At 40.1% G+C, this 258,209-nt stretch overlaps 12 protein-coding genes and 1 long non-coding RNA gene across 32 annotated transcripts; 6 read left to right on the top strand and 7 right to left on the bottom strand.

Annotated features, from left to right (window-relative positions):
* Nucleotides 1–592: 592 nt before the first annotated feature.
* On the bottom strand, nucleotides 593–4,508 carry sinhcafl (SIN3-HDAC complex associated factor, like). Of its 2 annotated transcripts, none has more exons than XM_046388051.1 (6): nucleotides 4,387–4,508; nucleotides 3,102–3,263; nucleotides 2,849–2,948; nucleotides 2,638–2,752; nucleotides 1,827–1,977; nucleotides 593–1,699 (listed from the first exon to the last, which is right to left on the bottom strand). In XM_046388051.1, the coding sequence occupies exons 2-6, from the start codon at nucleotides 3,227–3,229 to the stop codon at nucleotides 1,516–1,518; spliced, it is 678 nt and encodes a 225-aa protein (XP_046244007.1). In that variant the 5' UTR covers nucleotides 3,230–3,263; nucleotides 4,387–4,508; the 3' UTR covers nucleotides 593–1,515. The 2 variants fall into 2 exon arrangements, with proteins under 2 accessions (XP_046244007.1, XP_046244006.1); XM_046388050.1 differs by having other exon boundaries at nucleotides 1,827–1,980; nucleotides 3,102–3,262; nucleotides 4,388–4,506.
* A 1,475-nt stretch (nucleotides 4,509–5,983) lies between these two features.
* Nucleotides 5,984–39,749, bottom strand: dennd5a (DENN/MADD domain containing 5A). Of its 4 annotated transcripts, none has more exons than XM_046387999.1 (24): nucleotides 39,508–39,749; nucleotides 28,877–28,942; nucleotides 27,959–28,068; nucleotides 26,420–27,104; nucleotides 22,018–22,205; nucleotides 20,767–21,078; nucleotides 19,384–19,599; nucleotides 19,034–19,268; nucleotides 18,457–18,546; nucleotides 17,279–17,429; nucleotides 17,034–17,127; nucleotides 16,000–16,131; nucleotides 15,291–15,443; nucleotides 15,082–15,169; nucleotides 14,888–14,975; nucleotides 11,134–11,262; nucleotides 10,483–10,604; nucleotides 10,232–10,377; nucleotides 9,704–9,822; nucleotides 9,426–9,607; nucleotides 9,174–9,256; nucleotides 8,084–8,207; nucleotides 7,615–7,783; nucleotides 5,984–6,797 (listed from the first exon to the last, which is right to left on the bottom strand). In XM_046387999.1, the coding sequence occupies exons 1-24, from the start codon at nucleotides 39,605–39,607 to the stop codon at nucleotides 6,614–6,616; spliced, it is 3,966 nt and encodes a 1,321-aa protein (XP_046243955.1). In that variant the 5' UTR covers nucleotides 39,608–39,749; the 3' UTR covers nucleotides 5,984–6,613. The 4 variants fall into 4 exon arrangements, with proteins under 4 accessions (XP_046243955.1, XP_046243946.1, XP_046243928.1 ...); XM_046387990.1 differs by lacking the exon at nucleotides 18,457–18,546 and adding an exon at nucleotides 16,702–16,806 and having other exon boundaries at nucleotides 39,508–39,748; XM_046387972.1 differs by lacking the exon at nucleotides 18,457–18,546 and having other exon boundaries at nucleotides 39,508–39,748.
* A 1,351-nt stretch (nucleotides 39,750–41,100) lies between these two features.
* Nucleotides 41,101–48,601, bottom strand: tmem41b (transmembrane protein 41B). Its single transcript, XM_046387960.1, has 7 exons — nucleotides 48,375–48,601; nucleotides 46,691–46,808; nucleotides 45,058–45,186; nucleotides 44,565–44,658; nucleotides 44,209–44,313; nucleotides 43,550–43,688; nucleotides 41,101–43,461 (listed from the first exon to the last, which is right to left on the bottom strand). Exons 1-7 carry the CDS (start codon nucleotides 48,469–48,471, stop codon nucleotides 43,292–43,294), a joined length of 852 nt encoding a protein of 283 aa, XP_046243916.1. The 5' UTR covers nucleotides 48,472–48,601; the 3' UTR covers nucleotides 41,101–43,291.
* A 2,259-nt stretch (nucleotides 48,602–50,860) lies between these two features.
* ipo7 (importin 7) lies at nucleotides 50,861–65,227 on the top strand. The gene is made up of 25 exons (XM_046387948.1): nucleotides 50,861–51,064; nucleotides 53,426–53,507; nucleotides 56,518–56,671; nucleotides 56,757–56,915; nucleotides 57,003–57,159; nucleotides 57,388–57,477; nucleotides 57,600–57,694; nucleotides 57,788–57,872; nucleotides 57,986–58,120; nucleotides 58,360–58,459; nucleotides 58,549–58,625; nucleotides 58,729–58,845; nucleotides 59,208–59,297; nucleotides 59,424–59,589; nucleotides 59,723–59,883; nucleotides 60,312–60,440; nucleotides 61,277–61,343; nucleotides 61,465–61,590; nucleotides 61,787–61,884; nucleotides 61,970–62,065; nucleotides 62,218–62,438; nucleotides 62,587–62,795; nucleotides 62,890–63,096; nucleotides 63,197–63,313; nucleotides 64,131–65,227. The coding sequence occupies exons 1-25, from the start codon at nucleotides 50,981–50,983 to the stop codon at nucleotides 64,226–64,228; spliced, it is 3,120 nt and encodes a 1,039-aa protein (XP_046243904.1). The 5' UTR covers nucleotides 50,861–50,980; the 3' UTR covers nucleotides 64,229–65,227.
* A 648-nt stretch (nucleotides 65,228–65,875) lies between these two features.
* swap70a (switching B cell complex subunit SWAP70a) lies at nucleotides 65,876–76,509 on the top strand. Its single transcript, XM_046387935.1, has 12 exons — nucleotides 65,876–66,196; nucleotides 67,868–68,008; nucleotides 69,804–69,977; nucleotides 70,090–70,311; nucleotides 71,112–71,258; nucleotides 71,375–71,483; nucleotides 71,622–71,803; nucleotides 73,065–73,172; nucleotides 73,705–73,871; nucleotides 74,525–74,723; nucleotides 74,948–75,044; nucleotides 75,740–76,509. The coding sequence occupies exons 1-12, from the start codon at nucleotides 66,101–66,103 to the stop codon at nucleotides 75,856–75,858; spliced, it is 1,761 nt and encodes a 586-aa protein (XP_046243891.1). The 5' UTR covers nucleotides 65,876–66,100; the 3' UTR covers nucleotides 75,859–76,509.
* Nucleotides 76,510–82,025: 5,516 nt separating this feature from the next.
* sbf2 (SET binding factor 2) lies at nucleotides 82,026–178,717 on the bottom strand. Of its 4 annotated transcripts, none has more exons than XM_046387698.1 (44): nucleotides 178,573–178,717; nucleotides 177,468–177,551; nucleotides 174,829–174,861; nucleotides 154,489–154,574; nucleotides 135,974–136,111; nucleotides 131,407–131,541; nucleotides 130,804–130,914; nucleotides 129,449–129,554; nucleotides 126,550–126,682; nucleotides 125,264–125,372; nucleotides 124,759–124,872; nucleotides 124,280–124,357; nucleotides 123,885–123,998; nucleotides 122,911–123,039; nucleotides 122,569–122,667; nucleotides 122,233–122,437; nucleotides 121,969–122,078; nucleotides 121,133–121,282; nucleotides 115,212–115,280; nucleotides 108,249–108,419; nucleotides 107,371–107,636; nucleotides 106,116–106,288; nucleotides 105,768–105,841; nucleotides 103,045–103,240; nucleotides 102,385–102,512; nucleotides 101,487–101,662; nucleotides 101,214–101,347; nucleotides 100,918–101,119; nucleotides 100,311–100,507; nucleotides 100,028–100,168; nucleotides 98,267–98,350; nucleotides 95,660–95,734; nucleotides 94,376–94,554; nucleotides 92,695–92,871; nucleotides 92,203–92,304; nucleotides 88,909–89,094; nucleotides 87,715–87,841; nucleotides 87,179–87,306; nucleotides 85,840–86,064; nucleotides 85,643–85,750; nucleotides 85,351–85,541; nucleotides 84,229–84,316; nucleotides 84,020–84,151; nucleotides 82,026–83,442 (listed from the first exon to the last, which is right to left on the bottom strand). In XM_046387698.1, the coding sequence occupies exons 2-44, from the start codon at nucleotides 177,535–177,537 to the stop codon at nucleotides 83,344–83,346; spliced, it is 5,748 nt and encodes a 1,915-aa protein (XP_046243654.1). In that variant the 5' UTR covers nucleotides 177,538–177,551; nucleotides 178,573–178,717; the 3' UTR covers nucleotides 82,026–83,343. The 4 variants fall into 4 exon arrangements, with proteins under 4 accessions (XP_046243654.1, XP_046243664.1, XP_046243681.1 ...); XM_046387708.1 differs by lacking the exon at nucleotides 178,573–178,717 and adding an exon at nucleotides 178,197–178,332; XM_046387725.1 differs by lacking the exon at nucleotides 95,660–95,734 and having other exon boundaries at nucleotides 178,573–178,716.
* On the top strand, nucleotides 169,928–172,447 carry adma (adrenomedullin a). Its single transcript, XM_046387905.1, has 4 exons — nucleotides 169,928–170,058; nucleotides 170,667–170,769; nucleotides 170,913–171,038; nucleotides 171,202–172,447. Exons 2-4 carry the CDS (start codon nucleotides 170,675–170,677, stop codon nucleotides 171,485–171,487), a joined length of 507 nt encoding a protein of 168 aa, XP_046243861.1. The 5' UTR covers nucleotides 169,928–170,058; nucleotides 170,667–170,674; the 3' UTR covers nucleotides 171,488–172,447.
* On the top strand, nucleotides 175,758–185,336 carry ampd3a (adenosine monophosphate deaminase 3a). Of its 6 annotated transcripts, XM_046387818.1 has the most exons (16): nucleotides 178,341–178,472; nucleotides 180,087–180,176; nucleotides 180,302–180,524; nucleotides 180,687–180,867; nucleotides 180,994–181,159; nucleotides 181,260–181,479; nucleotides 181,593–181,722; nucleotides 181,846–182,040; nucleotides 182,323–182,454; nucleotides 182,537–182,700; nucleotides 182,796–182,922; nucleotides 183,167–183,330; nucleotides 183,517–183,637; nucleotides 184,611–184,784; nucleotides 184,952–185,062; nucleotides 185,146–185,336. In XM_046387818.1, exons 3-16 carry the CDS (start codon nucleotides 180,304–180,306, stop codon nucleotides 185,311–185,313), a joined length of 2,274 nt encoding a protein of 757 aa, XP_046243774.1. In that variant the 5' UTR covers nucleotides 178,341–178,472; nucleotides 180,087–180,176; nucleotides 180,302–180,303; the 3' UTR covers nucleotides 185,314–185,336. The 6 variants fall into 6 exon arrangements, 5 of the variants coding, with proteins under 5 accessions (XP_046243787.1, XP_046243764.1, XP_046243747.1 ...); XM_046387831.1 differs by lacking the exons at nucleotides 178,341–178,472; nucleotides 180,087–180,176 and adding an exon at nucleotides 175,758–175,815; XM_046387808.1 differs by lacking the exons at nucleotides 178,341–178,472; nucleotides 180,087–180,176 and adding an exon at nucleotides 177,235–177,353.
* Nucleotides 185,337–186,002: 666 nt separating this feature from the next.
* Nucleotides 186,003–189,276, bottom strand: lyve1a (lymphatic vessel endothelial hyaluronic receptor 1a). The gene is made up of 6 exons (XM_046387892.1): nucleotides 188,157–189,276; nucleotides 187,790–187,973; nucleotides 187,552–187,691; nucleotides 186,782–186,997; nucleotides 186,542–186,614; nucleotides 186,003–186,368 (listed from the first exon to the last, which is right to left on the bottom strand). The coding sequence occupies exons 1-6, from the start codon at nucleotides 188,242–188,244 to the stop codon at nucleotides 186,221–186,223; spliced, it is 849 nt and encodes a 282-aa protein (XP_046243848.1). The 5' UTR covers nucleotides 188,245–189,276; the 3' UTR covers nucleotides 186,003–186,220.
* A 129-nt stretch (nucleotides 189,277–189,405) lies between these two features.
* On the bottom strand, nucleotides 189,406–223,382 carry mrvi1 (murine retrovirus integration site 1 homolog). 4 transcript variants are annotated; one of them, XM_046387747.1, is made up of 41 exons: nucleotides 223,321–223,382; nucleotides 222,735–222,754; nucleotides 222,471–222,524; nucleotides 222,237–222,303; nucleotides 221,990–222,103; nucleotides 221,722–221,902; nucleotides 220,140–220,198; nucleotides 219,994–220,054; nucleotides 219,740–219,898; nucleotides 218,454–218,571; nucleotides 218,300–218,350; nucleotides 218,120–218,197; nucleotides 217,978–218,034; nucleotides 217,827–217,886; nucleotides 217,207–217,262; nucleotides 216,577–216,670; nucleotides 216,367–216,498; nucleotides 216,171–216,262; nucleotides 215,168–215,894; nucleotides 213,871–214,018; nucleotides 210,355–210,383; nucleotides 205,059–205,268; nucleotides 202,150–202,256; nucleotides 201,958–202,019; nucleotides 200,403–200,576; nucleotides 200,072–200,155; nucleotides 199,877–199,920; nucleotides 199,571–199,627; nucleotides 198,834–199,289; nucleotides 198,631–198,709; nucleotides 197,868–197,988; nucleotides 197,670–197,700; nucleotides 195,806–195,946; nucleotides 195,462–195,593; nucleotides 194,128–194,281; nucleotides 193,736–193,785; nucleotides 193,356–193,496; nucleotides 192,149–192,213; nucleotides 191,349–191,471; nucleotides 190,984–191,112; nucleotides 189,406–190,392 (listed from the first exon to the last, which is right to left on the bottom strand). In XM_046387747.1, exons 4-41 carry the CDS (start codon nucleotides 222,253–222,255, stop codon nucleotides 190,230–190,232), a joined length of 4,758 nt encoding a protein of 1,585 aa, XP_046243703.1. In that variant the 5' UTR covers nucleotides 222,256–222,303; nucleotides 222,471–222,524; nucleotides 222,735–222,754; nucleotides 223,321–223,382; the 3' UTR covers nucleotides 189,406–190,229. The 4 variants fall into 4 exon arrangements, with proteins under 4 accessions (XP_046243703.1, XP_046243694.1, XP_046243711.1 ...); XM_046387738.1 differs by having other exon boundaries at nucleotides 222,735–223,364; XM_046387755.1 differs by having other exon boundaries at nucleotides 216,367–216,495; nucleotides 222,735–223,364.
* Nucleotides 223,383–223,404: 22 nt separating this feature from the next.
* Nucleotides 223,405–231,731, top strand: ctr9 (CTR9 homolog, Paf1/RNA polymerase II complex component). Its single transcript, XM_046387777.1, has 23 exons — nucleotides 223,405–223,572; nucleotides 224,595–224,693; nucleotides 224,783–225,022; nucleotides 225,115–225,232; nucleotides 225,316–225,405; nucleotides 225,550–225,806; nucleotides 225,892–225,999; nucleotides 226,097–226,333; nucleotides 226,482–226,700; nucleotides 226,801–226,984; nucleotides 227,080–227,168; nucleotides 227,271–227,456; nucleotides 228,339–228,426; nucleotides 228,519–228,667; nucleotides 228,758–228,874; nucleotides 228,968–229,113; nucleotides 229,234–229,305; nucleotides 229,512–229,647; nucleotides 229,754–229,906; nucleotides 229,994–230,142; nucleotides 230,226–230,322; nucleotides 230,437–230,549; nucleotides 230,637–231,731. The coding sequence occupies exons 1-23, from the start codon at nucleotides 223,528–223,530 to the stop codon at nucleotides 231,034–231,036; spliced, it is 3,492 nt and encodes a 1,163-aa protein (XP_046243733.1). The 5' UTR covers nucleotides 223,405–223,527; the 3' UTR covers nucleotides 231,037–231,731.
* Nucleotides 231,732–232,352: 621 nt separating this feature from the next.
* On the bottom strand, nucleotides 232,353–240,128 carry eif4g2a (eukaryotic translation initiation factor 4, gamma 2a). 3 transcript variants are annotated; one of them, XM_046387845.1, is made up of 21 exons: nucleotides 240,096–240,128; nucleotides 238,885–238,991; nucleotides 238,711–238,767; nucleotides 237,876–238,001; nucleotides 237,599–237,701; nucleotides 237,383–237,514; nucleotides 237,224–237,290; nucleotides 236,956–237,107; nucleotides 236,722–236,832; nucleotides 236,450–236,632; nucleotides 236,170–236,308; nucleotides 235,910–236,076; nucleotides 235,701–235,808; nucleotides 235,454–235,558; nucleotides 235,262–235,366; nucleotides 234,957–235,172; nucleotides 234,593–234,851; nucleotides 234,298–234,502; nucleotides 233,972–234,180; nucleotides 233,766–233,887; nucleotides 232,353–233,460 (listed from the first exon to the last, which is right to left on the bottom strand). In XM_046387845.1, exons 8-21 carry the CDS (start codon nucleotides 237,037–237,039, stop codon nucleotides 233,395–233,397), a joined length of 2,079 nt encoding a protein of 692 aa, XP_046243801.1. In that variant the 5' UTR covers nucleotides 237,040–237,107; nucleotides 237,224–237,290; nucleotides 237,383–237,514; nucleotides 237,599–237,701; nucleotides 237,876–238,001; nucleotides 238,711–238,767; nucleotides 238,885–238,991; nucleotides 240,096–240,128; the 3' UTR covers nucleotides 232,353–233,394. The 3 variants fall into 3 exon arrangements, with proteins under 3 accessions (XP_046243801.1, XP_046243811.1, XP_046243820.1); XM_046387855.1 differs by having other exon boundaries at nucleotides 235,910–236,073; XM_046387864.1 differs by lacking the exons at nucleotides 238,711–238,767; nucleotides 240,096–240,128.
* Nucleotides 240,129–240,214: 86 nt separating this feature from the next.
* LOC124058531 lies at nucleotides 240,215–245,097 on the top strand. Of its 3 annotated transcripts, XR_006843266.1 has the most exons (3): nucleotides 240,215–240,425; nucleotides 240,579–240,622; nucleotides 240,935–245,097. It is a non-coding gene; the product is annotated as an uncharacterized LOC124058531 (long non-coding RNA). The 3 variants fall into 3 exon arrangements; XR_006843265.1 differs by having other exon boundaries at nucleotides 240,215–240,622; nucleotides 243,208–245,097; XR_006843264.1 differs by having other exon boundaries at nucleotides 240,215–240,622.
* The last annotated feature ends 13,112 nt before the right edge of the window (nucleotides 245,098–258,209 follow it).

The following is a 258,209-nucleotide window of genomic DNA, read 5'->3' as shown; positions in this document are numbered from 1 at the left end:
TAAAATTGTGCAATTTGAGCATTATTTTAACATGACAGACACATGAAAATGAATTGTGATTAGAAAAAGTGGAAAATTATTGCTGTAATAATGCATGCTTTTTGCAAGCCAATTTGGTTGAATAAGGATCCATCCCTTTGCACTTTATTAGTGAAAGAGACAGAATGCCCCCAGAGCGCTTCTCACATTCAAAACGTCTGCATAGTTTGAACTTTGACAATTGCCTCTGAAGATAAATCACAGCAATGACAACCAAACATTTTCTCTAACAGCAGTTTTCTGCTAAAAATGTAAAGTAACCGTTAAACATAGGTCATGTGTTTCCCGTATGTTCAGCTTCTGACCATTGCATGCTATTATCAATCAAACAGATAAGGAATATCGCAGCTCACTGATGCTGCAATTAAGCAGCTAGTTTTCCCTGCACGTTTACACATATTTCTGAACAGATCATTGGCTATAGCATGGCACGCCTGTAGAGAAACGCGTCTGAGAAAATTAGCGTGACAATGCTAAAACTTGGTTAGAAATTGGTTACCATTAAAGTACACATTTCAGCACCCTTCAGATACGCAAAAACATTTAACAGAAGTAGTGGTTTGCCATTTTGTAATTTAAAAAGGTTCAGATGTATCCAGAGCCAAAACGATGTGTATTTACAAAACCCATTTTAAAAACACTTGCTTTACAACATGCATTGTCAATTCATTGGTGGCTGTACAAAAGAAATAAATAAAAAAATCACTTCTATCACGTGTTCATTGCAGAAGGCAGAGGAATGTACTGCATGCATGGAGCATTTCAAACCTGTGGCATGCTTAAGCTGTGAAAAATATCAGAGATTATTCATTCTCATCTATACACACACACACACGCACATATTAAAAGCTCATTAAATTCATAGAGAACAGTTGTATTAATGATCCCTGGTGTAGCCAACAGCCATTTGTGCATTAAAAATCCTACAGACTCTCATACTTGCACATATGGAGCAAAGAGATGAGACAAAACATCGCAGCAACATGTTGAAGAGCCACTCCAACACACACAAAAAGCTGGCATTAGAATAGCTGGTGTTTTTCATAAACACAATTACAAATGAACAAATTGTGAAAATAAAAAAATAGAACAGTCCTGATAAGTACAAAAAGGTGACAAATTATTTACACAATGTTGATCACTCAGTACAAAATAACCAAAAATAAATCAGAATCAGAAACGGAGCCTCAACAAAATTTTCTTTCTCATCCTATAAATAACACTAATGCCCGTACGTTTTTTCTTTGTTTTTCTATTTTTTAAAAAAAAGAAAGAGAGAGGGAGAGAGAAAATTTACTCTATACAAAAATTTTAAAAAATACCCATATATAAAAAAAAGAACATTACATGGAAATGAAACATCTAACTAATAGATTTAACTGGAGGAGTGGTAAGGGGAGGTCTGCCACTGGAGACAATTCCAGGCGGATGCCATGGATAACCCTACAGGGGGAGTCAATGGGTCAATAAAAGCAATCACCAGTTTTCTTTCACGTCTGCCGGGAGCTGCGGAGGAAGCGTCTCTGGAAGGTGTCCGGCCACTTGTGAGGACGTCAGAGTCTTCTGTTTTTTGGAACTGCAGCAGGGCTTGAAGAGTCGAGGGTCAATAATCACCTCTCCAAAGCGCCCCTTGTAGACAATGCCACAGCACACTTTTTGCCTACAGGGAGAGAAAAAAATACCCCACACAGACAAAATAAATAATTATCTATATTAAAACGTCACAAAAATGTTTCAAGAAATTTGTCCCGCAAACCCAAAGCTGTTCAACCTGAGCAGTAGCTTACCTTTTCCAGTATGAACGGTCCAGGAAAGAGAAGATGGAGGGATTTGAGCGCCTTTGTTTGGACTCAATGTCCGAGCCGTCATCTGACTGGTTGCTGTAACTGGGTGACTGCGCAGGAGACGCACTGGAGGTTGTGCTGTGGGCATCAGAGTCTGCTTGGAAAACAAAACAAACACTTAAAAATTAGCAAATTGTTTTTAATAATTCCTTCTTAACCATGATTTATTAGGCACAACAGTGACAATGATAAAATGGGAAATACATCACCAGTTCTAATATTTTGGAAATGTTTAGCTATTAATAAATACGAAGTAGAATGAAAGTAGGTCAACTAACACTCAAACTAGGGCAGCACCTACTAAGTATGTTCATTATCAATTAATCTGCTTTATTTTCCTTTAATTTTTTGCCCTATAAAATGTCAGTTTACATTCAAATGAAGGCCAAGCAAATATTCAGACTAAAGAGGCTCGAATCTGTGGATTTTTGACATCTTTACAATTAAGAAAAGTAAACAATTTATCAACCATCTGTTGGCAATTAGGTGTCTGAAAATTAGCTGTTTCTTTCAGTCTCAATGCGAACCTCGAGACTGTAGTTATACCGCGTGTCCTAACCCGAAGTGCCACAAGATGCTGCTAAACAGTCACACCAAACCTAATAACTGAAGCTGCATGTGTGTGACCATGACATTACAAAAATTCTTGAGCATGTTACACACTTACTTTAAGTCAACACATATTCCTTTCCTGACTCATTCCAAAATGTCTCAAAACATGCAACTCAAAAGTTAATGTTTCAAAACAACTTACTTTGTCTCTTTAACTTGTGAAGCTTCTTAAGCTTGCTTTTCTTCTTGCCATCACTGTTCTTGATCTTCTTTGGTTTTGTCACCTTGAAGCCTGGCCCAGCTCTGGCATCCACCACCTTAGTCGGGTCAGACAAAGACATCACGTCATTTAAAGCCGCAACAGGACAATAAGACAAATATGATTCTCACTACTGCGATCAGACATCACTTACATGGTTCCAGTTCTTCTTGGAGCCATGAGGCAACTTCTTCCACCTCTTCACCAGTAACACACAGGCATTGCAAATGTCTCCAACGCGATCCTCTGACAGCCTTAAAAAAACGAATGGAGCAAGAGAATAGCGTGATAAGTGTCTTTTAGTTCAGAGGCATTAGTTCAATCTCTAATCACACGCACATAAGAAGAAATACACGCAGATTAAAACTACAAACGCACAACATGAATGAATGAATGAGAATTTTTACCCGAAACAGAGCCTGAACGTCTCTTCATATCGACTGCTGTCTGTGAAGCGTGAACTGGAGGACTTGGTCTTGCAGATGCAACAGCCGTCGTTACTCCGGTAGATCTTTGACTTGTGAAAGCCAAACATAGTCTTTTCCTTGTTCAGTGTTATTGCAAAAAAACCTGAAAAACGTAAAACAAAGATCGGTAATTGTCCCAGTCCCTGCAACGAGCGCCGTGGATGTCTGCAGACAGTTGTGCTTTCTACTGTTGAAAGGGGGGCGGTCCCTACACGCACACACATACAGAAATATAAGAAAGCCCTTCCTAACCGATAACTTTAGAATATCCTGTATAAAACTTACTTGTTAGGTAAACGTTTCTTCCATACACGGTGCACAAACAACCGAAAAAAAGCGAAACTAACTTAGGCTAAAACAACACTTCCCAAATACCGCTGGAATTTAAAGCCAAGTCGCGGGAACAACAAAACACCAAAAACAGACAACGCTGACATTACAGCATTGTTATAAACCGACGATATTGGTCGTGTTTTCAAAAACCACAACATAAGAACCAACTTATTCGCAATTCGATGCAGTAGAAACGGACGCAAGACACTAAACTTTCAAACACCCCACGCGTTTAACGTTACGCAAATCACAGAAACGTAACACCCACAACATAGCGTTTTACTAACGTTGTTTGATGTCAATGTTACTTTTCTCAGCTCTGGACAACAAACTGGAAATGTTTGGGGATTTCCTGGCATCAAGACAATGGCAATAGCTGAAGCAAGACTTTGTTCAGCTGAGGATTTGTTTGCAACGAGAAGTCGAAACAAAAAGCGGGCAGCGGCGCTTTCAGAAGTGAAGAAACAAAAAGCTACCGGGCTATTCGTATAACTATGTGTAACACGCGTGTCTTAAAAACGCAGTTATCAACTTAGTACAATTCACGTATGTTGTCAGTAATTAATAAAACGTAGAAAGTTGCGACGAACCCATCCTTCCCTTAAATTGTAACTTTTGCCCGCTAGAGCGCCAAATAATGTTAGGGCTTATTGTTGTTAGCTGTTAGCATGCTAGCTAGCCGAGTCTGCTACCATTACCACGCCACGCTCTCGTTCACTTCCACGTTATCCCATTGTCGAGTCGGTTAGTCTTTTTACATTTAGCTCGCAACAACTGGAAACGAACACGTCAGGTAACGATTACACCACATTACGATCAGTATATTCACACATTACAAATAGGTAAAAAATCACAAAAGTCATTTTTGTACGAGAGAAATAACAATGCACTTACTGAACAAAAACTTTGAATCTTCGCCGTATTCTTTTCACGCACTGCGCATGCTCGTACTACTAGCGCATACAGCTGTTCATTAGAATATCATTATCATAAAAAGCTGTAATGAAAGGGCTGAGCGTACATGACCATATAAGGAGTGCAGCCGTTGAGTTTGAACTTAGGTTCAACCAATCGTTGCTATCCTCACGTGCCCATCAGCAGACATGAATGATGGGAGGCGTAGTGAACGAGCGGGAGATCTGTGCCGTCACAGTTGTTAACGGCCTCCTTTCAAAACTCAAAATCCCATAGACCACCAGGCTCAAGGCTTTGAAGAAAAACAGCTCTTTTACAATGGCGCGAAAAGTTTGTTGACATTTTCTCGGCCGAGACTCACATAAAGCAGAGAACATGAATCTATGGACGAACAGCTTATTAACGTTAATATAGTTAAATCGCTGCTGTGCTACTTTTAAACTACTATTAGTAGGGCAGTTCAGAGTTGCAATTTAAACATTTTGGGCTATTTTGTTTTTAATACAAACAAAGCAGAGCAGAAACTGGCCATGAACAGTTTAGAACCAAACAATTATTTTTCTAATCCGTTAATGTGCACATTATTCTCATCATTTGGTCTATAAAACGTGTGAGAATATTAAATAAATCATAATTTACCAAAATCCAAGATCACATATTGAAGTTGCTTTTGTCTGACCAAAAGTCCAGAAGCCAAAGGCAATCAGTTTACCAACATTGAAGGCTAATAACACCAGTAAATATTTAATAAGTTGAAACCAGTGTTGTTTTTTTTAAGTGAACTATATTTTGTACCTTGAGAAAGTACATTAAGCAAATGATCTACTGCTATTAATGTACAACCGGTTAACGCTAATACAATAAAGTCCACTTTAATGCATTACAGATGCTTTATTCTTAATATATTTTTACACTGTACACTGTTGCTCACTTAGTAAACACTACATTACACAGCTATGTCAATAAATGTACAACAGTATTGGAAAACAAAAATATATATCTCCCAAGATGCTCACGTGTGGGTCGTACACAGACGAGTACAACATGGTCATTCCAGATGTTGGCACAGAAATGAAGTCCTTCACATATCAAATCTCTTGTTCTGCATGATAAAGTTCAATGTATGTAACAGAGGAGGGGGCCCGGAAATACCTCACGACACCCCGATGTGGAGTTTGCATGGGGTCAAATTTTCCCTCTTTTGAGTTGCATAGCAAGAAACCATTATGACAAAATCAGGTGGAGGGAAAGAGCTGTTCTTTTGCTCCTCATGTGGAGTTTCACCAGGAGTTTACACAGGTCATCACTCTTTTTGCTCAGATATGAGGACAGATGTAGTGTAAGGGATGGGAAGTTGTAAAGGAAACGAGTGGTGGGAGGTATTTACATGAAGGTTGTCGTTGTGATCCGCTTTGCACACAAAGCCAAGTCAAGCATCTCTTTGAGGACTTGTGTCTGGAATACAAACCAAAGGCTTGGGCTATTTTAATTTATCCAACTGAATAAACTGTCCGTCACTGGATACAGGCTTGAGCCCAACAGTCTTATTATCATGCAAGAAGGATCGTTTTTTCCTGTTCAAGGTATTCCATGTAAAAGATCTGCATACTGGTACATTTCTCAGGGAAAGGGGACAAATGTAACAGCCTTTTTTTTATTATTTCTATGTAGGTGAATCATCTCCCACACTACAAACCCCCTGTCATACACATACTTATAAAGCATACTTCTACATCATTTGCTTTAAGCTCTGCATAATGACATTGGACTCTGAGTTGACAACAGAGCAAGCAACTTGACTGATTTAACAAAATAATACTGTTTTTCTCTGAAAATATATTAACTGTTCTGATCCTCACTTTCCCTTAAATATAGCCATTGTCAGCAGTTCACAATAACAACTAAAATATTTAGCTTTCAATAAAACATTATACCACAAGTAGGTCAATAATGTGAAAATCATGGTTCATAATAGAAAACATATCTTTAACATCTAATGGCAACATCATTGAGGATAAAAATAACAACATATCTTGAAAGGCTCATTGCACTTAATATATGGCGAATGTAACAGTAGCTTTAATATAAGCCAGAAAATGTCCTTTGTTCAAGTCAGTTCCTGCATATAAAAGGTTCAGTTATTATTTTTAGTGGTCCCCGGTGATCTTCCTAGTCTGGTACAACTGGTGGGAAGTTGGTTTGGCTTAGATTCCAACACCTTTGACAAGTGAAGCCTCCAGGGTGATGTTGAACTCCTGCAGAGTCTGCAGTACTCTGATCAGAGAGTTTACCAATGATCGGTCCTTAATCAGTGCAGTGTCCTCATACATCTGAGCAGTGATTGGACAGTCTGCTAGCAGAGCGATCCAGTGATGCAGCAAATGGTCTCTGAGAGAAAAAGTCACAAACACAAGTGGAGGGAACACAGCGGTTAAACACTAGAGACCATCAGCAATTACTTCAAGTTTCTCATATGGTACATTGCATTACAGTAAAAAAAAAAAGTCTTCCTCTAAACAGGCTCAATGTCAACTGTGCACGTTAGTGTGCATTACTGTGTACGTCTACAATTAAAGATTATTTTTATTATCGATTAAGCTCTCTCAATTTGTGTTATTTTGAAATGACTGATTAGTTGTTTTGTCAATAAAATGTCAGGAAACAGTGAAAACCCCTACTTTGTCCAACCAGCAGTCATAACCCACAGATATTAAATTTACATGAAATAGAGAAAAGTAGCAAATCCTCATATTTGAGAATCAGGAATAAGTGCAAGTTTTTTACTTGATAAATAACATTAACTATCTGTCATCAACACTGTTTGCAAAAATATTTCTATCAACCAAATATTCGATAATTTAAGTGTAGCAGCACTACTGTTTTGTACTGAGGAGTCATAATTAGGAAAGGATAAAAACACAGGTGTATATCAACATACAAATCACCGCATCACTATGCACTTACACCCTTCAATAGGGAGGAGGAACTGATGGAAACCAATAAAATATCTGATACTTCTAGAATCCTCAGAGGAGAAATCGTTTGAACCTGACTCGGTGCATCGTGGCGCATCCACAAAGCACAGGGATTTGGTGTCTCAGCCAAAGACATTTCTGCAGGAAGGACTGATTTGTATCCTGGTGGCTTACACTTGATTGATGGTTGTATGTTCAGGGGTTATGATGTAGATATAGAGATTACACACCTTGCACCCAGGCAGACGAGCATCTGGAACTTCCCGTCCTTGCCGATGTTTCTGGACGTGTTGTTGATGGCACGCATGAAGCGGCAGAAGTGGCGCACTCTGGTTTGCCAGTTTTCATCTGGAGTCACCTCCCTCTGCTCCGCACTTTCAAAGTACACTTGTGACTTTTCTGTTAAAGCAACAAAACAGTTTACATTGATTACATTGTATTATGAAGATCTGATGAACACATAAGATTTTGGGTTAACTAGTCCTTCAAACAGACACACCAGGCATGAATGAGTGATAAAATACATGAGTAAGAGACCACAGCTGCTGGTCTTCATAAAGAAAAAAAAAATAATTCCATTTTTCCATTTTAACTCTAAGGGGTGTGAGCGGTTGATAGTCACAACATCTAGATTTTGGATGGAAAATCACTTTAAGGGTTTAAGTAATATGAGGGAGTAATGACATTAAAAGTCTTTACCCAAGAAGTCCCAGATGAAGACATTCTTAAAGAGTCGGGGTGATTTGAAACCATGCTGGAAAACTTGCTCCAGAGCCCAGACGAGGCCATACTCCCCACAGAGGAGAAGGGTCAGACTGCCTCTCTGTGGAGCACCAGAACAACAGGAAAATGCATGCGGTTAGTTACTGATTATAAGGTTTTCTCACAAATGGTAAATTAAATGGAGCACTGTTTAGATACAGTTCTTAGAAGCTTTTCAAATCCCCTCATCCCATTAAAATAATAACTTAACTTCCCAGCATCTTGCAGAAAAAGAGAACTAAGGTGCGAAGGTTTTATGGAGCCTGTGCAGAAAATACTGGACATGACAACTTCTGAGTAATAAATCATTATGAAGACAGCAGTTACTAAGTGTGCTAAATCTAAATCTCAAGTCTTAATTTATCGGATAATGTAAAAAAATATTTTTGCAGCTATTAGCACGAGGCATTTAGGCATGAAGTCAGATTTACAAATCCTGCAGTTACAGACTTGCTCTCTGTGACAACAACAATACATTCCAGTTTTAGGGACAAATTTTATTCTTAACAGCCTCTCTTCATTGTTCTGTCAGCACCACAAGCAGGTGGAGCAGAAGTGGAGGGGGTTTCCTTATTAAAAAAAAAAAAAACCTTTGTACTTTAACTACACAAGGAATCATTCCTACAACCTGTAATCAACAGATAAGTCACAATGTACTTTAAAAATCTTCAACAGGCCTCTCCTTTGAATTGCAGACATGGCTCCGTGTGCCTTAATAAGTAATAATTAGCAGCACTGGTGCTTTACATTAGTGCCTTCAGAACAGACACATTATTTATATTATAATATTAATATTATCAATATTATATTATGAGTCAGAAAGAAAAAATCCAAAACAATGTAAATGATAGAAAGCAAGCAAGAATTCTCCTTTTTTTTTTTTTTGTTTTTAAATGTTTTAGCTGTACCTCATAGCTCATAAGTTACCAAGGGGCCTGGGGACCACCGGAGAAGAAAGCTGCTGTTCTTCATTTGTGATGAATAATAGAACTACATGTTGGGGCCTGTCTAGACTGTTGTCTCTCACCTCTTTTTCCGGCTTGTGGAAATGCTTCACAATCCCATTGATGGCCTCTCCCACTCCCTCCTGGATCTGACCCGTGTTTAACTCTGGATGAGAAGCAAAAGGCAAGCATTTTTAGCAGTGAAGGTAGAACGCTGCCGTCCCATGCTTACTGCATTAACAGTTGAATCTCAGCCCGAAGAGGAATATAACAAAATGTCTACACGCAACTATTATTTTGGATTTTTATTTTGGGTATGCAGTAGACTAACTTACTTGGTTTGCTGTTTGGCGAGATCGTAACAAACCTCCTCATCATCCCCGGGGACTGCTGCATCGGGGGCGTGCGGCACATCCTTTCATCGTTCTCTGTGCTGGGGGTCATCAGCTCCCCCACTAGGATCCTCTCTAGACTGCCATCATCCACGCCCTTCCCCAACCACCGGCCACATGGAAACCTGCACAGCAAACACATTTTGTTCTTTTTTTTTTTTTTGTTCATGTGGTCAACACAAAATCATAGCAGGCAAACTTCTCTTTAACGACATGCTCACTTGTAAGTGTGCCCGGTGATCTCGTTGCGGACCAAAACACACTCCACCAGCCACTTTGCGTAGAGCCCTGTGTTATCATGTCCCATTTGCACTGTAGTCAGCTTGCCCAGGTTCTGGCACTGAGAGTGAGAGAGTGGAAGAGGCATCAAACTCCTTTTCACCTTTCAACCACTTTACCAAGCTTCTTTAAATGAGGAAACAAAAGTGAACAGTTTACAGAACAACGTCTACGATGGCTTATCGTTTTTGCGTGGTATTAATGACATTCAGGTCCGATTTACCTGCTTTGTTTGAAGGTAAATCGGACCTGAAATGAAATTGAAATTACAAAAAATGAAATTACAACCTGTTTGCCTTCTTTTCTTTTAATCACTTGTGTTTCCTGCCTGTTAAATTAGACTGTAATAACATCACCATGTGCCCTGACTGCAGAAGTTGCTGTGGTTAGTCCACCGGTATCAGAAAAGGTGACTTAAACTACAACCCAAGTTGAAATCAAGTGGAGTCGTCCTTGGAGGTGACACCAACCTCAAAGGTGATCTCCAGAGTATTTCTGGGAACCTGCAGGACTCCGGTCTCTGCCAGCTCACCAGAAACACACACCCAAGGGTTGGCTGTGAACATGGAGCCACCAAGCTTCTTACTGGGAACAACCACCACATGGTAGGGAATCACTGGAAGACAGGAGGAGGACAGAAATGTTATACAAAAAACATTTAAAGAAACCATTTAGGTTATTGGCAGTGTTGTTGGGCTTTTGGCATCGAAATGACACCCACTGATGGTCGTAAAGACGTTGGTGAAACAGAAGTAATCCACAGCATTAAAGGACAGGAGGTGGTAGAGAAACTGCTCCTTCTCGTCATCACAGCGGAGGAAGGCGTATCGCTTGTACAGTTTTCTGAAAGGAAGAAACAGGTTGTTTGAGAAACGTGCAAAAGTAGATTGTAGCGCTTATACCAACAAAATTAAAAGGATGTCTGCAAGTTGCCTAACAGTAAAAGATTCCTTAGGAGCGGCAGCACAGAAGATGATAAATTAATTTTAAGGCAAATAGATGACACAGCGAATACTGTTTGATACGAAGTAGAACAAACAATAACATAAGGTCACATAAGGCAGACAGAAATCCCCCTGACCCAGTTCACCACTCAGATATCAATTATGAAGAAGGCTGTGAATTATTTATGCAGCGGTGGACCAAAGCATGATGCTTTGCGATGTCAAAAGAGTTAATGTATAATAAATGGGGCAGATCACACATCATCTTAATTTCATATGAGACAGACATTCCTCCACAAATACAGAAAAGAGGTCAAGATAAGAAGATGCCAGAGGTGGGAAAAGATACTCAGTGATCTTTAAGAGTTGTTGTCGTATGTGGCTCTCAGACTGACAGCAGAGTTTGACTTTCGTGTTGTTTTGCTCACTTGGTTAACTCGTGGTCTGAAAGCAACTGCTTCAGGTGTCTGGAAAGCAGCTTCTTCTCCATAGAGAGGCGAACCCAGGCTCTGGCCTTACCCACATCTGTCTTGATCTCGCTCATGTTCTGAATGTGTCTGCAAAACAAAACAAAAAAATTCAGAAGATGTTCATTCAGAGGAGGTTCAGAAGATGTTTGGAGCTCACACACAAACACAAGAGCAGAGATAAGGACCATTTTTGTCACGTGGAAATTAAAAAGGGGACAAATCAAAAATGTATTTTGATTACTGAGATTTCGTTGGATCTCTGAGCTTCACTATGCAGACTGATCTCAGAAATATGAGTTTAACAGATACAGATACTAGCAGGATCAGAACTAATATGGACGTTGATTGTGATGTGGAAACTTGAAAGTTCCAGCACACACACACACACACACACACAGAGGGTGGACTTTTCTTGTATCCAGAATTTGTCTGTTTCACCAGGATGCTTTTAATAATGCTAACGATGGGCTCATTAAGGTCTTATAGTGAAAGAGAGAGTGTGTAGCATGGTTTTGTTTACAAACAATTAAGAGGATCATAAAACACAAAATGAAAACTATGCCTTATAATGCTGAATGAATGCAATAGACACGCCTTATAGTTAGCTACTGCCAACAGCACGGAAGAAGGGTTTAAGGTTAAAGTATTCAGAATTTCAATCAATCAGTTCATTTAACAAAAATGAAGTAATTCATTAGCAATCAGGTAAAGAAAAAATGTGTTTTTCATTTAGCCTTTCAGTGGAGCCAATAAGACAACAATTCATTTGATGGGTGGATTATTCTTAAGTCCATAAAATAGTGATAATAAATAAAACTGATTGTTAATACTGTTGCCATTTATTTTCTTCCACTCAACTAATCAACAAACTACAAATGTTGTTCAAAAACTCTGAATCAGAATCAGAATTCCTTTATTTATCCCTGAAGGGAAATTCTTGAGCACTGCATTGTGAATATTGCATTGTGAGTCCGACATTGCCCAACATTACCCGCTCTGAGTCATTCTCATGACCAAAAGAAGCAGCTCAGTCTGCCTCTGCAGTGGCGTTTTAAACCACAGACTTGGTCCCGGGTCATCGCTCGGAGCCACTATGATGCCTCTGACGTCCAGACGCATTCCCTTCCACTCCACCTGTGCCATAAGCTCGTCTGCCTCCACGAGTCTCCTCCTCTACCTTCCATCCCCCTCCCTGTCTCCACCCTCTACGTTCACTCACACCAAGTAACCCACTTTTCTCCGCTCGTTATCTCCATGGTAACGGAGGAAAGCATCCACTGTATGCGCTATCATACCTGTTATCAAGAAAAAACAGGGTAATACAGACATGAGGTGCTGCCTTCACGTCTAAGAAGATTAAAAACATGAGAATATATATATATATATATAAATATAAAATATATTTACTGTCTATTATAAGACAATATTATCAATTATTAAACCTCACTGAGGGAGGCTGATCGCTGCTGCTGAGTGCCCTGGGTTGACCCCTCCTCTCTTCTCAGTCAGACTAGCGGGGGGGTCTGGTAATTAGGCTGGAAGTAATGTGCAGTTACACAGACTCACTCTGCGCCTCCTTCCCACAACACAAGCCCCGACTCCTCAACTCTGTTTGTATACGGTAGATAAAGTGACGACAGTGATGGCTTCCATCACACACGCACACACACACACACACAAGAGCGCGCACACACAGTCTTGAAAGCATGCAGGTGTCCTGTGGGAGCTCTCAGGATTATTGAAATACTTAGTGTTTAATATAAATATACTATAATAAAATTGTTTCAGCAAAATGGGACACCAGTTTAGCCCAGGGTTGTGGGATGGTAGTCCCCTGTTCATGTCTGAGCAGGCAGGACTTTAAACCTCCTCCCTCTCATTTCCAGGCTCATATTTCACGGTCTATTACCTAATAAAGGCAAAAAGGGCCCAAAACAACCCAAAAAAGAATCTCAGGCTTGCAAAATCTGTGTCTTTTTGGACGTTACTCCAAATGAAATTAAATTCATTTTTCTGGTAAGTATTTCTTGTAATTGTATTTTCACCTGGCAAAGATGTGAATGTGTGCGAGGTCGCATGTCTCTCTATGAATGTACATGCGTACCGAATATTTCTGTGACAATGTATGTGTACACGTGCATTTATAGTTGCTGCTTTTAATGAGTGGTATATAAATGAATGCTGTTAATCATAGATCATCATTAGAAATTTTTGACCTCATAGTATGTATAGTAGTGATTTACTTTCACGAACACAAAAATCTAAAGCAGAATCAGAAAATCAGTCTTCAGATAAATGTGATAAAACATTTTAAAAGCCCCTGACAGAGGAATCTTTATGTAAAATGATTATGTTGATTATATCTGGAATACCATACCAGTGTCATTAGTATTATATTTGTTGCTAATATTAATGTTGTGGCAAGTTTCTGTCACTGAGATGGCACATTATTTTAACCCTCCTGTTACCTTCAAATTTACTAGCATCTGTTATCCTTGGGGTCAATTTGACCCCAGCAATTTAAACCTCCTGAAAATGGTTATAATTTGAACTGTTTCCCAAGTTAATGTGTCAGGTGCTTAATGTTTGTTTGTTGACTGTTTAAATAGCCTAAGGAGAAACATGCAGAACACCATCAAATCTCACTGACTGACCTAAGGCCTAGGGAGCTATCTTTATGGTGTTTTAATGGGTTTATATCATTTGTACGTACATATTTTTTTTTACCTATAACATTTGGAATGAAAAACAATTTGTGTTACCAAGAATAGTGACACATTTTATGTTCTCGGTCAATTTGAGCCCTGGAAAAACAAACACAATTTCAATTTTTTTTGTGGTTTTCTGTCTTCTCTGGTGGTCAGGGTAGCATCTTTGTGCATGGTGCTCATCAGCAGGACGTTTTCCCCTTTCTTGGGGCAATAGGAAACAATAGGGGCTCTGTCAGTGAAGGCAAACTTGCCTTTCTGTTCTTCATCACAAACCATAATAACTTTCTATTTTTGGAAGGTAGTGTGTTTGCTGGTGGTTGGTGGTTCCACATAATCAGGGTCCTCCTCAACATCCTCCTCTGTCTTAGACACATTCTCCTCTATGTCACTCTCATGGTCAGAGAGAGACCTAAGAGATGTGATCTGTCCCCATTAAATTAGGAAAATTCATTAAATATGAAGCAAACAAAAATGATGTCAATCATTTATTTAGAGACGTCAAACATTTAATGGGGTCAAAGATAATAGGAGGGTTTATGAAAGACCAGAACAGAGTGGAACTTCTAATCAAACTTACAGTTCCAGGTTTCCAGTCTACATTAGACTCATGGCTTTACATGCAGAGAACAGAAAAAAGTGCCACTATAACAAACAAACTGTGAAGTGTCTTGAAGTGTCTGTGAAGTTTTATATGTGATTTAATTGAAATAAATTAAATTACTGACTGCCTGTAAGTTTAATCCTTAAAGTATTTCCTGGGGATTCACAGATCCAACTTAACCAGTCGATTATCACAGACACATACTGTAATCAGTGCCTACTAGGTGAATATTCCACAGTCTACCACAAGGGGGCAGTCTTATTCCAACCTCCTTTCTTCTGATGGTAACCAGAAGCTAACACTTCTGTGAACAAGCTTTGAGTACACTGAATGAAATGAAGTGAGACTTTACCCTTCATTATGTTGTCTACACATGTTAATAAACTCCAGTCCTTCTCACCTCATGTCCTGGATCAGCGAGACTTTCAGAGGGGCCATCGCTGATACACCACCATCAGACTTGCGTCTTTCAGTGTCATGAATGAAACCTGGTGTGGAGAAAGAAGAGATCAGTATTAGATAGTTCCTAAGTGTAAGAATCATTAACTTGTTCATGTAATTTTGCTCATCAGGTTATCACATTTCAGCGACTACCTGGAGGTCCCAAACTGCCTGGAGTTGCATTTTTCTTCTCTTTGTTCTCCTGATAGTGTAGCAGGTGGGACCACAAGGCAGATTTACCCTTTCAGAGAAAACACACACACAGTAGTGAGACTATTTGCTCCGAGACTCTGAATATCCACCAGCCGCAGAGGAAGAATCACGTGAAATGATGACTGCGTTGGTATTGTTTTATTCCTGACCTGTTTAACCTGCAGCCCATGGCTCCAGATCCTCTCCAGCAGGTCACAGAGACTCGCGATCAGAGTGTTCTCCTCAACACCAGTGATGCTGACCTCACCATGACCCAACTCCACGGCTTCCCGACCCATCTTCTCTACCAGCATGCGCTTCGTCTGCAGAGAAACAAACAGATGGCCACACGCGTACTCAAACTTCTGACGACAAACCAATCAAACTAATAATAGTGGATTTTTATTTTGAGCTCAGAAGAGCCATATCCTGATATTTATTTTGTGCAGTAAGAAAAACATTTTTACAAACATAAAACTAATCCAGTTAAAAACAAAGCCTTAATTTGGTTTTACGATATTTTGCTGTTTTAGTTTCAGTGAATCATCCTTTGTGATTACTTGATGTTTTGCTTGCTGTTACTAACCAATTACCAAAAGGATCAAATTTAGCTGAAAAATTGTTCATTAATTTGATTTTAATGACATTTTTATTTACCTGGAAAACAGTAACTTTCATGCTAGGTTTGACAGAATCTTTAGAATTTGAACAAGTAAATGTAGACATTATAAAGTTGGCCATAACTCCAAATGATAGAGATTGTCTGCTAACTTTATTCCAGCGCAGTACTCATCCTTTATTGGTTTGTATCAAACAAGCTTTATTGCTAAAATAGTTACACACGTGTAAAGGCATGTAAAACAGAGCAAAAGCACAAACCTTATTTCTGCACTCCTTCAGCAGTCCTTCAACAAACTTCCAGTTAGTCTGAGCGATGACAGAGGGCGACAGGTTGGACAGTTTGGGCTGCCTGATGGTCGTGCCCAGGTTCCTGGCTTCCTGGATGTACTTCTGAAAAGAAAAAAAAAAAGACAATTTGAGAGAATTCAGTCAGCAATCGGGTAAAGGAAACAGAAAAATCAACTAAGGTTACTGGTGGGCTTGTTGGTTCAGGGTTACTACAGAGGAACAAGGGATACCAGAATAACTAGTGGGGGGGTTTCTAGACAAAAGTCTAGAAAACAAAACTGTACTATTCCTGTGGTTAATAGTCTCTGACATGATATTGTGCAGGTTTATTTATATAAAAATGAAACAAGTAAACTAAGAGGTCTCTCTCCAGGTTAGACCAATGACAGAAACAACAGCTAAATGCTCAGTAAAGTGCAAACTAATAAAAATGTATGTCAAGTCTTTAAAATTACTGAAGTCTAAAACATTATTCAAATATGTTTTACTTTCATTAACTTTGCTGGCGTCACTTCATTCATTCCACTCACTATATCCTCAAACATGACATGTCCTGGAAAATGACATGGATTTTAGGCTAAAGCCCAGCTGCTGACAGGTGAAGGAAGCAGAGAGTGGAAGCAGAGAGACCACATGGGCGGAGAGGTCAGCGTTAAGACTACCAACACATACCACATCCACAGTCACCGACTTTAGACAGGGCTTGAAGGACTGCGAGAGCCAGTAGTGGTCAAGAAACAGCAGGAGCTGCAGCTCCGGAAACAAACACTCTACATGCTAAGAGTGTGTGAGCATGAGCGCAAGAGAGAGGCGGAGAAAGACAAAAAGAGACCAGAAGTCCGAGAGGGGGATGAGAGAGAGCAGACAAGATGATAAGAGCAAAGTCGAAATAAAGCAAACAGAGAACAGGTCATGCAGAAAGAACCAAGAAAACAAAAGCTCAAGTAGTCAAATCTGTGTGAATGTGAGCTGAGAGCCAAAAGACAAAAGTGCGGTGGTCTCACCTCTCTCTGGTCGTTGTCTAAATAGAGGTGCTCAGCATGCTGCTTCTGTCGATCCCTTCTCCTCCACTGAGCAGGAGCGCTCCTCTTGGCCCATCTGTAACACAAAACAAGTCACCTTTGATCAACTTCATGAAGAAACACAGTAAAACAGCCGTCAAGTTGAGACAGAATACAGACTTCAAGGCTTTGTCTGAAATAAATATTAGAAAACAATTTCAGATGCAACAGTAATGTGACATATTCACTTGTTGCTGGTGGGCCCAGTGGAAAGCACGTCAGACTGCAGCCGGGGGAAGAAGCCCTGCTCGTAGCGCCCCTGACCGATCTTCATGTCCAGCAGGTGTGGGTGCAGGGCGGTGTGGTCGATCTTTGAGACCCTCATCTCGATGGCTTTCTCTGTGGACGAGACGTGGGAGGCGTGCAGAGGAAGAACATGTCTTTAGGTTTGTGCAAAGTCAAATATCAACAAATACAATTCATGAGATGATCTGCTCATGTATCCTGCACATTGTCTAAGCGTCTCCTCCAACCATCATATAACCATCACAAAAAGAAATACCCTTAGGTTTACACAAACAAATTAAGTAGAGAACAAATTAAGCAGAGATAAATAATGCATAGGGTTATCTGTACATGAAACATCCACTGTTTTTTCAGTAATCATCTGATCAAGATTATTCATATCATATTTTCTGCAGCTAATTGTGTTGAGAAAATAGGATAACTATGATGAAGAATCTGCCATTTTTCCTTTAGTAAATGACTGACAACAGAAGAAAGAGAACAAGTTGAAACTGAAAAACCTTTCTTCCCAAACACCCACAGAACCACAAGAAGTGACAGAATAAAGGCTCAGAATAGATGTTCTTTTTCTTTAAAGGAATCAAATCAGAGGCGTCCATGAATGCAGCTTTAGACAGCGATTTTCTGATGCCTGATTACCCACCCACACACACTTGGATTGTGCTAACAAAAGCGCCCATGAGGTTACAGGAACACAGGAGACCTTAAATGGCTAAACAGGAAGTACAAGTACATATGTATAAGATAAAACACTTGACTGAAGGCTTTACTCACACTGTCTGAAGCTGTCCCACATACATAAAGATCAGTTTTACTTCTTCATAACATTATGTTCATCAAGCTTTGGGAAAAACTGATGTGATGCAATGCATAAAGAATCTCACAGAGGAATCTTAAACATATGTTAATAAGTTAATTAAACAAATTCAGCATCTCCAAACTAGAGGCTTTTCTACACAAAACGCTGTTCGGTGTGCTCTGCTTTACAGTGCAGTTAATATGTAGAATATGAAGAAGTTCAAAGGAAGCCTGTCAACCCTCTGAGTGCACCTAATGCACTGCACACACATTCAGCAAGCTGCCACCCAGGGATGTCAGGGGTAACAAGAGCAAATATTACGATGGTGAGTCTTGTCATTCTCAAGTCCGACGGCATGAGGTCCGGGAGCAACAAAATCAGCTTTTTCGTAGCGCTTTTTAAGCAGGTTGTCTGTGAATAAGATAGCAATCACCAGTCAGTTAACTAAAGAGAATAAATCTCCAAGTGTGTCACAAGTTTGCACCTTCAAATTGCTTTATGACCACACTCATTTGGACTTCAAATTAAAAGTAGTTTTATGGGACTTTTAATGGTCTTCTCTAACTACATTCACAAAACTTTAAATTGCAAATGTTTTGGCTTTACACAGGGTCTTAATTAAACATTACAGAGGTCTGTTATTTTACTGACTCAAGGGACAATACTATGGTGAAGCTGTTCGTTTTCAAACTAAAACCTGTGGCTTTGCAGAGGAAGAGGTGTGTTTATCCCAAGGTAAACACCAGTCTGGAGAACTGACAGACTGATACACTTGAGTACAATATTTGGTGATTTGAAAAGCAACCAAATTACAATCAAAAACTTTCCAAACACTATTTATTTTTCTGAAATCCACAAAGCTTTCAGGGATTTTCAGAACATTTTTTCTTTTCCTCACCTGCTTCTTCGATGTTTGTGCATTTCTGGTACATGGAGGTGCGCAGTGTGGGCGTGCGGACATTCAGCATGCGAATCTTATCCACGCGGGAGTCAAACACCCTCAACGTGTGCTCCTTCTCCTCATCATCATGACAGAGGATCTTACTATCGATGAAGGAGGCAAACATCTGCGTCTCCAAGAAACGGGACAGGAAGGGCAGGTAGGGCTCTGGCTGGTCAGACAGGAAGGAGGCCTGCACACACACACACACACACACACACACACACAAGGGTGGAATCCATGCTCATACAAAAATATAAAACCTTTTGAGACGCTGTGCTATTAACAAACTATCTACAGAACTTTACCTTGTCAAAGTTCTGCATCTGGTCTCGATTGGTGAACCAGGACTCTTTGTCGTGGCTTGGCTGGATGACAAACACCTCGTAGTCTGCAAACATCTGGGTAAATCGGTTGGCAAAGACCTCACGCACGTGGATGTTGAGCTGGTGCATCTTTAGCTCCTCCTCATCGCACTGAAACCGTGCGTCCTTATTGCTGCTGGCATCCTCTCTTGCCTCCAGCTGATGTGCACATTCAAGGGAAAAAAAAACACCATAATAAAGGAGAGAAAAAGAAGTGAGTGAAAAAGGGCAGACCAAGAAAAGAAGACTGTTATCAAAGGCTGCTGATGAAGCAGCAGGGTTATGGGAAAGGAAGTCAAGGACATTGGGTTTTATTTATGACTCAAAGCAAACTGAAGCAAAGTTCATTTTTTTAGCATGTCAGTAGATCAGCTGGACAGATGCCAGCAGTGGGGGGGGGGGGCAAAATAACACAGAGCAGGCCTACCAATCCAATGACTCGACCAAAGAATCTATTCAATCACTGCCTTGTGTTCAGGAGATAAATAAGAAGAAGACGAAAAAGGAAAAAAAAAACATCAAGCGAGGTTTGACCTCATAGTTGGAAAACTATACACAGACAAAGAGCTAATCCCTTCAAGGAAAGCTAATGCTGGCCACTGGTGCATAAGCTGATTAGGGTGCAGATACAGAGACTAATTCATCCATATATCATGTACTTACACTGAGAATTCCATCATAATATTTGCTAAAGTTTTTTAACACTCAAGCCAAATGGAAGAGAGACTACATCTGCATGCAACTACATATGCTGATGTCGGTGACTATAAAGGGCTCCTGTCATCTAAGCCGTAAGACATCGACTGGCAGCATTTCAATGCAAAATATCTTTAAGACTCTACACTGCGGCTGGCACAGTATTAGCTGCCTGTTCTATTAACAGGATGCTACCGTCTATAGTTATGGGGACAGTTAAAATCTCTTTAGTGTGATTACTTTGGAAGAGAATTAAGTAAGGGACATTATTAACTCTGTGATTAAATTGTGTTTCCCAGCACCAGCAGGTTTTATTATTCATATTTTTCCAGATGGCAATAATCTCTTTACACCTGTTTTTGGTTTTAGGCTGCATGGTCATAGGAATTTTGATGACTACCTAACTGACTAACTATGAGCTCACACTTATTTCAATTATCAGCTTTGGTGAAATAATGAATCTTTATTATATTATTTGAGTACATAATTCTCATATTCACACGGTTTGTGTATAAAGTCACTGTTTCATTTTTATTAAAAGTCAGATCTGGGGAGAACATGAGGACAACATATGACACATGATCGTTTGTGCAGCCTATTTTTAACTCATGAGATGACATCATTTCTCACCTTCTCCAGGCTGACACCCGTCCTCTTGACCAGAGCCTGCAGTCTGGCGATAGTTTCATTCTCCCTCAGCAGGTAGGAGTTGAGAGGCGAGGCCAGGTTGCCGTTCCGCTTGTCAGAGACCATATCAACAGATCGGAAGCCACGGTACTTGGCCTGACTGTCGCTGGAGTGAATGTTTCCCTCTGGAGACACATCAAAGGACATGAGCACCTCTGAGATCTCCTGAATGAACTCCAGTTTGTTGGGAAACTGAGGCAAATCCTCTGGCAGTTCAATGAAGTGGTTGTCGATGTCCACAAAACACAAGTTAGCCTGGAAGGAGAGAAGGAATAAGATAATTAAAAAAAAAAAAAAAACAAACGCACAGCTTAACACACAAAGAGCAGGCTAACATTAGATCAGATTAGATTAGATTCAACTTTATTTTTACATGTACAGGTACAGGGCAACGAAATGCAGTTTAGCATCTAACCAGAAGTGCAAAAAGCAGCAAGTACAGATATAATAAATAAATCAACAGTATGTACATGGTATATTATGTCAATAATTTAATAATTATTCACTTAAATACTTATCAGTGCTACTAGTACTACAAGACTAATTGTGCTAATGCTAATAAGTTCAAATAAAATTATTAAAAAAGTAAACAACATTTTTATATCCCTTTAGATATGACAGTTCAACCTCCTGATTTACCTGACATGTCTGAAAGCTCATTTCGTTTTCTACATGTCTGTCTGTGTAAATGCAAAAAAACTTGTCCCTAATGAACTGATGACTGAAAATTCGAAATGTCATACTGTGCTGAAAGAGGTAACTCGCCTCATTGCATTGTGGGAACTGTGCAGGTTAAAATATCTGCAGTAAGTATACCTTTGTGAGAGGCTTAAAAGTGCAGCCACAACAGCAAAAAGAAAACCTCTCCTCTGTGGCTTGTGTCAGCAGTGCAACAAAAGCCTTACCTGTGCAGAGTGACAATAACAAACCCGCCTGCTCGAGAGACAAGCAAGTATGTTTGCCTGCCCTTAGAAAATTAAAGACAAGGAGGGACCCATCCACTAAATTCTCAGTACAGCATGGGCTAATATGAAAATCCTACAACAGTGAATTGAGCAGCAATTAACTCCCATTTCAAAAGCCAACATCAATGCAGATATAAAATGACTAAATGGTTATTTATTTGCAAGAGATAAAAAAAATAAAATTCAAGTTTAAACCCAATATGGGAAGACACTACGGTGTGTTTTGTACCTCCTGTGGGAGCTCTAACTTGGTGCGGTCATCTTGTCCATTGGAGTGGAGGCCCATGAGGTACGGCACAGGAGCATCAAGGAAGTGGAGGAGGGAGGCGGGCAGAATGGGAACATACACATGCTGCCACTGGAAGGGGAACATTAAGGCTGTGATGCTCTCTGCCACCGCCATCAGCCTCTGGTAATCTGTTTCACACACAAATAAAGTGTTGAAGAAAAGGCTGTGTAAAAGTTTTTGTGCCACTACTGTGTACAGTACACATTTCAGAGTTCATTCCCTGGGATAAGTATTACACTAAAGTGCTGGTGTTTGTAATAAGTTGTTTTTTCCTGACTGGGGCTTTCCACAGCACAACCATCAGAATCACCACATGCAAATTTATGTTCAATGACACAAGTGTTAATTGAACATTTAAATGGACAGGAGAACAGGCTTTTTAGTCTTAAATCTATTTCTAAACTAATGCATTTTTGAGATAAATTCCTGACATCAAAACAAAGGGAAAACGGGTTGCACAACTCTTTTCCCACAATTGATTCTCCCCAAAGATTTTGGCTGGCACTGTCTTTGCCTGATAAATGCTGTTTATTCCTCCAAAACAGATCCAGCAAACAGCATATGACATATGATATAGTGTTGTGCAGCGTGTCTGTTATTTCAGTGAGTTTACACTGTTTATGCCTCAGCTCTTCTGCTTGCACTTTGTGTTTTAAATATGTCAACTGGCCCACATGACATGACAGCCAATAACCACACAAGCCCATCTAAAGTGTTAAAAAAAAAAATAAACAAAACATGCAACTCTACCACATTTTTAACCCTTCAGACTGGTTGTCTTTGTTATTCCCTGTTCTGTAAATGCAGGAGTGGAGTTAGAGGTCACTGACCAAGCGTAAAAGATTGAACTGTGATGATAAACAAGCTGTGTCCAAACTTAAAGTGACATATTTTGACATATTTTGTCATTGGAGGGAACTCACTCCAACGAAATTTGTTCTCTGCATTTAACCCACCCAAGTGACGTGCACACACACACAGCAAACCCGGGGCAGTGGGCGACCGCGTGCAGTGCCCGGGGAGCAGTGGGGGTTAGGTACCTTGCTCAAGGGTACCTCAGCCATGGACACCGGGACGGGGAATCGAACCAGCGATCCACCGGTTACGGGTCCGACACCCTAACCGCTGATCCACGACTTAGGGCGTGGTCCAACTCATAACAAGTAGACAATTACACAGGAAAATGCTTCAAATTACAAACAAAAGTATTTTTCATAGGCCTCAGTACTCCATAATCCACTGTGAGCTGATGACTTTTTGAGTGGTAACTTTTTTGACATTTGGCTGTTCCCACTTCATTCTTGTTCCATCAATGCTTAAGCTGCCATCTGTACTGAAAACCAAACATTCCAATTTAAGGACACCGTACAGGTGTGAACTTGCGCATTTTTGAAATTTTTGCCTGCCTAAAAAGTCTCATCTCATCTCATTTGAGGAAGAAGTTTCCTGAAGGGCCCTCGTGCTGTGCGTCCCTCACAGGCTCCATACTCTGCACTGTGACACAACTACAGTCAGCTGACGATCTGACTAATTGTTAAATTCCTTTGTCATGATTCCACACAGCAATACTCCTTCATGTTCAGGCATTCGCACTTAAGTCACTTGGTATGCATGCAAATATGTGTCCGGCACCCCTCATGTGCATTCCTGCTCTATCCTGGTGACACATACTGTACATTCAACAGCAGCTCTGTCTCTCCTGTTATGGTGCCAAAATAAATACCATTCCTTCATTTGGTCATGTGCTGGCCCACCAAAAGAGGCTCTCACCCCTAGCCTGGGCCTCCCTCTCACCCCCCTCCCCAGCAGGCTTCCTCCCACAGGATGGGGACAAGAATACTAATATCGCCCGTCTGCTTCTTTAACTGGGACACCATAACAAGAAGCCACTTTCACAAAGAGTCAAGGGCTGTTACTTATCCACAGATGCAAGAACATTTTATAAATGTTTACACTGACATCTGGTAGCAGTTTGAACTTAGATGCTTTAGATTAAATTCTCAGTGAAAATATATGCAGTGCAGCAGGCTAAAAATATGTGGAACAAACACAAGTGAAACTGCTGCAGATCTTGCACCGCAGCGCAATGCTGATCAGACAACGTGCTTGACAAAATGTGTTCTGTGTTAGTTTAAACAGCGATTTGTCTGGTGGTGATCAGCTTGTTTGGCAAAATGCAAGGCTAAAACAAGACTAAAATGCAAATTAATAAAAAGTGGTTGAGAAAGTGTTTGTGGAGAAGGACAACAGTAAGTTTTGGAATCACGGAGGTAAACATAACAGAGTAGAAAAACTGGTACAATATTGTACTGCTATTCCCTAATATGAAACAATACTAAGTAACAGGAAACAAGTGAGTAATTTACTAACTTAAAAGTACAGTATGATCGTAGCTGAAATACCAAACAAACTGTGCAGAAAGAAGTACAGCTTCAAATTTGTGCTTTTAAACTAAATTTCAGGTGACCGCGCCTCAATTGTGTGATGTGCAAAGGAAGCATCCTTGAGTGGTCTCACTTGCCGCTCATCTCATCTCTCTCAACTGCACAAATCACATAAAGAAAGAACGTGTCCATGCAGTAACAAATAATGGCTAATAACTGCAGCATGTCACAAGGGTTGACACATGATCAGCACGTGATGAGCTTCCTGTCTGAGAACAGAAGAGAGTGGAAGAGGCACCAGACAGTTGTTGAACTACAACAAGAAAGAGTGGATAGGGTCTTTATTTTTCTTCTTATCAGAATTATGAGTTTCAATGCTATTTTTAGCACCCAGCGCATACAATCGTCTCCTTATTTGCAGAGCATCCCTCTCCTCTGTGTGTGTGTGTGTCTGTGTGTGTGGGTCTTTTCCTGACAATCCCTTGTTTCTTCTCAGTGGAAGACTGCCAGGGCTTAACTCTATACAACACCCTTCACACGTTCTGCAGTGATGAGCCTCATGGGGGGAAAAAATAGGCATGATGTCACCTTCAACCAATAATAATCATCCTGCATCACTGCTATCCTCCCTGTCTCTGGGTTTCCTAGCAACATCACAGCTTTCACCCAGAAGAGCTCCCCCCCCAGCCCCTGGCGTTTTGTAAACCATTTGCCTTCTCATGCCACTGTAATAGATCCAATCACCACGCCAGACCCAGCATCCTTAAATGATTTCCTTGTTTCTCCTTCCCTGTGCCTCAAGCACAAACACACATTCTTTAAAATGGTGCAAAATGACATGAATGTCACTTTTACTTCATACTATTTAGCAAATGATCAGTAAATGATGATATGGATTAACTGATCTTTACTGAGCAGTTAATCATAATAAATAGTAACTAAGAAGAATAAAGATCTTTGCATTTTGGGACTAAGTGGGACAAGTAACTGACCGTGTTTTGCTGAAGGGATGAACACCAAAAGAGGCCCTCTTAGCCGAGCAGGTCAAATGTGCAAACAAGACGAACCTACATAGCAACTCACTCACAGACACACACATTTATATGTGAGTGCTGGTAGAAGGAGCTGCTTGAGTCGGGTGAAGGGGGCCAGCATTTACACAGGCTCACACTGCAGCACTTTAATGGAAACACTCAGCTCTTGTTATCTTCTGGATGATAGTTCCACCATGTATATCAAACATGTGCCATAGCCTTTGGCCACAGTTTTTGTTCATCCAATCATTTTAAATATTTATATTCAGTACAGCAATCTTAGTATACTAATTGAAAGAGACCATAAAATGAAGAGCACAATAGGCCATGGTGTTTCTATTAAGCCCCGGTGAACTGAGTAACAAACTCATTCAAGTAGCACCCAGGAAATCAAAAGCTCACCATGAGTTACAGGGAACTGCTCCTGAATAAGTAGTTCTCTCAAGGCTGTTACTTTACTAAGCTTCTTCTAAGCTTCAAGGATCAGTAAAAATCTCCTTAAAGGAGCTGTATGCTGTATGCCAACAGAAGTGTTTCCCGGATGTCTGAATAACCACCTGCCTCCACACTTTCCTGACGTGGGCTGCGTTTGACCAACACTGTAACAGTGGGAAATCCTCAATCTGACATCCATGCCCACTTTGAACAGTGAGGGCTATGCATTTTTATTTTGCACAAATAATTTAAGTCTTTCTTCTATCTATCCATAATTTATAAAAGAGGAAGAGATCTTTAAAGCTACATCAGTGTGCAATATCAAGGTCCCCAGAGAATATCTAGTCTCATGTCATGTCATCAGAGACATGTAAGCCTAACTATTTATTTATTTATCTTTAAATAATGTGGACAGGATGTGAGGGTACCTGTAATCAATATATTGTAATGCAATCGGATGCTTAAGGTTACATGAGACCAGCTACTTACGCTGCGAGTAGAGCAGTATCTGCATCTCGAGCAGGGCGCAGGTGAAAAGTTGAAGAACGTTCTCCACCCCCAGCAGGTTAAACATCTCACTGATGGGAAAGTCAAAGAGTGGCAGTTCACATGTGCTTGGTCTCTGGCACACCACGGGCCCGTAGACGCCTGAGAACTTGAGGGACCGCCCGGGAGGTGGCAAGGGCACCTCATAAAGAATGTTGAAAATGTAGCTCTCCAGGGGGAGGGGCGGGGGCTGGGGGGACGAGACAGCTTGGTGAAGCTGCTGCAGCACCTTCCTGCAGGCCTGAGGGAAGGCCATGGGTGTTATCAGGCAGATGCACTTTGACACGTACAGCGTGTCACGACTGATGTCATATGAGTTGAAGCGCTGCAGGCGGGTGATGGCGGGTGCAGCCTGAAGCATGGGACGAGGCTGCGAGTGTTGGTTTCGATGGTCCTCGGGTCCTGATGGCGAGGTTGGAGTGTGCAGGATGTCATACTGTTCTGCGTTGTGCATATGGTAAAGAGTCTGCATAGCACTGCAGATCTGCTTACTAGTCACCTCCTCGAAGAAGGTGAGGGCGAAGCCATAAGTCCGAGAGCCGTCCTCTCTGGTGATGATGAAAGAGTGGAACTGAGGTTCCCGAGAATCAACCTGGGTCCTGAACGCCAGACCCTTTGGCATACAGAGCTGCGAGAGCACAGACAGAAAATGTATGAAAGGGTTGAGAGAAGAGGGGGGAAAAAAATATATTACAGACATCAAAGTACATCAGAGCCTAATTTAATACTGAAAAGAAAAGTTGAGAAGCTGCTGTCGTATGAGCTTATACTCATGAAGTATATAGCTTAAGCTCATGAAATTTATTTAGGGGTGGGCTGTTTTATATGATTTTGTTCTCTAAACATCTTGTGCAATGTGTTTATACACTTTTAAATCTGAAAGTAAGATGAAAAGATTGATACCATTATCATGTACTGTATGCGCAAAAAGTACTGGGAGAGCTGGGAGTCGAAGGGCTTATCATAAAGATGAGAAACTGGGGAAAACACTTGGCCTGTTTCTGGCCTAAAGTTCAAAATGACACCTACACAGAGACCTAAAGTTAGCTAACTACCGCCTCTAAAACTACAACGATTGAAAATTTACTATCCAACAAACAATGTGTTTATTTGTGAGCTACAAAGATGCTGATGGTTGTATTTTTTGTTTTACCTTTGGACAGAGCTATGCTAGCTGTTCCCTCTGTTTCCAGTCTTTATGCTAAACTAAATGCCTCCTGCAAATCTTGAATCAGTTCTTTAGTGATTCTAAGCAAATTTACATAATTACTTACACAAATGTGTCTTTTATATTTTTAGTATTGCATAGCAGTGGAACATTGTATTGGACACAAACTTTATTCATGTGATTTTGCATACAGGTAAACAATAACATGACAAAAAAGAAAAATATTTATATGAATTTTCTTGACTCTTTTAAAAGATATCATGCTTTTATTCTGAAGGAATTAAGTAAATGTTACGATTGCACTGCTGTCATACCATGCCAACGGCATCCTGGTCAAATGGATTCCACTCCACATTGTCTGGGAAATGTGCTAAAACTTTGGATTTAAAGGTTCTCCTCAATGGACTCTGCTCAAAATTCTCACCTGAAAGTGAAACAAACAGAGAAGAGAGCAAAAACAAGAGGGGAGACGGTTATCACATTTCCAGATGTATATAAAGGAGCGGAAGAACAGTCTGATCAGAAGCAGGTTTAAAGTGCCAGGCGCAACACCAGAGAAAAGAGCTAGTCAGCATGTTGGTCTTTAGAGAAAGATTGTATCACATCATATAAAGCTGTCATCTGCATCCTGCTCTACAAAGTAAACTTAATAAAATATTCAAAGAGGCAGCATCTAATACTCCAGAATAGAGAAAAACAAATCTAATTTAGAGATCTTAATGCTTCCTGACAGCTTTAATGGCAATACAAAGGAACACACAAATTATCAATCATAGAAAGCATAAATTGAGTTGATTTGAACCCAGAGTAAAGCAGAAGTGATGCACACACCAAGGCAGCACTGAAAAGTCATTCAGAGTGTAAGGGGGAGAGTAAACACTGACCAAGCAAAGCCAGCGCAGGCAGCACTGGATTCATGTGTGTGTGAGAGAAACAGAAGCAGTGATTGTCAAACATCAGCTCATTGTTCAGCTGCTGCTGAAGGATGTGAGGGAGAGGGAGGAGGAGAAAGGAAAAAATCGGGAGGGGAGAAATTAAGAGTGCGCAAAAAACAGAAAGGGCAAGTTCCCACACCTGTGCAAAAAAATAACTCAGAATTTGAAGTAACAAAAGAGAGCTGCTGAGAAAACAAAACAAAACAAAACAAATCAAGGTGTGCCAGGTTAAAGGTGGAAGGGTTAAAGCTGAGCTCAGGTTAAGAGGGCGAGGAGTGTGTGTGGTGGGAGGGTTACCTTGATTTGCCAAATTTCCTCTGGCCCCATCTCTGAATTTAGTAGCTTGTATATACTGGCATAAAGCTACACAACAAATAAAACAAAAATATAATTAAAAGCCTGGTTCTGAATGGGTAGCGCATCACTTCTCAGTTTGTGCAAACACATCCCGACAGCTCTGCTCTGAAAACACGCTGCACACAGACACACACAGGACATTATCGTATCAGGTGGGTTTGCTAAATCAAGGCAGCTCGTGGGATTATGATACAAAGATATAGCATTTTTGTGCCTTGTGGTTTATTCTTCATGAAGAGATCATGCAAATCTATACTGCTCTTACATGGATTATATTCTCACCACAAAGAACTCACTAGCATCTCTGTGAGGCTGCATAGTGGTGACTGGAGCTAAATGTAAATGTCAGAATGCTAATGTGCCGCACTGTGCACCCAAGGCTGGTGGGGAATGTTTTGCATGTATTCCGTGTTTGGCTAACATAGTGAACAAACAGAAATTTTTATTTGTCGTTGATGATGAAAAGTTAAGGGATTACCAACGTTATTATGCAGTCCGAGAAACATGAATGAAAATCATGGCACCAAACCCAGTAGTTGAGATATTCCAGTCTGTGGTTAAGAATGGATTAAATAAAGCTTCCATTGGCCATTCAGAATTACTGGTAGCATAGCAATATTTTCCTTATTTTTCATCATGCATGTTGCTATTCAAAGGGTAAGACTGGCAATAATCTGTATCTTTCTTATTGTTATAGTAAAAAGGTCAAAAACAAAAATTAATTGATCCTCATGATAAATATTGTCACTTTATAGCCAAACACTAATGTATCTTATTTCTATGTACCATAGTTATGACTGGATGACATGTTTCTTAATTATGATGAACACGTTTCCGACCAACACCATAGCACCATTTGTGTAGCAATCCACAGCTCAAAACAGTCCCCACCAAATGCACTATTTTACTCATATTTGAGTAACGTTTTGCTGAACTACAATGGCCAGCTGTTTTAGGAAATTACTGATACGATGATATGATATATGTACTGTTTGCCTCATACTCGGGGATATACATAACACAAGTATTCTACAAAGAGAATGCTGATGAGACATTTCAGTGCGTATCCCATCAGTAGACAGTCATGGGGCTAACTGAGTGAATGGTCGCTCTTGCATTGCAGACTGACTGGCCCCTGGATCTGAAGTAGATTATCTAACATTTTACATAAAAAAGACCCTTTACGCAATCAGGCAATTCCTTGTGCTGTGCTCTTCGTGCATGACATTTGCCAAACACCAATGAAACAGTCTTACTGGTAGAAATACACATTAATGCAGCAAGTCAAGGTCAGATGTGAGCTCTGCAGCACCACACCACATCACATCACATCCACTCTCACGCCTGCGAGACGTTAAATTATAACTTTCCTTAATGGACTTTCTGTGGATTATGTAGTTCGGGGTAAGAAGAATCAATTTTCACTGTACTTACAATATGACTGTGAGGTGACCCACAGGCAGAGGAAAGAAACAATTCTCTCAACTCTCCTTCCCTTGTGATTGCATTAATTCTGTTACAAGAACACACTAATGTCTAATCTTAGAAAAAGTTTACTGACAATCTTTGTTGAAATTATGAGAATGATGGATCAAGGCTGTGCGCTCGCCAAGGTAAGAGGTTTACCTTATTTGACCACAAGTGAATCCGTGAGTCAGTATCCCCTAGCAAGTACACAGTCTTATCCTTGTCTGACACAGAGGTGTTGAGTGGAGTAACAAACAAGTTCAGTCAGACTCTTTCAAAGTACAATGAAATGAATTTTGGCAAGGCAATAAAAGGATTAGGTGGTTTAATCTGTTGGTTACATTCATATCCAAACAGCCCACAGCGAAGAAACTGGGCCAGGAACACAACTCAAACTTCAAAAAACAACAGCAACCAAAGATACATCAGACTGTGAGATTATTATGATTAATAGAGATGGGAAAATGTATTAAATTCCTATTAATTTTTATGACATTTTCATCCAGACTATGATGACTATAATCAGTGTTTAATCACCAAATTTAAAAACATGCAACTGTTTTTTGACTTTATTCAAAGAGAATAAAAATGCTGACATAACAAACTGACTTGTGTTGTTTGTGAGCACGTGCATTTAGGGCAAATTCCAAGACAGAGTGAAAAAAAAAAAAAAAAAAAAAGACGGTTTCTAAAATGAGTCACGGCAAAGTCAAGTACTGCAATAATACAACAAACATCTGGCAGCATCCACCTCTGAAACAAGCCGGAGGCAACACTTTGCTTTGCTTGGCCAACAGCCTCAGTCACTGTTCTTTGAACGTAATCAGAATTTCATGTACCGTGGCTAATGTTCAATTTGCATAAATCACGCTCACAGTTTGAACACAGCAGGCCTCAACACTATCACAAGAAAGTTTGATTGTGAAAATCCCAAAAGGCAATTATCACAGCATATGCACATTACAAGAAACTTGGTGAGTACAAAACGTGCTGACATCCAAGATAAGTAAAGCATAACACCAACAAGAAATAACTTCACAAAAGGTCTCCTTTGGACGGTTCTCTCAGAGAAAACAAAAATGACTACATGGGCATGAGGTGTTTATCGTTTTCTTTTCAATAATCGATGACATGGACAGGAATTACCAGTCATGCATTATGTGTGGTGTATGGGGAATGGTTTTACCCTTCAATGACAAAACGGAAAGAGAACAAAATTAATATTGTACTACTCAGGACAATCAGAGCATACTTTTTATATTTTGGGGCCTCTATATGCCTTTAGGGCAGACGGGAAACAACAGTCAGAAATGTGACAAAAGTTCATGGCAGGATAGCCAGACCTTAAATAAATGTTCAAAAAAAGGAAAATGATTGGATATAAAAACAACAAATGGTATTGCAAAATTACAACATGAAAAAAAAACAACAACAGAAAATCGAAAGTCCTGAAATGGAAAAAAGAAACATTTGACATAAATGCAAAAATTAAAAGCCTAAAAGCTTAAATCAAAACATGTAAAAGAAGTGGAAAATGTAGTGGAAGAAGCTAACAAATGTATATATGGCTTGTCTTATAGCTAAGATGCTTCCATTTTGGTAAAATGAACTTCCATAGCAGTGCTGTCACTGTGCACACATATTTAAGTTGACTTTTCTCTGGGACAGATAAATTAAATTCATACTTGTATTTTTAAAGAATTATACTGACATTGCATATCTTCCTTGTTTTTCCCCAAATATGATGACTTGGTATATCATAGTTTGCTGCTTCTGTGCATGGACTGTACAGGTGCTTGTTTCACCTAGTTATTCGTGCTAATTACAAGGTAACTGCCTCACCTGGGGAACACACCTGTTGACATGAGCACCAAAAAAACTATACAATGTAAACATTTCCCTGGTTTCTCATACTTTCTAGCAAATGGACTGTGTGTGAGCCATGAGTGTGTGGACCGGTAACAGTGGGAGTGGAGAGTCATTGATTTTTTCCCTCATCCTGTAAGCCAAGGACCACCCACAGCTCTGCACCCCTCCTGTGCTCACACGCCCTCACACCCACTAGAGCATGTCCCACAAGGCTCAGACATAAAAGGATGGCCCTCCCTGACTAGGAAGCTGTATTCAGACACGACTCAACTTGATAGCAGAATGTGACGAGGACACTGCTAACACTTCGAAACAGCTCAGGAGCTAAAATATCAACACTTATTCACCCAGAGGACCCTCTGCTGACAGAGCATGATAACTCACTTTCAGCTAATCTCACACCTCATACTCCCAACACAGACAATATAGTTGTTGTTGTTTTAATAAAAAAGATAACATTTCACAAGTAGGCTTTCTTTTTATCTTATTTTAATTTATTCACTTACCACAGTATGGCAAAGGTTTCTAAACTGAAAAGTGACCCACTAACATTGCTGCGTTTCCTCATGTGAAGATCAGTGGGAAACACCACTTACAGCTGAGCTGCCGAAAAAGTACTACCATCCTGTTTTGTGGGTAGCTTCAGGAAATAAATGTGGTTAAGTAACTGTCAAAGAAAAATGTCACTTTGTCAGTGAATTCCTTTAATTCGAATGGGCCTGCTGGAAACCCAGATGTTATAGTTCAGCGCAGTAGCTTCATACTGCTTATTTAGAATTACAAATGTAGGAAATTATGTTCTTGCCAAAGAACCTGCAAAAAAAACTGCAACACATCTTTTAGAGTGTATTTGATCTTATGAATGAGTGATGGAGAGCCAGAGGACTCTTTGTTGTGTTACAATGTGTACTCTACAAAATCAACTGTACATTTATTTTTTAATACATTTGTTCACACTAACCTTTAAGCAAATTAAGCCCTGTACCAAGAAACATGCTCCTTTCATTGTAGCAAAATGTCCATTAAGTCTGCCAAAGGTTGACAGACTTAATGGACCCACTGGGGCTTTCTGCACTTTCTGCAGTACTCATATGTTTTAAACTCAATCTGAAAAAAACATCTAAAGGGGTGCCAAACTGTTCTAACATGTGTAACTCATCAGTAGACATTCATGGCACTAACTGAGGGAATGGGTCGCTCTTGTACTGCAGACTGACCGGCCCCTGGATCTGAAGTAGATTATCTAACATTTTATATAAAAAGGACCCTTTATGCAGCCAGGCAATTCTTTTTGCTGTGCTTTTCATGCATGACATTTGCCAAGCACCAATGAAACAGTCCCACTGGTAGCAAACACTCTATTCATGCATGCAACATGTCAAGGCCAGATGAGAGCTGTTGCTCTCAGGCATGTGAGATGTTGAACTGGACTTTCTTTACTGGACTTGAGACTTTTTATGGACTATGTAGTAAGGGATGAGAAAAATCAATTTTCATTTCACTTATAATATGATCTATAAGTGTTGACAGACGGGGTAAAGAAATGATGACTCTTTCAACTTACACACAACACATGTTTGATTTTAGAAAGAATTTAGTAAGAATGTTAGTTGAAACTGATAAAAGTACGGATGAAAGTTTTGTGTTTACGAAGGCCATACGAGGAAGATAAAACTAACTACTAAGGCAATTCTGGCTCTGTTACATTTAGGTGTCCTAGTAAAACATACAAATGCTTGAACAACTCCAGACTGGTGGAACCTGCTCCTCCATTATTACTATGATTACTGACTGCACTTTGTGCTTTCTCTACTTTGACACGTCACAAAGTCTGCTGTGAAAAGATTCTACTTATAAAGCGTTGAGACATATAAATATCTTCTGATGCTGTTTAAAGTTTGTTCATGTCCATAATGTTTGTACACAGAAATCACAAAACAGAAGGTTGGTTACGTTGTCATAAACAATGTAGAATGGCCTCAAAGACACAAACCCAGTAAGAATTAAAAAAGTCCAGCCATACAGCCACAATCTTTGAATTTTACATTGCTTTGACCTAACAAGAAAGCCTGAAAATTCTCACAAATATCTGCTAGGAGCCCCAGGACTGGGCTTCAGAGAAACCTGATCCAAAGAAAGCAGGTAGTGTTTTAGACAAGAATGTGCAAGTTTAATTACTCTGCCATGACGGGAAAGAATGTAAACTCTCTCCATAGAGGAGCACATCTACACTCAGTCCTATCCAAACAAGGAACAATACATTAAGTTTAGTTAATTCGACCCTGAATACAGCAGATATCAAATAAACAACCCAAATGAATGTCTGTGGATATTCTCATTTATCCAGGTCATAGCTATCTCAAGGAGACCAAGTCTCCCTGACACCACAAATGAATACACCAATACTCCATTGAGCAGCCAACAACAATCAAATCCCTATTAATCGAAAACAACATTACCCAATAAGTTGTTAGCTACTTAAATTGAGATGATAAATGTGACCTATTGTGGGAGCTTGTATTGTATAAAAAGAAATAAAAACACTAAAGTAAAAACAGACCCTCACTAAATATCATGATCAGGCCCATCACTGGATATTGCCAAACTTTATCAAAAAATTTCCCTGTTAATGACACTGTAAATTATACTTTACATGTGAACACAGGACAATCCTCAGTAATATAACAGTCCCATAGGTTTAAATTATAATGACCTGTATTAGTTACTGGCAAATGAGTCTGAATACTACAACAAGCCAAGGCCACTATGGATTCAAAACACTTCATCAACAAAACTGTGAAGAAAACACAGCCACATAGTTGTTGGATTCATCCAACACGGAGCCAGAATATAAAATTAAGATTGATTTAAGACTGTTTCTGCAGATTTCTGCAGACTGTACTGTCAGTTAACACTGTAATCTTGAACTTTCACCCACGATTAGTGGTGTTCTCACAGAATTTTAAATCCTGTGACTGCTCTTTGAGCCAGTAACTTCTTCTAGCATACTTGTGGTTAGGTTCTGAGTTTGTCAAGTAAAGATCAAGATAAACTGCACCTTCAAAGGCCTGGGAAACCTGTAATGAATTTTCAAACTGCATCTAAAATTCCCCCTGACATGTTTTCAAGTTGATGTCAAAAAAACAAAAAACAAAAAAACACTGACTGAGGAGACCCTTTAAATGACCCATAAATCAACAAATGGATGAAAATATGAAAGTCCACATCATGCATATAAAGCCAGCTTTCATGTTGAGCCATTCATCCTCATTTGTTTGCTGAGTAGGATTCGGGCAGTGAAGCTGCCTGGGAAATTCAAAGGGATATTTAGCATTTGAATAAGTGAAGCCTGTGTGCGAGTGTACTTATGTCCCTGAGCTCCCTGTGTTTCCAGTGTCGCCTGTGAGGCTGCAGAGTCATACATATGCTAATCAGATCCTCACTGTGCTGCCAAACACTGCGCTTTAAGAAAGTTTTGGTCATTTCTTTGTGTTTCACTGTACATAAATCACCATTGCACCATACTAAAAATGAGGAACATACTGTGGTGCTGTTGTATCACGAGAGAGTTTGATTTCATGGCATCTATCATGGGCCGACAAATTTTGTCAGCAAAGTTGGAGGCAAGGTTATTTTCAGCAGTTTAAAATGTTTAAATCATTGGTCATATAATAAATTAATAATGTTCATTTATCTGTTAATTGTAAGCCTCCATTATCAAAATTGTTGATTATTCATTTGTTAATCAGTCAACCATCAGTCCAAAAAGATATTTCCTTTCACTAACACATATGACAGAGAATCGTTTAGCCTATCAACTGATAATCAAAGTAGCTGTCAATTGATTCTCTGTCAAATGACTGACTGATTAATCAGTAATTTTTCCAACACTAGTCTTCAAGTGTTTTTCAGAACGGTTGAGAAACCATTTACTTTTGGTCTCATCTGCAAAAATCACCACTTTCAATTGTTGCTTTGACATGTCACATGTTTAGCTTCAGTTTTGATTATCCAGTTTAAAATTGCTGCAGTTTCCCAACATTTGAATTTCCTACTAAGCCACCCACACATGAATGATGTCTTGTCACGTAAAGATTCCAATCTGACACTATGAGACACCTTACACTGAATGTTACAAACAACTCATAGATATGCCTATAGAAGATGTTTAAGCTGATAAAATCTACTAAGTTGTAACAATGGAATTTCCACACCATTTCCTCTCTTCAACTCAAAACTGAAATCAATACGGGCAAGCCCCTAACCTCTTTCTACAGTAAACAGCATCAATATGCAGTAAGTAGAACAACTGCAGTGAGGTTTGACCACAGAGAAACCAGTTTGTACTTGTGTGCAAGCGTTCAGTCTTTTACATTTTTGTCCAGTCAGAGAGACATCAAAGAAGGGCTGTGTGAAAGCCAAGAGCATACTTATGATAGAAAAATACATTTTATTCCATGCCATTAGAGCCATTTGAAAACAGGAAAGGTAGAAATCTAAGGTACCTTTCAAAAGGGAAACGGGGGAAAAATCAGTGGGACATTACTCTGCACAAGAAACTACTTATACTTATTTATGTACTTCACATGCCTTAAAAACAAACATGGTGTTCACAAGCTAATAATTTTACTGCATGAGAAATGAATTACAAGCAAGACAGGCGTCTAATCAGCTTATACAAAATAATAATTACTAAGAAATTAATTCTGTTGCCACTCAATGGAACCAAACCACATTTTAAAGAATGAGAAACAGGTACACCTCAGTTTTTCAGTCTACACCGATACAAGGCTGACAATATTCTCATATGTATTCATTCTCTTGAATCTTTTCCAAACACTTTACTTTCAGCATTGAAAAAAATGAGCTTACTGTGGCCAGATAAAGAGAAACAGATGCATTTATCCAATTAAACTGTATTAGTGTGGATATGACCTTGTTCTGGTCAATTAGATCACTGCTGTGTTCTATTCAAAACAGAGGAGTGCATGTTCTAGAGCTTTTATTAATTTCATGAATTTCAAGAAAATGTGAACTCAAGTGTAAACAGGAACTTGAACGAAAGGAAGTAGAAATAGGAAGTACAGGGGTTGAGTCTTCTTAAAGTACAAGATTTCTGGTTTTGTTTTATGGTTAAGCTATTGCAGTAAGAGGAAAGAACTTTCCTTTAACTGAAACAGCCTACCGTGCAAGCCTTTCCCCACCTGCTGAGTCACGAGAAATCACACAGCAATGAGATAGAAAACATAGATAGAGTCTGAAGTCAATCCCTATTAATCATCTGTTTTCTTCCCCACAAAGCTAAATATCAGTAAAAATAGCTAACTAACTGCATTATTGCCTGAAGAGTGCAGGAGTACTGATCTGGTCATCAAGAGCTTACACACCGTAAGACATTTACTCTCAACAGGCTTAAGGCTAGTTCATGTTTACAGATTTCCACTTGAATAGTTTACCTGTCTGAAGCATATCAAGGTGATTCTTCCTAATGTGAAATACACAACACCTGAATGTAAAAGCAGTGATATTCAAATAACTTGTTAAGTCCGTATAGGCCTGTTTGTTCCCTTCAACATGTAGGGTTTGCTCAAAAATATAAATTAGCAGGCCTGACGCCGCAGAAAACACTGACATTACTTGGTGGGGAAAATGCTTGAGATGCCACATATTTACATTCACTCCAAATGACAGAAATCTCATCTGTCAAAAGCCTAAATGCTGATATTTATCAAACACAATTCCCACCTCCACTGATGCCTTGAGTCTGTCGTGACTCCCAGAAGGGACAAAGACTCCGGAGTATTAATTATTACATCATCTTTTCTGTGGTGGAGGCTTTTAGCAATGCACCCATCTGTCACATTTCATTAACAAAAGTCTTCAACAACACTCAATTTTCCGACTAACAGCATCATCCACAGTTTATAGAGTGCACAGTAAGATGCATTAAGAGTCTTTTGAGGGAAGCAGTTTAGAATTTAGGATCAAGACAAAACGGATGTGTTTTTTGGTTCTATTCTTTGAGATGAAATGTGCAGTAACATACCTCGTCACGTGTCTGCTGTCAGTGCCACAGCTATACAACCAGCTTCACCACATTTTAAAAATCTCTGTTCATGTTTGGGATTAGTTTGGCGCCCAACAAATGCAGCTTGGCAGGTTGCAATATGGACTGAGTGTCCTTATCATTTCAGGTAAATGCATGTGGTGTCTGTTACTACTGTCTGACCCTAAAATGTGTTCTCATTTAACCACCTTGGCATTCACAAAAGAATCTGCTAACCAGGGCTAAAGTGTGAGAGAAAAAAAACAGCACTGTTGCCATGCCGGACATTTCACACAGCTCATGCGCTGGGCCCAGACAATTCAGTAACTCTCGGGCCACTGTGCACATATATGCAAGCACTCACAATCAAAACCCGTGCTCTCAAAGGCAAAACCATAAGAGAAAAGATCACAGTCGCACAATGAAACAGTATCCAGGTAGATCCAGGTGTGTCACAGCCTACTGTAGTCTTAATAGCTGTTTAAGCTATTTAAAGTCTGAAATTGTTTGTGATGGGAAGGATGTGCCCTCTAAAGTTATTAAATGAGGATGGATTATGTAGATCTCTGGTGGATGCTGAGGATGTCGGAGGTCGATAAAAGGGCACAGGGATAAAAGGGATACATTTTTGCCCTGGGGCATCTGACAGGTCAATCCGTGTGTTGCTACCTCGATACCCGATCTCCTCTAAATAACAGCTGGATAGCTGGGAGCAACTATGACAACATCACCAGTTATTACATTAAAAACAAAAACTACAAATCTACACAAATACTTGAATTAACTGCGAGAAAAGTGTTCCTCACATAAAACATTCAATACTGCGCAGCATATAAAAAGGACATATGGTGTGTAAAATTTAGGAGGCGATTCACTGATAACCTTAGAATTAAAACTGATGCCAGTGCGTTGAAGAGACAGAACATACCAGTAATCCCCTCGTTTATCATCGAGCATTACAAACAGGCTGAGGGGAGAAGAGCTAGGCCTGACGTTATGTCCGCTGTGTATTAATCCTATTAATCTGACCTGTATGTTGTAGGAATAAATAAATGACAGAGACGTTAAGAGACAGAAAAGGCTACATAATAACGCTGACCTGATGTTATAACACTCCTTTTCCTTAAAGCCTTATTTGCTAACGCTACAGCATCAGTCCGACATTTACCCTGATGGCTAATGTGCTTACCGGACAGTTCGTCGGGTTCCAGCCCGCTTTCGGTGTCCAGTCCGCAGATCACAAAATAATCTGCGAACCGGCAGGAACCGGAGCTGAAGCCGGTGGTCATTTTGAGACTGGTCCGGTGGTACCCTTATCCCCTCAACAGGGAGCATATTAAAGGAACCCGGAGAAGTGTTTTCTCTCTGCCATCACGGGTGCTACGTAACCTAAATGCGAAGCTGGAAAATCAGTACCGATACTAAGCTAATCTGTTCTACTAACAGCAACGGTATAGATACATCCGGTTGAGATCCTTCACAATAAAACGTCGTCTCCATAACTTGAAACGGACAAGAAAACTACTCTAGTAACCATAAAAATCCCTCAGCTTTTAAAAACATAGTTTGACAAAATAATAACAAAGTGAATATATAAAATATGGATACGTGAAAAGATGGCTGAATGTACAATGTAACAGTAAAAAAAAAACATCTTTGAAAGTTTGAAATACATTACACAATATAGCTGATTAAAATAGATGCTGTAAAATTCTATATGGCCAGTTTTTGTATGCATATGGGGCAATTAATTTTACTTAGTGTCTTATCCATATTTTATTGTTGAGATCAACTGTTGTTTGTTTTTAAGGGAATGTTCCCTACTTCCGGGTTTATTCTTATTACCTCTGACTTTACATAACCTTAGAAATCAGAGTGTTGCAGTCGAAATGCATTGTGGTCCTCGAACAGGACCACAGCTGTAATCATCTGCTTTTAAAAAACAGCAAGCATCACTGATAGTGTTGGTGCATGAACCCGAAAGGAATTATTCTTAAACTGTTGAGCCAGTGGGCCACTGTATTCAGCACTTTGCTCTGAGGCAAGAATTGGTGTCTGCAGATATTTATTTCTAGAGAAACATCATCATTTGACGTCCTGGCTTTTTATGGAATATGAAAGGCGTTCACTGGCCTTTACTCGCATCATAACGTACAATACTCAATATTTTTTGCCAACTTTCTTGAGGAAAAAAAAACGTGTAAATTAGAACCTAAGTACACAGTGTCCAGTGTTTTGAATGCAGTTCTGAGCGTTAAATGGGATAAACTGGAGCAACAATTTTATCTTAAATTATTTTAGTCTTTCAGGAGTTGTCTTACTCTAAAGAAAAGCAAACAAGCTGATGAGTTCATCAATTATCTGAATGTCCAATTAAAAAAAAAATAATCACACCTTTTTACAATCACAAAGCGAGGTTTACATTACATTATTAGTCTATGTTCGAATCTACACACTGACCCTAAGAGACAGCAGTGTGGGCATTTCTTCCAATGTTCAAATGCTTATGTTTACAATTAAATTTAATATTAAATCCCCTCGATTAATGTGCATAATTCACACTGTATGTCAGAGTAAACGTGTAAATGTCCTGTTACCTGATAGAGCACTGCTGAGCAGGTGTGTTACAATAACACCACCTGGTGGCACCAAACCGTTCACCACTGTTATAAAGATAATTTTCTCACTAAAGACCTTTTTATTTTTTTGGCAGTTGCCACTTCACTGCTGCAGTGTAGCTTAACATGTGCGCTTTACATATAATTCTCAACACTCAATGTTCTGTAAAGATAATTTTAATGATTCAATAAATATAAAACCCCATAAATTTGATTAGACAGGACAGAAATGTGCAATCTGTAAACACTTCATACTGCAATACATCGCTGCTTAGTACAAAATAATACTGCTTTTTGAAATGTTAACAGAGGATTACACAAGATTTATCTCATATCTTTGACAGAATGGACAAAAGTGGAAAAAAACTGCATCTATATATCCAATTTGAGTATATGTTTAGCATGAGGTTTATAAGAGGTTCAGCCTACAACATTTTAGCAAACAGAGGAAAAAAATCAATTAAAATCTATCACCTTGGCATGTTTAGCATTATGCAGAACTTCAAAGCAGTGAATCTAGCTTTTATTTAAATATTAAAACATAAAATATATTTTGAGGATCAGTTTATATACCTTAGTGAAGGTAAATTTTCCAAAACATCAGGTGTACAAATGCAGCTCCCTCATAAATGAGTAAAAACCATAAAACATTTGACCGAAGTAGCGTTATTCCCTGCTACATGAAGTACGACAGCAGAAAATTCTAATACAGTAAAACTACTCAAATCTCCCAGAAAACGTGTAACTTGTGAAGTCAATTCAAATCCGGGTTTCAAAAGTTAATTATCTTGCAGCAGTACCCAGTAAATGTGTTGAATAAGACGTTAAAGTAAGAACAGGAAATCTCAATATGCACAAAACCGACTCCCTCTCTAAGTGTGTAGTTTTGAGAAATTAAAGAAAGGTCTGCTGGATAAGTTGTCTGTGCATACATTCACTGCATCAACGTCTCTGGAGCGCGTCCAGAAAGTTTTTAAACAGCAGCAATATGTTACCTTGGTACACAGGCAATTTAAAAAAAAAAAATCTATCAACAACACTAAATGAAAACAATTATTAAGCTTTTATAGCACAGGACATAATCAGCCACGTAAACCAATTTAAAGGACACAAAATATGCATCATAATACATCTGGTGAAAAATGGAAGGAGTAAAAAGAAAGGTAAGGCTTGGATACTTCAGTCCATTGGCAGTCTTATTGAGGGCACCGTTACCCATCCATCCATGGTAACTCCAGTTCTATAATGGAAATGGTCCTGGTACAGAGATGGACACATACAATCTGTGTACACACCAAGACGTGCAACTCGAGAACACATCTCATCCTGGATTTTTCAAATGTATAAGCCAAGATGACTCTATTTGGCTTTTCATTATCTTTTTTGGGCTGCATGTTGGCCACACATAATCAGCTGTGTTGTGATGACATCAGCTTAGTCTGTTCCTTGGAAGTTACAGTGCAAAAAGCTGCTTTGGGTAACTGATAAGAACAGAAATGGGAAAATATAAAAGGGTCAATTGTGGGGCAGTGAATGCAGGAACCTTTCAAGGTAGAACAAGGGAACTCATCCACATGTCAACAAAAGTAGGACTTACTAAGCTCAGTCATAACATTTTTCTTCCCGACACTTTCATTCTTTCCTCATACTGCACATTTTAGCCAAGACAAGCACCAGGTATCTTGAAAGCAAGATCTACTTTCAACCAGTAGTGTGACAGTTATTGATGTGGTGGTACACTTCATAAGGGTTGAAATTAGACAAGACACAAGAATGTTAAAATAAATATTAAAAAGCGAGAGGAATTTAAAAGGTGCTACTAATAGGATTCAATAATTGATATGCTAAGAGAATGCAATAGTAAAAGTTATTCCAGTAATAACTGTATGGAGTTTCATACAGGAAAACATCTTTGTCCATATATGGTACCTGTATTTTTTCTTAAATCGGAGTATTAAATTGTTTTACTTCAACATCCTAGAAGTAGCACCTTTAATTTCCTGGCGAAAATGAAACAATAATCAACAGTGAGTTAAATAAAAACAAAAGGCTAATTTCTCATATTTACATGATGTGCCACAAGAAACAACAAAATTCACAGAAACCAAAAAACTTGGGCAGGCCACCAGCCGCTTGGTTATATTTTACTTCAGGAACAACCCACCACTGCATGCGTTTTGTTGTCAGTGAGTTGCTTTTTGTGTCAGCGGTCACAGATTCTCCCACCAGCAGCACACCAACAGCTGTCTATGAGACTGAGGCAGAGCAACTTGAGTGACAGCTGCACATTCCTGAGCCAAAGGGCGGGGATGTTGGGATTAGCCTGCAGATGAGGTGCTGCACTGTTTTAGCCTTCTACTCTAGTTTCTTCTGCAGCTTTCTCTGGAAGCAGACAGGCAAGATCGAGAGCACGGCAAGTACACCGAGAACAGCCAGAGAGTTCCAGGAAACTGCTTCGCCTGCTGTGGTCAGTTTGTACAGTGTTGTGCCTGCGTTGATCGCTACAAAGGAAGGCGGTGCCACTCCTGCGAAGCAGCCAGATTGACTACAGGTGAGCCAGCGAACAGCAAAAAACATCACAATAAAATACATCAGAAGGGTGGACAGTCTTACCCAGGAAGGTACCGATGAAGAAAACCCCCAAAGGCACATTGATGACAGGTGAGGTGATGTTGATGAACCAGTTGGGAAGAAAGGGGGTTATCCTCAGGAAGATTATGTAATTGATTAAATGATCTCTATGTTTGTCAACCTGCCAGCAGAAAGTCACAAGTGGAATGGTTAAGTCATATGCACTGAATTACCACTTTATAAATTACACTGGTACAAACTATTGCAATCCAGTGCACCACCTCTGCAATAAATCCTATCAGTGAAGTTCTTAATCATGTCAGAGAACCTGCTTCAATATAACAGGATAGCACCACAGCATCACTATTAACTATGTCATTATGTAATAAAGAGTATCAGTACCTTTGCCACTGTAGCGATTTCAACAAGCTATGTATCACTTAACAATACTGCATTTCAGATTTAAGCCCACAAAGTTGCCACAGAGCTGAGTTATCAGCATTCACAGTGTCAATAAAAACTGAATATAAGCTTAAAGGTTTACTGTCTTGTTTTTGTTTTACAACATGATAGCTATGTCTTAAAAATAGTAAATTTATATGATTAATACAAAACAAAATATCCACCATTAAATATAACATTTTATCCAAAAAAATATACCCTCCATTAATTTAGAGTACATTTTCTCTTGAACGTTTTACCTGCTGGGACCACTTCTGTGCTCTCTCTGAAAGATATTTGTAGACCATGGGTCTGCCCACCAAATATGACAGCATATAGCAAAAGGAAGCACCCAGGCCAGAGCACTGCAAACAACAGAGAAATACAAATAACCAGCTGAAGCATATGATGAGGAAGAGACAAACCGCACTTTGGTTATTTACTCTGCATATTCAACACACAAATAAAATCAACTAAGAAAATGAACATTTGATCCATTCTTGCAAAGGAGAGCAAGGATACCCAATCCTTACACGCCAATGTATGCCTAGTGAAAACTATTTCCATGCAATGTTTGTTTTCTATCACGCATTTCATATTGTCCTTCCTTACTCACCAAGCAGACTAAGAAAAGAGCCAAGGGAAAAGGGTACAGATAACCAGACAGGATGCTGAGGAAGATAGATCCAGGGATGGCAAATGTCTGGAGGCTGGCAAAGGCGTCAAGGTAAACAGCTTCTCAAAAACATGTAGTTATCACACAGGCAGATGCATAGTTAAATCAAATGAATTACAATATCAATCATAAAATCTAACAAAGTGCAACAAAAGCATATTTCTCTCTCTCTCTAGAATCTTTGATTTGATACCATCCATCAACTGCTTCTCCGGCTGCTTTAATTCTATTGTCATTCCTAAAAAAATAGGTCAACTATACTGATATATCGTCATTTATTTTGTCTAGAATTTGAGCAGCTTTAAGATATTGCAAACTATCACTGCAATCCTGACTTGTCATTGAAGGTCTGATTTTCTGAGAACCTTCTCAACAGGAAAAAGCTGAGATACATTTTTTCCCCAAAAGGTGCTTACATTTCCTTCAAGGATACAAAACATATGTTGCAAAGTAGGCCACCAACACTTGGGTGTAGTATGTGTCTTTGTATTTAGACAGCACAGTTCCCAAAGCTTTGGCATCATCCATGTCTTTAGGGATCTTGATTTTCTCCATTTCATCACTGAGGAAAAAAAAAAAAAAGAGAAAAGAAAATTAGTTAGGGCATACATATTTCACACAAACATTTTATGTCTGTTTTCATCACAATACACCCCTTTTGGAGACATTTGGACAATTTGCAATCTGGTTTCTATATACACACCAGGCAGAGGTGATTGATCTGATGGTCGTTTTGTGGTGCTTCTGCTCAAGTGCTGTGTTTGATATTGTTGAGAATGATGTGGTTTTCAACAGGTTCAGAGGGTGGGTGAGTAGGTGCAACTAGTTAACAGTTGGTCCAAACCTATTTACATTCTTGAAAATTACATAATTTATTGTTTAAGCAATTGCGCACTACAGTGTCAGTCAGCTGCAACATAACCACTATTTACATGGTTACATGCATATGCCAGAACTTAATTGCCCAAAATGTTAAAGACACGTCAGGATTTTCATGAAAATCAACAGCTCAGTTTTACCTTTTTTTGACACAGAAATATGTTAAAACTCACGGACCTCCTGCAACTTATGGTTTTGGGAAAAGACCCCCCCTCCACTATTGTTGTGTCAGTCTCATCTGGTGTCTTTACCTGCCTCAGCCAGTCTGCACTAGCTTGATGGAGACTAGGCCAGACCTGTGCTGCTTAAGGTTCCCAATGTTATCATTGTGTAGATGCAACACTGCACTGGTTGTATGTTCTTTGTTTGGTGACCTGTTAACTTGCGAGTTTACTTGAATGATTTACCTTTTTTTACTGACAAGACATTACATACATTAACCAGGCTTGTTGGCCATCCCCTCATACCACCTGAAACCTCAGAGTCTAGGACCTCAGCTAGGTGATTAAGCTTTTTCAACAGCCTTTCACAAATCTTTGGAGAAGCTAAAACAGTACAAAAATTGTATAAAAGCATCTCATTCATTTTTACACTACATATTACCTCATCTTTTACTTCTTCTGTTTATGTCTCTTAGTGAAGAACTTGGTAACTATTGTTTGGCCCTATAAATAAAATTTACTCACTGTATGTATTCAAAGGGTGTTTGAATAGCCGTTAACTTTATAATGGTCAAAACCATCCAAAAAAAAAAAAGACAGCTTTGTATTATATACAAAACTAAACCCCAGTCTGTGCTGCACTGCATCCGCATTGTTTTGACTATATATGAAACACTGTTTATGCTTGTAGTTCTATAATTGCCACTCATTACAGAAGATGGTTACTTTTCTGGCCTTGCTGCTCCTAAGTAATGAATTTTCCACTTGGGAAGCAGCAACACAGAATTCATTTAGTAATCATGACAGTGAAGCATGTGATAGTGTAATTACTACAGTTTGTACTAAAACAAGCAAACTGTCAGCCATCCCCAACTCCACTGCGCTAAGCGTAAATCCTCTCAAAACATTTAAAATATAACCTCAAAAATCCATAAAATCCAATATAATTTTTGTTTGTTCATAGTAAAAATTAACCTACTAACCCACCCACATTTAGCCAAGCTTAATAATTCACAAAGCACTTACTCAGGAAGCTCTGGGAAGTTCCTGTAGACCAGGTACATGGCTGAGGCAGCGCAGGTGAAGATAGACACCAGAATCAGCAGAGACATGCGTGCCGAGCCTCCTGCAGTACGTTGAGCCTCTGTGGGGAAAGACAATAAGTTACTTACCACACAGCTGAAGAGGTTCCCACATGAAAACGACAACCTGGCTACCAGGGACATTTCTGCAATTTGCTTTTGAGTTTTGCATCACTCACTCAAGCCCCTACAGGGAACTGCACGTCCCATGTGAGAGACTGTTCTGTTAAATCACACCTTCAATAAAAAGCCTTGATGAAAAGAAACAACTAGAATGTCTCAAAAATGTTCTTAGCTCAAATAAGCACTTGTATGACATTTGTGTACAGATGGTGATAATGGACGTCAAGCTTTGTGGCTCTGATTACTGATGCAATTATATCTATGCACTGCAATGATCATTTCATTTTGGATTTTTGTTTGTATCCTTAGATGAGAAAGATGCATCTGTGCTTAACAACTTTATATTTTGTACATTTGAGTAATTAAATAAAATGACCTTTAAAATTTAATTATTTGGTGTTGTATTTCTGTTTGGTCACTTTGGCAGCCTGTAAAAGGGCACTGGCAGAATGTTATTAAGTGCGTTTGTTCCAAGTACTGTATTTAACTATAGTCCTCTACATTTCTGAGAGGAACATTTAAATTTTTACCCCACTATGCTTACATGACAGCTGTAGATACTTTAAAAACTGTAATTATACAAATTTTACATACATGTCATAGTACATGTCAGGTACATGTCATATGAACTTGCAGGACAGGATATGGTGCATTGCAAAAGATTAAACCATGCAGTACAATATAACATTCGTTTAAATTGGTCCCATCCACTATGGACACCAACAAATGTGTCTTAAACATTAATAGATGAGCAATAACAATCTAACGATACAGCTGATGGCCCTGCGACTGACTGGCGACCAGTCCAGGGTGTACCCCGCCTCTCGCCCGTAGTCAGCTGGGATAGGCTCCAGCTCCCCCGCGACCCTGACGGATAAGTGGTATAGAAAATGGATGGATGGGTGGATACAACTGATGAATAATAGTATGGCTATAGGTACTTAAACGTGTGAAACACTCAAGCAAGTCTTGCAGTATTTACACCGTGTTGTAATGTCGGTGAGTTACGTTAGAGGATGGGAATACTTCCCCCACCACAGGTCGCTTGACTTTCCTTGTCGACTTGGCGTGTAACTAAAAACATTCAAAAGCTAGACCCTATATGTTCTCGATTTAATATTCGGGTAATTCATATCCATTTACATAATCATATTCATTCACTATATCGTATTCAGATCCTCGAACTGTTGTCTTACCAGCACTCACTAATATGGTTTTGGAGTGTGTTTAGGTAACGTTATTTCAACACAATAGCATAATGTTTTTCATTAGCTGAGGTTTTACTAAGCTAGCCACTTAAGTCGTATTCGGCTCAATTCGGTTAGCAGGCTGTGTTAACGCAACCAACAGCTGGCCAGCGCTAACATTAGCTCATGTTCTGCTATCGAAACTGACCTCAGGACAGTAATGACGCTGCACTGCCGTTACAGCTTTTTATATGTTTCGTATGGTATCCCCTGCTCTACATTCAGGTTAGCACTTAGCCATTAACAGAATGAACCAACCTTTCAGCGCTTGAGAGTCGCTAGCACTCGCCTTCACCTCCTCTTGCGTCGAGGACAACCCGTCGGTCTCTCGTCTTTCTCTCCGCTTTTTGGCCATTTTTCTGAGATAACGTCGAGATCAGTTAGGTGACCGATGTTGCGTGAAACAGCAACAGCCGGCGAGTGGAGTGACACCGGTGTGGGTGACAGCCTGCTGACACGTTATACAGAATGACCTTTTACCTTCACATCCAGCATGAAAACCCACAGCAGCGCCCCCAGCGGTAACACAGCAATTCACTTCACATGAAGTGGACATTTGAGAGCTGACTCCAAAGGTTTTTTGTTGTTATTTTGTTTTGTTCAAATTTCTGTGTGACCTAAGGACCTTTAACTCCAAACACAAGTCTACTTACTTTACTTATAAAGGTTTTGTATGCAAAGATCACTTCATTATTTACACTTTGACATACTGTATAATGTTTATCATGACGTATAATCCTCTGTAAAATGGAGTAAGTTTAACTATAGAGTGACAGCAAGGGTAGGGGATGTTTGTTGCGGGGTGGGAATAGTATTCATGTAATATTATGTTGCAATCGTGAAATTCAATATAAAGTCATGACACAAGACACAAAGATGAGCATGTAAAGGTATGATTCATAGTCAGGCTGCCAAACGGTATAATAGTAGCTTCATCTACTCCAGTTTCAACATTAATACGCTTTTCAAATGTTGATGCATCTGCAGACATTCTCCTGCATAATGCTAATAATACATTGGCATCTTACTGTATTTCAGAAACAGCTCAGGAATGTCAACCACAACAATGGTCTGCAGACTCCCCAGATCCCAACCTGATTGAGAATCTGTAGGATATACTGGAATAAGCCAAATCCACCTTCCCACCAGGAGGAGGCCCACCCTCAATGAAATGAACAGGAACCAAAGGATCCAATATTCCAATCCTGATGCCAATACGACAAAATACCCTCAGAGGTCCTGTGTCCCTTCCCCTAACAGATCAGAACAGGTTTGGCAGCACAAAGGGGGCCTACTAAATATTAAGCAGGTGCTGTTATTGTGGCTGATCGATGTAGTATTCAACTTTTGAAGAGGACAGAAGGATAATGATGGACTATATTACATTGGTGTCGGACCCGTAACCGGTGGATCGCTGGTTCGATTCCCCGTCCCGGTGTCCATGGCTGATGTACCCTTGAGCAAGGTACCTAACCCCCACTGCTCCCCGGGTGCTGCACGTGGTCGCCCACTGCCCCGGGTTTGCTGTGTGTGTGTGCACGTCACTTGGGTGGGTTAAATGCAGAGCACAAATTTCGTTGGAGTGAGTTCCCTCCAATGACAAAATATGTCACTTTCTTTCTTTCTTTCTGTAAATACCCTTAAATTAGACAAGAAATCTGCACTTAAGCTCCACAGTGAACTGAAATCCAGTGAGACTCACCTTGTCTATCACAAAGTCCATCTCCACTGGACATTTCATGTAATCACTAAGATTCAGCCATAAACACTGCATTTTCCTTGTTGTTGGACACAGAGGGATAATAAGCCAAGTAAATTAAACGCTGGTCAGCTTAGGGAGAAAGTTCTTTAAACTCACAAATCACAACATCTGAGCTTCTTAGTTGTCTAACATGTTAATAGTTCCTTTTAAAGAGAAGAAGCAGGAACACTCCCTGTACTTACGAGAGATGCAACAATGTCATGAGCATCAGTCCTTGCAAACAAGCCAAAACAAAACAAATAAAAAAAAATAACGACCCGAATTTCTAGTGTGATTGCACAATATAGTGTGTGTAGGTTTCCAGTTTACACCCATGAAAACAATTACATACATTCACTTTGTAATAGAATGCTTTACATGTAACTATGGAAATATTCTATGTGGCAAAATGCCTATGCATTTTCTCATCACCATGTAGAATACTGAAAGACACTGCTACACACACCAGACCACTATCCTGTCCTCTGAGGTGTTGACAGCAAACTATAACAAGGTCTATCTTTAGTAATCATCTTTATTATTATGCATTATTCCACAGTAGCTACAACAAAATGCATGGCATTTCACAAAAGGCATGTAACCCTCAGCTGTTCAACATAACAACCAGTTATGGTTAACTCTGCCATGTTTTGGGATGTGATTAATTAAGTGAGTTCAGGCTACTTCAGTGATGTTTGTAATTTAAATTATGTAAATGAAACTACTCAGTTAAGTGTGAGTATACCTAAAACATATAATATCTTTAATATTTAAGCATACTGAAAAAGAAATTTGCATTGTTTTCCCTTGGAATTAATGTAGCCTAGTTAGCTGTGGGGCCATTCTCCCTATCTATTTGAATGGCACATTGAAATAGATACACATTCTGCATAAATAAGGCCAGATTGATATGAAGTAATTCTTGAAACTACAACTCCCACAGTTGATTGGTTGCCACCGGATGTTCGTGTTGCACAAATTTGGCGCTGATCTATCCGGGTACTTCATTCACTGCTTCCTTTCGCGCCGGGTAACCGGAGAGCCGTGTGTCCATGTGCGCAGTGACTGAGAATTGATAGATCTCTGAAATATTAAAATCCGAGCCGTAAGCAGAGTTTTCGTAATGGATCCAGAGTCTTTGGTCGAGGCCCTTCGGGGGACGATGGACCCCAATCTGCGAGAGGCCGCGGAGAGACAACTGAACGAGGTAAAAGTTGAGATTAGCTGTTAATTGTGATGGAGGTTGTGGCGCGGTCTCGGATCGGGCCTCGGCCGTTCACAACATCAAGATGGTGCGATCACGCAGACCGGGCACTGCTACCGTTTCCTCGAGATCAACAGCTAAATTTTGCTGTTTGACAAATGTAGTGCTTCTTACGGCTCCTATCTTGTCATCAGTATAGAGCCTTGGCATGATCTTCAGTTGCGTTTTTTTATGACACGCGTGGGCCAGTAACCAACGTCAACGTTAGCTTCATGTTGAGCCAGCTGTGTTGTTAATGCTAAACAAGCTAACTGTTATAATTATTAGTTCGCCACACTGACGCGACACGAGAATAATAAGCCTGAGGGTGTTTAACAGTTGGCACTTAGAGAAAATGAGACATTTGGTAGTTAGCGTATTTGACAGTAGGATACTAATGCTTGGCCCTGTGGCTAATATTTTCTAGCTAACTTCGCTACTTGTTGGTTGAGCAGCCGTATAGCTGCTGCTCACGTGTCACTGTGACAAGCCCTGAAGTGATGACTTTCAGTTTAACAACGCATCAAGGTATACAGACGCCAACATCTGGCTTTTGTTGTCATGGCTACACTCTATGCGATCCGGGAATTAGCAGCTACGTTGTAAATGTGTATCTTAAAATTGAGTTTTATGTTAGCCGAGTTCCATGTGAGCTAACGTTAAATGAGTTAGCTCCACTGTCTTGGTTGAGGCAGCAGCCCGATTGTGTACGTTTACAAAGTTATGTTGTCGTTTCTGATTCACCACTTATGTTTTAGTTTTGACTTTTAATGGTGGGCTAATCACAAAATTTTTTTTTTTTCGCTCAGATAAACGATTTAACCTATTTTAAATTAAATATCAGGGAAAATTAATTGGATAAAGCCCCCCAGGTTATGATTTCAAATTACTTCTCAGAAAAGATGTTTGGAGTGATTCTGATTCTGGCTTCATTGTTTGTAGTGGAGGTTTAAATGTACGCAGAGCTGAAGCCTTAAATAGTTTGGGAGCCCAATTTGCCTGTGTGTGAGACACTTGACATTGGACAGTCAAATCACAATGCCATGATTTTTACTCCACCTACATATGAACTCTTTTAAGTCGCTGACTGTAAAATCTAAATGGATGACAGTTAGATGACTGACTAAGGCCTATTTTATGTTATCCAATTGTAGCGTATGTGCTCAGTATGTATTTTTTTGTCCCAATCAAGTAACCCTTCTTTCATGTTTATTTTTGCCATTGGATTGCACTTTTTTTTTTTTTTTTTACACCCACATATGCATTAGATAGTGATGGCTCACTTGAATGGCAAAGCTGGGAGTGTGTTCTCACGTAGCTGGCTGAAGTTGCTGGAGTTGTTTAGAACAAAACAGATCATGTCTTCTGGAGGAGGATGGAGTAAATCTGTTGGTGTTTCTAAACATGGTGCTTTGTGTAGTCATAAACTCTGACTTTATTTTTCATGGGGAATTGCCAGAAAAATATTGGCCAAGGGTTTATAAAATGCTTTAATACATTACATGACCTTTTTAAAAATGTTGTTTTGTTGAAGCTGTATTGCAGTGGAATACACGTGCTAAGGAAATACTGTAAATGCAGTTTGTGGTGGAGCTCAGCATACCAGCAGGAAGTGTAGAATAAATCACATATTTATTTATGCATCCAGATGCAAACATCTGATATATCAGTTGGTAATCTCCATAATTTCACTTTTACATGTTCACAGGGATCAACCTAAGCTGTTGTTGTGGAGGACCTGACCTTAGTCATTTTATCACAAAATGTTCCAGATCAGAACATTGGCTTGAATCTGTAATGCCATGATACTGGCCAAAAAAGACCCGCATTGTTGTGGATCACAGTGTGTTGCCAGTGTTTATGAGAATAGGTTATTTGAACAACTCTCTGATGAATCCAACACAATATAATACTTTTCTGACAGCTTTAGGAGTTGTGATGTAAGCTGGCCCTTTAAAAATGATGGGATGAAATTATTCATCAGTTTTGTAAAGGTAACAATGCAATATCCGTTTTTATTGTTAGTCACCTAGCAACGGTGTTTGTGTGACTTAAAGCACCTGAATGCCAAACATAATGTCTACTCAAATTGCCATTTAATATAGCCCCCAAGCTCCTTTTGATGACAACATATTTAAGTGGCCTAAAGCCATGGCCATCTCCCTTAAGTGCAACAGCACATCACAGTAAAACACCATTAACAGCTGCAAGTAGGTTTCATGCAAAATGGTCTGAAAACCACTTCATGTAAAATAGCTTGAGAGGTCTGAGATTTTAAATGTTTCAGAGTCTATAACTGCTTTACTGTTTATTCTGATATTACAGGGTCACACCCAGGTAAATTTTGTGTCCACTTTGCTGCGTGTCACCATGTCTGATCAACTGGATTTGCCCGTCAGGCAAGCAGGTGAGTCTGATTTTTCACATGTGAAAATGGTTTTACAGTTGGTAAAAGATGTGTTTGTGTGTGTGTGTGTGTGCAGCTTTATTATATAAAGCTAGACAGCTAGAATCACTCAAAATAAAGACTGAGTCCCTGCTGGCTGCTGGTAGCCTTAGGAGTGCAGTTAGCACATCTATAGAGTGAACTGATTTGTGTAAACAGAGTTGTGTATGTAATTTAAAAGCTGAGGTGAAGATTCAAGATAAAGGTGTTAGGATGCCTACCTATGCCCATATACAAACTGTTTATAGGAAAAAATAAACATGGAAAATAAAAGTTCTTGTAAACTACCTAAAAGCATAAACACAGGTTTGCTGACACTAACACATTTATTGCTGGGTTAAATGTTACATTGAAGAGATGGATAGTCTTTTCTGTCTTTTCCTGGATTAGACCTTCCTGTGCTTAGAGGTTCATAAGATTAAGAATGAGATTATATTTAAATTTTCAACCCAAAAATAACAAGTAAATAGCCAGTAAGAAATTTCACTTTTCTTTTTTAAGTTGTTTCTACAGTTACAGCCATACTGTGAATGAGTCATAAGTGATGACTGACAGGGATTATTTTTGTGTATATATATTTTCCTTAGGAAGTACAGGCATATTACAAGTTGTTTTAAAATAAAGTTATGACTCACAATTCATACCTTTTGCCCCCATTTTGTATCATTTAGAGCCCCATAAGGTCTTTTCAACACTCTGGCGCTGTGTTACCTGCCACTTTATCTTACGTCTGACTCCAGTTTTGTCAGATTGCATTAGATGACAAATAGACTAGATATTCTCCATGACCCCAAGTTAAACAGGTTACTTACGTAATAGTTTCAAAAAGTTAATTTAGCAATGATACATGATTCACACTAGTGTTTTTGTGAGGCTAAAGTGCCACGCTGAAGTGCAGTGGACACGTGGAGTTGGTTAAAAATAACTTGTTTTGCTTTAGTCAAATGCTGCACTGTGGGGAAGGTGTCAGTGGTGGGAAACAAAGTCAGTGTTTAAAGTTAAAATCTTAACCAAAGTTGTGCAAAGTACACACATAGTATCTGAAGCCACCTCCCAAATATTCATAGCTAGACCAACAAATTAAGCTGCTGTAGGGCTGTGCTTTAGAGCAATAAATTACTTTTCCAGCTGTAGGAAAAATGTCTGACAGTGTTTAGAGTAAAATAAAGGAGGAGAAGCTCCTCCAGACCCAACAGAAGCGGTTGGAGTAATATTACATGTGAAGCTGATCACAAATGTACAATTTTTTTGTATTGGCTTTGAGCTCAGTTGGATTGTTATTCATTTAGCTCCTGTAAGGCCTGAGGTTGGTAGACAGTCCAACAATGCTGTCATTTGTTTTGTAGGAATTCTTTCTTCTGCTTCCTTTTTGATCGTGTTTTTTGACAGTTATTACATAAGCGTGAGTGAATAGATTGATAAAATGCATCAAGAGACTCTCTGGGCAGCAGTGATGAATGTGGGTTTAAGTTTTATTTCAGACATTATAGGCAGCATGTTTATTTGAATACAAAGAAGGTAAATGGAATTTTGTGTGTGGAGGTGAAAGAATTTCAGAGTTTTTAAAGTGTCATGTCATTTTGGCTTTAAGGACTGCAAATGAAATTCCATTCTCAGTTATTATTTCTGTGGTAGCATAAAGTTTCACCTAGAAAAATCAGCTGTACCTTCTTGATGTTGCCAGTTTTCTAATTTTTATTTTTAGGTAGGTTTTGAGTAGGTTCATGTCCCCATGGTGGGTATGGCTAGAAAAATGCCCAGTGATTTCTTAATCTCATTGGTTTTGTAATGTTGTTGGCCCAACAGGTGCGTGTTATGCAAACATAATATTGGTTGGTTAATCTAACTTCAGTTCCCAGTTTCAATATGGTCCTGCTCTCAGAGTGGAGTTGGAATTTACAGAAGTTGAAAAGCGCAAAGAAATTGTAAGTGTAATAAAGCCAAGTTTAATAAAGCACTGCTGTTGTCATGCCTGAAGTGGGTATTTTATCTCAATGTTTATGCCTTCAATCATTTATTAACCTTGCGGCCTTTAATTTCAGCTAGTTTCAATAAGTAATTTTCTTCCTGTCCGTGTTTCTGATTAATATGAACGATTCATAGCGGCTTTGCAGTGTTGGACTATAGTGTAGTTTGGTGGTCATAGGCGGAGGGGAGGGGGTTTTTGCTCTGTCAGCATTGATAGGCTGGATTATGATTGCCTCGCCAGCGGTGTAGACATTTGTGTCAGCAGTCTGACGTCCGCGTCCCAGCCCTCACTCCTCCACGGCCTCAGATGCCTCTCCCCCTGCGGGCCACAGAACTTAGAGTGGGCCCCACTTTGTAGATGTGAACCCAGCTGACACCCTTGTGCTACATTCAAAACTACTGAACTGCAGATGGAAGAATTGATTCTTACAGCTTAGGCTTTAGGTGGTACTGAGAGTGTTGTTTACAGTCAATAAAATGAATGCACATATGGGAGTTTGCATGGGGGTTGTTCAACAACAGTTTTAAAAGCAAACATGATGGTTTACTTACTTTGATAATCCTGTGGACATTCAGCCTATGGAGAGCTGAATGTTTCTGATGTGCAGCACAGATATTACCTGTAGTCAGACATATGATTCAGTACAGCAGTAAAATAATAGCCACAAATCTGTCTTTGTGTTGTGTGTATGTGTATGCAGTTTTGTCATCATTTTGATAGTTAAATATCTCAAACTTAAAATTGCAAGTCCATACATAAAATAAATATATAAATAATTCAACACATAATTGTTGAGACACACACACATAGATATACACATGTATTACCTACATACATCGGGACGTATACTGTAATGAATTTGCGTATATACACATATATTGTTTGCAATACCAATATGATGATTACAAAAACATGAGATATGATAACACTTACTTGTTGGCCAAACAAAACTAAAACACTGCCATAATGGCCTGACCCCCAATATTTTTATTCTCTGTCTAGGTGTGATTTACCTTAAGAACATGATAACTCAGCACTGGAGTGATGGAGACGGTTCAGGCACAGAGACGCCTGTCAATAACATCCCTGAGGAGGACAGGCAGTTCATTCGAGACAACATAGTGGAGGCCATCATCCACTCCCCGGAGCGCATCAGGTAACCACACAGCCTGCTGGCGGAGTACAGCGAGAGGAGCTTTCCAAATCTAAATCATCTATAACTGCACTTCTGAACTCGTTAGGGTCCAGTTGACAACGTGTATCCACCACATGATCAAGCATGACTACCCTGGCAAGTGGACGACCATCGTGGACAAGATTGGCTTCTACCTGCAGTCAGACAACAGTGCCGGATGGCTGGGCATCTTGCTCTGCCTTTACCAGCTTGTCAAAAACTATGAGTAAGTCAGAGTTTCATTTCTTTGTTTCATATGGTGTTATGTAACACGACTGCTTGTGTGGCTGATGTAGCCTGTGGTGTGAAACAGATATAAGAAACCTGAAGAGCGTCAGCCTCTGGTGGCCGCCATGCACATCTTCATGCCCATGCTGAAAGACCGCTTCATCCAGCTGATCCCTGACCACTCCAGTGACTCTGTCCTCATACAGAAACAGATCTTCAAGATCCTCTATGCCCTCTTTCAGGTAATGTCAGCACCTAACATCTTCTCCGGTGTAGTCATTCTGTCTTGTGGTTTGGACAAAAAAAAAAACGTGAATAGTAACCACCATATTTTTCCATATTAACATGAATAAAGCAAAATAATTGCACAATGTCCCAATTTATTGGAGTTGTGTTAAGTCTGTAATGACCCCTTATGGCCAAATATCTGTAGTAATTTAAAAAAAGTGATTCCTTGTTTGTCTCCACAGTACAACCTCCCCCTGGAGCTCATTAACAGACAGAACCTGACAGAATGGATGGAGATCCTGAAGACAGTAGTGGATAGAGATGTGCCTCCGGTAAGAAGACAAAATTAATTAATATTGCCTATCCCTTCTTACAAATAGTTCTGCTTTCGAGATGGACACAGTTCAAGATCTCCACAAGCGGAGTGTGTAAATATTGTCCTTGTTCTGCGTAGGAGACCATGCAGATAGATGAAGATGAGCGACCCGAGCTGCCATGGTGGAAGTGTAAGAAGTGGGCCCTTCACATCTTGGCTCGATTGTTTGAGAGGTAAAAAATCTAGCATTTGTTCCCTTAACCTGTTCAGTAATTGGTACAAATGTGCTTAACAGTAATATTCACTATGTTAAACCACAATTGCAGGTATGGAAGTCCAGGCAACACAACCAAAGAGTACACAGAGTTTGCTGATCTTTTCCTCAAGGAATATGCAGTTCCTGCACAGCAGGTAAAAGCTTCAGAATATGTATATTCAGCAGCAACATATTTCTGTTCAGAGAGTGAATTTTGTGGCTATTGGAGTGCAGTTCACAAATGGAAGGTTTTTTTTGTGTCTGCTAGGTGCTGCTGAAAGTCTTATACCAGTACAAGGAAAAGCAATACGTGGCTCCTAGAGTACTCCAACAGACACTCAACTACATCAACCAGGGTATAGCACATGCTCTGACGTGGAGAAACCTCAAACCACACATCCAGGTATATAAGCAACATTACTGAATATCCAGTAAACATAACAATGTATATAACAAGTCTTAGTCAGGTGTGCAGTAACTTTATGAGACTTCATTTGCTTGGATGGACTGATGCCACTGTTAGAAGCATTAAGCTAAAGAGCTGCCAAGCAGTATGGGTTCAGCCAGAAGACGAATGATGCAACACAATGTAAAACTCTGTTTCCTCCTCAATGATTGTGACTTGTCATTTTGTTTTTCCAGGGCATCATTCAGGATGTGGTTTTCCCCCTCATGTGTTATACAGACAGTGATGAGGAACTGTGGCAGGAGGATCCATACGAGTACATTCGCATGAAATTTGGTAAGCAAAGGTTTGTGCCTGTAATCCAAAATCAGTCCTGTGCGTTGGTGATGACTAACCATTCGTGTGATCTCTGCTGTCTCCTTTAGATGTCTTTGAGGACTTCATCTCTCCAACAACAGCTGCACAAACGCTCCTTTTCACTGCCTGCAACAAGAGGAAAGAGGTCAGTTGAAATCATTTTGTGGTTTATTTCCTCAAAAGTGGTTCCTAATTTGCCAACGCAGTTTGTATTTAATGAAACCTAATCCAGCATGTGTTCTGTTCAGGTTCTGCAAAAGACTATGGGCTTCTGCTACCAGATTCTCACTGATCCCGCATCTGATCCCAGGAAAAAGGACGGTGCGCTCCACATGATTGGCTCCTTGGCTGAAATATTGCTCAAGGTAAACGGCTCCTTCTTTGTCAGTTTTGTGGTGCAGCAAATGAGATTTTTACTGCACCTTCCTGTTTCTTTTTATTTATTTTAAATCATGACTGTTGTGAATGCTCATTATTGGGGAAAGAGATGATTTTTGCACCTCTTAGCTATGGGCTGCTGGAGATGCTAAAGTACTGTGCCTTCTAGACTATTTTATGGAGATAAATTATGTCAGAGCTGTGAACCAATATTCATGTGGTGATACTGTAGAGTTGTTAGTATCAATTTACCTCAAATTCAGTCTAGAAGATTTCTTTCTAACTGGTACTGAACAAGCAATAAATGCCTTGTGAAACCTGACAAGTTTTTATTGTGTTCTCAAAACAGAAAAAAATTTATAAGGACCAGATGGAGTTCATGCTGCAGAATCATGTCTTCCCCCTGTTCCGCAGTGACCTGGGCTACATGAGAGCCAGGGTAAGTGACCGTTTCTAAACAAGACTCATGTTAACATTACTGACTAAAGTGGCCTTGAATGAACACAATCTTGTTATATTGTCGCAGTAATTTGCTTTTGGTTTCTCCACCTCTGTTTTCATATAGGCTTGCTGGGTGCTGCATTACTTCTGTGAGGTTAAGTTCAAAAGCGACCAGAACCTGCAGACCGCTCTTGAGCTGACCCGCCTTTGCCTAATCAATGACAACGAGATGCCGGTTAAGGTGGAGGCCGCTATTGCCCTGCAGGTTCTTATCAGCAACCAGGAGAAAGGTGAGCAACTAAAGTCATGCAGCTCATGTTTTAGTGTCTGTACTTTATCCAGTGAGAGATATATATTAAAGAATGTAATTAAGTTGTGCTTTTCTTCACGTATCTAAATTAACTTGTGCGTTTTGTTCTTTAGCCAAAGAGTACATCACTCCGTTCATCCGGCCAGTGATGCAGGCACTTCTGCACATTGTCAGGGAAACGGAGAACGATGACCTCACCAATGTCATACAGAAGATGATCTGTGAATACAGCGAGGAAGTCACTCCAATTGCTGTGGAGATGACACAACACTTGGTAAGCAGTAAAGAGGCTATGTGTCATCATTTCACATCATTTGCTGCAGGCATTTCCCCTTGGCCACCGAGACACACGCATTTCTAAAAGTCATGAAATTTGAAAATGAGTCCTACTGCTCACATGACTTCTGTACGTAGTTCAGATGGAGATAAATACTCACAGAGTAATCCCAAAAACAATGGTCTGATTTTTATGTAAGAATATAATGTCCCTGACAATAGCCCAGTGTATGCTGATGTCACCACGTGCATACCCTTCCTGTACTGTTTTTAAGAGAAAACTACTAGCAAATTTAGTAGGTTTGACCCTATTCTTGTGTTAAATAGAGAAGAAATCTGTCAGTCTTCCAGCACGGTAGTGAAATGTGTCTATACTGAAAGTTCACAGACGTAATCATAACGATCTCTTTGTTCGCTTTTTGACAGGCGATGACGTTCAACCAGGTGATTCAGACAGGCCCTGATGAGGAGGGAGGAGATGACAAGGCTGTGACGGCTATGGGCATCCTCAACACCATCGACACATTGCTAAGCGTGGTGGAGGACCACAAAGAGGTTAGCAGCATAGCCACTAAGCTTGTTGCCTACACACACTCTTTCTCTTTCCTGGCTGATCGCTCAGTTCATTGCCACTTCATCTGCAGAAGCAGCTCTGGTCTGCTGTAGGGTTCCTGCCAACACACTTCAGCCACCCACCAACTCTTGGGAACACGTTCTGTTCTCACCATGTTCACAATGACTCAGAGGCTGAGGCAGACGCTAGAAATAGTGCTGGGGCACGCTGCCACCATGTCTGCTGAAACATAGCACTGCTAGTGTTTGAAGCCAAGAAGCCATTAGATTGGACCATGCATCAATCCACACTGAGGATTTGTTAAAATTACCTCATTTATTTCTTTATTTTTAGATTGCATAACAGTTCAGTATGACTGTCAATGTATGTCACTCTGCTACAAAGAATTAATTTATTTTAATTTTTATTTTATTTTATTTTTTTTATGGGCAGGGGAAAACACTGTTCAGTTGGTATAAATTTAGAGAACAGGAAAGGGAACAGGTGACATTACAGAACTGACTCATCAGTTACAAGAAAAACAAACAATGAAGAATTGCATGTACTCATTGCTTTTAATGAATTCAGCTCTAATTATTTACTCTTTCACTAAAATCAAAGGCTGGTTCATACCTCAACCTGATTATGTTTCAAATGTAGCAATGGATACTTAATAGTAGAATGCAAATCTCCCTTCTCTGTATAACATTCTGTTTTATTTGGTTAAAGTATGTTTTGACACTCTTTTGACCCCTTTAAATGGTTATACAACAGCTTAAACTTCTGTGTTTTTTGAATTGATTAAATCCTCATCATTTTAAACATTACTTTGTTTCAGATCACCCAGCAGTTGGAGGGCATCTGTCTGCAGGTAATAGGCACTGTGCTGCAGCAACATGTACTGGGTAAGCAGAACTAGTCCTTCCTGTACTACCACATTCCACCTGCACACTAAAACTGTCTGCTCACCTAAGAAGTGACGTACTGGTATCAAACAGACTCTATGTACTCCCCGCCCCTTTCCAGAGTTCTATGAGGAGATCCTCTCCCTGGCTCACAGCCTGACCTGCCAGCAGGTGTCACCACAGATGTGGCAGCTCCTTCCACTGGTGTATGAGGTCTTCCAGCAGGATGGATTTGACTACTTCACAGGTGTGTGTTTGATGATGAATTAGCACTTGGGTTCATGGTAGATGAAGCTATGATGTTATTAAGCTCTAAAAGGAAGACAAACACTTGAACTGGACCCATATGGTAATGGCTGATATTCTTGATTATAGAGAGGAAAAAGTGCAGATTTGTTTTGCTATGAATTCAGATGTGTGAAAAGTCGATGTTTCTGTTACAGATATGATGCCTCTTCTTCACAACTATGTCACAGTTGACACAGACACCCTGCTGTCTGACACCAAATACCTGGAAATCATTTATAGCATGTGCAAGAAGGTAAAATAGTGTAGCAGATAATGCATCAAGAGCCTAAGCATTTGTGGTGACTGGGAGGCTTACATGACCGTGTCATTTCACACAGGTCTTGACAGGTGATCCAGGTGAAGACCCAGAGTGCCATGCGGCCAAGCTACTGGAGGTGATCATTCTGCAGTGCAAAGGTCGTGGTATTGACCAGGTCAGTGCCAAAAAATCAGATTCGTAGATCAAACTGGTAAACATCTATAGGGGACAAATACATCTGCAGAATGCATTCACTTGTCATTTTTATGCAATATTCATAAGTCACACATATTGCTCTGTTGATGACGAACTTGCTGTTTTTTGCAGGTTGTGCCGTTGTTTGTGGCTGCTGCATTGGAGCGTTTGACGCGGGAGGTGAAGACCAGTGAGCTGAGGACTATGTGCCTGCAGGTGGCCATCGCTGCTCTTTACTACAGCCCCCCTCTTCTCCTCAACACTTTAGAGAATCTGCGCTTTCCAAACAACACTGAGCCTATCACTAACCACTTCATAACCCAGTGGCTTAAAGATATCGACTGCTTCCTTGGGTAAGACTTTCATGAGTATATCTGCAAGATACCACTACAGCATGCCTGCTCCTGATTGCCAGAACAATTTTAGGATTTCTAAATCTGATGATAAATCTGGTTTTAATGGAATAAACTCATCATATTAACTAAATGTTCCCCCTCACAGTCTCCACGACAGAAAGATGTGTATTCTTGGACTTTGTGCTCTCATGGACCTGGAGCACAGGCCTCAGGTTGTCAACCAAGTGGCCGGCCAGCTTCTTCCAGCAGCCATCCTGCTGTTCAATGGCCTCAAGAGAGCATATGCGTGTCGAGCAGAGCATGAGAATGAAGATGACGAGGATGACGAAGATGGGGAAGACGAGGATGACAACGGTAAAGCACAAGTATTTGCTGGGCTCAGTGTTGCCTAAGCTGAGGTTGCATTAAGTGATGTTGAAAGGTCTTCTGTTACTCTGAATGAATGTAGCTGAGCTGGGCAGTGACGAGGACGACATTGACGATGAGGGCCAGGAGTACCTGGAGATGCTGGCAAAGCAGGCAGGAGAGGATGGAGATGATGAAGACTGGGAGGAGGATGATGCCGAGGAGACGGCACTTGAGGGCTACACTACAGCAGTAGATGATGAAGACAACTTAGTGGACGAGTATCAGATCTTTAAAGCCATACTACAGAGTAAGACGACAAGCTGCAGAAAATCAAAGTTAAATGATTCAGTATAACAAATGTGTCTATGGTGTACATCTGTCACTAATCTGACTTCAATGCAATGCAGACATCCAGTCCCGCGACCCAGCATGGTACCAGGCACTAACACAGGCCCTCGATGAGGAACAGGGCAAACACCTTCAGGACATTGGAACTCTTGCAGACCAGAGACGGGCAGCACATGGTGAGCACCAGCAGAGACTGTACTCCAATTTTCCCATTAAACTCTGATGCTGCGCATAAGTCTGACAATAAAGCAGTTTTGTTTACGTGCCATTTCCTGTTTTTTCTTCTTAATTTTAAGGTTTTTACCAATGCTTTCTATCTATATATTTACTTTTAATAAAAGAACTGCGAGCTTGTACCCAGTTACATTAATCATGCGCATTGAAATCTGCTGTTTATTCTTTATTTGCCACAAAAACATGAAATGGATAATAAATAAAATCACATTTCTTAAAAAAAAAAAATTATAAATAATAATACACTGTAAAACTCTTAACATCGCTTGTGAGCCAAAGTTTTGGCCTGTGGGTTTAATGACTGACAGTGAACTACCATGTCTACAGAGTCTTTTTATGGAATGATGTTTTTCTGGTCTCTCTGCTCTCTTCTCCTGTTATCTCTTTCTGTTGTTGATTTAATGATAAAGTCCTACTGGTACCTAAATAAGTAGAAACCAGTAGACAAAGTTGTTCCAGAATCTTTTGAGGTCTGGACATCTTGTAGCTAACCAAGCAACACACCTGAGCAGAGAGCAGCAGAGGGTGGAAAATAAAAGAACTGGAGGAGAGTGTAGGCTGGGGATACCAGTTGACATGTTCTGCATGAATGGTGTTGTAGGAAAGAAATTTTAAAGCCTTATTCTCTAAAACACAACATTAAATTGTCTATGACTTCCTGACAGGGCAGTCTAGCAACTGTGTAGCCAATGACCATTGAGCAACAGGAAACAACTTCTGTGTGATCTTTAAGTGCTGTTGCTTATCATCTAATTGCAGAATCCAAGATGATCGAGAAACACGGCGGGTACAAGTTCACAGCGCCAGTAGTGCCGCCTACTTTCAACTTTGGAGGCACTGCTCCTGGAATGAATTGAGTCACCTGTTCTACTTTTTATTACTCTGTGACTGATTGTAGTGAAGTGAAAAAAAAAAAGCTTGTGTTGTTCCCTTAAGTAGTGGTTCCAGAACTGGTTCTTCTCAGTCATTCTTCAATCTGTCAAATGGAAAATAGCTCCAGAAGATGTGGGAAAGCAACCAAAATGCAACCAATGGCTGGGGAAAACAAACCAAGAACTTGAGCACGATGCAAGAGAGGAAGCTCTGAACAACGTTGTCTTCTGGAGCCCAGTGTGGAGTGGATGCCATGATGGAAACTCTTTTGGTTTTTTCCCACTTAAACAAAATTGGGGGATTAACAGTTTCAAATTGATAATGGGACTAAACATTTCATTATCACTGTTGTGGCCAAATGGCCGTAATATGGTTATACCTCTGGTGGTGGTGATACATTATTTCTGCATAAACAAACACTCATGTTTATGTACATACAAGCCAAGGTTATTGATTTTTTTTTTGTTGTTTGTTTTTTTTTTAAGTAGCCTTGGGGGGAATAACAACCAGAGGCATTTGTAAGGTGTGAACAGCTGTATTCATATGTAGCATATTGGATACTTCATAGCACTATGTGATGCCTGATCTCTGTAAATTAATGACTAGCACTTTCATATTCAGGTCTCCTAGCCTTCTGTATCAGACTGCAAATTTTTTTAAAATTGAAGACTATTTAAAATGAAAACAGCTGTAACTTTGTTACTTTGCAAGCGACTTCTGTGATGGCTGGTTGTCACACGTCTGGAATACAGAATGGATCAGTGGGCAACTTGGAAACATTATCGATTTCAGGAAAAAAAATAAGAGAATGCTCTTGGTGTTCAGTACGGCCACAGGACATGTGTTTTTGAGCATTGAAAGTACAATTGAATACATCATTGAAGCATGTACAATTGGACTTATCGTGAAGGTCTCAAGCTTTTGGTTGGTGTATGGATGAACCATCTATATATACAACAACATATTAAAAAAAGCTAAGGGAATTCATGACCTTGAGTGTTTCCTTATACAGGCGTGTCTCTTCTCTTGCTCTATGAATTTTTAAGTAATTGTTTAAGGGTCTGTGTTTTGTTTTGGTTTTTTTTTAAATGTGTTTTTAACATAATATACTGTATTTATACATAAGCCTGGTTAGACAAGTGGACCTCAGCCGCAGCAGTTCAAAAAATCAATTCATTGCTTCTCTGGGACACTTGATATGTGATCCAAACATTTTCCCAGTGTCGGAGACAAGCAGACCACTGAGTTGGTCAGCACATTTGGCTTTAGCCATCACTGTTGAATACTGATGTAACAGCAGTCAGGGGGAGGGGAAAAAACCCCACATGAAGTCTGAACTGATCCTTCACAACACAGAGCAAGAATGAGATTACACATCTGATTTAAGGCCACATATGAAAATGGCCCTTTGGAACTTTGTGATGACATTTCTCACTATTTTTAAACTGTCAACACACCAAATAATGAACAGATGAGTCCACAACGAAAATAATCCTGAGTTGCAGTTCTCTACAAAATAGTTTAAACTTTGCTCCAGAGCTTTAATACTTTAAATAGCCTATATTTTCCTGATTGGACTTAAATAACATTTTCAGCGCAGGACTTTTACTTGTATCAGAGTATTTTTACGTTGTGATGTTAGTGAATAGCTCCTCAGTACAACCCAAACTCACTGGTTTTTGGCGGCGAGTTGAAGTGATGATAGTAACTTGAACTGAACGTTGTGTGGCGCTGTCATCACGCTGTCCCCGCTGCGCCACCAACATCTCGCATGTCTCAGAGGCGGACATCACTAAGACATAAACTTGACAAACAGCAGACAAACTGAACTCCTTCTGGTGCCGCTGACAGACGAAATGTGGCTTCGAGAGGAGCTTTTGAAATTCATATGGCACGCATTCACAGCCCTGGACGTGGACCAGCGTGGAAAAGTTTCCAAATCTCAGTTGAAGGTGCGTTTCAGTGATGTTTTCTTTTTGTTTAGAAGTTCAGACGCCATCAGTGATGAAACCACACGTTCAAACTAACTTTATTGCTTTTCATCGTTTACGTTTCATCCCTACCGTTACGTCAACAGGTCAGAGTAACGTTAACGGCTGACGTACTAACGGATACATCCGTCAGATCTCCTGGTTATTTACTGTTCTCCTCCCAAAGTAACCTTTTGTGTGTACTCATACGATGAACATACAACTAAAATGTATTTCACAGTGTAAAATGTGGAAAGCAGGTACATTTGTTCATAAATACAATCTTGAAAAGTTCTCTTTACGCCGCTAGCATAATTTCCATTTAATGATACTTGCACGCAGTGGTACAATGTAGCTAAGTGCATTTACTCACATGCAGTAAATCTGAGGTACCTTTACACATCATTGCCTTTTCATGCTAGTGTATATTTTTGCACTACTACATCTCAGAGACAAATATTGTATTCTTCACTTCACTAACACGTTTGTCTGACAGCTTTGGTTACAGTACAGAAAACAATTTTTCATACCCTTCCTGTCTAGTGGAAATCAAAATTTGGTAATTTTGAACTTGAATGTTTCTATTAATTGTTGCTTTATGGATTGATAAATTATCCTACTTGTAAACTAAAACCAGCTGAGAACACGACAAAAAGCAAAAAACAAAACAAAAATAATATACCGGTAATAGTAAAGCACAAATGTGGGCCATTTTAATACTCAGTAAGTGCTAGTGGAGTTTGGTGATAATCTTTATTTTTGGTTTAGTGAAATTTGAATGCAGGACTTTTAAGTTGTAATTATATAATGTCATGTTTGTACTTTTACTTCCAGTACACAAGGCATCTACCATCACTACATAATGCATATTTTACTGTCTAGTGCAAAGATGACAGTATGTTGTATTACATTTGTCTGATTTATCCACAGTTCATTCACTTATGTTGCTGCTTATCATATATTAATGCTCATCACGATGAGCTTCACAAAAAGGAATTTCTATTGTTGTCAAAGAAATGTAAAAATGTCTTACAGGCTGTTTTACACAGGCGAAGGCCAGAGAGAGGTGGTGTTTTTCAGTATGACATCTTGTGTCTTACTTTGTTTGCCTGTTGGATCGGATGTTTGTGTGCCCAGCCTGACAAAGACACAGCAGAGTGGCCAGGAAAACTCTTTAAGTCCCTAGTTTTTGGAGAAGTATTTATGGTCTGTATATCACTGTGATGACCATTTGAAAGCTTTTGTGTCTGCCACCACATTTTGTAATCTCAGAGCAAACTGTCTGCGGTGGAGGTTATTAGAATCCAATCTTGGTATGATGCTACATTGATGCATGAATCCTTGATTACTGTAGCTGAACTAAAGAGTAGAAAGAGCCTTCAGTCTAAGAACTGAAAGTTCACCTTCAAGAATAGAAGTAATGCTTGGTCAGTGATGCCTGTAAATGTCAGGTTTTTGCATGTGAGGAATCAAAAACTGATAACTGCAAGACTTATCTTGATCTTCATCTACAGAGATCAAACTAACCCATACATATAAATTCCTTTCACAGAAACATATAACTATATGCTAACATGTATTGTTTTAATTTATGTGCTCTGCACTATTGGTGTCTTGTAGTATCTAATTCACATTCACATTGTTGTTCTTTAGGTGCTGTCTCACAACCTTTGCACAGTGATGAAGATCCCTCATGACCCTGTTGCCCTTGAAGAGCATTTCAAAGATGATAATAAAGGGCCTCTGTCCAACCAGGGCTACATGCCTTACCTCAACAGGTTTATTCTTGACAAGGTGGGGACAAAGATACTGAAGAATGGTGGAGTCTTGTGTTTTTAATTAAATTTGTATAGTTGCAATAAATGATATTATCGTCATTGCAGGACCACTTTATGCCACTTGATGATAATAATAATAATAATAATAATAATAATAATAATAACTTTAATTATATAGTACCTTTTAAGAACCAGGTTCATTAGGTGCACTTAATGATATGATATTTCTAAAAGCAGTGCCCTTTTAATTCTTAATATTCATTCAATGAAATTGACATGCACGAAACAATATTATAATATTCTAAGCAAATAAAACATAACCACTGCAACATGGTCGTCACCAAAGTAGGGAAAAAGCTTGCTAGTAATTCTGGCATCATATTGGCCTTAAATGTTGACGGTTTTGATGTAAACAAACATTTACATGATATACAAGTTGAGTATAATTATTGTGACAAGCCTGTGGTGCTGGTGCACAGCTAAGCAGCCATTTAAACACAAAAGTTGGCTAAAGACAGAAGTTGGCCTTTGAGGTCTTGACTGGAAGCAGTTGTGAAACTGAAAACAGTACTGATGAAATTCAGTGAGTGAGCAGTGACAACAAAACAGAAAGAGATACCATAAACTAGAGCTATAGATAAATCACTAAAGTGGACTACAGCAGTAACGAGGAAACAGGATTCACAGAAGTAAAGACTAGCTGAAAAATTACGAGGTGCCCGTTATACTGCCCCTCACGCCAGAACAAGTCCATGTTAGTAAAAGTCAAAAGAGGAAGCGAGCCAACGTTTATTAGAATGGCTAGCTTGATTAGCAATAAACTGATTGCAGGGAAACAAAATTACAAATCAGCAATCACAAGGTAAATGTAATTAAAAAAGCATGTAGGATGCAGATAATCTGTATAATCTGTAACAATAATATGAAGGAATAATAGAAATTGTCTTGAAGAGACCTGTCAACATTTGCTTGTTTGTAGAGCTGACAGGATGTTCAGCAGAGATACATTCCCAGTTTCTGACAAAAGCACAAAGGCTTTGCATAAATAACTTTAAATCAGGAAGTGTGTGATTCCAGATTTTGGTCCTTGAAGAATTTTATGTGTATGGTGTTATGGACACGTTCACATTAGTACTCATGATAATGTTTTACATGCACCTTTAATTTCTTACTTGTACTGGATGGCATGGACAGCTCTTCAGGGTTTTTTTTTTTTTTTTGGATTTTTAAGACTAAAACTTGCTGAAAGCCTGAAAAAAGAAACTAGACAGTTGCTCAGACATTAAAAATAGAAACAAAAAACACCAGCATACACTTGTTCTATTTTGAGGACTGTGTGACAGATTAGTATGACTGGTTGGTCTGTGGGGGTTACAGTGTAACAATGTGTTTTGTCTATTCGTGGTAGTATAATAAAGGTCTGGAAATGTGCGGATAAAACGGGTTGCTTTCTTATACACTCTTTGCACGAACAGGCATTCTTGATTTTTTGCACTGCAGCTTAGTGAGCATAATGTGACACCAACACATCTGCTGCTTATAACACTAACGCTCATGTCGGTTTGTAAGCTGCCCGAGTTTCACCCTTTGCGCTTGGAAGCTGTTTTTCTTGCCTTTCTCTTGTAGGCTCTGACTTGAATAAAAATGAGGCATTTAATTACATCAGGTTTGTACCTCACATCCTGCAGACTCAAGGTTTTGAAAGGAGACAAACAGCAGTCCCCTGCTTAGCATTTGTAAACACACTGGACTCACTGGTGCTGAACAGTTTGACTTTGACTCTTACTGAATGTTGAATTTTTTATTCCCAGGTGCAGGAAGAGTTTGATGTGCAGGAGTTCAGCAAGATGTGTTGGACTCTGTGTTACAACAAAAATATCTGCACTAAACGTTTACTCATCTCAGAAGAAGATGCTTTTAAAGTCTGGTGCATTTTCAACTTTCTGTCAGAAGACAAATACCCACTAGTCATCATTACTGAAGAGGTGAGGAAGATTGTTTTTCTTGCAAGTTAACTAAACAAATCAAACAAAGTAGGAAAAGTTATCCCCTCAGCCAAACGTGGTTTTAAGCTCTTGTCTCTGTTCATTTCCTTAGATCGAGTACTTCCTGCGAAAGCTGATGGAGGCCATGGGGAGTGGATGGAGTGAAGAAAAATTTGCAGATTACAAGCTGAATGCAAAGAATAACTGCCTGACTGCCTGGGAGCTGATTGATCTGCTGGGGATGGGTTATTTCAGCAAGGGCATGAACGCCCAGACCCTGTCCATGGGCATCAATGAGGTCTTTCAAGAATTCATACTGGATGTGCTCAAGCAGGTTAGACAGGAGATTGATCTCAATTCAATTAAATTTTATTTAAAGTGCCAATTCATAACAGAGTTATCTCAAGACACTTTACAGGTGCGTAAACAACACATTCAAAAAAAGAGAAGAGAATCAGAGAGAAACAGGTCCCAGGGGAAAACCCCACACTGAGTAAGCAAGGAAAAACTTCCTTTTAACAGGCAGAAACCTCGAGCAGAACCAGACTCACATGTACCGCAGTCAAAGCAATATTCTTCCTGAGCAGCACCCGTTATGTTTATTTATGTATTGTCTCAATTTTCATCTACAGACAATATACAGTATGCACTGCACAGGCTCTCCTAACCCTGCAGACATTACTACTACTACATTACTACAAAATACCTGGTGTAATTATAACGTTTTCCCAAAACAGGAGACATAAATAACATATAGCCTACAGAAGTATCATGTCATCACCAATTGATTAAATGTAGCTGTAGCAGAGTTAGGTTTGGAAAATTCACATATTCATATTATTAACAATAATGTAACCCAGTCAGTACCTTAATGCAAAAATATACACATTTTACTAGAAATGGATTTTACTAAAAAAGTACTCAACACTAATGTTTGGATGCATTGTTTAGTGCTACATCTACAGTATGTTATGTAAATACATATCTCTTGTCTTTTTGCATATTAATCAATTATTTGCTTAATTAAATATCTAAATAGCATAACTTCGGTTGGCTACAGTATATCACAGTGATTATGTCAGAACAATCATGTGACACACGTGCTTTTGTTTACCCCCATGCTGCGTTTTCAAGGGATACATGATGAAAAAGGGCCACAAACGGAAGAACTGGACTGAGCGCTGGTTTGTCCTTCGACCCAACTCAGTGTCCTATTACGTCAGTGAGGATCTTGTGGAGAAGAAAGGGGACATCATTCTGGACCAGAACTGTTGTGTGGAGGTTAACAGTCCAGCTTTATTTATGTTTCGATGTGTTAGAAATCAAGATAATTTTGTACATTTAGTATAAATGTAACTGAGAAACTGAGAGTGCCGTAATATTTTTCTCTTCTGCAGTCTCTTCCAGATAAAGAAGGAAAGAAATGCCTGTTTATTATCAAATGCACTGACAAAAGCTTTGAAATCAGTGCATCAGATAAAAAGAAAAAGCAGGAATGGATTCAAGGTATTGAGTAGTCATTTTCATTTTCATCATAGCTTTTATTTCCTTTATTTTCTTTGTATTTTTGCCATTTTTGAAATGTAATATTTCCTAACTCAACAGTGTGTTTGTGATTCCCTTCTTGCTCCACCCCCCCTGCAGTTATTCAAACATGCATCCAGCTGTTGAGGTTGGGACTGTCGTCTCCTCACCGCGAGGCCCGGCTGAGGCGCCGGGAGCTCCGGCAGAGGCAGCAGGCGGACGAAGAGAACCTAGCAGAGAGGATGAAGCAGCTCCAGATGGCCAATGAGTACAAACAGAGGCAGCTGGAAGCTATGCAGAGGGTACTGCTTCATGCTCAATGCTTAAAATGTAAAAAACAGACTTCAAGAAGGAGGCTATCACACCTTGGTGGTGGACACATTTGCACAGGAAGCTCTTTCCTCTTATTTATATCTGATTGTTTTATTTGGGGTTTTTTTTTTTACATTTTCTCTGTTATTTTTGAAACTGACAGGTGAGCACAGAGGAAACCTTTTGACACCCACAAAGCCATATGGTCCTTTCATTTGTACAAATGTTATTTTATGGAGCACCTGTAGGTTGTTATTCAATTCAGTTTCAATTCAGTTTATTTATATAGCGCCAATTCACAACAAAAGTTATCTCATGACACGTTCCTATTAGTGCAGGTCTGGACCAAACGCTTTAATTAAACTGTAATACAGAGAGCCCAACATTCCCCCTTCAGCAAGCACTTGGTGACAGTGGCGAGGAAAAACTGCCTTATATGAGAAATCTTGTCATGAAAACCACTTGACAAAGCTAATATAAGAAAAAGATTATTATTTTACATACAAATGTTGGCCTGACAGTCAGGTTTGTGAGCAGTTCTGTAAATCTTTGTAAATTGTTTTGACCATCTTGTCTTCTCATAGATGTTTAAGGGGTTATCTTAAAGACGTACCACAGCACTGACCCATCAAAGAACCACATCACCACCAAAGCCAGTTATCGACCACATCTCTGTATTTTCACACATTCTGGCTTAAAATACCTAAGAACCAGCTGATTAAAAAAAGCACACGTCATGCAGCAGCATATTTACAGTGAAAAGGGAAGCAAAACCTTCTATGCAAATGTTTGTGGGGGACACCTGCTCCTAGTGGAGGATCAGGTTTATGAACTCCACTGTTTCAGAGCTGCAGCAGATTATTGATGCCCTCTCACTTCTGTTTTTATCCTGCCAGATGGCTTCTCTGTCAAAAACATATTTGGCTTTTTAAACCCGATTTTTGATCACATGGGAATTCACGTTACATTTTTGAATACTTTGATGTTTTGCTTATACGCTTCTGGTGTTATTAAGTAAAATATTATACAATAAAATATATTATATTAAAGAGTTGCAAAGCTAAAGAACAGCTTCTCCATTGTTGCACTATTTTTCTTTATTGCTGACCTTCCATATTGAACCACAGATTCCTTTAACCTAAAGTTCTTCGTTAAATGTTATTAGGCTTCAGAGGACTTCCCACTGTAGCCTGACGTGGCCTCGAGTCAATCAGAGAAGCTAACCGCTTGTTCCTCTTTTGTGCTTCACAGCAAATGGAAGAGGCTGCGGCAAAAGCAGCAATGGAGGAACAGAGAAGGAGGAAAAATCAGGTAGACCTGCAGGATCGCTACAGACTGGACCTGGAGAGAGAGAAAATGGTAATGGCTGTGCCTGAGCCCGCCTACCTCAGCCCTGCTCCTTTAGTGGGCTGATAAGAGACACCCAGCATATGTAGTGACACGTGTTCTTGCCAAAAGTTCAGAAAGAAAACTAATGAATCCAGCAAACTAAGACTGTTGTTATTCTACTTTCATTTTCTGATTAAGTCACCATCACCCCTCTGTGGCTTCGTCCTTCCAGGAAACACAAGCTAAAAGAAGTTAAAATCTCACATGACTGAGCTGAGTCATCTTTTGTCTTAGTGTCAGATGTCCCACTGATTTATTAATCATCGTCTGTCTCACTGTCTTTGTAAGATAAGAAAACTGTTAGTTCTTCAAATGAGATGGCATACAATACAGATAAGCGGTATGTGGATGAAGCTAAAATCCAGCACGTGTCACAATGCACCTTGAAAGGTTAAGATTTATAGTTAATTTGCAGGTTATTGCTGGTTTCAGTAACCTGGTGTGGTGAGAATGTGCAACATTGTGCAACATTGTGCGTGTGTGTGTGCGTTGACACATTCAGGTGCGTCAGCAGATGGAGGAGCAGGTGGCTCAGAAGTCCGGTGAACTAGAGCAGTACCTACAGCGCGTGCGCGAGCTGGAGGACATGTACCATCGACTGGAGGAGGCCTTAGAGGACGAGAGGCAGGCCAAGCTGGACGAGGAGGCCACCCACAAGCTGCAGGCCAGGTCTCAGACACACACACTCAGACTCACACGCTGGACACGCAGTAATATGGAGACCCGTGGGACATAATGCAAAGCAGGTTAACATATATATTCTATAGGCCAAAGATATTGTCAAAGACGTGTTGGTGCAGGAAACTGGATCCACAAACATGTAGACTGGGAGGGCCAGGAAGAGACAAATTATCACCAGTGAAAGAGCAACGTTAACCCCTCATAAGAATTTCAGGATGACGGAAATATTTGTTTCACCTCATAATACATAATCTTTATTTCTTGGAGTTTAAATTTAACAGGGTTAAAAAAGGACCAAAATCATAAATGCGCTAAAGTTTTAAATAAAGCAAAAACATCAACCATTTTACATGATTTATTTTTCTTTTTTTTTTTTTATTAATTAATTATTATAAAAAAAACCTACAGTACAGTACAACAGCATCATGAATATACAGCTTCAAAAATGAGAATTTCTTTATTCATAAAAGCGTTGGCGTCACTGTTGCCATGTGTTTAACTTTGCAGTTGCACAGCTGTTTAGTCCAGCTGTGGGCCTACCATTGAGAAATGTAACCTCACAGCAGACAGTGTACATTCTGCATGTTGCTAAAGACAAATTAAGGAGATTTTAAGCTTTGCTGCTGTGCTTTCCGTGGCAGGCTGCTGGAGGAGGAGGCAGCAAAGAGGATCGAGCTGGAGCAGATCTACCTGCAGCAGCAGAGGGCGCTGTCTCAGACCAAGGCGGAGAAGCAGGAGCTGGTGGCTGCACAGCTGGCCAAAGAGAAAGACCTGCAGGCAGTCATGATGCAGCTGGACCAACTGGAGAGGGAGCGGCAGGGCGCGCTGGAGCAGTACAAGGTCGGGTGTTTACCCTGATCTGAAAACTACGGCGGAGACTTAATATTTACTTAAAACTGTCAACACAGAGACAGTGAGAGACAGTCAGTCACTTTTGGTCTCAGCAGCTTCTCCCCATGCTGGCGGACCTGTTTCAACTGTCTCAAAATGTCTTTCATCTAATTAATGTTACATGACCTGATTCTATCAGCCTTTTTCTCTAACTTCCCGTGTATCTCATAAAGGAGGTGTCTAGGAAGCTTGAACGTGCATCAAACAAGACAAAGACTTGGAAGGACAAGGTGGCCAAACAAGAGGGCCTGGTGCGCCTCATCCAGCCAGGTAGGCAAACTAATTGTTGTTCATTAGTACTTGCTGGTTGATTCATAAATTAACATCTGTACATATGTATTTAAATAGCATTCAAGAACTTTGTGCATTTAGTTCAGAAACCAAATGTGGTTTCTTGATGTGATGTTCTTTTATAGAACTGCTGTGATTAGTCGATGAATCAATTAGTTGATCGAAATAAGTTGCATATTTTGAGAATCCATTCATCATTTCAGTCATTTATGAGAGTAAAGGGAGAGTTTTTGGTTGTTGGACTCACATCTCTGTACTGAAAGCTGCAGCAAAGGCCAAAAGTATGTGGACACCACTTTTAACATACTTCTGTTTGTTTTTGTTCTGCATTTAAGTTCCAATTGATTGAAATATTATTGATATTTTAGTCAATGGTGCGTCCTTCAATTATGTGGCAATACCAGACAGGAAAGGCCCTTCCCTGTTTCAGTGTGACAGTAGTCTCATGCACAAAGCGAGGCCCAGAAACAAATGGTTCTCCAAGTTTGGTGTGGAAGACCTGTCTGACTGGTCTGCACAGCACCCTGACCTTATGTCATGGAGCTTAGCAGTAACTCAACCCACCTCCCAGTACTTAATTCTGCTTCAATACCAGTACAACAATATGTATTCTGAATAATTTGCCTGTACGTTGTTGTGAAAAAGCATCCCTCCCTTTTAACGTGGTCTCTTAGGCCATAAAGGACCTCAGAGGATCACTAACTGGGGTCCTGCTTCATTCACCGACACTGAGCTGGAGCTGAGGAAGAAGTCTTGGCAGGAGATGAAGAACCAGGGGGCTCAGGCTCAGTGAACACTCATTACGCCAGATGGCTGTGATTAATGTTAGAGCCCAAGCCGTCATGTTCGAAGTCTGAAGAGGTTTGGTAATGCGAACTTAGTGAGCTATATGTTAACTGCTTTTAAAACAACAGCTGGGATTGACTACATTTCACCAGTTTCTGCTATAACAAAAACTCACATTCAAGCATCAAAATTCATTCTTGACTTTGGAAGATACAGTTTAACATAATAATAGTGAGTCAAAGTCCACTTACTAGGTTTTGTTTTTGGAGATTCTTATTATAAGTTAGGATGAATATTCTCATTCAGTTTTTATTTCAGTATTTCACTTTCTTTTGCTCAGTTTAACTTTTTCTTTTGTAATTTTAGTCCTTCCTTTCTGATTTTATGTGCTATATTTAATTTAACCTCTTAAACTACAGTTTTTTCATGTTTTGACATAAAGTTGTTGTAATGTAAACCAGAGAAAAATACTTCTTATTGACATTCAGCAGGACATGACAGTGGGTACATTTTTCACCATAGCTCATTGAGTCAATTACATCTGCTACAGTCATAAATAAGATGATTTAAAAAAGCTAAATAATAAAACACATTTATTTTGTATGAATGTTGATATGAAAGCTGTTAAGAATAAAGACCTCCAAATATGTAAGAACGCGCCTAGTCCCTTATATTTCTTTCTTTGGAGGTTTTGACCTTTCAGTCGCTGTGACTTGTCTGCCGTTTGATCATGATGAAGAGTGACCACCAGGTGTCACCATGTGAACAGGATCCTCAGTAAGTCATGAACCAAGCCAGTGTGTATGTGGCAGCTCCCAAGCAGCAAGAGCCCAAAACTCTAACCAGCACTGTGCACACAAGGTGCTTGTGTTTTTCACTCCTACAAGGAAACCAAAACCCAAAACCAACAGTCTGTTAGTTCATCTCTAAACATTTTCCAACTTTTCTGACATGGTGCTCAACCCCAAACCTGTTCGCCCCCCCAACAACACACTAAAGCTGCTGAAAATTGTTGATAGTAGATTTGTCATTTCACATTTTCCGGAAGATTCATAATTATATTCTCATTAGTGAATGAATATTGTTTTGCTACCTTAGAATGAGCCATTCATATCTATAGATTGAGTCTGCCGTGCTGCATTGCGGAACAAAAAACCAAAATTGGCCACTAGAGAAGGCCTTAGAGGATGATGTTTGCTGGCCACCATAGATTCTTGGAAGGGGAGGAGTGTTCATTTGGTTGCAATTTACAACATCACCACTAGATGACACTGAATCCCACACACTGAACCTTTAAAAAAAAGCTATGATAAAATTCAGTGGTTCTGCCACTGGTTACATTCCTTCCATCACAGTGGGTTGCAGACTCAGTGTTTAGAGCCACAGCCTTGTCTTGCTTCATGTTACTTTACATAAGAATTATTCAAATAAGTTCCATGTGGTATATAGGCTTTAAATTTGGGGAAGAGAGAGCACTGGCATAGTACTCAGTACTTTCAAATACACGTGAGCTGAAGGATGGGGATAGGTAATGGGAGCTGAAAAGTAGAAGGGGTGCATCCCTAGATACCTGCCTGTTTGGTCTGACAGGTCTGTATGTGTCCTACAATATGACTTCATTGTTCCAGTAATCACAAACCAAGATGAATCACACCTGATGCATGTGACATGTAGCAGCAAGTGCTCAGTTTTCCTGCATCTCGGTGTCAAAACAAATCAGTTAGTGCAACAAAGGACCACTGTTCTCACACGTACACCTCACCTTTGTCACCATCGGCCTCATGTTACAGAGAAGAAAGTGACTACTTTCCAGGAACAATGTAACTGGATGAAATTATCAGCCGTGGGTGTTTGTTTGTTTCAAGTGTGTCAGCTGACCTACACAAATAGCGCCTTTACATTCTGAATCACCTTAATATGTCACTCTTTCAGAGAGGAGCTGGAAGGAAAAAGAGACAGTTCACTTTGAGGTCAGGGTTGTCAGAGCAGGAGATGAGATAAGAATTGCAGTCATACACTGAACTAACAGTCAACACCATGCTGATCTTTTCATACTGGTGGGTTGCTGATAAGATCAGATATAGAGAAAGATTGTCCAAATCTCTTAGCTGATATTGTAACCAGGATGTGGTTTACCACCACACAGATCATGTATTCCACATAGCTTCTCCTTTTATGTACTTTCTTTGTTAGTATGACTGACAGTTCTTTAATTGGTGCAACAAGATAACACTTAACACATTAGAAAAAGTGCAAAAATATTTTAAAAAGTTGAGAAAAAACAGCTAGTGAGTTATAGAATTCAGGATCATCTGGAAAATATTTGTCTAGAATTGTTAATCTGGTTTCTGATAAATAGATTTGCTGTTCAAATTTCTTCTAAATGAGATATTTATATCCCAGAATTGGAAAAAAAATGTGGCGCCTTTGTTTTTTGCATTCCCAGAATTTGGAGTTTGTAATCTCCGCAGCTAAATCGCACAAGCCCCCGACATTCCAAAAATAAGGATATCTCTAGCTCTCCCACCCTTGCCCCCATGTGACCGAAAAGCATCCTAATGCCATAACCAATTCTTCTGGTTCCCGTCCAAAATATCCTCATCGAAACTGATTTGAAACAGGAACATTTTTTTAGGATTGTCTGCTGGTGAAAAAATGTCTAGCAGATGCCTGTTTTCTGGGTTAGATGACTTCCCACAATGACCTCACAGCCCTGAGCATTTCATATGGTTGAATGGCCTTGCAGAGAATCTGTGGGTCACTTAAGCTGCTAAGTGAAAAACATCCGGGCCTCAACACACTGTAGAATCCCATAATACTATCCCTTAAAGCTATATATCAAATGCATTATTGTGTTTCTTTACTCATGGATGAAAGGGCAGTGTCCGGATACGATCATCTGCTTGGTTGATTCATGATATTTGATAATTTCCCAGCGAGTCCCCCATGCACTGCAGGCATGACATCATCCTGATTTCTAGGGTGGGACTGGATAATGTGTGTCAAGCCAATGAGATCAGCCTTTGGAGTTAGCACTTGAATTTTGGAGCAGGTGCCTGTTGTTGAGGGGCCACAGGGCTTTGAGACAGAGGGCCCCCATCAGATCTCACATCGCCCACATTGCAGAGGCACCCAGGAAATGGAAACTGCCTGCAGAGCCTGCATTCAATGCAAGTTCAGGGCTACATGGATAACAGGATTTGGAGGACGAATAAAATAAATCAGTATCATCTGTCACTTGAGTATTTTGGGGGCCAGTGAAAAGGCTGATCAGCTTATTTTTCAGGCTGTTTTCCTATACAAGAAGCATTTACTGCAGTCGACGCTGTACATGAAGCATAAGGGATCCAAAACCAACAGATACACGCAATCCTTGAATTTATAGAGTGTTTTTGGTTTGTATTTTTATGGGAGAGCCAATGGGCCTCCAGCCAATCAAGATTAATCACACTCAGAAGTTACACAAGATCACAAGCAGCACTGCGTTTTAAAACACTGCTGTTCTGTGGGATAATGGATGCTTTTATCAGTAATTTGTCTTAAACTTCAGAGAAGAAATCAGTTGTGGAGGCAGTAATTTAGCCTAACTTACGCCATGGTCATACCAAGATCTTTCTTCTCCTAAAACTTTAATACAATTGCATCAATCTTAATCGACTCAGAAGAATGCAGCTATGCGGAATCAATAAATGAATAAAAATGGCTGTCGAGCAAAACTGCCATCTCCTGCTTAGAGAGGAAATGATTCCTATCATGCCATTCCACACAATCCTGCCGGCTAACTTCCGCTTCAACCCTCTGTTCGTGGGCAGAGGTCCTAATCTCCATACCCAAAGCAAGAGGCTAAATATGGAGAAAACAGCCAGAGGCTCTGCCCAGATGTTGGCCTGCTGCAGCTCTGCACCTGCTGCCAGTACAAGCCAGCTGGGAGATGAGGAAAAACTCCCAGCACCTCCCTCCCTCCCCAAAACCCCCTGTGTTCTCCTTCTGACCTTCAGCTTCCTCTCAGAGACAAACCATCCTGGAACCACAGGAGTGCCGTTCAGAGCCGGCAACCAGGCGCCACAGAGCCTGGGCTGGGGCTCTTGCCCAGGCCTATATTCATTGCTGGCAAGTGAGACACCCATCATCATCTTCCCCTCGCCCTGCTGTTGGCTCGAATCAAAAAATCATGAGCTGCAGCGGTATTTGATTACCTTTCATTGAGAGAAAATCTTCAATAAAGACGATATCTTCATAAGAAGCCAGGAAAACATGAGAGCTACTAATGGTCTAAGTTTTCTTCCTGTATCCTGTGACCCACTTTGTAACAGTGGCTTGAAAGGCTGTATTTTGGCACAACAGTCTTTTGTTCATCACTGATGTCAGCATGCTAATACTCGTGTACTCATGATAAGAATAAGCAATTTAGCTTGTTGTCATATGGCACTAAACACAAAGTACAGCCGAGGCTGTGGCGGAGAATTTGTTTAGCAAGTATTTGGTAATAAAACAAAGTATTGGACAAGTTTAAATCTGGACTTAATGACTTCGTCATATGAAACATTAAGGGATTCTTCCTAAAGGAACAGGAACGTCTGTACCAAATTTTCTGGCATGTCACCGGCTACTGACTCACTGATACCTAACATTAACTAGCTAACTAACCTTCATTTAGCTGTCTAGCTAACCTCGTCATGCGCCAATAAAAAGCACAAAATGTTCCAGTGCTTAAAGTGCACAACATAAACTGAGTCATTGCTTTTTTAAAAGGTACAAAAGAAAGATGAAAGAAGACTAAAAATGTTCATCACACAGTAGGGATTCATAATACTACTGAATTTAGAGCCAATAAATAGAGTCACAACCAGTCACACTATTACAGTGGATGATGGGGCATACCACTTAATGAAAAATCATTAGGTTGGCAGGGGCAGATCTAGAATGTTAATCAGGGGCTGGCATTTTGGAAGAGGTTTGGGGGCCAGCTTGGTCACATTTAGTTTTTAACTTCGACTTTGGAACAACCAGAAGGTTGACTTGGGGGGTCAAAACTGAGGTTTGAGTCAAATGTACAGTGCACTAGTGAAAGTATTCACACCGCTTCGCTTTTTCCACATTTTGTTATGTTAGCCTCATTCCAAAATGGATTAAATTCACTTTTTTCCCCTCAAAATTCTACACAAAATACCCCATGATGACAAAGTGAAATGAGTTTGCTTGAATTTTTTTGCAAATTTATTAAAAATAAAAACAAAAAAACAAAAATATAACATGTATTTAAGTATTCACACCCTGTGATCAATACTTTGTTGCAGCCCCTTTGGCAGCAAATACAGCCTCAAGTCTTTTTGAGTATGAGCCTATAAGCTTGGCCCACTTATTTTTGGGCACTTTGCCTCGATCCTTACTAGTCTCCCAGTTCCTGCTGCTGCAAATCATCCCCACAGCATGATGCTACCACCACCACCATGCTTCACAGTAGGAATGGTATTGACCAGGTAATGAGCAGTGCCTGGTTTCCTGGTTGTCCTTCTTAAAGCTTCTCCCTTCTCCACAGAGCAACTCTGGAGCTCAGAGTGACCATTGTGTTCTTGGTCACCTCCCTGACTAAGGACCTTCTACCCTGATCACTCAGTTTAGTTGGGTGACTAGCTCTAGGAAGAATCCTGGTGGTTCCAAACTTCTTCCACTTATGGATTATGGAGGCTACTGTGCTCTTTGGGACCTTTAATACAACAGAAATCTTTTTGTACCCTCCCCCAGATCTGTGCTTCAACACAACCCTGTCTCACAACCCCGACTTCATGGCTTGATTTGTGGTCTGACATGCACTGTTAACTGTGAGGGCTTATATAGACTGGTGTGTGCCTTCCCAAATCATGCCCAATCAACTGAATTTACCACAGGTGGACTCAGCTCAAGTTGTAGAAACCTCTGAAGGATGATCAGTGGAAACAGGATGCACCTGAGCTCAGTTTTGAGTGTCATGTGAATACTTATGTATAAACATAAAAACCCTTTAAAGAGGACAACCTTTTATTCAGTGCTTTCACTATTCACATGTAAAATTCAGTCAAATTTGATTGGGTCAATAGAGTATTTTTCTGGATTGCTTCGTTCATCACCGTCAGCAGCACAATAACAGCAAACCCTTTGATATTCATTCACTTAGACAAGAACACAAGCGATGGGTAGTTTCAAGTATGTTTGGTTTATTTGCAAAAAAAATTAGTGTCACCACAAAACATGATACAAGATACAGTAACAGAAACAACTTTGACATCTTTTGAATATTTTGCACTTTTCTTTGTTTCTTTTCTTGATGAAACTGAATAGTTTGCACAAACAGAACAGACGAGACGAGGATATCCGAAAACCACAATGTCCTGCACGACAATATTCATTTACTTCTTTTAAAAGCCCTTAAAAGACACAAGCCTGTCTGGACAATCCAAACCACAAAAAAAGAGGTGTCCATTTCATTTTCAGAACAACACAAACAGGGAACAGGCCACTCAGGTTTTTGCACCAGTTACGCCACGTTTAAAAAACAAAAAAACAAAACACAAAAGAGACTTGTTGGTCACATTAGAATTAAGGTTAGAAAAGTATACTTGTCTTCAGTACATACAGTATATAAAATGAAATGTCACACAGGTATTTACAGAGAGACATGAAGCCACCACACTTACACAGTTACACCTTTAATAAAAAAAAATAATTTACATTACATGAAACAAACGTGTTATTCAGAAGTCAATAAACATTCGACAAAATAGAGAAAAATGTCACATATTTAAATAGGAAAAAAAAAAGTCGAGTAAATCTGTTGAACTCACTTTTGTGCAAATTCTTTTCATTTAAACTGTTTCGAGAAAACGTCGTATGTACATTGTAAAGGTAATGCCTTGAGTCTCGCTGTCTGCATCTGTTAGAAAATCTATATTTGGAGTGCATACTTTAGAGATAAGTGCAAACAAATTGCTTTTTAATGTTGTGCATTAAAATCTCTGAGTTTTTGGCGGTTCATACGTTTCTTCAAGCAGCAATAACCTTTTCTCGTAGTAAAATATCTGATAGAATTTCTTTTATAGGCTATTTTCTATTTAGTCTAAAATTGAACCCACAGTTTGAATGGCCAGTGATATTGCTTTGATCCATTTACAGCTTAAATAGGATAACATTTCCTTGGTAGTGCAGTCCCCTTGAACATCAGCTTATCTTCACTTCATCCCTGTCGGAGGCACAGAGGAGGCAGCAGACAGCAGAGACAAATGTGTTCGAAGCAGAGTGACGGCAGCCTGACCGGCTGCTAAGTAACATGCAGAGAGGTGACACTGACGGTATTCATCCTCCACTACCAGGCACTTTGTTCACCGTGGTCCCCGAATTTAAGACTGAATCTGAGAGCTGAGTTGAGAGTTTGTCACATCTCTGCTCCCAACCACCTGACGCCACCTCTTAACGTTCACAATGCTGATCTCAGTGTCCGCGCTCTGAGGTTTGCAGCTCAGGCGTCGGAGATGCAGTTCTGGATCTTGTCCATCCACAGCTGGGCGCTGGGCGCGTCTGAGGCGCAGAAGTTGTAGACCCGTTTGCTGGTCTTCAGCTAGAGAAGGTATCAGAAAAAGAGGGTTAAATGAGGACCAAAGAGGATGGAGCAGACTTGAATGTGCAACTAAATAAAGTAACAGGATACGTTCCTGTTCTCAGCGCTGACAGAAACGTTCATCTCTCATGTGCCGAAGTGTGTCGGCTTACACACAACTCTTGTGTACTACTGCTGCACTACTGTTATGCAACCTGCCAGGACAGCTTTGAATGTCTTATTGTTCTGTGATGTTTTGTTTAGGTTATGTTCCTATTCTACTAAAAAAAAAAAAGAAAAAAAAAAATTCAGATAAGAAAATAAGATGCTGTGCAGTAATCACCAGTCACATTCAGAATGAGTTGCAAATGTGTTTTCAAGGTACTTTTAAACACAGAAACTGCTGGCAAAACGACTCTTAACAATACCGGAAACGCGGCTGCAGAGGAACACATGCTCGGCCTCGGGCGGCTCGTTTCACCAAATTTGCAACAATCAAAGCAAATTGATGTGCAACACGAGATCCTTTCAACCCGTACGCGAGCGTGCGAGAACCCTGCAAGAATAACAATCATTCGTGAAAGACTGATGTACTCACATCAAAGAAAGCCTTTTCACTGATGTGTTTGGGAGCTCCGATAGTCGGCGCAGCGATCACCACAGACTCCACCTCTGCCAGATCAATGTGTCCTCTGCAGTTTGTGTCCTCCCCGGTGTCGTAGTACCTCAGCTGTGAAGACACAACGGTCAAACCTGCAGCCTGTCACAGATTTAGTCTTCAGCATGAATGCGGCACAGCTTGCTCACCTGGTGTTTTGTAATGTCCAGTACGAACCAGCGAGGCTTCCAGGCTTTCAGCAGCGCTCCTCGTTTATACAGGATCCCTTCATAAGACCTGAAAAATAAGTGCATTTAGGCTGCATGTTATCTCTTTGCGCCTTTTGGGCTGTAAATGATGTGTCAGAGTACAGTCAGCTTGACAAATAGTCCCAATTATTATGATTATTGTTATGACTTTTTATTTATGTTCATGATTGAAGTCTCCTGACTGGTCCTCAGCATTTGTTGCACAGAAACCAGAAGGGACACACTGGACAACACAGAGACTGCTCCACTTCTCCATAAGCACAAACTGCAGGAACTGTTTGTACTGTACATTGTGTTCCAGTCAAAGAGGCCAAAACCGGGTAGTTATATCTTCTTTCAACGGTCTCTTCTGCAGATTTCAACTCTCATACTTCAACTTTGTCAAAGCTGTGGAACCCATTTACATCTATAATACCATGTTTAAATGATCAGCCTCAACCCGTCGACACCTTGTCAAGAAGCTTCAGCGTAGACGTGACAAGTCTTTACTTTTTATGTCCGCTGTTTTACAAGAGAGTAAAGTTATGAAGCTTGCAAACGTGACTGAGTATTTTGCAGGAAATTAGAATCATTTAGAAGATTATATGATTTATGGATAACATGTCACACAGGTACAACGCACAGACAACACTGGTGCATACAGTGGCTGCAATTTTCAAAATGCAGTCACTCAGTAGTTCAGCATTTCTGACCCAGCTCATCTGTTAAAACTTTTGTCTGTCAAACATTATTTGGAATGTGAACTGTGAAGAGGACACAGAAGACAGTCAAAAAAACAAAACGAAACAGAATTCACATAAAAAGTAGATTTTATTCATTGCTGGTCCAACTCAGAAAATATCCAGATACTGGAGCCAAGAGACTGTACTTTAACCTTGCAGTAATTGTAAAATTACACACCCAGAGTTTAACAGAGCACAGACAATCCCCACAAACATGACACACAGCATACCACAGCACTGACTCATCTTCCAAACCTGGAGCGAGTCCTCGACAGCAGCTTTAAGTGAATAAAATGTAGACTTCTTATTTGTTCCGAGACTCGGGAAGTTCACAACCCACCTGTTCTCCTCGCTCTTGGGGGTGAACTGGTTGTAAAGTGTTGCAGCGCGGCGGTTGATCCCGTTGGCTGTGGCGGTGTTGTGGTCTTCGCCCAGTCCGCTGTCTGGCAGGTGCAGCATGGAGCGCCGCTGGAAGGCCTGCAGGCTGGACGTGGGAATGAGGCCCGAGAGCGACACCGACTGTTTACGGAGCTGCAAACAAACGAGATAACAAAAGCATGAGCGTCAAAAGAACGGTTTTGCACAATTAAACAACTCTGAGCTTTGAACTTTAGGACACTTATTGGACACACATTTCCTTCTTGCGCGAGGTCTTCCTGAATGCTGATTCGGACTCGCTCCAGGGTTGTCTGCCATTTCTCTGCGGTCTGGTTCAGTTCGCCCTCCAGCTTCTCAATGTCCTGCGGACAGTCGAAAAAAATAACAAATGCGACACGTGATACAAGAACAAGCGGGATAAAACTTCTGATCATTGTAAGAAACTCCTTACCGTGAGGAGTTTGGTGATGGCGTCAGGCTGCGCGCGGCTCACGCTGCTGTAACACGGCCACACGATCCTCCTCTTACTGTTGGAGATGGCGTCCGCCTCCTCCGAGCTGTCTGATCTCACAGCCATCATCCTCCAGTCGTAACAAGGTCCCGTGGACAGAGTCTCATCGGTGAAGAAGTCCCATTTGTTCAGGCTGGGGATGCTGATCGAAGGCTTCAGGATAACCTAGAAAACAAAAGAGTTTTCATGAGATTTTGATGTAGTCTTTTGGTGGTTCATCGTGTAAAATACTGTGAAAAAACTTTTAATTTTACACGGGGTCAGCTCTTGATGAGGTTAATCAAAACTCCTACAGTTAATAATGGCCAAATAGTGAAAAATCGCAGTGTTTAAAGGGAATTTCCAACAAAGTCCATCTGCCCCGTGACTTCATTTGACCGCACAAGATGCCGCAAAACACAGAAATGCTGTTTCTGGCTGAAATGATTAACAGGGAACTTCTCAGGAAATTGGAAGAACATTGGGACATTCCTAAATGATCACAAAGTTTGATATATTTCTTCAACATTAATTTGGTCAAAAAAACATCCTTAGAATTCTTACTTAACAAGGAAAAATAGAAGAAAAAAATCACTCTAACCAGAAGTTTATGAAATCCAAATGGATTAACCATCATAATCCTTTGTCACTTATGATAGAGTGTATGGAATTTCTTCAAATAACGCAAGGCCTCTCAGTTTTTAGTTGTCCACATGACAAATTTTATCAGTTGCGGCTAATTAATAATAATAATAATAATGATATACTAATTATTACTAAAGTATTTTGACGAAAAGCAACACAAAGTTTTTGTGTGCCCTCTAAAAGCCGCTCAACTGTAAAACGCTAATCTTACTTTGTTGATATTTCAGGCAAAAGGAACTGCATGACGTCTTTAATGAGGCGCTCTGTAATGATCTCAGTGGGTCACATCAATTCTCGACATTCTAGTTAGCACATTTTATCAATACTAAACGCTCAGTCAGGAAGCCAACATGAGCTAAAGGTAGCGTGAGCTTGCCCACCTCAAAACTGTATTTAAGTATAGTCCTTTATTAAAGCAATTTAGTTAATATTTTTTACCAGTGAGAAAGATGAGCAGCCATTATTACCTAAAATATTTACAAAGTTCATTCATTGTTTACAGTATGTTAATATCTTAATCATGCTCAGAATCACAGTCATAAAGTCTGATTGAGTTTTAGCTGTTACGATAAATGGCGGCAAAAGAGACATAAAGGCGTAAAGTCAGACGCAGCTCTGCGATGCGACCGAAGGAAAGGCGGTTGGGGGCGCTCACTTCGCTCTCTGAGGGGCTGTACATGTAGTTGAAGAAGATGGGACTCCTCCTGTGCATCCTGTTGATGCACTCCCAGATACAGATGCCTCTACGGGCCTGTTTATCGCCTTTATCCTCAAACAACAAACCTGCGGAAACACAGAGAAGAAGCTGCTGAGCACATGGACCAATTAATCCCACAGATTGTTTTAGCTGATGCAACACAGCTGTAATCCAATAAAATGGTTTCTGTGTTAGATTATGGGATATAAAAAGGGGGGTGGGGGGGTTGGCTATCAACAAATCATCATCAATGTGTTGCATTTAGCGTTGGGAATTCTTATATTTATTATTTTGTCCCTTTCATGGACATTTTTAAAGAAAGGGAAGAGGGTTTCTTAATGTTGAACTACTAAATTGAGCAGTAATCCTTGTGACTGGTTATAGGACAGTAATAGACAGCCAATAGCAATGCAGCGGTTCTCAGTATAGTATAAAAAAAACAAAACAATACAAACACAAAGGTCCCACTGCTTTAAACTGTAAAGGACACTGACCATGCTCCAAGCGCTCATAGTCTGAGTCCAACAGGAAGTTCTTGAAGCGGTTAGAGATGTGATGATAAGCCAGGAACTTCAGATAGTACTGATTAAACTCAAACTCCAGGGGATGCTGGTCCAAAATCTGAAAAGATATGAAAAGTGATGCATAAAGACAGTCAGAGACAGAGTGGGAGGAAGAGACGGAGAGAGAAGGTCAGTGTGTGTGTGTGTGTGTGTGTGTGACAGCTGGACCATGTCCTGGCACTGTGGCTTCACATCCCTCCAGCATATAAATGACCAATTAGAAACAGGAAAGAGCCTCTCCTGTCCTTGTGGGGGCATAGGTCAGTGATATCATCACCACCAGACACAATCCAGACTGAGCCAGCAGGACTGCAGCTCCATTGTTCCCATCCAGTGGTGTGAAGTGGCCAATGGCAGAGAAGTGTTGAATATCTGTGGCCACCTGGGTCTATTGGCAAAAACAACAGCTGTTTCGGAGATGAGGCACTTCTATTTTCAGCTCAGCTCTTGTCCGAATCCCCTCTTGCCCGCCCCCCGCCCCCTCCTGTTTATAGATCTCCAGACCCCAAGACCCCCGCCAAACTGTCTTAGTTGCCAAGCCTACAGTTTCAAAAGACAAATGCAGAAACTATGTGTTGATGTAAGTGTATGGGAGTGGATCTGTGGGACCCCAGGGGACCAAAAAAAAAAAAAAACCCACGACATTCTCTCCAGTAAGTATTTCAGAGCGGACACAAGTTTCTGGATCTCAGCTGTACGAGCTTCATTCATAACCCCCCACCCCCACACCCAAAGCCTTCCCGGAGACTCTCAATCCCCAAAACTGCAATTTTCCACACGCAGCTCTAAACACGCAGTGAAATGTGAAGGGTTGCTGAAACACGCGAGCACATGCAGCTCAGCCGGGTTCACGGACCATCTGGGCAGCAGCCCTTCTGCACACTCTGTGGTGCAATACGCTGTCGAAATTACAACGTTGGGAGGCACGAAACTAAATAAAAATATACCGACAATGACAGCTGAATTTCTCGCCTTCTTCGCCCTTTCACCTTTAATACTTTTAAAGAATGCAATGAGCTCACGAAGATGGTATGAATGGTGGCAGGGTGTGGAAGAAAAGTGGGGTGGTGTCACGTAGCAAGGTGCAGAGACGCAGTGACTGGCAGTGAAGGGTAAAAACCTCACCTGGTGCACACAGTCCAGGAACTGCAGGAAGACGGGTGTGAAGCCGCTGCCTTGGCTGCTGGGATTCAGGTTGCTCCGCTGGCTGAACTTGTGGCCAAACGAGAGCCACTCTTTCTCCAGCAGCACCTGAAAACCCTCCAGAGTCCGGTAAAAGGGATCACTCAGCAGCTGCACCAGCGACACCACCTGCAGAAGAGAACAGGCAAGACACAAGCACGAGAAAGAGAGTGAGATTTCTCACAGTTCAAGTCAAACCTCAGAACAGAGTGACGTGTGATGAAAAGTCAAACACGCAACGCTCGTGTGCTGCGTCAAGAAAAAGATTATTCTGTATGTTAAGGGTGGATTGAAAATGCTGCTCCTCCAGAGGAAAAACGACACTGGTTTGACACTGAAGGAAAAGTTGACCTATGTTTTGAGAATTAAAGGAAATATTTTGCACACAAATTGGGAGAAAAGGAAATTGGGATCATCTGAATGAAACAAGATGGTGAACAACTACAACTAAGTCTTCGAATAGGGAATAAGTAGAATCTTACAATATAGTACATGTACATTTTCTGATGAGCATGTGAACAAAACATTGACATGAATCTTGGACACTATCCATCCATCCATTTTCTATACCGCTTATCCGTCAGGGTCGCGGGGGAGCTGGAGCCTATCCCAGCTGACTACGGGCGAGAGGCGGGGTTCACCCTGGACTGGTCGCCAGTCAATCGCAGGGCCAACACACAAAGACAGACAACCACACACTCTCACACTCACACCTAGGGGCAATTTACAGTAGCCAATTAACCTAATGTGCATGTTTTTGGTATTGTGGGAGGAAGCCGGGGGACCCGGAGAAAACCCACGCAGGCACAAGGAGAACATGCAAACTCCACATAGAAGGGCCCAGACTGGGATTCGAACCCCCTTGCTATGAGGTGACAGTGCTAACCACTGCACCACCGTGCCGCCCATCTTGGACACTATTTCAATTCAATTCAATTCAGTTTATTTACATAGCGCCAATTCACAACAAAAGTTATCTCATGACACTTTCCAATTAGAGCAGGTCTGGACCAAACTCTTGAATTAAATTGTAATACAGAGAGCCCAACATTCCCCCTTGAGCAAGCACTTGGTGACAGTGGCGAGGAAAAACTGCAAAGGCAGAAACCTCGGAGCAGACCCCGGCTCAAGATTTCTAGATTTCTGAGGAGGAATAAAACATCAATATATTGATGCTCATTTTAAATAGCACAAACAAACTTTTGTGAACATTTTCTAGAACTGCGAGTGAAATGAGCTGAAAAATCAACTCTCTGGAGTGCAAACTAAAAGTGACACCGTTTCTGAATGACTTCAAATGCATCTTTGTCGCTCTTGTTCCGTTTCCAGTTACCGACAGCATCTGCTCCTCACTATGTTAAATATACATTGTTGGATCATTTAGTAAAGGAAGAAGATACTTGCAGCAGTTTTAGCAGAATCTTTTCAGTTGGCCATGCCAGATTAAGCACACATATTTTATTTTATTTTTTTTTTGGCCTTGCATCCCTTCAAAAGCCGAACAATCAGGTGATGACCCATCTTCAGACCGCACAACGTTAAGCCGTTCATCTGCTGTCAATTACATTTAGATAACATCACAGCAATAATTTACGGGCACACTTGAGCTCGCTCCACGAAACACCAGTTGAGAGCCACTTGTCTACACATGCAGTACGCTTGGCCCGCTTCCCTGCCCGTGTCTCCTCCAACACAACTAATGAGCCCTGACGCGTGTGGAATGAGAGAGAAAAACATTTCATGACTTCCCCATGGGGTTTAAAAGAACATCCAGCCCTGAGTGGCAGAGAAAGCCCCCTGCAACCCCTCGGCACTGAAACAAGCCCCTCAGATTATTAGAAGACCAGAGCAGGATGAGGTGCGCATTTAAGAAAGAAGCAAGGCATGAGAAGAGAGCGGAGGCAGAGACTGAGGATGCGAAGGATAAACAGAAAACAGGGTTCAGAAAGAAAGCAAAGACTGTTCTGCATCCTGTCTGCTGGGTATCTATGGGCCGTGGACAGAGTCGGGAGAGCCAGAGCATATGGAGCCCATTTGCCAGCGCTGGCTGAGCAGGACCTGGCGTGATGGAGCCAGTGGCCCGTGGAGAGAGATGCTCTGGGCCGAACACGTGCCTGGCATAAGGGATCCACAAAGTGTGCTTTTAAACAGCAGCTCAGGGTTTTACAAACGCTGTAAACACATTTGAAGGACACGCACTCGCAACACAAACATGTGCACTTAAAACGGGTCAAAATGGAAAATGTGAGCTCAGAGAGCAAACATGCGATGAAATGGTTCAGAGGAGCGGCAAATGGACGCTGACAATTGATCAGGACCGAAAGTGACTTTTTGTTTGCATGCCTTAAATTCAGAACCGTGAACTTTTGTGATAGAAATCAGCACAAATCAGTGACGTAAGTCCTCAAGACTTCAGACTGTTTTTTTTACTCTTGTTTTTGCGTAATCAGGTCACCAGTGACAGAGCTGAGTGAAAGGTGAGCAGGAAGAAGCAGGTGTGCCAGATTTATGATTCGCACATGGCCCATTCAGAAGTGCAGTCTCATGGGTGTCTGGAGAATCCCCCACATTTAATCTATTATTAGTTAGTTAGCAGATTTCTTATTAGTTCCGGTAGAGTTAAACCAAATTTTTTTTTACCTGAGGTGCTGTCTTGTTGAACTCTTTTTATATTTGTTGATTTCATTGAAGAGTTATTTTCCCATCAGAAATAACAAATAGCTGTGCTGAAAGTTACTCATGTGTTTCATTCTGTCAGAAATTCATCCTTCACAAGTGTTTCCTACAATTACAAGTCTTCTGAGCCACGTCTTCCTCGAGGTTTTTTTTCTTTTTTTTAGCTTTTTAATTAACTGCGATGATTATAAAACTGGAGGTGACGTGTAACAAGGACCCCCAGGCTGGACTGTACCAGGAACACTGTGGTCTGTCGCCTTCTTCTCTCTTTTATAGGCTTCCAGGTGCAGTGTAGGCATGTAACGCTGTGTGGCTGCACAGTGTGAATGATATGCCTCCTCTTTTCTCCATCAGCATTTTCAGCACCAATTTATCTGTTTTGATTAGGCCAGATTTCCCACTTCTCCTGAGAATAAAACCTAAAGTGTGTATTTTGTAATATTTGTTCTTTGGCTTAAATGTTCATGCAAACTATGCACCAGTTTTCCGTGCTTTGTGCTCAACTACTGTCGTACTAATGCATTTATTCACATATCTTATGCATTTGTGCATTTTTCTCACTTGCGTCGTGATGTCCCAGCCATCCTCAAGGCTGAGGAGGACAGATGAGCCGCTGTCCAGAAGCTCCACCAGAATCAGTGCCAGCTGCAGGATCTTGTGAAGCTGTGGGAGATCAACATTGACACACATACAGTTAATCTTCTCTGTGCATACATTACCATGTTTGGTCTACTGGCAAATGACTTGCTGAGTACTGGTCATTGCCCATGAAGGGTTTCCCACAGATAATACTGTTCGACAGTCTATGATATGTTAAATGTAAGGACAAAGGCTGCAGGGGTCAATCAGATAACCCGCATGAAAGAGCTTTGCTGTTATCCCATCGATGTGAATCTCTTTCCCTTGGGAAAATGGCTTCAGAGTGGATTTATTCATTATGTGAATCTGACACACAGGATGAGCAGTAAGAGCTGGCTGCTGGGTTCTCACACAATTTTTGGGATAACTGACTCTGAGATCCTTGCAAAATACAAAAATAGCATGTTTGGTCACCTGCAGCATCCATTCAGAGTCCTCCAGGACTTTGAGGAAGGAGTCCTCCGAGTCGGATGAGGTGGCACTGGGAGCGCAGGCTCTCAGCAATTTTTTAAACGAGGCTTTCACCTGCCGCGTGTCTGCAAAGTCCACCGGCACCAGCTCACAGTTCAGAGAGGAGTCCACTCTGAGGCCCTGTGAAGAGAGCGAGCGAGCAGCGTGAGCAGTTGTGTCATGACGTTTTCACCTCTGTCTCATCAGTCGCTGTCTTCTTATATAATTGCTTGTTTTAAAGCTTGTCTTTAATCACTGACGCTGTGTTATTGTTCAGGCGAGGGAGCACTGCTCAAATCTTTGATGGTGCTGTTGCAGAGAAATGACAAGACCCTCAAAAGATCTTCAGTGCACCTCGGCGTACATCTTTCTAGAAAAGCCTTAGCTGAAAATGGCGAAATGCTCTCTAGAGCCAGAGTTTGGTTAGTCCGCCATGAGCTACGGCAGAGTCATGATGGTGCAACATGGCAGACTCTGTGGAAGAAATCCCACTCCCTCCGTAGATATTAAAAGGCTCGTTCTAAAATAATGAAAACAGAACAACTTTTTTGTTCCCGGTGAGCACACGCTAATGACAACATAATTATGAAAATTATATTCCATTTGTAAATCCCCCTAAATCCTTCTCATTGGATTTTGAGCCCCAAGCCACAGGTAAACAGTATTACCAGCTGAGGAAGTGCATGCACACGTTATGTGGAAAGCTTTTCAGAAATTATGATTTTCTGTTAGTTGCACTGATTATAAAGACCTGATTTTTCACATTGTAGTATTTTAGTTTTAATCTTTATGGACGTATTCTAAAATAAACCAATTTTTCCACAGTAGACACTGTGCATAACATACAAGTCAAAGAGTATGGTGCACAGTCATACTGTTGTTTTGGCTGTGCTCTGGAACAGTATACGGGTGATGGCTGACGTGTACCGTTTTCTTTCTGAATTTAAAACCTCATACATATTGTGCTGTAGCTGAAGCTAATCTTGTAGAATCTTCTCACTTTATCAAGTGAAAACATGCCTCCATTGCAATTCAGTACAACATCTCTGCCATAAATCCTTTTGAGGACGTCATCTGAAATGTCCCCCAAGCATTTCTAAACACTGTTGTTGGAGCTGCTACCAACAACACAGGACAAAAGCGTGAGTTCATTCGTCAAAGAAGAAAGAAATGGAAGACTGGATAGCCAGGAGATTTTGTGCCCGGGGGCCACACAAAATTGCATTATGAAAAGTGAGGTTTATAGGGGACCAATCTAAACTGATTATCCTACAGCCATTGCACTGTGCAATCAACACTTACTTCATAATGACATGAGCAAAACACAGCAACACACACAAAAAAATTTGCCTGCTGCCAGTATTACACAGATGATGGTGGTATTATACTGAACTACATCACAGCGAGAGGCAGAATATTACAAAGACTGCATAACTGAATAAACAACCTTTCAATGCAGTCAACAAAAACTGAACACTGCAGGCATCATAAAAGTAGACCTTATGGCAGAACAGTTGTACTGGATTGCGACAGACTGTACCATTTGTGCCTGAAGTGGCCACTGAGTTTACATTTTCAACACTCCAGCAAATGATAACAACAAAACGCCCCACCCCCCAGAGATCCCCTTTCTTTTCATTCTCACCCTTAAATGGGACTTTTCTCCAAAGATGTAGAGGGCAGCTTGCTGTTTAAGGAGCTGAGCCTGCAGACTGATGCTACCTGCAGGGGGCGCCAGATCCTTCCCTGCTAGTCTGGTGCCCACGTCTGCTGTCGCTGGGTGATGGCTGAGTCTGCTGCTGGAGCGCAGGCTAGCCCACATGCCTGAAAACACACACACACAAACAAAAGTCTCACACACACACGCAGGAGCTGGGCTGTTCGTACACCACCGATATACACACACTGTCAAACAAACTCAGACTGAATGATGAACAACACAAGACATGCGGACAAGGTTTACATGCACGGCAATACAACAGGGATTATGTAAAGACCTTCATTCTTTCAGTCCAACAACAAAGCAATTGACTCCATCAATCGGGTGCGTTGGGCTATTAGAAGCAGAAGTTGTTGATATTTCTAAGCAAGTCAACAAGTCTAGAAGCCATTTCCCTGAAAACCAGCATGCAATACCTTCCAAACAGCATGAATCACTATCAGGGAGGACATGAGTTTTCACAGTAATCACTTTGGGCACTTAGGGCAGTTAAACAATGCAATACTTTGACCAAATCAGATTAAATTCAGACAGACATCTTAAAACCCTTGCAGACTGACTAAAAGTGTGAACGCTGCCGGTGACATGTTTCACAGATATGATCAGTAAAGGTTCACACCTGATCGAAAGATTAATGTGTCCTGTTTAGAGCTGATATGACTCGGATGCAGGCAAAAACAAAACAAAACACTAAGCCATCCCACTCACACAACATGAGAGCATGTATATGATTTTTTTTCCTTCATGTAACCAGAATCTTATTCTCTCCGAATCACATTTACAATATAACCTCAAGCTGTGTTCTTTATTCTGCAGGATCAGAGGAGCCTCATTTTCTGTGATGCATGATGAGTCTGCCATGACAAACAGCTTCCTTTCCTCCTCTATGGGCCCGGTTCTTAACGGACCACAGTCAGCCCTGCGAGCCAGCACATTCACAATGGAGGAGGCCACATTAGAGCAGCCGCTTTGGTTTGTGGAAAAAAACCACAAGTCCCAGAAGAGCAGCCACAAAGTCAGCGTTGATTAGTACTTTGTCTCACAAGGTCTCTGTAAGGGGTTTTCAGCGCGGCGCAGTGAAGCACATGACCTGGTTAGGCAGCAGGTTAGCCAGAAAGAAACGACGATGAGAGTTCAGAGGATGACTTAGAGAGAAAGGGAGCAGCGTAAGCGGACTGACGGGGGAGGGAGGAGACAGTTTGACTATACCTTGCTGGTGGATTCGCTCCTTACTGGCAGGTTTTTGGTTTGAGTGAGTGAACAGTTTATCTCTGTACTCAAGCACTGGGTTTTACAGGTGGAACAGAGAGAGAAAAGATGAGGGCAGGGAGAGGAACATGGAGGGGGGGAAAAAAAAATCACATCAACATCAAATGGACATCATCACCTGCCCTCTCAACCAGACATGCATATGAAGAGTTACAGCTGAGGGCCAAAGATTGGACCGAAAAATGTCCTCATTTTTACATGATCAAAGAGAATGACTGTCATAACATGCATGACTGTGTTTGTCCATTGTTATGACTGATGGTGTGAAGACAAAGAGCCAGATTTACTAAATCTTTTGTGCCAGTTTATGAAGCACAGATGTGAAGCATCCAGAAACGTGACGCTTGCATCAAACAGGTGCACTGAACTGGAGCCACAGTTTCATCATTTGTTCTCTCCTCTGGTGGACATGTTAACTGAAGTCGACTTCGCATTTGGCTGGACTCGCAGGGGTCGGTTTTGTGTGGACCACTCAGCTTAAGAGCAGGTATTAAAATATCAAAAACTGGATTTACACAAGCAAGAAGTAGGCTTACCGTGGGGAAGCACAACACTGAACTAGTTACACTGTATAACACAAACTTAATACAACAGACGTAAGTAACTGTACTCCTCTTATTAGACACTTTAGGGCTTATTTTACCTCAGTGATCTCTTGCAGCATCAGACTTCTCTCCGCCAGCTGCGCTCGCTCTCTGTGATGTGAATGTTATTACATCGCTGCATCTCTTTTCACGCCTAACAAAGCTTCTTTAAAGCCTCCAACCTAATTATTCGTATGATTAGGAATTCAAATTTTATGAGCGATATAATAGTGTCTTTTATATCGCTCATATAGACAAAAGTATCCAGACACCAGACACATTATGGGGCTGTTCTTCAGGGTTTGGGCTCGGCCCCTTACTCCCAGTGAAGGGAAATCTTAATGCTTCAGCATACCAAGGCATTTTGGACAATGCTACGCTTCCAACAGTGTGTCAACAGTTTGGGGAAGGCCCTTTTCTGTTCCAGCATGACTGTGCTCCAGTGCACAAAGCAAAGTCCATAAAGACATGGTTGGATGAGTTTGGTGTGGAAGAGCTTGACTGGCCCACACAGAGTCCTGACCTCAACCCCATCCAACACCTTTGGGATGAACTGGAATGAAGATTGCGAGCCAGAACTTTTCGTCAATCATCAGTGCCTGAACTCAATATTGTTCTACTGCATGAATGGGCAAAATTCCTACAGAAACACTTCAAAATCTTGTGGAAAGCCTTCCCAGCAGAGTGGAAGCTGTTATAGCTGCAAATTTAGAATGCAGTGTCAACAAAGCACTTGTTGGTGTGATGGTCAGGTGTCCCAATACTTTTGTCCATATAGTATATTTCTTAGACAGAGTTGAGCTGCTGTGACATGATAAAATAAATGCTTTGGAATCAATCTCCACAGTATCACATATTTTCTGACCATGGTAATCTCAGATAAACCCCATCACTTTATTTGCACTGCTTTTTGGGTAAATTTGGCTCAAAATACAACTCCTGGCTCCGAGGAGGTGAAGAATGTGTCAGTGATAATCCCGCACTCTAAATCTAGTGAATATTACTGGGCTGTGTTGCAGTTGTGTAGATTTAAAAAAAAATGGCAGAGAAACTTTCCAAACGTTCCAAATATTCAAAAGTGATGCGTCATCTTATTTGGTGGGCTAAAAAAGATGCTGAGTCAAAAAAGTCCTTTAACCTTTGACCTGCATCTGAAGCAGTGAGTAACGCCTCAGATACGCGCTGACACCAAACACAACATCTGGCAGAGACAAAACACTCGGTACTGACAGATGAGCTCACATTCCAGTTTACACAGTCATGATGATGTGTCCACTTAGCAGAACATCAAGTTTTTTATCTGTGATACTACATTTAAAGTGAAGCTCGCTGCAGAATCACAACAGGTCACAATAAAAAGAAAGGTTAACCTAACCCCAGTTTCTCAGATTGCTGTAACAAAGCATATACTGTACACACGTACTGCTTTAAACTACATCTCCTCACACAGACAAACACTGCACATAATAACCACCAACACACTTTAGGTATTAAGGCTCAAATTACAGTATATTCAGCATTTGTTTACAGTTTTGTGACTTGGTGGTTGTATTAATTAACTTCCTCTCCAATGCTTTCACAGTTCTTGTAATGTGCATAACAAGTATGGGATTTACATTTACTCAATGATATAATATTTAACTAAAAAAATTAAAATTTTGCATCTTTGAGATTTTGTGATACATATTAAGAAAAATAATATCCCTTGAAAACTACTTTGAACATTACATGTTTTTTTGCGGTTTTAACACATCACCAGGCTGTGATGGCACATCCTCACATTAAAACATTAAAATGTAGAAGAATGCGTTTTATAAAGCGAGATAAACTGGAGAGAATGTGACCCATGTGGACAAACGAGAGAGGATCAGAAAAAAGGAAAAGTGGAGTATCTCTCTTAGTCTTACAGATGAGCGCACTGCTGTTTCACATTTGACGTAGAAAACAAGAGGACAACACTCACCTCCTCTGGTAAAGCTGTTTGAGAATGGGATGTCTAAATGGACAGGAGCCATCTTTGGTAACCTGGATGTCCTCCTGTCACTGCCTGAAGACAAAATGTTCACACGACACCCAGAACGTTACCACAAGTGTCAGATCAGGAGACAGGCTCAGGAAGGAGTTTTTCATTCAGCGTTCGCACCAAATCATAAACAAGGCTGGAAGACAAATGTGCACTCTCTGCTTGTACAAGTGAAAGCAAAAAGATTGCAAGGATCAGTTCAGACTTTTTAAACTTTAATTGCGTTAAAATTTTCGGTACTGAGCTGAATCCAATTTCCCATTAAAAGCCCTTAAATTTGATCTAAAAGCTTTAAAAACAGGATATGTGATTCGCCTAAACGTATGTGTGCGTGTTTGTGCATGGATGCGGGCATCGTGGCCATAACTTCAGTCCCATACAAGTGCATGTTATTCAGTGTGTTCAGGATACAGGCAGGAGGGTGGGGGGCTGAAGTCAGAGGAGATGGATGAGCTGAGCACTGACCCCAGGTTGTCTTGTTATTCTTACATAACCTTTTATTGTACAAATATCCTTCCAAATGTTGCCAAATATTACACACATTATTTCTCCCACATACACACACACACAAAGATAAATAGGTGAAAAATAACCGCTGACCAGAGCAAACACAGAAGGGAAGGGGAATGACTGCCTGATGGCAGAGAGAAAAAAAAAAACAAGAGTCGGAGTGAACAAAAATAGTTCTCAAGAACGCAAATCTGCAGTTTTTCTCTTTATCAGAAGAAATGAACTCGAAGTGGCCTCCTGTCCCTTGCAAACAATTTTTTTTCCCACGGTTGAGCCAAGACCACTGCACAGCAAACTCAGGTCAGGTAGGAGCACAGGCAGTCAGGTGACGTAGCTTTGGCTTCAGGGAAGTCAGTGCCCAGAGTAAAGACTGGCAGACACGGCTTCCTCTGCAGACTCCTTCAGTCCAACAGGTAAATTGAAATGAATTTCTGGTAAGGGTAATGTTGTATTCACGTCCTATGGAAGTTATTGCATTTAACATTTTGTGACATGATTGTAAATACTGTTCATGTCAACATCCATGTGACATCTGAATGCTCTGACATAGGTGACTCCTTTGCTCGAGATGACTGTGTCCTAATTTGTATTACCACACAATCAACCCTGTCATACAACTTGAGCTCAGCATGAGAGATTGAGACGATTTACAAATTAAAATGTGACGGCTGAAAGTTGGCACACCCCACTTAAAATAGTTAGCATTAAATATGTTGTAACATTGTGTGACGTGAGCTGAGCCAGTCACAGTGAAGAAGGCGAGGCATGTGGCGTGCGTGCAGCCCGAGAGGCTCACCTCAAGCCAGCCTTCTGCCCTGTTTGCAAAGAGCTTTTTCACGCATGACGCTCTGCCTTGTCAAATACTGGAGTCATTCCATTCAGGTTTAACAGTTTCAGTGCTGGTTGGATGGTGCGGTTTTATTGAGACACTTACATAATCGGAAAGGAGCCGTCATTAATATCTTAATTAAACCTCTGCTCTTCCTGTTCTAGGAAGTGAAAACATCTTGCTGCGAAATGCATTAACTGAAGTCTTAAAAAAAACAAAACAAACAAGACTGTGCACAGGTCACCAGGAATTTCTTTGACATATGCAAAATACTAAAACTACTAAAGTAGCAGAGAGAGAGAGGGAGAGTAGATCACTCAAATAAATAAAAACAGCATCTTACGATGAGTGTTGGAGTGTACCTGGTGAAAGGCCTATGAGGGAGCGGTTGGACAGGGTGTTGTTTCCGTTCATTTTGAAGTAGATGGGGATGGAGTTGAGGATGGCTTGCAGGTACTTCTCCTGTTCAAGACTACTGGATGAATCTGAGGACGAGGCAGGAGCTAAAGGCAGAACACACACATTTTTTTTTTTCACCTGGGACGAAGCTGAACAAGCAGTACAAATAACGTAAATAGTTGAGATAAATTTCAAAGTTTGCTTCAGTGAAAAAGAAAGAAAGAAGAGGCTGCTCTGAATGTACACCTGTTGAGGAGGGGTTCTGCGACTTGAACAGCCCCACCACACTCTTGCCGTGAAAGCCTCCTGAGCGGAGCAGCACTGCTTTAGTACGAGGATGTTTCCAACACACAACGGGGAGCCGGTTGTGTCTGTAGCAGCGGGCCACTTTGTGTAAACTGCTGTCCTGTACTGCCTGGGGAACCACCAACAGCCCTGGGTAACTGACAGAGATGGAGACGGAACAGAAATCTCAAACACATGAGGATTAAAAAAATAAATAAATAAAGGTCCGCCATTAATAAGCTACTGCAAGACACAAGAGCTACAGTTTAAAATACAGCTCCTACTGATGTTATAGCTGAAATCTAAGTGGGAATATGAGTGTATTAGTCACATAATGTTTGTTTTTGTTCAACATGATGAATTTGAATCAAGTTGTCACAAGTGATAAATCAGACTTCTGTCTGCCAGGTAAAGGAAGATCCCACTGGCCTTTCGAGACACTGAGGCTTAAAAAGCTTCCGGCAGGGCTACAAATCCTGAAAACTAATATCCTCAGTGCTGCAGTTAGTAGAATCAGCACGGCCAGCAGCCAGGAGGTATCCAGGTATGAAGCCTGTGTGGTGTGTACCTGCGGCAGAGGGAGTAGAGTCTGTTCACGGCTGTGATCCTGAACTGCTCGCCTGACTTGGAGCGAGATGAGCTGGCAGTGATGGTGCCCAGGCCCAAACGCTGGTAGTCACGGAAGCAGGACTGCTCCACCAGCTGCTCCATGGTGGACTTCTCCGAGGCTCGCAAGGTGCTGCTGGGCGGCGGCTCACCATCATCTGATACTGAAACACATACGCGCAAAGAAGAATTACAGTTTAAAATCTTTGACATTAACTTTCCTCTTGCCTCAAGAGCATCGTGTGTCATTTCTCTCACTTGAAATGTCGTCATCTTCGTGCCAGGTCATTCTGCTGCCTCTGTCATTCTTCTTCAGCGTGGTCTGGCTACCACGGCCCATCGTGATCTTTCCAGCCCTCTTTGCTCCCTTCACAATAGTTTTGGATAGTGTTCTGTGAGGAGCACAAGGCAGACAGTGACATAATTTACAGTTTCAGCACCAAAACGGAAGGATTTGTCATTTCCACAGGAGAAACAAACAGCAGTGAAGAGTCAGTCCAGAGCTTGTTGCCATGAAGCTGCACCACAAACCTGAAGCCAGTGTTCCTCTCTTTTTGCTTTGGAAGGATGAGCTGAGGTGCTGTTTGCCCTGCTGCAAAAGCAAAGGAGCTGAAGATGGACTGTGGGTAGCGGATCCTCTGGAGGTGCTTTCTGAAGATCTCCACCATCTCAGAGCTCACCTCCTCATCAAAAGCCACCTTAATCAACTGTAAGAGACATTAGCAAAACTGATTATTTAACAACACAAGCAACAATTCAGGCACAACATCTGATATTTGAACTGGATTCTAATCCAAGGACCATCTGCTGAAGCCATATTTAATTGCAGGAAGCATCACTGGCGTCCCTTCATCACTTGTAGTGATAGATAACTGATTTGCTAAAGTGTGCAGATCGGCAGCTTCTAAATGAAAGATTGGCAAAACAGCCCACACACACACACACACACACACACACACACACACACACACACACACAATCACTATTGAGGAAGCACAACAAAACCAAAGCGATGTCCACACAGGACAAATGACCTACACTCCAACAACATGGCCACTTTCATCATCCGTGTTCGTAAAAAGATAGGAATGAACCATAAAAACTTTTACAGCAGTACATCTAATGACTAAAAACACATGCTTGGCTGAAAATTGCTTCTCTCTTTGATTCCAAGAATCAAGCTCATATTATGAAACTCAAGAGTGTGGGGCTCCAAAAGCTGTGCCATATATTAGAGTGCAGTTTGTAATGAATTAGGAAAAAAAATGTAATATATAAGTTAATATAACGCTGTGAATTAACATCTGAGACACACAACCACAGATGATGCTACGTGTTCAAGCCACAAGTTGTTTTTTTTAATTCGATTTTTTTCATTCAATCTAAAATCTCAGAGAGGTCACACTGCACCATACATCTCAGCATTTACCTGAAATGTTGCAGAGCGGAGCTGCAGGCCTTCCTGCATGTTCTGCTGCAGCTGGTTCTGGATGCTGATCTTCTTCTCTTTGGTCAGCGTAGAAACCGGGAAAGCTCTGATCACCGCCTGCTCCCCCACTGGACACAGACGGGAACAAAGATCAGCATTACTGAAAAGATGGGTGCAACAGTTTACTGACAAAACACACACTGGACCACCTGCTAATAACGTCTTGATTATTGTTTTAATCCTTTTACGCCTTTGTTAGATAGCTGACAGAAGAGAGATGACAGGAAATGAGTCAAGAGAGAGATGAGAAAGAAATGCAACAAAGGTCCCCAGACGGATGTGAACCGGGGGCGTTTCAGTTCATGTTGTGCCTTAACCCCAAGACCACCTAAACTCTGCAAGTACTGATGACTTTAGTGGTTTATCGACATCATTATGCTGATGAAGAGTAGGGCTTCCAGGGTCATAATCACAAACTTTACTGAAGATGTAATAATTAAAAGTTCACTGCTTACCAAGAAAAAAAATGCATTTAATAAAAAAAATAAAAAGCCATTTATTGATAAAAAAAGGACTAACCTACATTTAGCACTAACACAAAGATACAAATCAATTTCAAATGAGAGTTTACATTGAGTGCTGTAGTGGTTCAGGATTTACCCAGTGGATCATGCGGGATGCCTTTGAAAATGATGCGGTATGTGGTGAGAAAGAGGGCTCCCTCTGCTGGCAGGATGTGTGGGCCCCCCAGGAGGCCCCCAGTGGCCTCCTCCCTGCCATCAGGGTCCAGAAGCACCCGCAACCCCTCTGACACCAGCTCCTCTCCAGGAAGCAGAGCTGGACGCAGAATCTTAGGCTGACGAGGAAAGAACATAATGACATATTGCACCCAGACGCACTCAGCTCACCTGTCTGTGAACATGTCTCGGCTTTGCCAGAAGAAACTCAAAATGAGGGATTAAAAAACAAGATTTGCGTCAGTGAATCAGCATTTTAAAAAAGCCAGGAAATCAATTCATCATTATATTGTCAAATCACAGCACTGCATGACCTCGGCGAGACATACTTCAGCTTCGCATGCACGTCAGCATGTCATCAAAAACACACATCTTGCAAGCACATAAAGCATTCTGCGGCATTTTAAAAAACAAACTTGCCAAAAAAAACAAATTCGCACTCTGTGGAGAGCAATGTCAACCCTTCAAGAAGCTTCCTTTTCAACTAAAAACTGCAATTTATTGAATTTAATTGAATGCTGGTTTTCACTTTGTTTTAAAAAATTTAAACGCAGAAACACTGACTGACATGTCGTGACGTCTTTTTACTTGCGGAGTAACACTTAAATATAATAACAAAATAATAACACAATTCCTATCAGTTTCATTTCACTGGACAGAAGTTAAAGTGCAACTTTGTGCCCAAAACTCACAGATGATAATGCACTGAAAGTTTTGTTGAAAGTTTTTTTTTTTCTTTTTCAAAATGCAACCTAGTGTAAATACTACTTTTATTCTGCTTAATCAGAGTAATTATTTCACTAAAAAAAACTGTGAAACTAAAGGCAGGATAGCAAGTATAACAGTAGTCCTTTGCTTTATATTACTGTTACGCTGTGATGTTGACTTTCAAGCAAATAGTCTCTTGCATATGTGGCATTTCAGTGCTTTACATATTGTGGTTTGGGATCAGCTTCTCTTTAAACCCTCTAAGAAGAAGTTAACGGTGCTTCTACAGAAAGAAGAAGAGAAAATATGTGGTGTGACATATGTGCCCCAAGTAACATACACCTGCCAGGATGCTAACTGTGTTCCAGTAACAGAAGTGATTATTAACCACGTCCCAAAAACAAACACCATATGACCAACGTTTTCTACTGTATGAACTCTAACTAACAACAGTCAAGTCCTGGGTCCTGTGTCGCTTCAGCTCCTTCTGGCCTCCAAAGCCAGCAGAGAAAAACTCAGTTGTTCCACTGTCACAAATATGAACGAGTAGGGACATTAGATCATTCGCAGCATTACCATTAAGGCCACAGCCAACCTGTGGGAGTTGAGGTCTGGCCATGAGATAATAAGAACTTCTCTTTTAATAAGAACTCAAGGACAGCCTCGAATAGACAGCGAAACCAAGAAAAGAAAGTCCCTCTGCACCTCATTACTGCAGCGAGCTCGGCTTCCTAGTCAAGCTGCACCTTAAATGTGTTCATTGTTTTTCTTATTAACGTTATTGCTGCCATTACTACTACTATTCTGACCTGTCATGAGTCCAGAGTCAGTGTTGTTTACACACTTTTTAGTTTCTTTTGGCATGCTGCTTGCAGCTAGCTAGCAGTCCAGGGTGGAAGCTCTATCCAGTACATCGATGTGTGAGAAGTTAGCCACAAAGTACAGCAGACAACCTGCTCCAACTGCTCACCGCGGTCTCCAGGTTGCTCCAAAGCCAGTGCTGGCACGGTGTGTGTCTGTGTGTATGAACGTGTGCGAGAGCATGAGTGTAAGAGGAATTGCAAAGCTGGCAGACATATAGCATAGCACAGTCCAAAAGACCAACTGGGAAAATGTGAAAGAGCGATGACGACTGGAAAACATCAGATGAGTGTGGCACTTTGCATACTTGTGGACAACCAGACTGAACTGAACATGTGGTTAGAGTGAGAACATGTGAGTAAAAAGCTTCATTAAAATGGCAATGATAGGCAATGATAGGCTATGATATTTTTCTAAGGTGTCAATATCCCGATGTCACTTCAGTGTTAGCCACTGTGGCACGAGCTTCGCCATCTTAACGTCTCAATGTTTCTTTCATCAGCTCTTAGTGAAAGTGAAACTTGTTCCTGAGGTTTACAAATTACATATTTTTTCATTCCAAAATAAAGCAGAGTTTAAACCTATCATTAAGTTAAACCAGGTTCACACTGTCTTTCAGCAAAAGTTCCAGCGTCACGTTTCCAATGTTTTGCGGGCTTCTCTTCTCATCATCAGAGCTCACTGCTCAACAGCTCCTCATACTCTCAAGCTGATGACAGTTTAAACTGCAACTGTGTTGGGCTTGTGGGAAAAGTTGTTAACTGAGTGCTGCTAAAAACAGAATTAGTGTTTTTATTTGTCATCGCTGTCTAGACAAACAGAGTGAACAATATTACACAGGTTTGCACAAGGTAAGGTTGTATGTCCCATGTCAACTGCAATATTGCAAGTGATATATGTAGCATAGAAGAGGAAATTTTGAATTAGGAACAAAATCCGGAATTTGTGCTTTTAATTAGGCTCTCTATTGCTACACTTCACACTCGAAATATGTATGAGTAAGAACAGATTTATGCACGTCTAACTGCCATATAATTGTAGAATGTACATACAGTTGAAGTGTAGGGCAACACTCACCTTCTGAATGGGAGGTAACCTCCTGCTCTCCCTGTGAACTGTCTCTAGAGCCTCCATCTGCATAGCTACAATGCCTGAGGGTCATGAGATGGGGTCAGTTACCATATGTACAGACACAAGTGGACACGGAGCGGGTACAGAGAAACACATGTACGTCCACACACTCTCACCACAAGAGTGTGTATTTACAGATTTTAAGGCCATTTAACATGTCAGGAGTTAATCAGCTTACAGGCCTCTGTTGCTGTTGGCCTAAGCTGAGAATACACACATGCAAAGGTTCCTCTGTATAAAGCTGAGGGAATTAGGACAGCGGCAGAGTGTGAACGTACGCTGTGAGATCTGTACCTGGGATCATGCTGTGCAGGCTCTTGATGTGTTCCTGGGTCACTCCGCTCTCTGTGCACACCTTGTCGATGAAGCGGGCGACGAACCTGACCACAGAGTTGGCCACGTCGCTGTTCTCCGAGTCCTCAAACCCACTTTCTGTGTCAAAGCTCTCTGCGACGCTGCCCGCGATGCTGTGAAACACACATGATGACACAACGAAGATGACTAAGGTCAAGCCACCGTGCCCAGAAGGACTCCTGATCTGAGAGCTGTGTGTTGACGGAAATGGATTTGAGGACGCACTGAAGTAAAGAGCAGGGAAAGCGAGAGCAATCTGCAGCCCGGCACGAGCCAAGTGTTGATGTCTGCATCAATCATTCAACCCTATAAGCCAAGACAAGTGTTTCACACGAGAAAGTGATGCAAAAGAGAGAGCGATGAGATCCAAATGTCCCCCGTGAGAAACAAACAAGTCTGGTGCAAAATGAAAGACAATGAAAGAAAATTTCCACACAAACAAATTCTTGGCTGCAGCGTGTCAGTCTTCTATTTCTTGTCAGAAATAGAAACAAAACAGAGAATAAAATAGTAACATTGTGTTCTTTCTATGTGAGGAAAAAAAGGATGTAGAGCAAATGTAGAGCAACAAAGTTCAATTACTATTGACAAAAAAAAACAATTAAAACTTTAACATTGTGTTCTTCTAACTATTTGGGGAAAAAAAAGAAATCCAGAAGGCTTTTTTTTGGATGCATGCCTTTAAATTCTAAGAAAAGACATACATGGAGGATCTTCCCGGATTTATACCACAATAAACTTATTGCAGAGCACGGGAAATAACTTCCACTGCTATTTTGTTTGGTTCGAGTGAGTACAGTGAAGCCCCGTTAAAGACACCCTGAGGGTTTTAAGCTTCCCGACAGAAGTAAATGAGGCCAACTCTGTTTTGTGCAGTAGCGATGTAAGCCCTAAGGATGCATGTGGGCCGGAAACACGAGAGGTCCTGTGTTCCTTTTGGCTAAATAAGAAGGTATCATGTAGACTGCGAGTGAAGCCACATCCACCCACAGACTTATCATTGCCTTATTAAGAGAGGTACACTTATTCCCAAATCATGAAACCTTACCTTGAGGTTTCCCCCAGATAAGACTGATTGTTCTACCTTACAAATGCTGAACAAGTCAAAAGTATGTTCTAGTATATTCTGTGATTGATCTTAGCAGATAGTAAAAACAACAGCTTTGGAACCACATTACACTGTTGCTCTCCTGACCTGTTTGTGACGATGCTGTTGCTGCCACTCTCCCAGTCAGCGACAGGGGTGTTGCGGAGCAGCTTGTTCTTGCTGGTGTCCAAGGGAACGAGCAGATAAACCATAAGGCTGGCGTAGTGGATGGCCTGGCTGAACACAGTGCTCTCCTCGTTCTTCACCAGTTCCTGTTGCTTCTCCTTGCTCAGACTGGGCCATAAACGCAGTTGCTCTGCTGCCAGGTCCATGGCTGTGTGTTCCTCATCTCTACCTGCTGTTTGGCCCACATCCTGGATGGGTCAGAGAAAATGATTTAAGCCTTTTAGCCCTGGCAACAGTTGAAGAGAGAGCAGACATTCTTCTACAAATTCTAAAGAACATAAACATACAGAAAGTAAATATCCACCCATCGATTTTCTGCTGCTTATCTGGGCCGGGTGGCAGTGGCACAAGGCTCGGCCAAATTGTCAAGCCCAGGGTCTTCTGCCCACAGGCTTCCTGATCAGATACCTCAACTAACCCCATCGAATGTGAAGGAGCAGTACCTGTACTATGATGTTATACCTTTTCTTTAAGGGTGAGTTCTTGTATCCATGATCTCATTCTTTTGCTCAATTCTCAAAGCTCATGACCACAGGTGAAGGTTGGAACATAGTAGATCAAACGGTAAACTGAAAGTTTGTTTTCCCTGCACAGTTCTTTCTTCACTGCAAAAAGTGAAACTGAGCAAACATGTACAAGAATATATATAAATTTTAAAAGATCTCTAAGGTCTATATGAGAAAACAGTCACAATTTCCTGCGGGCTGAGGTGTCTTTAAATGATTAGTAGCAGCAATTAAAAGGCAAGAAATGGGGAATTTTGGTGTGTTTGCTTCAAAAGTGACTATTTCCTGTCTTACCTTTAGCCTAGCAGTGATGACCCCTTTCTCCGCTGGGGTGTTAAGATAAAGGGCTCGGATCTGACTTTGGACCTCGCTGTAGAAAGTGGCTTCCCAGAATTGCTGGTTGGTCCAGATGGGATGATCCTGAATGCAAGTGTAGGCAAACTGGTTCACTGCAGGAGCTAATTTCTGCAAGACAAAACGTATTTCATAGAGTTAGGACAATACACAGAAGCAACGCTGAGCTTTGCCATTGAGTAGAAGTCTATGTGGTACTGTTTTATGTTGTCAGGATATCAGACCAATACTGTGAAAAACAAAATCAAGAAAGTTTAAGAGGAAAAAAATGTTGCGATGTGACTGTTTCAGATTTAGGTTAGGGTGGAAATTTCCTTTCATGTTATTGACAATAGAATGAAATTCATGTATTGACTAAACAAGCAGACAAGGTCAATTAAAACACTGCACACGAAGCCTTGACAACCCCAGTCAGAACAAACACACGCTACACAACCAAACATTGTTCAGAATACCCAGAACCTCATTTAAATTCTTGTGGAAATCTAAAAGCTTCCTGGAAAACTAAATATCTTGGGCTGAATTTCAGAGGGATATGTATAAAATGACAAAACATTTAGAATATTGCCTTTAGACGGAACAGTTAAGCAAAAAAACCCCAAAAACCAAGCAGTCTTGTGTTTGAATATTTAATAGTGCAAAAGGGGATTTTTTTTTTAAGCTACTGAATTAAAGGAGAAAACAAGATGTTAAGGGGTATTAAGCCTTATACAGTCCTATAGGAACACTCTCTTACATTCATATATTACATTTCTTTTCACAGTGATGACAATGGCAGCTGCTCCTGCCTAAAGTAGATACAATCTTTGCCTGCAGTATTTGTTTCTGTTCCTATGTTACTGTTTCCTAACTGCTGCAGTCCTCTACCTGTGGGCAGTCAGACTCAGTGCAGGTTCATTTCTCATTGGGTATTTGCATTAACAAAGGAGCTGAGCTGTGAGTGCCCCTTGAAAGAAAGAAAGAAAAACGTTTGCCAAAATTCTGGGGCTAAAACAAGCCAAAACCAAATCAGCTGCAAGATTTCAAAGTGAAATCAATCAAACCTTGTGACTTTTGGAGAGTTAACAGCCTCAAATGGAACAACAGTCCCCCCCCACTTTCCTTCTGTGTCTGGTTGTATTTGGAAGCAGTGCTGTTGTTTTTCATTAGCGCAGGCTGAAGAGTAAAGCACCTGCTGCTTGCAAAAACAACTTCCAACGGGAATGTACGGTGCTCAGCTAAAGGCATTAATGCTGGTCCATACTGTACTGTATAACACATATGATAAACACTGCTATTATCACACCACAAATGACACGATGTCAACAGAAGCACAGTCACAGCCAATAAATGACGAGCCCCAAACCAACATTAACCAACTGTCATAAGTCTCCCTGCACGGTCTGAGGGCCATGTGCAAGGCTCAGGCCTGTTATGTGATTAGCTTCTGATTTCTCTCCCCTGAGCCTGACACAACACAGTGGCTTTCATTATCACGTCATAGTTTGCCTTTGAAGGATGAGAACTGGAGAGGTCACTGTAAATATAACAGACAGATACAAAACAGCCAGAAGCCAAGAGAGAGGAGAGCCTGGAGGACAGGCGGTGAACTAATGCCCACACTGCACTTAACATGCAACACTACTGATATGCAGGTCTCAGTTGTCCCTTGCTTTTGGGTCATGGGATTTAATAATGTACTCAACCTTTCTTCATTACGATTCAGATAAAAAAAACTAAATAAATGGTCTCTAACTAGCACACGGTGATTTCAGCATAAATGTACATAGTGGATTAAAAATGTAGCTAAAACATCTTTAAAACTCAAAACATGCTTTTAACATTTTAGTAAGAGCTCTCCTGCTGCTCTTCTAATATTAGATTACAAAAAAATCTTTTGGGAAATGCGACACCAGCTGAGTTCAACAAATCTTCATGAGATTTCAAGGTGTTTTAAAACGGAGTCGAGGATATCCTGCTGACTAATGACAGAGGCCAACAAGAAACGGATACAAAAGATCTCGACGAAGGAAAAAAATGTGAAACAATAGTCTGAGGCATTTTAACGCATCAACACAGAGCACAAAAACATTTCTTTTTTTTAATTTACCAATCGGAATGTAGTAACTTAATTTGTAAACATGTTGTTGGAGCTTTGTGGTGGATAAACTATGAGATGGAGACACGTTTTCTGAATGACCTGAAACCTATATTTGGAGATTTGTAAAGCTATTGGCTGACATATATGCCAGGACTTGGTAAACTAAAAATAATGCTGCACAGTACCAACGTATCATCGGGCTCAGCTACCACATTACTTGTGTTTAACAGTCACATGATGAGAGAGTTTATAATGTCTACGATCTATAAATCCACAAACTACTTGCTCCTTTGGTGTGCAAAATACAGCCCTCCACTAGATCAATGAGGCATAACAAGGATGACATTAATGGGAGTTTGTTTAGATTAACTGTGTTCTCTCCAGAGACAGAGATGATTACAACTTCACTGTCATCACAGGAAACACGCAGTAACGGTATATGGGAATTAGGCCAGAGAAACAAACTGCTGTGGCCAGAAATGCTTTGAAGAGATGCTATAATGTGACCCACCGCGGCACTGCTCAAGCTGACACACTGACAGTCTGTGGAATACTTGGTCTCTGACTGACTGGAAAGAGATCAGGTTTTAAAGACTGAGCTGCATGAAACATGGCCATAAATATATGGCCACAAACACAATAAGAAGACGTGAAGCCCTCTGTATTGCACTGTAGTACCTTCATGTCACAGGAGTGTGTTATGTGTCTTGCAACAGATGTTGTATGGTGTGTGTGTTTGTGGGGGAGGCGTGTATGTGACTTGTCTATGCTGTCTATACTCAGCCTGGCTGACTTGTCAGATATGTGCAGGTCATATTGACCGAGGTCATTTCTTCCTAATATGATAATACGCAGAGCTTACAAAGACATCCTCAAAACAGATGGGCAAGAAGGAGGACAGGGAAGGAGAGAAGAAAGGAGAGGAAAAGGGAGGAGGAAAGGAAAGTAGGAAGTCAAGATGAAGGGGAAACAGGGAGTATACCACTATCAGACCCATCTGGTCATGTGACTAGTGAAGAAGAGGAATGTAGAGTGGAGGGAGAGAGGGTGAAAACAAGCAGACAAACCGCAAAGGGAGGTAGAAAGGAGAAAATGCTGTGTACAGGTCATAGGAATGAGGCTATCAGGATTTGGGATCTTGTTTTGAACTCTGGGACACAATCCCAAGGTTCACAGTATGATTGACTGTGGCCTCGAAACACCAGCCAGAGAGCATCACAAATGTCAGCTGTGTCTTTCAGACCCTGAGAGATGGTGCATGTTGTCACTGAGGGGAGTGCACACTTGTATGCAGACACTGAGTGAAGAGCGCTGTATCTGATATGTCACCAGCCTTGGGGCAGCAACATTATTTACAAGTGTTTTGGAAGAATTCATAGCATTCCTGAATTGCACATACAAAAACAGTCATTATTTCTGGACAAGTCCTCTGTGGGAACACATGCCTGACCCGTGCACAATCCATCTCCTCATTTTTGCAATTATACACGAGTCTGTGTGTTATGAGGAAAATTACTTGCATCCTGAAACCATGAAAAACTTTCTATTCAACTTCAGCAATGTATTTATAGTGCTCAGTCATGTAAAACAAACAGAGCAAAACATGTTGAAAGTCAGAGTAATAAACAAATCCATCATGGCATCCATAGGCCGTCACTGCATAAAAACACAATGTACAAGTAACACAAATGTTCCAACACAAAGTAAACATAGATAGGGTAAGTGAAGAGCTGGACATTTCTGAGATACAAAAGGGTCAAGCAGGACGTCATTTTCCTTCGTAAGGACTGGTTTGACAGAGCGAACGGTCAAATCCCCCCATGGATAAACTATGGCTGAAAGAATGCTAACAGTCAAGTGTTCTTGTTGTGCAAGTCATCCAGAAATGCATTTGGGGTTTTTCAGTTGTTGCTGTAACTAAACCTGTGTTTTCTTTCCCGGGCAGAGACGCTAACACTGGTGACACATTCAAATGTAAGAAGAAATACCATATGAGGCTGCAAAGGGCAGAATAACAACAGACTCAGACGTGAATGACACCTGCTCATCCCCTGATAATCCCCCACCCGCACCCCACTAGATAATGAATGGCAGAGGAACCGTTTGCAGATTAGAGAGCGACAACGAAATGTAAAACCTCACCTCTAACAAAGGGACCACTGTACAAAGGTTGCGTGGCATTTAGATAATCTTTACCTACACGGGCCTACACCGACGCCATCCACGCATGATCTCGACCAAAAGATATTTTGCAAAATAGTTCTGCCTTCTTCCTGCCTGAAATATTAACAAACATCTATCAAAGGTTGTTCCATAAGTGGTTCAGTTTGAGCAGAACATTCATCAAGGGTCAAGCTGAGGGGAAACCAAAGAAATGTGAAAGTAAAACAACTGAACATACAATGTGGGTCAACAGCATAAGCATGTTTGGTTGTCAAAATATAGCCGGCAAAGAAACCAAACACCGTCTGTCTCTATCCAGCAGGTTCTGGGAGCAGACAGTGGCAGTGAGAGGGATATTCCCACGTTCCTCGACCTGGAGACTTGAGAGTCATGGGGACAGTACCACTGTACTGTGGCAGGAACACAGTGTGAGTCTGCCAGAGTCTGGCCAAGAATACCAAACAGTGACCCGACCAATGTCTGACTCCTGAACTCCTTTAATGTGCAACTCCTGAACAGACGAAAACAATTTTTTACCCAATGTTTGACCACGGTGCTATAGCAGTGCAAAGAACAATGGATTGTTCATTAATACTTGCACATTAAGTGATAAATATGCATTATTGATTAGAATGTACAGGAGATGCTTTAATATCGCCACCTCTGACTCAAAGAATATCAGAAAATAGTTTATATTCAAATTAATTAATATTGTGAACATAAGAATGTGCAGGAAATCAAAGAGCAAATACCTCCTCTGTTCCTGCTTAGGAGACTGGCTCAAGATTAATGTCAATAAGTGGGCCAGCGCATGAAACACAGTTTTGAGCAGGTCAATGAGTTGATTAACAATATTCAACATAACAAAAAAGTTTCCTTGTGACATTTACAACCAGCAAAGTATTCTCTCAGTAAAACCCTACTGATTTATTCTGAGGTGAGAACACCATCCTGAGCTCATTTGCTCACATTCTTTTCATTGACTTCCACAGTCTTGTTTGGTCACCTTCAAGTACTGGTTTATCATTTATCAAGTGTTCACGACTGTTTGTAGAACACATAGCTACTGTAATGTATGATGAACAACTGAGACACCACCCTGGCTGTCTCTCAGAGGCTGTTATATAACTTTCACGGCGGAGGATGGTGAAGGGCTTCTGAAAGATGAGATGGTACATTTTGGATACCTTAAAAGGCCTGTAAAAATAAGTGCCTGATGTATGCTGCAGTGTCGTGGTAGATATTGTTATTAATCCAGACATCCTATTTTTGATTCTTGATTAACCTAACTTCTAAGGTTACATTTCATAACAATGTAAGCAAATACAAAAAAGGGTATGATGGATCAGTTGGGAGGTATCACAGTCACAGTCAGTCAATCCACACCCATGATGACAGCTTCTGGGATGCTCCAATACCAAGCTTCGTCTTTCTCACATTTTCACTGCATGATCTTTGTGTCAATAACCAGAGATTACGGAACCATTTTGGCAGAGTCCTGCCTGACCTCACTTTACTTTTCACCCTTTGGGTGAGGCAAAGGCTCAAGCATGTCACCAGTTCCAATCATCTGTAAATAACAAAGGAAAAATCTGTTGCATTCTTAATTCATTCTTCCTTCTAATTAGCCGTCAGTGCCAGACAAGAAATCATTTGTAATCTTCAAACTAAAATAGCTGAAAACAGTCCCTTGTGTAACGTGACTAGTTAATGGATATTCTCATGAAACAGAAATTGTTTCATAGTGGTATATTCTTGTGACATGGCTTAAGAAGCATGCACTAAGCTAATAAACACTGACATTATTGATTAATTTTCTATACTGGTGGCCTTGAAGAGAAACAAGAAAAACAACACAAGGCAGGGAGTTACATCAGCCTGTGGCATGTGAACTGGATGAGTCATGTGGTGGTAGAGAGCAGGGTCAGGTCCCAGTCCAGCTCATTGGGATATGGTACTGGTACCCGACAAAAAGCCAATACGGACAGTTGTGTCTGTCCCCATGGCAACATGCAAGCCCCATGCTGTGGGGACATAGCTGCGGTAAAAAATAAAGTTACCCTGTGTAGATAATGTGGTTTGGAAACCAAAGTCCGTAGCCTGTACTGTTTTGCTATGGAGGTTTTAACATGCTGATCTGTGCATGCACATGTGCGGGGTTTCGCAAAAGGTCACAGACTGAGAGATGTGTTCTTGCTCTGGCTACGCCCTGCCTACAACCTTCCCTACAGTGCCATGTTAATAAGAGCCCAACCGGTACTGTAACATGAACACTTTGAATACCATAATATGGCCTGCGCTGGACATTTTACAGGTGAAAAATACAACTGTATGAGTTCTTCAGTGGACAAACTCTGCAATGGAACAGCTGTTTCTAAATTACCTTATATAGATCTATGACATTTTTTAGGCCAACATGTGGGCTGATACTGAATTACCAACAATGGGCTAACATTGGCTGACATATTAGCCGACATATTAGTCCATTCACATAAAATTTAGGATGATAACAGTTTCAGTGGATCAGTGGCTCGCATAAGATATTAACATATTTCTGAGATATTGTTGTTTTTTTTTTTCATACAACACTGATACTGTACACAGAACAGGAGCATCAATTTGAGCTTGCATGCATCCTTCTTTTTAATTAATCTCCTTACCCTGTAAAAGGCCGTTGAGAGGGGCAGCAGTGCAGAAGCCACCGTGTACTCCTCTGAACTGGAGCAGTCCTGTGGGTCAAACAACAGGGGACAAGTGAGAGCAGGGCAGGGCACAGCAGGAGACATGTTACATAGCTCTGTGAAGACCTTTTTTCACTGAAGTGCATGTTTCCAACAGAGAGGTCAAACACACTGGGGCAAGGGGAGGGGGGGGGGGGACTCTGTTGAATTCATTTCCAAAGAAGAAGTGATAAATATAAGATGAGTCTTGATTACGTGCCTTTCAGCACAGGACTGATGCACTGTTGTAACATAGCAATGTACAGATGTGAGCACACCGGGGGGGGGGCAAAGAATCTATCTTTGACAAACGTAACTTCCTGTTACATAAAGACATACCGTCCTGTTGAATGTCAGGGCAAAAAAAAAAAAAAAAAAAAAAGAAAACCCAGAAAATTCTCTGCCTAAACCACTTCACTTCTGGGACATATGCTTTCAATAGCCTTATATAATGCCTGCCTTGAGACAATAGGTCAGACCACTCCGGTCTTCAATTTATTGGTAATTTTATGTTTTACATTCTTGAACTAGATTGCCATACAAGGCGCAGTGAAGGAAATCGCACTGTACAAAATCCAGTCATTCTGGCCATAAAATGCTGCATCCATTTATCAAGAATCCACGACAAGCCAAAAAGAAAACTTAATTCTCTCTCTTTTATTTTGTTTCTTAAATCAGAGAATAGTTGAAAACATTCCCTCTTGGACATTTACACACCATGCGTGTCTTTGTATTTGGGATTGTTTCAGGTCAAAGGGGCGGCGCTTAATGGTGCTTTCAAATGAATAGTATTAAGATGAATAGTACATTAAGAGGCTTAGTGCAGGGGACATTGGGGCCCATACAAAACTTTTCTTGCAGAGATCACAGAGAACGACGAGAAGAGGGGAAGAGGAGAAAAGGACGTGAGTTGAGAGTCAAAAGTACTTGATTCACAGGAAATTGGTACTTATCTCTGGTAAGCTCTGTTGGGATCTATTTGTTGAACTGGCCTGAGGAAACCCAATTTAAGACCAAGTACAAACAGCAGGACCGGTTCTGACCTGACGCTGCACCTCATAACCCTTGATGTGTTTACAGAATGTGTGACACATTTTCTTTCTTACCAAACATCTCTTTACCTCTGAGTCTACGATGAAGTGTTTCTGAAACTATGCAAAATACTTGCACAGGCTTTAATTTTTGAGGGAAAGATAGGGACAAGAATGCTGCACTTCCTGATAGTGGTCTGCCATGGGGGCCTCAGTACTGCCATTCCTCAAAGACACACACACACACACACACAAGAATGTACAGAGGGGAGAAAATGTAAAACACAAGTTCCACAGCCGCACATGAAAGCCTGACCCCCCATCGACTGAGCAACATAGTTTCTGTTTTATTTGTTGCTAGTGTTTTTCTTTGCAGTTATTTGGGCTGTGGTTAAATGTTCCCACTTGGAGCGGCACCAAAGCATTGTTTACCGGCATCCTTCACAATGCTTGGGGTCACAGGAGTTCATGGACCCCAGTCATAATAGAACAACAAGTGGAAACGCACAGGCAGAAAAGTGTGACCAGCATTATTCAAACAAAAAAAAGTGATGTCCAGCAAATGAACACCACTGGTCCTTCAAAACAGAAACTTGTGACGACAGACATTTTCAGCACTGAAAAGGACAAAGTCATTGCTCGGATGAAGAAAACGTCACAGTTTTTTTTTTTTCTTTTTTCCAGAGGCTGCTTCACACGTCATGTCTCATATAAGGTAGATAACATCTGGTTTACTTTGCCACACTTATCTGCTCCAAAATCTTTACCTTAATCTCCCGTAAGCAGACAGGGAGGCTAAGGGACAGCTCAAAATATTTGGAGGTCAACTCACAAAGTGAAAGGATAAGCAGTAAAATCTACAGCAGGTCTGAGATAAGACTGAAAAGTGAAACCTGAGGAGTAGCAGCATCACAGAGGAACTTGACAAAGGTAAACATATTGTATTTAGTTCTATTCAGCTCTATGACTTATTTATTGTCATAGAGCTGAATGGATCCACATGGTGCAGGGTGGAGAAAATATGTTATTTGGGATTTCAAGAATAGAGGGACACAAGGGCGTTGTGTAGCCCCACAATTCTGTTTGCAAGTACACCCTGCTGTCTTCCTTTCCTCCTATTATTTATGGTATTTCTCACCATTTTCCCCCCCTGAAGCTGCAGAGGCTATGATGGGTATGATGACTAACACAGCTATTCTGTCTCAGACACGTATCCAGTAGGCAAAAACAAGGATCTTGAGCATGTGACAGAAACACTGCAGGATGTGAACAAACATCAGCTTCCTGTGTGTTCCGGATAAGTTAGCACTTCCCAGAGGGGGCCGTGAAATGAACATGTGAATGAGCATGTCATGCTTTTACAAGACTTGTATGGCTGACAACGTAAAAGACATTCTTAACTCAGAGGCTTTTATTGTTAACTGTAGCTTGAATCACTAATAGGAAGAGGAATAAGCCACATAGTTGACCTCTGTGCTGTCCAGATGAGCAACAAACTTCCATAGCTTCCATAGCTGATTAACGCAGATGTTTACCTGGCCATACTTAGTGGACATCCTAGAGAAACAGTCATCTGAACATGGGAATGGTAACCAGTGCAGATTCCCAGTGACCATGTTACGCAAGACAGTCCATCAAGGCCACTAAGGCAGACAGGGGCCATGTTCTCACAGTAAGAGACTAATTTATGATCAAAATAATGTGAAAATGTAATGAAGACATCTATTCACTATTAAAGGAGATATTCAAAGTTCTTAAAGGGCAGCAGACAGTCTTTAGTCTCCATGCGGGGGGACGGAGGGCACAGACTCCTGGCTAGTTGGCAGGCGTATCAGCTTGCAGTTCAACAGTCTGCGATTGAGACACGGTCAGATAAAGTGCCTTGTGCTTTCCTAAAACATCTGCTTGTAACGTGTGTTCTCGCACACTGTTCCACATCAGACAGTGAAGCTCAGGATCATGCGGAACTCATGGACTCCATGCCGTTGCGGTCGCTTCCCATGGCCCTCCCGCCCTAATCCCCTCTCACAGTAAACTGCCATTCAGAGTGTGTTTTTGAGCACCATCATGAGGCCCTGGGCCATGAGAGAGCAGAGCGCAGAGGGCTCATAATCCTATCTGACAGGAAATGGTTGGGATGCCAGGATACATCCACAGCAGGACCCATTCCCCCACATGGCTTGCGCAACGTTTACTTCTAAATGCTCAAGTGCTGACCGGTGCACATACGCATAACAAATAAATGTGCAATTATCTCAAGTGCCTTAATGAGGGTCGTTACTGTGCGTGATTCATGGCAGAGAAATAGCACAGATAAGGATTACAACAGATGTTTAAACAGGAAAAATGCATCACTGTAAACTTTTTCCTGCCATCAAATCATTCCAGAGGAAGTACGACATTTTTTTCATATGCAACAAAAAAAAATGTACATAAAGAGAAGCACTGACAAGGTACAGTGCACCTTTGACCTACTGCACATTTTTGTTTCACATACACATCCTGAGGCTGTGCTCTCTTGCAAACCTTTCAAAAGAAAATGCTGATTGCAACCAGGCCACAGAACTAACACTTAGGCTGAAGTCGACAGTTAAACGAAAAATGTTGTAACTGGTCTCATGATGATGATGACATTGCAAATCAATGTGTCATATGAATCTGTATGCCAGAAATCTTAATGAGGCAACATGCTGTCATTGTAAAGAGACAAAGCAGCATTTTTTACAGCACAAATCACTTATAAATAAAAGGGTCAAACAAACACACACACACACACACACACAGTAATATCATTTTGGGATTCTTATGTGGCTGGGCGTTGTAAGAAAAGGGCAGCATGCAGAATATGAAAGCAATTACCGGCCCAGCAATTTACTATTTATATTCCTTTCACAGCTCATCGGAGACAAATCCCTCATAACTGAGCTGAGACCAAGGAATGAAAGCCAGGAACGAACGCCTGGCTTCCATCCTGAGGTAAGAGAATACACGACCAACAATGCAAAGTAAAACAAAAACAAACAAAAAGTCATAAGAGAAAATGCTGGCTACATTTTGTCAAATGCAGCTGTTAGCAAAAGTGCACATGCATAAGTGTGCGTAAGTGTGAAAATATGGAAATTTATCGTGAGAACATTAAGATTTTAGTCGCTATTCAAAGTTAGGTTGGACAGATGTCTCTTGTTTTGTCTTGTATTGTTCACGACCGATCAAATCCAATGAGCAAATGTCAACATTCAACACAAGAAAAGACGCACTGGCTATGACAATAATAGGACAACAAAACAGCTTGGACTTTTGCATCGATTTAGACTTAACTTCTAACTTCTAAGTCTTGAATTATGAAGGCATGGAAAAGAACTGGTCTAGACATCTTTCCACCTTTTGCAGTTAAAAAAAAAAGTATGTCACTGACAAACTACTGTCAAGAGTTCATGTCTGCTCCTAGAAATGATGGGAGACATTATGCAGCACAGAAGGGATGATGCAACCAACTTGTCTTTTCTTGTCTTCCTGCATGTGTGAAAAGACATAAATAACTAACAAATCAAGACTCTTCTTATGCAGACATTTCTTTTGTTCCGTTGCATAACTGTGAAGCAAATGACACGTCAAATGACCTTGCGTGTCCCTGGTCCAGGCAGATGGTGGGGTAAGTTGTTTTTTGTCATTTGTGGGGAAAAAAGAATGAGTGGAATCTAAAGTCACTCCATAAAGCTGCACTCTGTGAGGACTGCTTAAAATTATTAAAATCCCCGTAAAGGGTTGATTCAAGGCAGTAAACCATGAGGAACTACCAATAAAAACCCGACTGCTCTGGCTGAGTGAAGCCTCACTGACTCTTTATGAGCTGCACAAAAACACATTACTTACTACTCTGACAAGTAGCTGAGGCATGGGAGCACCAGAAGGAGACAAACATACTAACTGATACACAATGAGCAGCATGGCTGGGGCTCACTTGTCCCACTTGCTTAATAATGGCAGATTACAATTCAGAAAATATTTATTTGGGATACAGTGCTGAAACAGACTCAAACAAATATGCGCCGCTGGAATGTGACCTTCGACATTCCTTTAAGATACTGCTGTGGTCAAAATCTGGGGAAGAAAACATTTCTTTTGTCAATCTTAATATCAGTTTTAGTCAGATTTGTGGCGCAGGCCTAAAAGAAAGACATCTGCTCACTTCTACTTTGGTCAGTTGGCTAAGACATTTTATTGAATTAGTCTTTCAATGATAATCATAATATATTTTTCTCTGTTGTTATCACAGAAATAACACACTAAGTCTTGAAATGACCCTGACGTTCAGAGTTCTGGTAAGCACACTGTACCACAACAGTGGGATTAAAAAAGGAGAAAGAAAAATAGTTTAAAAATAAAAGTTTTTTTTACCAGCTGTTTTTTTTAACAAAACAAAAATAATTAAACTCATTTCATTCAACGGTAAAACTACAGGTTTAATTTTGTTGACGAGCAAGCGTGTATCACAGTAATTAATGTATGATGCAATTTCACTGAATGTTGCATCACAGTTTTCTAGAGCCCAAGACTGCATCTTCAAATACATTTTTTTGGTCTGACCCAAAAGCCAGAGCTATTAATCCTACAAAGGAAAGGCAACATATCTTCACTCTACAAATGTTGGAACCAGTGAATGTTTGGTAATTTTGTTTCTTAACTGTCCTAAACAATCGGTTACTTATCAGATTTATTGTTAATTTATTTTTGTTCAATCAATATCTCATCTCGACTTTTAAAATAAATAAAATAAATACACAGTGTTTCACGAGAAAGGGATTCTCTGACGTCTGTTAAGTGACTTACTTGGAGAGCACAGTTCATCATACGAATGATGTAGTCGAACTGTTGGTGGTCCATTATAGCGCGGTTCTGCTGAACGTGAAGACTTAGCTCCTCTGTCAGACACTGGCGAGCTGCTTTGCCTTTCAGTGCACGCAGTGCAGCTGGCAGCGTCTATCAAGAGAAAGGCAGACAAAGAGGAGAAATACCTCTCAGTAAAACGACTGACACGACAAGAGAGGCTGATTAGAGATACAGACAATCGACAATCTGTGACTGTTCAAAAAGTGGGAAACAATCATGCTTCACGCCTTGTACCAACACATTAAGCCTACTTCCACATACTTCAAACTGCAGTACAGTTATTGGTTCACACTGACCATTTGGCAGCCACAAAGGATTTATAGACTCACAGGGGGTTCAGAGGATACAAGCTTTGCGATCTTATATTTGCACAGAGATGCAGGCTTGGATTATGTAACTTCTATATGAAGCCGGTGGGATACATAAAGAAACTGGTAATCATCTCATCTAAAACATAATGGATGCATACAGAGTAGAATGTTCACCTATGATCTCACATACATGGGGCCACAATGAAGGAAAACCTGAGCAGACATCTTTGTGCAGTGCAGATGCTTCTCGATGCAAACACAACAGACAGGGACATGCATTATAAATATCAACATGGATTCACGACAGGCCCTATTTCTGTGTCTGGGTGTCTGTGTGCCAGCTGGGAGATATTAGCATGATGAAGGTGAGGAGTGATGTGCTGCTCCACAAAGGGCAGATGCCTCCAGTTAATGAGGTTGTTTAAAGGTTGATTAGCTCCCCTGATGAAAGACATTGTGCATCACCTTTTCTGTCTCCAGGGTCTTGTTGTCAAAGATGAAGGAAATGCAACTCCGCACCACCTCCAGCCTGCGAGCGCTGTTAAACACGGAGCCACTCTTACCCATAATGGACACTGAAACATAGAAAAGACAGAACAGAAGCGCAATCAGTGCAGGTTAAATCAGAGCACTGTCACACGTCAAGGATGTATTTTGCAGATACAAGTTATGCATTTAAAGACAAAGTAGTATGCATTTTGCAATAGTCCACTTTAAAACTAGCCATACCAACGGGAGGTCCAGCAGGTACAACACATTTCCTCTCAGGTCGAGTAGATGGAGGTGCACTGCTGTGTTTTGCCACACCTTCCTGCACCGTCTTCTCCACCTTTTCTTCATCCAGCAAGGGAAAGGGTACCTGGTGAACTCGCAGGTGGGATCCCTCTGACGGCCGAGGCACTTTCTGGAACGCCATGTGGGGGTTTGGGTTCTCCTACAGAGCCCACACCAGAGAAGTGCATGCATTTATAGAATACACAGCTATATATACAGGATATACACAACAAAACATATGGGGAGCATGCTAAAATGAGGAAGTCTGTGCTGTACATCTGCAGGTCTTACATTTCTGTATAGTTGCTCAGAGAGTTCCCTGATGTGCTTCTGCAGCTTGGCAGGGCTGACCTCTTCTTCCTTAAAGATGTCAATGTCCAAGGCCACCAGCTACAACGACCAGCAAACAAATCAAACAATCATTTCACTATTAAAGGGCTGGAAAATCCAGTTGAATACATTCTGATGAAGAGTGTTTTTTCAGCGCGGTCAGTCATTACGGATAGTGAGCTTATTAAACAGATGGAGAATCATCATTTCAGTGTAAATAAATATGCGTGAACCTCTTGTTCGTCTTGCTAAAAAGTGAAAATAATAAAGATCAGGTTAAAGTGAAGCATCGCGGTGAAGTACCTCATCAAAGAGATCGCAGGCTCTGTAAGGTGGACCCCTCTCTGAGACAAAGCCAGCGAAGGCCATGCCATCCAAAACCTTGGTCAGAAAGTCATTCTCAAAGAGGCCTCGCTGGCCCAGGAAGGCAGTCTGGACAATGTCAGAGTAAGAGCAGTTACAATCCCACACAGATGGCAACAATGTAATCTTGTTCATATGGACATACTGCAGACTGAAAAACCAACACACAGTGTGATCACAGCCATTTTTAGAACAAGGTTCCAAATTCTTCAGAAAGTATCTCTGTAAGGGGGCCTGAGATGAGAGATTTTGTTGTTGAAATATGCATAAGTTCTTCAACATGCCCAAAAAGGGGAATAAATCCAGTTATAAATGACTAAATGCAAATGAATTTAATTTACTTTACGCACACTTCTTTGTGCTTGTGGGCAGAAGAGATAAAACACAATTCATTCAAGCCTTCCCCACTCAGCGATTCCAGGCAAATAAGCAGAGGGTTTGTTTATAATGCGATCCATGTGGGGTACTTTGAGGATGATGTGCTGAGGCGTTACCACGGAGACACCACAGACACGAACAAACAAAAATCCCCGGCACAAAACAAAAATGTAAACCTAATACGTTTCATATGGCTCGTAGCCGGGATTTGCCCAAGGTTACAGGATTGTGTCCGGAGCTTGCATAAACACAAGGATAGCATCACAGAAGACTCATGGAGCCTTTACAACACATTTAAAACAACATGCATACTCACACAAACACACACTCCTGACAGGTTTATCTGTCAGGTCTTTACATGTAATTCTACACTCACTGCTGGACTCCAGCTAAAAACATTCTTGGCAGATTAAAAGAACAAAGTGTTTGCTGAGGAGCAATTGCTTAAAGGGTTTAATCAAAGGTCAAAAAAAAAAAAAAAAAAAAGGCTGAATTTGAATTTCAGTGCTGGGAATTCCATTATGTCGTTATCTTACCTTGTGAAAGTGAATTACGGGTTCAGAATGGATGCGGATGAGCTGCAGACAAGACCTGTAGCCCTGGAAGAGTTGTGCAAACAGCCTGAGGAAGACAGCCCTAACCTCCTTGTCCTGGAACACACACACACCAACATGAGTCATCAAACAGCTATGCCACACTAATCCAGTCTGATAAGTTAATTATGCAACACATTTGTTATTTGACTTTAGGGTAATGGGTTACCGTCAGCTAGCGCCCTCACTTCAACGCTAACCATTCAGTGATAAGAGACTTTGTCTGACGGGGGAAATCACGTCCTCCTCATGTGGGAAGAGGAGGACATCACTCCTCACCATGAGACAGCCTGAGGATCAGGAATGAAAGGAGAACATGTGACAGTAAGCTGACTTACCAACAACTTGAGGTTGGAGGGTGCAGCGCGAGGCGGAGGGAACGCGTTGTCAGCTATCTCCAGATCAGGATGCAAAACCTACGAAGAATACATGCATCCCCAGGTTTATTGGCTTTCATGCAGCAGATGTTCTTTCCTACAACAACCTTCAATAAGCAACATAAGTGAACATTCCTCGTGCATGATGAGGAACCAGATAATACAGCATACCATGAAAAAGTGTCTATTGATTTGATTAAGAAAGCAAAATAAGAACATCAATTTTACCAACACTGACTACGCAAGTCTGAGCACAAATTTCCAAGAGTGACTAAATGAGAACGTCATGTGTGTTTGTCTGCATGAAAGATGAACGAGCAGACATGTAAACAAGGACATGCTGTGATTAGTCTATTTTGTATTTCATTTTTTTTTTTCTTGCTCACTTCAAATAATGTCATCATTAAAACAATCCACCGTGTGCGTATGCTTGTGCTTACCATGGACAGGGCCGTTTGTGTTTGCTGTAACACAGGGTCAGGGAGCACGGACAGGTGGATACACTCGGGAATCTTTATTGTTCCTCCATCCAGGTCAGCAATTATAACATCCAACTGGTGAACACACACACACACAGACACACACACAACACTGACAGGTCAGACCGTTTGATTGCAGCTGGAGGGAACACTGAGAGGAACAACATGCATGTCTGACAAGGTTCAGCTGAAACCAGCTAAATAAACATTTTGTAGACGGGTAGATTGCTTAATCTTCATGTGTAAAAACTTCCTGAGACCAAAGAGCTTGTTCTATTAAAACTTTCCTGGTCAGTCCTAAAACATCAACAATGCATCACCACTTTTAGGACATCAAAATAAACTCTGCATCACCGTACTATTTGTGACAGATTTACAGATATTTGAGAGTATTCAATACTTTATGATCTTTGAGTTCTGCATGTAAGCAGATTGATGCATGCCTAAGCAATACCTATGCACTCACCAGATCCTGGATTTCACTCTGAAACATGGAGTGCACTCCGATGATGAAGGGAGTGGGCGAGCTCAACACTTCCAGCAGCCGCGAAGGCAAAATAGGGATGTATGGGTAACTGAACACATGAGAAGACATTAACAGTGAATACACATTATATATACAACGAGGCCAAGGAGACAAATCAGGAAGAATTGAGAAATGAGCAGGCAGCACAGAGCCTAAAATACACTTCCTTGCAGGGAAGTGATGTGTTCCAGTGTATGCTATTATGAAACTGAACTCACATTTAGTGAAAAAAGAGCAGAAAAGATAGGAACTGCACTGACACGATGTTCCTAAATTTTGCAATACCATTTGGAAATTTGACATCATCTACTAAAAACTCATCTACCAAACTATGGCACGGACAAAGTTTAATGTGTGTAAAATAGATCGACAATCTTTACACTACATTCTAAATACATAGACATTAATACGGATTTGCAGCCACTTCTACAAGATTATGGAATTTTTGCCCATTCATGCGGTAGAACAATAGTGAGATCAGGCACTGATACTGGATGGCCCAGCTCGCAATCTTCACTCCAGTTCATTGCAAAGGTGCTTGATTGCATTGTCCAAGATGTCTGGGTTATGGTGAAGCATTAAGATTTGCCTTCACTGGAAGTAAGAGGCCTAGACCAACCCCTGAAAAACCACCACTGTCATGAGTACTTTTGTTTATACAGTGTATGTACACATAGCAAAATGTTTAAACAGAGAATCAATTAATAGGGGATTACTGACATTGTCATTGTTCATTTTTTTCTGTGCTTTTCTGTGTTTTTCCTACAGTGACAGGGGAAAACCAGATTTATCTATGGACAAGAAACTCTTGGTATTTTGAAGTTTAGTCACGTTGTGGTTTGGAGTAATTTCTTAAAATGTTAACTTTGTTCTTCAAAAATTCCCTTCACAACACAGGTAGTAATGAACGCCTGTGATCTAAAATGAGAAGAAAGTAAATCGGTGTCTAGGGCACTTAAAGGGGAAGTGAATTTTGAAAGTGAGTGGAAAAATTTGAAGTTACTAAATAAACACGGCAAAATTCTGTGATCTTAAAGGATAATCTTATCTGTAGATATACACAGTTTCCTAGAAGTGAATACCACGATGAACGAGGTAGTTCATCATCACCATCAAGTTAATCATTTATTGAATCACAAGCTATGGAAGTCATGACACCTGGCAAAGTGTTAGTGGAGAGTCACATGAGAGTCTGTCTCGCTGCATGGGGTCAAACACATACTTACCTGTATTTAAGGGGAAACATGAGGGCTTCCAGTGCACGGCACGCCTCTCCAAGCCTCTGGTAACTGGTGGAGTGGAACAAAACCTTGTGCTCTGTCAGAACTGCACAAAACAGGCTTAGAACATTTTGGATTCCTGGAACGAGAAAGCAACAGAGAACGAAACGAATGAGGTATTTGTTGGAAAGTGACTGCCACATTGTTCCAGATCATTCATCAAACATTCATGACTGTTTGTGGATACAGATTAGAACACATAATATTCATTTGGGACTTCTGTTTGTATCACTGGCAGCTTCAAGACTGATTACTGCAAATCAAAAGATCTAATATTCTGCAGAATTTTGGCAGTAATATACAGACCAGCCACAACAATCTTAATATAGAAGGTTGCTATGTTACATACGTATTGGATGGCAGTGTTTGGGTGCTGATGTACTAAGTTCACCTTGAAGGAGGCGGAATGCTGGTGTCTATTCAATACCAAAAAGACTGAGTTCGGTCACTTCCGTGGTGAGAAAGTAGCCTGAAAAGACTTTTGTAACTCGTTCATTTCAGAATAAAAAATCGCCTTGTCTGCACGGGCTGCCGCAGCCTCACTGGTTTACTGACTAACTGCTCCATGTAAATCAGTGTGCCTTTGAATTTGGCAGGTGAGTATTGCAACACCTTTCCTGCTTTCCACAATATGGAGCAAATACATGTAGACAGGAACAGAACTAACAATACAAGAAAAATCTGAAAGAAATGAAATAAATCGTTGCAAAATTTCCTTTGCTCTTGCAACATCTTTCAGACTTCTTAATTTGTAGTTTTAGTGTATTTCTCCATCACAAAGTTACTTTGGTGTAGCTGTCTCATGTGTAGTTTTAGTTTAATCGAAAAGAGTTGAGGAGTTGGTCACAACAACTGTAAAAGTATCAGTTAGGATAAGTCCCTAGAGGCAATCTGCGAGCTGTCCACTGCTCTTTTTTTAAATAACATGTTATGATGACAACAACTATACATTTCTGCAGCCCAATCGGTCAGTTTATGCTAACCACTGAATACAACCCTATAGGAAAACTCATCTCTGAAAAACAAAAGGAAATGACACCCTCTCATACAGTATAAATAATATTTCAAATACCAATGTGACAATCAGGAAGAATTCTAAGTTTACAGTTCCTGTTATTGTTTCCTATCAAGCCGCTGTCAGACCAATTCATCACACATTGGAGTGATAAAGACAGAGGAACACTGGCAGACATATCCGCGCCACTGGGGGCGCTGAGTCTGGACGTTTGGCTGTCTGTTTATCACTTCAGTGATAAACAGGAAACTCAACCTAAGTCTCAACAAAATCACAAATGGCTTGAGTTGTTTCATCTTCATCAGACATAATGGGTCTCCAAATACTGTGTGATGTTATTTCTGATAGCTCCTTTTATCATTCAGAGTGTTCTTCTGGTTTCATAATCGCACCTCAGATTCAGGTGTTTACTTATCTTATGGAAACAGCGACACACTTCCGAGCCCTAAATAAGAAGTGACAGCAACATCCCTACACAACAGGAGACACAAAGGCAACAAACAACAAACAACATGCCTGTGGATGGAGAGGGGGGGAGTACTTCCTGTGCAGGGTGACATATTTAACAGACATTCCAATCCGGTGACTCGGGTGACCTGTGCACACAGAAAGATGTGCCTGCCTGTACGGCTATGAGCCAATCCTCATATGGACATGAGGATGACCTAATAAGTGGAAATGCACTTGTTCTCTCTGATTACGTGTCGTCGATCAGCTGACTTGTGGTATTTACTTTCCTGTCAACGTGCGCGAAAGTCAGTTTCAAGGGTGGTGGAATGATTAACTCAGCCGACATCTAATTGTTAATCACTTTCACTCTGTATGCCAGGTGGCTTGAACTCTCAAACAGAGGTTCCTACATGCATTTGTCTTGTTGTTACAGACTAAGCATGCTTTCATCGTGGCCCATAATGTACTGTACTGATTAATGGAAACTGATTTATAAGGACTGACAGGCCATGCCTGGGTATTGTATCAAGACTGTTTTGCTTTGTATTTCCAGCTTAGCTACAAATGCATGACTTCCACATAATCACGATCACATGAGTGCAGTGTGATTACCCCCCATGTGCATGTTCACCACTTTGCCCAAACAAACAGAGGATGGTGTGAATGCACTCAGGGAATAAAGTTCCACTCTGTTTTTAAGCACATTCTTCTAATCAAACGAGGCTAAATGAGATCCAACTTTCCATTACAAACGAAATTTCAGGTGAACAATATTTAATTTCCCTCTCACAGATGTACGTCTCCTGGTACTCAGCCCAGTGTGTAATAATATAATGTACAAAAACTTAGTTCATAATTTATCACAAGCTCCCATTTTCAAGGATAAGGAAAGTGATGCATACACTCCTCACCAAAATCTCGTTTCAGACACATTCAGTGTAATCAAAGTTGTTTATGCTTCATTGCAAACGTCTGTTGACTGTAAAAGTTGGTGCTGTAGTTTACCACCGTGTGATCAACAAAGACCAACTGAGCTACACACATTATATGTCACACACATTAAGCTGCCGTGTTAAAGAAAATAAGGTTAATAAAGAATAATGTCAATACTACCATGAAAGCCAAAGGTAAATGTTCTTTTACCGCCTGCTGCTGGACTATAACAACCAACAACTCAATATGTCTTCAATCCAATTGGAATATTCTGTAAACGTGACATCCTGCAGCAGGAAACTCTTGTTGATTCAATAAATTCTTCAGCGGGGTATTAACAAATAAATGACACGACACAAGAGTCACTAACAAGTCACGTTCTGACTCATTAAATCTCTTTCCGTCTCATGATTACTAATTAGTGGTTATCAAAATGCCTGGACCCACCCAGCTGCTGGAAGAGCATGGCAACACTTTTGCATGTGACAGGCAACGTGTCATTCACAGGTGTCTGAATGAGCTGCCGGTCTCCTGCTCCGAGGCTAAACAGCTTCTGCAAAGAAAAACAAAAGCAGTAAAGGTCAGAAAACAGTCATGGAAAATTTCTACAGCGATAATGTTTACAGGACCAAGCACTAATACAACTGACAGTCATCCATTAAGACTGACAGCCCTGCGTGCTGCGCTCTACCAAATAACAAAGATGCATGCTATTTTTTTCAATTCACTGATGCTGCAGCTGTAGGGCCATTTGCATGAGTTAGCTTGTGATAGAGCAAAGACAACCTGAGTTACATATTCACCAAAATTAAATGGTTCAACTGCAGCAAAATCACAGCATCCTCTAAAAAAATCCATGTATCGGAAAAATATTCCAATAGTCTGAATCCGCTGCTGAAATCTGCATTTAGTTGAGTCAAACTAGTAATGCATAAGTTGTACTTTGGATGTCAAAGCCTTTAGAACGCTTAGTGAATCAGATTATTTGGTGCTGGAGACGTGAAGGTGTAGAAAATAAAAGCTCTTCAGTCAAGTGAAAAATCAAAGGTATCGCAAGGTCTCCATTCATCCAATTCTTGATATAGCTGCATGCTTAACGAGGTACCGTTATGACAAATGAGTCTGTTCCACTGCTGAGGTTCTGCTTAAAGGCAGACTTGAGGACTTGGGATTTGAAGTGGCGTCTTGCTGGGAAACAGGCCAAAGTCTTTCCTCTAATAGCACCTTAGACATCTTTTAAAACAGTAATTTTCCAATATGAATGAGACACGTTTTAGCTTCAGGTTTTATATTAAAGTGAAAGAAATCTCACATGGTTCACTGCATTTATAGCCTCACCTTCTGACATTTGGCCACCAAACTGCAGCAAACAAAATGCAACATTATTTTAATACACTGACATTTGAAATATATAAGCCCCTAAATTGTTATAAACAGTTTAAGAGCCCAGCTGTCTTTTGCACTCATCTAGGCTGAGGTATTTTGCTCCGAGTAACATGATGGAAAAAAAAAAAAGAAAAAAAAAGACAAATATGTATTAGAAAACGACTGCCTGTGGCTGGACAACAATCTCTGGCACCATCTGAACATGACATTGTTGATTGGCTGCATGCTAACATAAATCATTTTAGTGGCTGCACCATTGAGTCTCAGCTATTACCCCTACAAAATAAAAAAGAAAAGAAAAAAAAAAAGAAAAAAGGAGCCTGACATGAACTTTTTCCTCGCCTCTCGTCTGCTCTGGGTCTGTGATCTTGCAGACTGAGGTACTTTAGGCGTGCTTTGCCTCACTTAAATCTCACCTGGGAGCCACCAGCAACAGGAACCTGGAATGTGAAGAGGTTGGCCACCAAACCCTCTAAAGGGAAACTCAGGCTGTCGATGTACACTGTGTAGACCAGACCCAAGCAGCCCTGGAAGGACGAAATGTGAAACGAAAGAAAGACATTACAAATGGACACATACAGAAGATAAATATTCTATACGATCATCGATACTGCAGTTCTTGATCAAATGGATGACCATTTAGTTCACAAATATCTGGGCTGTAAAACAATTTGTCACATTCAAGTAATGTTTTACAAGTTTTATTTTAATAGCACCCATACACATGAAGGAACCTATTAATATGAACAACAAGACTGACCATGAGTCTGTAAAACCTTTGATCAACACACTTTGCAATGAAAAGATCAGAGGTGCTGAAGTGTCTCATTTACTCTACTGAAGTGCGAGCTTACACTAAAGCTAACTCGGGTCTGTTTTGTAGACAGTACAAAGTAGATCAAGGTCATCTCAGAGCTGCAAGATGAAAGCAATGATTTGACAAAAATTCAGAGTATCCCTTCTGAACAAGAGAGAAAAATATTCTTTAATCAAGGTTTAATGGTATGGTGTCTTATTACCCGGAATATTTCAGGATAATCCAGCCTGGACACGAGAATGAGACTTTTTGGTGCAAACACTTGAGCTGGCTGGATCAGGCCATCTTCCTCTGCCTCTTCATCTTCATCCCCATCAGCTTCAATACTCTTTGATCCCTGAAACATTAAAAGATAAAGCTATGGACTACAGATCTTAAACTGTACTGTAGAGCACGCCAGCATCGCTGACCTCCCACCTTAGCTTGTGAATACTTCATGTGCCTCAATCTTATCACGTTGTCCAGTGCGTATCAGGCATGCAGTGTACATCACATTTTCAAGGGAAAAAACAGTCATGTACAGCAACATAAAGAATTTTCAGTGATAACGTATTACACCAAGTAATATATGCTGAAATTCAGATTGATAAACCAACCTGTATACAAGTTTATGAATGGACAGTCCTTTTACCCATTTTTACTTGAGGGATGCATCACACAATAGGCTTGAAAGTAGAATTAGTGGAAACAAAAATAGCAAAGACAAAACTCTTGCATCAGACTTCAGACGAAGTCATAGCTTCAGCCCCCAAAAATCTTAAAAATCCTCTTTTGTCTCCAGAAATGAAATACACATTTGTTTGGACTATTAATTATGTCCTTTCTCGGTCTGTCCCCATTACAGCGACTCATCCCGCCGGAGCCATTCGATGAACACAACAGATTAAAAATTATGATGGTTAATAAAAGATTTTGCCTGCAAAGACACAAAATCAGAGTATTTTCACAGAGCAGTGCCGAAAATGAGTTGAGAAGTTCATTTCTGTTGTGTACTGGTACACTGCTTTGTGGGTAATAATACCACAAGAAATAAAGAGTTACCTGGAAAACCGAAGTGACCACAGGAAAGAACGACAACTGTTTAGTTAGTTAGTTAGTTCTGATCAAACGTGTCTACCTCTTTCAAAAATCACAATAAGCTTGTCCAACATGCAACGGCCTCAATCTGGTTCTAATCGTATCCAAGTTGGATCCACGAGCCCCATCAGGACATGGATACACCGTCCTCATTCCTAACTAAAGCCCTTATCACAATCTGGTATATTTCTCCAGGCAGTGAAAACATGCCATAAGTGCTTCAGTATCTCTGTATTAAGAGTATGGGATCAAAATAATATATTCAGATGGGGGTCCCATCTCACCATTATTCTTAGGATTTGGTTCAATTATTAGACAAAATACATTCCTCTGCCGCCTGTCTGGAATCTCCTCGGAATCCAACAGACAAGATAAGAAAGTCAGTTTAGAGAGTTAAGACTGTCAAAACAACCTCACGTTTCAAGAAGATCTTCAGTGCTATACCCTGAATCCAGGAATGTGTGCTTATTTCGCAGGAACACGATGCCTGGACGGGGCCAAATATAGCCTAAATATAACAATTAACTGGCCAAAAAGGTAAGGTGGTGTTGTGTTTGAGGAGTCCGTCATATTCAAAAGTTTATAGATTCAATTTTCAGAGTCCACATGTCTTGGTCAAATGTCTTCTTGGGATAAACACAATTTCACTCACTCAGTTACTGAAAGCTATTTTAGACATGAGTATCACATAAAGTGCTAAAAAGAAAAAAAAAAAAAACCTTTCTCAAGTTCTGACTTTATAGACGAGAATATACTGTATCTCCTGTTTTCAGCCGTGATGCAGACTTAGTGATTAAAACACGTTAGTTTTTACTGACTTGGCTTTGTTCATGATTCAGCAGCTATAATAAAGGTTTTTAATATCCCGTCCCTCGTTGGAAATACTCTCTTATATTTGGTATGCCTGGATTCCTTTTCCTCTTTTTTTGAAGTGATTCTGCACCTCCTTTTTGAAAATGGGAAGTGTATTTTGCACAACTTCCTGTTTCTGGCATGGCATATGTAACTGAAAGCGAATTTTATGGTCAATTTTCTTAATCAGTGTAAGTTTTATAACCTGTTTGATAATAAACACTGCACTGGGAAATTTAGACCATGAGAGCAAACTTTAATTTCTGACTCCGAAACTTGCCAAGGAACAATTTGTTTTGGCTGTATAATTATCCAAATGTAAATTCATAAATCACACTATGGAAGTCAACTGCACCTTTATTAAGAAAGTGTCTCTAGAGTTAATTTTGTCCTGCAGATTTAATATAAACATGGGGAGAATGTGTGGAAAAACAAACTTTCTAGCCCTTAGCAGCCACTCCAGTTCCCAAATAACAGTAAACAAAGAAACGATTACAAAAACATTAGTAATGCTGGTCCAACTGATTGGCCGCTGAATAAATCATTTGATTGGTGATCTCTATAAAGGCCAATAAGATAAACATGCAAGACAGTTTCTCTGTGTATATATAAAATGCCATATAATTCGGCAGGGCTCGAATGCTGTCCTATCATCACCAGCAGAATCCTTTTAGCCAAACAGACTACAGGAAATGTATTTGGGACGAAAAGACAAGTGAAGACTAGTGAACTAGATGTTGCACACTGGAACACATTCAACTCTGATACCACAGTTACACTGGCTGGTTCCTTAACATAAGGCCTATAAATAATAACTGAAATGTTCCCACCGTACTGGTCCATCTACTCCTTCATTAACAACAACCAGCAGTCTGTAGTTTCCAAGGTGTTTTATACAGCATAGGGACTTCACATAACTACTTACAAGTACTGAGAATAAGATCTGTTAGTTGGCTCTTCCAAAGAGACCTTGTAACTGTTAACAACTGGTCTATTTTTAGTTAATTCCTCCCTTTGATGGTGACAATTTGCCCTAAATCCTCCCCCCCATGCTTCAGAACAAACGTGGAAATATGTGCCCAGTTGTTCATTCAAAGGAATTCTTTTGAAATTATGGTCTGATTCACAAAACAAGCTGGAACGGTAATGAGGAAAAGATGCGCTACTACAGTGTTGATTTGGAATGCTCCACCGAAGGGACTCGTTGACACATTGTTCTTGCACACGAACACATTTCACATTTAACTTGAGAAACGTTTTGCCGAACAAACTGGAATGTGACGACTACCTTCCACATGTGAAAGGATGTGAAGTCACAGCGGGCACAGCGACAGGAGTCATTTAAGGCCTCTAACAAAGTCAAGCACAGTGAAACAATTAGTTTGGTATTCTGTGGGCTTTTGGCAGGGAGGAAATTTTAACAAGATCATTCATGAGTATAAAAATGATCCCATCCAAACAAATCAGTTGTTATCAATAATTTATAGGGGTTTTGAACATTTGTGCCGTGACCACTAATCTGTAACTAAATACAATCTTGTATGCATGAGTAAATTAAATGAAAAGCGCTGGAGGGGAGCACAGGTCCATCCTCTCCTCTCTAACAGCATCCTTCAGCCAGCTCACAGTTTATTACTTTGGATTTCAGGCAAGCTTTTGTTTTCTACTAATGCCTCGAATTCTGGAAGACATCTTGTACATGACAGGCACCTTTTTAACTTTGCGCCAAAGACTGTAAAACAAAACAAAACACTGAGCCGAAATGGAAAACAGCAAATCAGAACCATAAGACTGCCCACCGGAGACGTCGCTTCTAGGAGTCATGAGAGAGGCACACGGAGATGAACGTGACCTCTTGGTTGTCATGAGAGCCCACGAAACTAACGACTATCATTGTAATGGTTTTATAAGGAACCTTATAAGCTCAAGCTGATGTGATGCACAGCCGTCTGATGGAGTCCAGCACTCTGTGGTTAGCACGGACTCAGTCCTGTGTATAGTTTTGTCATGCTTTTTGCACGTTCTTGTGAGTTTTCACATGGTGCTCCCATATACTCTAACAATCCTAAAATGACTCTAAAGTAAGACATTAGACTCTCTGGGCCCTATCTTACACCTGATGTAAAGCATGGCATCATTACTAGCTTCCGACTGGCACAGTTGGCATTTGCACATACAGTACCCACGTTACGTAAGTAGCAAATGTACGTGTGCATGGGGCGAATGGGGAAGATGCACTCATCTTTTCAAAGGGAATGGGACATGACATTCTGATTGGTCAATTCATGTCATGCCCAAAATACACCAATGTGACTAAATAAAACCCCTTTAATTATTACTTTGTGCCCAGATTGTGTACTGTTTGAGTCACAAAAGGGAGTTGGACAGGCCATAAATGCACTTGTGCCATGCACTTTAAACCACATGCTATAGACCATTTAAACGGATGTACTCTGATGGACTGAAGACCTTTACGCAAGTGAAGCTACAACTTTAAGTAATATTAAAAAAGATTAAGTTACTATAAACAATAAACAAATCAACGGATGAAATAAAATGGCACAAAAAGTTCTCAAAACTCACACAATGATATTAAGAATATGGTATGTAACATTTCCACTTTAAAATGTCTCAAAGTGACAACACCCCTGTTAAATACTTTGTTGAGCTGCATACAACACAACATTACATCATCCTAAATATTTCCAACAATGTTCAAACCTAGAGAAAAATGGAATTTTACTCAAGGTAATGCTATGTTTTATTTGATTTATTTTTGCCTGTCGCTATAACTTCTGGAAGAGAGTCAGAGACTGAGTGTGTGTATATTGCAGTCTTACCTGCAGATTAACCTCAGCCTCATAGAAAGTGAGGCAGGAGCAGTAGTGTCGATCTGAATCGATATCTGTCAGCACGACGGTGAAGAAGGTGGGTGCTTTCCTGTCCCTGGACAGCTTCCAACCTCCAGGCTGGCAGAACTGACAACACATTCAACAAAATGCCATTACATCATTGAACATCATAGAGGATAATTCACACAGTACAGTCTGATATACAGTGTCACAGTGACTGAGGCAAAAACAAGGAAATATATGTTTTAGATAAGATAAGATGCTTTTAGTCACTTAAGCTCTAATAATTTCAGAAAGTAAACTTTAAGTGTGTCTGTCCTGGATTTGAAATTGTTAAAAGCCCAGTGGTTACTATGTACCCAGGGATTTTCTGGTGGTAATCCATTCAAACCTTGGAGAGGATTGGCAGGATGTCCTGCCTCACTGCAGCGATAACATCTGCTCATCAGAGCGGGAAGTGGCACATTCAGTATTCATTTTCCCTGAAAGTCGTCAAAGATGGTGCCAGGCCAAACTCACGGAAAATTACCAGGAGTCGCACAAAATACCACCTGATTAAACTTCAGCACAACACATTCAATTAAGGTTCAAGTCGAGATCAATTTAGCCTGGGGTCAAAGTATTTATTTATTCTTGATGCTTATTCTGCTGCTTCATTCTCAAACTTACATGCTGTGTTTCAGATATATGTGGCTGAAGTAAACAAAGTAAGATTCTTCCAAAATAACCTAGTATTTATATTTCCAAACACTTCAAATGACACGAATCAACAAATTCAAGTGCATGACAAAACAGAGCTATTTTTAGAAAATTGTGGACACTAAAACTTGGAAAGATTGTTACCACAATAAAAAACATATCAAACAGAGCTCACTTCAGCAGTGTGAGTCATAACCAACCCTGACACAAAACATCTCTAAAGTGTGCAAAGAAACACTTTTTCTGTGTTTTGTTAGCTCATCAGTAAACAAACTGACAAAAATGTCAATTCCACAAGCCAATAATAAAACCACCCACTCACAAAAAAATGAAAAGTATTATCTCAAAACAAGAGAAATGAGGGATTCAGGAAACATACGAAGGAATGGATGCACTATTCTTTGAGAGACAAACTTTGTGGAGGGCGGGCATTTGGTCAGAGAGACTAGTGTTTGTGTCTGGTCTCCTTCTGTTTTTGCTGGAGGCCCAACTGGCCCTGGCTCTGAACACAGTGTTTAGACTGCTCCTCAAGGGTTACAAAGAGGATCAGTGGACACATGGGAGATGAGAGGAGACTGGGTAGAAGAGGGCTGGATGAGGGCAAAAACACACAAATTGATGGACAGATGGATCCGTGTACAGACAAAGACAAATACGCTGGTAAAAGGTATCAAAAAAGAAAGACAAAAGAAGTAGAGACTGAAAAGAAGAGAAGAGGGAGGTGATGATGAGAGTAAGGGGAGGAGAAATGGAAATTAAGAGAGAAAGAGAGGAAAAGGGGGGATGGAGGAATTTGGCTTGTTCAACCTGGAGGTTTAGACCAGGATGCCACCATCATCCAGCAGATACAATAGCTCACAGGAAATCTGTTAAACCTACTTTGCAGTAAGGTGTGTGTGCATGTGTGTGTGTGTCTGTACACAATGAGGACTCAAGGACACGCGCAGATAACTGTGATCCTGACCTAAACTATTCCAACTATGTCATTCATTGTTGTCAAAAAAAAAAGAGATAAACACCTTTGGGACTGCATAGCTCAGAAGATCACAGGAGATATGACATCCTGCGTGTGTGTGTGTGTGTTCGTAGGAGTGTATGTATGTGTGAAAGAGCGACTAACTAAAAGAGAGAGCAACATGCAGAGAGCACGTGGAGGCGTGATGGTGAGGAGATTAATTGGTTTCTCCTAGGGTTAAATCAGGGTTTCCTCAAAGTCGTTATCTTGCCTGTAGGTCTGCAGAGGGACGCTTGAGGGTTGGCGCAGCTTCAGAGACACTTTAGGGAGTTCAGTGTTTAGTAAACTTCACTTTATTCGGGGACCATTGTGTCCAGACAGAATACTGACATCATTTTACATACAACTTATGGCTGTCTAAAAGAAAGATGAATGACTGTCCAGCTTTAAGGCTGTAGCCGGATCCAAACTGGTCTTTACAAAGAGGTCAGTTCAATGATATGAATTAGCAAAAAGTTAAGTAAAATATTTTTCTTTCACTGTTACTGCATTCTCATATTTTTGTGCAACATGATCTGCTTATGACTCATGAATCATAGAGTCTACAACAACTGAACATGCATCCTACACAGTGATGTTTATTGTTTGTGAATAAACTGTTTAAAACTGCTGTCTTGGGTGGCACGGTGGTGCGGCGGTTAGCGCTGTTGTCTCACAGCAAGAGGGTTCCAGGCTTGAGTTCCCCTCTGGTCCCTTTTGTGCGAAGTTTGCATGTTCTCCCTGTGTCTGTGTGGGTTTTCTCTGGGTTCTCCGGCTTCCTCCCACAGTCCCAAAAACATGCACATTAGGTTAATTGGTTACTCTACATTGAGTGTGTGAGCGTGTGTCGTTGTGCATCAGTAATATCCATATTTGAGCACTTGCATGGCTGACAATGAACAACTAAGCAAAAGCACGTCTGTACCATTGCTAACAGTAGGAATAGCTAACAGTACCCTCTCAGCACAGCACTTTCCCACCTCATTTCCATGGTGGTTGTTCACTGCGATGGTAGCTTGTACTCCTGCTCAACAAAAGCTGTCAGCTTGTGGAAACCTCCTACTTTCACAAAGCTTAACAGCAATATATCTCCAATTACAGTTTCCTTGAAGAGCTGGCTAAACTTCTCTGCTAATCTGCTGTTTGCAACAACACATGCTAACACTGCTAGCTAAGAGAGGCGATGAGAAATGAATCGGCTGTCAGTGTTTTCTAATTGTGTTTAATATTCAAATGGTTAATCATTTAACTAGCTGTTCTGTAATACGCAAGTTTAAGGTTACTTCGCTTACACTGCACGTTCATTTTATTTATTTTGTTGAAATGTCTCCAGTGCATTTATTCTTTCTGTGTGAGTATTTATGTCCTGTTGAGCTCCATTCTGTAACCACAAACACTGAATGATTTCCAGGTAACAGCAGAGAACAACAAGTGAAAGCGCTGACTGACAGCATCAGACACAAGTTGTTTTGTACATTTAGCTATAGCATGACACAGACATCCACTGCAGCGCAACAGGTGCAAAGGTCAACACGTAGGAAACAGCTATTATACAGCACGCACACACACACACACACGCAGAGCAGAGAGAAAGGACATCTCCCATTCCCAAATTAGACCTTAGTCAAGTGACAAAGGAACTCTGGGACACACTTGCTGTATTAACGTCAAAGCCGAGTAAACTGCTGCCCTCCGGCATCACACCATGTGCTGCAGCCTGGTATGACCGACTCCCACCCAACTGCTCTATTCCCCACTCAGCCAGTGACACTGGATCTGCAGTCTGACCTGCTAAGTATCGCCACAGCGGAGTACTTGAAGAGCAGCACCAATAAAAAGAAAAAGAAAGAACACCCAGGGGCTTAGTCTGATGAGGACCGGGCTGCATTCTTATACTGTGACGAGACATTAATGCCCGGTCAGACCGGCACAGGCCAGATATAACTGGGTCGGCAGCCATTACTAAAGATGACTCAGGATGAAGCGACAGAGACAATGGTAGTCTGCTTCGTCTTTCTCTGGAATGATGCAGCTGAAACATAGCTGGAAACCAATTTACTGTGTTTTTATTGTGGACCCAGCAAGAGTCCTGTACTTGAGGAAATGCAAACAGACTCTGAAGGGTCATAAAAAGAGTTCCCGTTACTACAAATGATCTCAATTCCGCAAATCCTTTTGGAGGGGGACGTATTATTTCAAAACTTTCTTGAGTTACAAACCCAAATGAAATCTGGGACCAAAGTTCTTCCATGTTTTCTCTCCACAGAAATAAACTGTGCATTGACTAAGCTGTCTCTCCTGATCTAAGCAGGAACGATCTAAAATGAATGACAGAACCCTCAGCCGACTATAACGTACAACATTTTGTTGTATGGAAACAAAAAACCTTGGAAAAGCATTGTGAGGGAAACATAAAGAGAGCATTTGTAAATAAATATAAGAACTTACAGTTAGACTTCACAAACTATGGCAAACCTAAAAATATAGGGTCTATCTAAATCTAATCTAAAATGAAAAATTAAGTAAATGTGCCTACCAGACAATTCAAAATCTTAGAGCAGGTGTTAATGAAAGAAAATGATTTATAAATATATAATGATTTACAATGCTTGAACTTACAAAAAAGTAGGAAGGATATGAGCCCAGGATGCAACAGATACACAAATTAGTTTTCCAAAACCTTCTAAGCTCAATTTTAGGCAAATTATTTAATCAAAAATTGCTTACAGCAATCAAACTCTTTCTTCGTGTATAAGTTTATCTTTTTTCTTTGTTTAGTTTTGAATTTTTATCACAGATTTTCTTTGTTAACTTGGTTGCTACTCATCTGCAAAAAGAACAAAAACTAAGTAAAAAAAAAAAAGAGACGGAGAGAGAGAGAGAGAGAGAGAGGAAAAAAAATTAAAGGCAATCTAAATCCATCTGTAATCATCCAAACTTCCAGACAATACTAGTGAACTGTAGATGAAGCCCAAATATAAAGTTACTGCCAAGACAATGTGGTCAGGAAAACTTAGCAGCAGATGTGCACTACACCGTGTACTTCAATCATCCTTTTCCCTCTACCTTGTTCTTTCCCCATTCATGTGGAAGAGCCGCATGCCAGGAAGACAACACAATGAAGGAAAGTGAAGTGTGAGGTGTCAGGGGCCAGAGGGAGACTTGCCGGGGGCGGTGAGGAGGTCAATGGCGCGCTGCCTGTCCAGACCTCCTCCTTTATCAAGTCTGCAGGATGAGCATTGGACAAAACAACCAGAGACAGACGCTTGAGCCGAGTAGTTTGGCGCACAAACATGCGTGGGCTTGGCCCCCCCCCCCCCCAACCCAGCACAACAATATCCTCAAGGTCAGTGTGATGAATCCAAGAAACAAAAATTGTCAACAAAATGACCAAAACAGCACTGTTATCCAAATACTATTTAGCGGCTGCACTGAGTTAATTTACTGCGCCAAAAGCTCATCCCAGAGTGCTCAGCTGAGGTGACATCTCCACGCCATCCATTTTTCAACTCTGCCTCCGCACTGTCACCAACACTCCTGGTTTTCCTTTGGTGATCTGTTATGCAATACCAGCCACATATGGTTCATTTTAAAGATAGATATTTTTAGAGGACCGTGATGGACCGCTGTAATTCAAAAGAAATGTCTAGTCAAGCAAGACAGGAAGAATCATCTAGAAAATATTGCAAACTACATTGTACACAAAAAAGATTCATGAATGCCACATGTGTATGAAATGTAACACCAGAAAAGACCTTACTACAAGATGTATTTTTAGTTCAAATGTAAAGGAGTTTTGTTTTTTTTTTGCCATGCAACGGTCCTGTAACAAGATCATAAGAAAAACTCTGTCGGACCCCCATTTCCCCAACATCTCTTGGGAAGATTTGTTCACTTCAGGGCGAATACTTGGGTTTATTTCAAAACACAGCATAAATTAAAAACACACTACCAGTTCACCGCATGCAACTTGAAAACAGAAATGCCCAAAGAGAACCCGTTTGAGACATTCCTCAGCTTAAATCAATCCACTGTCGGATTAATTCATCCCGCTTTCTCAACCTGAAACATCCGTGTGATGTTAATGGTTGGGATGAACGTCCCAAATATTAAATGGTCTTTATTATGTCCTGGTTTTGTCAAAAGTAGGTTAACAAACACCATAGCTTCCAAACATAAATAGGCTGAATCATAGTTCAGGAAAAAAAAAATCTGCCTATAGCCAAGAGTGCAAAAAGTTCCCTTTCAGAATCCATGGAAAGTCTATGGATTTTCCCAGCACTGTTTAACAGCAGGTTCTAGTAGTAAAACTGATATGAAAACCACTTGAATAGTATGAAAACAATCCTAATCCAATAAAGTCTCACATTGCACTGATGCAATCTGTCAGAGCTGAGTAGAGCGGTAAGATCAACACGTTACAACTTTACAGCATTATAGCAATCGAGGACTTTTGCTCTAGAAGGACCTGGTATGTCATGCAGCAGCATGCCTGCATTTGGGTTAATCACAGCCTCACAGCTTTTTAGCACAGTGTATTTTTTGGACAACATTAAAGTGATGTCAAAGTGTTGTGATAACTACAGAGTTTCACAATTCAGGTCAGGTGTGTTATGTTAAACAGAAATCTGGCGAGACAATTCAGCTGGCTTTGCACAGTAAACTATTATGAATTTAGCTGAAGTACTGGTAGATAAGTGACAATAACTACTGAGGACAGCACATGTTGTGCTACATGAGTATAAGCAGCATTTCTAAGTTCCAACACTACAACAGGTAGTTGTAAAATAAAAATTCAAAGCAGAGGCCAGCGAGCTGTAAAAGAATTACAGACTTCCACATGTGCCAAATCAAAATGGACAGCAACAGACCATAAAAACCTTTTATGATTCTGGCATTTGTGACAGCCATGGTGAAAAACATTAACATGACTGTCCTACTTGGGTTGAAAATGGCATTCTTGTCCAACAGTTAGAGGACATGGAAGTGAAGAATGGAGACTCTTAGCACGACGGGTGGTTTTACTCAATATAAACAGTTTGCTTGACATAAATATTTGCGAACAAATAGGCTTTATCACAAAGTGGTGATGTCAAGAAGGACTACTGAGACATATTTTAATACAAATACACCTAAATAATTGACTTGCACTGTTACATAAGTGACTCTTGCTAGTATACAGACTGGTTTTCAGTCATTTTTTAGGAAATACTATGCTACCAAATGGAAGCAGTAGTAAATCAAATGAAGCACTGACTATCCTCTACACCAGTGCCAACTATTCACTTAGAAGATACGGTGCGAAACATTCTGGGGCAGAAACTGAAAAAAACAAAATTATGTTTTCATCGCTGAATGTTCGCCCGAAACTAAGAACTGTTGTGTTTTTGTTAACCTCACAGTTAGACAATCCAAACACTGGCGCTAGAGAGGGTCTTTGTGTTCTAAAATGAAGATAAGGTTGAGGCTAGGTGTGTTCAGTTGGTTGCGATCTGCAACCACACTGATAGAAGCCACTACACTGGACCTGGAATTGAGCTCTGTTTGCCGTTCTACTGTACCAATCAAACCATCAAGACCATCAAACCTCCCAGGACCTGCTACAGGGTCACATCTGGCCTCCAAACGTAGAATGCCTGCAGCTGTGCATTTGGCTTTCGAGCACCTGACCTGCATCTGACCATGGCCACGAATGTGATCAGGCTGTGGATGTGTGCCTATATACTATATAGACTACTATACTATATATACTGCTTAAATAATAATATAGAACAAATTAAGTGGGCTGAGGGGTGGGGATGGTAAAGGCAAAACTTTCAAATCCGACAAACTGGCCTGAGGTACAGCTATGAATTAGGATAAAGCGGAAAACAGAAACAAAAACATGAAAAAACACATTAGAAAGAACTGACATTTTTTCCCCCTCAAGAAACTGTTGTTATTTTAAGTTACTTTTATGCAGTGTTGTAACCATTTATCTGTTATCTTTTTTTTTTAACCCATATCAGCTGACAGTAGGTAATGATTATTTTTTATTTCATCTGAAAAAGTAAACATGAACATCAAAACACACTTCTGAGCACATGGGGTGATGGATGAAAGCGCAGAGTAAACAGCTTTGTCCTGATGTTGTAGATCAGTACAATGGCTGCCCTGCGTCACACTGCTGAGCCCTGGCCTTTACAGCACAGTAAGATAATGGCCGATAATGAGCTGGCTGTGAAACAGGTGCTTCCTCCACCGCCTTGTGGGGGCCCTGGCTAAGTTACAGTAGTCACTGTAAGCCTCAGTCTCACTTCTGCCCTTAATAAGCTCAGCTCAAACCACAACAAGTTTTGGTCCTCCCCTGAACATACACTAATAACGTGTCAGTTTGTTAGCGTATATGAGCGCCGAGTTTCCCTGAGTATCACAAGAGAAGATGTTTGCCAGCATAGACATTTGTCACATAAAGCTCCAGAAATTCATGTTAATTAGAGATTTCCTGCTCAATGGCTCAAGTCTGCAACAACATCATGTCAGCCACTTCCATGAAGCTGCAGAGTTGACACTTGAAAATTATGAAGATGAGTTTTTTTACTCAGAATGTTTTTTTAAAAAAATGGACTAGACAGGATCAGAGGAGAAGAAGAAGAAGAAGCAGGAGAAAAATATGCACAACAATGCATGCTAGAAAATATACTTGGCACCTGACCACAGAGGTCTAAATATGGCATTATTCTAAAACAACAACAACGACAACAAAGGATGTTGCCTGGGACGTATCCTAAACGAGATTTGTGTCGTCACATCTCCTCTCTAAAGTTATCATGTGACATGTGAATGTACTCCATCGTGGACAGGTGATAAACAGTGCAGTTAAAAGCTAAAAGTTACACGATGTGTTGTAGAGACTCTGTGAAGAGTAAATGTTCTCTCTTTGAACTTGCTTTGCTATGCAGTCTTCTACAGCAGTGGTTCCTGAACTTTTTCACGTCAAGGACATCTAAGCTGACACAAATTAAACAACTAACACCCATCTGATAATATTTTGTTCCAGGGACACCACTCTGATGAGAATTTTGCTTATTATGCTTTATTACAGAAAGTGTGTGGGACCCTTCACCAAAATAGTCATACTAATTAGACATACATAATAATACTCCTTTATTGTCATTGTGTTTCTTAATAACGGAATAGTGACCCCCCTTGAGAACAAGATCAATCAAGAATGCCCGGGCATCAGTGGTCCTCACTGTGAAAATCATTGATCTATAGAGTCGTCAAACAGCTGAGCAGTTGACACACATTCAATATATGGAGGCAATGAGTATGTGGAAGTATGGAGGAGTAAGAATCCAAGTTATGTGCCCAGCCACTGGCCCTCGTGTCAGCAGCAGTCAGTGTATTTTTACTAGCAACAGTGGCCTTCACCAGTAGCCAGTTTAGAGGGGTGTCTGGAGACAGTTAGCTCTTGAGATGGCAGGGAGGAAATTTACTGGGTGTCCCAAAACTTACTCTGCTCTTGGATTTTTGCCCTGCTCCTGGCTGGTTTCAAAGTTGGTTACTTGACATTGTAACATTTTTCTCCTGTGTTTTATTAGTATGGATTGTAGCTTCTCATTTGTAATGCTCAAACTTGGGCCACCAGGCTAACAAAGCCTATTTAGATGTATATGACAGAACAACAAGGGAAGACACACTTCATTACCATAACAAATAAATATATATCTAAAAAAATAAACCGTCAAGTTTTTACTCTATCTCAACGCAAAGTTGAGTATGTGTGCTCTTAAGTGCACCATGGCTTCATTTCATCCTGTGTATTCCCATTTCCTGGTGAACTCGTAGCGCTTTTCAGCATGGAAAGTCCTGCTTGCTCGACAGCTCCGGCTTTGTTTCCTGATGTGTTTAGCTTCACTGGCACACGAAGCATTGATTACTCATGTGTGGATCTTCCTGACAAACACATGATCCCATTCTCTCTCTGGCTGGAACAGCATCCTGCTATCTGGAATGCACTGTTTAGTTTTTCTCTCATAGTTTTACAAACATCATAAGACAGACGTGCAGTGCGACATGTCAGGTTATGGTCACTTGAGTCAATTCATCAAGAGATACAATTAGGCTACAATCTGTCTGTGGTTTGGCACGGAGCCTGAAACTGACTAACCAAGGCTGCTGCTTCTGAGCGAGACAGTTAAGCTTTGTCATCATTTGCTTATCCAACCTGCTGAAAAAACAAGGCCAGATGAATGACTCCTCACAGCAATAAGGATGAATTCTTTTCTCAAGTGAAATGAACCTGACCTGAAGCCCAGAGGCTCAGGTCACACTGGAGTCATGTCCTTCCGTATGCTTTTTTCCAAGACAACATGTATCAAAAAAGTTCCAATTTAAATTTCTCCAAATTCCTCCATTTGTACTTCGGCCCAACAGTCATATGACCTAAACAAATGACACCAACAGTTTACAAATTTTCTGAATAACTCAACCACCATTCCCGGAAGTGCAAACCACGTTCCTCATTACAGCAGGGAATTGAGGGAAAAGGGAGGAGTTCAATGAGTCAAAGTTCTAGACGAGAGATGTGACACAAATGTTTACAGTCTGGTCAAGTCAGGTCAAATTCCTTTATCAGAGGAAGTTAGGCCCCAGGAGAGAAATTTTTTAAATTTCATGTCTACACATTTTTGTCAGAGGAAAACAAGTAGGGGTGCAAGTGCCATAACGTATACAGTACCTGTGCATGTTGTCATCTTATATGCTTTTGCAAGTACGGTCAATTAAATTTTATGTAATTACTGTACGAACTGCAGGCAAAAGTCTGAGCAACAGAACACAATGTACAATGGCCTTACTCGAAGCAATCCGAGCTTCTCTTATCAACTAGCCTTGGATTAGCCTATTGGAAGAGCATGTGACTTACATTTAACCGACTGCTCTGTATTTGGATGGAAGGTTAAAGCACTCTTGTTGGTCAGCAGTGTGAACAGGAAAGAACAAGTCACAAGAAAGTGAATAAACTAACAAAGGGAAAAAACAAGGAAAAAACCCAAACCCTGACTCAGTTAATGTTGTCCCTCCCCAAGCAACTAAAAACAGCTATTACATATACCTTGATTAAACTTTTGAACTTGATGGAAGCTTCGTATGTCAAAAGTTGCATCCTTTCTTCTCCGACTCAAAGCTGGTTCAAACCAGAAGGCACAGTCATCATACACAGATTGCTGCAATCATCTTACAGATTATAATGTAGTTGATGTAGTATGAAAACATTCAGGAACTTTCACCAAACGACTTGAATAGCTCTATTTGGCAAGAATTCAACATTCCAAAACTTTTCTGTAGCTGGTTAGACACTGTTAAATGAAGATGGCCAGTGCCAGTCAGCCACATCTGACAAATCAAATTTCTAAAATAAAAATAAAGTAGCTCTCTACATAGGAATCAATAAAGAAAACAGCAAGTAGCAATGAATTGCATGACACCAAAAACCAGCACTACCAATAAGTAAATAAATCAATGAAACAGCAATATAAGCAATATCAGTGTGTGTGTGCATGTGTGTGTGTGTGTGTGTGTGTGTGCACCCCACAGTCCCAGAGTTCGCAATCTCCGTTCCAGTTCATCCAAAAGGTGTTTAAGGGGGTTCAGGGTGTGTGTCTTTTGTCTATATTATATATATATATATATATATATATATCTACATGGTATGCAGTCAGATGCCTAGCTGACGGAGTAGAACAGAAACCTCTTACTGTGTGCTGGACTGGACCAGTGCAGGATTAGTGTTGTTCCGTGCTGAGACCAGAAATAGAGCAGTCTCAAAATCAGGCTAACACTCCCACTGTTTTCAAACATCTAAGGCTAAAGGCTACAAGCCTCTAAAGGTGAGGACAGGTCACCTTCAAACTTTGCAAACAAACTTGGAAATACGTCAAGGAGGGACAATGTGCGACAAACTGAAGTTTTTGAATCAACAAATCCTTTCAGGATGTTTCACCTTAAGTGTTAACGAAGGTCAATCTCAACCTGCTGACTAAGGATTTTTCAGAAGAAATGATAAAGGGCTAACAATTGTAAGCACCAATTAAAACAAATTACGGCTGTGAAAAAAACTCAAAACAGGTAATTAAAATATAAAGGTACATTTCATTACTGATAATCTTATATTTCTTTTTCCTTTTTTTTCTATTATTCAACTGATCAATAGTTTATGAAATGTCTGAAAACAGTAAAAGTTGCACATCAAAATTTTACAATTTCATGTTTTGTTTAAACAAAAGTCAAAAATCCCAAATTATTACATTTAAATGACATAAAACTGCTAAAAAGCAGCAAATTTTTATATTGGAACGTTTATCAAAGCAAAAGTTAAATGTCATTAATCAATTACATCTTTCAATCAAGGGCACCTCTACAGAGCGAGTCAGTGAACCATTTGGGGCTACGCTTGATAAACCAGGGATGTTTCATAAACAAAAGAAGCTGCAAAAAATGGGAAGATGCTCCCCATGTCTTTATTCAAGTCGATTCTTGATGGTCATACAAGTTGTGGTACTGTCTTATTTTGATTGCTGCTCAGTAATCTGGTCAGTTAGCACTCCGGGAGAAAACACAGATAAAACGCACACTGATTTCACATGGCTGACGGATGATGTTTGGTTTAGATGCAGTTTATTAACTCTGTTAGAAAACAAAACAAGAGTTCTGAAGCAACAATATTGTTTGTATTTGAAAACATATTATGTTCTGGGAATATTAAACAGGGGCTGGTGAGGAGGGGTCACATTACGCTATCCCAACCAAAGACCAATGCAATGAAACAAACTTTATCCTATCAAGTTGCATCTCACACGAACAGTTTGCCTAATGATTAATCGTGTTAAAACAACCGTCTATATCTTCTCTCCTCGCTCAGCTAATGCTCAACCGTTTGGTTAAATACCAATAAACCTTCGTTTCACATTAGCTGAGCTGATCAAGGCCGACCGTCAAATTTTTCGACTCATTTATGCTTTCAGAGGAGACATTTTTGTTTTCCTGCGGGGGAAAACAACGAATGTGGAGACAGCAGGGGCGAGCCTGCTGACAGATTGTTGTCTGCACGCTTCATGTAATGGACTGAGCCTCATGTTCAGCACTGAACTTTGCGGTGCTGTGGAATGTGCTTGACCTCTCAGGCACCGTCGTCAAACCACGACACACGTACATACAGTATATACACACTGAAGGCCAAGCCAAGCATAAACATAAACAGCCATCCATTACCACTCAGTGTATGTTGTCACGTTCAGTGTATGGTGCTTTTCAAGATTACACTCTGTTTGAGAAATTCAGCAGCTCTTTGAATTATTTTTCCCAACCAAACAACAACAACAACAAGATTGTGTGGTTATGAGTACAATATGAAGCTATTTTTGGGGGCTGTACTGTTTAAGACATTATATGCAGAATTGAAATGTAGAACCTGGATCTTAGGCTATGTGTACAGTAACTTTACATGAATCCTTAAATATAACTTTGTTAAATTCAACTTTTATATTAAACAATGGCAGATAGTATATCCGATAGACACAAGACAAAACGCTACAAAATTATTTCTGAGTAAAAAGTTAAGCTGCTTATCACTTCAACCAATAATGAAGTAATGAAAGAGTTTTGCTAAATGTAACATTACTCATAAAATGTAAATAACTGTTAGAAAAAAATGCAGCCTGCTGGATGTAAAAAATGTGTGAAGGAAACAAGGAGACACGGCAGACAAATGAATAAGTCAACTGAGAAATTTGACAGCAATATGTTGTCTACAAGCAGCGGATGTTATGAACATTCACATACTCCATGCATTACACAAATGGTGCTTGTAATTAAACAAAAACACTCAGCAATTCAACAGTGACGACCAAATTAATTCCAGGCATTCCTCTAGCATTGTGTGGCACATTTCTTTTCTTTGCTCTAAACTGTCTGGTGGTTTAGTCTAAATCACAAAACCTTGTCACTGTCCAGCTTTGAAAGATTGGACTGAGCATCATCAGTTGAGTTGGCATGCCAGTTACGTCAACTAAAAAAATCTGTACAGTAAGTCAAATCAAGCTGAAAAGGGAAGCACAGCTGTTGAAATTTGAAAATTTTGTTGTACATGTAATTATTAGATTTGAACTCAAGTTAACCTTACTGTCACTGCATTTTCATTTTAGCAAAGCACAATTCAGCTACTTTTGTCTGTCACGAGATCCACGTCCTCCTCGTTATTCAAAAGGAAAAAAAAACACAAATGAGAACAATATGAGTCTGAACCAAGGAAAGATTACAAGTGACTGTACTTAACTTGTTCTGACAAAAATGTGCTCATACCAAAAAAGCCTGATAGAAGTTAATATTACTCCCATTTGGTAGGTAATGATTAATACAATTTGAGGTGTTCTTTTCTGAAATTGGGTGGAATTTACGTATTAAATGTCCTACATGACTCCACTACTACCTCCAGAAGTTCCGTCCGTTTACAGTATACCATGAGGACTTGATACAGGAGGGCAAGGTGATGGAAATGTACTAGGTGAACAACGCACTGACCTCCATCTACAGACCCTGCTCATCCATAACAGATGAGGATTTGAGCTGGTTCCTATCATCATCACTTGCCTGAAAAGATTAGAAACACATTTTTCCTTGCACAAGCTGTAAACCCCTTTTTTTGGTACATTCCTCATCTGTGGTTATTTAGTTTGCTGGGGGCCTGTTGTGACCACAAAATGCTTTTCGTGCTCTGGTTCATCCACTGCTTTGTACAGATGTGTTTCTTAGTGTTTGTAAATGAGTCATTTTCTTTTTCATGGAGTAGAGAAAATCTGCAAATAATAATGGTTTACATACCAGTCCAAAACAGAGCCAAAATGCAAATTGCTTAGTGGGTCTGTTAAACAATATGGTGTATCTTCATTAAAGCTTCAAAGTTGGAATCTCAGTCATTTGGCTCTTGACCAAAGTTTGTCACACACAACATAGTAGGAAACAACCCCTTCTTTCCTGTCCTTGCTTACTCCTCTGGGTGCTTTCTCCTTGACAATACTAAAAAGGTCAACACGTGAATCTTTTTCTGCATTCCAATATTCTGTGTTATATATTTCTACACATACTCGTATCTCAGAAGAACATAATTTGTCTGAGTTTCAGCAAATATGTGGGGCATTTACCAAAAGGGACTTTAAAAAAAGGTCCAGCATTGAATGCATCCTCTTGTTTCAGCTCCAGTTTACTGCCTTCAATGAGAAACATCATGTCTTGTGCTTTCTTTACACACTGGGGATTGCAGTATGTCTCAATTTCCAGTCCAGGCTGACACATAATGAAGAAGCATTGGGGGATCACTTCAGCGAGATGGAATACAAAAAATTCACACACACCCACGTAAGCAGAAAAAAAGGTGGTTCACAGGTCCTCAATAACATCTGGAAACTCTAAAGTAATAGATTCAGCTAAAACTGTGGCAGTGTTTCTATATTTAAACTCTATGAAACCATGACAGGACACTTGAGGGATAATGCTGAGAGAAGAGACCGATCCTGGTTCATTCCACAGAGTCACTGAAAGGTTAAAGACTAATGCTAGGGTTTCAGCCTCAAATCAACAAAAATTCAACCTCCAAAATTCCACTCAACACTTTGTTGGGACGAGACACACTTTCATTTTAAAAATTTTTATCATTTCTGCAGCTGTTTTGTTGGCTTGAGGAGCATCGTGCTTTGCTGTATGACACATCACCGCTCATCTCTAAGCAATAACTCACAACAAGGCTCTCTTGATGGCCACCAACAGACTGAGTGAGTTACACAGGAAGATGCCTGCATGCCATTCAAACCACCCACTCACAATATGTCTATTTGTGCTGGAATAACAGTCTCACTTGTCCTCGATTGCCTTATAAATACCACTGCACAAACAAGACTCATGGTATGATAGTATCTCTTTGACAAGGTCTGCACAGAGCCAATGATTCCAGCTGCAGCTATGATAACTCTTGGCCATCATTTATCAGTTATTACAGGCAAACCAAACTATTTACTATTCATCCAAAATGTCTTACTACCAAGCCAAGTTTAATGTTAAACTTCTAAATCTGAAAATACTAGCAGATTATATTTGTCTTTCTTACAAAAGATCCTGTCATGATCAAAAAGAGTATTACCTCATCTGAGATGTTGAGGAATGCCATTTATCTCAGCTTAGATATGTAACCCAGATTATGCAACTTGTTGGCCTCTACACCCGCCGCCTGCTGCTTGCATCACTTGGCTCCTAAATTATATAGGGTATCTCTAGATGTGCTCTCTGACCCACTGTGACCTCCACCAAACACAAAACATACTTTCAATTGCAAACATGTAACATTTATAAAGAATTTTTAATCACTGACAGCAACTGAATCTGAAGCTCTAAACCTGCTGAATAAAAGAGGGAGCAGCTCCCTTTTGCCATCACCAATATTTTGTTTTTTGTTTTTACAAATTCACAGAATGATAGATATTATTTTATCTATTAAAAATTGACAAGTAATAGTAACACTCCAACAAAAAGCGTACAAAGTTAGCACAAAAGTACATAGACACATCATCTGCATATTAGCTATGAGGCGAATTTATCAGGCATCATCTTTACATCAGCCCTGATAACAAAATATAGTCTATATTTTGCACCTGTGCCTATTAATGATGGCACAGTGAGTGGGTTACTAATTCAATAACTTGATGTGGCAATCTACATCCAGCTGTGCTGGGACAAACAGACTTAAGGCCTGTTGCTGATGCCTAAAATCAGGTTATCAGTGGAAAAGAAAATCTGGATTTTTATGTGTAATTCATGGCACTGCATTGAGGAGAACAGAAAAAGTGTAATGTTACACAAGTGTGTGCAGGATAGTACATTCAAAGGATGGAGTACTGCTTTTTTCTCTCCATGTCATATGCCAAAATCATTGTGCTTAGTCATTAAAAGCTTATCTGCAGTAGCCAATATAAATGAACAAAAACAGATAAAACACAGGCCCAAATGTCCTGTGCAATATGACCGTGTTAACTGCTAATGTTGCCCTGGAGATTGACAGTTTTTCCCAGTCCTGATAAGCAAATATTTGTCCATCCATTGCATTGTCCATGTAAGGATAACAGAGTCCCTCTCACAGACCCTTTTGGGTCACCCTGCATACAGGGAGGGAGCAAAATAAGAGATGCATTTATGTTCCTGAAGAGGACAGACAGCACTGGGAACCAGATAGCAGACTGGACATCATGTAAAAAAGACTCAAAGAAAAAGAGGCTTCCCAATTAGTGAATGCCAAAAGGGTTTAAAAACAAACTCTTGGGTAAACAATCATTATGAATTTATCTAAGACAGGAAATGCCAGTATCTGCGGCACGAGCTCCAAAGGGCAATGTGTTTTAAAAACATGAACATTCTTTGGGGTATAATCTATCATTTTGTGACACTGAAAATGCTTTCATTTTCATGTGACAAATATTTTTTTTACTTTACAAAGAAAATTCTTAACTATCAAATCAGGAAACAAGAAATGAGTAAGGGGGTAAGGAGAAGGACACTCACTAACCAGAAGAACACAGGACATGTGCTCATCACACATTAACTGCTCCAGAGACGTTGTCTGCTCTCCTGTTATGAACTATGAAATTGTGATATTGGTCTGCACTGGAGACAGGAAAGGTCTCAGTCACAATAATGATGCAACCATTCAGACCCGTTTGTCAATTATACTCAGAGTTTCATAACTCATTTCTATCAGTCATCAAATTATGCAAACTAAAAGGAGAAGAAAGTGAAATTGTGTGAAATAGTGTAGTAAATCTGTATGTAGAAGCTCATCAGACAGTGAGACACTGAAGGGTAATTTACATTTTTTAACACTCTTCCTACTAGATAGAGAGAGATACTTTATTGATCTCAAGGGAAATTCAACACAAGAACTACACGAGCTTTGTCTCTGTCCAAATATTGTAAAGAAAAAAAAAAGTCACTCGGAATTTTACTAACAACATATCAAACATGTTTCATTAAAAACATGTTTTAATGAAAAAATATTTTCATTAAAAAGCATTTTATGATAGATAATCCTTTATTGAGTCCCATAGGGGAAATTCAGGTTATTGTTTAATTTTCTATATTAAGTGTCTCAGCAGGCATCTTTTTTAACCTAGGTGTACCTTTGTGGTCTTGTGTTTCACTCTGGATAGCGTATTCAGCTAATATACACTATATGGACAAGAGCATTGGGACACCTGATCATTACACCAATAGGGACTTTAATGACATCAAATTCGAAATGCATAGACAGCTTTGCAGCTATAACAGCTTCCACTCTTCTTGAAAGGCTTTGCACAAGATTTTGGAGTGTTTCTGTGGGAGTTTTGTGAATTTTGCATTTGTGAGCTCAGACACTGATGTTGGATGAAAAGGCCTGGCTCACAATCTCCGTTCCAGTTCATCCAAAAGGTGCTGGATGGGGTTGAGGTCAGGGCTCTGTGTGGGCCAGTAAAGCTCTTCCACACCAAACTCATCCAATCATGTCTTTATGGACTTTGCTTTGTGCACTGGAGCACAGTCATGCTGGAATAGAAAAGGGCCTTCACCAAACTGTTGCCACAAAGTTGGAAGCGTAGCATTGTCCAAAATCTTAATGCTGAAGCATTAAGATTTCCCTTTACTGGTAGTAAGGGGCCAAGCCCAACCCTGAAAACCAGCTCCACCCCAATTCGTTTGTCTATATTGTGTAGCTTTGTTCACTTTGAGTTTATAGCTGGCTGTTATCACTCACCATCTCCACCCCCTGAGGAAAGGCTGTTCCCTCCCAGTCCTTCTTGGGGAATCTTTGAATGATCTTTCCACATCCTTCTCCTGAACCTGTACACAAAAAAGACAATTATAATTTTAATACTGATATTTTCCGTTATCAACATGCCATGGTGTGGTTAATATGCAAAGATATGCAACATTGTCAGAATAAATTATACAATAACATGAAAAGATTATATCAACCCTATTTGGTTACACTTCAAGGCAATAAATGATCATTTTGAATTATCATTCAGCCTCAACATCAAGTTAGACTTAATAAACAATATGTAGTCTAATGAAGAATGATGCAACAATGCATTTAGAGATCTCTCTTTAAACTAACAGACACAGCAAATAAAGCTTACTCCATTTTCTTAAAGTCATCACAGTCAATGTTCCTGACTACTAATAGTTTTTCTTTCAGATGACCGTAAATCAGGTAATCCAGATTTACAGTAAAAGATTTGAGGAAAAACATTGGTCTATACATAAATGTTCCTATTGTTCCAGTTCATTTCATCTAATATTAAGTGAAATCTATTTACTATGTCTGACTCAACATGACTACATCACACATCATAGTCAATAGATTTCCTAATTGCTTTGTTGGAAAGTGATTTGAAACTGACTGCTCCGTTTCAAGAAAAAGAAAACTACCCGAAAGCAAGAAAGTTCTGAGAAAACAGTTCATTCATTTTTATTTGTAAAGAGGAATTGTGAAAAGCTTAAACTGAAGAAAGAGATAAATATAAAATATGCTGACAGTTAAGAAGCTGAATGCATACATGAATTAGGGAGCAGTTACAGAAAGTTCTGCACAAAATGGTAAAAACCTGAACAATGGCTGGAAATTCTTTAATCACTGTAATCACTGGCTGTATATAGTTTACATAGTCGGTGCAAATTCTGTAAATTTTGGTCTTAGCAATTACAAAAAAACCTCATGGTAAGACCTTGGCAGAACCTATTACCTCAAGACGTGGTTCAAAGTGTGAGATATGGAACTTACAACACTAACACAAAGAAGCTCAGAGAGAAGGACAAATCACCTTTTCAGTGATAATGCTCTGGCAAAAACAAAAAAGGCTCAGCTCAACTTCTTTCTTCAACCACAAAACCCAGTTGCAACTTGAAATAAAACAGACACCTTGTAGCACCTGACACTACTGTATCTCAGTATGACTTTGATTACTGTACTGTCTTCCCTGTGCTAATGAGACCAGATGAAAACCTCAAACATGTTCTGTTTATTGGCTTTAGGCAAATCCCTGATGTGTTAATGTTTTTTTGTCTTGTAAACTTGATGTAAAAGTACACGTCTTTCTACACGTTTCTACAATATTTTGGGGGGAATTTTTCAGGTTTATCAGGTTTATCTGAAGTTCATAATAAACCTGCAACAAACACTTTGTTTCTGAGATAATCACCATATTGAGATCACTCCATACCATAATGATTTATGAGAACTAAGTTGCTAAAATACACAGAAGACACAAAATCAGAGCTTGTTAGTCAATCACATATTGTCTTAAGTGTTGGTCACACATATGCAACTCCATACAAATTCGTATCGCACATGTAATTAGTGCTGAGAGACAGCTGGATGCTGATCTATAGCAGGTGTGGTGAACTTCACACTGAGCCACACAGATCTGTGAGGCTGACCATCGAAAGCTTTACTAGTGAAATAACTCCCTCATAGATTTCCCAAAGAGTTCCATATGGTTGGGTCTTGCAAAACTCTGAAACCTAAATTGGATGAAATAATTCATGTCAATATGTGTGCAAACACAACACAAAATGTATTTAGCAGTTGATGTATGACTGCAACATTGTTATTCAACAATCTGGAAAGATAATAAATGGAAATTTTATCTAATTTAAGGAAAATTTCCCTCATTTAACATGCCAAAAACAGCATTTTAAGGTCTGTTTCACAATATGCACTTTGTCACACTGCGTTTTCTGACCCCATGACTTCATCTCAACGTTATTTTAAACTTCAAGTGACTCTTGGACAGATAGGCACACACTTTCTATGTTTCAGCCAAGGAGAAATGGCCTCCTATCAAGAGAGCAAAAGACAGAAATTGAATACATCTGGCCCCTTTCATGGAATTCATTTAACTAATACGGATGAAAAGACATATACAGGGATTTTGTTTATGCAATCAATAAAAGCCCAAATTCCCAATTCAAAGCATTCCAACTAAATACTAGCTTTGTTGAAGAATCACATATGCTGCAGATGGTGTCAGCCTTTTAGACTCTCTCGTTTGTATCAAACAACACACTTGGAAATATTTGTGGGGTGACAATGGCTCAGGAGGTAAAATAGGTCATCCACTATTCAGAAGGCCGGTGCTTCGATCCCTGACTAATCCAGTCTGCAAGCTGAATGATCCTTGGGAAAGATATGAACCCTAAATTGCTCCTGGTTTCTATGCTATTGATGTGACAGAACGGAAATAATGTGCGATGTCTTGGCTAGAGGGGGCCGAGGCCATTGGCGCATTTATGAGTTATATGAGTTTATGAGTGAATGTGGCATGTGTTGTAAAGCGGTTCAAGATGTTGGTAGACTATAAAATCACTAAATAAACCTAGTCCATTTAACATTCATTACAGAATTTAGAAATTACATTGATCTGAAAAAACGGTCAACCAGCCAAACAACGTTTTTTGGCATTTACTCTCATTCAAAAGGTAAAAATCGAGACAAAAACGAGTTTTGATACAAGCACTGACTAGCAACAAAACCATCTCAAATTGCTTCATTGGTGGGAGAAATCCAAAGCAATATACCCATATACAACCTGTGCCTTTGAAACATAATTTGTAACGTACTACTATGGCTCAAAACTATAAAAATTTCTTCAACAAAAAGCGATGCCGCTAAACTTGTAATGATTCCATATTGGAGGGTGTGAAAACAGAGGGAACATCAATAGCAATGTGCTGATAGTCAGAGTGAACAACTCATGAGCCGCAACCGTCAGGTTCTTCCACTGAAAAGACAGGGAGGCCAGCTGTCTTAGAAACACAAGGAGTTTATGTGTGGACACATGTGTTGTCGCTGGGCTAATGGCTCTACATTACACAGGGCCAGTACAGCTGTTTTTGTTTATCGTAGTTAACAAAGTTACTGTTGACGTTTGACGTTACATCCATTGTGCCATTCAATGCATTTCTGCAGTCCAATCTCAACCCAGTCAAATGCTATGACTCAGCAACTCAGCACACTTCTTAGCAGCCTGATTAGTTTGGCCAGAGGATAGATACCATGCACAAGGGAGACAAATTGCTTCAACAAAGAAGAGGATGAACTGTAACACATCAATATGACATGAAGTCCTCAGTGGCCGACTGCAGCCCCCCTGCATCAAGTACTTCTTGAAACCTAGACCCAATTAATCATGATGAGGCTTTTGGATCTGAGATGGGATGTGTCCTGGTTGGGGAGTATACCTATATTTGTCTGAACAGAAGGGAGCTGGATGACTGTGATACTTTGTTCACCTGTAGAGGGGAGCAGAAATCCAGAGACTGCATGGAGACTGGTGCTTGTAGAACTCCAATCTGTCTGACTGTAACGTGTCTTCACGTCTTTACAGCTCCTCTAATTTAACTCACATGCTTCGAGTGCTTCAAGTTCAAATTTTCAACCACGGATAAAAATAAAAGACAAAATTCCTCACATTCCATGAGGCTACACTTAAAACAAGCCATGCTTTCAAATACTACCCCCCTGACAACTATAAAGAACCCCATCAGCGAGGATAATGGAACCCAGGCCTGAAATGGAACATGCTAATTTGAACATCCGTTGGCAAAACATGGGGGTACAAAATCAAGTTTATTTAATTTATTTTTGTCAGAAGCTATTTCAACAACAAGAACAAAACCTGCATAAGCCCACGGCACGCGTGTGCATATTTAAGAGCAATGGCTCATTTCCAGCTCAATGCAGCATAGTGTGTGTGTGGTAGAGCTGCAATATACTGTATATGGCCACACAACATTGTTTTATTTCTTTAGATTTCTTTAGGTTTATGATTAACTATATATATATATATATATATATATATATATATATATATATATATATATGTACACACATGTTTCTGGCTTCAGGGACAAATTTATTAGGAACAATAGTACCCACTGGTTTTTAATTTAAGTGCCATTAGAGACTTGCAAAGTCCAGTGCAAACACTAGACTTCTTTTATGAAATTTTTGTGTGCACAGAGTAGGCTTTATCTTAATTTGTGCATATGCAAATTTAGTGTGAGCTGTTGTGGGATTCATCAAATTTCTTCTTACCAAAATAAGAAAACAAAATTTACAAGGACCACTCGTAAACTGATACCATGAAACCTACAAATTCTTACTGAAGTTTGGGGCACGTTCTTGGCCATGAGACAGCGTAGGAATATAAGTCAAATATAAAATAGTCCAATGGAATTTGTAGTTTTTAACAGTTTGTAGTGATTTGTTTGAAAGCAGATGATGGCCTTTGGCATAAAACAAAATTTTATATAAATTTTAGCTGTGATAATCCATAAAGTATGTACTAAATATGTTTCACAAAACAAAAATATAATATAAAAACAGGCACCGAACCAAGGCTCTTTAGGGCTGTGTTCATATCCTGTTTCTAGTGATTTGATAAGTTGACTTTCAGATACTGGTACAGAATAAAAATCAGTGCATCTCTATAAAAGCTTTTTAATTAGTTCGTAACATAAATGTTTTGATAGTACATGTAACTGAAGAGTTTTTTGACACATTTTGCACAGACATTCCAAAGTTGACATTCCCTTTCTCAGCAACCCAACTGGGAAATAAGCAATTACTGCAAGTCAGCATGCATATGCAGACACAAATATCAGACTTCAACACTTACAAAGAATGAATGTCCCTAATAATTTATTTCCTGGTTGCGTGATTTAGCATAGGCTGAACAATAAGTCAAAAACCACAGAGGAAAAGTTGTTAGTCTTTCTTGATTAGAGCAGATGTTTCTCCTCTTGGAAAAAAAAGTTCCATTTATCTTCCTGATTTATCTTACGGTTTACGGCTGTTGATTAAATCAGCCAAATTCTTACCATGTATGGCCTGGCCACCAGTGGACTCAAAAACCAGTTTATGTAATATTCACGTCAGCATCTAACCTGATTTTGGCCCAGCCGTGCACACAGGTGGACTGTTCTGGAACAAGTTCATGGGTATCAATAATACATTCAACTAGGGCTGCATCTCAGGATTATTTTTTTTTAAAAAAAGGGATTAATATAGTGATTTCTTTTTCCAATTAGTCAATTAATCCATATATTAATTAATAATTATTAATAATTTATTGATGATTTTACAGACTATTTTTTTTCTTTTAGATTTGCAGTCACGCAAGTTTGATCACACGATCATTTGTGTGTTTTTTTGTTTGTTTTTTTTACCCAAACAGTCAGAATATCTCAGTGCACATTATCAGTAAAGCAAGGAGGAGCAATGACATTTTCTGTCTGAGCTATCATCTCTTCCACTTCGTCAGAAACATCAGATGTTTTAAGCTTCAGTCCCTCACTCTGCTGTCAGCAGCTTTGAGATGACCTTTGAAACACAGGAAAACCCAATTTGGTGACCATCATCAGGAAACTTAACTGTTCTGTGTGGACGATATGCAAATGAATAGACTGTATGGTTGTTTGCATGGTGAAGGGGAATTGGAGATGAGCAAACTGATGATGTCATAAATATCAAATTCAGGAAGCTTTCCAGGTGCCAATAAAAAAATATGCAAATAGACAGACACTGGCTTAATGTCATGCCCAGGTTAAAATTTAAAGTGAAAGAGCCAGAGAGGAGTTAAATTTCAAATTTTTAAATACCACATTCAGTTTCTTCAACTTTAATATGTTTAAATACATTTTTCTGCAAACAATTAGATGCAAATAAAGTCTGAAATTAACATCTGCCAAGTGCCAAATGAGAGCAGACTTTCGGTTTGGAGAGTAAATCTCGCTAAGCTATCGGAGGGCAGATGTTTGTACCCAAATGATCATGGACCAAAAACCTCTACTGTCATTTACCAGCACACTGTTTCTGGCTGCTGTCTGTGTCACAGTTTCCACACACACAAAGAGGGACAGGGACTTCACGGTGCTTTCAGGTGCACCTCCTAAACTTTGAAATATACACTGCATTGTATGGCAAAGAGCATGGGTGCCAACACGGACTTCACAAAGGATTCAAGTGCACATTGTAAACTCAGAAATCGATACTTTAATGGACAGAAAGGATGTTAAAAATGGAAGTTTAGATATTTCTTTCCTTATTTCCCTTTGTTGAAATACATAGGCCATATCTACTATCACTTTCTTGTTGTTTCACAACAGCACTTTTAAAAATTAAATACTAAATTTCTAACAATATCCTGTTCATAGGCTGATTTTTAAAATGGTACAAAAATCCAATGAAATTATCAGAACCTACACAGGATTCTTGTACAACAGGTACCTCTGTAATAATTTGCTAATTGTTTTACTCCATTTTTAAATACAAGTGTGAATAATGAATCAGCCTACATTTTGGCCAGTAAAACATATTCTTGGCAAGTGGATTTTCTCATCTATCAATCAAATAGGCTGGTGAGCCAAAAAGTAAATTTTGGATCCTGGATGCAATCAGTTTTACAGCCTCCGTTACATCTGTTGACATACTTGATATATCAGTGCTTTTCACTCTAGTCTGAGTTCAGAACAGTGTTAGTTTTCAACACATTCAGACTGAGTTCATTTTGGTTCAACGCTGTCAGTTTTATAGACACTGATACTGCAGTCGCACGGTCATTCAGTCTCATCACATTAAGGAAATAGTCTGCTTCAGGGAAACAAATGACCTAATGTTTTATGGTATTTTGTTTTTCCAACTGTATTCCACCAATCTATTTCATCTGTTGTATTTTATTTCCATATTATAACTAAAATGTTTCCTGACATGAACTTTAGCTTAATTTGCATGACCACAGGAATTACAAAGCTCTGATTGTATAACACCTTATCAGGAGACCAGGAGCAGTGTAACAGTAGCCAGTGGAGTTTCCCTACAAATCAGTTTTAAACTCTACAACAGAGAGGAAGGAACTCCTCCATTGTGGTCAGGATGCCTCTCACCACAAAGTCAGAATCCAAACGAGACGCTGCCAAAACTGGAGTTAAAAAGAAAACAATCAATGGAGGCTGCAAATCCAAGAGCAAGTAAAAGAGAGGCAAAACAACTGCACTTCTGCCATCATACTCTCAGTAACATTCATGCGACCCCTTTGCTAACCACAAGCAGCCTGTTGGTGCTGAAATAACACAAAGACTGACATTTTCCTTCAATGGCTGTTGTTACTCTACTGTATTTTTGCATACTGAAATGGTAGATATTAGAGGTGTAAATGTGATAAATGCAAGATTGAGAACATATGATAAAACCACATATACAGCTTTGGGAATTATGGATTGATGCCACAGCTATTCATCTCAATCCATAAGCACTGAGCAAATCAGCATTTCAACATGTGTTGACTTGAATTACTAATGATTTAGAAAATCAGCCACAACACATGGCAGCACTTCAAGATCTGGCATCTACAACATGAAATCAACATATCCAGCTGTTGGAGGAGTTAGTCCCGAAAGTCAGTGTACCCAAAAAACAATATTTACTTTATGGCATTATTCAGTCAAATTTAGTACTTACAGAGTTCACACATGGCTTTTAGCCATCACTTTAGCATAAACTAACAGCTGTCAAATATAATCATGGACTGAATATGAGGAGTTAATTCTTTGTTGAAACTTGTTTACACTACACTACCCTTTAAAAAAAGGCTCAGAGGCGCCATAAATATAAAAGTGCAGCCTCTTGGTACAGTTTCCAAACAACTTCTTAAACAATACTCTGATCATTCAAATTGATAATACTAAAATTTCTCATACTCTGTAATTTCTAGTAAAAAGGTTAAGAAGTTAAGAAATGCTGCAAGAAAAAGCACAATATTTCATGCAGTCTGTAAGTGATGCAGCTAAGCTGTAGAGGCATTCCCTGAAGCAAGGAGACCATCATTAAAGCACAGAAGCCAGCCCAAAGCCAACAGATGTATGATCGTTAGTCAAACAGTATTTGAAACTAATCAAAAAGATACAGTCAATGAAAGCAGACCAACACAGGCTTGAAAACCACTTTATGAGGTACAATGAAAGGCATGAAATGGTCTAATGATGGAGTTAAGCGTATAAGCTTAGGGAAACGGCCATCAAGAAAAACCACAGAAACACCAACATACGCTATTGTCATAGAGTTTCCAACCAGATGAAAGAAGTAAGCAGAAATACCAGACCAAAACATTAACCTCTCGGAGGTTCAAATGCTGGTTTTGTTATTTAAGAAAGGAGTATTTTTTTGCCAAAGTATTTTCCTTGTGGGTGTGCCAAGAGAGCCAGCACAAAAACAAACACTCTTTGAGAAGCTACAACAGAAAGTCAATTCATCAAATTTTGGAGTATAAAACCCAGCATTGAGTCATTCTTGATGCAGCTATTGAAAACGTGTTTAAAAAGCATGTATGAATTTGAGTCATGCAACTGTGCACGCTGATTAAGAAACTACTCCACGTCTAAAGCTGGAATACTTACATCTCTACAGATTTCATGACATATGGCAACATCCCACACTCAAAAGATATCTGCAGATGGAAGTATTTTGCTCTTGAACATTTGGAAATATTTTTTTGGTATTGTGCGTTACATAAGCCATTCCCCAAATCCAAACCTGAAAATCCAGACCATAAAGTCACACAGAAAAAAGACTGGGTATGGTGTCTGTAAAACACATTCCAAAAGCAGTTTGATTCAATGAAAAGTGATGATATCCATCCAATAAACTGTTTGAGAAAAGCAGCTGGGCAGATTCCTACTCTTCTCTTGGCAAATAACAATTTATGGTGACCTGCATGCCAGGCCGTATATGAACTCTCGCCAGTAAAGACGAACAACATCCTACTGCTCAAGGAAAATACAAAATATAGAGCAAGTTCAATACAGCCTGCATCCATCTAAACCAGCCTTTTCACATTCCATCATTACTCATGAACATAAGTCCTAATAAGAATATAATAAATGATTTGTGACTGATGACAGCCCCAGGGAAGCAGACTCTGGTCCCATTTCTAATGGAGGAATATGCCTCTTAGGTCATGTTTCCTTTTATCGTGCTCACCACTCATTTTCACACACTGGAAGCATTAAAATAACTTCTGTGATGGATTCTGACATCAACAACAAACTATAGAAAAAGAAGTTGCCCTACTTTCTATTTTTGCCTGTTTGCTTTAAAATCACTTCAGTCTGCTGCACCAAGCATAATGATTGACCATTAGTCACATACCTTTCAGTTAAATATTCTAAATAGGTCACCTGTCTAACAATGAAAATATTACAATTGTTCTTGATGTAGACATGTACCCTGGATTTATATTCATTCTCAAGGGACAAAAGTCTTTCGAAAAATAAGCATAAGCAATGAAGTCAATGAATCTGGGTCGAGCAATTTCAAGGTAATAATCCTGAGTGAATTTAGTGACTAACTTTACTATACAGTATTGCACCTTTAAGCCCACTGCACTGTATCTACATGAATTCTTACCTCCACACACTGTTACTTCCAGTGACACACCACCCTGCTTTAAAAGCAATGTCTTTCTGTTTATTGTAGAAACTGTTAATCAACAATACTCCGGTTTCTGTGTTAACATTCAAAGGTAAAGTTTATTAAAAAAGGTACAGATTCAAAATTTACAGAACTGATTTAATTTTTTTTTACAGTAATTCTGATTCACAGCAAATTGGAGCCAAGCCCATTCCTCAACGGACTGCATACTTAGCGGTATTTCAAACTGATCCATCCATAGTAATCTAACAATGAGAATTGGGTCAGGCCAGCACGGGAGGCTTGGTGGTGACCCACGTAGGGATCCTTGGTTCAAGTTAACGAGCAAGGTGGATGGGAAAAATCTGTTGTCTAGACAACCTGCTGTACATTTGCTGTGACCAGACTGGCCCCTATAAGCCAGCTTCGCAAGGCAAAGGCATTACTTTGAATAGTTCAGAAAAGTAAACAGAGAGTAACTGTCATTTTCCAGTTCTGAGAAAATCATTCCCACTAACAAACAAGAGTATCTCTGCAGGACTCCAGCCCAAACCAGCAATTGATATGCTACATTAACCTCGGAAAAACATAATAAAAGCAGACAAATAAAATTCAATAAGGAGTGGGGGATCATTTTTGTCCTCAAGAGAGGCTTACATGTGGATGAGAACATAAGCCTGTTGCAGCACCCTACTCAACCACAATCTGAGATGGCAGACTTTTATTGCTTGCTCTCTACACAATCGACTTCACCACCACCACCACCACCACCATCATCATTATCAGCAGCCAGTGGAGAAAAACTGATCTCATGCTCCCTGTGTTTCCTTGTGGTGAGACTGTCTGAATGTAAATCCATTCAGGCTCTTCTAGTGATGCCAGGAACATTTTGTCCCTGGAGAACAAAAAAATTCATTTATCAGTTTGGCGCTGGGATGCACAGAGCTGATGAAAGATAGTGTTTACCTATTTGTGCATAGCAAGCTATGGCGACTAAGAGGATTCAGCTGCTCTGGCCCCTCTCTGACACACATGACGCTGGATGGATGCCACTAAGAGGAGCTAGCAACTTGAATTTGTTCCCTTGAGGCAGATTTGCTGATTTTTTATTTTTAGTTTGTTTTTTTGTTTTTTTTATTATTACTTTGTCCAGGCTGCTCACAGAGCAATACTCTTTATTGGGTGGCTATAAACTGCAGAGCTCTGAGCCACTTGCTGCACAAAACACCATTTGGGAACATGGAAAAAATTATGAATGTAAGAACTCAACATCGATGCAATGCCAACATTTGATCTAATTATCCATTCAGAAATATGTGCGAAGCTGTTCCCTGTCTTGGAGGAAATGAGTGTGAGGTTAAACGTGAGACACAACATGTAAGTGGAAGCAGCCTCTCCTTCTGCTCTGTAATAGAAGAGGGAAGAGGGCCTGGCAGAGCACATAGACTGCCTTCCCTCTCAGCTACATGACGTTACGCCCATTATGAAAAAGTTGAGCACTCTTCCGGCAAAAACAAATATAACACAACAAATCATTGACAGGTGCGGCTGCAGCGGGTAAAAATAGACCCAAAACAACACATCGTGCAAGACAAGCAAGCAGAAAGACCACCGCTACCAACACTATACGTATCAAAAATACAAAACATGGATGCAATACCATCCTGACTTCATTAAAACCAGCAAAACATAAATTATCAAGGATGAGCAAGTTGTGGTTTCATGTGAGGTGAGCTTATAAGAGTATTTTTCAGCAACTGCATCCCCAAACTGGAAGTGAAATAAGTATCCGGACTTGACAGAAACACAATCAACAGGGACAGGATGTGACAGATTTTTGAATCCGTAAAAAAGTTCCGGTTGATCCAAGTCAAATATCGCGACGCGTCTTGTGTTAACATCAAATAGTGACTTAGCATAAGGAGTGAGCTTGAGCTGTAAACATATACCCGCCGGATGATGTTTACTATCCGGCCAGTTCATGGGGGGAAAAAGAAAGGTTTTCCCAATCTCGCCTGGAAGCTGTGTGGCTAACGTGAAGCTAAGCGCAAAGCTATGTAGCATCAACATCATCACACACTGACTGACGGCCTGGACACAAACCACAGCTTAGCACGTCAATCTGCTGGGCCCCCCCGCCCCCGCCGCCAGACTTACCGGCTTTCTCCTGATCGTATCCCACAACAATAAAATAGTCAGCCAATCTAGCCATGTCTGCTGCTTTTCCCGAGATTTGCCAATACAATTCAGCATTTTTCCTTCTTCCAAAGCACAGCCATGTTTGACAGAAGGAACGTCACTGCGCTTGCGTGCGGGAGAGGGAGACATCCATGGGCGTGGGCCCTTGAGTTTACAAATACAGCACTGTGTGTCCAACAGAGCCTCTTTCTGGCTCTGCAGCCGGGGGCCCACACCTTTGTCAGATCATGGACAACCAGAAAAGACAGACTCCACATCACTATTATGGAATATTTTACTATAACTATGTATGTAACTATAATATGTTGGTAACCACAACTGCAAATCTGTTATCATGTCCATAATTACTGCCTGGTTCATGAGACAGATGGGAATTTACATTTGTGAATTTGCTGGAGACCCCACCCAGAGGTCTAAAACTTCCTTTTGAAAAGACTTGTGAAGTCCTGTCTAGGGTGACTGAATTGGCAGATAGATGTAATAGATGTAACATGTAGTAATGTAGAGTATTTGCATCAGTGATACATTCATTACAAGTGATTTCCATAATAAGACATTTTGCTAATGCTACTGACACTTGAGTAAGGAAAATATTTGTTACCCCTTGGGTCCTCAACTTTAACCGCAAATTAATCAGCAGCAGCAACACAAAGGAATAGGACAAAAACTCAGAAAGCTAAGATTAATTTTTCCTCTTAACATGACACAGATGTCCCAACTGCAACATTAAAATGGCCAGGTTTTTTTTTTTAATTACTCACATAACTGTGTATAATCCAATTTCACTTAATGCTTCAATTTTATGGCAAGTGCTACAAAAATAGGATAATAATATGACAATATAATTTAAGCTGAATGTGGTTGTGATTTGACATACAGTGTGAGGGACATTGTGGTTATTGCAAAATATTAAATAGTTATGAAAACGGGAAATGCTGTCATAAATGATAGCAAATGGAAATTATAACTATAGCTAGTGTGTGTGAGAGAAAAACAAAAACCATCATCATCAGTCATTGTCAACAACAGCAGGAACACATCAAAGAGCTTGCACTGTATTCTCCCTCCCTCGCCATCTCTCTTTTCAGTGTCTAATTTACTGTTGTTTTCTGTCTTTGTCTCTCTGTCTCTTTCTCTCTCCCTCACGCTTTTGTTTGCTAGTAAGGAGAAGATGGAGACAGAGGTAGCCAAACAGTTGAGCCTGAGCCAAACAATGAAGAAATACAGACTGGGTGTTTGCATTTAGTGTTTATCACTACAAAAGAATGTTGGGAAAGTCATAAGACCTCAAACAACACACATTTACAGGTGACAAGTTCAACTAAGGATTATGATGATTATGAATCATCCATCAAATTTGTACCTTTGGGGTTGACACCCTGTTCTTCCTGGCACACACGACATCAGTTGCTCAGGTTTCCTGTCACTCGCACCTGTCATGCGCAGAAAATAAGGTCGTACAAAAACTCGCAGTCATCATGCGACAGCAACTTAATGAAGGACGTGCAAAAGATTGCTATATAAGGAGCCAAAAAGCAACAGCAGAAATTTGTTGTCATGATTGCACAACCTCCTGTTGTAAACTCTGGTAAAGGCATTACTCGTCTGCCAAAGTCAATTATCATTACAAAGTTCTTACAAAATCTTTGTTCGTTTACGGCACATGTGTTTGACATTTATGTATTTTTTGGAGTTTAAAATATAACAACATGCCTTGAATGAGGTCGCATGGGATATAAATAAACTCATGAAGGTTTTGTGTAAAACCAATAGGAAATGAGTTATAAGATGCTGATAATATGATGATTTGAATTTAGTGCGGTGTGTCAAGTGTTATGTTAAGTATGCAAAAAAATTATGTTGAAAGGCACTGTTTTTCCCCTTTTTCGAAACTGAAACAAAAATCAAAACTGAAAGCATTAGTTAGACCTACTCTATCAAACTAATTTACACCACTCCTTGTGGAAATTTCTGCACTGGAATTTCTACTATGATAAAAGCAAACGGGTTTTCTCTAGTATTTAAAAGCTCATAAATCAAGCGTACAGTAAAGGCATTTGATTTTAATCATTTTGAAATCGGTCGGGTTTCTGAGGTGTGGACTATGTCTTTATTACATTATTCTCAGAAACAGACACAGCTGTACATAGGCTGGGGGTCAGTGGGAGGAAGGTGGAGATACACAAAAAGTTCTTACCTACACATTGTGTTATTTCTGATAGCATTTTCTGCGTATGTTTCCCCTTAGGGGCTCATTATCCACATCTGCCTCATGAACCCCATTAACATCAGCTGTTGCTTTGAGCCTTAGAGAATTAACTGTCTTTCAGTGCTCTGATATGAAATAATGTTGTTGGTTTTTTTTCCTGCGTTTTACTTTTTTGGCTTTAATATAGACACACATGGGCATAGTGTGGTCATGTAAAACATGCTGCATGCAGGTTTAGAGTGACTCATTGTGCTGGCCATCAGTCAAATAATGTGAGGAGGTGATATCCTCTGAGGGGTACAGGCAGACTTGATGGCTCTTCCATTATCGCCGGAAAGATTCTTGTGTATGCATTCCTAAGGCAAAGAGTGAAGTCATATTACGGCAATTTATAATAGCAACAATAAGTTAAAAAAAATGTCTAAACCAATATTGTTCATACGTCATAGATTGTTGTTCAAGTTCATTTTGTGACTCTAGATTTGTTTTTAGGTAATTGTAAAATTCCATTTCGCATTTATCCAAATAACCAAGTAAATTAAATGGCAAGCCCGGACTCAAATATTTGCCTTGTATAAACAAATACATTGAGTATATTGAGTTTGCAATTGGGCACACTTACATATTTAATCAGTTACTCGAAGCTTGTCTCTTTCCAAATCCCAAATTCATCATCCAGAGTACTTCAAGCTGACATGGAACTTCACTGTATCAGGGAGTGCCCTGAAAAGCAGCGTGTGGCAACATTCCTTTAATTTCACTTTCTATAATTAACCTGAAGGGACTGTTAACAAAACCTATATCTAACAATAAAGTTCAAATATAACACAGTGAATGTTTAAACCTTTTCTTTTGTGATTATTTAGATTCCTAATATCCCCCTATAGAAAGCAATCGGCTGAGATGAACTCTCTTATTGTACTCTTACTGGAACAGCGAGTACAATATTTGACTTACATAACTGATAACCATTGATTCATTGCCATTATATACACACACTGAAATAAAACAAACAAGATTTTATGAGAATTTTTTAAACTGTCGTTGTATTTGTACTGAGCTATGGCAGAGCCAGTGTTTGGCTCAGTGACACAGGATACAGTGGCTGCGCTTATTCTGTGAGCTCTAACTCTATTTTCTGTTACCAGTTTAATTTTTGATTGTTATTCTTGATCTCTTTGCTGTTCTGCGTTGATGTACTACATGAGCAGCAGCACAGCACACTGGATGGGGTGGGGGAAGAGGATGAGAGACTGTGTGTGTCAGTCAATGAGCCCCTCCCACCTCCTGTATAAAGGCACCCTGTCTGGTGTGTAGGAGCTATTAGCAGAGTGACACAGCTGCCTTACAGACCTAGTGGCAATTTCAAGAAACCTGTGGAGTACTCTTTGACAACTGAACCTATAAGAAGAGCTTCCTCATCCACCTGAATTATCAGAGAATTACAGGTATGTGCACTTTCTTTTAAAGAAGGTATTGCTCTGCTCTGCTTCCAGCTGATGGCTTTATCCTTGCTTTTTTGAGGTCAGTGCACAAGTGTGGAGGCAAGGACAGGTTATCTGTCTGGTTATATAAGCAGTTCAGCTCTTAATGTGTGTGTCACTGAGGGAATTGCCTTCTATGTACAAAGCATCTGACAAAGGCAGTACTTCACTTGTTTATTAGCTGCAGTTAATTGTGCCATGTACTGTTGTATTTAATTAGGGCACAGAGTTGAATAGCACTTTAGTTTTTGTTTGACTTTTGAGCTGAGCCTATTTTGGACCCCTCATTGGTATACTGTCCTTCACATTATTGGCCAGGGGCCCAAAGCGTGGTTGTAGGTTTACTTAGCTGAGCAAAAATCTGACCTTAGCTTAACATTTTAAATAAATGAATGATAAGTGCAAATAACTTGGCTTTTGGACTCTTGTGTAAGCAAGCATTGCTGTGGCACTTATAGAACCATATGAGGGAGTTTTGCATGCATAGAGGGACAGCTGGAAATTCATGCAGTTAAACATTATTTTACAGCATAAATAAATAACCAACACAATGATTTTTCTACTCTCTACAGGAGTCAAAATGAGATTTATCTTCCAGTCCTTCCTCTATTGCTGTCTGTTGGCAACAGTAGCACACTGTGTGGAACTTGAAGTGAATCCAGAGTTGAAAAAAAGGTGAGTTATCAGAGGATTAATTAATTCAATAATCAACATGCTCTCATCTGATATAAGCTGCAACAGTCATTCATGGATGAAATTGCATTTACCTGTCTGAATTATCTACAAAAGACTGAAGGACTTTTTATCTCCCCTTTCAGGCTAAGTATATGGCTAGGGAGCAGACTGAGACGGGATCTTGACAGTGTATCAGTGGAGAAGACAGAGGATTCGGAGCACTTTGTCAGACCAGAGGATATCAGGGATACATTGCTGCCACATTCCAGGTAAGACACTAAGTATGCAATCCTGAGAATCAACAAACTGTCACTTAACTGTATTTTGCTTGTTACAGAAAAGCAATGCAAAATTTAAGCAGATAATACTCAGCCATTAGCAGTACTGAATAGCATGGATTAATGTCCTCTTGTCTCTCTCTCTGTCCTCCAGCACTGACATCAATGTCAGAACCAAGAGGTCTAAAAACTCTAAAGGTTGTTCGCTGGGCACCTGCACAGTGCACGACTTGGCACACCGCCTGCACCAACTCAATAACAAGTTGAAGATCGGGAGTGCCCCTGTTGACAAGATCAGTCCGCAGGGATACGGCCGGAGGCGTCGCTCTCTTCCAGAGCACAGAGTCACACTGAGGCTGGAGCAGGGCAGGCTGAGGCCCGTGTGGAGCATAACTGCCTCACAAGTCCACAAGCTTGAGGCTCTCCTCAGACGGACATGAGCAGGACTTTGCAAGAGGAGTTGGGAACAAAAGCGAGGGAGTAGCTCAGAGTTAGCGTCCTCTCTGTGCTGTTCTAAAATTCTCCAAATGCCTCAGACTCCTGCCAAGTATTCTCCAGCACATTTTTTCCAGGCATGAGGACTGAGTCAGAGCAAGATTGGTTGCACTGAGTTTCTCTCAAGGCTGGGCATTGCAGTTCAGTGATGTAGAGTGTGCAAACAACTGCAGCTGGCTTACAGACACTGGATGGCACAGCATGCAGCAAACTACAGGTGCTGCTCTCTGCTTGGCAGGGGCAAAGGAAGAGTGCTAATACCTGGCAAAGTGGACACATCCTCTGGCATAAAGAGGGAACTCTCTTCTAGCATTCTGGGACGTTACACATTTCTTCCTCAAGGCCACGACTTTGATAAGCACTATCCTCTAAGGATTATAACACCATGGTCCAAGCTGTTAGTAATTGTCTGCACTTTTCCATTTGGACTTAAAGTCAAATGAATCATCAGGAAAAGACATCTTCATCGCCATGCCAAACAGGGGGATAGGCTATAGAGCTCTCAATTTATATCAAGTTCTGGACACTGTATAAGGGAAAATGCCTTAGATTCTGTGAGATATGTGTCAGTCCACAGTGGATTGAAATATACTTGAAATTGTTATTGTTTGTACAAAAACATGTGCAATTTATATATTTGTTTTTATTGCAGGTATATGTATATATGAATTCCTTTATTTAAATATTATATAGAGGTTACATTAAAGTACTTATGCAGATAGAACTATTTTTGTACAGGAAGAAATATATATGGGCATTGTAGCTATTTGTCATTATTCTTTTGCAAACTGGGGTAATAGGATTTGTGTTTTGTAGGTATATTATATATTTGTAAATGTGTTCTATTTTATTTGTGTCAAAGCAATAACATTGTTATTCAATAAACATTTTGCATACAAAATCTAGATGTTGTCCAGACCTCCTTTGCTCCAGACACTGGGAAATTAAAAATGGCATTCTATTGTAAGGAGTGCTCCTCTAGAGCAAGACACAGAGCACCTGGTCTCTGTTAAGTGATTACAGAGTCTCATTAGAGCCTCCCTCCTCTCACTACATTCCCCTACTTATGACACCCCCCTTCCTCTAAAAAAAAAAAGGGCAGACAGGGTGCCAGGCACATTCCTGCTTGGTTCAGCTCATATTTGTTGGCTCACCCCACACCACAGAGCAGCCCTAAAGCCATTAGAGGAGGCTGAGGCTTTAGCTCCATCTGTGTTCAATGGTAGATAGTTGGGACATAAGAAGGCCGATGCGGAGGGTTCCGACCTAACATTCCTCCGAGAGCATCACAAAAACTGCTCCAACAAAGCACTGATCAGGACCTTCACATCCAAGCAGACCCTTGAGACTGAACAACACTGAAAGGTTGGACTATGAGAACCAGCTTGCTTGTTCCCTCAGTATAGACTCAATAACATATGTAAATTTACAATAACAGATCACATCAGGAATTCGCATAATGTTTAGCTAAGCAGATTCTTAGAGTAAGTGACTGATTGCCAGTTCTTTGATTTCCCCTGTACTCATTACTTTCCTGTAAGCAATAATGTGATAGTTGCCCTGCTTTTATGAACAATTCTTAGTGAAATCATACAACAAGTGAAACACAAGCCTGTGACTGAATAAAATCATGCACAGATTTAGTGTTTTTCATTTGAGATGAGTGAATTGGCTGAAGCTTTTATTTTTAATTCACTAGAAAAGCTAATCACAGCTGTTTAGTAGGTTTTAGCAGAAATGTGAACAGGTTATACTGAAACAGAGTGAGGGTTATGACTGTAATTGTGTATTCTCTATTGCCATCTAGTGAAATTGGAAGGGTAAAGCTGCAAACTTTTGGTTTATGCTTCTTTCTGCGACGATTTATTCAAATACTTCAGACAGCTGTATTTAAGTGAAGTTTTTTTTTTTTAAATTAAGAAGCAGGAACAGGAACAAAACGGAGCAGAATAGATTTCTTGATTTATTGCTGTGTGCTTGGAACCCGTTCTCTTGCATGATTAATACAAGATATGGATTCTTTGAATCTTTCTTGAACTGTATTTTCATCTATTCCTGAGATATTCCTTATGACTAAATTAAATCAGCACAACACAAGACCTGTCACAGATCTGCTCTGCATCTGACCGAATGGCATGAAGTCATTAACAAATATTAAAAATAAAGTGAATGTGCCATCTAGTGGCTGATTAAATAACATTGATTTTTACATTTTGAAGGAAGTACAGTTTCTGCACAAAACCCTTAAAATGCTAAGCGTTTCTCAGGGTGTTTCTCCACAGAAAAAGCAGCCTAAGAATAGACTGAATGGTTCTAGATCTGGCCCAGTCAGAGTACTCTCTAACTATGTGAGGGTGTCTCTCCTTCAGTAAGCCAATCAGTTGGTGACGCCAGTGACATGATGATAGCATCAAGAAACTGATCATTGTAGGTCACCTGGTAAAAAATAATACCTACTTTCCAGGACTTACTGTATGCTAAGCTCCAAGAGTGTGTCCAAGACTGCTGTGTTCAAGGAGCCTTCGACAGAATTGTTCAGGACCTGCAGGATGTCTGCAAAAGTTCCTCCACCATTTTAATCTAATTGCCAAAATAAGTGAAAAAGGACTATCCAAGCAGCTGGAAAATCAGGAAGTCAGGTATTATTAGGATCACCCCTCACCTGTTGTGACACCGCTCATTGACACACTATTTAGTCATTCCTAAGGAGAGGAGAGAAGGCGACGGCAGATAGATAATCAGTCGGACAGTCATGCTGTCAGTCAGTATGATACAGGCCCAGGACTAAAAGTCAGACCTCTCCAGCCAACTCTGAAAGCATCCTGATAACCTGAGCTGAGAGGATTAGCCTCATAATCTGAAACACTGTCAGGCTAAATCAGGGACTGCAGCCCCCCTGTTGTTTATGGTCAGAGCTGTAAGTCTGGGTCCTCTTCTAAGGCTTTGTAAGGAGTTCACTGTTGCAAGACTGCTTATTTTGCTCTATAAATTTATCAGAGAAAGTTCACTGATCTGGTGGTGAGACTGTACACAGAGACTGATGCTACCATTCACACAGTCTGGAGTTTTAGTTTCTTTGCATTATTCATAACATGACCTACACTGACTATTTAAATGCAGACAAATGTACTGTAATTATTTCAAATGCAGCTGAGAGATAGAAGTGAGAGCAAGGTTTTTAAGATTTGAAAGAAATGAGTCTACCTAGTGGAAACTGTTATATTATTTGTACATGTATTTTTTTATCCAATCAAAAGGGCATCTTCACATTGCTGTTATTACTTGCCATTCAGCGGCTCCAACTTTGCAGCAAAATGTCCTGAAAATGAAGAAAAACATGCACAAGAGGACATGATTAGTCTCTGAAATAGAAGAGAGAAAACAGGGAAAACGATTGCTATTTTACATATTGACAACATTTTTAACATAATTCCAATTACATTCAATGATACTGCCAAACGATCATGATGGCTGACTTTGGAATTTGTTCAGCTGATGTCCTTGTACTAAGCTGTGGCAATGAAAGAGTTAAGGATGGGGCAATGTGCACTGCAGGGTGGTGGATGAGATATCATATACTTCAGCCACAACAAGAGCACAGCATGACTTAGATGTTTCTCTGAGGGCACTTGCACACAGTTTATTCACACTTCAGAGACAGCAGAGCCTGAGGAGGTGAGTGGACTTATTTGACATATTACTAGGACCAATGAATTGACAAGGGGAGTCAAGTCGAGTCCTGCCAATTTTATTTATACAGCCAATTATTACAGATCACAAATTTGCCTCAAGGGGCTTTGCAATCTGTACAGCATACAAGACTCTTTCAATCTTTAGACGAAGGGAGGAAGGACTCCAAAAAAACCCTTTTAAAGGGGGGAAGGGAAGAGGCAAGCATCACTTGAAGTATTTTCCATGTCATCAAATATCCATTCAAATAATTCTTGATTTATAGTTATATACTGTATAGATACGCTATCCTGTAAGTGAAACTTTGTCACTGGTGACTCCTTTACGTGTTTCCATATCTGAAACCATTTATCGCTTTAAAAAACAAAAAAACACAAAAAACCCCCCTGAAAATTGTGACTTACTGGAAATATATCTGACAAGTATTATAGAATATCTGTGAGGGAGGCTGCTTTGCATTCATGGATGAGTGCACTTCCTTGGCTTTTATCTTTACTCTTGTCCAGGCCCTGGCCACTGGGGAGGATGAGGAGAGGAGACACGCCTCTTTTAAAGCAGCAGTCAAGTCCTTGCTTGGGAAAGAGTGAGCTTGTTCACTTCCCCCCTCTCATCTTTATTTCTGCATCATGTATAGCAATGTGTAGCTGACGTCTCTCTCTCTGTCAGATATGACTTTGATATAAAGCCAACTTGTGGAGGATAAGCTAATAACAGCAGTGATGTGTCTGAGCAAAGCCAACAAGACAAGCTAAATAGAGCAGAGAGAGCATAAGAGAGACAGGATGAGTGGTGGAGTAATGGCCTCAAGAAAACTCCTATGGGATTTACACAGTGAGTGGGAAATAATGAATGATGATCATTATTCTCCCAAGTAATGGTGGAGATGATATAGGGTCAACTCCACATTTCCACATTTCCAGTACATTTATGAGGGCGCAAACACATACATTAGCATGATCCAGCACCATCAAGATACTCTCCACATTAGTGTCTGATAATGTTTTCTGAAGAGATACACCATAATATCATTTCTCAGCCATCTGATCTGATATTTCCTAAACCAGACACTTATGATCAATAACAGAAAAGCTCCTGTGATGCTGAATAAAATATATTATTTCTTGTGTAATTACTTTGGAGAGTCCAGTATAGACAGAAAGGCTTTTAGGGATCATTTATAAAATTGACTGATCACCCTGCAGTGGTGGGGTGGGAATCAGCAGGCAATCCGATGTTATTTCTTTTCATGTTACAAATATTGAGTCAGTATTGTCATTTCATTTAGAGCATCCTTTCCTAAAATGTGAAAAAGTGTAAATATTCTAAAGGAAAAAAAAACAATGAATCTGAAGAAGCAAATATGCAGCATGGGCAGTTATCTGTTGACTCTGTCATATTGTTGGAATACTTGAAGGGGTCTGACCACCTGTATATAACAAGCAGATATGATATGAACAGATATGAATCTAGTTGTTGAGCAGAACTGTCAGAACTCTGTAAAATGCTTTAGACTTGATAATACAAAATATATATTTTATGAATTCATAATAAACAGATTAATTAATTGAGGGGATATGCTGCACTAGAAAATTTGTAACAGCTTGTGATTTTGACCATCCAACTTCCACTCCGCATCCAGTTCCAGAACCACAGAACCAGAGGGGTATTCTTGATCCTGACATAAAGGACGAGAATAATCAGCTGGTCATAAATTGCTGGGCAGTGACAGCAAGTCTAGAGTAGACTTACAAATATTATGTATTATGCATCTCTGCATCATATACAAAAGTGGGAGATGGGGTCAGTTGTCTTCACTATCACACAAATCTGAAAGGTAATCCGAGAGTGTAAGGTAGCCTAAAGCCTTCTGTCTTTATTCATAAAGTTTTCATTTATTTGTCTTTAGAGCCATGCTACACCACAGTATGGGGACTAAACCAAGGTCAGAACCGAGATCTAAAAAAAACAAAACAAACAAAACAGTGCTAACAGAGCAAAGAACGATAAACAGTCAAACGCTTAGACTGCTCTCAGACCTGCCTGGAGGTATTGCAGAAAACAGAGCGATTCACAACTTACTGACTGAAAAGGACAACTGTGACGACTACCTATTCTTGGCCTGTAAGTGCAAGAGTGAGCAACAATGTTCATGTATTTGTTTCTGAATGTGTGTCTGGGAAACACATAAAGAAAGAGATAGTTAGATAGAGCTGTAAAGCACAGGCTGTGTCTAACCTGGGTGAGGCCCACTCTTAGCTGACAGCCAGTTTTGACATATTCTCAGGATTAGAAGCTCTGTCAACATGATGCCACTGGCTCCTTAAAATAGAGAGAGATGGTCAGTCAGGAAAACAAAACTGTAGATGTGTGCCACCGTGGACTCATAGACTGACTTTAGTCTGACCCAGATAGATGCACACAGAATCTCTCTGAATCCGTACAGTGCGTTCACTGCGTTCAGCTGGAGATGACAACACATCCAGACATAGTTATGAGCGACAATGAAGGTAAGCGAGGAACCAATGAGAAGCACATGCATGCAATACAAGATAGGAGGCAAAATGGCTTTGCAGTTAAGTTATCACGGGCTATTCTCTGCATCGCTGCACGTCTACGATCATTGAAATCACATTATCACGAAAAAGTCGAACATTATGTGTGGGGGAGATGGCCGTCCCCTTGGTGTTGAATCTCACTGACTCTATAACCTAATTTATGCATATATAAATTCATGAAAGAGTTTGCAAAAATGATTTTTTTAAGGAAATCATACAGTAATTTGATATGCAAATAAACAATTTAATAAACAAAAACATATTTAGAATTTAATTTAATTTATAAATTGTAGAAAATAATGCAGATAATTACAAATACAGTATCGAATAATATATAAACCAAGACAAGATTAGGCTTTTGTTGTTGTTGTTGTTTTATTTTTTTACCTGATCATGTATAATCACCTACTTCCTGTTCTTGACCAGCTTGTTATGGTAGCAGTGAAGACCGTAGAGAGTGAAGGACAGCATTAAATATGGGCCAGTATAGACTAGGAGACTGTGAGTTCAGACTTTAAGTCTTTTGCTGAATACTTCACTGTCAGCTAAAAAAACAAAAAGATTATATACATACCTACTGTAAGCTAAAACAACGGTCAAAGCTATTGAAATGAGCGTATTAGCGGTGTCACCTCAGCAGGATGAGTCAGTAACGCTTAAGTACAAGTTCATGCTACTACTCGAGGTCAGTTGTTGGCAACTGTAAAATTATGATTTTAGCTAAATGTCTCTATTGTACTTACATATAGCTGTTATGTTGGTTTAAAAATAACAAACATACATACCTAGTAACCTAATTTTCGAAGTTGCTGTTGTTTATTAGCATAACTTAGCCGTTACCGTTGACGCAGTGTCTAACGTTAGGCTATAGCTACGTTAGCGTTAGCCGCGGACTGATCGTGTGAATGTGTTGTTAGCTTAGGCAATGACAGAATGGTCCGGTTCATTTCTGCCCCCGCAAAATCATTAAAAAAAATTAAAGTTAGCTTTATTTAAAAATGATAGGTAATATTATTTTGGGGCATTTATGTTGTATGTTTATTTATTTATTTTTTGGGGGGAAGATTTTTGTGTTGGTGTTAGCCAACCTAACTCTTCCTGTCCTTTTAGCAGGTGTACTGTTTCAACTCAGATTTATTGTGTGTGTGTGTGTGTGTCTGTGCGTGTGTGTGCAGTGTTTAGAGTATGTGAAAAAAGAAGGTACTTATTTCACATAATATACTCCGGGGTGTATGAGAGGACAGTTAATAATTCATAAGGTCATCATCTCCAGATCAATGCAGCTTTGTGATCCCTTTTCACAGCGTGCATGTGGTGCCATAAAAGCTCCACAGCAGTGGTGATGCACACAGCTGTTGTCAGGATAGTGTTGTGCGTCAGGAATGATAAGCTTCCTGGAAGCACCCTGGTACAGCGGAAAATTGTCTTATGTGACACCATGCAATGTGGCCTGTCTCTGTTGTCACTTAAGCACTCCAGTAACCAGAACTGTATCACAAAGAGTATCAACAAGACACTGTCAGTTCACCAAAGTTATCTCAGTGCAGATATAGACAGTTCTCGCTTTGACGTAGCTGCTGTACTGTATGTGTCAGCGAGCTTGGTGAATGACCGAGGATTAGATACTGTAGTAAAAATAAACAGTACAGTTGATAAGGGCTAAACCATAACTGCCATTGTTTGTGTTAAGGAGGGAAAAGTGACTATAAAGTAACGTGCCAAGAATATCTCAGTAAGATTCCTTCAAGGGTGTCATGAATCTGGAGAATTTAATGAAACTATCTGACACGAGTTATTTTCAGATCATTGTTGCGGTACACTATTCAGAATGCTTTCAACTCAAGTATGATGATAATCCCAGGAATATTCCATGAGTCTAACTAGTGTTCCCATTACAGTATCCCACTACAGTCATTTGCTGATAATAATATACTTTATTGTTATGGCACCTTTTAAAATAATAGTGACTTGCTGCTTTACACAGAGGAAGAAAAAAAGGATAGCAAAGAATCAGAAAGTACAACAGCACTTTCTAAGTACTTTCAAATAAGGACAGCCAACATGAACACAGGACAACAAAAAGCAAGTTATTGACAATTTAAACTAGCTAGCAATTAAAGCAATTTAAGCAAGCTAATAATAAAGTGACTGTGAAATGAACTGGGAGCAGATGCAAGATGGAATAAATATTGGCATTATGTGACTACATTGTGTTAACCTGAAAGCATTGTGTGCTTTTTTATTTGTGGCACCACCAAAGTTGATTTTTATGATTTCACTGTGTCATCTGTTCTTTGAGCCATCATGAGCAATTCACACAGAGCTCTCCGAGTGGTGGCACTGTGCAGCTGCTAGTTCTTCAGTGTACTGCACCCAAACCCTCATGCAGGTAGATTTGCTTGTTTACAAAACAGCACAAACTCCTCAGGGCAACTAAGACCATGATTAGAAGGACAGGTTCTCTTACATGTCACTGTTACCAGTCATTTAACTGAAGCTTCTGCCATCTTGTAGATATGCCTCGTCAGTTCCCCAAGGTAACTCTCAGTGAGGCAGAGGAGGAAACACAGCTGCTAGCAGAGAAAGTATATGCATCAGCGCTAAAGGAAGAAGACCACAAGGATGCCTTATCCATGTTCACTGTGCCTGAGGACTGCCCAATCGGCCTCCAGCAAGCCAAGGAACATGAACTGCTTAAGGAGCTGGCAGAGCAGCAGTCAGAGGAGAGCACTAAGAGGTTGGTGCCACTATTGGTCTGACACCAAATCATAGACCATGCTTTCATCAATCAGAAAAATGTCACCCATGTTCTTAAATGAAAAAACCTTAATAAATAAGTGTATCATGACTTGGGGGAAAGTTATTTTTTCTTACATTAATTGTTTTGCTTATTTTTCAGGAAGAAAAGCCTGAAGATAATTCGTTCCCAGTCAATGTCCCTACAAATCCCAGTGAATACAGACTGGACACGGTCAGTTGTAGTTACACCATTCCTGTCCCCCAGCTCTACCTGCTCATCAATACCAGAAAACTGCCCTGATTACCAGAGAGTCACTATTAGTGGTGATTACTGTGCTGGAGTAAGTACTATAAACAGGAGGTTTAACAGATGTGAATCACAGTTAGAGATATTAATGCTGCATATTGTATTGCATATGGTAAGACGACACTTTACAGTTAATGTTTCATGTCCATTCCCCATTCAGATCACAGTGGAGGACTATGAACAGGCAGCCAAAAGTCTATTTAAGGCTCTGCTTATTCGTGAAAAATACTCAAAGCTAGCCTACCATAGATTTTGCAGAACCACAGCCCAGTTCCTCCGCAGTGCTGAGAACATGAGATGGACCGAAGAAGATGAGGTTCTGCCAGGTCTGAGATCTTTGCATATTATGGTTTTTGAAAGCCCACTCTCACTGAGATTTTATTTTGATTTATATAACGGTAACACAATAGTGTTGTCGCCCTCCAGATATGTGCCCGTATCCAGCAGACGGAAAAGATCCCTACAGCATGGAGAACATCCCTGAGAATCTGAATTATGAACTGGAGATGAAGGATGGGATAGTGCATGTGTATGACAATGCCGAGGCTCTGAGAGAAAGTCAGCCCCATGACCTTCCTTATCCAGACTTGGAGACCTTTGCCATAGACCTCAGTCATGTGCTGGCAATGATTGCAGATGGGCCCACGTAAGTTGCCAAAACAAAAAGATGCTACAGCTATGATGTTTGGATGAACAGCCCTGGTTGTAAAACTGGTGGTTGTAATTTATGCAGTATTTAATTACTGCTCTAATTTTCAGGAAGACTTACTGCCACAGACGACTAAATTTCTTGAGTTCAAAGTTTCACCTCCATGAGATGCTCAATGAGATGGCTGAGCTAAAGGAACTGAAAAGTGTGCCTCACAGAGATTTCTACAATGTTAGAAAGGTTAGATTTCTATTTATGGGTGTTTTAAGTGAGTGTGTAATATTGTATCCAAGAGAAAGAAACATACATATTTAAAAGCAGTTTGTCCTTAGACTGAACATAGACATTGTTTGTCTCTCTCAGGTGGACACACACATTCATGCAGCTGCCTGCATGTCTCAGAAACACCTCCTGACCTTCATTCAGAAAACATATGAGACTGATGCTGATCGTGTGGTGTTGGAAAAGGCTGGACAAAAGATGACTCTCCAGGAGGTTTTCCACAGCCTTAATAAGGACCCCTATGACCTTACAGTGGACTCTCTGGATGTACATGCTGTAAGAGAAGTAGAAGATGCCATTGTGTTTTAGCATTGCGTTTGTTTTAAATGTGTTGAAACGGGGGAGTAAAATTAATACATTCCTCAATTATTATTTTCTCATTTAAAGCAAAATGGATAGGAATCTCATGTATATCTAAAATCACTTCGCAACTTACAATTCCTTCACTCTCTGTGCTTCTATGTTGTGTCACTTAATGTCCCTGCCAGTGCAGGTAATTATCATTATCAGCACTGTTCTGTGTTTGCAATTATGGTTAGTAATTTCTAAACTTTACAGGGGAGACACACCTTCCACCGCTTTGATAAGTTCAATTCAAAGTATAACCCAGTGGGAGCCAGTGAACTTCGAGAAATCTTCCTGAAAACAGACAACCTTATTGGTGGAGACTATTTCGCTCGCATAATAAAGGTATCATATAATGTGATCTTACATTTAAGTCAGAACCAATGCAGAGACAGTTTAGCACACTCTCACTTCTCACTTTCAATAGGAAGTGGCCAATGACCTGGAGGAGAGTAAGTACCAGTATGCAGAGCCACGCCTCTCCATCTACGGACGCTCTCCAGAGGAGTGGGACAGTCTGTCTAAGTGGTTCATTCACCACAAAGTACACTCTCCAAACATGAGGTGGATGATTCAAGTCCCCAGAATTTAGTGAGTACTGCAGTTTAAGAGACATTCAAGCTTTGTTTTTAAAAACATTTCTTAAAACATCAAGTCTTGAAATTTTCTATGAATATGCATTTCAGTGACATTTTCAAGTCGAAGAAGCTGGTGCCAAATTTTGCCAAGATGCTGGAAAACATATTCCTTCCTCTGTTTGAAGCCACTGTTAATCCACAGAAGCACAAAGAACTTCACGTTTTCCTCAAATATGTAAGATGTCTTTTTTAGGGCTCATCATACCAAAACCTATGAGTTCACAAAAAAAGTGTTTAAGTATGGTTAAAGTAAGGTGTTATCTTGTTGAAATTAATTTAGTAATTTGAGGATAAGATAAATAATTAAATATTTCAAGGACTGAAATTATATTGATAATATTTGTGACATAATTCTAATCACAATTTACCTTCATAAAACCATCCCAGTCATACATGCCAACTTTTCTTTGTGTGTGCAGGTGTCTGGCTTTGACAGTGTTGACGATGAGTCCAAACACAGCAATCACATGTTCTCCTTCAGGAGCCCAAAGCCAGAACAGTGGACCGCGGATGACAATCCTCCCTACAGCTACTACATCTTCCACATGTATGCCAACATCATGGTCCTCAACAACCTCAGAAAGTAAGAGCTAATGCCTTGTTCCTTCTTCAAAATGACTTCTGTGTCTCAAGATGCATTACATCTGATATTTGTAAATACTCTAGAGTATGACTGATACAAGGACAAACAAAATAATAACACACCGGTTTCATAAGCTGCTTGTGTGATGATCAGCTGGTTTATTGTGTCCTTTTGTGTCCTCTACAGAGAGCGTGGACTGAGTACCTTTCAGTTCCGTCCCCATTGTGGAGAAGCTGGGTCAATCACTCATTTGGTCTCTGCCTTTCTCACAGCTGACAACATCTCACATGGACTCAACTTGAAGAAAGTACTTCAGATTTGTTGACTGGGTCTTTCTTCTTTCTTTTTTTTTTAACCTTAGGCCTCCTATTACTGAGATAAAAGTTTGAATTCAGATGATATTTGCAGGATTTATGAGGATTAGAATCTTTCCCGTGGCAGATAGGAGCTAACATGGGGGCTCCAGCTGTGTGAGCCCACTCCCAGCCAATGATCAGTGTTAATGACTGTCCTCTATGCTTTTTGTCTTTGTTCACAATGTATTGAAATAGCGACCACATTGTGAGAACACAAAGGCGTATTTGTTTCAAATGATGCTTATCTTTAGACCAAAAGGCAACATAATCAACACTCAGTGGACCGAACAGTCCTTTGGACTATTTCCAAGTCTTGATTTGAGACCAAGTTTTTTCAGCACGTGTATCTGCAGATTTCTCACTTTTCACACTGTGGTTCATCTCGGAACAGCTGAAAATAAGAGATCTGTAATTGAGACAGAGGAAATTGGAAGTTTTGGTTTTCTTGTGGATGTTCCAATAACAGAGACAAAGAAAGACTTGTGAAGAAAGAAAAATTGATGACTCACTCATACAATCTAAGAAACAGTATTATAGTCATTTTCCTCAATTCGTTAGTTTAGACTCATTTTCTTCTCGTAGTAATTTACTAACTTCAGTTGCAATGATTCATCTCTGTCAGTGTGGATAGTGTGGACATGGGCCTAGAAATTCTAATGTTAGATTGGGTTGGGTACCTGGAACAAAATGATTTAAATTTAACTTTGTGCTGGCAGTAGAAGCTGCAGTATAAACAAAACTCAGTACTGCAATACTGAAAGAAACAACTGGCATGTATATATAAATAGCATGTAAGCAGTTGTAAAGGGCTTCACATAAGCAGACATGATTCATGTGCATATCAAATCGAGCTTCTTTCTTACCTCTTTGTACTGTGCGTGTGCCACAGCAGTATTTATTATTTTAAATGTCATGTTCCCTCAGAGCCCAGTACTGCAGTACCTTTACTACCTGGCCCAGGTGCCAATTGCCATGTCCCCACTCAGCAACAACAGCCTGTTCCTGGAGTACTCCAAAAATCCTCTCAGAGAGTTCCTGCACAAAGGCCTCTGTGTGTCCCTGTCCACAGACGATCCCATGCAGTTCCACTACACTAAGGTAAACAGAAACAAATATACAGGGAATATAGTGTTTCTAGGCTGCATTTTCAGTGTTTCATAATCTTAGTTTAAGTGCTTGTACCAAAAAACATACTACCGCAGTGTGCTTTAGATCGATTTAGTCCTGCCGTGTAAATATTTCTTATCCATTGTTTCTGATTCTAGGAACCATTGATGGAAGAGTACGCTATCGCCGCTCAGCTGTGGAAGCTCAGCACCTGTGATGTATGTGAGATAGCCAGGAACAGTGTGCTGCAAAGTGGACTGTCTAACCAGGTATGGTGATACTTTCATTGCTCCTTTTTACAGTTTTCTCAGGCATGGCCAAATGCCCATTATGTTTACTTAACATTTTTCAGGATAAGAAGCACTTCTTAGGAGTGAACTATCTTAAAGATGGACCCGAAGGGAACGATATCCGTCGGACCAACGTCGCCCAGATCCGCATGGCCTACAGACACGAGACACTGTGCAACGAGCTTAGCTTCATAGTCGATGCAGTGAAGTCTGACGCTATAAATGAATAAAAGAGAACTTGCGTTAGACCAAATCCAAGCATGCTGAATTCAGTAATAGCCATTTACCTTTACTCTGAAGAGTGCCAATGAGCAACTTCGATGGTGCACTGAAAAATGCAATATCTTGTCAATTAAAAGCAAAGAAATGCTTATTTGGTTGCAAAATGATAACAAAAGAATTTGATAAATTAAAGACGCATGCCTTGGCTGTCTGGATGACAGATGCACTTCTCAAAGGTTTAGACTAAAGCTGTGGAGGGCCAGACGTGTATGAGGTAGATTCAGACACTTGTCACTAAACAAACTCACTATGTATAAACAGTTGTGTCATACACTCCATTTTGTGACGGGGGTGTGTCAGAAACTTGCTGTTTTTGAGTTACTGTATACACTGTTCTTGGGACATAAGAACACTTATGGTTGAGAGAACTTTTCATGATGTTAGTTCAGACCACTCAGATAAGAGATGAATGACGTCTGGGGCATTTTCTCAGGCTCTTCCTTAAATAGCTTGTTTTTTGAGAGGTTTCAGTGAGTTTTTGGGAAAATATCCGTTTATTGAAAGATTTAGGAAATACCCAAGTTCATACTGACATATGATTTTTAAGTGCTTGAAATTGTTGCATTTACCTGTACATTAATTCATTTAAGCAGCAAACAGTATGTTAAAAGAATAAAAAGTCTTCAGTCTTCAACGATTGTATTGTAAACATTGCCATCTAGTGGCTAAACTTCAGCATTTAATAGCATCACATGACTGAAAATACAAACAGCACAACATATACAAAAACAAATGCACTTTTACGGCCATTGTATTGCTTTCATACCAAACAAAGCACACAACAAGGTACATATCTCCATCCTGAAAAAGAACATTTCTCAGTAGTAGTTCATAGAGGGCTGCTTTAATAAGTGCTTAACTTGCACTGTCATCCACTTCTATTCTCTCGTCTTCCTGAGCAGCTGTCTCGGCTTCCTTTATATTCTTCACACATGTCCACTCTTCTGCCTGGATGTATTCTTGCTGCTGTTTTGTGTCAGAACTCAGAACGCAACTCCTTCGCCTTTTCACAGAGAGAAAGAGAGAAACTAGTCACATTATGCTCCAACACAGGCAACAGTAACAGCTTACTATGGAGCACCTGAAATTTTACATGAAAGAAAGAAACTTTGTTTTAACAGTTTTCCTACAGTTTTAGACCCCAGTATTAGTATTTTCATATAGAAAACTACTCACATTTTTATGTATGCAAGGATGATTATTGCAATGAGGAGAATGGCGCAGGCTGAGGTGATGAGTATAGCAATTGCTGGAATAAAAAAAATGTAGTTATTAGTCAAACAAAAATCACACCCAAACACATATTCTAAAGTTTCCTGTATTTTGTAGTTGTCTATACTCATACTGTATTTTCTGTACATTTTTACAAAATGTTCCCCCAAAACATTAACTCAGTTATGACCAAAATTCTCATACCTCCAGAAGAGCCTTGTATGCTGCCAACAAACCTGGCTGGTTCTGCCTCACTGTCCATGGTTTTAGGCGTTAGGGATGAAGAAGGAAGAGGGGAGGGGTAAGAGGTAGACTGCAGGTTCTGGGTGGAGCTCACGTCCTCAGAGGGAGACTGAATTTGTCCAGAGAAATCCTTGCTGTTCAAAGGGCCATCAGTTCTTGCATCCATCAACTGTGCATCTGTGGATGCACATTAAAGCCATGAGAGATGAGATGGTATTTAAGGTTCGTGACATCTGATAAATGTATGTTTGTATTATTCACTTAAAAAATAGTTCTAGCTTTTACTACTGAATGAAATATTGTATTTACTTCCCATTTGCAACTATGTGCTGATCATCTTTAAAAGCCTTAGTGACATAGTGTTGGAAAATATTAACAAGGCATTTAGGGGTGGATTTCTGACAGTAATGGTACATTTTTTGTTTATGTGTGTATTAAACAATCCAATAAAATGAAGAGAAAAAAGTTAAGGTTTTAAACAAATATTTCATGTTCTCCACACTTTTATTTTCTCTTAAATTTTGAAGCAAATTAGTTTTGTAGTGTCTAAAAATCTAAGTCTAAAATCTAAAAATGCAGCTGAATTCCAATGTAAATGCAATAAAATGTTAAGACAGTCCCAGGAGTATTCATTCACATTATTCTGAGATAACACCTTCTGGTGTATATCAACTTTCAATCAGACTGTTCTGATAAAAGAAGAAGCAGAAAGGCAGACAAAAATGTCATACCTGATTCATTAAAGCAAAACACATCAAACTTTTGTGTAACAGGCGCTCGCCATGCCACCAAGCCCCTCCGTTTTTGGCCACAGTTTGAAAGGGGTTTGTTGCGGGGAATGACTGCAAAATGTTCATCAATCCAGCCAAATCTGAACAAAACAAAACATGACAGAACTTGAAGTATTTCTTATTAAACTCCACCCAGCTGAGTGAAGCATTTCGCATTTTTTGCATGTTCTGATCTTACCTGCACGTTTCCAGTCCTCTTTTGAGAGCTTCTTTTAGTTGTGCATATGAGGCAATGTTCACTCCAAGGGACGAGCAGAGTTCCCGAGCTTCAGAGGCGTTGAAGGCATACTGAGGCTGTTTGAGGTCATTTAAGTAGCTAACCTGGAACACTCCAGCAATACTTTGGTTTACTGCTGGGAAAACTGGACACACCGCATCAAACAATTTCAGATTTAGGTTTGTTATAACGGCAGAAGCTGTAAAAATGATGAAACAGTTTCAAATGAAACAACAAATTCCACTTTCAGGGTGCAGAGTTGCCTTCATTTATCAACAGAGACCAAAAATACATTTGAACAAAAATCAAAATAGCTGAAATTACTTACCCCTGATGTGATTTGTGTCAACATTTTGTTCACAGATGACACAAGTAATTGACAGCGCCAATGTGATGCAAAGCCAGATCATATTCATGACTGGTGAGAACAGAGACAGATGAATGCCGGGGATGACAGAGTGTTGCACGCTTTATGCTTCTGTGAGCCAAATGGCGGGGTTAAATAGAGGTGATTCTGTTCACTGGGGTGTGTTGACTCTGTCATTGCCAGAAAGTAAAGGAAAAGGAAGAGGGAAGTGCTGCTCACAGGTCAGATCAGAAGTACTCATATGTTCTGGGAGCAAGGCCCATGACAAAAAGAGATAAAATGAATATGTCAGCAGGAGACTACAGAAACTCTGTGGAAGACAAAACGCTCTACATTCATGTTCCAGGAATTAAATGATGATTCAAACAGGGCTGTCCTTTGACTTGAACAAGTGCTTTTCATTTAAATAAGTGCTTTTCGGATAAGTGAAAACACTTGTAACACTAAAAATTAAATATCACGTTCATAGTGATGTTATACATGTGATAGTGTCCTCATTGAGTGATTTGCACTCTGTCCAAATGATTTCCTCCCATGGGGCATTACTCAATAATGGACATGCGTATGATCTCTAGAATCCTCTGATGAGAATTGGCACATGATAACATCCCACTTCCACAGAAACATTCCCCGCACATGCCCTGATGGCAGGAAATGACGGAAAGAGTGCTGACGAACATGCAGCAGTGTTTTTGTCAGATGTGAGGTGTCAATGAGATGTGTGGGTGCATTAAGTGACAATGTGGAGCTGTGGAAAAGGACAGGTATTTCAGTTCTCTTAAGGTACCCTTTGGTTGTGGTTTTGATAAACAAAGGCAATGTAACATGTTAATAACAGGTGGATTACCACTGGGCAGGGCCAGGCTACCAGTCTTTGTGCTAAGCTAAGCTAACTGACTGCAGGGTGTAGCTTCATAGTTAGGATAGAGACACTGAAATTATTTGAAATTTGAAATTATTGCCGTAAAGCAGCTATTATGACATCTTTATAATACCAGTCTACCAAATGACAACATGAGAACAGTGTGACTACTTGAATGGGGTTGTTTGATGAGCCCCCGCTCAACTCTACAAGGCTTCAGAGTAACTTTTAACTCCAACAAAATAATAGCAAAATAACTGGCCGTTGCAGGGTTAAGTTATGTTAGAAGAGGGATTATAAAACAATCTGCTTTGGTGGCATCATATATTTCTCTGCAAATGACTAGAGTATGTTTTCAGGCACCTTTATTTAAAGGTGAAGTGGCAAGAGAATAAAAAGAGAACAAACAACAAAGGAAAGGCACGCGTGCAAAAAAGAAGTAAGCCTCCTAGCATCTAAACAGTGCTCTCATATATGAAGAAAATCTCTCAGTGCTCTGATAACACAGTCCAAAATGACAGAAATGAGAACCATTAACTGCAAAATATTGCACTTTAAGGAACTACTTTGGAATGTGCTCATATTTTAAAGTATTTAAATACACATGATAGAAATTAAAAAATAAAAACATTCCTTTATATCCTAAATCTTTAAATATAACCTTTCTCAAAGGCTTTATTATCTACTGGACCTGAGGGATTATATTTTAACATTAGAGTGTAGATAAATATAGACTTTTCCTCTATAAATTCAATAGAAAGTGCGATATTCAACATCAAAAAGTACCCAAACCGGAACCTATCGTTACGTATGGATCTAAATTTAAATATACGTATACTCATCACACAATCTAATTGGTCCCTAAACAGAAATAATCTTCTTTTGTTTTTGTTTTTTTTTTGCTGCAGCAAACAATCTGTCAATTTTCCAATCCAAACAAAATTATAACTTAATGCTGTTAAAGGCAGCATCATCCATAAAGTCTCCCAAAACATCTTTGGCCCCCGAGAGTCGGGCCATGGATTCAAGTGAGTCTGGGTGTGGTGATAAGGTAAACTGACACAGACAGAGGACGACTGCCGTCTCTAATATTCTGCTCTCTGGTTCTTTGGATGCGCTCCTACACTTAGTCCAAAGATCTTCATCTTGCCTCGCACAAAGTTCTTCTCTGCTTACGTGTCCTCACGTCTGTTGTAGTGGTCACCGAAGAAAGTAAAGATACTGATAACCAGACACATCACCACAAACAGCGTCAGGGCGACCCAGAGAAGTCGCCGACTCAAGGAAATCTTGGGACAATAGCGAGCAAGAAGAACCAGGACCTCCTCCATCCTCCTGTGAAGAAAATGACCACATACCATCCATGTCTTTTCATCACTATCCAGTTTTATATGTCTGTTCAAACAAAATGAGTTAAATGACATATATGTATCTGAATATTTACTGTGGCAGTAAAAACAACAAAAATCCAACCAGATTGAAATCATCAAAGAGATCCACATATTGAAAAGGCTGAAGAAACTGAGAAATAATTTATGTATTTGAGTTTGGGTAAAATAAAATATATATTTGTTTGAAAAATAAATGTGGCATTTGGTTCGACTATCTCAGATTTACTCCTTTAAAGTTAATTTCTCTTATTTTATTATTAAAGGATAGGAGCCGCATAAAGACTTACTCTCTGTAATTTTTAAAGCTTGTGATATCAGTGTCAGTACTTGGCAATTGTTTCTTCTGTTGTTATGAACATAAAAAAAAGATTTTCTAATAAAATATAAAGTCTACAACAGCAGACACAGCAGACTAAGATGTTAGAAAGTTAGAGATGGGCTACCTAAAGTGTAGTCTCATGGTTTAGATAAGAACAACGCTGAAATGCGCCACTTTTTTTTTTTTTTAAATCTTAAAGTAGCAGATTCGGTTTACCTGCTTGTGTTTATCTTCTTTCCACTCTCTTCATCCTTATTTTTCATTTCCAGCAGTTTTTCCACAGAGTTTTCCTCTTCATGCTTCTCCTCCTGGAGTGCTCTACTTTGCTTCATTCCCTCTTGGTAGCTGCATGTGAAATGTTCAAACCTCAATGATGTCCTGTCATCACTCAGTGACTAAAAACATATCATTTATAATGATCACTGGAAATGATAAGATCTCTGTGCACTTAGCTTTACGTACATGAGCAAATTCACCAACTGACGGGATCCATAAAAGTGGTGATTTATGATGAGCGGTAACAATGATCATCATACAATGTGTGTTTGTCTGTAGTTAAGGAACAGCAGAGAAGGCCTCACCCTTTATTATACGCCTCCTCCTCGATCTTTGCCTTGATCTCGGCTCTGATCTCGGCTCTTAACTCCTCTAAGTTGACTGAAGGCTTGGCTGGCTCACTTTCCTGCTCTGGCACACTCTTTCCACTGTGCATTGTTTCAGATGGGAAAGAACAGTCAGCCTTGGACACCACCACATCACAACCACAACGTGGCTTTGTCATGTAACGAACAAACTGTAGCACCTGCCCAGTGGTGCTGTGCGTTACAGACACCATCACAGGCACGGTGAGCACAAACAAAAAAAAATGTTGAAAAAAGGCTGGTACATTTGTTATTGCTATGCTCATCTCCTCACAGAACACCTCGCTTAGACACTTGAAAGCCCTACTGTGGCTCAGTTTAACCAGGATATGATGGGAGCCTTGTGCCTGGACTTTGTCAAGCTCTTGCACAAATGTTTAGATTACAACCCAGGATAGCACATCCATCAGCTGCAGCACGGTTTGATTATATTTTATGCTTTCAGGGTTATTTTCACCTCACTGGGACTTTTTCCTCTCTTTAAGACACATCCTGAAAGTTACACAAACAAGTCAAAGGTCCCACTGCAGCACAAAATGCTTGTGATAAGACATATTACAAGTTCAAGCTGGTATTGGCCCATTGTTTCAGGGACTGTGTGGTGACCTTGGGAATCAAGCAAAGGTATGAGTACATTCGGTACATGCAGTCGTGTGTGTGTGTGTGTGTGTGTGTGTGTGTGTGTGTGTGTGTGCGTGAGCGTGTATGTAATTAAAACAATATGAGTACACACAACATACCATTCAGGTGTTGCTGGCTGTGCTGCCTCTGTGGGAGGATTGCCTTTCACATCAGTTGCTTCACACTGACGAAGAGAGTGTTGTTTAAAAATATGGTTGCCTTCTAACAATAATACACAACTAAGAGGCATGAAGTAGTCACATGTGCTATGTGAGGTAAAGTACAGCACCACAATGTAATAACACTTAATTACAAGTCCTGCATTTAAAATCCTACTTATGAAAAAGTATAGAATGAGAAATATTATGAGCTTAATGTGCTTAAATAAAAATCATTTCTTTTTTGATAAATATTGGATAATTTTACTAATTCAATGTTTGAACAGTATTTTAAATGAAACTGTAAGGCAAGTTTAGAGGGGAAAAGTCTCTTTAGTGGAACTGCTAACAAGTCAAAGATATCTGAAACGTGACAACACAACCCAACAGACACTGTCTTTTGTGCATTGTATTTCATAATCTTATCATATAATTATTAGCTGTATAATAAGTAACTGTAAAGTAAACAAAAACTGTCAGATAAATATAGTAGATTAAAATGTTCAAGGTTTCCCTCTGAAATCAGTGGTTTAAGTATAAAGAATAACTTGAAATTCAAATTTGTACTTAAATACTGTGTTTGAATACAGTACTTATCGACCAATCAGAGGCAGTGTTTCTGACTGTGTGGCAGCTATGATTTCAAATCATCAAACTCTCACGGTAACTTGCAGCATACACACTCACTGCCCCACAGGAAGGAGGTGGAAGTCATGTTATATGACACAAAACGGTCATAGACCATGGTGCTGAGGCAGGCTCAGTATGTGCCTCAACGTTCATTATTCAACCAAAGATGTTCTATAACAGAGTAAGAACTGACCAGATGTGCAAATCTATGAAAACAATGATACACAGCAGACAGAGGCACATAAAGCATGTGCTTCAGGACTCAGGAAGGGAAGCAAAAGCAGCATACTTTTAAAACAACTATTGTGATAGTTTTACTGGAGTGGTATTATAAATATTAAAAATGTAACATCAAATATTAATAATTAATGACATTTTGAGTAAGAAATTATTAAAGATACAACTATCGTGTAGTCTCAACGCTCCTTTTTGACCTTGGTGAGGCACTGTCTAACCTGACCATGCATCACTGGTATCACTTCATCAAATGCCTGATATGTTGTTCCCCATCATTTCCTGATAGGACAGGAAGACCTACCAGGACAGGAAGAGCAGCACCAGTGGTCGGTCCCGTGCTGGGGCCCGGGCCTGGGCCAGCTGTGGCTGGAGTCTGACCTGGGATGTTCAGGAGGTTAAACTTAGGCACCACCGCTACGCTCACCCGTCGCCTGGGTAAAGCCTCAAGAGGAGAGAGAACATGGAGTAATGTCATATAAAGTTATTATTATTATTAATATCCATAAAGGAAACAAGAAAAACAAACAACATCATGGATATTTCTAACCATGCTAGCAGCGAGTCTCTAGAACAGGCAATGCTGATCTGTCAGTTGAATGGTCTACTGAATAATCTTTGTACTTGTACTATTCAGAGGAGGAAAACGTCACCCTTAAGTGAAAGTTAAACTGAACTGCTTACCTTTCCAAGGGTGAGGGACATGGATCTCGATGGCCGGGGAACTCCATCATCTTTATAAAAACAGGAAAAGAAACACAGAATGCAGCATTAGATAAGTACAGAAACCATTGATCCGTGGGATTGTTGCCAAAGCTGCAGTGAAGCTGCTCAGTATCACAGCATTAGGATACTCTAGTACAGTGCAAAGTTTCTTTTTACATCGCAAAGCAGCGCTGATGCTAAAAAGGGTGCATACTGATTGAAACTGTTGCCTGGATAAATAAAACTGACAAATATTTTCCATTTACAAGAATGAAAAGCTTTGTAGGGGAAATGTACGGTCAGGTTGGCTATGTTTCACTCTTTGTGTTTTCCTGTACTTGATCTGAATGTGGTCTTCAGTGTAGTCTTACCTCCAGTGTCTACAGATCCGCCATAACAGCGATTTGAGTTCTGGTTTGCCAGCTTCTTAAACTCCATCAGCTCAGCATGGTCCTTCTCATATGTCCTCTTCAGATTTTCTACATATTGCATCATGACCTCGGTGGCCTTGTTCATACGTTTCTCCTGTTGCACAATGGAAAATCTGTTAATATGCTTGCCTGCAACAGACAGTTTGAACAAATGTGTCTTTGTGGTAGAAACAATCTTGCTTACGCTTATAATGCCTATGCTTTTCCCATTAGCTGAAAATACGCACTTTTAAAGCAGAATTGATGATTTTTTTGGACACTAGAGGACAAGCAAGCTACAAAACAAGCTGACAGACACACAGTCCCACCACTCGCACATTCAGGAGACACAGAGCAATTTATTGTGCATTAGTGTCATGTTATTGGCCATTGGATGAATAGAAGTCTAATATTGACTGTTTTATTGTTTTTCGAGAATGGTCTCCCCACACTTCTGGAAAAAAGGTGTGGCTTTTCACCAGCTAGTTGCAAAGCTTATCTGTCTGGTGTTTGGTGTAGGGCAGGTAGTGTACAGTGGGCTTATCAGAGGGCTTTGCAGAAAACTGCTGCTGGAAACAGGGTTGATGAAAGCAGCTACAAGAGGCTAAAAATCTTCCGTTTGGAAATCGCTTTCACATTATGAGCAGTTATTTGATTCTTTTTTGATTTTTTGTTTCTACAATATACAGAAAATATGCACAGGACTAATGGAGAGGAAAACATTGTGGAAAAGACAACGAATCCAACTTCAGACCATTACTGCATACAGTATGTATAACTGACACCAAAGACTATCATACACCTGAGTTATTATTTGCAGTAAACACAAACTATGTGTAGCAGTTGTAGCATAATATATGCTTGTCAATCATTGTGTCTGTAAAGAAAACAACCTGAAAGCCACTCCACAGAGTGGAGATCCTCAATTTTTTAGTGTAACTGAAAGAGCCTTGTGATGTGAGTGTTATTAATAGATGGGCAGCAATACAAAGAAAAGATGGAAAAAGGCAGTAATTCATCTCAGTGGTTTGGGATTATAAATAGATAAGGAACTTTGCACTGAAAAAACAATAAATTTGCTCTTTAACTGATGTTTGTTTTGGCCAGCAGGTCAGCCATGACATCAGATAAAAATCTTTGCGTTTCATCATTTCTAAAACGCTGCCAAACAGACGTTCCAGCAGCCCAAAGACTTCCTGAAGAAGACAGCATACTTTAAACAGTAAGATACACAATGCTGTGTGCTGTCCTGCATTTTCTCTGTAAGCACCGTCCATCCACGTGTATGTCTGCACCTGTCGAACTGCTCCAACTATCTCTGCTCTACTGGAGAGCCGTGTGGCCAGTCGGCGCAACACTGCTACTGTCTCTACGAGGCGCTGGTAGGCCTCACGCTGCTCCAGGCTCTGCCACTGTGGTGAAGTCATCTGCAAGAAACATAACATCTTCTTACAAGTCTTGCAGGAAAACAAAGTGTACATCAGTGTCACTATTGTACCTGGGATTGGACTCAGACAAGATAAATATTTACTGTGGGACACTTCCAGGGAACATTAAGCAGATAAACGAGCCAGAGAGAGTGTTTTTCTTTCTTTCTAGTGAGTTAATCTAATACGAGCTGCTGTTATTGAGGGCTGACCTTCAGTGATCCTTTGAACTCCTCTAGTTCTTTCTCAGTGTCTTCCTCAGTCAGGTTCCTCTCCCTCTCTGCTTGCTTGAGCCGCATCTCCAGAGTGTAGTTGTCATTACGAAAGGCCAGTGACAGCTGGACAAATGCGTTCTGTAGGAAGGAAATTAGTGCAATATAACTCTCAGAGTGGCACATTAAAAAGCAGATTAAATACAGACAAACTGCATGGGGAGGGCAACACACCAACTCAGTGGAATAAATCAGGAATCCATAGAAAACTCTCCCACCACACACACACACACACACATACGCATAAGAGTCAATGTGGTTGTTTACATAATGCTAACATGCATTTTTATTGGTTTACGTGTGAGGGATATTCAGGCAGCCCTGAGACCAGCATTTGGAACAAGCTCTGATTCTGAAGTTTGACCTCCTCGTGTTTTGCTGTGTTGATCAAAGCCACTCTACGCATTTTCCAACATACACGGGCCACGGCTGGGAGGAAATATATGACCTCTCTGACTGTCCTGATGCAGATGCATCCCCAGGGGAGCAGCGAGAGGGGCCACAGCCCGAGCATGAGAGCGTCACTAATGTTTGCATTTTCTCCACAGGAAATCACTCTGAGTCTCTTTGCTCTGATCAGGAACAGAAAACACTTTCCTGTTGACAGAACATTGCCAAATCCAGGCCGGCAATTTTTATGACAGTGTAATTAACTACTTTGGTAACAAAACAGGTTGTTATAAACACGGGACTCCACGTGAGTGGAACAAAACATCTGGTTGTACTGTTTAAAGCAGAATTCAAACACAATTCACTCTCCAAGTAAACAGATTACTCTTGGTAGTCAGTTTTATGAGCCACTGAGAGCACTCGGGGATACAATTAACTACTGTTTTACAGGTGGAAATGACAAAACTGAACTCATTATATTTTGTTTGGAATGCAGAACATGGCATGAAGCAAATTCTAACTGTTATTTTTACGATTTAACAGTTTAAGTTGTGGATAAGTAGTTAGTATGTTATTTGTAAATAGGTTGAGTCTCTTACTTCTATCCAGGCTGTCATACACCACCACGTTAAAAGAATAGTTTTACGTATTGGGAAACAATTTTTGCTTTCTTGCAGACAGATAAATAAGAAAATTAGTACCACTCCCATGTCTATTCAGCAAATATGAAGCTATCGCTATCAGCCAGTTAGTTTAGCTTAGCATAAGGATTGAAAACACAGGAAAACAGATAGGTTGCCTCTGTCCAAAGACAACAAACTCCACCAGGAGCATCTCTGAAGTTCATTTATTTACACATTATATCTTACTGATCAAACCCCGCAAATACCAAAGTGTAACAATGTCAAGTTGTGGTTTTTAAAGTGAGCTATGTTTTACAACTAAAACATTGTATCTTGCTTTTTCTATCTGTAAAAAGAACCAAAATAGAAATAAAAGAAATGTGTAATTTTTGAAAAGAATAAACAAGATATCAGTGAGTTTTAAATGTGTTAGTAGGCAGATTTTGTTACAGACCTAAGCTACCTGTATGCCCCTGTTTCCAGTTTTGATGCTAAGCTAAGCTAACTGGGTGCTGACTTGAGCACCAGCTGACATTGGTGCCAATGTTCTGACCTAATTCTCAACAAGAAAGTGAGTAGGTGAATTTCCCAAATTGTCAAACTCTTCATTTAAAATGGACACAAGCACAAGTAAAGCACCACAGGAAATCAGCTAAAGACAAAGTACCGAACCTGGAGTCCTTCATCATGAATGGGGATTATTTGATGTTTTTGCGACATTGAATCTTTATTTTGTTAACAGAAATAATGTGTGAAAATCACCTCAAAACAAGTACAGATCAGATACCAACCTCAACTTCTTTTTCAGTGAGTGGGGGTGCACTGGAATGAAACCAAATAGGAGCTGTTAGTATGGTAAGTAATGTACATACAGTATTTGTACATGGTAAAATTAAGATGTGAGGAGGGTTATTTTTTAGGTTTTATGCAGTAAAAAACAAGATAAAACATGAAAGTGGACTTAAGAAGGCCTTTGGTTTGTTACACACCAGCCTGGTAGACCTCTGTGAAGTTTGAGTTTTCTCAACATGACATCTGAAATGGTTGGCATGGCGTCACACTTCTCCCTTGCCTCTTCACTGCTGGCAGAGTTTGCAGAGGGTGGAGGCCCTGAAGACAAATAGTTACATAAATTAAGTCTCAAGTGCTTTTGTCCAAATGTACATAAAATCACACATCTTTAAAGTGAATATAAAGTAGAAGAAGAATCAAAAGCTGTTATTTGTGCTTTCAGAAGTGAAACTGCTACGCGTGCAGGTCTTTAAATGCTGACCTTTACAAGAGAATGAAACAACTGTACATTTTTCTCTCAATCTTCCTTAGATGACGAGCCACGTCATTAGGCTGTCAAGTCTCAACGCAATGAAGTCCAAGTGAAGTCTCGAGTCCTAACTTTTGTGACTTAGGTCTTACTCAAGCCCAAGTCTCAAGACTACAGCTCTGTATCTTTCAGAAAAAAATAAACAAAATAATTTCCTCATTTCATCTTCTATAGTTAGTCTTTAGCTCACGTGCTTTAACAACCATGCCATCTGCTGATGGAAAATGAAAACAGCATTCATTTCTGTGTTATGAGGTTGCCAGTAACTGGGTGGCACAGAGGAAAAAATTAACAACAAGAAGAGGTCGTCATCATTTTCTGACTGGAACAGATTTTCCCTGAGATTCAGGAAGTGCACACCCTTTGCGACACTGTACCACCGAGAGTACTTTTTGTCTTACATGGACAAGAGGGCAAAGAAGGACTGTTACCTTTTTCCTGTTCAGCGGCTTCACTCAAGTCTGGCAACTTGGATCCCACTATGCTTTGGTTACGCATCAGTTTGTGGTCCTGTATACAAAAACATGCACACACAAACACTTGAGAACAAAGAATTTCTATCTTTCTCATTTGACAGAAGGGGCATTTGACTACCAATGATGGTAACATGTTGTATGATAAGCCAGTGCTTTACCTCTTTGAGTTTCGAAAGTTTATGTACACTCCCCGGCTGGGCGGGGAGGTCCTTGTACCCTGAGGATTTGAACACACTGTCTCTGGGCTTGTCTGAGTGGTTTTCCTCTGATGAAGGAGGGAAATTCGGGGCTCCATTTCTAGAATTAAGACTACCAACAGCATCCCAAGAAACAGCCCTCATTAGTGGAGGGAAGGCCCCAATAATCTTGATCTCTGCTGTACAAGGGGCCTGTTGAGTAGGGGGTCGGGGGACGGGCTTAGCCACCCCTGTGGCTGGAACCTGGTTGGGGTTTCGGCCTGCACCAGCTCCCTCATCCTCTTTACCAACTGCTGGAGGACTCTTAGGTACAGAGGCATCGTAGTTCTCTTTCTGAACAGCAAAACGGGGTGTTAGAGTCCCAGAAGACACTTTCCTCTTCTCAATGGGCTTCCGATCCACCAACAGCCTGTTGCCCTGAAGTTAGCAAGATAATAACAATCATTAATACATTCAGCATCTCTGTTGATGTTTTCCATGTTTGTATTGTCTATAGTAAATAGCAAAGTAAACTCCAGCACACACTTCATCAGGCATTAAACTGGCAATCACCTGACAAAGGTCTAAAAGTAAGTGCAGAGTACTGGAGCTTACTATGTTCTTTTGCACAACTTCAACAGCCGCTTTACTTTAGAAAACAGAAAGAAAAAGTCTGTGCTGATGAAGAGAAATGCAGCGAGCAAATCTGATAATCTGACCTCCTGATCCTGAGGTGTTAAATCACGCTGTTCCCGCACCGAAGGAACCTCCAGATGCTATAAGAGAGGGCATCATAGCAGATTTTCATCTGTTGACTTGTAAACGGACCAATAAGTATTGAGTGATTGATCAGATTTAACTCAGGTAAAACTGATTTTTAATGGTCAAGACAAGGTTTTTATCTGCAGATGGGACAAATTATTCTGCAGCAAACTCAACAAAAGAAGGAATGAAAAGAATGAGGAAAATTAGCACATATCATCATAAAGAAAAATTAACAATTATAATAACAATCATTTCTTCACCTGCCCCACTGACTGCAAGCTGACATGGGTTGCCTCTGTGGATCCTACAGCCAAAAGAGCAGAAAACAACCCCAATAATTGTCAAATAAGAAAAAATAGGAAATTGGGTAGGGAAGTTATAAATCAATAGGAATAAGTAAATAAATAAACTTTGAATTGTGTCTAAGAGGCCAGACAAAGAATGAAGAACATCACCAGTCTGAGGAGCCACAGTCAGTGAGCTGCTTCTAGATGAACACGGTGAGGACGACGGAGTTGGAGTTGGAGTTGGAGAAAGACCTGTGCTTAAAAAAAATAAATAAAATGTGCATTAAACTCATTGACTTAATTGAGCCCGGTGTGACTTTGGACCATTTTTAAAGTAACAAAATTTTATAAATTTCATAAATTTATTATACGTGGGTTACCAGAGCATGCTCAGAGACACATGACGTCTTACTAACTCATTCTTAATAAAATGATATGTTGTGGAACATGTTTTAATCTGTGTGTGTGTGTGTGTTTGCTGTGTTTGTGCATACACCACCTGTGGGTGAGTCGGTGAGGCTGCCGGTGGAGCGGCGGCCGCGGCGCGTCAGGAAGCGGTCGCTGACCTTCTTGGCCTGTTCGAGCAGCTCCAGGTTCTTCTGTCGGTCCTCGTCAGAGAGCTGCAGCTCCGGCAGCTGATCCTTCACCAGATCGATCACATTACCTGTGCTGTCTGAAAAAGGCAACACAGACAGAAGAGCAAACAAAGTGTAGTTTCAGACAAACACAGCATTTTAGCACATCTTAAAGAAAATTTATAAACACAAGAAGTTAAACCCTGTGAGTGGGTTGGGACTGGAATCATTTTAAGGAGATATTTAAGTGGGATTCCTCAGTACAAAGTTTCAAGGCAAGAAATAATTCACAGATGGATGACAGCCAGTAAATCAGCTGACGAAGGTTGGCCAAGTCAACGATGTTTTTAATCTCTCCCTTTGCCTCAGAAAAGGGCAACAAGCTAAACAAGAGTAATCAAAGCAGCGAAAGCATTCGAGGCATGCGGGAGGACATGCAGACAAATTTATCTTTCAAGGCACCGATGACCAAACTTAGTTGAAATCTTGTGAACTTTCTCGTATAGCGACGTAGCCTGAGAGTATTTCTTTGATTTTATTCACCATTAAGAAGACAGATCTTTTGACAAAATCAAATCAAAGCTGTGAGACTGTGACAGACACTGTGAAATATCTGGGTTTTTTTTTTTTTTTTTGATAGTGTAAATAGCGCTACACCCTTTCAATTAAAGGGCAGGTTCGTTCATTTTTTGTGCTTTTTTTAAATCATTTTATAGCTTCCTGCTTGTGCTCCTTATGTACTGAAATGCAAACATTCAAATACTGGTCCAAACTCACATTTTACCATCAAAATGCAATTTTCCTTTCTAAAAACAAGCAGATCTGTGTCTGTTTGCAGACACTGGGCCACAGACAACAGACAGGAAAAAGTGTGTGCATCAGGTTAATTCATTAAAACAAACAAACAAACAAAAACAGTCAACCGCCGTGAAACAATCTGACAATAATGTGTTATTTCTCTGATTCAAGGCTTTGTTTGCTCCAAGGCGGCGCCCTCTCTCCATTCACTCTGCTGTCTCTCTCTGTCTCACTACTTTGAATAGTGCTTTTACGAGGGGCAACTGACATGTAATGAAATAAAGGTTTAACCATAATAAAATCATCTTCAACCCCCAAGTTCAAATCATTTGAGCTCATGTTCACACTGTCAGCGAACTGAGGGAGGGGAGGGCATCAATGCTGTAACTGATGTCACTGTTTTTTGCTAGCGGGAGTAAAAAAAAAATAAAATAAAGGAAAATAATGTGGGTGGAGACACCCTTTAGAAACAGCTTAAAACAACTGATTGCTCCAGAAAAAAAATAATTGACTTCACTCTGGGGCTGGACTGAGGCAAATGTTGCTAACGATAACATCAAAATAGTTCTCAGAGTGCTGTAGTTATCTTTAGACAATTAGAGCTGTGTGTGTGTGTGTGTGTGTGTGTGTGTGTGTGTGTGTGTGTGTGTGTGTGTGTGTGAGTGTACAGGGTTCACCCACCAACTGTTGTGATGGGTCCTCCAGACGAATTCCTGGCCAAACGAGATCTGGGACTATGTGGCCTGAGAGAGGAAACAATAATGATTCAGACACATTGTCCCTGTTTACAGCCAAAAAAGAAAAAAAAACAACAACAACAACAAAAAAAACCAAAACAAAACTATGTCTTTGTTTAAGATAGAGAATGATTACCTGGCCTGCTCAAGGGGACGTCCATCTTGCTGAACAATTGTGGCTTGCTGCGGGTAGACGATGGTGGGGGCCGTCATGACGACAGCTCGACTTTCACCTGGTGTAGACTGTGAAAGACAACAACAAAAGAAGAAGAAGAAGTTCAAACAAGGTTAAAGCAAAACAGGCCTCACAGGTGCAACACACATATCTTTCTTTAAATGTAAACTGTGCAAGAAAAACAAAACAAAACAAAAAACAATGCATCATAAAAATAATCCCCCACAATCTACACTTATGACCCACTGGTGTGCGGCTGTCTCTGTATCTGTCCTCTGCCCGTATGTTCTCATTTTCTCATTATTTTGCTGTCTTTGGGATGTTTATGGCCTTAGGAACCCCTGGAGGCGGCCATCCTCGAGCAGTTAGACACTTTAATCTAACATTAACTGCAGGAACTTTGCATACAAGCGCAAATAAACAACAGCTGGTTCAACACACACCTCTAATAACTCTGCTGCTTCTCTAAATGTTATAAATCACGGTTTAGTAGAAGAATCATGTAGAGGGTGGGAAAAAAAAGACACTTAAAGGAGAATCCTTGGAATTTTTCTTGGTGAAAATAAGAAAATAAATGAGACGAAAAACCAGATCAACACTCTGCGGCTTTTTCTTCTCCACATGAGAATGTGAAATTCCCGATTTGCATGATGTGACTGAAGTTCACATATATTTTTAGGTGCTTAAAGATTCAATCACCACTTGAGTGTATGTCGTGCAAAAGAGCCAATAAAAACAAACAGAAAGGTCAAAGTTGATCATTCATTCATCAGCTGAACATCAAGTCATGCATTGAGTAACAAGCAGGAAAACATTAAACCTTAAAAGTTGACAGTAGCTGCCCGGAGCTGAATTAAATTATTTTCTCTGTGGTTTATAGCTAGCTAACGTTAGCTAGTAAATATTTAAAAAGCAGCAGAGTATCCTTTCATTCATCGTTCACTCTTCCAACAGCCTGACAGTTTGTTTATTTGTGATGCTTTCGCACAGAAACCTTACAAAGCCAGCCTGTTAAAACTGGCCAGCTTGTGCTGCATCCACAACGAGAGCAGGAAATGAGAGCTTGCTTTGTGATGTTCTCACAGCTTAAACAGTTCGATCAGCTCGACCTCTGACTGCTCTGCAGCCTTTTGTCAGAATGGATGCTTCGGATGTGGCTTAACTTGCTCGACACACAAGGAAGTAAATTAAATCATTCGCTGCAACCTACTACATCCATAATCAGCTAATTCTTCTCAGCTGGATGTTTAGCTGGCTGCCGCCTATCAAAGGGACAGCGCCACATCTCTGGTGGCACCTGCAGCCTGGACTGGTTGACTGCTGCCATGAGCTAAATGCTGAGTTTTTAGCTGCTACATTTTGTTGTGTGCTGAGTTGAAGTTCATGAACTCACAAACTTAAAGACCAATCATTTGTTAGAAAAATATAAATCATACTGAAGGTGAATGTCGTCACGAGTCATGAGTTTGGCAGCATCTTCAACTATTTTAAATGGTAAAAAATAAAGTAGCAGAGGCTGAAACATGTTGACTCTTAGTTTCTTGTACAGGTCAAGCTCAAAAAATGATCCTCCACTCCCCGTAGCACAGCCCATTAGTATCTTTAATTACACTTCGTAAGACACTTTAAAACCCCTGACCCCCAGCCCATAATGCAGGCACAGGCTAAATTTAGCAAACTCACCTTCATGTATTCATAAACTCCCGTTTCATAAAATCCCAAATCCTTGCCCAACCATGCACAGAAGACAAGGACTGAAATCAGACACCAACTCCCTAAGAGCTCCTCTCATAGCTTATCTTTGCACAAGAATCCCAATAAAATAAGTCTCCCTGATGGTAACGTTACAGGCTGTGTTCCATTAAAGGTGGATATTTTTATAGTGTTGGCGTATGCCCTGAAGATTAGATTACACAGCTTCATTACATTCTGCAGAGAAGTCTTATCTGTGATAATGAGCGACTGCAGCGGAAGACAGTGTTCTCTGAGGCCTCAGACAGCTGACTGGTTAACACTTTGCTGTCTGCAGGATGTTTGGTGAGTCTGAAGCAGAGTCTGGTGGATGTTTGTGATTTAAATGATCAGTTCACCTAAATGACAACAAGATTTATTTTTCTCTGATGGGTATCACTCAGATAATTTGGTTTTGAAATATCAGTCTCTCCAAAATCTCTGCTGCTTCCACAGGATGCATGCGATTTGCAGAGTTTAAAGCATTTAAGAAATTCAACAGAAACTGTTCTTGTAACTCACGGGTTCTCACTGGAACCCCTTTTGACAGAAAACAATGTCGAGAACAATTTGAAGATGAGGTTTGTGAGTTATGGCAAAAAGACAGCGTTGTCATTGAGTTTGACTTGCAGAAGTAGATACCTCAATAAATAAATACATTAATTAAATATAATAAAAATAAAACTCAGCATGAACTTGCACATAATTTAAGTTAAAATTTTTAGGTTAAATCTAAAGCAAGGACAGACAGCTCTAGGTCCAAAATTAGAAGATTTCAGAAGAAATCAGAAGTATCATCAAATAATGAAATGCAATTTTAGTGAAATGACCCTTTAAATGACCCAGAGGCGTACTGGCTCCCACTGGACCCATGTCCCAGTAGCTTCTGTAACCACAGAAAACATGCAAAAAGGTGAGAAGGGGGAAGAAGACAGAAAAGGGAAGAAAAACCCATTAACTTCTCAGTTAGGAGGGATTATTCAAATGCTTCCACTGCTGAACTGAAAGCAGAATTTTGCTGTCAACAAGACCTTTTTGTTTGAGAACGGACTTCAGTACCAACATCACCAATTATTCAGCGTCCATTTTCATGGCCTCACATGCTTTTATGAAAAACAGACATGCTTGTGTGCACTCACTGTACTGGGAGAGCTGGAGGAACTATCCAGCTCCTCCGGGGAGTCCTCTTCTTCCTCGGGCAGCGTGGGCATGGCGGGCGGCAGCGAGGGGCGTGAGCGCGTGTGGGGGAACACGAAAGGCCTCTCAGCAGCGCAGGACTCCTTGGCTTTAAGATCAATTCGTTCAAGAGGAGTTCCTCGAAGCGAGTGCCGCGCCTCCTCTTCCTGGAGCTGCGAAGCCACATATGAGAACACAAACATGTATGTTATTCATGTGTAGACAGAGCTGCAGTTAGATGAACAAATAATGAGGAAAACGCTTCCTTAACTTCAGGTAGCTATTGAACTGATACTGATTCTCCTCTTTAAAAAAAGGAACTGCACATGAATGGAGATACTCTGAAGAAGTCTTTTCTGACTAACCATAGCTAAAAGAAAACATACAGCAGAACAAACAAAACCATCACAGTATAAACCAGTCCCAATATAGCTCAACTCTCCATGGCCTTACAGCAGCAGTATTAGCAACATTTCCCAGCAGGCTTTTACATCAGAAACTGATGACTCAATAATTTGACTTCTGAATTTTCACAAGAGTGCATTCATTTATGGATATAAAGTAGAGATTAAATATTTTGGTGCAGAAATGTCGTGAAACATTTAATCTGCCGTGCCATCAATAAGGTGCAGTGGGTGACTTAAGCAAATCTATTTTTGTTTAATTTATGGGAATATTCACTTCAAGGTATTCTGAGGAGTTGACCACTAGTGGCGCTGTGGAGGAACTTTTGTGCGAGTGGGTCCCTGATTTGTTTGCACGAGGGCACAGACAACAAAGTTCATATCCTGCCGCTGGTTTCACGTTATTCCATTGATCTTCAGAGACTTTAACATGTCAAGGAACACAACCAACAATCTTTTTTCCCCCCAAATCTTATCTGAAAAGGACATGCATTCAGCACTTTTGTCAGACCTGAAACACTAAACGTTAACGCACACTTTTTTTTCTGGGTACAAGAAAACTCCACAGGGCACATTTAAGTTTTTTGGCTTTGGAAGATAGTGAGGAACTGATTGGATTCTTCTTAAATCAAGACATAACAAAGATCATTTTATTCTTTCAAGATAAAAAAAAAAAAAAAAAAAAAATCAGCAGCACACGGGCACAAGGCTAACTCTGAGTTCTCGACTTTACAACGTGATTGATCGAAGACACAAATAAATGCCACTCATAACTGAGCATGCAAATGTTTTTTGTCCCCACACAGCGACTTCCATCAGCATTTTGACCAGAAACAAACTGACTGTGATGCACTAGGCTGCAATCAAACATTCAGTGTGACTTGCTCTCACGGGCTGACTGAGGCAATGAGCTCCTGAGGGATGGAGCAGAACAAACAGAGGGCCGTGTAGATAAATTATGAAAGGAACACAAAACATGCTGCATGCTATGTGGAACAAACACGCAAGTTTACTGAAAGATGAAACAATCTACAAATTTTGTTTCTTTTTTCATTGAACTTATACAGGATGTAAAAAATTATTAACTCAAATTATGAGTATGTTAATTAGAAGAGATGCAGTATCAAGCTATGAGGAAAAAGAAAATAACTGTTCAGTCACGGCAAACAGAGGAAATTCTACAAACATTCTCCAGAGATAGAAGCTGCAGATAATCAGTTGTGCTAACATGAAAGGAGTACGAAGTCCACATTCTTGGCATTCATTATCAATGTGGCTGGAGCATCATCTCAATGCAACCTGTGATATGCTACTAGCGACTGTCTCAGTTATCGACTAATCTGCTTATCATTTTTTAGTTAATCATTTAGTGAAGAGAGAAAACAAAACAATCCCATCCTGGTTTAATTTCCCATAGCTTAAAGCAACGTCTGCAGCAGATACTTGGCTTGCTAAAGAAAATAGATAATATTAGCCGAACATTATGTGCAGACAACTTGCATGAACCACTGTTTGATCTCTCAGCTATTTCCATCTCACTAATAAATTCATGCAAATCTAAATGCAGAGCAGATTTAATCCTTCTGATGGGGTATCGTGCACTCAGAGTCTGTACAAAAATATTGTCAGCGGTTAGCGTACTACATGCTAATCCCTATTCATTTGGTCCCACTAAAAATAGAAAGATTTCCATATGCATGATCAGCACAGATGTGGCTGCATCTTTCCCATCAGTACTTGTTGTTCTTTCACCAGCTGATGAAAAAGGTCTGTGTGGAAAGATGTGATAGAAGAAGAACTATTGGTTATTTCGGAGGTATGGCACACACTTCACACAGGACAAATCCTCTGTGAATTCAAAGCCAGAATCAGAATAGTCAGCGTGCTGCTCAGTGTCATCACCAACATGACAAGCTTTTGGGAACATATAGGGACAGAAAGGCTGTGAGTCTCTATGGAGGAAATGGATTGTTTAACTGACCCCCAAGGAGCTGCAGGGAATATTTCCTGACTACAAGAATACTGTCATACAGGATTAAATGTACTGCTCTCTCTCAGCAATGCAGCAGCACTTCTGTAGTACAGACGTTTTAACGCAGTTTAACTGCATAGCAGCTGAGCTCCTGCAGGTGAGGAGAGCAGGAACATGTTTCTTCTGAACTAAATCACGTGTTTCCCATGCCTGAAAGTAAGAACTGTCTTCTTAGTCTGTTTTTCCTACTATTACTTATCACATCAGAGCTTTCTGAGCTTCTACTGTAAATATAAATATGAGAGTGGGTGACCAGGTATTTCTACAGTGATTATCTATATTGCTGAAGTCCAGGAAGGCTCTGGTAACAACTACCTGCATTTTTTATGACTGGTTAAATACTTGTATCTTTTTCTTTCTTTCTTTTTTTTTTTGGTAATGCAACCACTTTTTTAAATTCTTGCATCCATATTCTGCTTTACCCACAGTTCTAACAACTGATTTTCTCAAACTATGCCAAACAAGCAGAGGAATGACAAGGAAATCTGCACTACAGGAGGCCCAGCGGTGCAGACAATCTCCCTGGCAGACCATGAGACTGAGATAAATATTGCAGAGTAATTGAATCACTCAGATTATTTCCTGTGGGACAGGACATACAAGCCTGAACACAGACAGACTCTGCAACACAACCCCTCAAGAACATGGAAATCTTGTCCTTACAGTGCACACTCACCCTCCAAAAGAAAACCACTTGAAACACCAGAATCAGCTTCTCCTTGCAACCAGGCCTAGCTGTCTCTTTCCTCAGAGGGAAACGAAGGGACCGGCACCCTCCTCCCCTCCTCTGTTACATAAGCCTGCTCCCTCTTGCCAGATTTGTTTAAAATTTGGTTGTGTGAAGCACAGTACAGGGCCAGCAGAGGAAGTGGCTGCTACACACAGACCAACAATCTGAGATAACAAGGCAGAGGAAGTGTGAGAAAGAAATTGACATGGGTGGACAGGGAGATGGACAGTCGTGATGAGGGAGCAGATAAATCCACCGACTTTAAAGATGCACGATCACACAGACACAAGAAGAAGGAAAGAAGACACAGAATTTCACTTCCAGACAGACACCAGATTCTGCAAACTCACCCCCTGCAGTTACAAGTCAGGCCGACAACTGTCAGAAAGTCCAAGAGTTTGACACAGCTGCAGAGACACTAACAGACAGAGCTGAACCTCCTGAAGCTGCACATGTCCAACTAAAACAGTCGCCCACTGAGACCCCACAGGCGGACGCAGCCGATCATCTGAACCTGTCCGCAGAGAGCACGCACATTACCTGAGGCCACCGCTAGTGCAGTGGAGAAATGCACACACACACTCTCGCCGATCCCTCCGACTCAGGCCGACTTCCCACAGTCAAGCTGTCACTCTGAGGCTTTTCCTCAGAAAAGTCCTCTGTCCTCGGGGCTTCTCCTTCCCTCTCCCGTCCCCTCTGTTCTTTTTTCAGCAGCAGCCTCTCTTTCACTCCTGGGAGCTTTGACCATTTAAGGAGAAGGGCTCTGTATGCCTCTTTGGGCTGCCGTGCAGTGTGTGTCGATGTGTGTATGTGTGTGTGTGTGTGTGTGTGTGTGCTGCTGCTTCACTGACCATCCCTCAACTAAAACCAGTTGAAAGTTAGAAAAGTATGTTATTCTTTGTGCAGCGTTTGTTCTGTGTCTGTAATCCCAGTGTGGGAGCAGTAGGAGAATATTTTGTGTGTGTTGCTGTATGCGAGGGTGTGTTTGTGAGAGACTGACTGATAGATAGATTCTGTCCGCCTGGTCTGTGTTTACTCTGCTGCCTAAGATGAATCCATGCATCCACTCCTGAGCTCTTGAAGTTCATTCTTGTTTGGTAAACTGAATTGTCAAACCTTGCGCCATTTGTGCCGCTTTTTAATGGTGGGAGACTTAGGTCTCAAGTGCTGTGATGGTCCTGAATTTTGAGGAGAAACAAAGAGCACAGGACTCACACTGTTCTGGAGGGAACACAGCTGACGTTTACAGCAAATTACAGCATAACAGTTGAAATTAATTAAGATGATAATCTCAGTGTGAGCGGAGCTGTTGTATCAAAGGAGCACTTTGTGCAAAACAGTCACAGCTTCTTCTTGTTCAGTTCAACATGAATGAATGTCTTCTTTCAGCTTTAATAGAAACTGTGTTTTTTTAAGTAAATTTATTGCTTTCTTTACAAAATTTCTCTCTGGCTCAACTGCTGGCACATTATCTGAAATTATTCAATCACTTTATTTGTTATGGGCCAAGCCAAGCAGTATAAGCAGTATAGAAAGTTTTACAGTAATAAATGGTTTATAACACTAATGTGTAGTCGTAGACAGGTAAGTGTTTATTATAATCCATAATTAATTATAATACAGTAACACATCACTGTAATTATAGGAGCAGTTGGCATTGTTGATAAATACTGTAGATCAACACCGGGGAACATCCTTTTAAGTCTGTACAACTACATTATAGTGTGTTGAAAAACATTTCTTAAATGTAATGTTTGTAACTTAAAGTTTCCCCAAACAATAATCAGTGACTAAAGTTCTCAAATTAATGTAACGTAAGTACAATATTCTTATCCGAATTGTAGTGGAGAACCAGCATAAAAATACTCAAATTAAAAGCAAATATGTCAAAATCATACTTAAATACTGCACGTGAATTAATGCAAGAGATAATTTCCACCTCTGCCTAAACCATGAAGTAAAACTGCACTTTATCTTTACATTGGCAAGTGTGAAAGAAATTTGTAACCTTAAAAAAAAAAAAAAAAAAACTCAGCTTCTGCATTTAGAAATAATATTATGTTTCCCTGCAGCAGGGCAGCAGTGAGTCTTACCTTGATGCAACTGCCTCGTCCTGTGCCACCTGTTGGAGCCAGAGCACAGACACAGAGTGAAAACAGCTGATTTGCATTCAACGGGAAACCATGTGTGATGCAAATGTCATGAGGTGGTTAAAAAGAGGAAAAGAGTAAGTCAGAGAGTGTGAGACAGAAACAGAAAGAGAAGATAAATAGGGAAGAAATACACTGAGCTTTCCATACTGTGAGGCTGTTGCTGACAGCGTGATATTTCTCTGATTGGCAGAACTACTGTAATTCTTGTTTCAGGAAGCATCTCACCCCCTCCCACCACGTCCCCTGCTTCATAACTAGGGGCAACAATAACCTGGCAACCATTTTGAGTACATGAGGTGTTTGATCCACTGGTTGAAAGCTCTTGGCCCCAAATAAAGGCTATTGTGTTGTCTGCTTTAGGTGCTCTCAGGCAAAGGTGTGTAATATTGTGAAACTAAGCAAAGGGCCAAAGACTAGTAACTCACAGAACAGTTGAACAGCAACACAGCGAAGTCATTACAGAGGGAAGAACTACTAATGAATTAGCCAAATATGAGAGGTTAGAGATAATAGGAACAATACTGCTTTTATGTTGCTTATTTGATGGCGAACTTTGACTCCTGCAAAGTCGACACCTCTACTCTAAAAGCTACTTGAGCAATTCAGGATTTCACAGCCAGATTTCTTCAAAAATCCCAACACAAATCACTGAGAGAAAACAAATGAGATGTACAGTAGATGCTTGGAATGTGTCGACAGCAGCTCCACACATTTGTCCTAATTTAACCTCATTTTCACTACACTTGTTTTTCGTTCCAGATCACAGATGTTTTTTTTTTTTCTTTCTTTTTCTTCTTGGAAGCATTGAACCTGACCTCACAAATGAATTCACATTCCAGCTAGTGAGATTTTGGTATTACCACCTTTAGGTCCTTTATAGATTCTCCATCAAAGAGCCCTCTGTTTACAGCCACCACACACAAAGACTGAGCATTAGAGACTCACTTTTATAAATTATTTACATTTAGCGTCCAATGGATCTTTTTTCATCGCACAACCTGAACATGTCTTGCTTTAAACAGCAGCATAAAACCTAAAAGTAGGTTTTATTCCTTTGTAATGTTACAGTGATTTGCCTGAAGTTGTTTTAATAACTCATATTTATGTTTTATTAGCGTGAGGTAGAAAAGGGGACAAAATAAAATAGCTTTAAAAGCTTGGAGGTTTGAGGCAGAACACTGTACTGTATTTTAGATGGCATCAAAAATACAAACGCGCAACATCGACTACATTTAAACGCTAACATTTAAAAGGTTTATGTTATAATTTTCATTCATGGTCCTCATGGTCCAGATTGAAATACATCAGCAACTGTTAAATGGACTGTAAACCAGGGAGACATTCATGGTCCCCAGAGAGTGAACGCTTTTGCTTTGCTCCTGACTTTTCCTCTGGTGCCACCATGAGACTGATGTGTTTTGTTAGCATGCTGACACTCTAAAACAGGTTGATAAATGAGAAACTGCAAACATTATGCCTACTTAACATCAGCATGTTAGCAACGTCACCGTAAGCATGCTAACTTTAGCACCAAGCCCAAAGCACCACAGAGCCACATGCAAGAACCATTTTGTTTTATGAGTGAGAGTGCAGGACTGTAGCAGCAATGTAGCACCAATGTAACCTTAGCATTAGCTACTAAATTTTTATAGTTCTTTGTAATCTTGGGTCGTGTCTGTTATCAAATGCCATTGTATGTACGTGTTTTATAACAGCTTTCATTAAGTTTCAAAATGTGCTTTGATGCTTCTCTTTGTAACAACTTGTCGCAGAATTACAGATGAGGCCTCTTGGTTACATCTGGTACTTTTTACATCACACTGATATTAATCAATATGCTGTCTGTGATGAATAAATTCTGAAAGTAAAGTACGATACTCTTTTGGCAAAGCTAACATTTATAACTTTGAGAGTTCCAAATAAGACGAAACCTTCCTCACATTAACAATGGCTCTATTGCACTTTTTTTCAACTTTTATGACAGCAATGTCAAACGTAAAAGTGTTAATTGCTCTTTGTGCAACAACTTTTTCTAACTTGGATGCTGCTTTGCATTTGGTAAGCAAAAAAAGCCCACACCAAAATGATACTGGGCACTGTAAACTTAAAATAAACTTTAAACTATTCAAAAAACAAGCAAGCAGACATGGAAACAGCTACTGTCTGTTCATTTAAAATATAATTTCCCCCCTGAGGCCACACACTGGTTCCCAGTAGCCTCTGCATATCCAAATGCTCCTCTACATCACAGACAAGCTATTTAACATAAGACCTAACCCCCCCAACCATCAAGGGACACTTTATTAGGAAATTAGGAAGTATTTTAAAATATCTGCAATGACCTCTCTTGAAGGGCTGGAAGAGGTTTTGTCCAGCATAATTAGAATTGGAAGATCTGTGATGAACAATCATCAAGACACGTTCAGTAGCTTTCGGGAACATCAGAACATTAAGGCTTAAATTCTTTAAATTCTTAAGTTCTTTAACTTGCCCTCCGGGGACAAATAAAATTTGAATTAACAATGGTTTGTAGTCTTAAAGAAAACTCACATTCTTAAAACAATACATGAAGTTTGACGTTTTTAGAAATATACTTATTCACTTTCTTGTTAAGAGATGATAAGACGGGTGAAACTCTGATGCTTGTATGGTACAGCTGAAAGTAGAACCAAACGCAGGTTAGCTTAGCTTAGCATAACAACTGGAAACAGGGGGAAACAGCTAGCATGTTTCTTTCCACTGACGAGCACCTCAAAGGATTGTTTAAATCTAACTAGTGTGTATGACTACTTGGAGCAATGACTTCCTGTAGTTTTTTCTTCTCTATTTTTTTAACTGGATTATATAAACAAGATAAGCTAATGTGTAATGAGATTTAGAGTTGCTGAAAGGAGAGCTGCAACTTTATTCTTATATTCACATTTCAATTGTTCTCCTTTAGCTAAATCACTGCTGTCATACTGTGTGTACTTTGTGAGCTACAGATCTCACATTTCACAGTGTCTTAATTTAAACTTGCTCAAAACAAGAACAATTCAGAAGGAAATGTAAAGTGGGCCGAACTTCAGGCACTGAGAACAGTAAACAGTAACTCAAAAAAAGCATAGATTTACCAATTCAAAAATTCTGATGTAGTATTTCGAAGTATTGACAATTAAAATGTGATGTGACTAAAAATACTTCACCCTTGCTGTGTTTACATAAAAAAAATCATTCTGACCTCCCTCAGTTTTCCCCATGGCCCTCTCTGACTGAAAACATACCCTCCCTCAGAGCTTATTCTCTCTTCCTCCTCACTGTACCAGCTGTTGTGTGCAATGTAAATATCTGCTGTGCCTATTTTCAGACATCCTCAGGGGTTAGCAATAGAGAAGGAAGTGGCATTAATTCATCTGTGGCTCACAGTGTAACAATGAAGACACTGAAGCTGTATTTCTGTAATGCAGCCCACCATACCATTTGTGGATAGCTGTGGAGGCTCATGGACTTCTGGGATTACAGGAGGTGGAGGAGGACTCTCTGCTCTGTCTCTGTCTTCAGGCTCCACATCAGACTCAATTGTAAAGCATGTTCCAGGTTCAGCTGGCAGACTTGGGCTTGGAGACTTATATAGGTGCAAAGAAAAGAAGTAAAAAAAAAAAGAAATAAAATTCATGTGTTTAAAGGACAGACAGCTACAATCTGGAATTAAATATGAAATTGCTATTATTGAATTAATACTACTGCAAATAATTTTACTAAAAGTATAAATTTAAGATTCTAGATCTTAATAGTCCAGTTACAAAAGCTACAAACATTCAAACCTATGGATAACACTGCTAAAAATTGTAAGAAAAACGGGGCATTACAGCTCAAATATTTCTTTGCTGATCTTAAAATGCCATAATAACGCAAAATACAAACAAAGCCATGCACTTTTCTCTTAAGTATTGTGGATGGACATATTTATTCTCACACTCCCTTGCAACAGTCGTTCCTAACCTGGGGGTTGGTACCCCAACAAAGGGTAAAAAAAGCTAAATTATGTTATACCTTCTGAAATACAAAAGAGTTTTATTTGTTCAGGTTGTAAAATAAATTATACTAACAGTACAGAACGAAGCCTCTGAACAGCTTACAATCGAGAGACCTGCACCCTGTGCTGAGGAGTAAAGCGCACTTTGCATGAAGTGGACACAGTTTGTTCAAAGTTTGAGTATCTCAGGCAATCTGGTTTACAAAAGAATTTTATGCAAATGTTTTAACAGGGAAATATTAACAATTTCATGATGTCAAAAAGATTTGTTTGGAAAGAGATTTGGAGATCAGAGAGTAGTAATGTCAAATAATGTCATAACCTTATCTCAAAACCTTTCACACCAGCATGATTTATTTGGGTAGTTTTTGTTGCCTCAGGACTGTTAAGGGCTCTAAAATGAATCCCTGATTATAAAAACAAGTCCGAGCAGCAGTTTGAGATGGAGACTACTTAGTAAGCTAAAATCTTAGTTTCTGGACACCCATAGCAATAATCTATTTGATTTTAAATTATATGTTTTTAGAATTTGCTGGTGCTTTTCCACATTATTTTATGTGACAATGAGTTGCATTAAGATATAATCAAACATATCCAGACATATATTCTGACAGAGTAATACCTATGCATGTACAACAGCTACTTTAATCATTATGAACTTTTGTAATCAAGATCATTAGAAAAAATACAATTTAAGTCAAAGTCTGTTGCAAAGCAAACTGTCCTTTTACCACAAACCTGAGTTAGAGCTTGTTCTGTGATTTTGGCCTCCAGGAGGTCCAGCTGCTCGTCAGTGACGGCTGCTCGGTCCAGAGCCTCCTCCACCCTCTGGGTCATGCTCTCCATCCTCTCTGTCACCTGGCTCACCCTCTGCTCGCTCTCCCTCACCAGCTCAGCAGTCTCCAGGGCGCTGTTGACCATGGCCTCCATCCTCTTGAGGGTTGCCAGAAGGCCGTCTGCAGTCACCTGAAGCTGGGTTGGCTCAGATTCTGAGGCTGTTTCACCAGTAATTTCTGTGGCCACTGCTGCATCCCTCTGATCCTTCACAACCTTCTCCAATGCTGCGTCTGATTCTCTTCTCTCAGTGTTGGTTCCCCTGTCGATATGAAGAGCTCCACTGCTGTGTTTCTGCTCGGTGACACACTCCTGTGCAGATCTTAGAGAGGCTTGCAGGTGGCAGACCTGCTCCCTCATATCAGTGATTGTCTGCTCTGCTTGCTGGAGCTTCGCTTGTGTCTCACAGAGCTCCTGGACCGACTGGGTCTGTTTGGTCCGGGCCTTCACCCCCTCTGTGCTGCAGGCTTTCCACCAGTTCACCACAGCCACCTTCTTGGCCTCCTGGATCTTAGTCTGGCTCCCAGTCTGGCTTTGCTTTTGCTCCTTTTGGTCCCAGGCTCTCCGCTGCTCCTCTACCTTCTCTCCTTTCTCCTCCCACACACACTTGTGCAGCTCCAGCTCCTGAAGCCTGAAACCATCACCATAGCTTTATAAACATCTCCTTTACACACTGTTATGTCTGTAGTTACCAGGGGGCACTAAAACTGCACTTATCCCTGATAGGGTCTAACACACAGAAGATAGTAACTCCTGCAGGTTGCGTAATGGAGATGCCCATAAACACACTGTCACAACCAGACACCCCTTTTATTAGCTGGAGGAAGCTTCTCAGAACAGAGACTAACATCAACCAAATACAGTCTGTTACCATAACAGGAGAAAGAGAGGTAAAAAACTCACATACACATTGACAAGCTGCTGCTTGATGCTTGCCTGTTGCTGTTGGCGGTGAGGAAAAGGCCTCTCCTGTGTCTCTACAGGAGCAGAGTCCTGTGTCTGAGAGAAGACACAAGAGAGGTAAGACAGATTCATACATGCTCACACATGTACGCCACTGCATGGCATAATTTTTCTCTAGTGAGTGTCTACTCTCTCCTCACCCTCTCAGGATACTTATTGTGCAAACGATGAACTATTTCTGCAGACTTGATCCTGTGGATGATGCTCTGAATGTCATCACTGAGTGTATGTAGGGGTGGGAGGCTGATGTCATCCAGAGCTCTGTGATGCTGCTGCACGCAAAGACGGCAACATGAAACAGAAAATGAGCACCATGAAAAGACGACTTGTGGACGACAAGCACATCTTACCTGCTGCATGTCCTGCATCTCACTCTGCAGAGAGCGGTGGTTTGGAGGGTCTCGACTGTAGAGACTCTGAGGACTGATACAGAGTCTATCATACCTGCCAGGAACAGACAGAAGAAACTGAGCTTCAACACATTAATGTATTTGGGCAATTTATATACAAAAAGATATTTTATAAATTGTAAAGAAACCCTGCTCATTGGCTTGCAATTATTTTTCTGTCTATGAAACCAAAAGATTTTTTTCATGTATTTAACAAAACTTTACAAAACTATAACAGCTAACAAATTTATTAAAATTCTCTGCATTTTGCTAGAGGTGTGTGGATTGAATTTACTGGTTATTTAAGAGGCAGGGAGGGTCTTAGGAAAGATGCCACTGTGCTGCATTGTGGGTAATGAAGGATGCAGTGTTACTGGAGACAAAAGTAAGGATATTTCTGCCTCTGCTGCTTTGATTCTGATCTTCATTCCCTGACTTTATGGAGAGAATCAGAATGAAATGAGACTGCTGCTAAACTTTACATTCATTGACAAAGGCTGGTGAATAAAGTAGCATCTTTGTGGTCAGTCCACTTAGTGGGTGACAACCACTTTAACTTTAACACTTTAACTGCTTTATCTAGAGCATTACCTCAGAAGAACTTGATGTGAGTGTTCCTGTAACCTCATCAGCTCTGACTGCAGACTCTGCAACACCAGAACAAGGTTAATGTGTAGCAAACAGCCAAAATGTACATTCAAAACCATCCATCAGTTTTCTATACCACTTATTCGTCATGGTTGCGGGGGGCATGGAGCCTATCCCAGCTGACTACGGGTGCGAGAGAGGCGGGGTTCACCCAGGACTGGTCACCAGTCAATCGCAGGGCTGACACACAAAGACAGACAACCACACACGCACCCACTCACACCTAGGGGCAATGTAAAGTGTGAGATTGTGGGAGGAAGCCGGAGTACCCGGAGAAAACCCACGCAGGCACAAGAAGAACATGCAAACTCTGCACAGAAGGGCCCAGGCTCGGACTCGAACCCGGAGCTCTCTTACCATTAAATAAGATACTGTGTAAGAGACACACTCCCAATAGCCTGTTTTCATACACATATTCTGAAATTATGTGGCTGATAATTTTGCTGTTTGCTGTAACCACAGCTACAATGTGTAATGCACCTGCTGTCTTTCTTATGAGATGTCAAATAAGATTCACTTAATTCTATTACACCAAAACTTGAAATTCAAAGCTTCAAACATACCTCAATCATGTTGTGATTCTCCACATGAGAACTTTTCATCTTATCCATAAGAATGTCTTTCTGCACAGAAACATTTGAAAATAAAGTTAAGAGACAAAATTAAATGGTGAACTGCCACATTTCTCCGGTGAAAATACCCAGACAGACCAACCTTAGTGATTTCTCTGTCTCTTAGCATCAGCATAACCCGAGTTTCCTCAAGTTCAGCCTGCAAACATTTAGAAGTTTTAACTCTCAGTTCAAACTGGGAATGTGGAAACAAAACCAAGCGTATTTTACTAATCTGTTTATACCCTCAGCTCACTGTTGACCTTCCTCAGTTTGTTGATGCTGTCTTCAGAACACGTCCTTTCAAAAGTGAGTTTTTCATTCTGTGAGGACACGATTTTATTCAATGAACAAAAAAAAAGTCAAATTTAAGTATTCTAGAAGAAAGTGCTCACATTTAAACTTTAATTTAATAGCTACATTACTTTTTCCTCAAGCCGCCTAATGTGAACCTTCAGGCATTCGACCTCACTGCTCTGAAGACAAAAAAAAATAACTTACATGTAAAGAGTTACCATTAAAAAAATACGTCAAACCTAGAAGATGGCTCCACTGGGAGAAAGTTTAGTTTTGATGTACCAGTTTGGTGCAGATGGTCTGGGTGCGGCTGGCTCTCTCCTGGGCCTCTTTAAACGCACGGCGAGCCTCCTCCAGTTCTTCTGTCAGTGATCGGGCTCTTGCAGTTGACCGCTGAGCACTGCACACACACACACACACACACACACACACACACCTTCAAAAAACCTTCAGAACTTATTGTAATGTTCATTAACATCTACTTTTATCCAAAAAGCAAAGTTTGGGTTGAGCCCCATTACCTTAGGAGGTGTTGGAGTGCAGTGTCCTATGACAAAGAAAACCTTCCCTACATTTTACCCACCACGTCATATATAGTTATTCTTTTGGTGTGGCTCTATAGCCTCTTGTTGATTGAAAGGTGAATGAGCCACTTCAAAAATGAATTAATGTTACCAGTGAGGAAAGAACAAAATAAACCAAATAACATAAAATATGACAAACAACCAATGCCACAATATATGATCAACTACCCACTTTCTTTACTGTCAAAGGTCCATAACAGATTCATTAAATGACCTAAATTTAAAGGTTTCACTTCCCCCATTCCATCCTCAAGTGTGTAGGACGACGTATAGTGGCTGCTTAAGCAAAAGGCTAAAAGTCCAGAGACAAATATAGAGCCAATGTGTGGTTTGTCCATTATGTACTGTAAAAGCATGTCGGAGCAACACGGCAGACCCTGTGAAAGAAGACCCGCTTTGTATGTAAATATGACATGAAAACATGATTCTTATTTTCAGGTAATTATCCGCAAAGGAAAACTAAATTGTGAATGTTATATTTCCTTTCTGCAAAAGTCTCTCAAAATCCTGCACACTGGACCTTTAAGTTGTGAAGAGAACTGTGTACACAACAGACTTTTCACAAACATGCAGCCAGGCAGAGTGTTTATTAGCTTGATGTGACAGGAGGTTTTGTGATTCTTACCTCTGAACTTTAAGGACAACGTTTGTTGAAAATGTGTTTTATGTCTGTTCCAAGTGGCCACTGTTTGACTGAAAAAAAAACCTGCTCTCATCCTTTCCTCAAGCAAAATGAACACGTTTTTTTTCTTGGTCTAATCTTTAGTAGATGTTTCTTTTTGTTCTCCCTACTCTTTTTTAGATCAGTAAACTTGTTTTATTTTGTTACAAATCACAACTTACATTTTGTGTTGAATGCCTGTACTGGAAGCACACATTGAAGTGATGTAAGAAGGAAATTAAATTAAATGAGATATGTCCTTTCATACAATCCCACTCAATATGACCGCGGTTAGATGAAGAAGACGGTAGTTAATAGTTCACCTGGCCAGCTTTGCTCTCAGCTCAGTGACCTCCAGAGTGAGCTGCAGGTTCACGTCCTCACACTGAGCCACCGTCAGCAGCAGGCTGCTGTTCTGCTCGCTCAGCTTGCGGTGAGCGTGCTTCAGCTCAGCCACTGTGCCTAGCAGGTCTTTTCCATCACTGAAGTCAAACAAACAGTTCGTGGCAAAGTAAGACAGCATGTTGATTACAGGAGGCAAACACATGCTGTGATTAAAGGCGTGAAGTTAACTAACCAGGAACACTGGCAGCTCTCTGATGACGCAGCTTGGCTTTGAGAACCTGACAAATCCAGCCCTGAGAAGAAATCAGCTTCAGTTAATTGGGGTCAGATGTGATAAGGCCATTTCTGAAAAGTCTGAGCAAAACAGTGACAGCCTACCGTTTACCGGCACTTTGGGAGAGTCTGGCCAAGATACATGACTGCTATCCAAATCAGTGCTGAAACACAGGAAGAGAAAATGCACATTTCTAAAAGAAGCTGTAAACACATTTATGTAACTGCAATAATATTCAAAGTAAAGTATTTACATCTAGTCAAAGAATGCTGTCAAGATGGAGTTCCTTTGAATGACTCAATATATTGCTGGGTAGTTTAATATATTGTAAACCATCATATGTTTTATATCACAGTGTGTTTCCCTGAAAATCAAGAATATGCTGTAGTGCAGTAATTAAATAAATCTAGGGAGGTGAAAAGTTCAATATTCCCCTTTGACATGGAGTGGCACAGAAGTAAAAAGTAGCTTAGAATGGAAATAATTAAGAAAAGTACAATTAATACAGTACAGTACTTGAGTAAAATTGCTTCCACAGGTGAGGAAGAGCACTGAGCTTGAACAAGTCTTGTGTTTAACACTCACAAAGTGAAAAATGAACATTCAACCCCTTCATTTAAATGGCTTTTGTCCCTAAGTGAGATAAATGTTCTTTTAAAGATGCAATATGTTGCATTTTTACACTTCAGTGTCTGAAAACACCAGGACCTTGTTCAAGGTAGCTAAATAAATAAATAAATAAATAAATAAATAAAGTACTTAATTTGGTCGCCTGTTAGCGAACGTGACTGAACGTGACATGAAATAAACTTTAAAACATTACCTTGTCTGTAAACATTTCTGAGTCACGTCTAATGATGCAGACGACAGCTCCCATGATCCCACACAGCTACCGTCTTTTGTTTTGTTTTGTCTCTACTGAGAGACCCCCTAGTGGCAGAACCCATACAGCGTGTGCTTAACTACTTAACTAAAATTTTCATTTTTTAATCGCTGTTTGTGATAGGCAGCCACAGGGGTGATTGTTGGGAATAAACTGTGATACTGAAGTTGCTTTTTGATAAATTTGAGAATACTTGTTGGCCTTTCTTTTAACATTAATTAATAATTTTTATGCTTTGCCTGGGTGTGTTTTATAATCTTTATGTTTTTGTTTGTATTTCCTCGTTGTCTTCATTGTTTGCTCTATTTTTGCCCCATAAATACAAAGTGTTAAAGTTTTATATGTTGTTAGAACCTAAGTGAGCAGTGAACTATTAGGCACCGAGCAGTGAACAGTAAATAGTCCTGAATATCAAATACAGACTTGTATATATATATCTATATATGTTTGAAAACCATTAATCAATACTGCATGTTGATATTCAGCTGAAAATATAGATTCTATGTAGACCTAGAAAGTCATCACTACAAATAACAATGACCATGGCCTTTTCATTTTCCAGATGGCTGAACATTTCCCACCATTTAAGCTGATGTACTGACTGAGCGTACTGCACATCATTACATAATGTTATATCATCGTTATAAAAATGTGACACTGCAGAGGCTTCTGGAGTTGCAGATATTTGAGCATAGTGGAAGGCATTTAGATGACTCCATCTGAGCAATGAAAAGGTGGCTCACCCCGACCCTGTATGCAGAACAGTGGTAAATCTGTATGCCTCTAGTACAGTGTTGCCTCACCTGTCTTGGCTGCACTGTGCGATCCACTCCCTCATGGTGGAGTGGAAAGTCTCTCTGCTCACGTGCCGGTCCTGACACTCAGGGTCAAGCAGCCGTCGCAGGGAAGCCAGTCGGTCCTGCTCTGGACTCTGAGCCGTCATGGTCTGAAGATATTGAATGATGGTGGAGGACAACACCTCTCCTGGAGATGAGAGAAACACATGAACAATGATCCATGGTTCATACTATTGTGTCTATTTTGCTGAAATCAACATAAGTCTGGATGTACCTGTGCTGGAGGTGTTACATGCGTTATACATGATGTCAAGGAGTTCATGTTCAGAGAATCCACTCGTGTCTTTATTGTCCTCATCTCTCGTCCCACAGCCGGGTGACTCCCACACTAAATATGTGGACATGAGCAAAAGTTGGGGTGGATTCATTCAGATCAAGCATGCATGTAAAGTGAGTTAGTCTGCTGTTTACATGTTTGCTTGATACTTTGACAATAAGAAGAAAGTAACCTCAACACTTACCATCATTCCTGTCAGACATTGTGTTTGTTTTTCCTGACTCCTCCAGACTGTCATGTTCCTACATGACCTGATATTTTAACAAACATCAAATACACATTTACCTCAAATTTATTATGTCTAGAGGCCAAAAAAATACACTAGTAATACAGATAAAGACTGAACAACACATTAACATGAATTAATATAAGATGTGACATGAAACATCTATGATTTCAACAGCTTCCAAATACTTACACTTATGCAGTGGGATCGAATCAGAGGACTACGTCTCATTTTCTTATTGTCATCCTGCAATGAGATGTCAAGTTAATTGGCTATGATCAGCAACAATGATGGCAACACATGTTTTCAAAACTCCACTACTGAAAATGAATTCTGTGACAGTTTTCAGTCAAATGCTGTGCACAGTAATTATGAGATACATTGCTTCTCTTACAGCTACACAGCCATCCAAGATCATTTTAAAGAGAGAAACAAATCATAAAAAAACATTCTTACTTCTCAGTCCGGGCCAATTCCTCCGTAGTGAAAAAGAAGATTGTCAAACGTTAAATTAGGAGCTTTTATTACTTTCTTGTCTACCTCTGATTCAGTGTGATGGTAGCACAAGAAGTATTCAAGATGCTCTCATGCCTGTTTTCACTGCTTCACATCAAAACCAGCTGACATCCCCCAGCCCCCTCAACCCCACCTCATCCCACTCCTGCCAAAATGCTGCCCTGCAGAGGCCTGTGACGATCATGCGGTTAATGGATTTCTATTTAAATTCAGCGGTTTTACATATCAAATGAACAGTCTGCCAGGCATTTCTGCCACAGTTTGAAGTTTGAATTCGGCAAATGTAGGAAGTGGATTTCATTTGCCAATCAGTGTGTGGCATAAGGAAATAATTTTCAATCAATTAAAACTACATAGCCTTCTACTATTGTATCTGCAATCAATAGTTCTTTCAATACCGTCTAATAACTTGTGAACAAATTAATACCAAACCCCTTAGGCTTATCACTGAAGTCCTACTCAGAAGTATTCCTGGAGATACAAAAAGCATTTTCATGCAAATACGTAAAATATTAGTGATTACAACCGTGTTTTCTTCAAGGAGCATCGCGTGCTATGCTCAGGGAGGAACAACCTTTCGGATCCGTATGAATCTAGCCGGACACAATTTCAGATGCACCGTCCTTATGTTTGTTTCCTATCGGAAGCATGAAGTAGCTACCAACAGACAACGGGCTGGAAATTTTTATATTTTTTACAAATCTAACTTTAAGTGGAATTTTCCTCAGTCAAGATGTCTCGGGGCTCTATCGAGATCCCTTTGCGGGACACAGATGAGGTAAAACTCGCCTAATGCGGAAACTTTATTTATTATGAATGTTTGACTAAGTGGACCTCGCTGTGCTACTAGCCGTGTATGCTAACTCAAGCTTGCATAAGGTCCTGTACAACACAGCGGCGTATTTAATGTAAAGTGGCGTATTTGCAGGTCGACCTTACATGTAAACGCCGGTGATGTTTGTAACAGCAGAACAAAAACTAACGTTAGCAATAATTTCTGCAGAAACATGAGCCCAGGCTCTGATGCGAGTCAGTAGTTCAGTTATTAAGATTTTTTCTCTTCGTCGATCTTAATAAGTCAGTTCACACTCTGTTCTTAGGGGTCATTTTTAAATTTAAATTAGATTTCACATGTCATTATATCTATTATCTGCTTCGATCTTGTTACGATCTTGATTTTCTACTGAATCGTTCTGTGTTTATGTCGTAACACTCAGTTGTCAGGCCAGTTTGTGGTGCTGTTGAGTTTTATTGATTTCTACAGCGAGTTGTTTATTATCTATAGTCCTCCCTTACTGATATAAACGAGGTAGACAAAATAATAGAAACGCCTCTCAGTTTAACAAAATACAATTCAGCACTACAGCCAGCAAAATGACCATTAAGTTGAATCAGCACCTCTCTAAAACACTTGCAACAATCACTGGACGGTATAATCTTCTTTAACTTAAGGAAGGCTGCTGTGTAAGACGTAATTTAAAATGCATCTCCCTAATTAACTGATGATTGAGTGTGTGATGTGATATTGTAAGTTTTCTGTAATATCAACTGAGAAACAGCTAATGGATAAAATACTCTCAGAGGAATGTCAGTTTGAGCTAATCTAGTGAATGAAATATGTTACAAAACAAAGGAATTTACTGTGTTGATGCAGAGGTTATGGAAATCCAATAATGCCACAAACCAGTCATACAGATTGATCTACAGCTGCTACCACCGTGGCCTAATACGCATGTACATACATAGAGTAGTAGTTTTGTCAGATGCCGATGATTAATGACTTGACATTGTATCTTGCAGGTTATCGAGCTCGACTTTGACCAGCTTCCAGAAGGAGACGAGGTCATCAGTATCCTGAAGCAGGAACATACGCAGCTACACATATGGATTGCGTTGGCGGTGAGTCAGCGGAGCTATCACAGACAGTTTACTTGTTAAATTTAGCCCACTTGCACTACTGTGACGGTTTACACTGTGTCTTTTTTCAGTTGGAGTACTACAAGCAGGGCAAGACAGAGGATTTTGTCAAGCTTTTAGAGGCAGCTCGTATTGATGGAAACCTCGACTACAGAGACCATGAGAAGGACCAGATGACCTGCCTGGACACGTTGGCAGCTTACTATGTCCAGCAGGCGCGTAAAGAGAAAAACAAGGATGCCAAGAAAGAGCTCATCACTCAGGCCACACTGCTTTATACTATGGCAGACAAGATCATCATGTACGACCAGGTAAGAAAAGATTTGTCGGAGTGGGTGATGATGGGATATGGCTAAGGCTATACATTATAAGAACTAATATAATGTGCTATTGGCTCACTCAGAACCACTTGTTGGGGAGAGCCTGTTTCTGCCTGCTGGAAGGAGACAAGATGGACCAGGCCGATGCTCAGTTTCACTTTGTCCTTAATCAGTCCACCAACAACATCCCTGCTTTGCTCGGTAAGGTGGATGTAAAAATAAGACATTATTCTTGACCGCTGTGATTGATTCACAGAAATAATGCCAATGTTGCTGTTCAACAGGTAAGGCCTGCATCTCCTTCAATAAAAAGGATTACAGAGGAGCACTGGCATATTACAAAAAGGCTCTGCGTACAAACCCCGGCTGCCCAGGTAAACATCCTCACAACAGAGCACTGTTACTATTCACTACTACTCGAGTGTGGTTGATACAACATATCAATATTTGAGAATAAAAAAGTCTGGTAATGAACTTCTTGAACAAAAAATGACCTTGTTCTTGTGTCTTCTGTCTAGCCGAGGTAAGGCTGGGGATGGGCCACTGTTTTGTCAAACTCAACAAACTGGAGAAGGCTCGACTGGCTTTTGGTCGAGCCCTGGAGCTGAATTCAAAGTGTGTGGGAGCTCTTGTTGGCTTGGCAGTTTTAGAGCTTAACAACAAGGAGGCAGATTCCATCAAGAACGGAGTGCAGCTCCTGTCGCGGGCCTACACTATTGACCCCAGCAACCCCATGGTGCTGAACCACCTCGCCAACCACTTCTTCTTCAAAAAGGTAATATGGCCAGCATTGAAACCCTCATAGGAAACTAAACCAGAGTGTTATTTAACTGTTATTCACAGCTGTGTGTTTCTGTCAGGATTACAGCAAAGTGCAGCATCTGGCCCTACACGCTTTCCATAACACAGAGGTTGAAGCCATGCAGGCTGAGAGCTGCTACCAGTTAGCTCGTTCATTTCATGTGCAGGTAAGATCCTTACTGATCCTGTGCCAACTGTTTGCTTCCTGTGCTATCACTTTACACCTTTGATATCTCTGTTCTATTCTATACTTTTTCTCTTCAGGAGGACTACGACCAGGCATTTCAGTATTACTACCAGGCTACTCAGTTTGCCTCGTCTACCTTTGTCCTGCCCTTCTTCGGCCTGGGACAGATGTATGTGTACCGAAGAGACAAAGAGAATGCGGCACAGTGCTTCGAAAAGGTTTTAAAGGCCTACCCCAACAACTACGAAACTATGAAAATTCTCGGGTCGCTCTATGCAACATCTGATGATCAGGAAAAGAGAGACATTGCCAAAGTATGTATCCTGCTCAGATTACTTCATCCCAGTTGTAATCATAAGTCTGATTTGCTAAAATGACGTTAGTCCAACTTACGCTCGGAATTAGCTTTGGTCATATGCTGAATGCTCATTTTGGAGATGTGTCACTGTCTTTGTTCCTTAGGGTCATTTGAAGAAGGTAACAGAGCAGTACCCAGATGATGTGGAGGCCTGGATCGAGCTGGCTCAGATCCTGGAGCAAACTGACATTCAAGGAGCCCTGTCTGCGTATGGCACAGCCACCCGAATCCTGCAGGAGAAGGTGCAGGCTGACGTTCCCCCTGAGATCCTCAACAACCTGGGGGCTCTTCACTTTAGGCTGGGCAACCTTGGAGAGGCCAAGGTAGCTAGCAGTACACAATACAGCTTACTTGAAATCTCCTTTTTTCCCCCATTATTGAACAGTGGTATCTCAAGGGTGGGTCATGTCTTCTCTTCCACAGAAATATTTTCTTGCATCTCTTGAGCGGGCCAAAGCTGAAGGAGAGCATGACGAGCATTACTACAATGCCATCTCTGTAACCACCTCCTACAATCTGGCCCGCCTGTACGAGGCAATGTGCGAATTCCACGAAGCTGAGAAGCTCTACAAAAACATCCTGAGAGAGCATCCTAACTACGTGGACTGTAAGCGTGCGATGTTATACAATGAAAAGTGAGAGCAAGAAGGAAAATGTCATTCCTGCTCTCTGACAGATTTCTTTCTTTGTTTTGGCCTGCAGGTTATTTGCGTCTTGGAGCGATGGCTCGTGACAAAGGAAACTTCTACGAGGCTTCTGATTGGTTCAAAGAGGCCCTGCAGATCAATCAGGTACTTTGCCACCTGTTGTATTGTGAATATTATAATAACAAATAACAAAGTTAAACTTTTGCTGTTGTCTGTTATTATTGTCTATTATTCTGTTCGGTGCAGGATCACCCGGATGCCTGGTCCCTGATAGGGAACCTTCACTTGGCCAAACAGGAATGGGGGCCGGGTCAAAAGAAATTTGAGCGTATTCTGAAGCAGCCGTCCACACAGAACGACACCTACTCCATGCTGGCTTTGGGCAACGTGTGGCTGCAGACTCTGCACCAGCCAACCAGAGACCGGGAAAAGGTACAGACAGATTTCTTCTTCTTCTTCTTTTTTTTTAAAATAAACTGAAAAAGCAGTTGTGAATGGAGAACACTGAAATTAAATTGTATTTAGCTACTGCTGAATAGTTGCAAGGCAATAGGTCAGTGGAGGTGAAATAAAGTTTAAACTAACAACTACACACAGACTCTGTAAAGTTCTATGCAGGGCTGAGCAATTAATTTCTACGTGCATCTATACGTAAATATTAAAAATGCCAGGCTTTTCAAAATAAAAGCAACACAGTTGTATTGCATGCACAGTATCAATACTTGTTCATTTGTGCTTATGACTGACATACCGCAGGCTGGACAGGGATGCCCAAAGGGCCGTATGTAGCCTGCGGGCTGTAAAATGCCCAGGTCTGGCCTTGAGGGAGACTTTGACCAGATCAAACTAGTGGTCAGACTTCTAATAGATGCCTGATTTGATCTCTTCATGAAATATTGACTCGTAGCAGAGCCTGAGGCTTCTTAATAATGTGGCAGGGCTAAGTAGTCTACTTCTTCTAACCTCTCAGGATTTCCTTGAATAACTGAGAAGCACTTATGATGTCCTCACTGCTGTGTATTTCTAGCAGGTTACTTGCGGTCTCTAAAAACTCTTTTCACTACTTGCTCCACTTGTTGGCAAACCACAAATTAGGAGTTTGCCCAGGGGCAGAGTGAACCTTTTGGGCCTATAATTAGTTTGTAACAATTTCTAATATTAGCAGAGTTGCTTTCTATTTCAGGCAAGGCAGAGGGCTTCCCCGGTACAACACTGTGGGAAACCCTTAACTGAGTGTATGTCTTATGTACTTGTGTGTGTAGGAAGGGAAATGAGAGATTCTCATGTGGAATAAGAGTGTTTTTGTCTTGACAGGAAAAGAGACACCAGGATCGAGCCCTGGCGATATACAAACAAGTCCTGCGAAATGACTCCAAGAACCTCTACGCTGCCAATGGCATCGGTCCGTTAAACTTTATTCTCTTGTTTTGAAATTCTTTATACTTATTCTACTGTGTATGTAGAAAGTGTTAAACAGAAGTGTCTTGTGTCCAGGTGCCGTCCTGGCCCACAAGGGCTACTTCAGAGAGGCTCGTGACGTGTTTGCGCAGGTGAGGGAGGCCACAGCAGACATCAGTGACGTCTGGCTAAATCTGGCTCACATCTACGTGGAGCAGAAGCAGTACATCAGCGCTGTGCAGATGGTGGGGGCTTCTCTTGTGATTACCTGTAAATATTATCGTCTTTGTTTGTGTTTTTCCACGTACAAATGAGCCTTTTATTCTGCTTCACAGTATGAGAACTGTCTGAAGAAATTTTACAAATATCAGAACACTGAGGTGCTGCTGTACCTTGCGAGGGCGCTCTTCAAGTGTGGGAAACTCCAAGAGTGCAAGCAGATGCTACTGAAGGTAATGTGAAGAAAAAAAAGAAAGGTTTTTTCATTCATGTTACAATATGAGTTGGGGGTGTAACAGTTTGTTTTTGGATGTGTTTCCAACAAGGCCCGTCACGTGGCGCCCAGCGACACGGTGCTGATGTTCAATGTGGCGCTGGTGCTTCAGAGATTGGCCACTCTTGTGTTGAAAGACGAGAAGAGCAACTTGAAGGCTGTACTCAGCGCTGTCAAAGAGCTTGAACTGGCTCACAGGTAGTTCTCTACCTATCTCTTGCGCCTTCCAGTGTGATCCTCTGGCTGTCCTGTGTCTAACTGTGCAGTTCTGTCTCCATCTTCCTCCTCCTCCTCCTCCTCCTCCTCCTCCTCACACAGGTATTTCAGCTACCTCAGCAAGGCTGGAGACAAAATGAGGTTTGACCTTGCTCTTGCTGCTTCTGAGGCCAGGTCAGTCTCAATTCATTCTTGTCACATTTTAGACAATAGACAATCAAGTTTATTACTTGTTTTTAAGGAACAGATGAAGTAATTTATGAAAAATCAGAAGATACGAATGGTTTCCCTACTTTGGATTACAGTGTTTTACATGAGTTGTGTTCATTCAGTGCAGGTTGAAATATCATTGGGGTTTTGGGTGTGTTGTGGGATTGCAGGCAGTGTTCTGACCTGCTGAGTCAGGCTCAGTACCATGTGGCGAGAGCCAGAAAGCAGGATGAGGAGGAGAAGGAGCTTCGGGCCAAACAAGAACAGGAGAGAGACCTGCTGCGTCAGCAGTTGATGAAGGAACAGGTACTTTTGAAGCTTCCACTGCTTTTGGAACCGTAATACGTCTTAGTAGTAACTCACCAATACTATGTTTTTAGCTACAATAAAGTGATTTTTATTAATTGTTTAGGAAGAAAAGCGGAACAAGGAGATGGAAGAACAGAAGAAGCTCCTGGAGCAGAGAGCGTTATATGTGGAAAAGACCAAGAACCTGCTCACGTTCGCGGAGGGGTCAAAGGAGATGCCCAAAGAAAAGAAGAAGGGAGGCAGTGGAGGAGGACGTGTGAGTGTTAGCAAAGTCTGTCATCAAGCTTTAAATTGTTGTGAATGCAACATATTTAGTTTTTTGTTGTCGTTTTTAATCTCGAAGCGTAAGAAAGGAGGTGACATGGATGAGTTTGTCAACGATGACTCCGATGAGGACCTGCCAGTGAAGAAGAAGAAGAAGAGAAGGGGAGGCAGCGGCAGTGAGCAGGAGGAGGGCGAGGATGGAGAGAAGTCACGCAAGAAGAGGAGGAGGTGATTCTGCTGCCTTGTTGTTTATTTATCAACTACAACAAGGCATGTAAGATACTCAGAGCAGATGTTGTCCTGCATTTCAGACCTGCTCGAGGAGGTGATAACGACAGCGACGATGAGGAAGGAGCATCACGACCCAAGAAGCAGCGCAAACCCAAAGAACGCAAGAAGATTGAAAAGGTCCCTTGAGTTCTCTTTGCTCTGTTCTTGTGTTGTGAATAATGTTTTGAAATTATTTTCAGATATGTCATTTCTAATTAAATTAATTTCTGTCATTTTTTTTCTGATTTGTAGCCCCAGCCTGAGCGTCTGCCACCATCTCTCAAAGGAAAGATCAAGTCTAAGGCCATCATCTCCTCCTCTGATTCCTCCTCAGATGAGGATGGACTGAAAATAGCTGAAGACAGGTAACGGCTAAAACTTTAACACTGGAATTTGAACAAGTGCATAAGGAGATGAACAGAAAATTGACGAGTGCACTTTCTCCCATACAGACATCAAAGAGACAGCGGGTCAGGATCTGATGACGAAGGCGGCCACAGGAAGCGCATTGCGTCCGACAGTGAGTCAGATGGAGGCAGGAACCACTCTGGCAGTGAGGCGGGAAGCCCTCGGCGCTCCGCAGGGTCCGAGGACGACGATTCTGGCAGTGACCGTCCGGTGAAGAAGAAGAGGGTGCAGCGGCAATCCGACTCTGAGCAGTCAGACAACGAGAGCAAGAGGAGTCGGTCAGGATCGGACGAAGAGTCCCGGCCCGGGTCGCCCGTTGCTGCGTCTGATGGAGGGTCAGACAGAGCATCGGAGGCGGGATCAGACAACGAGGGCTCCCCACGGCGCTCTGACAACGGATCGGAACCTGAAGGCTCCAACAACGAGGACGACGACAGCGATTAAACCTTCAAATCCTCCTCACAGACTTTTCCCCTGTAATAAGTAGAAAACCATGTTTGCTTTTTTTTTTCCTATGAAGAGCAGGGATTTCTGTCCGTATATCTTGGTATTAGCCTAGAAAAGTGTCGTTTCTTTTTTTTTTTTCCTTTTGCACAGCGTTATGGTGTATTCCTCACACGTGGAAACGTCTTCACTGATGCTGTCTTTTGTTACTCTGTTATATTAAAGACAGGTGAAATGAGGTGAGCTGAAGGGATGTGAACATCTGTTTTCTATCTCAGATGGTTGGATGAAGCTGCCTCAGAAGTTGGAGGACACTTCAGGAAAATATGAAAAAAAAAGGGGGAAAACAAAGAATCGTTTAAGATGTGGATGCTCTGTTCCTGTTTCATATTATTATTGAAAATAATAGGAAATACTCTCAATTTTATTGTGAATTTTGATAATATAATGATTCTTCCTCTCTGTCCACTAAGCTTTTGTGGCGGTTTCATACAAGATGTGGATGTGCGGTTCTACTACATCGACTTAAGCAACAAACTTATGTCTGTGTCCTTAAACTGGGACATTTTTATAGTTTGTCTTGGAACTGCTAACATGAAAGTCAAGTTGATATCTATTGGTTTCAGTCTGCAATTAGTTGGCTCTTTTATTTTTATTAAGATGCCGCTTTGATATTTGATAAAACTTTGAAATTAGTTTTGCTTTATGCTTTATTTCTTGGTCTCGAAAGTAAAAACTCTTTTACTTTTTTGATATGTGTTTAAAGTGATTTATCTACATTCAGTAGTATCAATAATCCTAAAGCTATAAAATAAATGACAGATTTTTTTTTACCCCAAAGGCTGCAGTGCACAGACTTCATCGTTACAAATGTGTTGGTATGTGTTCAGTGGTTTTCTGTACCAACACTGAGTGCAGTTAAAAATAAAAAAACAAAAACATCCTGCTGATTCCAAAATATTCAGGACACGGTTTCTAATATATGGTAAATTGAAAACAGCTTAATGTTTTACTTCATCAACTTCAGATTTTTTTTTGTAAATGTTTGCTTATTCTGAATTTGAGGCTTGCAACACGTTTCAGACAAGTCGGGACGGAGACAAAGGACTGTGGAAGATGTGGACAGCTCACACTTCATGAAACTGTTGGTAAGCAGTCACCCATAAAGGGCCTTCGACTTTTTTTCTGCTATAGACCATAGGACAGATGATCCACCCCAAAACAGCTTACTATTATTAGTCACTTTTTAACTGAGATTTTCAAGACAGAAGTTAGCTACATCAGCTCCAGGGAAAGAAATGCTCGGGACAATGAAATGAACCGTTTGAACTTTATTTAAAGTTGATCTGTAGTTGTACACTTAACATTACAGCGATGCCAAAATAAGGTTAAAGTGTACACATACAGTGCATTCTTGATAGTTTCATGAAGATTAAAAAGACGCTTTAAAAACTTGACAGATATGGCAAATTGACAAAATTTCCACACATGAACAACTGTAGCACAGGTAACTAAGCTTTGGCTGTCTCAATGTTAAAACCAGAGACATTCAAGTACAGTCTTGAGGTACATTAGAGGTATATCCATATGAACTGATAAATTAAAAAGGCCACACAGATTCTTTCCTAACAGCACAAAATTTTTGTACATAAAAAAAAAAAAAAAAAAAAACCTCTTGATTCATCAAACTAAAATGTGGACAACTGCAATCATACTGTGCAAACAAAACAGGCCATTATTGTTGGACATCATCAAATCAAGATCATTATAAATTTTTGGACAAAATGGACTGCTTTCAAGCACAAGAAAACCATTACAATCGTGGCAGCCAAAAACTGCAACTGGATCTTTCTATTGCAACGACTCATGATGTTGAGCAAAGAGCATCTAAAAAAAATGATTAACAAATGCACATAAAACAGTGAGAAAAGTCTCTTTGCAGTATATTATTCTTTTCTCTGTTGTAAACAGTTTTTATGTCAATAGTTATGGCAGCACTTTTACCAGATGTAAAAGGTGATAAAACGGGTCACATTTAGGTGCTGGTACAGTTTCCTGCACAATACTGCCTACTGTTAAAAGAAAATATAATCCAAGATGACTGAAAGCTGTATGACACATCTGCTGTAGTACATAAAATAAGAAAGTCAAAAAAGAAAAGCATAAATACAGATTGCGTGATGCTGGCTTGATCTGGCAAAACATTTCAGAGCAGAATGAAATGTAACAGTGGTTGGAAAATATTCATGGGGGGGTGGAGGAAATGAGTTGGGGTTAAAGGGACAGGAACACAAAGAACAACACCACAATGGGGTGGGGTGGTTTGCATCTTGATAACACATGGCTTTGGCTTGTTCCTCAGTAATCTTCCCCATCTGACTCCTCCTCTTCTGCAGTCTCCAGCCAAGTCAGCCACTGGTTCACCTGCACCATAAACACAATATCTCCAATTACACCAAGTTATTCTTAACAATAAACCAATCACAGTGTGGGATTACAACACAAAAGGGGTCTAAACTGTGGACCAACATGAGATATCAAATACATTCACATGAACATTAATACCCCAAGAAGTAGCAGCTGGTTACGTGTAGATGAGGGACAGTCTAAAAACCTGATCGTAACCTAGTTGTCAATGTAAATATGTAAACGAGTACATCTGATATTCATGCAATTTCAAAATCTGTACCAAAGAAAGAAAAATATAGTAGCAATATACATAAAATTACCTGAAATAATGCTTTCCCCTTCCCTGGATACTCTTGGTTGACATCTTCTTTCCATGAGAGGAAGGCCTCTTCTTCAATTATTTCCATGTCATAAAGGTTTACAAAGTAGCGCAGCAGCATGCCTATAGAAAGGAAGAGAAACCATTAAACTTCTGCACCAAAGTCTCATACCTTTCCTGCTATGCTGAACAAGGGCGTGTACATACCTTTGGGGAAACCCTTGGCATTGCAGTGAACCTGCAGGGCGTACAATGCACCGACTTGCAGGTTGATGTGATCATGCAGGAACTTCTGCATCACGGGCTTGAAAGACAGCAAGAGTTGTTTCTCTTCATCCAGCTGCTCTTTAGTGGGAGCTGCAAGCTGCTCATCATCATCATCAGGGTTGATCTCATAAGCAATGTACTGCAGGAAACTGGCAGACAAGGAAACCACCAAGAGTCAGTAAAACACTTGTAAAGCAAAATATGTTGTTCAGGGTTAGATTAACCAACAATGCGTTCACAGGCAGAAACACCATCCACTGCTGTACCTGGTCACGAGGATGTTGACAAAGCCTTTGTCAGTGTGGAGTTTAGGAGAGATGTTTTCTTTGATCCACTTGTAGATGGACTGCGGAGAGGGATCTACTTTGATCTGTTTCAGCAGCTCCTTTTCCAGTTTCATGAGTGGAAACAGAAAGCCGAGACCTTTGCCCTCCAGAATCTCCAGCATCCTGTCCTTGTTCTGGTCAATTTCTAAGGGGGGGGGGGAAACAATACACGTCAGTAGTGTCAAAAGACTGAAACTTAGAAATGAACATAAGGTCAGAGTGGGTTAGGACATACCAGGCAGCATCTTCTGCATGGAGATCTTGCTCTGCTGGAACATGTCAGCCAGCCACTCGCGGTCCTTCAGTTTGACCATCTGCTGCAGGCAGAGCAAGAACAATGGGAAATGTGCACCATTTTCCAGCTGATGGGCCAAATCTGCGATGCTGATCAGGTCAGCAACGATTGCACGTGCTGCAAACTGTGCCAGGTAGGACTTCACCAGTGGGACTTCTTCCTCGATCTTGGGACACTGGTCCAGAACACTTAGAAAGGCCTATCAAATGAAACGGAATAATTTGTAGTAAACAACGGCTTCATACTCAGACTCATCCATTCCCAGTAATGTGTGCTGGTTAATATTAAAAATCTAAAGAATTACCTGAATTAGGTTTTCACCAGTGACAATGCTCTCATTGCAGAGTGCATGGATCAGGGTGCTTGCATGTTCCTTATCCTCATCTGAGCGATCAAGGGAATAGACCACAATCTTGTAAAGCATCTCTGACAAAAAGTGCTTTGGAGGCTTCATCTCCCTTACAGCATTCACTGCCTCATCAATGTTCTTGCTGTTCAGGTAGTCTGCCACCAATGTCTCCTAAAAAAAGAGGAAAGGACAGTCAGATATTGTATGGTGGACATACAGTATGCTGTGCATGAAGGAAGCACAGAGTGATGGAAACTTACTGTCATTTTGAGCAACTCTTCTTTTGTAGGGGGGGCTTTTTTAGTGGATTTTGCTGGTTTTTCCTGAATTGGAGGAGGATTGATTTTCAGGCCAAGCTGTGGGGACTTAACAAAGAAAGCCAAATTAATTAATGTGCTTCCCAGAAATCAAAGACTAACAATGAATTCTACATATTTGGTTTAAAATGTTACCTGTCCTAGTGAGGAACCTTGGGTAGGAATCATAGTCATCTGTGGCTGCAGCTTCTGCACTTGTTTTTTATTCAAGATGAAGGACTGTGCTGGCCTCAGACTGATCTACAGGGGTGAAGAAAACAAGTTCACAACAACATCACACTCTTCTAACACAACTCTACATTTCTTGACAAAAAAAAGCATTTGATGGGAACCACCCTCCTCCCACCATGCAAAAGTCAAGGAACAAAAAAAAAAAAAGTACCTCATCAGCATTGACCTTCCCCTTCTTGCTGAAACGTGGAGTCATATCCTTAGACTGCATCTGCACTGAGTGATTCTGTTTATGGTTGAAAACTGGTGAATTCTGCCCCTTTGAGAAGAAAAAAATAAAAAATAAAAATCAGATTTATAGTGATGAACACATGAGGTTCAACATTGCAAAGTACTGAACAATTACACTGTATGACATACCTGGTTTGATTTTATGAATGGTTTGCTTCCTGCTTCAAACTGAGGCTGGTGTAAACTGTTGCCATTCATAATATGGCCATTGTAGTGTGGGTTTGTGCGATGTCGTCCCATGGTAGGGGAATAGTGGTCCTGGATGACTCCTGGACCTGTACCTATGCCACTTCCTACTAATAACAATAAAAATAAAAAATAAAGGTCAAATACTGGTAGGGGATCAGTCTTTATTAATGCAACAAGGTGGCTGTGCAACTCTGACATACCAGGCATCTGTCCAAACATATCAGCCAGCCTACCAAGAGGTTCCCTGTCAAACTTGATCCTTGTTGGCAGGAAGGAGTTTTCCATAAAGAAGTCATTTCTCATGCCATCAGCTGGGGGTGGAATAAAAACACCCAAATCCTGCAACAAACAGTCAGCATCAAAGATACAGGCAGAATATGGATTCCTACATCCGTACACTAATATTAATGAGCAGTTTGAGTGTCTGATACTGTGAATCATTCTACACAGCTTGTCCCAAAGTGGACCCAGCAAACTAACCTTTACTGCCTCCTGACGAACTTGGCTGATCGTCTTCGGTCCGTTGTCAACATGAGCTTTGCGAGGCGTCCAGTTGTTTTCCCGCAACTCCACTGTATTCTGCAGCAGGAAACGGATTCTAGCTGGCAGCTCCTTGCTGGTCGTTAAGATCTGCATGCGGCCAAAGTACTGATCCATCAAAGACTGGAATGAGAATTTATTTGTTAGAAAATGGGACAAAGAGATTTTAGGAAATAACTCTATTATTCTGTTGTTTTTCCACACGCACTCACCTTCGCCTTGTCGTGATCAAGTTTAGGTCCCACTGTTTTCATTATCTGACAGAGGCATTCCAAATCTTCACCCATATCCTTAAGTTGGACTTTCTTCTTCTTATCCAAAAGCTTAAAAAAGAAATGAGAAACAATACAATTAACTTTAACTTAACTTCCAAGATGTAGCCAGGATTACAGCATAAAATGAACCATTACATCCAGCCACGTAAGGGTTAAATCAACAGAACTTACTGTTTTGATGCACTTGTGAAGGATAGATTCGTGGATAAGGTTGAGTTTGCCAAGTTCCCCAATGAATTTGATGTTGCCCAGCATTTTGATCTTTGCAACAGCACGCTGCTCCTCCTCATCAGAGGTGAGAGGGCCGTCATGTTTGTCAAAGACTACACAGGATGGAAAAACAATTGAAAATGTGGAACAATTGTCCAAGATGTGACCAAATATACCGGTATATATATATTTTTAAATGAGCCCCATGTATCAAGTGGGATTTATTTACTTTCAACGTTTTTGGCACGGTTCTCGAACTCATCTTGAAGCTTGGAAATCAGAAGCCTTCTGAAGGTCTGGAAAACAAAATTTGTTCAAAATTCATAATAAGTAAAAGCAGTAACATGAGATTATATTCTAGAGTAAACAGTATTGCTTAAAAACTTACAGTATTCTGCTTTTGTGTGGCTTGATTTTCTGTTGATGAATCTTCAAAGTTTGGTGCATCTTCTGCCAAGCGTAGACATAACTGAGAGTATAACTGGCTATACTTGGGCTCTTCAAGGGCCTTGTCAACAATCTAAAGCAAAAGGAACAAAATAATTTAGAAACTGCCAGTTTTCATAGGATATAATACATGTGGACAGTTAAAGAGAATACTCACCAACAAGATGATTCCTTTTAAGACAACTTTTGAATCTAGACCCACATTGAGGAGCTCCAGGCATAGTTTGTCAAACTTCTCAGGAGTCAGCTTATTAAGTATGCTAAGAGGAGATGGTACAAAAGCTTTAAAGACTTCACACTGTGAGAGAGCAGCAACACATTAATTAAACAAATCTTCAGTGGCATATTCAGGTCCTAGTATGCACTTTCAACAATATTGTGCAAGAACTTTATATTACCAGCGTAACTCAACACATATTTGAATAGAAACTTACCCTCTCACTTTCCTGAAGATTGCATCCTTTTGCCCTTTCTCGTTGTAGGAGTTGGCATCTCGTCTAGTGCTTCGAGAAGGTACCCATCTCTGAACGCCAGAACCTGGGGTTTTCCCCAGGAACTCGCTGTGATGAAAACAAAACATAGCTAATGTTACAATACAGAAATATCTATCAGAAAAACATCACTATTATTATTACTACTGTTACTATTATTATTTTAATTGCTATGCAAAAGTGAGCATAGAAAGAAAAAGAAAGTTTAAAGACTGTAGTCAAATTTCCAGCATGCGACACCATCAGCTGTTCTACTATTTAGCAATAATGTCCATTTGAATGGCAGAATTTGCTGTAAGATGTGAAGTGACTTGCTATGGAGTGTCTACTTCAGCTACACATTACATGTGTTGTGCTGTGACAGTGAAATGAGCCACTCTTTAGCTTACATGCTACAAGCTATTTTATCAAAATATTGACACTGGCAACACATGAACCACTGGCAAAGAGGTAAAAGGTCATGAAATTTCAAAGTAAAAGCCGTACTTTGTAAACGCTAAATCTGTTTCACAATTAAGAAGGTTTATCCTAAAAATAGAAACGCATCATCATATCAAGGTGTAGTAGAACCACATACCAATACATTCAGAGGATAAAGAAGCAACTTGCAAGAGACATTTGCACTACTATTTGCACTAAATATTCTGATGTAAAACACGTGTGGGAAAGCAATTAAAGCCCAGTTTTATTGTAGATTTAAAATTAAATTAAGAACAGTGTCTAGGACTTCCTTGTGCAAGGGGGAAAGGGGTTTTAAAAAAAATTAAATAAAAATCACCTGTTGCCGACAGTCTTGGGATAGTGCTGAGGTGCACCCCCACCTCCTCCCCCTACACTGTGACACACACAAAAAAAGGAAAAAGGTTTTAACTCAACAAAAGGAAATGTGAGCCTGATCTTTTATGTGCGCTGTTGGAGAGTCTTTGGTATACATAACCTATATGCTTAATACCTGAAACGAGAAGGACCCCCTGGTGCAACGACACTCTCCACTTTGGCGGCTTGACAAAGAATATGTGAAAAGAATAATGTTCCGGGAGTAGGGCAGGAAAGAGCGACCTGGAAGTAGAGGCACATACACAGTAACAGATTAGCTGGCAGTTCAAGGATGTAAAATGGAAATTAACAAACAGCGGAGGGCCATAAAACACTCCACAGCTGAGCGATAACAGTATGACGAAGTATGTTTCATTGTAATGACTGTTTAGGGATTCAGCCAAATTATTGAGCTCATCGGCGCCTGCACGTGTCCATACAAGTACACGTGAAACCAGGGAAGTGATAGCTTAAGTACAGTGATGCTAACGTTAGCATGTTGAGTTGGCTGTGTTGTGTCCGTGTCCCAATCGCTGCATTTCTCACAGCCTTAACTGAACCAGCACAACAACCATCTGACTCCTGGGACTCCGAACCATGTTAACAACAGTAAGCCAAAGTACCCAAGCTTACCTTGTATAACCTACATCTGATCCAAGTCACGGGGGCCAGCGCAACGCGAAACACTATACGAGAGGTCGACACAAGACCTGGATATCTCCATAAAGGCACATGTAGCTAACATGTGCCTTTATGGAATTATCCAGCTCCAGCGTTGAGCATTTTGAACACGATTCACATTCGATAATAAAATAGCAAAACACTTATCAATGCAGTAGCCAAGTACATGGTTCCTACCTACTCATACCCTCAAATTATTCGATTTAGCAGCTCCGAAAAAAAAGCTTAAACGCCGTGAGTTTAAACCTTTGGACTGAAAATATATGCATACATATTTATTATAACCTTAACTCGGCGAAATCCGTATGAATTTGAGGTGTGAAAGGGCTTCAATGTAAAACAAGATGAAAACCCCCCATCAGCTGATTTTAAGAGGTCTTTGTTCAGACACCGGATGTCCACTCACAGCGACATCTTGAGGGGTTTTGTTCTGTAAGTTAATTAGGCCGCCGGTAAGCTAACTGCTAGCAAGCCGCCAACAACTATTCGACGGCAATTCGGAATTCCTGGACATAAAACCAATTCGGTTCAACTATAACGGTTACTTTGAAAAATCATAGATACAATCATATCACTAACCCGACACGAATTTCCCACCAGACTGGTTGGTTAACAGCTAACATTAGCTTTCGTTAGCTAGCAAAAGAGAACACCGAAATACCTTACCTTTACAAAAGGAACGTCAGTGTAGTTGTTGTCTTGTCGACAGATAGATAAATAAATAAATACAGAATAGAAAAGAGCGCAAAAGGTCGTGTTAAAACCCTGAAGGTTTGGTGATATTGTTTAAAAAAAAAAAGCAGGTAGACGACGGATTAGCAGCAATAGCTACCGGCTTCTCTGAAGATAAAATGCTGACTGTTCACCGACGTCATGCGGAAGCCGCTTTTTGTGTGGAGGCTGTCTCAAACGTCATCAACACACCCTGCCGACGTAACGCTGAAAAAAAGCTCATGAACATTTCGCAATCAGCTGCCATTAGAAAAAACATGCCAGGTATCCTGTCCCGGGGTTTTTTATCTCTCAAGCAAAGATTACTTACCGCTTAGGATTAATCTTTATGTTCTGTATGTAGATAATTGGTTTCTCACACTTGATCTACTTTTTGACCTTGGGTCAGTCACATTTCTTCTGTCACATTTCTATCAGATGGACTGGCTACAGAGGAAACAATGGAAGCTCATTCTTGCCAGGTAAAGAAAAATATCAATGAAAGTCAATCAAAGTTATGCATTTAGAAAAAAAATTCTTGAGATGGTGATTGAAAATTTCAACTTGATATTTTGTAATACTGACTCTTTTCCTCACAAGTCTGACTTTTTATCTCAAGAAGTCAAAATGATGTGCTTACTGGTCAAAAATAACTTTCACTTGAAATTTGAAAATTAACTGACTGAGTGACGTCAGTAGGTTTGACTTTTCATCTCAGAATTTTTCTTCACCATTAGCATTTTTACTTTTACCTTTGCCTAATTTTTATCTTTTTTTTTTCTTTTCCCTGGTAGAAATGGTCTCTCATAGAAAAGAGACCACCACCACAGCAGAACAAGACTGAGTGGATCGCAAATTCACAGTGAAACTATATCGATTCTCTCAGGGAGACTCAGTTTTCTTACCCTCTCCCATAGTTGTGCACAAACTCAGAATTAGCTACACTGAGCCAGTAGGGATTTGATGTTTTTACTCAATGATACCACGGAAGGAGGAACAATGGCTGTTGACGTAAGACTCAAAGCTTTCAGTCAACAGCCAACTACAGCCTGTCACCCTGATGCCCAAATGTTGTAGGACAGAGCGAGGAGTTGAATTTTGAAAGTATTTGACATGCATACATAATTAAACCACTTGTATTTGCTGAGTTTAACCACATGGATTTAGAGTCTGATTAAGATATCTCAACACGTAGTGACCACTTACATGAACTTTTCACAGATATTAATGGTCCCCTGAGGACTCAAAATGATTTTAGTGACTACCTGACCTTTCAGAAACTGGTGGAAAAATTCCATAAAACTTGCAGTTGATAATCATGGGCTTCAGAGGATGAATTCTAATGTTTATGGCGATCACCTGACCTTTCCTGTAGCACCACCATTATCACAAAATGTCAGCTTATTTCCCCCTCTTTCAAAGTGAGTTTTCGCAGACTTTTCAGACTCTGTGTTGAGAGGGGACTGTAAGATCTTATTGTGATGCAGCCTGCATAACCTTATTTTGGTTTTTCCAGTATATTTTACAATGGAGTACAAAGTGTGGGCTGTAACAGTTTCATCAGAAGTTCTGTCGATTGTGTGTGTTTTTGAGAATACGACACCCATATTATTGTTCATGTCGATTTGGCAATGTGAGTCACTTCCTCCATCTGCCAGTAAATGACTACTAGGCGAGACCAGCTGGTGACGCCTCCTGTGTGGCTCGGGTTACACTGTGACGCCCCTTATGCAAGATAAGCTGTCATGATAATGAACATGATTCAGATAAGACATATCAAACCAGTTTGGCTTTGTTTGTTTACAGAATATATGACCTTTTATAATGCTGGTAAATAACTGTAGTGCAAAGGCAACATTAAATCTACACAGTGGATGATAACAAACTTGAACTGTCAGCCAGTGAATTTCCACTGACTTGTTGTGACATGGTTAAACGTGCTTTGTCAGTGTGTCCGGTACTCGTATGCCGACATTGTGTGTGGTGGTCAAATGTCCGTTTGCTTCGTACAAACTGGACTGGTGTTGGTGTTGTGACCCTTTAAAATGAAGCAGTGTCTTCCCCTTCTCATAGGTTGCATATGTCTATGAATTCTGCAGCCAAAGATTGATGTTCCCTTATCAGATTGTTTCATTTGAACATTTTCATAGACCTGAAGACTGCTCAAATTAAGCAGTATTTCATAAGAAAAAATAAAATCAGAAAAATAAGCATTTACACATAATGTAATAGACATTGATGTGTTGACATGTTAATTTGCCTTTTAAGAACTGAGAATTAGATGAGAATAACAACACAACTCTAAAGTCTGTTACAAGAAATACTCTGAGAATGTGTTGTTTATTCACTTATATCTAATCACTGTGTGAGGTGAAATCACTTCTTCTAGGTATTCTTGTTGACACAGAGTGACAGAGATGTTTGTTTCATCATGTTTATTCTATCATTTCTGTTGTTAGCCTAGGGAGTGTTAGACCCTTTTTCTATGCCTGCACTCATTTGCTGCTTCACTCCTAAGGGGCATCAATCATTCATCAAAAGCAAAATGAAGCCGGTTGTCTGACAGTAAACAGTCCACTTCAAGTTAATTAAGCCCAGTGTGCCAATAAAGTCAGCAAAGGCTATCTTTGCACTCGAGGAAAAACAGTACAGTTCCAGTCAGAGCTTGTGTGAACAGTATTTCATCTTTGTTTCGCTTTGATGTGGGCTTCACTGATCTCATGATGTTGTTTTAACCTTGTTTCCAACTTTAGTATTAAGTTTTATGTAGAATCGTCACAGTAGGATCCTAATGTGTTCTTTTGTAAACTGATAACATCTATATGTTAAAAAAAAAATAAAACAAAACAAAACAAACAAAAAAGACCCTTACATTTATTCACTGGGCTAAAAAGTGTAACTTTTTAATGGCCCGCCATTAATATTGTATTGGAACATTGACCATTGCTGTTTCTAAAGGCTAGAATGACAAATATGGGCAGACAGACTTTGCCATTTAAAAGTCACTCAAATATAAATCTTATTCAATATTTAACATTTAACACTTTAATTTTTTACGTTAATGCAGGGTGGTTTGTCCTCTGCATCTGACATGTCCGCAGGGGGGATCCACATTGCAGTGCCTGGAGACCAGCTTCTTTAATCAAGAGAAAAAACAGGACTACTCTTAAATTATATCATGTATGTCTTTGGAGATGGAGGAAATGAGGGGACTGTGTGAACATCAAGAAAACATGCACGTGAACTCCAGAAAGGCCTAAGTTAATCATAATGGATTTTAAACCCGCAGATTCTCGTCATAGGTTACAGAGCGACTGTCTATTCAGTGATAATGTGTCCTCAGAATTCTGACTGACCTTGGAAACAAAATCTGATAATCTCAATTTTTCAATCAACTTCAAGAGAGCCTTAAAGTGAAAAAAACTGGAAATGTGAACATCTATAGTGTATTTCCAGTGAACAACTACCTCTGCTGAGTTTGATTTCGTGATATGATCAGAAGCTCCAGAACAGCGACAGAGGCGACCCTGCAGGGACTTTGGTTTTTGTCAGCTACTGTTCTGAAGTCATGAATGATCTTTCAGTCTCAGTTTAACATCAAATTTCGATGTGAATTTTTGCAATCAACATATTCTAACACATGAATGAAAAATTAAAACCCCATTCATTTTTTAAAATGAATAAATAATCAGTACCACTGTTTTGACACCTCAAAGAGTATGAATGTGAATGAGGATTTCCTTAACTAAAACATCATTCAATGAAGCCTGAATTCATGAAGTGCACTCAAATGATTTTTCAGATGCGATATGTGAGGAGACCTGGTGAGAGGTATATTGTAATAATTTAAGTTTAAATGAACACTGTAGGCTGCCAAATTAGAAAATAAGAAATTATGGAAAACCTCAGAGTTAGGATGGTTCAGTAAAGGATGCAGATAAGGGAGTAGACCAAGACCGAAGGAAAACAATGGCAAAAAATTCAGAATTACTAGTTTCTTGCCCAAAGCACAACAGTAAGCTAACCAAGTGAAAAATCAGTGGCCTTTGTAAGGAAAAGGGTGAGGATACATTTGGAGTTTCCTAAAAGGCGATAGACTCTGATGAAATGAAAATGATCTCCCTGCGCAGTGAGACAAAAGGCTCTGTCAAATGGGACTTAGACACAGTATCCATCTCCGACAGGCTTTACTTTCAAGTATCATGGCTGACCACTTTATATATAGACAAAGAAAATGATGAATCGAGCTGAATGCAGATACATTTCTCAGTAGAAGCTCCCTCATAGTGAAAAGATATTAAACCAGGCTGATGGTATGTAACAATGGCACTGAGCATTCAGCTAGATATGAGCATGCACCCAAAACCCACTCTCCAGTAACATGAAATACAGAGAAAGTTAAGTGAGTGAAACAATTTTGTAATCAGTTTATACGCTGTAACATATCCTGTGAATTGTTCAGTGAAAGCTACTAAATGATCCAGTTTTCACAAAGTAAAGCAAAGAGAATATATCCATCTTATTACTTCGAGACAATTTAATTTTGGGAACTCAAATATAATTACAAGAACTAAATTAGGATTTTAATTTTAACCATCACAGAAGAATAGAAACCATTGAGGGAGCCTTACTGAATTTATTGTGTAACGTATCAAAGTTAATTAAAGTTGGTCTTCAGAAAAAAGCTTAACACTACTGTATATTTCCATTTTTCAGCCCAAAGCAGAGCAAATGATTAGCCATGTATAAAATAATGAATGAGCTGAATACTAAAACTTAAAACTAATTCGAGTTGTGTTTTTTGATGCTTAGTACATTTTAGAGCCAGTAGGTGGTGCTATAGAGCTTCCTGTTACTTTTGGAACTCTTCAAACACAGAGTATCTCTTGTTAGATCATTCAACAAACATTTTGATATTTGATATACAGCAAAGATGTAATTATTACCATTAAAGATATATATATATTTATAATATATTGTTTTTAGTTTTTGGGGTTTTTCTCTGTATTTACAATAGCAGGACCTCTTTGACATGTGTTTAGAGAGATTTTTGTATTTTAAATATTCAGTTTTATTTCCATGTTCAAGTTTCTGAAATGTTCTTTACCTTTTAAATCACATGCACACTCTTTTTCATAATGTAGTCAGGTTGTAGCTGATGCTGATATGACAATTCTTGTATAAACACGTTCCACGTTAAATATTTGTTGATTCAAATGAGAAAATTACGACCATGCTATAGTGTGGCCACCGGCTATAATTCAGGCCAACCACAAAAATGGATTTCTTTTTGTGGACCGGCTTAGTTTTGTTTCATTGCTTCTCTCTTTAATTCTGTGAAATTGATTGAGACACTCACACACATACACACACCAACACACAAAAAGCATGCACAAATGCAAGCGCACACATCTGTGAATGTCTGAACTCAAAGAGTAACAATTCAATCTAACATGTACAAAAACAGCAGCTGCTTGTAAATTTTTGTATTTCTATGCCTTTTGTGTTTACATGTTTCACATAATATGCCTACATATCAGCACAAGCACAGATTATTAAAGCTCTGTATTGTTGAATGGGACAACAAATTTTAGAAATCATCCAATAAGGAATTGGGACAGCATGGAAAAATCCTCTTAGGAATGCAAATTTAATTGACTGAACTCTCAGCATACAGGACATGAATAACATTAAGAACAGCCATAGCTGGGCAGATTTTTGCTCTCATCAGACAGGTTTATCCAGCACATACCTCTTATTTATTACATGAGAGTTTCCATGCTTGGCATTTAATTCACTTTTATTTATTTCTGATGTAGTGGTTCATACATGGCAGAGACAGTGTATGGCCTCAGATATCGCTGCAAATTAACATTGCAGGACTCCCAAACTTGCTTGTACGGATTGTGTGTTTAATATTCTGAGCACACACTGTATGAATATGCTGAGGTAGAGCAATGGTTGCTGTCCTCTGCGCCAAATTGTGTTGGGCTTGAGGGACTGTCTGAGTCATCAATGACAAGCCCTGTGTCTGATTCCAGCTATGCCTACACTCTGGATGGGCTCTACCTGGGGCCTGATGGTATTAGGACGAGATTTGCCGTAGAAGAGATCACTCCCCGGAGAGAAGTTAAAGTGTTTTTCTGTAATAAGCCAAAAGTGAACCACAAAAGAGACCACATACGGAACATCCAATTTTGTGAGTCACAAAAGCAGTTTTGAATTGCGAAAATACCATTTATCAGTGTTCCAGATGTAGGTGTGTAGTTTAAATATATTTCTCTTCTTCCGTTACACAGTTTTGAACAATACAAATCTCCTGCTGTATCAGTAATACATACTGTATGCTAAAAAAAACCCAAAAACATGCTAGGTGCATGACTCTAGGGATAGCAGTGAGGGGCCACCACTTTGGTCCAGACTGAAATAGCTCAATAGTTTTTTGATGGGTTGCCATGAAATTCAGTACAGACCTTGTCCCCAGAGTATGATTCACACAGACGTCGGTCATCCTCTGACTCCTCCTGTCACACTCACCATAACTTTTCCTCTAATATTTATGGTCCAGCTTGGATGAATTGTAATAACTTTGGTGATCCCCTGACATTTCATCTATTTGATCAATAACCAAATATTTGCAAAATTAATGACATTCCCATCATCTGTACTTTGTATTTGGTGCCAATTTTTGCATGCAAACATGCCAAACTAATGATGAACAGAATAGGAATCAGCTGTCCCACGATGGATTACAGAGCGACACAGGAAATCATTCCTGCCTGTCGCCATCAAACTGTTGTATATATATATGTATGCATATATGGTTTTACACATGTAAATATCTGTATTTTTAGATTTTTAACACATGTAAATACCTGTAATTTTTAGATTTATACTTATCTGTTGTTTATCCTAGTTTCATATCTTTCACTTTTCTTGTCTGGTCGGGAAAACTGCAAGTGCAATGTCTGTATGAAAAAGAATTTCCCTTCGGGGATAAATAAAGGATTTCTGATTCTGATTCTGATTCTAAACTTCAACTTGTTAGTGTTGTCATTATGGGCATTTTAGCCCATTGTTATTAGCCTTTAGCTCAAAGCACCACTGTGTTGAAGTACATCCACATCAATTGCCGGTCATTTTAAAGATCAGAATTTGCACTGATACTTTGTATTAATTTTATTTATTTTCATATCTGTTTCTTTTTCTGTTATGTCTTAGGTCTGCCTTTTTTATATTATATTATTTTATATTATCTTACTGTGTGCCTCAAGCCGAGAGATGCTGAACAAAATTTTGTTGTGCCTTGCATGATGACAATAAAGATTCTTGATTCTTGCTTGTTTCAGGAAGTGCCCTAAAACGATATATGTTTACATGCAAGGGACAAAGCCCACTTATCCTGCTTGCAGGACCATCACATCAGAAAACGCTCCTAAGTATTGTTTTATAGAGGACATGGACAAGCAACTTATTTTATCAGCTAATTTGGATTAGTTGGAGAGTCATTCTCCAGAGTAAGTTTCATGTGCAGCCTAACTTTCTCAGAGACTCAGAGTCTTGAGAGAGCAGGACATATCGAGTAGGATGGACACCTGCTGTCATGTGCACTCTACCTGCGACCTTGTTTTAACTCATCGAGTCATCCTGCAGCCAGAAGGCATTCCCAAAATAGCAGAGCCCACTAATCCAGGTGACAATGCACTGTATAAAGCCCCGAGGCATCATTTTGGGACAGACAATTTCCTTGGGCCTAGAAAAATAGTGGAGGTATTTTTCCTGTATGAAACCAGTCAGTTTAATGTACTGTCTGCCTTGGGTGAAATCTGCTGGCATCGTTCTGTAAGGACAAAGAACTAATGTACTGGGCAGCACAAAAACATCTTCCCTCAACACCCCAAACAAGTAATAAAGTAATTTATCAAAATCACTCTGTGGCAGCTGCACTGAAGCCCATGCTCTGTAGTCTGAGTCTGAACCACAGACAGCCAATGGATGTTTATTAGCTTTTCAATGAGGGCTTATTGCTGTGTTTCACACGAGTGTTCAACAAATTACCAAAGGCATGGAGGTAGTCTTACAAGAGTCTTACAAAAGGCAAGATGTTTTCATGCCATGATTTACGACTTCTAGCAAATTTAATTGGGCTAATCACTGTCGGCTTAAAGTGAGGATGCATGACTAAATCTGTTTTAATAAAAATGTTTTTCTTTGTCTTTATAAACAGATATAAGAACCAAATGACTTATTATGACATGTAAATAGAGTTATTGTATGGATAGAATATTGAAGTTCAACGTTGCTGTCAATGGTCTGGTGCTTTTCATGCCCCTGTCATAGATTTCATAATTGCATTTAATGAGAGATAATGGGTTTTTGATTTTATGTCTTTTTGCTGCATGATAGGCAGTCATGTCTTGAGGTATCAATGGGTTTTCATTTTCAGCTTATACAGAAACAGGAAATTTTATGTCGTGTATTCAGAACATGAAATGCTAAAGAGAATGAAATCATTTTACCAAATCAACGAATGTCGCACCACAAAACTCGTGTGTATTCCAAAAATTCCTATGAACTCTTAATGAAAAAGAAAGAAACAAAAAAACTTTGCTCATAGCAATACCATCTCTCATATCCTGAAAACACCATGCTTGACTCTGCTAAATAAATAAATATATTTATATAAAAGGACTTGAAGAGTTTTACTTTGACAGTGAGGATGTTAGCCTGAGGGGAATCATCAGTCATGCATCAACTAATGAGTAAATATGAGGAACATGGAGAAGCAGATGTGTTTTTTGTACTCTGTCTGATTCGGCATTCATACTCCTGCTCACCCTGTAGCTTTCTACTGAGAAGGAGACTGTGTTTCTGTTTATCAGCAGATTTTAGAGTAGTAACAACAAACAGCTCAATACTGAATATCTGAACACATCCATCCTCTCAGTAGGGAATCTGTAAAGGTAGTGCGCAACAGGTGAGCATGCTGCTTTGTTGGACATATGACTGCTTCAGTCATATAAATATTGATTAGATGTATCGGCATTTCTTCTGCCTTGCTGTGGTAAGATAGAAGCCACTCAGCATTAACTAATATACTAAACCAGGCAGAAGTTTTTGAAAAAGTGCTGAGATTTGAAACTTGATAAAAGGGTCAGAGCATCACTCAATCATTCACTCCCCTTTTCACTAAATTGCTGAATATTCATTATCCATACAGAGCTCGTTGGAGTCATCAATATTGCTGATGCTGGTTTATGGCAGAATGGAAATAGCCCTGGATTTTGACATTGCGAAATTTATGTCACATTACACACCATTTCCCTTTCAGACCACATTCAGAAGATCAGCAGAGAGGTTGAATGGTGGCTGTTTAACTTAATAATGCACCTACTGTTCATAACTAATCTTTATCAATTTATATAAATTATATTCATCCTCTAGGAACCTTATGGACATATAATTTATTAAACATTTCAAAAGATTTTCATCGAGATAAGGATTATGGGATTTCTATGCAATATTTTTGTAAGAAAGACTAAACTATCCAAAGCAAAGTCTGACAATTCAGTTTTTTTAATTCCTCCCTTTCTTCCTGTCATCCACTCTGTTTCTCTGTGCAGGTTGAGATATATTGGCACTGATAGCTAACTCCCACTTGGTACAGGCTTTAGTTTTGTTCCTGGAGTGCGTTACACATGTTGACAGATGTCTCCCAGCGTAGACTCAGACAAGGATAGATCCCAATAGAGTGGAGTGACAGGGTGAGGATTCAGCTGAGCAGCTGTGAGACAATCTCGAGCTGAGGTAATGTGACCGGTCCTGAGACCGTCGTCTCAGCTGAAGGAGAGCTGAGCCGGGTTCCTTTCTGCCTGTCTCTTTGACTATCTATCTGTTTGTCCTGGTGCTCAAGTCTTCTGTGGAAAACTCTGAAGTCCTGTCTGCCAGTACAGATCAGAGTCACATTGTCATTCCTGAAACTGACCCACAGCCTGAGTGATATATCTGCATAGACCATCCTGAGAGCTTCAACACAAAGGCTAAATCCAAACATACTGCCACGGCTCAACAAACATCCAACCTGTTTTATAGTCAGAATAGTAATAGTAGAGCAGTGCCTCTCAACCTATTTTGTCTGACTACCCCTTATAGGTTCTGTTACTTATAGGTTGTTATGAATGTTGGAATATGTTGGTTTCTGTGCTGATGTGTGGAAGTTCGTGTGGTGGAGAGAAAAAAATATTGGGAGAATAGCAAAATCCAGCTTTTGATGATGGAAACTGAAAGCTCATTTTAAATCAATTTTCAATTCAGAATTGAATTTGTAACACCCTTAATAGACTTGATAGGACAGAGGAAACTCTTCAAAGCAAAAAGGATTAACTTTAAGCTTCTGAAGTAAATATTTTTAGACAGCTGTGATGGAGCTCAGGATTTATCAGGAGCACAGCTGTTTAACTCCAAACAATTTCACCGCATGAAACTGGACTTTGTGCAGCGTTAGATCCCGACTGAGCCTGTCTGTTTGTCAGAATATTTAAATAAAGAAAGAAGTTAAGCAATCTTGTGTGTGAATGAGGAGATGCTCCATCTTGTTTCACCCATTTGTTAATTATTACGCCCCGGCCCACCTGACTAATTGCAGTACCTGCGGATATGCTGTAACTCTGGTTTGTGCATCAAAGGTAATTATTGCTTGACTGTTTCAGAAACATGGGCAGTGCTGGCTGCCCCCACTAATTTTGACAGATAATGGTTCCGAAATTCAAAACTATTTAGCGCTCACATGATTTTCTGTGAGTGCCTTTCATTTTGAAGCAGTAGGGGTTTTTTTTTCTCTCACCACACTTTTCACAAAAGCACAAGCACTGTTTAGTTGCAGTTGCTTTAACATCCACTTTGTTGTCCACATTTGTTGGCTCCAACAGGCAGAATACCCACCTTTCAGCTTCACATGAAATGATTTTCTGTTATTACTTAATGCATGATCGAGGACAGACCTTTTGGGTTGGCACATATGCAGTAATTAATATCAAAAATTCAAGGAGACTGTGGCAATCAATTTCACATCCTTCACAAGATCAGCAGCTTCTTCACAGCTCTCATTCTCATTCAATATAATTTGGAAAGACGTTCAAACTTGACTTATTTCCCTGCAAAATGTTGAGTCGACCTCAGCCAACGTCAGATAGCTGCTGTTAACTCTCAAGGCATGAATGACATGGAACTTTCAAGTAAGACTTGTAAATTTAACATTTATTTTTGATGAGACATTTTTGAGTCATGATTTCAGCTAATGTACTTCTGAGAAGAATTACACCCATTGTAATCTCAGCACCTCTAGGTAATGGTTTCAGTTTTTACCTCAAAAAAGAAAGAAAGAAAGAAAAAAAGAAAGAAAGAAAGAAAAGCATTTCATAGCAAAACAAAACAACATTTATGCAAAGACTATTTTCATATCCTCATGCATAAATAACTATCAGTGATAAAAATATGGGTGGAGGAGAGCCAAAAGAAAGAAACCAATATGCTGCAAATGCAAAAGTAAACACTGTGTATTGTCTTTGCTTCTCAAAGAAGATATTAACTACAGCACTTTGATCTGGGTACAGGCTGCCATGCAGTGACACTAGTTTTATACTAACACCAAACTAAAGCCGATTTCAAAGTAAACTTGATGAATAACAACATTTCACAAAAAAATCACACAACTAATCCTATGGATTATCAACTGTAAAGAAATCAGACTGAATACTGAAATATTAATGCCTTCCCTTGCAGCTTTAACTATAAACAACCTTCAAAATGAAGAACATACGTATGTTTGGTTTGTTAGGTTTGGTTTCCTCAGTCAATGTTTAGATGCATGGATGACAAAATCTTTTCATCCAATCAAATTCAAATTATTACAAAACATGAGAGCAAAAGCAAGAGCCTTGGTTATGCCCTGCAGAAAGAATATACCAGATAGACAACTCTGGAAAATATATTGTTAAGACAATAATTCAATGTATTTTTTACTGATTTGATATGATTTGATCTTCCTCCTCTATTGTTGATATCAGAATTCCTTTATTTAGTTATTATAAATCTGAAGGAAATAATAATTAAGAATATCTTGTTTGGTGAGCTGCAAACAAAGCAGCTGCAGTGACAAACATATTACAAATTAATCTATGATGAAGGATGGTGTCACACAACATACAGAATCTTTAAAATCAGTATTACTGTTTGTGTGCTTCACAATGTTAGTAATGTGCAGGCATGAGTTTGTGTCACTTTAGATAGCTATCAAGAAAATGCTCCAGACTCCAGCCTTACTCATCCTTTTGAGTTCAGTTAGCACAACACGCTGTTTGACAGGATGTGAAGCACTGTTCCCAGGCACTACGTTTTGCTGTTGGTGTGGTATGGCACTGACTTGTCATACCACTCGTGGTCTGACTGTAGGGATGTTCTGTGCCTGCAGACATTCACGCAGTGTAGCAGGAAGAAAGAGAAAGACTGCTGTCTTGATTTTTATTTTTTTACCCGACACTTCTGCTGTGAAAGGGGGATTTAAGAGGAAACAAAACAATTGGATGGAAGCTATTTTTCACAACATTTAAGAATATAACGGCAAATCCTGAGCCACAAATGTTGCATGGTTGTGTGATCAGTTCAGACCATTGCCTGTAGTACTCGATGCAACATATTAAAGTGCCATAAACAGAAATCTATAGGCCTAATGGACCATCATGTTGCTGTTTTGAAAGAAAAATGGACAAAAGTCTCCTCCAGTTTTGCCATCAGACTGAAACTCAAAAGCCTTTTGAGACAGAAAACTACTTTAATTTTATTTGAACCTTAACTTGTCTTGCTCTACTTTTGTGATTGTCATCAAGTGCCATGAAAAGACAAAGCCATTAACAAGCGTTGTCTGTGTGGCCAAAGCCTGATATACTTTATTCCTCTCTGCCATGAAACCATCCAGTGTTGTACAAAAGCTAATAGAAACATGTCAGTGAGTTAACACTGTTGTGGCACTGTAGATTATTTTGAATCGATCGAAACAAACACTGCCCTGATGCGGTAAATACTCTGTAGAGTGCAAAATATGTGGTAGGAATAAGTCCCCAAGAAATGCACATTTACTCCCGTCTGAGTATTGCTTGTTAAAAACACCAGGTGTTCTAGGAAATTATTTAATCTCTCTAAAAATGAGATTATATACTTGCAGCCTGTTTTTGTCTTTGGTGGGAACAAATGGGCTGTGTGGTGAATATCACAGACACAGCAGCAAAGTCAAAAATTTTGGAGGCACAGTCTAACATGTTCCACATATTTGGCTTTTTTATCGATAATAACAAAAATATAGAAAATTTCCAGGCTTATCTATTCACCAGTTTGTGACACATGGGACTGTCACACTGGGATGGACGGGATACCAAATAGATTGACCAATCCATATAGTAGTTTTATTGTTGATATCACCACATGCATCACTTGCTCTCACACTCAAATTCATCCTCTTGCTTTTCAGCATTGGTTAGTTTTTAAAATAAGTAGGCTACAATAAACTGTGCAATGAAAGGACTGCTGACACACAGGTGACAAATCACACTGCAGCTAAGTAACTAAGTGCCTCTCTCAGGAAAACCTTGCTCTTTGTGATATTAAAAATAAACTCATATCACACTAAACCGGCTTCCCTCTGCTGGTGTTGAAGCCTGTTCATCAGGAGGGGGTAAAATCTACGGGGGAGATTTGGCTCATGGATAATCAAACCCTTTACAGCACAGTGAAGCTAATGTAAGTGAAGCAAACATTTTGTTGCAGTGTGTGAAAAGTGCCTCACATTGGCAGGCTGCACCCTCCTCTCTTAGTGAACAATTGTGTGAATAAACGTCCTCTTCCTTCGTTTTACTAAACATAACTGTAAGGCATGATGTTAAGCCTTCTGTCAGATTTATTTCTTCTTAACACCTTCTCACTGTGCTGTGATTTTCTTTTTTTCTTTTTTCTTTCTTTCTCTCGAACAGCCACTTCAAGCAGGGTCAAAGCAACAGTTTCAGGATTTCAGGTGCAGGACATTTTCTTATTGACAGTAAATACAACATGATTGACAAGCAGAGCTGAGCGACCTTTGACGTCTGGATGTTTTTCCAAAAAGATTTTGAAGAAAGAAATTGTGATTTCACATTGAAATCTTTGAATGTTGATCCTTTTGTTGATGTGCCCCTGCTAACATTGTATTTTCATCAGGTTGGGCAAATCTCCTCAGAAATACCTTTTGAAAACTGAAAATGTGAGATATAATGACTATTTTCACATTAATTTATGGAACATGTGAGGAATCTGGCATTTTCCATTTTCCATTTCTTTTGCAATAACCTGGAAAACTTACAGTGGTGAAACTTCTTATTCACATTCACAACTTCTTATTTTTTGGAATAACCAGAACGACAGATGTCTTCAAAATGTGATAATTCAACATCAAGAATTCCCTTTGATGAGAGTAATTAGGCGGCTGACTTGCGCTCGCGGCTCACCTCCCCGTAACCTTTTAGCTGATCTGTTTACTCAGTCCTCTCCCAAAAGACATCATAATTACTCACAAATCTACTTCAGTAAATATATAGTGAAATGTAAATGCTGATGAGCTCAAGTGTTTGGACTCCAGTCATGAGTAAACAATCCTACAATATAACCAGCAAGCCAACTAGGCTTTCTGAGAAATTTACAGACAACATTGATAAAATGGAAAAGATAACCTTCCCTCTCAAAATTAATGAGACCTCTGTGTTATTTTTCTTTTTTTGTGTAGGATTTAGTCCACTGCCTCCCTGGCTTGATGTGTAAACTGTGCAGAGCTGAGTCAAAACCTGTGACCTAATCTGAAACTGGTTCAGCACCTCCCTCTCATTTTGCTGTTGTGAATGAATCGGCCTCCTTCAAGTAGGAGAGCGCAAGACTCCCTAAGTCTGCTGTGCTCCATTAAATCTCTAATGATGCTCTCCAGTTTGAATTAAGAATCCAATATAACTGTCAAAAACAGATGTTTATCTGCAAGATGCTGGAGAGGGAAAGAAAGAGAGAGACTGGATAAATTAGCTCACAGAAAGCAGCAACAGATAGGAACACGTTTCCTGCCTTTGTTTGCCCTCCAGTTAGCATGCTACAGTGCTATTATGGATGGGCATGTTAGTGTGACATGCTAATTATGGTGCCGGAAGAACAAGGTGTTTCTTGTTCCTCTCAGATGAGAGGCTTATTTTATGTGTTACTCTGAAAATCCTCATCTGTCTCACTGTAACTCTTACTGACACTCCATGTTGTGACTCCATCCTGAGGGGTAAAATGTACCTTTGTCTCACTGTGCATCTCCTTTCTAGTCATCCTGTTCATGACCCGTAGCTGCAGCAGTTTGCAGCCTTTAACAGATTAGACAGACTGCATCATACCTGAATACGACTACCTGGCACTGTTGTTATACTGTTGGAATTCAGTTCTCTCCAAAGTCATAAACACAACACTTCATCTCTGACTGTTTCAGTTGTTAAATTCAAAGCTAATTTCTATGTTACACTCGTACATACATGCAAAATCTACCTTCTGAATTTCAGACAGTAATTCTCACCAGTGAACACAAATAAATTACATTAGTAGTGTAATTGTAAATCACATTTACAATTTACTAGCTAATTTTTTCAAATAGTAGTATGTTTTGAAGAAAAAGTTATTGCTGTCAGGGTTGTACAGAGGCTAGGTTTTTCTACACAGTGCCACATTTATGCACTTAAGACAAGTTGCAGGGAGGCAGTCTTGATGGATGATCTGCATATATAGCGCAGGACTTAATTGCCTTTTTAGAAGCAGTGATGCCATAGGCATTGCGGTTGCACCACTGGAAATGGAGCAGGTCAATTTGTGGATGTTTATTAAAAATGCATGTATATGTGACTGTTACACTTTGCCCAGTTTCTACATGACCAGACTTTACATGATAAGAATGCAATCCCCAAACAGCATACTTTACACCAGGAGTGACATGAAAGGCAAAATATCTAAAATTAATAAGGGACTTTTTTAATCATTCTACTTCCACTTAAAGCTGCTGAAGTACTTGGCAATGAACAGTTATGAGTAAATAAGCAAAAATCAAATATAAGGTTACTAAAGCATCCTCAGACTTCACCCACATTATTTAGCACTCTCGATGATCTGCTCCATCAGGACTTTGTGGGTGTGGTTTGATCATAGTTGATTGGCTGTGGCTTGGCAACATCAGGTTACAACCCAAACTTTCATTACATTCTCTGCTGTCTTCTTCCACCAGGGGGGTGTCTGGAGCTAAAACCCTCTCAGCTCTCTGATCTCAGTGAGGAAGTGGCTGGATGCCAAGGTCCCCTGAAATTGCAAATTTCTCATCCTGTCACTCAGAGTATGAGCAGCTCCCTTTCAGAGGCATCTTATTTGAGGTACTTGTAGAGGCAATGGTCGAAACAAGAATCAGTCAGTAAATCAAGAGTTTTTGATTTGTGGTTTGGCTCTCTCTTGACTACCAAGGACTGATACCCAATGCACATGATGCTTGAGTTGCAAAACTGTCACACACCAAGGCTATCAATCATACAGTTCTTCTTGCACTCGCCCGTGACCCCCCATGACAACCTTAGCTGTGCCGCAAACAGCTCAAATGAGAGGCCTCTCCTGTAAGTCAAAGAGTCGGGCTCAGCTGCAGTGTTCATTATGTAGGGGACAGTAGAAGTTGAAGCATGGCCTTGTTTTCTGGAGTCACTGCAGTCTCACAGTGGTGTGCACCATGCTGACCATCCATCATGTAACAGATACCTTACCCTTGAGCATTATGCCTGTGGTTTTTGCTTGTGTTTGTTCTTGTGTGCGTGCACTTTGCACATATGCTCATGGGTGTTTATCGGTGTTCCACTCTTGTGTTTCTTTTTTTTTCTCTGGCAGAATTTATTAGCATTTCAAACAGATACAGCATCTAAAAGTCTGTCACATCTCTTCTTTCAGGAAAATAAGATCAGAGTTCCTCACCCCGTGTCTCAAGCTGCTCAGGTCATTTGTTTTGATTGAGGGTGGCAGAGTGAGAAGCATATTAAAGAATGGATTGTTAACACACTGCCCTCTGCTTTGCTTTTGAGGTTTGGGCTCTCCCAAATGACTCTCTGGCCTTGTTTATAAATGAGGCCAGAAAGTCATCCAAAGTGTCCAAATCTACTTTCTGGTTAATGATCAATCTGGGCACACACCATTCTCTTGCACCTGGTATTTTAAAAATCTCTTGCCTGCGGTCTGCATTGTATTTACACGTTGGTTCCTACATCCTATATGCTATTTTTTGACCAAATTAAGAAATACTGTTTGCACATTCCATTCTTTCTAATGTAACAAAATAAGATGGGCTTCAACAACATTAAATATTGACCATGTTTGCTTTGATGCTGCCATGCAGCGCTTTGAAGGCAGCATTCTGTGACTTTGTGAAGCCAAGATACTGCAGCAGAAAAACTGCGGTTACTAACAAAGTCAGTCTTAGTTTTAGTCAGAATTTAAATACTTCATCTCATGTCATAAACTTTGTAGACATTTCTGTACATACATTATTTCAAATGAAAATTGGCATAAGAGAGTTCCAAAAATCCGTTTCATTCTCACAATGGTCAACAAAGATGAAGGCTAAAAGGCTGGATCTGGATACATGAAAGCCTCTCATTCAATTTCTGGCTGCTGTTTGCAATTATGTAGTGTCTGCTTTACAAAAGCAGCAGCTAATTACACAATTAGTGCCTGGGACTGTCCTCTGAAAACGAAGGAAAGCTCAAAAGCACATTTCAGTGCTGGCTTTGTTTGAGATCAGCAACTTTAGAACAGGGATTTAAATGAAGGCTACTGATTACGAAAAAGAAATGAATATCAACATCCAAAAACATTAACTAAGTCCACAATTAAGTAATTTGAGCCTTTACTTATGAAATTATAGCAGCAACCTAAAACTCATGCAGAAGGAGTTACTGACCAAAGTGTGTACGCGTGATGAAATAAAAAGGAAAAAGCTGTTTC

The sequence above is a fragment of the Scatophagus argus genome, chromosome 1 (assembly GCF_020382885.2).
Source record: "Scatophagus argus isolate fScaArg1 chromosome 1, fScaArg1.pri, whole genome shotgun sequence".
NCBI classification, from domain to species: Eukaryota; Metazoa; Chordata; class Actinopteri; family Scatophagidae; genus Scatophagus; species Scatophagus argus.
Note: the sequence above shows the minus strand (reverse complement) of the source record. Positions and strands in the feature narration are given on the sequence as shown.

What these genes read in the sequence shown, in the direction of transcription:
- sinhcafl (XM_046388050.1), bottom strand. Translation starts at nt 3,229, where the DNA reads ATGTTTGGCTTTCACAAGTCAAAGATCTACCGGAGTAACGACGGCTGT. An exon ending in ACGTTCAGGCTCTGTTTCGG is followed by an intron (nt 2,949 to 3,101) that starts GTAAAAATTCTC and finishes CGTTTTTTTAAG; the next exon opens with GCTGTCAGAGGATCGCGTTG. An exon ending in CCAAGAAGAACTGGAACCAT is followed by an intron (nt 2,753 to 2,848) that starts GTAAGTGATGTC and finishes GACCCGACTAAG; the next exon opens with GTGGTGGATGCCAGAGCTGG.
- dennd5a (XM_046387990.1), bottom strand. Translation starts at nt 39,607, where the DNA reads ATGACCACCGGCTTCAGCTCCGGTTCCTGCCGGTTCGCAGATTATTTT. An exon ending in AGGCAGTTTGGGACCTCCAG is followed by an intron (nt 14,976 to 15,081) that starts GTAGTCGCTGAA and finishes TCTCCACACCAG; the next exon opens with GTTTCATTCATGACACTGAA. An exon ending in TCGCTGATCCAGGACATGAG is followed by an intron (nt 11,263 to 14,887) that starts GTGAGAAGGACT and finishes TTTGTTTTGCAG; the next exon opens with ACACATTCAGAACATGAGCG.
- tmem41b (XM_046387960.1), bottom strand. Translation starts at nt 48,471, where the DNA reads ATGGCCAAAAAGCGGAGAGAAAGACGAGAGACCGACGGGTTGTCCTCG. An exon ending in CGACTCTCAAGCGCTGAAAG is followed by an intron (nt 46,809 to 48,374) that starts GTTGGTTCATTC and finishes CTTTCCCCACAG; the next exon opens with AGGCTCAACGTACTGCAGGA. An exon ending in AACTTCCCAGAGCTTCCTGA is followed by an intron (nt 45,187 to 46,690) that starts GTAAGTGCTTTG and finishes TTTTTTCCTCAG; the next exon opens with TGATGAAATGGAGAAAATCA.
- ipo7 (XM_046387948.1), top strand. Translation starts at nt 50,981, where the DNA reads ATGGATCCAGAGTCTTTGGTCGAGGCCCTTCGGGGGACGATGGACCCC. An exon ending in TTTGCCCGTCAGGCAAGCAG is followed by an intron (nt 53,508 to 56,517) that starts GTGAGTCTGATT and finishes TTCTCTGTCTAG; the next exon opens with GTGTGATTTACCTTAAGAAC. An exon ending in CACTCCCCGGAGCGCATCAG is followed by an intron (nt 56,672 to 56,756) that starts GTAACCACACAG and finishes TGAACTCGTTAG; the next exon opens with GGTCCAGTTGACAACGTGTA.
- swap70a (XM_046387935.1), top strand. Translation starts at nt 66,101, where the DNA reads ATGTGGCTTCGAGAGGAGCTTTTGAAATTCATATGGCACGCATTCACA. An exon ending in ACCAGAACTGTTGTGTGGAG is followed by an intron (nt 71,259 to 71,374) that starts GTTAACAGTCCA and finishes TCTCTTCTGCAG; the next exon opens with TCTCTTCCAGATAAAGAAGG. An exon ending in GCGCGCTGGAGCAGTACAAG is followed by an intron (nt 74,724 to 74,947) that starts GTCGGGTGTTTA and finishes TATCTCATAAAG; the next exon opens with GAGGTGTCTAGGAAGCTTGA.
- adma (XM_046387905.1), top strand. Translation starts at nt 170,675, where the DNA reads ATGAGATTTATCTTCCAGTCCTTCCTCTATTGCTGTCTGTTGGCAACA. An exon ending in AATCCAGAGTTGAAAAAAAG is followed by an intron (nt 170,770 to 170,912) that starts GTGAGTTATCAG and finishes CTCCCCTTTCAG; the next exon opens with GCTAAGTATATGGCTAGGGA. An exon ending in ACATTGCTGCCACATTCCAG is followed by an intron (nt 171,039 to 171,201) that starts GTAAGACACTAA and finishes TCTGTCCTCCAG; the next exon opens with CACTGACATCAATGTCAGAA.
- ampd3a (XM_046387831.1), top strand. Translation starts at nt 175,758, where the DNA reads ATGAGGAGAGGAGACACGCCTCTTTTAAAGCAGCAGTCAAGTCCTTGC. An exon ending in GTGGTGATTACTGTGCTGGA is followed by an intron (nt 180,868 to 180,993) that starts GTAAGTACTATA and finishes TTCCCCATTCAG; the next exon opens with ATCACAGTGGAGGACTATGA. An exon ending in ATTTCGCTCGCATAATAAAG is followed by an intron (nt 182,455 to 182,536) that starts GTATCATATAAT and finishes CACTTTCAATAG; the next exon opens with GAAGTGGCCAATGACCTGGA.
- sbf2 (XM_046387698.1), bottom strand. Translation starts at nt 177,537, where the DNA reads ATGTTGACAGAGCTTCTAATCCTGAGAATATGTCAAAACTGGCTGTCA. An exon ending in GAGAGGAACACTGGCTTCAG is followed by an intron (nt 101,348 to 101,486) that starts GTTTGTGGTGCA and finishes TGCTCCTCACAG; the next exon opens with AACACTATCCAAAACTATTG. An exon ending in AAACAGCTTTACCAGAGGAG is followed by an intron (nt 95,735 to 98,266) that starts GTGAGTGTTGTC and finishes TGTAAAACCCAG; the next exon opens with TGCTTGAGTACAGAGATAAA.
- lyve1a (XM_046387892.1), bottom strand. Translation starts at nt 188,244, where the DNA reads ATGAATATGATCTGGCTTTGCATCACATTGGCGCTGTCAATTACTTGT. An exon ending in TGACACAAATCACATCAGGG is followed by an intron (nt 187,974 to 188,156) that starts GTAAGTAATTTC and finishes CGGTGTGTCCAG; the next exon opens with TTTTCCCAGCAGTAAACCAA. An exon ending in AGAGGACTGGAAACGTGCAG is followed by an intron (nt 187,692 to 187,789) that starts GTAAGATCAGAA and finishes TGTTTTGTTCAG; the next exon opens with ATTTGGCTGGATTGATGAAC.
- mrvi1 (XM_046387747.1), bottom strand. An exon ending in AGCCGCTGAACAGGAAAAAG is followed by an intron (nt 197,989 to 198,630) that starts GTAACAGTCCTT and finishes ATTTGTCTTCAG; the next exon opens with GGCCTCCACCCTCTGCAAAC. An exon ending in TCACTGAAAAAGAAGTTGAG is followed by an intron (nt 195,947 to 197,669) that starts GTTGGTATCTGA and finishes TCCTTCCTACAG; the next exon opens with AACGCATTTGTCCAGCTGTC.
- ctr9 (XM_046387777.1), top strand. Translation starts at nt 223,528, where the DNA reads ATGTCTCGGGGCTCTATCGAGATCCCTTTGCGGGACACAGATGAG. An exon ending in GCATCCTAACTACGTGGACT is followed by an intron (nt 226,985 to 227,079) that starts GTAAGCGTGCGA and finishes TTTGGCCTGCAG; the next exon opens with GTTATTTGCGTCTTGGAGCG. An exon ending in GAGGCAGTGGAGGAGGACGT is followed by an intron (nt 229,907 to 229,993) that starts GTGAGTGTTAGC and finishes TTAATCTCGAAG; the next exon opens with CGTAAGAAAGGAGGTGACAT.
- eif4g2a (XM_046387845.1), bottom strand. Translation starts at nt 237,039, where the DNA reads ATGCTGGGCAACATCAAATTCATTGGGGAACTTGGCAAACTCAACCTT. An exon ending in AAGGTTCCTCACTAGGACAG is followed by an intron (nt 235,367 to 235,453) that starts GTAACATTTTAA and finishes TTCTTTGTTAAG; the next exon opens with TCCCCACAGCTTGGCCTGAA. An exon ending in TGCCAAGGGTTTCCCCAAAG is followed by an intron (nt 233,888 to 233,971) that starts GTATGTACACGC and finishes TCCTTTCTATAG; the next exon opens with GCATGCTGCTGCGCTACTTT.